The 207,125-nt window shown below is 41.9% G+C and overlaps 4 protein-coding genes, 1 long non-coding RNA gene and 1 pseudogene across 25 annotated transcripts; all 6 read right to left on the minus strand.

Moving 5' to 3' along the window:
- Positions 1 to 7,047: 7,047 nt before the first annotated feature.
- Positions 7,048 to 21,993, minus strand: LOC148003382 (disks large homolog 5-like). Of its 3 annotated transcripts, XM_087568548.1 has the most exons (5): positions 21,539 to 21,687; positions 18,260 to 18,493; positions 12,442 to 12,573; positions 11,589 to 11,772; positions 7,048 to 7,839 (listed from the first exon to the last, which is right to left on the minus strand). In XM_087568548.1, exons 2-5 carry the CDS (start codon positions 18,322 to 18,324, stop codon positions 7,834 to 7,836), a joined length of 387 nt encoding a protein of 128 aa, XP_087424674.1. In that variant the 5' UTR covers positions 18,325 to 18,493; positions 21,539 to 21,687; the 3' UTR covers positions 7,048 to 7,833. The 3 variants fall into 3 exon arrangements, with proteins under 3 accessions (XP_087424674.1, XP_087424675.1, XP_087424676.1); XM_087568549.1 differs by lacking the exon at positions 18,260 to 18,493 and having other exon boundaries at positions 21,539 to 21,993; XM_087568550.1 differs by lacking the exons at positions 18,260 to 18,493; positions 21,539 to 21,687 and adding an exon at positions 12,816 to 14,381 and having other exon boundaries at positions 12,442 to 12,776.
- A 14,498-nt stretch (positions 21,994 to 36,491) lies between these two features.
- Positions 36,492 to 44,757, minus strand: LOC134480327 (uncharacterized). Its single transcript, XM_087568546.1, has 5 exons — positions 44,584 to 44,757; positions 43,701 to 43,860; positions 42,238 to 42,369; positions 41,388 to 41,571; positions 36,492 to 37,285 (listed from the first exon to the last, which is right to left on the minus strand). Exons 1-5 carry the CDS (start codon positions 44,711 to 44,713, stop codon positions 37,280 to 37,282), a joined length of 612 nt encoding a protein of 203 aa, XP_087424672.1. The 5' UTR covers positions 44,714 to 44,757; the 3' UTR covers positions 36,492 to 37,279.
- Positions 44,758 to 52,138: 7,381 nt separating this feature from the next.
- Positions 52,139 to 55,901, minus strand: LOC148003383 (reticulocalbin-1 pseudogene; annotated as a pseudogene).
- A 24,205-nt stretch (positions 55,902 to 80,106) lies between these two features.
- On the minus strand, positions 80,107 to 119,131 carry LOC148003384 (uncharacterized). 6 transcript variants are annotated; one of them, XR_015629340.1, is made up of 6 exons: positions 118,545 to 118,980; positions 91,077 to 91,345; positions 86,822 to 86,980; positions 85,861 to 85,992; positions 85,008 to 85,191; positions 80,107 to 80,908 (listed from the first exon to the last, which is right to left on the minus strand). It is a non-coding gene; the product is annotated as an uncharacterized LOC148003384 (long non-coding RNA). The 6 variants fall into 6 exon arrangements; XR_015629344.1 differs by lacking the exons at positions 86,822 to 86,980; positions 91,077 to 91,345 and adding an exon at positions 119,054 to 119,131 and having other exon boundaries at positions 118,545 to 118,899; XR_015629341.1 differs by lacking the exon at positions 91,077 to 91,345.
- LOC134480513 (girdin-like) lies at positions 80,107 to 158,098 on the minus strand. Of its 7 annotated transcripts, none has more exons than XR_015629337.1 (7): positions 157,744 to 158,098; positions 148,309 to 148,577; positions 140,668 to 140,827; positions 139,217 to 139,348; positions 138,365 to 138,548; positions 133,627 to 134,200; positions 80,107 to 80,335 (listed from the first exon to the last, which is right to left on the minus strand). XR_015629337.1 is itself a non-coding variant. In XM_087568542.1 (6 exons), exons 2-6 carry the CDS (start codon positions 148,397 to 148,399, stop codon positions 134,195 to 134,197), a joined length of 573 nt encoding a protein of 190 aa, XP_087424668.1. In that variant the 5' UTR covers positions 148,400 to 148,577; positions 157,744 to 158,098; the 3' UTR covers positions 133,408 to 134,194. The 7 variants fall into 7 exon arrangements, 4 of the variants coding, with proteins under 4 accessions (XP_087424668.1, XP_087424670.1, XP_087424667.1 ...); XR_015629338.1 differs by having other exon boundaries at positions 80,107 to 80,200; positions 133,487 to 134,200; XM_087568542.1 differs by lacking the exon at positions 80,107 to 80,335 and having other exon boundaries at positions 133,408 to 134,200.
- On the minus strand, positions 80,107 to 193,178 carry LOC134480518 (uncharacterized). Of its 8 annotated transcripts, XR_015629334.1 has the most exons (7): positions 192,620 to 192,783; positions 187,481 to 187,749; positions 183,219 to 183,378; positions 181,755 to 181,886; positions 180,904 to 181,087; positions 176,061 to 176,771; positions 133,408 to 133,489 (listed from the first exon to the last, which is right to left on the minus strand). XR_015629334.1 is itself a non-coding variant. In XM_087568538.1 (6 exons), the coding sequence occupies exons 2-6, from the start codon at positions 187,569 to 187,571 to the stop codon at positions 176,766 to 176,768; spliced, it is 573 nt and encodes a 190-aa protein (XP_087424664.1). In that variant the 5' UTR covers positions 187,572 to 187,749; positions 192,620 to 193,178; the 3' UTR covers positions 175,984 to 176,765. The 8 variants fall into 8 exon arrangements, 3 of the variants coding, with proteins under 3 accessions (XP_087424664.1, XP_087424665.1, XP_087424666.1); XR_015629335.1 differs by lacking the exons at positions 133,408 to 133,489; positions 187,481 to 187,749 and adding an exon at positions 80,107 to 80,490 and having other exon boundaries at positions 176,358 to 176,771; positions 192,620 to 193,174; XR_015629332.1 differs by lacking the exons at positions 133,408 to 133,489; positions 187,481 to 187,749; positions 192,620 to 192,783 and adding exons at positions 80,107 to 80,490; positions 184,107 to 184,297 and having other exon boundaries at positions 176,358 to 176,771.
- Positions 193,179 to 207,125: the final 13,947 nt, after the last annotated feature.

Here is a 207,125-nt window from a genome sequence, read left to right on the forward strand (position 1 = left end):
GTGTCCTATAAGTTTGAGCACATGGGACAAACTATGTGCTCCTTGCTCACCATGCTCTTGGCCCTGAACGCCAGGACCAGTGCCAGCAGCAGCCCATGGGGAGTCCCAGGCTGACACCATGCACCACAGTCGTGATCAAAGGGAGGCAGCAGGGAAGTAGGGACTCATTGCACCTTGGCCGCTGTCCATCCAGAGAGGGCTTTTGTTACATTTCCAATTTTATCCCTTTTCCTGGTTTCCCACCCAAAAAAAACCCTTATAATACGCCTCCCCCTTCTACTATGAGGGTATTACCACACCCAGCCAAGCATCCAGGTCTACCTGCTTCCCTGTTCTGGTTTCCCCTACACTGGGGCATCAAGCCTTGACAAGACCAAGGGCTTCTCCTCCCATTTGTGCCCAAGAAGGCCATCCTCTTCTACATATGCAGCTGTAGCCATGAGTCTATCCATGTGTACTCTTTCGATGGTTGTTTCGGCCCTGGGAGGTCTGGGTGTTTCTTAGTGTTGTTCTTATGGGGCTGTAAACCCCTTCAGCTCCCTCAATCCTTTCTCTTACTCCTCCATTGGGGACCCTGCTCTCAGCTGAATGGTTGGCCTCAAGCATCTGCCTCTGTATTTGTCATGCTCTTTACCCCAGTCTTTTGAGCAGATCACCACAGAGCAAAGAAGATGTATTGTTTTGGAGTGATGATGTGTAGACAAATAGATGATTTCTTAATTCCTAATGATGATTCTATGAGAATTCCTAAAATTAGATTAGTAATTTTAAGCTTTTATATTAGGACTGCTATTATGTTCTTTCTGGTAATCAAAATTGCATTGAGAACCCTGCCATTCTTAAAATGTCGTGAGTGGATTGCTTCTGCAATACCAAGCAGGCATCTACAAATTAGAGCCCATCCTAAGAGGGTATAAACCAATTAACCAAGGTTCATAAAAAGAGAACTAATGATTTACTATAGGTGAAAGGACTGAACATAAATAATTGACTGGATTTGCCTATTGGTAATTTCACTTATTCTTTTCTCATAAAAATTACAGCTTTTACTCTCCATGAACGTGCAGAGCCAGTGACAGATGGTGACGGTTTATCCTGATGATTACTCTTCACGGATATGCATGTAAACATTCTCTGTCGTAAACTGATTATCCAACTTATGATTTGAATTCCTGTGCAAACTTGTGGTGAACTTTTCACCCTGTGATGCTGTGTTCAGAAAGATATACAAATGCTGAGGACAAAGAGAGAGAAAGCTTTTTAGACAGAACTGAACTGAAGAGAACAAAACTGAAGAAGAACTTAGAAGTAAAAGCATAGCGTTGAGAGTAAGGCATTGAGAGTAAGGAAATTGTTCTGTGATAAGAGCAAGAGGAAAGGAGATAAGAAGAGAGCAAGGAGAACCTTTAAAGCTAAACTTTATGGAGGCAAAATTTTGTAGAAATTTTAGGAAAACAGAAGAATTTAGAAATAAAGGTTAAAATCACTGCTCTTCAGCCTTCAGCCTGGCTCACTGGCTAGCCTGTGCTCTTCAGTCAGGTTCACTGTCTAGCCTCTGCTCTGCAGTCAGGCTCACTGGCTAGCCTCTGCTTTTCAGTCAGGCTCACTGGCTAGCCTCTGTTCTTCAGTCAGGCTCACTGCCTAGCCTCTGCTCTTCAGTCAGACTCACTGCCTAGCCTGTCCTCTTCAGCCTGGCTCACTGGCCTATGGGGCCCTAGCACATCGCTTAACCATCTGCTCGTGACTGCCTGACCACACTGACAACCTGGCTGCACTGACTTCTTAAAGTCATTTTCTAGAAACAGCACAAGAAACCAAAGAGAAACACCACAGGGACCTTTTACAATGGGCTTTTTTCAACCTTAAGTACTTTCGTTATTTCTTCAAAAAAGTGAAATATAATTTCTGTAATTCATATGGCCAAGAGAGCTGTGCAGTAGTCATTGCTTTATGGAAATTGGTGCTAAATCAAAAGATTCCTTTATTCTATTACGACGTTATCTGTATGTTGTAAGATGTATCTTTGGAAAACACAACACCAAATTCCTAAAATCTAGATGTTTTAAGACGTCAGCTCATGGACAAACATAAGTGCTTACCTATCTAGACTTCCCTTTTTTGCTATTCTGCAGGTACTATCAATTTTCCACATTACTTCCATGATTTTCAAGAATGATTAAGAGAAAAATAAGTTGGACATAATGGCCAGAAAGGGGATTCTGTCAAGTAGTCTTGTGTGAGACAAGATACCAAGCTATGACTGGTAAGCCTAAAACCACCTGTTCCCAAAACTGACAGAACTTACAGAAAATACATACTTTCTTATCATTCCTCTGCCCCGATGGTCAGAGATTTATTGAGCACCTACTACGATCCTAGCACTGTGCATCTAAGGGTGTAATGGTGAATCAAAAACTTAATAAAAAGCTTAATTAAGGAATAAAGAAAAATGAACCATAATTTTGAAACTCAGAATTCAATATAAGCAATACCACCATTTCTTTTTTTTTTCATTAACTTGAGTATATCTTATATACATTTCGAGTGTTATTCCCTTTCCCGGTTTCCGGGCAAACATCCCCCTCCCCCCTCCCCTTCTTCATGGGTGTTCCCCTCCCCATCCTCCCCCCCTTGCTGCCCTCCCCTCAACAATCCTGTTCACTGGGGGTTCAGTCTTAGCAGGACCAAGGGCTTCCCCTTCCACTGCTGCTCTTACTAGGGTATTCATTACTACCTATGAGGTCAGAGTCCAGGGTCAGTCCATGTATAGACTTTCGGTATTGGCTTAGTCCCTAGAAGCTCTGGTTGCTTGGCATTGTTGTACATATGGGGTCTCGAGTCCCTTCAAGCTCTTCCAGTTCTTTCCCTGATTCCTTCAATGGGGGTCCTATTCTCAGTCCAGTGGTTTGCTGCTGGCATTCGCCTCTGTATTTGCTGTATTCTGGCTGTGTCTCTCAGGAGCGATCTACATCCGGCTCCTGTCGACCTGCACTTCTTTGCTTCATCCATCTTGTGTAATTGGATGGCTGTATATGTATGGGCCACATGTGGGGCAGGCTCTGAATGGCTGTTCCTTCTGTGTCTGTTTTAATCTTTGCCTCTCTATTCCCTGCCAAGGGTATTCTTGTTCCCCTTTTAAAGAAGGAGTGAAGCATTCACATTTTGATCATCCGTCTTGAGTTTCATTTGTTCTAGGCATGTAGGGTAATTCAAGCATTTGGCCTAATAGCCACTTATCAATGAGTGCATACCATGTGTGTTTTTCTGTGATTGGGTTACCTCACTCAGGATGATATTTTCCAGTTCCCTCCATTTGTCTACGAGTTTCATAGAGTCATTGTTTTTGATAGCTGAGTAATATTCCATTGTGTAGATGTACCACATTTTCTGTATCCATTCCTCTGTTGAAGGGCATCTGGGTTCTTTCCAGCTTCTGGCTATTATAAATAAGGCTGCGATGAACATAGTGGAGCGCGTGTCTTTTTTGTATGTTGGGGCATCTTGTGGGTATTGCCCAAGAGAGGTATAGGTACAGTTCAGGCAGTTCAATGTCCAATTTTCTGAGGAACCTCCAGACTGATTTCCAGAATGGTTGTACCAGTCTGCAATCCCACCAACAATGGAGGAGTGTTCCTCTTTCTCCACATCCTCGCCAGCATCTGCTGTCACCTGAGTTTTTGATCTTAGCCATTCTCACTGGTGTGAGGTGAAATCTCAGGGTTGTTTTGATTTGCATTTCCCTTATGACTAAAGATGTTGAACATTTCTTTAGGTGTTTCTCAGCCATTTGGCATTCCTCAGCTGTGAAGTCTTTGTTTAGCTCTGAACCTGCTGCAGGCTTCTGAGATGTCTCCATCTCGGCCCTCTGCTGGCAGTCCCTGTCATTGTATGTTGTCCCCAGCATTAGCCAGAGCAATCAGATGACAAGAGGATGTCAAAGGGATACAGATTGGAAAGGAAGAAATCAAAATATCACTATTGCAGAGGATAGGATAGTATACATGAGACACTCCAAAAGTTACAACAGAGAACTCCTAACCCTGATAAACGACTTCAGCAAAGTGGCTGGGTATAAAATTAACTCAAACAAATCAGTAGACTTCCTCTACCCAAAAGATAGACAAACTGAGAAAGAAATTTGGGAAATGACATCTTTCATAATACTCTCAAATTATATAAAAATACCTCAGTGTGACTTTTATGAAGCAAGTGAAAGATCTGTGTGACAAGAACTTCCAGTGTCTGAAGAAAGGAATTGAAGGTCTCAGAAGATGGAAAGATCTCCCATGCTCATGGCTTGACAGGATGAAGATAGTAAAAATGGCCATTTTTTCAAAAGTGACCAACAGATTGAAAGCAACCCCCATCAAAATACCAAATCAATTGTTCATAGGGTTAGAAGAAATAATTTGCAAATTCATTTGGAATAACAAGTAACTCAGGATAGCTAAAACTATCGTCAACATTAAAAGGACTTACCTGGGAATCACCATCTCTGAACTCAAGCAGTTTACAGGGCATTAGTGATAAAAACTGTATGGTGTTGGTACAGAGACAGGAAGATAGAACAGTGGAATAGAATTGCAGACCCAGAAATGAACCCACACACTATGGTCACTTGGTTTTCGACAAAGGAGACAAAAGCATCCAGTAGAAAAAACATAGCATTTTCAGCAAATGGTGCTGGTTCAACAGGAGGTCAGCATATGGAAGAGTCCAAATCATCCCCTTCTTATTGCCCTGGACAAAGCTTAAGTCCAAGTGGATCAAGGACCTCTACATCAAACCAGATACACTCAAACTAATAGAAGCAAAAGTGGGGACGAATCTTGAACACAAGGACACTGGAAAAAATTTCCTGAGCAAAACATGAATGGCTTATGCTCTACGATCAAGAGTAGACAAATGGGACCTCATAAAAGTACAAAGCTTCTGTAAGGTAAAGGACTCTGTGGTTAGGACAAAAAACAAACCAACAGATTGTGAAAAGACATTTACCAATCCTACAACTGATCGAGGGTTAATATCCAAAACATAGAAAGAACTCATGAAGTTGAACTCTAGGGAGACTAATAACCCTATTAAAAATTGCGGTTCATAGCTAAACAAAGACTTCACAGCTCTGGAATGCCGAATGGCTGAGACACACCTAAAGAAATGTTCAACATCTTTAGTTATAAGGGAAATGGAAATCAAAAAGCCCCGATATTCCACCTCACACCAGTCTGAATGACTAAGATAAAACACTCATGTGACAGTAGATGCTTGCAGGGATGTGAGAAAGAGGAAGACTCCTCCATTGTTGGTGAGATTGCAGACTGGTACAACCATTCTGGATATCAGTCTGGAGGATCCTCAGAAAATTAGACATTGCACTAGCTGAGGACCCAGCTATACCTCTCTTGCACATATACCCAAAGGATGCTCCAACATACAACAATGCACACCCTCCACTATGTTCATAGCAGCCTTATTAATAATAGTCATAAAATGAAAAGATCCCAGATGCCCTTCAACAGAGGAATGGAAACAGAAAGTGTGGTACATCTACACAATGGAGTACTACAGAGATATCAAAAACAATGACTTCATGAAATTCATAGGCAAATAGAATGAACTAAAACATATCATCCTGAGTGAGTTAACCCAATCACAGAAACACTCACATGGTATGCACTCATTGATAAGTGGATATTAGCCCAAATGCTCGAATTCCCCAATATTCACAGACCAAATGAAATTCAGGAAGGATGGCCAAAATGCTAATGCTTCACTCCTTCCTTTAAAGGAGAAGAAGAATCCCTATTGAAGGGATAGAGAGGCAAAGTTTAGAACAGAGCCTGGAGGAATGGCCATTCAGAGTCTCCCCCACCAGTGGCCTATACACATACAGCCTTCAAAATTGATAAGGTGGATGAGGCTAAGAGGTGCGTTGCTGACAGGAACTGGATATAGATGTCTCCTGAGAGGCACAGCCAGATCATGTCAAATACAGTGGCGAATGCTAGCAGCAAACCTTTAAACTGGGAACTGGACCTAAGTTGGAGGAATTACAGAAAGATTGAAAGAGCTGAAGGGACTTGCAACCCCATAAGGACAACCAAGCCTGTCAAGCAGAGTTCCCAGAGACTAAACCACTACCCAATCACTATACAGGGACTGTGCCATGGCTCCATCTGCATGTGTTTCAGAGGATGGTCTTCTTGGGCACAAATGGAATGAGCAGCCCTTGGTCCTGCCTAGGCTGGGAAAGTGGATGGCTGGTGAAGGGAATACCTTATAGAAGAGGGGGAGGAGGATGGTATTCGGACTTATTTCTGGAAAACAAGGAAGGAATAACATTTGAATTCGAAATGAAAAATATCCAATTAAAATTCAACAACAACAAAATGGTGTTTAGAGCTTCAAATAAAAAAAGCAACAATCAGGAAACAGAGAATTGTATGCCTCTAGTTTTCTTCAAATATGCTTGGGGCCCAGGTAGTTTCTGGGCCCAGGCTGAACCAAGTTGGTTCCTGCTGCTGACTGCTCCTCTATTCCTGTTTCCAGAGGCATCATGCAGATTAATATTGGGCCAGAGATGTGGGAAGAGCTGGGTAGAAGTGGCTTTCTGTCCTGTGGTCTCAGGATTATCTGCATTCCTGGGTGTTCAGCATTTTCTGCCCCGGGATTTGGGCGCAGGATTCCCGATGGCTTTAAACTCCCTTATACCATGTTTATATGTCCTGTGAGATATTACAGAAAAACTAATGTTTATCCCATTAATTTGGTCAACACTCTCATCCACAGAGTATAATTTAGAGGTAACTATATATTTGACAGCAAGCATACACAGTGGGTAATGTATGCATGATGAACTTGAAATTCACAGAGTTGGAAACACAGTGAACAGTGAATGTGTAACTGCCTTTGAATCTCAGTCTGACTGGGAAGTAATTTTGATGCCCAGTCCCCATGAGAATGCAGAGATCCATCCCTCCCTGATAGCTGTGGGACTTCAGATGTTGACATTAGTGATCAATAAAGAAGGTTCTTAAGAGTGAACAGTTTGAGATTACTCCTTTATTGAACAGAATACATCCAATTTACTTGATAGTAACCAGATGCAGGTAGTCAATATATACAGTCTATATCCTTATCAAAATAGAAAAGCAAATGAACAAAACAACAACAACACATAAATAACAAAACTTCAAATGAATAGAAGGAAAACCAAATAACCAAAGTAATCAAAACTCAAGCATACTTTAAATAGAGGAATTTCGCTAAGCATTCTTTTGCTCTTCGTTTTGCAGAATTGGCTTATAGCCTGTGGCTTGCCTTGGAGACATAGTAGACAAGCAGTTATTGATGGTAATAATATTTTCAATAGAAGTGGAAGTAGGTCTGTTTTGTTGGAGTGGGGGTATTAAGGAAAAAGCCTACCAATACTGAGTATAAATGATATTACAGACTTTGTTTCATAGTCTATCCGATGTTGTGAACTGATCTCCATGAAACTCTTCTGGATGACCCATCAGGACAAGTACAAATTTACACGTGCACAGTCTTTCTGGATGACCAGCAGCTCTTGATTGATGTGCATCAACACTTCTCTGACTTCCTCCAAAAGTATACACTTGCTGGAAAGAGCTGAGGTGAAAGTAAGGCCTATTCAATCCAAAGAAGTTAAACTAAAGGAGGAAAATGCAGTCCACAATTGCTATGGACATTACAGATGAGATACAATAGTGGTGTATTTGCTGTGCACACTTAGTTCTCCTCCTGTAGCTCTTCTCTCCAAGGGAGATCTTGTCCTGGTCTGTGTCATGTTCGAATTTCTGCTGGAGAATTTCAGACCTAGCAGAGCAAGGGAATAAAGGTTTAGTGAGTGGTTGTCAATTCAGCTCTCCCTCTTACATCAGCTCTGTTCAGTTGGACAATCCAGCATGACCTGTCAGCTGAGGTCAGTCCCTGCATCCCCAAGTGTCATAGAGTACCTGGGCTTGGATTTATATCTCAGCTTTTCAAACTGCTAGAATTTGAACAGTGGAATATGCACTGTACTGGGATTAAGAGGAAAATGAGCATATTTTGTCACTGGTCCAGGTTTATTATATTGAATAATAACATTGTAGCTGGGTCTGAATCTGAGTTCAAGAATGGTATGAGCAACCTAGAATACCATGTGGATTCCTTCTGGAGAACATGTCCAGAAATGTGGTGAAAGTTCTGATTATGTTAGCACTGAAGGAACCTGCGTAGGTTCAATTTGTAACCACTGAATCTGCAAATACACAGAGAAGCCATCTCACTTCAAATCCATGCTCACTGCATAGATCCTGTAATCACTGAGAATGTGCACCATGCAAATCCTCACAGCGTACACAAGGAACAGTAAAGTTTATGGTGATGGAGAAACATAACAGCACCCCTGTAAGACTGTGGTTATTGTAATGCAATTTGTGAGACGACAGAAGAGAAAATGTCCTCAGATCTTATCAGAGAGTTAACAGGAAGAAAGAAGTACAAAATACAAAGAAATCCTGAGGATTATACATATCCTGTCATGGACAAAATTTACATAAACTGTACCAGAACAATACTCTGGGTAGTTCTTTAGGTGACTGAAGGTGAAAACCTTGTCAGTGGTCAGCCATCCTAAAAGGATAGTTATATAGGGACAGGAAATCCAATTGGCTTCTGCCAGTCTGTGTTCCTGCCTGATATCAAAAATATCAGAATGCTTCTACAATGTTCCTCGCAAGCCACTTTCCTGGTTGATCGGTTCTTTCTGCTTGAGAATGTCCTGCATTCTTACCTCTAATCCTTCCTTATCCTGGTCATCAGATGAGTGTACTGTCAATGGAAGCATGCATGCAAGTGTGCACACACAAACACACACACAGACACACAGACACACTAATACAAACTGGCAAACACACAAGCCATTTGTGTTTACACAATATAAACATAGTACATTGCAGTGTTTACTTTCCCTTTTAATGCTTAATATAATGATTCCCCAGGATACTCTGCAGGCCTAAAATCAAATGTTGAGTGGGTTATGAACATAGTGGTCATAGCCTATAGACAGCTCAGTCAGTGATGTGCTGTCCTCCCATAAACCGACATAGAATCAGGGTTCTTTCCCTATTACCTATCTGGCTTAGCAAGTTCCCAAGGCTGTGTAGAGCAGTCTTCTTTCCCAGCACATGATCATATGTTGGTGGTGGACTAGACTCCTGTTCTTGTTCACTGTTTCAGACTTTCCCCATAGAGTGCAGCTTCTTCTAATAGGAGCTCTCTTTAGCATACCCTGAGTGACTTCATGCCCAAAGCTATGCCCCCAGAATCATAGGAAATCTCCATAACCAGGATCCAAATGAACAATGTTTCTACCTATTATGTGATTGTGTCACACATATTTGGAGTAAATAAATAAATGCTTACATGGATTATCTCACACTGAGTCATAATCCATTGAAAGGCTCCAACCTCTCATACAGTTTCCCTCCTTGGACCACTACAACCCAGATGGGCTCTAGTTGCACACCTATTCTTTTCTCTGGGATCTCCGGGTCAACTAACACTTCTGTTCCACTTAAAGAACATGGCTTCTCACAGGCCTTTCTGATCGTCCACTAACAGACCCGTCTGAATTTCATCATTTCTCCTTACTCCATTAAGGCTGAAATTAACTGAGAGAAAATGATGTTGATTGACAGCACTTGCAGAATGCTACACAGATAACATAGGGGAGCGCTTTAGATTATCTGTGCACCTAAAGGGGCTCCTGAAACTGCCCTGTTCTTGCACCACAGCATAGCTATGGGGCTTTTGCTGGATGACGATACAACTCCAAGCAACTCAAATTCTCAATGAATAAAATCCAAGCCAAACTCCCAGCGGAAACTGTAGTGTGCCAAGGTAGCTGGAAAGAAATGGTTGCAGGCTATGTGGAAAGCAACCTTGGAGAAGACACAGGGAGTGACACAACCTTCCAGTGGGCTTTCACCATTCACAAAGAACAGAGAAGGATCATAAATCAATGGATTTTATAAAGTAGCCCCCCTTACCTCCATGTACTCCATTCCTTTGATGTGCTCCAAAGGATTTCGATGCAGACCAGTCATTTTTCCCTAATCACTTGAAAATCTAACTTTACACGTGTTTTGGGTTCTTTTGCTGTACAGAGCTAGGTGGAGATTCCAAGTGATTGGGGTGCTATATTTGATATTCATGGAGGCAAAGTGAACTCTTACATACTTTTTCTCATGAAACAGGGCAATAGAGACTCACCTGTGCAATTATGCACAGGGAAACACACACACACACACACACATACATACACACACACATACACACACACACACACACACACACACACACACACACACACACACACACAAAAAGAACCCATACTAGAAACACTTGGAAAATCATCCAGAATTGAACCCACAACATGGGCATAAACATGCTGAGCCACAGCTGGTACACACAAACACACACACACACACACACACATACACACACTCACACACACAGAGTCACATATAAACACCCTAACACACACTCACAGACACACTCACACACACTCACACACACATACACACATATACACACTCACACACACATACACAAACACACACATACTCTATCACACACCCATACAGACACACACACAAACAAGCACAGACACACACACACAAACACACACACACACACACACACACACACACACACACACACCCCAAAAATCGCAAGTCGGCAGAAAACAATGAAGATCCCATCATACTGGAGGAACAACATAATATAGACTATTCAAAGCAGGTATTTTAAGAGAGAATCACTACTCAGCCATTTTTCCTGAGAGGAACAAAAAGGCCTAGATAGCACTCTTCTTGATGAGAATGGGGGTAGATAACTCTGTTCTTGAAGTCTCAAATCTCTCATGCCAATTGTCAGGTTTTGAGAACACCTTTCCACATCCCTGCTTTTCAAAGCATCTACAGAGTATAAGGTCAAGATATGAACTCTCCAGCAACACTCGAACAAAACAGGACTGACATGCTGCTACTCATTCTCTGTCAGGTACCATGATTTAGGAAGCATGAAGAGATGGTCTTGATATACAGGGAAAATGGTGGAGAAAGAACAAATCCACCAAAAGATGACAATGACAACCATTTCTTTGGCATTTCCACCAGGCTCTCCTCCTTCTAAACTATTTAGTTCCTGGAATCTCACAAGACCCCTGCAAAGAAAATGGGCTCTGGGCTTTTGCTTCATCCCTCAAAGCCCTGCTCTAGTCTAAAGAGGGGCTCCCACATACCACCCTCCACACATATGGCATGTAGTGCTGTGATGTGTGATCAACCTATCTCCCTTAATAAACTGCAGATTCTCGAAGAGCAGGAGCATTTGCTTTCCAAACACGCAGTTTCTTGAAAGGGGCTATCTCCACAGAAAGCCTTGTAAACCATCACATAAATGAACACTTGGATGAGACCTAGGTCAAGACATAGATCCCTCAATAGACAGCTACATTGGTTGTCTATGTTTATGGTAAGACATGAGGACAGCCTGACCCTGAGTCCTAACCCTACCTGCTGTTGCTTGGCACTGGGGTCACAGATGTTCATTCCGGCCTCTTCACAGAGCCTCTTTGCCTCCACAGAGGATGCTGGCAGTTCAGTCTGCTCCACCAGCAGTTTTCTCGTCTCATTCAGCAAAATCTGTATATTGTTCTTCAATTGAGCTTGTTCACGCAGGAGCTGGGAGTGCCTCATGCTGAAACACAAACAAAAAATGGTAAATCCCTGCCAGCTTCTATTTGCCTGTCACTCTTGCAAGTACAATCATCCCTTTAAGGGTCCTCATCCCCAGAAGTCCCCAGAATGGAGCCACACTATACAAGTTAGCACCAATTAGAGGAGGTCAAATCCAGAGGACACATTCCCTGTGAATGAAAGTACTTCTGAAAATCCTGACACTAAGACGGTTTATATAAATCAAGGTAGAAGAAATGGTCCATAAGGGAGCTCATATGTCCATAGTATCCTGAAACCATCTGCAAGTAGAGGTCAAATCCCCTCTGAGGGACGATAGAAGACCCAATAGCTATACAGTCTTTCCATGTGTTTCTCATGGATCACAGATCTTTAAATCTCCTGTCAGAGTCCTAGAGATTCAGAGTTGATTGATATTCCCATCATGGTGCAAACCTTTTCTATCTAGAGGATCCTTAATGGGGAAAATAACAATTGGAGGGTCTTCTACACCCTTCACATGTAGGACAACTGAGTCCAAGAGCTACAAATCTAAGACCCTTGCCAGGAGGCAGGCTTCTTGTTAAGAGTCAGACACCATGGAACCAGAGCCCTGACTTTTGTTCAAAGTCATACAGGACAGAAGCATTCCCTGCCTAGTGCTGGGTTCTCATCTCTGTCAGCGACTCACCGGTAGGAACTGTTCACTTGTATGAGCTCCTTGTACCTCTCCATGGCATCACTTATTGAGTTGGTCATCATTTGCATAGCCATCATTCTCATCTCATGTTCGGATTGAAGTACTGGCAATTCGACATCCAGCCTGGATTAGGTCATGGCCAAAGGAACAAATAATGTTTTGAACTCACGATTTCAGAATTAGGAGAAATGTAAATAAAAAATATATAATAAAAAAGTTCAAATTCAAGGAATGGTGGAAGGGAAGAAATTGGCAAAGTCAAAAACCAGACCAAAACCCAACAGTGAGAAATAAAGGTTAAAATCACTGCTCTTCAGTCAGGCTCACTGGCTAGCCTCTGCTCTTCAGCCTTCAGTCAGGCTCACTGGCTAGCCTCTGCTCTTCAGTCAGGCTCACTGGCTAGCCTCTGCTCTTCAGTCAGGCTCACTGGCTAGCCTCTGCTCTTCAGTCAGGCTCACTGGCTAACCTCTGCTCTTCAGTCAGGCTCACTGGCTAGCCTGTCCTCTTCAGCTGGGCTCACTGGCCTATGGGGCCCTAGCACATTGCTTAACCATCTGCTCATGACTGCCTGACCACACTGATCACCTGACCGCCCTGACTTCTTAAAGTCATTCTCTAGAAAGAGCACAAGAAACCAAAGAGAAACACCACAGGGACCTTTTACAATGGGCTTTTTTCAACCTTAAGTACTTTCGTTATTTCTTTAGAAAAGTGAAATATAATTTCTGTAATTCATATGGCCAAGAGAGCTGTGCAGTAGTCATTGCTTTATGGAATTTGGTGCTAAATCAAAAGATTCCTTTATTCCATTACAATGTTATCTGTATGTTGTAAGATGTATCTTTGGAAAACACAACACCAAATTCCTAAAATCTAGATGTTTTAAGACATCAGCTCATGGAGAAACATAACTGCTTACCTCTCTAGAGTTGCCTTTTTTGCTATACTGCAGGTACTATCAATTTTCCACATTACTTCCATGATATTCAAGAATGATTAGGAGAAAAATAAGGTGAACATAATGGTCAGAAAGGGGGTTCTGTCAAGTTGTCTTGTGTGGGACAAGATACCAGACTATGACTGGTAAGCCTAAAACCATCTGTTCCCGAAACTGACAGAACTTACAGAAAATACATACTTTCTTATCATTCCTCTGCCCCGATGGTCAGAGATTTATTGAGCACCTACTACTGAAAAAGCGTACCCCAAAACGGGGAACTGCGTCTCTCGCTCCGATCGCGGGGTGGGGCGCCCCCAGGAATCACGAGAAGCCATTCTTGATGTAACAGCAAGAGGTAGCTTTATTAACGAGATCCCAGGTCTAAGCGGGATCCCGGGTCGACACGTATCTCACAGAGGAGACAGAGGAATCGACCCCGAGCCTCCAAACTCAGGGGTTTATATAGGGGAGGTTAGGGGCATTCGCGAGGTTACACATGATTGGTCAATTCAAATGGTGCACAGTTACTTTCGGCTCAAAATTACATCAGCAAGGAGTATGTGTTATCCAGCAGCTCAGCAGGCAGGTAGGGTGGCTCATCTCACTCAGGGAGGTGAAGGAAGGGGAGGGGGTGGCTATGGATGGTCAGTGTCCTTGGGGCTGATAGCTGGTTTGGCAAGTCCTATCTCTGGCTCTCTCTCAGGCACATCCGGCCCTGCACATCCGGACTCTGACAATGAGCAACCTTTATGAAACTCTAGTTCTGCACATTCGGGCTCTGACAATGAGTAACCTTTATGAAACTCTAGTTCTACATTCCCCACTTCTTTTTTTGTTAATAGTTCTAATCCTAGAACTTCATGGAGAACTCAGCTTCATCTCGCATAACAGCTTGGTATTATGAGGATTCTAACCTGGACACTATCCAAGCCTATCCACCAAGGTCATGACTAGCTTTTAGAACTTCTAAGCTTATACAGACTGTGATCCCTGAGGCACAGTCCCAAGAAGTGTTAAGAGTACTAACATAGGCAATGCTACATCATTTGTAATGGAAATCAAGCCTATCCCACACCTATCTTGATAGAACCCAGGACAAACATGACTGAATTTCCCTCTAGGTCCCAGCTCTCAGCCCCAACAGCTAGTACACGGCTGGTGAGGGCTGAGAATTGACAGCTCTCAGGGTGATCAGCAGCACCAGGTACGGTCCTTTCCAGCGAGGCTCGAGTGTCTGGGCTCAGTGTAGCTGCAACCTAGAACTGATGGGATGTCTCAGGGGTCTCCGGGGCATAGGCTGCTGTCAGCTGTGAGCAGATTTCTTTCTGTATCACCTGTAGGTCTTTTAGCCAGGCACACAAATCATTATTACTATGGCACTATGACATGTTGGTTCAGTAATATCATCTAATACAGTCGGGGGGGGGGGCTGAGGCCCCATATCAAAGGGGGTAAGGCTGAATCTGGAAAGGGTATTTCTTGCTCTGAAGAGAGCAAGAGGGAAGGAGTGTCACCCAGTCTGCGCCAGTCTCCATGGTTAATTTAATTTGGTCAGGGTCTCTTTTAAAATTTTATTTATTTACTCTACCTCTCCTGAACTTTGAGGTCTGTAGATACAATATAATTTCCAATTGACCTCTAAATACTTGTCCACACCCTGGCTTACCTTGGCAACGAAAGTAGGGCCTTTGTCAGACCAGATTACCTTGGGCATTCCAAATCCGGGGAAGATTTCTTCCAGTATCTTCTTGATGATTGCAGAGGCCGCCTCTCATTTGGTGAGGAAAGCTTCTATCTATTCCTGAAAAAGTATCTACAAGCACTAGGAGATACTTGTGATTATATTTTTCTGGTTTTATCTCAGTGAAGTTCACTTCGACTTTTCACTAAACTCTCTAGGTCTCTTTGCCCTGTTTGCTTGCTAAGCATTCACTTATTGACATACCTTATACTTTCTACTGTCTCTCTGGCTAAAATCTTAAAGTCTATTACATACACTTAACTACTTGGATAAACTTTTTATCTCCTAAATGAGTCCATTTCTGTATTTGGCAAAGTGAGTCTTTTCTTTGTTCTCTGGGGAGTATAGCTTTCCCCTCAAGTGTGCCATTGTCCTATATCTTTTAAGCAATTTGGGCCTTTTCTAAGTGAGGCCATCCCTTAGTCCGATCCTAGTTCTCAGTGGCTGTCTCTTGCAGGCCTGCAACCAGGATAGGCTCCTGCATAGCCATTTCCCGAGCCACTTTATCTGCTTTGTTACTGCCCAATGCCACTGAATCTCTTCCCTCCTGATATCCTGAGCAATGAATAGTACTCACAGTTGTTGGCTTCACCAGGGCATCCAAGAGATGGTAAAGGCATCTGCGGCACTGATGTACTGGAGGGTTGAGGTTCAGCCATCCCAGATGACCTCGTGTTGTCCACCACGGCAGCACCCACTTATCTCTGACCTTCATGTTCCCGTCTGTAGACAAGGTAGCCTCGGCCTTCAGCAGGGGTCAATCAACCAGTCGCAGAGGTCTTTCCTCCACCCATGGGCTTCTGCCAGTGCTTGACACTTGTGCTGTGGTGGCTCCAGGTCCAGATTGGGCAGCAAGGTGACCAGATTGTCCCCAACCGGTGGAGAATCTAGTCCATGGCAGCTGACCAGTGGTCCCATCTTTTGGGACGTTCTATTCAAAGGCAAAACATCAGCCACTCTATCACAGTTTAAGTCCTGGATTGGGTGATAATTGTTAGTGCCCGGCTGGCAGGAATGATGTGTTCAGGCAGAACAGGACTAAGTCACACATCTCCCAGCATCAGGTACTGGTGCACTGAGACAGGTCTTAAGCTCCACATACACAGTCTGTAGATATGCATACACATGGCCTCACCCAGCCATTTCAGCCCACGCAAGCCATTTTGGAGAGCAATTTTCTCATGAGCAAGGGATAGGGGCAGTCAGGGATGACCATGAATTAGTGGGTGGGTTACCCGGCCCACGCCAAGGTCCACTGTTCTTCGGGCAGTCCATAAGTATTGTTCGTTGCCAGTAGCCCCTTGCACTCAAGGTCTTTGGATATTGGCCCACTGGGGGGCATAGGAGCACAGAGCATTGGGTCCCTGTATCCACACTTCCCTTCTATCTATGTACATAGCCAGCACTCTAGGACCAAGAGGCTCTCCAGTGGCCCCTCTTGTTCTTCTTGGGCAGTCCCTGACCCAGTGTCCTTTTTTCTTTGCATTAGGCACACTGATCTTTAGCCAGGAATTCTCTTCTGTTGCCAGGTACTATCTTCCTAGGTTCCCTAACTACTGTGGCCAGTATATGTTCCTCTTTCATCTTTTATCTCTCTTTAGCTCTCTAATTTCCTCTTCTTTTTTGTCTCTTTTCTTCCCTAGCTTCCTGCTCTTTTTACCTCTTTCATTCTTTCTTTCTTTCTTTTCAGTCTCTCTGCATCTTCTTCTACAGCTATTAGGTGCTGTCCACTTTTCTGCACAGACCCTGAACCACGCATCAACTTATTTTCTCTGCAACTTACAATAACTCTCTCAGTGACTTAGCTTAACCCTTCAAATTTCTGTAACTTTCTCTTCATATCCTTTCCTTATCTTAGCCAGATTGGTGGGGCATTTTCCGGCCCCTCAGAGACCCACCCTTGGAGCCTGGCGGCAGACCTGGCACTCCCTACCTTCAGGCGTCTGAAGAGAGCAGGCAGAAGTGAGGGCCTTCTATCCGTGTTGGAACCTTTTTTCTGGCCTCCAGTAGGATTCTGTCTTTCCTCAGTGGTAAAGAAAACCTGTAACAGTTACTATCAAGCATCTCAAATGGGATGGTGAGAAAACAAGAGAATCTTGTGAAGAGGGCAAACAGCATTTATCTCTCTTCAGTGTCAGCTCCGTGGCTTTGCCTCTCAAGAGAACCAGCCTCCAAATGACACTAGGCTTTTAGTAACAACTAATAACAAAAGGATGGAGAAATGGTTAGAACCTGGTTGCTAGATGCCAGGTGGCTGACAAAAGAATCATAACCAGTTCACCTGGGGCTATCAGGACCTCAGTAGTAGCCCTTTACCAAACTATCTCACTGGGTTTAAAGGCCCTTGGAAAAGAAAACATTAATCCTGACCTTGGCCACCGCCAAAGCCTGACTTCTAAATCTTGACTGGCAAAACAAAACAAAGTTCTTTACAGCTTGTTGAATATTCTTTGAAACTATTTTAGGGGCTCTTTTTTTGTCCCCCAACCTGGGGCATTTTAACCATAGGGGCAGGAACTGGCTGCTGTGGGGATAGGACCAAAGGCACTCTTCATGTTAATGATGACCAGCGAGAAAATTAATTTAGTGCTGGAGACTGACTCCTCCCTTGGAATAAGGCCTGCAGATAAGGCAGGCTTCCCTAAAGAACTTCTCTTAATGAGCGCTCTCCTTCTGTGAGCAAATGTCAGAAATTCCTTTCTTGTTTTTGTTTACCTTATAGCCCCACCTAGCTCTCAGCCTTTTTACATCATTCTTCCTGTAGCATTTCTAACACAGCCTGTCCCTTTTTTTTTTTTTATTGCCTGTTGACAGCATTTCTGATCTTTTAGACAGCTATGCACTAAGTGTCAAACCGGCTGAAACTCCGCCTTTAAGATTCCTTACTCCCAGGCAAAATTTAAATCTTCCCCAACTCATCACCGCTGGCTGCAAGCACAAGCACAGATAAAACACTATTTTACAATACCACAGAAAGCAATCCAGACAAACAAGACCAAGACAAAGCATCCTATAACCAATTTCCACAGATGCCTGGTACCTTCAGTACCTGGCCCAAACTGCAGCTTAACCTTAGCTGCTTCTGGGATACCAAACACAGGAATAGAATACAGACAACAGACACTAACACATCTAAGCACATTTGTCCGTGCCTATACTCAAATAGGCAGCCGAACGCGACCTCCGAAGTCATGTCACAGTCAGATCTTTTTGACTGTCCGTTGCTGGGTCCTCCCGACAAAATTCGGCTCGTGGAACGTCTCTCACGAGTCCCAGATCCAGGACCCAACAAAGGCTGCCTCTCGGAACGTCTCTCACGCGTCCCAGAGCCTGCGCGATTGGGGCGTCCCCCGGTGCGCTTTCTAAAAAGGAAAAAAAGAAAGAAAAAGACTATTCGGAGTAGGAAACCCTTCTACTCACAGGCGCCTGTCTGGAGCGGGAAACCCTTCCGCTCAAGTACACTCAAATACGGGGCAGGGAACCCATCTGCCCAAGTGTACTGTCTGTCCCGGGCAGGAAACCCTTCCGCCCGAGTGCACTCAAATACGGGGCAGGAAACCCATCTGCCCAGATGTACTCGAAAACGGGGTGCACTCAAATTCCGGATGGGAAGCCCTTCCACCCGAGCATACCCAACTTAAACCATAGACCATGGCACAATACACAGTACGAGAAGCACAACGTACACACACACACATACATACACATACACAGCGGCCGCTTTCAACACTCACACCAACGTACCTCCAAGTGGCATTTGGGATTCCAGGGGGTCACGCTCCGATCCCAGACGAGCCCCCAAATGAAAGAGCATACCCCAAAACGGGGAACTGCGTCTCTCGCTCCGATCGCGGGTGGGGCGCCCCCAGGAATCACGAGAAGCCATTCTTGATGTAACAGCAAGAGGTAGCTTTATTAACGAGATCCCAGGTCTTAGCGGGATCCCGGGTCGACACGTATCTCACACAGGAGACAGAGAAATCGACCCCAAGCTTCCAAACTCGGGGGTTTATATAGGGGAGGTTAGGGGCATTCGCAAGGTTACACATGATTGGTCAATTCAAATGGTGCACAGTTACTTTTGGCGAGAAATGACATCAGCAAGGAGTATGTGTTATCTAGCAGCTCAGCAGGCAGGTAGGGTGGCTCATCTCACTCAGGGGGGTGAAGGAAGGGGAGGGTGTCCTTGGGGAAGGAAGGATGGTCAGTGTCCTTGGGGCTGATAGCTGGTTTGGCAAGTCCTATCTCTGGCTCTCTCTCAGGCACATCCGGCCCTGCACATCCGGACTCTGACAATGAGCAACCTTTATGAAACTCTAGTTCTGCACATTCGGGCTCTGACAATGAGTAACCTTTATGAAACTCTAGTTCTACACTACGATCCTAGCACTGTGCATCTAAGGGTGTAATGGCAAATCAAAAACTCAATAAAAAGCTTAATTAAGCAATAAAGAAAACTGAACCATAATTTTGAAACTCAGAATTCAATATAAGCAATACCACCATTTCTTTAACTGGTGATTTCTGAAAACTTCATCATTTTTTCCATGGGCTCTACAGTAATGATACTCAGTCTTGATTTTGTAAGTCACAAATAGGCAACTCACACTTCTTTCTTGGCTCCCACAACTGTCAAAGGGAACAACGTTGTCGCTGTCCTTTGTGCTTCCCTATCAATACTGCTATGGATGGTAATAAATTCCAGTCTTTTAAATGTGTAAACAGGCCACCACTTGAGGGGAAAGGTTATTATAATTACCCAAACCGGTCTATTCTCTAAAATTTTCACATACATTTTACTGATATCACAATGGAAATTCGCCACAAACATTTAACCAATGAAAACAGAAATATTGAATAGCTCTGCAAATAGGATCAATAATCACATACACTTGAAAACAACTATCATGGAAACAAACGACGTAATAGGAGAAAAGATACATCACTAAAAGGTACAGAAGCAGCAAAAAAGACACTACATTTCATGGTTTAAAAGTTAGGTGATACACTTGATCTTTAAAGACAGGCAATGTACTTGATCTTTAAGCCCTTCAACTGTGCCCTCTGTACATAGAAACTGCAGTAAATGACAATCTTTTGTAAGATTTATTTATTTATATGTGAGACCATGCAGCTGTCTTCAGACACACCAGAAGAGGGCATCAGTACTCCTTACAGATGGTTGTGAGCCACCACGTGATTGCTGGCATTTGAACTCAAGACCTCTGAAAGAACACTTGGTGCTCTTACCCACTGAGCCATCTCTCCAGCCTCACAATGGCCTCTTACACAGCATCACAGTGGTCTATTTCACTAGATGTCTCCAGGGTGATAACAGAGAAACTTTCACAGTTCCTGAGCACTTCTGAGTTCAAATACCACCACTGCCAACTCTGTGTTGTTGGCACATTCTTACCTGTTCCTAAGGGTTGTCAGCCACAAAAGGGACAGGTTAGCACCAGACAGCATTCACTGCCCAATCCTAAAAACCCCCTCGATTCTGAAAAAGCCACATTCCATGCTTGCTCCATATTTGAGGAAGCCAAATGGTTGATCTGGTTCAAGGCTCTACTTTTCTTAGCTTATCAACTTTCTTTTTCCACTTCTTGTCACAAGAAGTATTTTTTTATGCTGCAACTACACTGCAATGTTTGAAGGAAACCACCATCAACTCTGGGTGCCACCTCTTGAAATTTAAAATTCACAAAACAATTCATGGCTGTCTAATCAGCACCATGGAAAATAAACAAAAACAAGCAAAACCATTCCAAAGGAACTTGCTGGTCTGGAGGCCTGCTCATAGCAGGTAGGAAAGAATTAAATCATGCAGAACTGTAATCTCTCAGAGCTTTGGAGGCTAAAAAAGAGGAAATCTCTGTTTATGTTTCCTTTCTCCGAGTAATTGAAGGAGGGTATTTTACATCCTCCAAATACAATCTCTTGCAAGGGGCAACCAATTACAAAGTAGATCAGAAGAAATCTATTAAATGATACATTCATTGCCTGAGGTTTTAAGAAAATATATTCCCATGATCCCCGTCCTTTAACATACAATAGAAACATTACAGGGAGTGTGCCACCAGGCTAAGCTGCCTCTGAAAAGCCTGTCCTGCCCTGGCAGGTACAGGCCATTTAATTCTAAGTCAATCTGGAGAGAGGTGACAGCCCCAAGTTGCTCTGGGGATGTCAGAGCACAGCTCTCATGCACACTCCTATTACCTCTCCATTCTTTCCCAATGCCATAGGCTTTCCAATCCCTGCTTCAGCTCTCCATACATCCCTGAACCCTCCCTTCCCCTACCCAATGGGCTCACTTTGCATTGTCTCCTTCTGCACTGCTTTCCCAGGACAGGGGAACTGGGGGGGGGGGGGGGGGGGCTAAGGAGGGACGCGGGTCTCCTACCTACCTTGTGTCTGCTGCTCTGGTGGTGCAACCGGCCCTGCTTGCTGCTTGCTGTCCCTGGGGACCAGACCGGAGGTCGGGCTAGGGGTCCGCGCGAGCTCCACGCCTCGAGGTCCCCTGCCAGGGCTTGCCTGGGCTTCCTCCCTGGACACTGCCAGGCTGCAGTCTCCATTGGAAACCCCGCCGCTGTCATAGCCCGCCCTCTGGTGGCCGGTGTGATCCCCAACGCCGTTACCGCCCCCTTCCCTGGCCGCTTCTTCTGCTTTTTCTTTTCTTTTCTTCTTTCTCTTTTTGTTCGCGATGTGCCGCCTGCGAAGAGCTCGCCTCCAGGAAGGAGGACATCGTGCAGGCAGAATCACCTCTGGGCCCTGCCGGGGTCGGAGAGGGAGAGAGAGGAGTCAGCTTGGGCGGCGGCGCCCCGGCTGCCGGCACCCGCGGAAGGAAAACTCGCCCAGGCACACGCGCTGCTGCGGGCGCCAAATATAACGTGCGCGCCCGGTCCCCTCACTTTAGGCGCTCACCTACCAGCTCCGCGTGCCCTGAGGCCGGGCTCGGGTGCGGTCGAGCGGCGGGGTGGGAAGGACACGTGTGCCCACTCCGCGGTTCAGGCAACATCTGGAGGCGGGGCATGGCGAGGCGTGTGGTGTGGAGCTCCGGGCTCCGCCCAGGCTCTTCAGTCCCCCCTCAGGGCTCTGCGGAGGCCCAGGGCGGCTTTTGTGGTCCCCAGGACCACCGTGACCTACCCGTGGCCATTGCCTCCGGAGCTTCGCGCTGCCCCAGGCTCCTGGCTTGGACAATGTGATTGTGGTTGCCACTCTCCTTGGCTGGCTCAGCAGGGCGCAAGCCACCACCACCTTTCCTCACCTGAAGGCATCTTGGATGGGGCTGACAGCCCACATCCAGCAGGGGAGCCTCAGGGCACGGGGCCATGGTCTTGTGTCTGCACCTTGTTGCCAGCCCCTCACACATATGGCAGCATCACACATATGGCTCCTTCTACCAACCGCCACCAATTACCATTTGGACATTCCATCACAGTGTTCTCAAGAAGAAAGATGGTAAACAAACACAAAAAGAATGAAATTTAAAATCTTTTTTATCAGGCTGGAGAGATGGCTTGGTGCTTAAGAGCACTGCTTCTCCAGTGCTCCCAAGTTCAATTCCCAGCAACCACATTGTGACCAACAACTATCTGTAGTGGGATCCAATGCCCTCTTCTGTCTGAAGTTCTCTTCTGAGATGCAGGCACACTCGCAAACAGAGTGCTCATGTACATAAATAAATAAATATTTAAAAATAAAACCTTCTAATCAGTTAATGTATCTACATCTTGAAGCTAGAAAAGGGTCACAGCAATATTAAAAATAACTCAGAAATAGTAAAGGGATGTACGAGAGTCACAAAATTCACTGGGCAAGATGGTGTATACCTGCAATCCCAACACTCACAAGGCTGAGGTAGGTGGATTGCCTTGAGTTCAAGGCTAGACTAAAGTGTGAGACCTTGTATTAGAAAACAAAACAATTGGGGAGGGGATGGAGAGAGAGACAGAGAGACAGAGAGAGACAGAGAGGAAGACAGAGCCAGAGAGCCAGAGCCAGAGAGAGATGGAGAGAGAGAGAGAGAGAGAGAGAGAGAGAGAGAGAGAGAGAGAGAGAGACCTCGAGGTCATTTCCTGCACTGATGACAAGCTACTGAAGAATGTGAATGTCTCCTACCAAGCACTGAGATAATGTGAATGACAGAATGGGTTAAAATGTAGATGGAAAAGTAAAGGAATATACATTTATAATAAATAAAAGAGAAATCCTAAATTTGGAAAGCCTAAATTTAGAAGACTGTATAAGTTTAAGTCATAGGGGAGGGGATGAGACGATGTGGTGGAGAGAATAATCAGAATAAATTATATATGTGTATGAAAATGTTAACTAAGAGCAACCAATGAAAAGAGAAAAGCAGGTTTATTTTATGATGAAATTGTGTTCCCATATGACACTATATAGCATTTTGTAAATGGATTATATGAATTATCTGCAATAAAAAAATCAATTGTTATTAAAGATGTGATTATGTTCATCTTAATTTCAAGTGTTTTAAATTCTTTTTATTTATTTGCTTATTTATTGATTGATTTTTTTTGGTTCTTTTTTTCAGAGCTGGGAATTGAACCCAGGGCCTTGTGCTTCCTAGGCAAGTGCTCTACCACTGAGCTAAATCCCCCAACCCCCTATTAATTGCTTTTTTAAGATGGGGTTTTCCTATGTAGACCAGGTTGACCACAAAAAGAGATCCACCCGCCTATGCCTCCAAAGAGTTAGGATCAAAAGTGTATACACACACATGAAATTTACATTCTTAAAATGATAAAAACTTACAGCTATCAACTTGGTACAATTATTAAACAGTGATCAAGTGAATAGAAATATCAGAAACACATTTAAGGCATTAGGTTACTGTTGTTAAAAGGATCTTGAGCAGCATATATAATTCAAATCATCCAGGAGATACATTGTGAAAAAAAACATGAAATTGGGTAAAGATGATTTAAATTTTTTTAATCTATTAAAATTTTAAAGTACATTCGATATGAAAACTGTAAGTGATATACTTCACATTTTTGCTTATATACCATCTTCAATTTTATGTGCATTCTGCAAATATTGTACATGTTTATTCAGTCTCTTAATATTTCCCCATGAGTGATAACATTCACAGAAATCATATTGAGTAAACTGTATATGTTGACGTATAATAGAATTGTATTCTACACAGTATAGCATAGAAATATGTATACATAACTTCCCATATGTGTGTATATACATGTGTAAATGGCTCAAGAAAATGAATATCACTTTATCATTGTGGTATTATTTTCCTCAAAATCCTGAGAACATTGAAATGGCATCAAATACTGACCAGATTGGCAAAAAAAAAAAAAAAAAAAACTCCACAAAGTAAAACTCTTATAAAGAATCTAACGATACTAGCAAAAGAGGCAAAAATATTAAAATCTCAATGAAATATAAAGCCCAGATGAAATACTGTATAATATTGTCTCAACTCTAGGATAATGTATTTTTGTACAACTATCAATAAAAGACCTGAATTTTGAAGAATTCAAAAGTAGTGCAGTATAGTTATGCAGTGGTCAATACTGTTGCATACCATTTTACATAACTGCATACACTCTCGTTCTTTTGTTCTGTGGTGTAGCGATAAACTCGGGTAGATTTATGGGGAACCATTGCACTGTAGACTTAAACTGGATTAATTTGGGGATGAGTAAGTCATATTTTGTTAAAGTCGCTTTAAAAATAAACCTTTGGATATTAGTACAGCAAGTAATTCTCCCTGAAGGAAAAACCAGACACCAAGAACCTAGACCACTGCTGTCCATGAGAAATTTCTAGATGATAGAAATATTCTATATCTGCAGTGTTTCTGGGTATGTATTCTGGCTGGCTGTTTGCCTCCTGGTTTGCCTGCTGTGACTAAAGAGGCAGATTTTAGGTCTAAGTTTAGTTCATCTCAAATAGCCATGTGTGACCAGTGGTTGCCATTTGGACAGTGTAGCCACAGAAAACTGAAGCAGTGTAACCAAAGACTCACCTAGGAGTCAGTTGACCTCCTAGAAGGTGACTTGGGAAAACGTTGGCATTGATAGCCTCTTGGGGAGCTCACCTTCACCAAAAGCAAACTGTGAATCCTTTACTCTTCTGCAATAGTCATAATGCAACTAGACTCACACCCACCCCAACCCTCACCAAAGACACTTGAGAGGGAGCTGAACCCACTGTGTGCTTTAGATTTCAGTGTAGAAAGCACTTCCCTCAAAGTGGAGCAGACTGAGATTGCCATGTCCTTTGTGTGGCTCCAGGGACTTGGGCCTGACCAGGGGTGAGGAGGAAATGAAGAATGACATTGGACACACATACATGGGGAAGGCTGGGTCCGTGAGCTGGAGAAAATGCAGCATCCCAGAAGCTCAGCATGTTTATTATATAGAGTTGGCCAGGAAGCAGGGCTGTTGCACAGGGCAGCAAGGAGGTGGGCATTACATGCAGATAAACAAGGAGGGGAGGACAATGCATATATAACTGACAAGGGGCAGATTTAGCTAATCTCAGTAGGAGCAGTCTCTGCAGGGAGCAGTCTTCAGGCTGTAAATATCCAGATGGGGCCAGGGAGAAAGGTAGAGTAGACTTTTTCTGCACACACTATCAACACCATCCTGAGAAGGCTTTGTCATGTATCTGAGCCTCAAGGGGCATGGGGGCCTTTGCCTTTTCCCCATGGATAAATGGCTTTGGGTCCATGGCATGGTCATATCATGTTTACAACACACATCCACTTAGGGCTGCACTTTCTCAGGGCTTCCTCTGTTCCCACAGTGAGATCTCAAAAGAAAAACAGAAACCAACCAAAGAAAAAATGTGCTCAATGAACTGGTTAATTCCCTAACGTATATGGATCCAGTGTCCTAAGTCTAGGACTTCCTCAAAGGCTACAGAAAATCCAGTGGACCTAAAATAAGCAAGGAAAAAACAAAGAAAAAAGGAAAAAACAAAAGACCCTTGTCCCCTCCAAAAAAATGAATGCGAGAAAAAATTATTAAAGGTTTTCATAGAAAATTGTTTAAGAAAAACACACGGGAATTGTACTTAATAGAGTTAGTGTGCTGAGATGTGAGGCCCACTCACAGCATGCAGCATTTGGAAGTCTCAGACAACTTAACAGAAGAGGACTCCTAATTATTCTTTGTGACCACTCTCCACATACTACTCACAGCTTAATACTAACCTTCATAATTGAGTTGGGGACAGTATTCACCATAGCAGATAATTGAAGCATTAGTGCACACAGACACACACACACACACACACACACACACACACAAACACACATGCACACAAAACACACACACTCACATACATACACACAGACACACACACATGCTTACAAAACACACACTCACACACACACTCACACACACTCACACATACACACACACTCACACATACACACACACAAAACACACACAAAACACAAACAAAACACACACACTCAGGAGCACACACAAGAGAAATGCATATTCTATGAAGTTTCTTGGCATATTTTTATTTGTAAGCCTCAATGCTGGAGTATTCTTGGTTTGCATAAAGTGGGGGGAAAAGTCAGGCTTCATTTTCCCCCTTTTGAAATGACAGATATCTGTGTGTTAAACATACTCTGATGGCTGTCCAGGCTGCCTCGGCCTATTTGACAGCATCCAGGTCACCTTGGTCAGGACACTGGTTGCTCTTCTTATTGGCAACTGGTTTGCATCACAAGAGTTTTCCACATCCTTACCAATATTAGAAGTTTGGTGACACAAGCAGCTTGACAAATAGTAAAATTATTGTGGTTTTGCCTTTCTGGAGGACATTAAAATTTACATGTTTTGCATATGGCTTTTTTTCTTAGCATTTAGTCCTGCTTTAGTGCTGTTCAAATGTGGCCATGCAGCCAGCATCCCTTTGCTCCAGGCTCTCAGCACCCCATTCCCGTCACTGATCTGATGCATACTTGGTCCCAGCGATGGACAGCATAGGGACTTGACACACAGCGTCCACTCTGCTCCACTGCTTTGCTTTTTGTACATTCTTTACAATGGCTATTTCTTGATTTATTATTACTACAACCATGACTTGTCTTGATATTTTGAGATAGGATCTTATTACACAGCCCAGGCTGGCCTTGATTTCCCAATTCTCTGGACTTAGTCTTCCACCATTCCCTGATTCTCAATTTGTTATTAGATGTAGTTGTATGGCCCCATTTCCAAATCAAATGTTCTTCTGGCTTTATGACTTTGCCCTTTCCACAGACTTTTATTAATTATGCAAAGTAGATGGTGTTTAATGTTTAAATACTAGATATATTAACTCGTCAGTCCCCAAGACAATCCTGTGAATTAAACACACGTTATCATCCTCACTGTGCAGATAAGGGAATTGAGTCACACAAAGGTAAAATAACTTCTCCATGGTTGAACATCCAATGGGTGTGAGAGCCAAGCTTTGAGTCCAACTACAAAGTAGATCGGCCTATAATATGTCTGCTGCTGCTGTATATTCAAATGGTAAATTCTGTACCCTAAGGTCTGGTTGCTCCAAGACAAGGAGATCCTCATGTATACCAGATTTTCTTTCTTTCTTTCTTTTTTTTTTTTTTTGCCTCCTAAGTTATCCCTGATTGGTTAATAAAATCCCTACAACATGGGCTGGGCAGAAGAGAGGGTACAGAGCAAAGTTTCCCTCGGCCTGGGGGCTCAGGCAGGGTCCACAAGGAGAGGGAAAAGACATGGAGGAGAAGGAAGGAGACAGCACCCCATAGGGTAGGTGGATCATGAGTGTATTACCATGAGGGGCAGCCTGTCAGAACAGGACCCAGGCAGAGCATGGCAAGCAATACCCCGGGGTTATGGACAGGGAAGCAGAAAAAATAGCACAGAGGGTTGATATCTGCCCAGCTGTAGTACTTTCAGGCTTATTCTAAATCTAAAAGTTTTGTGTCTTTTATTTGGGAACTAAATGATCTACGGTGGGGTAGAAACCGCCTAATAATATTTACTGTAGCAATGGCCACTCAATTATTGTGGTATTTTAAATATAACACACATTGAATTTCACAATTCACATGCAAGGCTTTTTATGTTTCCAATGTGACTGTACACCTGAGGTCATGTCTAGGTATAGAGACAGAACATGGCAGAAATACCTAGAACATTTTAAGGTCATCACACTAACCACATGAAAGCCACAGGCTATAAAGACTATGATGGATGAGGAGAAGGCTTAGTGCTCTCTGGAGTCCCCTTCCCTAGTCTTGGGATAAGACTTCCAGTAAGTCAAGACCATATTCCTCTTTCATTTCTCAAGGAGCCAGGGGTAGACCCACATATATGATTTCTTTGCCTGCAGGGTTTTTTTTTCCAAGCGCTGCCCTGTTTGAGGACTTGGCAAAGGTAAGCACCATCAGAGGAAGGCCAGCATATGAATTCTGTATAACTCTGCTGTGACAGCATGTACCTATCAAGTACTGGAAGCCTTGCTGGAAATAATAATCAACCTCTAGGATCAAAAGGAAACAACCCGAGGGCCATATGGCTGTAAAGCAAGTCTGGAACCATAGCCGAGTATGGAAGTTCAGCCTTGGATCTTACATCAAACAGCGATAGCATCCAAAAGAAAAACGAAACTGAAATGGCAAGGTGACTGGTAATGACCTCATGGCAAGGATATCTAAGTCATGTGGAAAGATCCCAGTGCAAAGACACATGTCCACGAAGCTTTCACCAAGAATCCCTATTCTGTGTTCTACAACATTATATATACACACACACACAAAGAATACTCATTTATGGTCAGCTATGGGGATTGATTCTCTGAGAACCTGACCTTGAGATAGAGATAGATGTATAAAGGTGTTTGACAAGTGCTCTTGGGGACCATGGCTGTGACAAAGAGGAGAGAAGAGGATGGGGCAGAGAGCACTCTGGCTCTAATGCAGTCACAAGGGTATGCAGGCAGCCCTGTGTGGGGCTCCGGAGCTGGCCTGATCCTGAAGTCTTAGCCTGCACTGGAACAAGCAGGAGGCCCGGCCTTAAAGTCTCCATTGGCTAAGGACGAGGTTCCTGGTCAGAACCCAGTTACCACATTGTAACCACATAGCCATCCCTTCTCCATTATCATTCTTCCTGAATTTCCAAGTCCTATCATGAGGATATTTGGGGCTCCACTCTGATCTTTTACTCATAGCAAACATAAAAATCAGGCGGATGGGCAGGGAGTGGAATGGCCTAAGGTTAGGCTAAACCTCAATTTTAATGGGTCCATAAGTTCAGGAGGGAGTCCATTTGGCATTGTCATCTGTGGCTTCTGTGTTCTTATCCCGGGTAAGCTGACTCTGTGATACAATGCCACCTCACCTCAGATATCAGGGTGAAAATCATGTATGACTTTTCTGGGAAGAACGCTGCCTTTTCCTACCATCTGGAGTTATACAACATCTCTATGCACAGCTCAGAAGAGAGGGGTGGAGATTGTGGAGGCCTTAGAAGTTGAGGATCTTTTCTGATTAAGGCACATATTTTTTCCTATGTAATTTTTCCCTTGCTCTTTCCCTAATGATGGCTGACTTCATTCCTGGCCTGAAGTAAACTGGATTCCAAGGTTTTGGATTAGAGAAGCCCCCATTTTTGTGATGACAGGTCCAGCAAGGGATCCCACTGCATACAGGTTCCTATTCCCAAGGAAGTTGTTGCTGCAGAATCACAGCATGGGGGCAGCAGCACAGGATATCTCCCAGCTTTCTCTCCTGCATGTGCTGCAACTGTAATAAGGCTGTTTGTTCGTTTGTTTGCTTTTTATTGGAAATACCTAAAAGCTGGTCAGAGTTAATACATGCCTTTAATACCAGCACCCACAAGGTATTTTTGTTTTTGCTTTTGTTTTTGTTTAATTTCATTTCATAATTTCTGTAATTGTTGTTAGGATTCTTATTGTTTTCTTTGGTAATTCCGTCTAGCTATTCACTCTGTACCTAGAATGTGAAGCCCATGCTCTGCATGGTCCTGTTATTCATGTTAAGGATTTTATTCTTACCACCGATGCCACAGATGAACACAATATTTACTTTCAAATCAGGGAAACAGGCATAAAGAGGAGAGCTATGTAGTTTGGTCTCAGGTAAGCAGGCAATCAGGAGTGTAGGATGGCTTCCCAATGTTTTGGATTAGGTAAGCTTCTGTTATTGAGATGAAAGGCCTCTGCTGAAACCTTCAGTTGAGTAAAAGAGAGCCTGGAAAGACTGAAAGAGTGGTTGCACCTTGAAGGTGAAGGCTGGCCCTTCAGTGCCTCTGCAGCCTGAGGCAGAGTTCTGTTGGGAACACAAGAGCACTTGGCCAGAGATCATAGGGGACTGCATTTTGCTTGAGCCCTGAGACCTGGATGAGAGGAGGCCTCCACAGTTCTGATAAAGGGAAGCAGAGTCACATAGATGTGAGGGAACAATGGATCTGTGATCTGCATGTTATCCACTTCATTTATCTTTGCTGTGTACATAGTATATGTAAACGACAAGGGCATCTTACTTTATCACATCTAGTCTCTCTAGATGTTAAAGCATGTGCAAGTGTAAACACAGTAGAGTTAGTTCAGCAATACATTGTGTCCCATTTTGTTAAAGACCTTTATTTTATTTCTATTTATATATTTTTTCTTTTTCACTTTACGTTCTGCTCACTGACTACTGATACCTAATTGCTCTCTCCCACAATCCTTCCCCAATTCTCCTGGCACAGTCTTCTCTGAGTGTATGAGGGCCAACTGTCTCAGTACCTCCCTTCTTTTAACAAAGCCTTTCCTGTGGGCATTGGTGAGGATGCTGGTTTTGAATGCCTTGGACTTGGCTTTCTTCATGCTCCAGTTTGCTGGCTTTGAGAAGTTTGTGAAGAACTGTCTGTGAACTTGGTACTTCATCCAGATGGTACTCAAGAGGTAGTGGTTTTGTTAATATTTTTGAGAGTATATTTCAATCAAACCTCTCCTACTAATATCCTAACAATGACAAAGGTAATGGGAGGCTACACATCTATTTCAATAGTTTTCAGTTCTTCTCAGAGCAGCAGTGTAGAAGCCCACAAAGCTGGCAAAGTGAAGTGAGGTCACGCAGGGGTCCTAAGAGCACAGTCCTACTTTCTTAGAGTAACTCCTAGGGACTTACCACATCCAAACACCCATAGCTCCATATGCACTGGACCCCAGTGAAGTGCTCAACATTCATTGCTTTTGTCACTCAGTTTGCCACAAATGTTAGAAATCTGAAAAGTTCAGCAAATTTGAAGGTGTGAATAAGTCCCAGTGACTGGAGTAAGCTCAAACAGTCTGTGACAACAAAGAACTGATTGAGCATCCAAGACACAAGACGCTCACCAGGATCGTAGTCCTATTCCAGTAAGAAAATTTAATAATAAGGCCTCAGGTGAAAAGATAAATTAGGAGGTCTAAGCCAAATATTTTATCCTCTGCCCTCAGGGTTGCAGCCATTCTGTCAGACTTTCCTGACCTCGGTCACAGGATCAGAGTTCTCACCTGGAAGCAGGAATATCTGGAAGGCACATAATACATATCCGCAGACGACTCTTTGGGTTCAAACTGATAGGCAACTTCAAGGCTTAAAGTCATTCTCTCTCTCTCTCTCTCTCTCTCTCTCTCTCTCTCTCTCTCTCTCTCTCTCTCTCAGCTTGAGGCTGCACACACTCTGCATTCTTTTGTGCACTCTGCCTTTTTTATTGCAGTTTTCTTTTCTCAAACTCCCACAATCATGCACACGTCTGATCATTACCCTTTCATTCTCACACACACTCTTCATACACACCTCACACATATCACACACACACCACATGCACTCTCCTGTCACTCACACACACACTCTTCATACACACCTCACACATATCTCACACACACCACATGCACTCTCCTGTCACGCACACACAAAATCTTCATACACACCTCACATTCTCTCTTCACTCATTCTCACATGCTCTCCTCATGCTCTCTCCCTGGCTCTCACATTTGTTCTCAGACTCGCTCTCTCATTAGCTCCCTCATTCACTCTTCACATTCTCTCTCCACTCACTCTTCTCATGCTCTCCTCATGCTCTCTCATTCGCTCTCACATTTGTTCTTACATTTGCTGTCATTTACTCTCTCATTCACTCCCTCATGCTCTCTCTCATTTACTCTTCACATGTTCTATAGCCTTTCTCTTGCCCCAGTCCTTTATTAATAATCCAAAAGCGGGTAGAAAAAAGAGATTTTATAATCATTGCCAAATCAAATGCAAAGAATGATTACATCTCACCAAGAACTAAGAATTACAACTGTTCTCCAAAGTTTCAGGCTTGCCCTATACCCAGGCCTGTGGCCAATATAATAATAATAATTGTAAACTTATCATTATTTAAACTTTAACTCTTTACTTTTATACTTCAGAGACAAAATAATAATTGTAAACTTATCATTATTTAAACTTTAATTCTTTACTTTTATACTTCAGAGTCCAAAGCTCCGAGATCAGCTAATTGCATTTTCCTATGACAGTCTAATGATAAATGACATAGGCAAAACTGCCAGGCAGTGGCCAGAAAGAATCAAGGTAACCCTTAGCACACTAATTCCACTAGCGTTCTGTTCCTTGCACACAATGACTCTCATAAGAGTTCCAGTAGCTTGACTTAGTTTACTAGTATATTATTTTATATATTCTATACTTCCATATCCAGGAACCAGTCTGAAATATTATGGAAAATTTATATCCTAACTTCAATAACTTTTCCCTTTCTTAGGGTCCCAATGTTGGCTCTAATTCATTTTCTCTTATTTTCTTCAAGCTGTCTTTGCAAGTAAAACCCTAATCTAGAACTACAATTCTGCAGTTATTACATTTTTTCCAAGATGAGAATACACAGTATCCACCTGGGCCACTAGGGCTGTGCTGTGCTGTGCCCCTATGCATCAATTTCCAATTGTCTAAGAATCATAACATCAAGGAACATCTAGTTTCACAGAATTCACCAGAGCAGAAGGAGAAAGAAGTAGGAAAGTCAGATATAATACAATAATTGTGCACACCACGACCAACTGATAGGCAGTCACACACCAACGAAATCTATACAGCCGTTGTCCAGGGCTAAGGTTTGGAGAAATGGAAACAACCAGTTTTTACAAAAAGCTATTGCGGGCTACTGAGATGTCGCCATTGTATGTTGTCCCCAGCATTAGCCAGAACTCAGACAACAAAGGAAGGTCAAAAGGATTCAGATTGGAAAGGAAGAAGCCAAAATATCACTGTTGCAGAGGATAGGGTAGTATACATGGGACACCCCAAAAGTTACAACAGAGAACTCCTAAGCCTGATAAACAACTTCAGCAAAGTGGCTAGGTAAAATTAACTCAAACAAATCAGTAGCCTTCCTCTACCCAAAAGATAAACAAGCTGAGAAAGAAATTAGGGAAATGACACCTTTCATAATAGACCCAAAACATATAAAAATACCTCAGTGTGACTTTTATCAAACAAGTGAAAGATCTGTGTGACAAGAACTTCATGATATGAAGAAAGAAATTGAAGAAGATCTCAGAAAATGGAAAGATCTCCCATGTTCATGGCTTGGCAGTATGAAGATAGTAAAAATGGCCATTTTCCCAAAGTGACCTACAGTTGCAATGCAATCTCCATCAAAATTCGATTCCAATTCTTCATAGGGTTAGACAGAACAATTTGCAAATTCATTTGGAATAACAAGTAACGCAAGATAGCTAAAACTATCCTCAACAATAAAAGGATTTCCCTGGGAATCACCATCCCTGAACTCAAGCAGTTTACAGAGCATTAGTGATAAAACTGTATGGTATTGGTACAGAGACAGGAAATAGACCAGTGGAATACAATTGCAGACCCAGAAATGAACCCGCACACCTATGGTCCCGTGATTTTTGACAAAGGAGACAAAAGCATCCAGTGGAAAAAGGATAGCATTTTTAGCAAAGGGTGCTGGTTCAAATGGAGGTCAGCATATGGAGGAGTACAAATCATCCCCTTCTTATTGCCCTGTGTAAAGCTTAAGTCCAGGTGGATCAAGGACCTCTACATCAAACCAGATACTCTCAAACTAATAAAAGCAAAAGCGGGGAAGAATCTTGAACACATGGACACTGGAAAAAATTTCCTGAAGAAAACACGAATGGCTTATGCTCTAAGATCAAGAATAGACAAATGGGACCTCATAAAGCTACAAAGCTTCTGCAAGACAAAGGACGCTGTGGTTAGGACAAAACAGCAACCAACAGATTGGGAAAAGTCCTTTACTAATCCTACAACTGATAGAGGGCTAATATCCAAAATATACAAAGAACTCATGAAGTTGGACTGCAGGGAGACTAATAACCCTATTAAAAATTGCAGTTCAGAGCTAAACAAAGAATTCATAGCTGAGGAATATGGAGTGGCAGAGAAGCACCAAAAGAAATGTTCAACATCTTTAGTTATGTGGGAAATGCAAATCAAAACAACCCTGAGATTCCACCTCACACCAGACTGAATGGCTAAGATTAAACACTCAGGCTATAGAAGATGCTTGCACGGATGTGAGAAAGAGGAACACTCCTCCATTGTTGGTGAGATTGCAGACTGGTACAACCATTCTGGATATCAGTCTGGAGGTTCCTCAGAAAATTAGACATTGCACTAGCTGAGGACCCAGCTATACCTCTCTTGCACATATACCCAAAAGATGCTCCAACATACAACAGGGCACATGCTCCACCATGTTCATAGCAGCCTTATTTATAATAGTCAGAAAATGAAAAGATCCCAGATGCCCTTCAACAGAGGAATGGAAACAGAAAGTGTGGTACATCTACACAATGGACTACTACAGATATATCAAAAACAATGAATTCATGAAATTCATAGACAAAGAGAGCGAACTAAAACATATCCTCCTGAGTGAGTTAACCCAATGACAGAAATACACACATGGTATGCACTCATTGATAAGTGGATATTAGCCCAAATGCTCAAATTCTCCAAGACTCACAGACCAAATGAAATTCAGGAAGGATGACCAAAATGCTGATTCTTCACTCCTTCCTTTAAAGGAGAAGAAGAATCCCTATTGAAGGGATAGGGATGCAAAGTTTAAAACAGAGCCTAGAGGAATGACCTTTCAGAGTCTACCCCACATGTGGCCTATACATATACAGCCTTCAAACTAGATAAGGTGGATGAAGCTAAGAAGTACAGGCTGATAGGAACTGGATATAGATGTCTCCTGAGAGGCACAGATAGATCATGTCAAATACAGTGGCAAATGCTAGCAGCAAACCATTGAACTGGGAACCGGACCTCAGTTGGAGGAATTATAGAAAGATTGAAAGAGCTGAAGGGACTTGCAACCCCATAAGGACAACCATGCCTGCCAAGCAGAGATCCCAGAGACTAAACCACTACACAATCACTATACAGGGACTGTGCCATGGCCTCATCTGCATGTGTGTCAGAGGATGGTCTTCTTGGGCACAAATGGAATGAACAGCCCTTGGTCCTGCCTAGGCTGGGAAAGTGGATGGCTGGTGAAGGAAATACCTGTATAGCAGAGGTGGCGGGCGATGGTATTCAGACTTATTTCTGGAAAACGAGGAAGGAATAAGATTTGAATTCGAAATGAAAAATATCCAACTAAAAATCAACAACAACAAAATGGTATTTTGAGCTTCGAATCAAAAAAAGCCACAGTCAGGAAACAGAGAATTGTATGCCTATGGTTTTCTTCAAATATGCTCAGGGCCCAGGTAGGTTCTGTGTCCAGGTTAGACCAAGCAGGTTCCTGCCACTGACTGCTCTTCTTTTCCTGTTTCCAGAGGCACCATGCAGATTAATATTGGGCCAGAGATGTGGGCAGAGCTGGTCAGAAGTGGCTTTCTGTCCTGTGGTCTCAGGATTATCTGAATTCCTGGGTGTTCAGCATTTTCTGCCCCGGGATTTGGGTGCAGGATTCCCGATGGCTTTAAACTCCCTTATACCATGTTTATATGTCCTGGGAGGTGTTACAAAAAAATTAATGTTTATCCTATTAATTTGGTCAAAACTCTCATCGACAGAGTATAATTTAGAGGTAACTATATATTTGACAGCAAGCATACACAGTGGGTAATGTATGCATGATGAAGTTGAAATTCAGAGTTGGAAACACAGTGCACAGTGACTGTATAAATGCCTGTGAATCTCAGTCTGACTGGGAAGTGATTTGATGCCCAGTCCCCATGAGAATTCAGAGATCCATCCCTCCCTGATAGCTGTGGGACTTCAGATGTTGACACTAATGATCAATAAAGAAGGTTCTTAAGAGTGAAGAGTTTGAGATTACTCCTTTATTGACCAGAATACATCCAATTTACTTGATAGTAACCAGATGCAGGTAGTCAATATATACAGTCTATATCCTTATCAAAAGAGAAAAGCAAATGAACAAAACAACAACAACAGATAAATAACAAATCTTCAAATGAATAGAAGGAAAACCAAATAACCAAAACAATTAAAAATTAACCAAACTTTAAATAGAAGAATTGCGCTAAGCATTCTTTTGCTGCTCCTTTTGCAGAATAGACTTATAGCCTGTGTCTTGCCTTGGAGACATAGTAGACAAGCAGTTAGTGATGGTAACAATCTTTTCGAGAGGAGGGGAAGTAGGTCTGTTTTGTTGGAGTGGGGGTATTTAGGAAAAAGCCTACCAATACTGAGTATAAATGATATTACAGACTTTGTCACAAAGTCTTTCCAATGTTGTGAACTGATCTCCATGATACTCTTCTGGATGACCCATCAGGACAAGTACAAATTTACACGTGCACAGTCTTTCTGGATGACCAGCAGCTCTTGATTGATCTGCATCAGCACTTCTCTGAGTCCCTCAAAAAGTGCACACTTGTTGGAGAGGCTGAGGTGAAAGTAAGGCCTATTCAATCCAAAGAAGTTAAACTAAAGGAGGAAAATGCAGTCCACAATTGCTATGGACACTACAGATGAGACGCAATAGTGGTGTATTTGCTGTGCACACTTAGTTCTCCTCCTGTAGCTCTTCTCTCCAAAGGAGATCTTGTCCTGATCTGTGTCATGTTCGAGTTTCTGCTGGAGAATTTCAGACCTAGCAGAGCAAGGGAATAAAGATTTATTGAGTGGTTGTCAATTCAGCTCTCCCTCTTACATCAGCTCTGTTCAGTTGGACAATCCAGCATGACCTGTCAGCTGAGGTCAGTCCCAGCATCCCCAAGTGACATAGAGTACCTGGGCTTGGATTTATATCTCAGCTTTTAACACTGCTAGAATTTGAACTGTGGACTATGCACTGTGCTGGGATTAAGAGAAAAATGAGCATTTTTTCCCACTGGTCCAGGTATATGACATTGAATAATAACATTGTAGCTATGTCTGAATCTGAGTTCAAGAGAGGTATGAGCAACCTAGAATACCATGTGGATCCCTTCTGGAGAATATGCCCAGAATTGAGGTGAAATTTCTGATTATGTTAGCACTGAAGGAACCCGTCTAGTTTCCATTTGTAACCACTGAGTCTGCAAATACACAGGGAAGCCATCTCACATCAAATCCATGGGAATTGCACAGATCCTGTAATCACTGAGAATGTGCTCCATGCAAATCTTCCCAGCGTACACACGGACAGTATAAGTGAGTGTGATGTAGAAACAGAACAGCACCCTGTAAGTCTATGGCTCGTGTAAGGCAATTTGTGAGAGGACAGAAGAGAAAATGTCCTCAGATCTTTCCGGAGAGATCACAGGAAGAAAGGAGTAGAACATAGCAAGAAATCCAGAGGATCATATATATTGTTTCATGGGCAAAATTCACATGAACTGTACCAGAACAATACTCTGAGTAGCTCTTTAACTGCCTGAGGCTGAAATCCAGGTGGGGTGGTCATCCACCCAAAAAGGATATTTATATAGGGAAGGATATTCAAATGGCCTCTTCCAGCCTATGTTCCTACCTGAACATTAATGCTTAATGTAAAGATTCCCCAGGATTCGCTGGAGACATAAAAACAAATGTTGAGTGGGATATGTACATAGTGGCCAGACCTATAGACAGCTCAGTCAGTGATGTGCTGTCCTCCCATAAACCGTCATAGACTCAGGGTTCTTTCTCCATTAACAATCTGGCTTAGCAAGTCCCAAAGGCTGTGTAGAGCTGTCTTGTTGCTCAGCAAAGGATCATATGTTGGTGGTGGACTAGACTCTTGTTCTTGTTCACTCTTTCAGACTTTCCCCAAAGTGTGCAACTTCTTCTAATCAGAGCTGTCTTTACCATAGCCTGAGTGACTTCATGCCCAAAGCTAGAATCATAGGAAATCTCCATAACCAGGATCCAAATCAACAAATTTTCTCCCCGTAATGTGATTGTTCCACAGATAATTTGAATAAGTAAGTGAAAGCTTGCATGGATTATCTCACACTGAATCAGAATCTATGGAAGGGCTCCATCGTATGTACACTTTTACTCCTTGGCTGATGGACGTCTGGATAGATTCTCCTTCAAGGTTACTCTGGGACCACTACAACACTGATGCTCCCTAGTTGCAATGGCAATACCTACTCCTTGTTGTGGAATCACTGGGTTAACTAAAACTTCTGTTCCACTTTCTGAACATGGCTTCTCATAGGGCTACCTGTTCTTACACTGTCAGACCCATTTGAAGCTCATCATTTCTCCTAACCCATTGAGGCTGAAATTAACTGAGAGAAAATGATGTTGATCGACAGCACTTGCAGAATGCTACACAGATAACATAGAGGAGTGCTTTGGATTAACTGTGCACCTAAAGGGGTTCCTGAAACTGCCCTGTTCTTGCACCACAGCATAGCTATGGGACATTTTCTGGATGACGATACAATTCCAAGCAACTCAAATTCTCAATGAATAAAATCCAAGCCAAACTCCCAGGGGAAGTTGTAGTGTGCCAAGATAGCTCGAAAGAAATGGTAGCAGGCAATGTGGAAAGCAACCTTGGAGAAGACACAGTGAGTGACATAACCTTCCAGTGGGCTTTCACAATTCACAAAGAACAGAGAAGCAGAATAAACTCATGGATTTTTCTAGAGAAGCCTTGCCCTTACCTCCCAGTACTCCATTCCTTTGATGTGCTCCAAAGGATTTCAATGCAGATCAGTAGTTTTGCCCGTAATCACTTGAATATCTAACTTTACAGGTGTTTTTGTGTCCTCTTTTTGGGGGTTGCATTTCTAAAGGATTTTATTGTCCTGCTTCTACACCTTAACAAAAAGGGACCTGCAAGCTCTAGGCCTGTACCATTTGTTACCCCTGTGAAACACGACTCACTTGAACATATTTCCACTCCTCCCCCAGACTTCACAAGATAATTGTCTTCTGAAATTTTTGGAAACAGAATAAATTAGTAATTTAAGTGTCCTTTTGCTGTACAGAGCTAGATGGAGATGCCAAATGACTGGGCAGCTCTATTTCATGTTTCATGGATGTAAAGTGAACGCTTAGAGTACTTTTCTCATGAAACTTGGAAAATCAGGGAAACACACGTTCACTACTGCAAACACACACACACACACACACACAAACACACACACAAACACAGACACACAGATACACACTCGCATGCACAAATGAAAACTTTGCTCTTATGCAGCACATTTCCTGTTGAGTGAGGAATTAGTGGGAACAATGCTGTGTACAAGTCTCTTAGACACAAGTAAGATGTGCTGCCCTGGCCTGTACTCATTTCCACTTCAGGAAACATTTCTATGCAGATACTTGCTGGTCCGACAAGTAAGTTACATGTTCTGCACAGATAGCCTAAACAACACAACATCAAATCCCCAAGAGAGATTTCTAGGAAAAGACTCCATCAAGCTCTATGCTGACTCATCATAGGCCCCTCACTAAAACTACCCTGTTTCCTTCATAGAAGACTTTGGAAACACCAGAGGAGACAGTGACTCATGGTCAGTTCCCAGGAACATTTGATCACATTAGAGTTCCTGTGGTATTAAAACAACCTCAATGTCAGTCAGAAAAAGGCTAAATAAATAACATACAGTGAATTTCCTGAAATGCAGCACTGTGTACAATATTGAGAGAGAATCTATCCTGAAAGAATGCAGTGCCCATGATATAGTCAGCAAAGCAATGTCAGCAGAGGGTTGCACTCTAGGATTCCATGCAAGATCATGGTGAAGCCAATAAGACAATCCAGAATCTTCCCGGGGGATAACTCTGTTCAGGTAAAGTGAAGAAATCTAATCCTTATTTTTAAAATAGCTGAATGGTTTAAGAATGTGTTGAGACAAATAAGAGAGGGGGCTAATCTTGGAACTGGACAAATGATGCAAAGACTGCTGGCCATCACAAAACAGGAAGCTTCATGTTTGTTGAGAGACCTAGGCTTAAAGGACTAAGTTAGATAATGACTGGACAAAACTGCATGTCATGAACTGGCCTCCCCGCATGCTCCCTATGATGCAGGTCAGCACAGCAATGCACCTTTCTTGGTGAGAATTGGGGGTACATATGGATAACTTTGTTCTTGAAGTCTCAAGTCTCTCATGCCAACCCTCAGCCTTTGAGAAACCTTTTCCACATCCTTTCTCTTCTAACCAGCTTCAGGTTGTAAGGCCCAGTTATGAACTCTCCAGGAGCACTCAAATAAGACAGGATTGACATGCTGATACACAGGCTCTGTAGTTACCCAAGATCTATGAAGCATGAAGTCACCATCTTCATATACAGGGACATGAGGGGAGGAAGAACAAAAGCCACCACAAATGACAATGAGAACCATTTCTTTGGCATTTCCACCAGGCTCTCCTCCTTGAAAACTACTTACTTCATGAGTCTCACACGATCCCTGTAAAGAAAATGGGCTCTGGGCTTTTGCTTCATCCCTCAAAGCCCTGCTCTATTCTAAAGAGGGGCTCCCACATAGCACCCTCCATCCATAATGGCATGTAGTGCTCTGCTGTGTGATCAACCTATCTCCCTTAATAAACTGCAGATTCTCAAAAGCAGGAGCATTTGCTTTCCAAACAGGCAGTTTCTTGAAAAGGTGCTATCCACTGAAAGCCTTGTAAACCATCACATGAATGAACACTTGGATGAGACGGAGGACAGGACATGTATCAGTCAATAGACAGTTACATTGGTTTGTCTATGTTTATGGTAAGACATGAGGACAACCTGACCCTGAGCCCTAACCCTACCTGCTGTTGCTTGGCTCTGGGGACACAGATGTTCATTCCGGCCTCTTCACAGAGCCTATTTGTCTCCACAGAAGATGCTGGCAGTTCAGTCTGCTCCACCAGCAGTTCTCTCTTCTCATTCAGCAAAATCTGTATATTGTTCTTCAATTGAGCTTGTTCACGCAGGAGCTGGGAGTGCCTGATGCTGAACCACAAACAAAAAATGGTAAATCCCAGCCAGCTTCTATTTGCCTGTCACTCCTGCAAGTACAATCATCCCTTCAGGGTCCTCATCTTCAGAAATCCCCAGAATAGAGCCACACTATGCAGGTTAGCACCAATTAGAGGAGGTCAAATCCAGAGGACACATCCCTGTGAATCAAAGTACTTCTGAAAATCCTGACACTAAGACGGTTTATATAAATCAAGGAAGAAGAGATGGTCCATAAGGGAGCTCGTATGTCCATGGTATGGTGAAACCATCTTCACGTTCTGGGAAAAGCCCCTCTGAGGGGTAGTTGAAGACCCAATAGATATAGACTCTTTCCATGTGTTTCTCATGGATCACAGATCTTTAAATCTCCTGTCAGAGTCCTAGAGATTCAGAGTTGATTGATATTCCCATCATGGTGCAAACCTTTTCTATCTAGAGGAACTTTAACGGGGAAAATAACAATTGGAGGGTCTTCTACACCCTTCACATGTAGGACAACTGAGTCCAAGAGCTACAAATCTAAGACCCTTGCCACAAGGCAGGCTTCTTGTTAAGAGTCAAACACCATGGAACCAGAGCCCTGACTTTTGTTAAAGTCATGCAGGACAGAAGCATTCCCTGCCTAGTGCTGGGTTCTCATCTCTGTCAGCGACTCACCGGTAGGAACTGTTCACTTGTATGAGCTCCTTGTACCTCTCCATGGCATCACTTATTGAGTGGGTCATCATTTGCATAGCCATCATTCTCATCTCATGTTCAGATTGAAGGACTGGCAATTCGACATGCAGCCTGGGTTAGGTCATGGCCAAAGGAACAAATAATGTTTTGAACTCACGATTTCAGAATTAGGTGAAATGTAAATAAAAATATATAATAAAAAATTTCAAATTCAAGGAATGGTGGAAGGGAAGAAAATGGCAAACTCAAAAACCAGACCAAAACCCAACAGTGAGACTCAATCCACAGAAAATATTTCTATGTAAATAAGCAAACATTTGTTTTGAAATAAGGATTCCTTGGAATCCTGAGAGATATGGTTCTGCAAAGACTCACTATATAGGAGGGGCAGAGCCTGAGAGCTGCCTGTTTGGGAATAACAACTGTCAAGACCACAGTGACCATTTCTAGGTCACAATAAACAATCCCTGGATAGTTAAAAAAATAAAAAAAACTAAAGATCAAAGCAGGTGAAACAAATTAGGTAAAATCAGACTGTTCTCTCTATTACTTAAACTCAGTATGTTCCACATACTTGCTCCTTCAAAGTATTTGTACTGGTTAAGTTTATTATCCCGGGCACAGGACAACAGAGTCACGGTACCAGTTGGAGGGACCTGACCTTCAAGAGCTGGCCAGGTAAGCATGATGGAATTCACTAGTTCAGGAAGAAGATTCCTCCAGTCTGTGCCACAGCTTTGGGCCCAAGAGAAAGCTGTGATGACATTTCTCTTGTTTTCAAAGCAGGTATACTCAATCCTTGGTTTCTATCGTTACATGAATTCCCAGAGGGCATAAGTATGTTTGACAGGGAAGAGGATTTATAGCACCTCCTCCCCTCAGGAGAGTCCTGTGTGCCACCAAGGTATACAGAAGGAGCAAAGTGCTGTGTTGATCAGTGTGGGCCTCCATGTACTCATCACTATCATGACCTGCAAAGTGTTGATCAAACAAATCCTCAGACCCATTCAAAGGTCCCAGACGTCCTGATCCAGAGTAAACCACCAACAAATACTGCCACATATATACACACCACCCATATCCAAACACATTTAGAATGCCAACTACATCCATGGAGGTGCCATAGAATCAGTGTATAATGAACAAATTCACAGGAAAGAGTGATGACATGCAGGCATTTCATTCACACACACAGTTGCAGCAAGTGTGACAAGGTCATTCTAGCTGTTGACAGAACCAATGCTAATCCAAGAGGCTCAGGGTCAAGTACAAAAGAGGTTGACCCTAAACACACAGCACCTAGCTCATCTCACAAGCAAATGCCTGCCAAATCTCCTTAAAATCCAGGATGAGAGGTGAAACTTTCTCGTGCTATGAGTAAATCTTGAGGTAGCAGAGAGAGAGCGCAAGACAGTGAAAAGGTTACTGGGCATAATGACTACCTGTGGTCCCACTCATCATAGATATAAAGATCCAGAATTTGATAAAGTTCATCCCTCTCGAATTGACACTTCTGGATTTCAAATTTGAGTTCCTCCAGTTCCTTTAGACACTCCTCTTGCTTACTGATGACATTTTGGGATGATGCCTTCCTACCAAAATCTGTAGATAGATAAACCCAAGTGAATTTGCATATTTGAACCAATGGGCAGAATAGATCATTCTGAATCCGAAAAGGAGGTTGAGGAAGGGGAAATGGTAGAGACTGGGTGAATTCGTGAAAGAGCAGAAAAGCTTTCTTAAAGGTTGATTCTTAAGCTATGTCCCTGTTCCCAACCTCTAATGCCATACAAGTGCCACACTCACTATTACACAACCCGCGGCACTGAAAGTTATAATATGACTGAGACATAAACATCTGCGACATTGTTATATCAGATGTGGTGCAGATAATCCTGGAGTTCATAATGACTTCATAATGTTTAGCACCATCAAGCTCTAACCAAGTGTGGTCCAGCCCAAAGTGTCTGAGAACTCAATTCATGACTAGGGGTGCATCCTTCCTTGTTCTCGCCATCAGACACTTATGTAACCTACAGTACTCTAGAGGATGAAGTGCTTCAGCTCCCAACCATGGATGGTCACATTGTTAATCTCACTGTGTCTCCTCCTGCCAATCATTGACACTCATAGTTAAAAAGCTTCAAGAAAAGACACTGAAGTCTTACAACTTTATGGCTTTCTCTCAAATTAAAGATCAGGAACTCCTGACTCTTGGTTTGCCTTTGAAAAATCCCAAGGCTCCTGCTTGTAAGGCCTAGTCTTAGAAGGCACATCTCAAACCTACCTCCTTGAGGATGTTCCCCAACTCTGCCCACGACTCACCAAGCCTTCCCAAGAATGATTTCCTCCTTCCTGTTTCACTAGAGAGGGGGTCAGCTTCCCTCTGACCTGGTGCGGTCTCTCCTTGATCAACACTTTCCTTCCGAAATAGCCTGAGCAGCTGGCGAAACATGCCTGCTTGTGAACCCAAAGGGAACTGAAGTAATATCCCAAAGGCAGTTGGTGTCACCACAACACTGGTGACATCACAGAAGATTCTAGGGATCTCGTAGATACAATAGAGTGTCCAGTGAAGGGCTTACTGATGATGTCACTGGAAAATTCTATGGCCTACCTACTAACCAGCTCTCCGCACACTGATGAATTTCTGTGGGGACCCTTTCCTCCAGTCTCCCATGTGTCACTGCGAATACCATTTGGCAACCTCTATTTCAAAGCTAGATATGTCTCTCTGCTTCATTTGAAGTCAACAATGCTTTTGCTGCGGAGGGTTTCTTACAACCCTGAATTGGAGAACAGATTTTTCTTAGCACCCAAATCTCTAGGGACCAAGGAGGAGGGAGACTTTTCTTAAAAGTAAATCTACTACTCGAGACAATGCATGTGACATGTATTTCGATTTCTAAGCTTTTCCCTTTTTCTGGAGGCCAATATATTTCTTCTATACCTCTGAGTGTATAAAACCTGGAAATATTTGCTTACTGTGCAGTCCTTGAAAGCCGACATTGTTTCCATTTACATATCCATGTATTTCACAAAATCAATGGTCTATAATCCTATTTTTTTGCAATAAAAACTCCTTTTCCTTGGGAACATAGGGATCAACTACAGAGCATATATAAAACAATAAATTTCTGTCTGTTTTATATATTATGGAGGACATCCTCCCTTTCTCAAATATAACAAGACAATTAAATTGGACATCAGTGAGCAAATGTCAACCTGGACCTTGTGTTACTACATTGTAACTATATAACCATCACTTCTCCAATATCCTTCTCCGTGAATAGACAAGTCTAGGCATGAGAATATTGGGGACTACAACATGATCTTTTACTTGTAGCAAACATAAGAATCAGGAGGACGGGAAGGGAGTGGAATGGCCTGAGTTCAGGTTGAACCTCAATTTTAATGGGTCCATACGTTCAGGAGGGAGTCTATTTGGCATTGTGATATACGGATTATGTCTTCTTATCATAGGTGTTATAATAATTCAACATGAATGTGTGCTATAATGCCAGCCCACCTCAGAGATGTAAGAGTGAAAATCATGTCTGACCTTTCTGGGAAGAACTCTGCCTTTTACTACCATCTGGAGTTATACAACATCACTATACAAAGCTCAGAAGAGAGGGGTGCAGATGTGCGGGCCTTAGAAGTTGAGGATCTTTTCTTCTGATTAAGCCACTTGATTTTCCTATGTAATTTTTCCCTTGCTCTTTTACTAATGGTGGCTGACTTCTTTCCTGGCCTGAGGAAAACTGGAGTCCAATCTTTTGGATTACCGAACCTTCTATTTTCGAAATGACAGTCCCACCAAGGGTCCTACTGCATACAGAAGGTATGAATAAGTCTCAGGGGCTGGAGTAAGTTAAAAAGGTCTGTTACAACAAAGAACTGATTAAGAAAACAAGAGCCCAGCTGCTCATCAAGATCACAGTTGTATGAGATTAAGAAAATGTGAATAGGGCATCGGGTGAAAGATAAATTAATTAGGAGGTCATAGGCCTAGAAGGGTTATCCTTTGATCTCAGTGGCGCTGCCATTCTTTCTGCCATTCCTCGTTCTCTGCCACAGGACCAGAGACTTCCCCATACAAATGGCTGGCCTTGCCAAAGACCTGGCAGGGCTTCTCCCTGTAGAATAGGACATGTAGAGTCCTTGAGGACTCACCAAGAGATCTCCTCCACACAGGTTCGTTGTTGTCAAAGGGAAATGTTCCTGCAGAATCCTGCCATGGCAGCAGGAATTTCAACCTGGCTGCTCTTGGTCCAACTCACTGAGTGCAGGCCTGAGGCCCAGGGGTATTTGGGGAAAGAAGCAGCACGCACTACCTCACAGCTCTCTCTTTGTTGGATGCAACTGCTAGGACTGTGATAGGATTTTTGTTTCTTTGTGGGATTAGTAGAAATACCTACAAAGCTGATTAAAGTTGTAACATGCCTTCATACCCAGAGTGCAGAATGTTTTTACATCATTGTTGTTCCTGTTTTATGTTTGGATTTTGTTTTTTCATCCCCTCAGGAAATTTCCCTGTGCTTAGAATGTTAAGCACATGCTCGGGAGGGATCGATTATTCAAGTTCGGCAAAGCTTTTGTTCTCACCATCACTCCACAGATGATGCCATTACTTACTTTCAAATAAGAAAACAGTTATAGAGAAGTAAATTAACCTGTAAGCTATCAAAGAAGAAACACATCATGATTGTGGAATCGTACCCCAGTATTTTGTATTTCCTAAGTTATTTTTATTTTAAACTTTTTTATTGGATTTTTTTGGGTACATTTCATCTTTTTTAAATTCTTAAAGGTATCTTTTATTCCTCTCCTCCCATTTACAAGGTGGAATTTCACCTGTGATTGTTAGTCCAGATAGTTTGGTCAATGGCTTAGACATCACCCTGGCCTAGTTTCCTTGGCATAAGCTGAGTTAGAAGCAGGCTCAAAGGTTCAGGACCAACAAATAATGAATTCCACTACATCTGGATCCCCAGCCTCACAGCCAGGAAGGGACTGGATTTCCATTCACTATTTAAAAAAAAGATGCAGTTCATTAACATGTAAAAAATTTCTCAAGTATATTAAAGTGTTTACCATGGTCATACAGTTTTTCAAATACCTGGCATTCATCTTTTTCCAAAACCTAAAATTTCTTTCTTATTCACATTTTTTGATTATTTTTGGTATTAGTATCATTTTTTAAATTTCAGTTTTTTTTAATAGATATATATGTTTTATTCAAACGTTATTCCCTTTCCCAGCTTTTGGTCCATAAGCCCCCCTGCCGTGCCCTCTCCCATATGTATGGTCCCCCAATCCATGCCACTTAGAAACCCCGTCCCGGACATTTCCATGCACTCAGGGTCCAACCTTGTTAAGAACAAGGGCTTCCCCTTCCACAGGTGCCCCAACAAGTATATTCTCTCCTACATATGCAGTTGTACCCCTGGATCAGTCCACCTATAGTCTTTTGCTAGTGGTTTATTTGGTTGGCATTGCTGTTCTTATGGGGTTGCAAGCCCTTCAGCTCTTTGAATCCTTCTTCTAATTCCCATAAAGGGCGTCCTGTTCTCAGTTCAGCACTTTACTACCAGCACTGAACTCTTTATTTGACATGCCCTGGATGTGTCTCTCAGTGGAGATGCATATTCTGTCCCTTTCAGTAAGCACTTTTTAGCTTCGCCAATCTTACCTAGTTTTGGTGGCTGTATATATATGGCCACATGTGGGGCAGACTCTTAATGGCTGTTCCTTCGGTCTCTGCTTTAGATTTGGCCTCCATATCCCCTCCTATGGATATTTTCGTTCCCCATTTTAAGAAGGAGTGGGAACATCTGCACTTTGGTCATCCTTCTTCTGGAGTTTCCTGAGATCTGTAGATTGCATCTTGGGTAATTTGAGGTTTTGGTCAATATCCACTTATCAATGAGTACATACTGTCAACGAGGGGTGCTGAGTACCTGGAAGAGAATGAGGGACAAGAGAGGTGAAGAAGGACTCCAAGACAAGAGTCTGATCAAGGCGACAATTTTATTTTTCCCCAACGCTGAATTTGTACCATAAAATGGGTAACAGAGAGAGGGGGGAATTAAGAAACATTTACCCACGCCAAGGACACAATAGTCCTGTGGTCAGGGAATCAGCTGATGTTGACAGGTTGTCAGAAAGGTCACAGGTTTGTCATATCTATTTGTCAGTAGGATGTTGGTTTTTCAGAAAGGTTACAGGTCATGACTTTGGGTATCTTAATGTCAGACATTATCATATGATTATTCATCATGACCACCACATTTGTATTAGTCTTCTGCAGCTGGCTGGGGATTTTCCATGAACCCAGTCATACTTAAAGCTAACCATAATAATAACATCAATAATGGAGGGCTTCAAGGCCATCGCTCCCAAGAGCATACCAAGTGTGCTTTTCTGTGATTGGATTACCTCACTGTGGATGATATTTTCTAGTTCTTTCCATTTGCCTATGAATTGAACATAGTCATTGTTTTTGATAGCTGAGTGGTACTCCATTGTGTAGATGTACCACATTTTTCGAATCCATTCCTCTGTTGAAGGGCATCTGGGTTCATTCCAGCTTCTGGCTATTATGAATAAGGCTGCTATGAACATAGTGGATCATATGTGTTGTTGTATGTTGGAGAATCTTTTGGGTATATGCCCAGGACAGGTATAGCTGTGTGCTCAGGTAGTGCAATGTCCAAATTCTGAGGAACCTTCAGACTGATTTCCAGAGTGCTTGTACCAGTTTGCAATCCCAGCTACAATCGACAAGTGGTCCTCTTTCTCCACATCCTTGCCAGCATCTGTTGTTACCTGATTTTTTGATCTTAGCCACCCTGACTGGTGTGAGGTGGATTCTTAGGGTTGTTTTGATTTGCATTTCTCTGATGACTAAGGATATTGAGCATTTCTTTAGGGGCTTTTCGCTATTCTATATTCCTCAGCTGAGAATGTTTTCTTCAGCTCTGAACCCCATTTATTAAGAGGGGTGTTTGGCTCTCTGTACTCTAACTTCTTCTGTTTTGTGTATACTTTGGATATAAGCCCTCCATCAGATGCAGGATTGGTAAAGATTTTTTCCCAATCTGTGGGTTGCCTTTTTGTCCTAATGACACTGTCCTTTGCCTTACAGAAGCTTTTCAGTTTTATGAGGTCCCAATTGTCGATTCTTGATCTTAAAGCATAAGCCATTGGTATTTTGTTCAGGAAATTTTCCTTAGTGCTCATGTCTTCGAGACTCTTCCCTACTTTTTATCCATTACTTTTAGTGTATCTGGTTTGATGTGGAGGTCCTTGATCCACTTGGACTTAAGCTTTGTACAGGGTAATAAGGATGGGTCAACTTGCATTCTTCTACATGTTGACCTCCAGTTGAACCAGCACCATTTGTTAAAAATACTATCTTTCTTCCATTGGATGTTTTACCTCCTTTGTCAAAGATCAAATGACCATAGGTGTGTGGGTTCCTTTCTGTGTCTTCAATTATGTTCCCCTGAGCTGCCTGTCTGTATGCCAATACCATACAAACTATTGCTCTGTAATACTGCTTGAGGTCAGAGATGGTGATTCCCCCGGAAGGTCTTTTATTGTTGAGTATAGTTTTGCTATCCTGGGTTTTATGGTATACCAAATGACGGCAAATTGCACTTTCTACCTTTATAAAGAATTGAGTAGGAATATTGTTAGTGATGGCATTGAATCTGTAGATTGCCTTTGGCAAAATGGTCATTTTTTACCATATTCATCCTGCCAATCTATGAGCATGGGAGATCTTTCAATCTTCTGAGACCTTCTTCAATTTCTTCAGAGATTTGAAGTTCTTGTCATACAGATTTTTTACTTGCTTGGTTCAAGTAACAGCAAGTTATTTTATATTATTTGGGACTATTGTGGAGGGTGTCATTTTCCTAATTTCTTTCTCAGCCTGTGTACCCTTTCAGTAGAGAAAGACTACTGAATTGTTTTGGTTAATTTTATACTCGGACAGTTTGCTGAAGTTGTTGATCGGGTTAAGTAGTTCTCTGGTAGAATTTTGGTGTTGCTTAAGTAGACTATCATATCATCTTCAAATATTAGTGTTTTGACTTCATCCCTTCTAATTTTTTCCCCTTGACCTACTTTCATTCTTTGATTGCTATGGCTAGGACGTTAAGTACCATATTGTACTTAAGTAGGGAAAGAGTGGGCAGCCTTGTCTAGTCCCTGATTTTAGTGGGATTCCTTCAATACTCTAAGTTTAGTTTCATGTTAGGTACAGGTTTGATGTATTTTGCATTTTCCTATATTTCGATTCAGGCCTTCAATTCCTGATCTTTCCAGGACTTTATTAATGAAAGGGTAATGAATTTTGTCAAATGATTTCTCAGCATCTAATGAAATGATCATGTGGTTTTGACTCTGTTTATATGATGAATTTCGTTGATGGACTTCCGTATATTAAACCATCCCTGCATCCTTGCCATGAGGCCTACTTGACCATGATGGATGATTGTTTGGATGTGATTCAGTTTGCAAGAATTTTATTGAGCATTTTTGATCAATATTCATAAATCAAATAGGTCTGAATTTCTCTATCTTTGTTGTATCTTTGTGTGGTTTAGGTATAAGAGTAATTGTGGCTTCATAGAGGGAGTTTGGTAGTGCTCTGTCTGTTTCTATTTTGCGGAATAGTTTGGACAGTATTGGTATGAAGTCTTCTATGAAGGTCTGATAGAATTCTGCACTAAATCCATCTGGTCCTGGACTCTTATTGGATGGTGATATTTAATAGCAGTTTCTATGTCTTTATGAGTTATGGGGTTGTTTCGATGGTTTATTTGTTCCTGATTTAACTGTGGTACCTGGTATCTGTATAGAAAATTGTCCATTTCCTCCACATTTTCCAGTTTTGTTGAATATTTTTTTTTGTAGTAGGATCTGATGATCTTTCTAATTTCTTCAGATTTTGTTGTTATGTCTCCCTTTTATTTCTGATTTTATTAATTTGGATACACTCTCTGTGACCTCTGGTTAATATGGCTAAGCCTTTATGTATCTTGTTGATTTTCTCAAAGAACCAGCTCCTGGGTTTGCTGATTCTTTTGATACTCGGTTTTGTTTCTTCTTGTTTGATTTCAGCCCTGAGTTTGATTATTTCCTGCCTTCTACTCCTCTAGGGTTTATTTAAATTTTTCTAGAGCTTTTAGGTGTGCTGTCAAGCTGCTGACATATGCTCTCTCTTGTTTCTTTTTGCAGGCATACAGAGCTATGAGTTTTCCTCTTCGCGCTGCTTTTATTGTGTCACATAAGTTTGGGTATGTTGTATCTTCATTTTCATTAAATTCTAAGAAGTCTTTAATTTCTTTCTTATGTCTCCAATGACCAAGTTGTCATTGACTTCAACTTCCATGTATATGTGGGCTTTCTGTCCTATTTGTTGTTATTGATCAGCAGCCTTAGTCCGTGGTTTTTTGAAAGGATGCATGGGATTATATCTATCTTTCTGTATCTGTTGAGGCCTGTTTTGTGACCGATTATATGGTCAATTTTGTAGAAGGTACAATGGGATGCTGAGAAGAAGGTATATCCTTTGGTTTTAGGGTGGAGTGTTCTATAAATATATGTTAAATCCATTTGTTTCATAACCTGTTAGTCTTTCTGTGTCTCTGTTTAATTTCTGTTTCCCTGATCTGTCCATTGATTAAAGTGGCGTGTTTAAATCTCCTACTATTATTGTTTGTGGTGCAATGTATGATTTTTTTGAGCTTTAGAAAGGTTTCTTATTGTTTAGGGACACAACTGCTATATACTTGACAAATATAGCAATCACCCAGAATATCCGTAGAAAGCATGTGACTGTTGGCCACATGAGGATGAGTTTCTTTCAAAGATCATCATGATTTTTGGTAAGATCTTCCCTGTAATTGGTGGCATGGCTTCCCACAAACATGGTCCAGTTGTCTAGAATCTCCTCCTTGGTCAGCATCTCATCCTTGTTTTTATCTGACTCATACACCAGATGCTGGGCCTCAGCCTGTGCATGGTCATAGGCCTGAGGGAGGATCCAATGGTGAATCTCATCCTAATCCAGTTTCCCATCCTTGTTCAGATCTGGGAAATCATTGAACTGCTCCCCAGACAAAATCCAGTATGTCTTAGGGCAATTGTCCTTGTGAGAAAAAGATGTCCACAATGTACTCATCCTAGTCCACAAAACCATCCCCGTTCTTGTCGATATTCTCCAGCGTTTCCAGAACTACAATCTCCTTCATATGTTCTAAATCCTCTTAGTGCAGAAAAGCAATGAACCCGTCCTGAGTAGCTGTCAGGTCACCGTCAAGGCCTTAAACTTCCTCTCATCTCGTGGAGGCAACTTTTTAAAGTTGTGATGATCAGAGCTATCTTGGAATTCAGCAAGGTTTCCCAGGTAGTAGCCATAGGTAGCCTGCTTGTATTCTTCCCAGGAGATTTTTCATCTATGTCCCTATCATAATCCTTCCAGAGTTTAGGCACATTTTGGTTGATGTATCTTTTCTGTACCTGTTTGATCCAAACTTTCAAGTCCTCAGTAGTAACAAGGCTGCCTTCATCACTGTCAATTGGATCAACAATTTTCCCCAACTTCTCCTGCTCTCGTCCAGGATTAGCTATCAAAGGTCTTGGAGTCCTCCTTGCCCAGGAAGACCTCATGATCGTACAGGAAGCTGTGCTTATTCTCTGGTGGCCACTCACCCTGCTCTGAATCGGGACAAACCATGTGCTCCTTGCTCATCATGCTCTTGGCCATGTAAGCCAGGACCAGTGCCAGCAGCAGCCCATGGAGAGTCCCAGGCTGACACCATGCACCACAGTCGCGATCAAAGGGAGGCAGCAGGGAAGTAGGGGCTCAGAGCACCTTATCCGCTGTCCCTTCCCCAGAGAGGGCTTTTGTTACATTTCAAACGTTATCCGTTTTCCTGGTTTCCACAAATCCCCTTATAAAACCCCCTCCCCCTTCTACTGTGAGGGTGTTATCACACCCACCCAAACACCCAGGCCTACCTGCCTCCCTGTTCTGGTTTCCCCTACACTGGGGCATCAAGCCTTGACAAGACCAAGGGCCTCTCCTCCCATTTGTGCCCAAGAAGGCCATCCTCTTCTACATATGCAGCTGTAGCCATGGGTCTGTCCATGTGTACTCTTTCGATGGTGTTTTCGGGCCTGGGAGCTCTGGGTGTTTCTTAGTGTTGTTCTTATGGGGCTGTAAACCGCTTCAGCTCCCTTAATCCTTTCTCTTACTCCTCCATTGGGGACCCTGCTCTCAGCTGAATGGTTGGCTGCAAGTATCTGCCTCTGTATTTGTCATGCTCTTTACCCCACTCTTTTGAGCAGATCACCACAGAGCAACGAAGATGTATTGTCTTGGCGTGATGATGTACAGACAAATAGATGATTTCTTAATTCTTATGATGGTTCTATAAGAATTTTAAAATTAGATTAGTAATTTTAAGCTCCTTTATAATGGGACAGCTATTATGTTTTCTCTGGTAATCAAAATTGCATTGAGAACTCTTCCTTCTTAAAGTTTCATGAGTGAATTGCTTCTGCAATACCAAGCAGGCATCTACAAATTAGAACCCATGCTAAAAGGGTACAAACCAATTAACCAAAGTTCATAAAAAGAGAACTAATGATTTACTATAGGTGCAAGGACTGAACGTAAATAATTGACTGGATTTGCCTATAGGCAATTTCACTTATTCTTTTCTCATAAAAATTACAGCTTTTAACTCTCCATGAACATGCAGAGCCAGTGACAGATGGTGACAGTTTATCCTGATGATTACTCTACATGGATATGCATGTAAACATTCTCAGTCGTAAACTGATTATCCAACTTATGATTTGAATTCCTGTGCAAACTGGTGGTAAACTTTTCACCATGTGATGCTGTGTTCAGAAAGATATACAAATGCTGAGGACAAAGAGAGAGAAAGCTTTTTAGACAGAACTGAACTGAAGAGAACAGAACTCAAGAAGAACTTAGAAGTAAAGGCATAGCGTTGAGAGTAAGGCCTTGAGAGTAAGGAAATTATTGTGTCATAAAACCAAGAGGAAAGAAAATAATAAGAAGAGAGCAAGGAGAACCTTTTAAATCAATCTTTATGGAGGCAAACTTTTGTCTTTTAGGAAAACTGAAGAACTTATAAATAAAGGTTAAAATCACTGCTCTTCAGCCTTCAGCCTGGCTCACTGGCTAGCCTGTGCTCTTCAGTCAGGCTCAGTGGCTAGCCTCTGCTCTTCAGTCAGGCTCAGTGGCTAGCCTCTGCTCTTCAGTCAGGCTCAGTGGCTAGCCTCTGCTCTTCAGTCAGGCTCAGTGGCTAGCCTCTGCTCTTCAGTCAGGCTCAGTGGCTAGCCTCTGCTCTTCAGTCAGGCTCACTGGCTAGCCTCTGCTCTTCAGTCAGGCTCACTGGCTAGCCTCTGTTCTTCAGTCAGGCTCAGTGGCTAGCCTCTGCTCTTCAGCTGGGCTCACTGCCTAGCCTCTGCTCTTCAGTCAGGCTCACTGGCTAGCCTCTGCTCTTCAGTCAGGCTCACTGCCTAGCCTCTGCTCTTCAGTCAGGCTCACTGGCTAGCCTCTGCTCTTCAGTCAGACTCACTGGCTAGCCTCTGCTCTTCAGCTGGGCTCACTGCCTAGCCTCTGCTCTTCAGCTGGGCTCACTGGCCTATGGGGCCCTAGCACATCGCTTAACCATCTGCTCATGACTGCCTGACCAAACTGACCACCTGACCGCCCTGACTTCTTCAAGTCATTCTCGAGAAAGAGCACAAGGCACCAAAGAGAAACACCACAGGGACCTTTTCCATTGGCTTTGCTTAACCTTAAGTGCTTTCATTATTTCTTTAAAAGAGTGAAATATAATTTCGGCTATTCATATGGCCAAGAGAGCTGTGCAGTAGTCATTGCTTTAGGGAATTTGGTGCTAAATCAAAAGATTCCTTTATTCTATCACGATGTTATCTGTACGCTGTAAGATGTATGTTTAGAAAACGGAACACTAAATCCCTAAAATCTAGATGTGTTAAGACATCAGCTCATGGAAAACATAACTGCTTACCTATCTAGACTGGGCTTTTTTGCTATACTGCAGGTACAATCAATTTTTCACACTACTTCCATGATTTTCAAGAATGATTAAGAGAAAAATAAGTTGAACATAATGGCCAGAAAGGGGGTTCTGTCAAGTTGTCTTATGTGGGACAAGATACCAAGCTATGACTGGTCAACCTAAAACCACCTGTCCCAAACTAACAGAACTTACAGAAAATACATACTTTCTTAACATTCCTCCTCCCCGATGGCCAGTGATTTATTGAGCACCTACTACGATTCTAACACTGTGCATCTAAGGGTGTAATGGTGAATCAAAAACTTAATAAAAAGCCTCATTAAGGAATAAAGAAAAATGAAACATAACTTTGAAACTCAGAATTCAATATAAGCAAAACCACCATTTCTTTAACTGGTGATGTCTGAAAAGCTCATCATTTTTTCCATGGGCTTCTATAGTAATGATACTGAGTCTTGATTTGGTAAATCACAAAAAGCAAGTCACACTTCTTTCTTGGCTCCCACAACTGTCAAAGAGAACAACACTGTCGCTGTCCATTTTGCTTCCCTATCAATCCTGCTATGGATGGTAATGAATTCCAGTCTTTTCAATGTGAAAACAGGCCACCACTTGAGGGCAAAGGTTATTAAAATTACCCAAACCGGTATATTCTCTAAAATTTTCACATAGCATTTTACTGATAGCACAATGTAAATTCACCACAAATATTTAACCAATGAAAATATTGAATAGCTCTGCAAATAGGAGCGATAATCATATATACTTGAAAACAACAATTATGGAAACAAAGGATGTACTAGGAGAAAAGATACATCACTAAAAGCTACACAAGCAGCAAAAAAGACACTACATTTCTTGGTTTAAAAGTTAGGTGATACACTTGATCTTTAAAGACAGGCAATGTACTTGATCTTTAAGCCTTTTAACTGTGCCCTGTCCATATAGAAACTGCAGTTGATGACAATCTTTTGTAAGATTCATTTATTTACATGTCAGACAATGCAGCTGTCTTCAGACACACCAGAAGAGGGCATCAGTACTCCTTACAGATGGTTGTGAGCAACCATGTGGTTGCGGGCATTTGAACTCAGGACCTCTGGAAGAACACTTGGTGCTCTTACCCACTGAGCCATCTCTCCAGCCCTCACAACGGCCTCTTACACAGCATCACAGTGGTCTATTTCACTAGATGGCTCCAGGGTGACAACAGAGAAACTTTCACAGTTCCTGAGCACTTCTGAGTTCAAACACCAGCAGTGCCAACTCTGTGCTGTTGGCACATTCTGACCTGTCTCCTAAGGGTTGTCAGCCACAAAAGGGACGGGTTAGCACCACACAGTATTCACTGCCCTATCCTAAAAACCCCCTCGATTCTGAAAAAGCCACATTCCATGCTTGCTCCATATTTGAGGAAGCCAAATGGTTGATCTGGCTCAAGGCTCTACTTTTCTTAGCTCATCAACTTTCTTTTTCCACTTCTTGTCACAAGAAGTATTTTTTTATGCTGCAACTACACTGCAGTGTTTGAAGGAAACCACCATCAACTCTGGGTGTCACCTCTTGAAATTTAAAATTCACAAAACAATTCATGGCTTTCTAATCAGCACCATGGAAAATAAACAAAAACAAGCAAAACCATTCCAAAGGAACTTGCTGATCTGGAGGCCTGCTCATGGCAGGCAGGAAAGAATTAAATTATGCAGAACTGTAATCTCTCAGAGCTTTGGAGGCCAGCTTCTGGCTATTATAAATACGGCTGCTATGAACATAGTGGAGCATGTGTCTTTGTTATATGTTGGGGGATCTTTTGGGTATATGCCCAAGAGAGGTATAGCTGGGTCCTCAGGTAGTTCAATGTCCAATTTTTGAGGAACCTCCAGACTGATTTCCAGAATAGTTGTACCAGTCTGCAATCCCACCAACAATGGAGGAGTGTTCCTCTTTCTCCATATCCTCCCCAGCATCTGCTGTCACCTGAGTTTTTGATCTTAGTCATTCTCAGTGATGTGAGGTGAAATCTCAGGGTTGTTTTGATTTGCATTTCCCTTATGACTAAAGATGTTGAACATTTCTTTAGGTGTTTCTCAGCCATTTGACATTCCTCAGCTGTGAATTCTTTGTTTAGCTCTGAACCCCATTTTTTAATAGGGTTATTTGTCTCCATGTGGTCTAACTTCTTGAGTTCTTGTATATTTTGGATATTAGCCCTCTATCTGTTGTAGGATTGGTAAAGATCTTTTCTGAATCTGTTGGTTGCCAATTTGTCCTAACCACAGTGTCCTTTGCCTTACAGAAGCTTTGCAGTTTTATGAGATCCCATTTGTCGATTCTTGATCTTAGAGCATAAGCCATTGGTGTTTTGTTCAGGAAATTTATCCCATGCCCATGTGTTTCAGATTCTGCCCTAGTTTTTCTTCTATTAGTTTGAGTGTATCTGGTTTGATGTGGAGGTCCTTGATCCACTTGGACTTAAGCTTTGTACAGGGTGATCAACATGGATCGATCTGCATTCTTCTACATGTTGACCTCCAGTTGAACCAGCACCATTTGCTGAAAATGCTATCTTTTTTCCATTGGATGGTTTTGGCTCCTTTGTCAAAAATCAAGTGCCAATAGGTGTGTGGGTTCATTTCTGGATCTTCAATTCTGTTCCATTGGTCTATCTGTCTGTCTCTGTACCAATACCATGCAGTTTTTATCACTATTGCTCTGTAATACTGCTTGAGTTCAGGGATAGTCATTCCCCCTGAAGTCCTTTTATTGTTGAGGATACTTTTAGCTATCCTGGGTTTTTTGTTATTCCAGATGAATTTGCAAATTGTTCTGTCTAACTCTTTGAAGAATTGGATTGGTATTTTGATGGGGATTGCATTGAATCTGTAGATCGCTTTTGGTAAAATGGCCATTTTTACTATATTAATCCTGCCAATCCATGAGCTTGGGACATCTTTCCATCTTCTGAGGTCTTCTTCAATTTCTTTCTTCAGAGTCTTGAAGTTCTTATTGTACAAATCTTTTACTTGCTTGGTTAAAGTCACACCGAGGTACTTTATATTATTTGGGTCTATTATGAAGGGTGTCCTTTCCCTAATTTCTTTCTCGGCTTGTTTCTCTTTTGTGTAGAGGAAGGCTACTGATTTATTTGAGTTGATTTTACACCCAGCCACTTTGTTGAAGTTGTCTATCAGCTTTAGTAGTTCTCTGGTGGAACTTTTGGGAATCACTTAAATATACTATCATATCATCTGCAAATAGTGATATTTTGACTTCTTCTTTTCAGATCTGTATCCCCTTGACCTTCTTTGTTGTCTGGTTGCTCTGGCTAGAACTTCAAGAACTATATTGAATAAGTAGGGAGAGAGTGGGCAACCTTGTTTAGTCCCTGATTTTAGTGGGATTGCATCAAGTTTCTCTCCATTTAGTTTAATGTTAGCAACTGGTTTGCTTTATATGGCTTTTACTATGTTTAGGTATGAGCCTTGAATTCCTATTCTTTCCAGGACTTTTATCATGAAGGGGTGTTGAATTTTGTCAAATGCTTTCTCAGCATCTAATGAAATGATCATGTGGTTTTGATCTTTCAGTTTGTTTATATAATGGATCACGTTGATTGTTTTCCGTATATTAAACCATCCCTGCATGCCTGGGATGAAGCCTACTTGATCATGGTGGATGATTGTTTTGATGTGCTCTTGGATTCGGTTTGCCAGAATTTTATTGAGTATTTTTGCGTCGATATTCATAAGGGAAATTGGTCTGAAGTTCTCTTTCTTTGTTGGGTCTTTGTGTGGTTTAGGTATAAGAGTAATTGTGGCTTCATAGAAGGAATTCGGTAGTGCTCCATCTGTTTCAATTTTGTGGAATAGTTTGGATAATATTGGTATGAGGTCTTCTATGAAGGTCTGATAGAATTCTGCACTAAACCTGTCTGGACCTGTGCTCTTTTTGGTTGGGAGATCTTTAATGACTGCTTCTATTTCCTTAGGAGTTATGGGGTTTTTTAACTGGTTTATCTATTCCTGATTTAACTTCGGTACCTGGTATCTGTCTAGGAAATTGTCCATTTCCTGCAGATTTTCAAGTTTTGTTGAATATAGGCTTTTATAGTAAGATCTGATGATTTTTTGAATTTCCTCTGAATCTGTAGTTATGTCTCCCTTTTCATTTCTGATTTTGTTAATTTGGACACACTCTCTGTGTCCTCTCCTTAGTCTGGCTAAGGGATTATCTATCTTGTTAATTTTCTCAAAGAACCAACTTTTGATTCTGTTGATTCTTTCTATGTTCCTTTTTGTTTCTACTTGTTTGATATCAGCTCTGTGTTTGATTATTTCCTGCCTTCTACTCCACCTGAGTGTATTTGCTTCTTTTTGTTCTAGAGCTTTTAGGCCTATTGTCAAGCAGGTGACATATGCTCTTTCCTGTTTCTTTCTGCATGTACTCAGCGCTATGAGTTTTCCTCTTAGCACAGCTTTCATTGTGTCCCATAAGTTTGGGTATGTTGTACCTTCATTTTCATTAAATTCTAGAAAGTCTTTAATTTCTTTCTTTATTTCTTCCTTGACCAGGTTATCATTGAGTAGAGCATTGTTCAATTTCCACGTTTATGTGGGCATTCTTCCCTTATTGTTATTGAAGACCAGTTTTAGGCCGTGGTGGTCCGATAGCACGCATGGGATTATTTCTATCTTTCTGTACATGTGGAGGCCCGTTTTTTGACCAATTATATGGTCAATTTTGGAGAAAGTACCATGAGGAGCTGAGAAGAAGGTATATCCTTTTGCTTTAGGATAGAATATTCTATAAATATCTGTTAAGTCCATTTGGCTCATGACTTCTCTTAGTCTGTCTAAGTCTCTGTTTAATTTCTGTTTCCATGATCTGTCCATTGATGAGAGTGTGGTGTTGAAGTCTCCTACTATTATTGTGTGAGGTGCAATGTGTGTTTTGAGCTTTAGTAAGGTTTCTTTTACGTATGTAGGTGCCCTTGTATTTGGGGCATAGAAATTTAGGATTGAGAGTTCATCTTGGTGGATTTTTCCTTTGATGAATATGAAGTGTCCTTCCTTATCTTTTTTGATGAATTTTAGTTGAAAATTGATTTTATTTGATATTAGAATGGCTACTCCAGCTTGCTTCTTCTGACCATTTGCTTGGAAAGTTGTTTTCCAGCCTTTCACTCTGAGGTAGTGTCTGTCTTTGCCTCTGAGGTGTGTTTCCTGTAGGCAGCAGAATGCAGGGTCCTCGTTGCGTATCCAGTTTGTTAATCTATGTCTTTTTGTTGGGGAGTTGAGGCCATTGCTATTGAGAGATATTAAGGAATAGTGATTATTGCTTCCTGTTATATTCATATTTGGATATGAGTTTATGTTTGTGTGTTTTTCTTCTCTTTGTTTTGTTGCCAAGACGATTAGTCTCTTGCTTTTTCTAGGTTATAGCTTGCCTCCTTATGTTGGGTTTTACCATTTATTATCCTTTGTGTTGCTGGATTTGTAGAAAGATATTGTGTAAATTTGGTTTTGTCATGGAATATCTTGGTTTCTCCATCTATGTTAATTGAGAGTTTTGCAGGATAGAGTACTGGGCTGGCATTTGTGTTCTCTTAGGGTCTGTATGACATCTGTCCAGGATCTTCTGGCTTTCATAGTTTCTGGCGAAAAGTCTGGTGTGATTCTGATAGGTCTCCCTTTATATGTTACTTGACCTTTTTCCCTTACTGCTTTTAATATTCTTTCTTTATTTTGTGCGTTTGGTGTTTTGACTATTATGTGACGGGAGGTGTTTCTTTTCTGGTCAAAACTATTTGGAGTTCTGTAGGCTTCTTGTATGCCTATGGGTTTCTCTTTTGTTAGGTTAGGGAAGTTTTCTTCTATGATTTTGTTGAAGATATTTACTGGTCCTTTGAGCTGGGAGTCTTCACTCTCTTCTATACCTATTATCCTTAGGTTTGATCTTCTCATTGAGTCCTGGATTTCCTGTATGTTTTGGACCAGTACCTTTTTCCGCTTTACATTATCTTTCACAGTTGAGTCAATGATTTCTATGGAATCTTCTGCTCCTGAGATTCTCTCTTCCATGTCTTGTATTCTGTTGGTGAAGCTCGTATATACAGCTCCTTGTCTCTTCTTTTGGTTTTCTATATCCAGGGTTGTTTCCATGTGTTCTTTCTTGATTGCTTCTATTTCCATTTTTAATTCCTTCAACTGTTTGATTGTGTTTTCCTGGAATTCTTTCAGGGATTTTTGTGATTCCTCTCTATGGGCTTCTACTTGTTTATTTATGATTTCCTGGAATTCTTTCAGGGATTTTTGTGACTCCTCTCTATGGGCTTCTACTTGTTTATTTATGATTTCCTGGAATTCTTTCAGGTATTTTTGAATTCCTCTCTGTAGGCTTCTACTTGTTCTCTAAGGGAGTTAGTTCTTCACGTCTTTCTTGAAGTCCTCCAGCATTATGATCAAATATGATTTTGAAACTAGATCTTGCTTTTCTGGTGTGTTTGGATATTCCGTGTTTGCTTTGGTGAGAGAATTGGGTTCTGATGATGCCATGTAGTCTTCGTTTCTGTTGCTTGGGTTCCTGCGCTTGCCTCTCGCCATCAGATTATCTCTAGTGTTACTTTGTTCTGCTATTTCTGACAGTGGCTAGACTGTCCTATAAGCCTGTGTGTCAGGAGTGCTGTAGACCTGTTTTCCTGTTTTCTTCCAGCCAGTTATGGGGACAGAGTGTTCTGCTTTCGGGCGTGTAGTTTTTCCTATCTACAGGTCTTTAGCTGTTCCTGTGGGCCTGGGTCTTGAGTTCACCAGGCAGGTCACTTGCAGCAGAAAAGTTGGTCTTACCTGTGGTCCCGAGGCTCAAGTTTGCTCGTGGGGTGCTGCCTATAAGCTCTATGCGGGGGCAGCAACCAGGAAGATCTGCGCCACCCTTTCTGGGAGCCTCTGTGCACCAGGGTTCCAGATGGCGTTTGGTGTTTTCCTCTGGCGTCAGAGATGTGTGCAGAGTGCAGTCTCTTCTGGTTTCCCAGGCGTGTCTGCCTCTCTGAAGGTTTAGCTCTCCCTCCCATGGGATTTGGGTGCAGAGAACTGTTTATCCGGTCTGTCTCTTCAGCTTCCGGCAGTGTCTCAGGCGCAGAGGTCCTGCCGCTCCTGGGCCCTCCCCAACCAATACCACCATTTCTTTAACTGGTGATTTCTGAAAAGCTCATCATTTTTTCCATGGGCTTCTACAGTAATGATACTCAGTCTCAGTTTTCTAAGACACAAACAGGCAACTCACACTTCTTTCTTGGCTCCCACAACTGTCAAAGGGAACAACACTGTCGCTGTCCATTGTGCTTCCCTATCAATCCTGCTATGGATGGTAATGAATTCCAGTCTTTTAAATGTGTAACCAGGCCACCACTTGAGGGGAAAGTTATTATAATTACCCAAACCGGTATACTCTCTAAAATTTTCACATACATTTTACTGATATCACAAAGCAATTTCACCACAAATATTTAACCAATGAAAATAGAAATATTGAATAGCTCTGCAAATAGGTTCAATAATCACATTCACTTGAAAACAACTATCATGGAAACAAACAAAGTAATAGGAGAAAAGATACATCACTAAAAGGTACAGAAGCAGCATAAAAGACACTACATTTCTTGGTTTAAAAGTTAGGTGATATACTTGATCTTTAAAGACAGGCAATGTACTTGATCTTTAAGCCCTTCAACTGTGCCCTGTCCACATAGAAACTGCAGTAGATGACAATCTTTTGTAAGATTTATTTATTTATATTTCATACAATGCATCTGTCTTCAGACACACCAGAAGAGGGCATCAGTACTCCTTACAGATGGTTGTGAGCCACCGTGTGGTTGCTGGCATTTGAACTCAGGACCTCTGGAAGAACACTTGGTGCTCTTACCCACTGAGCCATCTCTCCAGCCCTCACAATGGCCTCTTACACAGCATCACAGTGGTCTATTTCACTAGATGGCTCCAGGGTGATAATAGAGAAACTTTCACAGTTCCTGAGCACTTCAGAGTTCAGATACCACCAGTGCCCACTCTGTGCTGTTGGCACATTCTGACCTGTCTCCTAAGGGTTGTCAGCCACAAAAGGGACGGGTTAGCACCAGACAGTATTCACTGCCCAATCCTAAAAACCCCCTCGATTCTGAAAAAGCCACATTCCATGCTTGCTCCATATTTGAGGAAGCCAAATGGTTGATCTGGCTCAAGGCTCCTCTTTTCTTAGCTCATCAACTTTCTTTTTCCACTTCTTGTCACAAGAAGTATTTTTTTTATGCTGCAACTGAAAGACCCCCAGACTTGGGGAGACTCTCGCTCCAGTCACGGGTTGAGGTACCCCCAGGAAACACGAGAAGCCGGTCTTGATATAATCAACAAGAGGCAGTTTTATTTACGAGATCTCGGGCTGACACATATCTCACACAGGAGATTGAGTCAAGCCCCGAGCCTCTCTAGGCAGGAGCTTATATAGGGAAAACCAGGGGTTTCGTGTGGATACACATAATTGGCTTATACAAAGGGTGCACAGTTACTTTTGGCACGGAGTTACATCAACAAAGCATACGTGTAATCTAGCATCTCAGCAATGTGGGCAGGGCAACTCATCTCACTGCAGCAGGGGGATGACCCATCCTCAGGGAGTGAAGGAAGGGGAGGGGGTGGCTCCAGATGGCCAGTGTCCTTGGGAGTTGATAGTCGGGCCAGTGAGCCCTATCTCAAATTCTCTCAGGCATGTCTGGACTTTGTTCATGACTAACTTTTAGAAATTTTAACCCTTCACAACTACACTGCAATGTGTGAAGGAAACCACCATCAACTCTGGGTGTCACCTCTTGAAATTTAAAATTCACAAAACAATTCATGGCTTTCTAATCAGCACCATGGAAAATAAACAAAAACAAGCAAAACCATTTCAAAGGAACTTGCTGATCTGGAGGCCTGCTCAAAGCAGGTAGGAAAGAATTAAATTATGCAGAAGTGTAAGCTCTCAGAGCTTTGGAGGCTAAAAAAGAAGGAAATCTCTGTTTATGTTCCCTTTCTCCAAGTAATTGAAGGAGGGTATTTTACATCCTCCAAATACAATCTCTTGCAAGGGGCAACCAATTTCAAAGTAGATCAGAAGAAATTTATTAAATAATACATTCATTGCCTGAGGTTTTAAGAAAATATTTTCCCATGATCCCCGTCCTTTAACAGCACACTCCAGATTACCTCTTCATTCTTTCTCAATGCCATGGGCTTTCAAATCCCTGCTTCTGCTTTCCATACATCCCTGAACCCTCCCTTCCCCTACCCAATGGGCTCACTTTGCATTGCCTCCTTCTGCCACTGCTTTCCCAGGGCAGGAGGGCAGGGGGCCAGGGGCGGGGGGCAGGGCCAGAACCAGCCCAAGGACGGATGCTGGTCTCCTACCTACCTTGATTTTGCTGCTCTGGCAGTGCAGCCCGCCCTGCTTGCTGCTTGCTGTCCCTGGGGTCCAGACCGGAGGTCGGGCAAGGGGTCCGCGCAAGCGCCATGCCTCCAGGTCCCTTGGCAGGGCTGGCCTGGGCTTCATCCATGGATACTGCGAGGCTGCAGTCTCCCTTGGAAACCCCGCCGCTATCATAGCGCGCCCTCCCGTGGCCGAGGTGACCCCCAACGCCGCTAAGGCCCCCTTCCCTGGCTGCTTCTTCTGCTTTTTCTTTTCTTTTTTTCTTTCTCTTTTTGTTCGCGATGTGGCGCCTGGGAAGAGCTCGCCTCCAGCAAGGAGGACATCGTGCAGGCAGAATCACCTCTGGGCCCTGCCGGGGTTGGAGAGGGAGAGAGAGGAGTCAGCTTGGGCGGCGGCGCCCCGGCTGCCGGCACCTGCGGAAGGTAAACTCGTCCAGGCACATGCGCTGCTGCCGGCGCCAAATATAACGTGCGCGCCCGGAACCCCTCAGGCCCCGCGCTCACCCACGAGCTCCGCCTGACCTGAGGCCCGGCTCGGGTGCGGTCGAACGGCGGGGTGGGAAGGACACGTGTGCCCACCCGCGGTGCAGGCAACACCGGGAGGCGCGACAAGGGGAAGCGCGTTGTGTGGAGCTGCAGGCTCCGCCCAGGCGCGTCAGTCCCCCTCAGGGCTCTGAGGAGGCGCAGGGAGGTTTCTGTGGCCCCCAGGCTTACCGTGACCTAACCGCCGCCATCGCCTCTGGAGCTTCCAGCTGCCCCAGGCTCGAGGCTTGGGCAGGGCAATTGTGGTTGCCGCTCTCCTAGGCTGGCCTAGTAGGGCGCAAGCCACTACCTGCTGTCCTCACCTGAAGGCATCCTGATGGGGCTGAGAGCCCACATCCAGCAGGCGAGCCTCAGGGCACTGGGCCATGGTCTTGGGTCTGCACCTTGTTGCCAGCCCCTCACACATATGGTGGCATCACACATATGGCTCCTTCTACCAACCGCCACTAATTACCATTTGGACATTCCATCACAGTGTTCTCAAGAAGAAAGATGCAAACAAACGCGAAAAGAATGAAATTTAAAATCTTTTTTATCAGGCTGGAGAGATGGCTTGGTGGTTAAGAGCGCTGCTTCTCCATTGCTTCCAAGTTCAATTCCCAGCAACCACATTGTGACCGACAACTATCTGTAGTGGGATCCAATGCCCTCTTCTGTCTGAAGCTCTCTTCTGACATGCAGGCACACTCGCAGAGTGTTCATGTACATAAATAAATAAATCTTTAAAAATAAAACCTTCTAATCAGTTAATGTATCTACATCTTGAAGCTAGAAAAGGGTCACAGCAATATTAAAAATAATTCAGAAATGGTAAAGGGATGTACGAGAGTCACAAAATTCACTGGGCAACATGGTGTATGCCTGGAATCCCAAAACTCACAAGGCTGAGGTAGGTTGATTGCCTTGATTTCAAGACTAAAGTGTGAGACCTTATATTAGAAAACAAAACAGTTGTGGAGGGGATGGAGAGAGAGACAGAGAGACAGAGAGACAGAAGAGACAGAGAGAGACAGAAGAGACAGTGAGACAGAGAGAGACAGAGAGGGAGACAGAGACAGAGAGAGACCTCGATGTCATTTCCTGCACTGATGACAAGCTACTGAAGAATATGAATGTCTCCTACCAACACTGAGATAATGCTAATGACAGAATGGGTTTCTTATTAAGATATCGTAAAATGTAGATGGAAAAGTAAAGGAATGTATAATAAATAAAAGAGAAATCCTAAATTTGGAAAGCCTAAATTTAGAAGACTGTATCAGTTTAAGTCATAGGGGAGGGGATGAGAAGATGTGGGGGAGAGAATAATCAGAATAAATTATATATGTGTATGAAAATGTTAACTAAGAGCAACCAATTAAAAGAGAAGAGCAGGTTTATTTTACGATGAAATTGAGTTCCCATATAATACTATATAACATTTTTTAAATTGATTATATGAATTATCTGCAATAAAAAATCAATTGTTATTAAAGATGTGGTTGTGTTCATATTAATTTCAAGTGTTTTAAATTCTTTTTATTTATTTGCTTATTTATTGATTGATTTTTTTAAGATAGGGTTTTCCTATGTAGACCAGGTAGACCTCAAAGAAGAGATCCACCTGACTATGCCTCCAAAGAGTTAGGATCAAAAGTATACATACACATGAAATTTACATTCTTAAAGTGATAAAAATTACAGCTATCAACTTGGTATAATTATTGAACAGTAATCAAGTGAATAGAAATATCAGAAACACATGTAAGGCATTAGGTTACTGTTGTTAAAAGGATCTTGAGCAGCGTATATAATTCAAATCATCCAGGAGACACATTGTGAACAAAAAAAGAAACTGGGTAAAGATGATTTAATTTTTTTTAATCTATTAAAAATTGTAAAGTACATTCGATATGAAAGCTGTAAGTGATATATTTCACAATTTTGCTTATATACCATCTTCAGTTTTATGTGCATTCTGCAAATATTGTGCATGTTTATTCAGGCTCTTAATATTTCCCCATGACTGATAACATTCACAGAAATCATATTGAGTACACTGTATATGTTGACGTATAATAGAATTGTATTCTACACAGTATAGCATAGAAATATGTATACATAACTTCCCACATGTGTGTATATACATGTGTAAATGGCTCAAGAAAATGAATATCACTTTATCATTGTGGTATTATTTTCCTCAAAATCCTGAGAACATTGAAATGGCATCAAATACTGACCAGATTGGAAGAAATAAACAAAACTCCACAAGATAAAACTCTTACAAAGAATCTAACGATACTAGCAAAAGATGCAAAAATATTAAAGTCTCAATGAAGTATAAAGCCCAGAAGAAATACTGTATAATATTTTCTCAACTCTAGGATAATGTATTTTTGTACAACTATCAATAAAAGGCCTGAATTTGAAGAATTCAAAAGTAGTGCAGTATAATTATGCAGTGGTCAATACTGTTGCATACCATTTTACATAACTGCAAACACTCTCGTTCTTTTGGTCCGTGGTCTAGAGATGAAGTAGATTTATTGGGAACCATTACATTGTAGACTTAAACTGGATTAATTTGGGGGTGAGTAAGTCATATTTTGGTAAAGTTGCTTTAAAAATAAACCTTTGGATATTAGTACAGCAAGTAATTCTCCCTGAAGGAAAAACCAGACACCAAGAACCTAGACCACTGCTGTCCATGAGAAATTTCTAGATGATAGAAATATTCTATATCTGCAGTGTTTCTGGGTATGTATTCTGGCTGGCTGTTTGCCTCCTGGTTTGCCTGCTGTGACTAAAGAGGCAGATTTTAGGTCTAAGTTTAGTTCATCTCAAATAGCCATGTGTGACCAGTGGGTGCCATTTGGACAGTGTAGCCACAGAAAACTGAAGCAGTGTAACCAAAGACTCACCTAGGAGTCAGTTGACCTCCTAGAAGGTGACTTGGGAAGACGTTGGCAATGATAGCCTCTTGGGGAGCTCACCTTCACCAAAAGCAAACTGTGAATCCTTTACTCTTCTGCAATAGTCATAATGCAACTGGTCTCACACCCACCCCAACCCTCACCAAAGACACTTGAGAGGGAGCTGAACCCACTGTGTGCTTTAGATTTCAGTTTAGAAAGCACTTCCTTCAAAGTGGAGCAGACTGAGATTGCCAAGTCCTTTGTGTGGCTCCAGGGACTTGGGCCTGACCAGGGGTGAGGAGGAAATGAAGAATGACATTGGACACACATACATGGGGAAGGCTGGGTCCCTGAGCTGGAGAAAATGCAGCATACCAGAAGCTCAACACGTTTATTATATAGAGTTGGCAGGAAGCAGGGCTGTTGCACAGGGAAGCAAGGAGGTGGGCATTACATGCAGATAAACAAGGAGGGGAGGACTATGCATATGCAACTGACAAGGGGCTGATTTAGCTAATCTCAGTAGGAGCAGTCTCTGCAGGGAGCAGTCTTCAGGCTGTAAATATCCAGATGGGGCCAGGGAGAAAGGTAGAGTAGACTTTATCTGCACACACTATCAACAGCATCCTGAGAAGGCTTTGTCATGTCTCTGAGCCTCAAGGGGCATGGGCGCCTTTCCCTTTTCCCTGTGGATAAATGGCTTTGGGTCCTTGTCATAGTCATATCATGTTTACAGCACACATCCACTCAGGGCTGCACTTCCTCAGGGCTTTCTCTGTTCCCACAGTGAGATCTCAAAAAAAAAACAGAAACCAAACAAACAAAAAATGTGCTTAGTGAACTGGTTAATTCCCTAAACTGTACAGATCCAGTGTCCTAAGTCTAGGACTTCCTCAAAGGCTACAGAAAATCCTGTGGACCTAAAATAAGCAAAAACAAACAAACAAAAAAACCCAAAAAAACAAAAACCAAACAAAGACCCTTGCCCCCCACAAAAAAATGAATGGGAGAAAAAATTATTAAAGGTTTTCATAAAAATTGTTTAAGAAAAACACATGGGAATTGTACTTAATAGAGTTAGTGTGCTGAGATGTGAGGCCCACTCACAGCATGCAGCATTTGGAAGTCTCAGACAACTTAACAGAAGAGCACACCTAATTATTCTTTGTGACCACTCTCCACATACTACTCACAGCTTAATACTAACCTTCATAATTGAGTTGGGGACAGTATTCACCATAGCGGATAATTGAAGCATTAGTGCACACAGATACAGACACACACACACACACACACACACTCATACACACACACACACTCACACACACACACACACACAAAACACACACACTCACATGCATACACACACACACTCACACACATACACACATAGACACACACACACAAGCACACACACATACACACACACTCACACATACACACAAAACACATACAAAACACACACACTCAGGAGCACACACAAGAGAAATGCATATTCTATGAAGTTTCTTGGCATATTTTTATTTGTAAGCCTCAATGCTGGAGTATTCTTGGTTTTGCATAAAGTGGGGGGAAAAGTGAGGCTTCATTTTCCCCCTTTTGAAATGACAGATATCTGTGTGTTAAACATACTCTGATGGCTGTCCAGGCTGCCTCGGCCTGTTTGACAGCATCCAGGTCACCTTGGTCAGGACAGTGGTTGCTCTTCTTATTGGCAGCTGGTTTGCATCACAAGAGATTTTCACATCCTTACAAATATTAGAAGTTTGGTGACACAAGCAGCTTGAAAAACAGTAAAATTATTGTGGTTTTGCCTTTCTGGAGGACATTAAAATTTACATGTTTTGCATATGGCTTTTTTTCTTAGCATTTAGTTCTGCTTTAGCACTGTTCAAATGTGGCCATGCAGCCAGCATCCCTTTGCTCCAGGCTCTCAGCACCCCATTCCTGTCACTGATCTGATGCATACTTGGTCCTAGAGATGGACAGCAGAGGGATTTGACACACAGCATCCACTCTGCTTCACTGCTTTGCTTTTTGTAAATTCTTTACAATGGCTATTTCTTGATTTATTATTACTTTGAACCTGACTTGTCTTGATATTTTGTGATAGGATCTTATTACGCAGCCCAGGCTGGCCTTGATTTCACAATTCTCTGGACTTAGTCTTCCACCATTCCCTGATTCTCAGTTTGTTATTAGAGGTAGTTGTATTGCCCCATTTCCAAATCAAATGTTCTTCTGGCTTTATTACTTTGCCCTTTCCACAGACTTTTATTAATTATGCAAAGTAGGTGGTTTTTCATGTTTAAATACTAGATATATTGACTCATCAGTTCCCAAGACAACTCTGTGAATTAAACACTCGTTATCATCCTCACTGTGCAGATAAGGGAATTGAGTCACACAAAGGTAAAATAACTTCTCCACAGTTGAACATCTGACCAGTGTGAGAGCCAAGCTTTGAGTCCAGCTACAAAGTAGATCGGCCTATAATGTGTCTGGTGCTGCTGTATATTCAAATGCTAAATTCTGTACCTTAAGGTCTGGTTGCTCCAAGACAAGGAGATCCTCAAGTATACCAGATTTTTTTTTTTTGCCTCCTAAGTTATCCCTGATTGGTTAATAAAATCCCTACAACATGGGCTGGGCAGAAGAGAGGGGACAGAACAAACTTTCCCTGGGCCTGGGGGCTCAGGCAGGGTCCACAAGGAGAGGGAAAGGACATGGGAGGAGAAGGAAGGAGTCACCACCCCATAGGGTAGGTGGATTGTGAGTGTATTGCCATGAGGGGCAGCCTGTCAGAACAGGAGTGACCCAGGCAGAGCATGGCAAGCAATACCTCAGGGTTATTGACAGGGAAGCAGAAAAAATAGCACAGAGGGTTGATGTCTGCCCAGCTCGAGTACTTTAAGGCTTATTATAAATCTAAAAGTTTTGTGTCTTTTATTTGGGAACTAAATGATCTATGGTGGGGTAGAAACCCCCTAATAATATTTACTGTAGCAATGGCCACTCATTTATTGTGGTATTTTAAATATAACACACATTGAATTTCACAATTCAGATGCTAGGCTTTTTATGTTTCCAATGTGACTGTACACCTGAGGTCATGTCTAGGTATAGAGACAAAACATGGCAGAAATGCCTAGAACATTTTAAGGTCATCACACTGACCACATGAAAGCCACAGGCTATACAGACTATGATGGATGAGGAGAAGGCTTAGTGCTCTCTGGGAGTCCCCTTCCCTAGTCTTGGGATAAGACTTCCAGTAAGTCAAGACCATATTCCTCTTTCATTTCTCAAGGAGCCAGGGGTAGACCCACATATATGATTTCTTTGCCTGCAGGGTTTTTTTTCCAAGAGCTGCCCTGTTTGAGGACTTGGCAAAAGTAAGCACCATCAGAGGAAGGCCAGCATATGAATTCTGTATAACTCTGCTCTGACAGCATGTAGCACAATCCTATCAAGTACTGGAAGCCTTACTGGAAAGATTAATCAACCTCTAGGATTAAAAGGAAGCAACCCGCGGGGCACCTGGCTGTAAATCAAGTCTGAAACCATAGCCCATTATGGAAGTTTATCCTTGGATCTTACATCAAACAGCATTAGCATCCAAAAGAAAAACGAAACTGAAATGGCAAGGTGACTGGTAATGACCTCATGGCAAGCATATCTAAGTCATGTGGAAAGATCCCAGTGCAAAGATACATGTCCACGAAGCTGTCACCAAGAATCCCTATTCTGTGTTCTACAACATTATATATACACACACACAGTGAATCCTCATTTATGGTCAGTTATGGGGATTGATTCTCTCGGAACCTGACTTTGAGATTGACATAGATGTATAAAGGTGTTTGACCAGTGCTCTTGGGGACCATGGCTATGACAAAGAGGAGAGAAGAGGATGGGGCGGAGAGCACTCTGGCTCTAATGCAGTCACAAGGGTATGCAGGCGGCCCTCTGTAGGGCTCAGGAACTGGCCTGACCCTGAAGTCTTAGCCTGCACTGGAACAAGCAGGAGGCCCGGCCTTAAAGTCCCCATTGGCTAAGGACGAGGTTCCTGGTCAGAACCCAGTTACCACATTGTAACCACATAGCCATCCCTTCTCCATTATCATTCTTCCTAAATTTCCAAGTCCTATCATGAGGATATTTGGGGCTACTCGCTGATCTTTAACTCAGAACAAACATAAAAATCAGGCAGATGGGCAGGGAGTGGAATGGCCTAAGGTTAGGCTAAACCTCAATTTTAATGGGTCCATATGTTCAGGAGGGAGTCCATTTGGCATTGTCTTCTGTGGCTTCTGTGTCCTTATCCTGGGTGTGCTGACTCTGTGATACGATGCCACCTCACCTCACAGATATCAGGGTGAAAATCATGTATGACTTTTCTGGGAAGAACTCTGCCTTTTACTACCATCTGGAGTTATACATCATCTCTATGCAACGCTCAGAAGAGAGGGGTGGAGATTGTGGATGCCTTAGAAGTTGAGGATCTTTTCTGATTAAGGCACATATTTTTTCCTATGTAATTTTTCCCTTGCTCTTTCACTAATGATGGTTGACTTCATTCCTGGCCTGAAGTCAACTGGATTCCAAGGTTTTGGATTAGGGAAGCCCATATTTTTGAGATGACAGGCCCAGCAAGGGATCCCACTGCATACAGGTTCCTATTCCCCAGGAAGTTGTTGGTGTAGAATCACAGCATGGGGGCAGCAGCACAGGATATCTCCCAGCTTTCTCTCCTGCACCTGTTGCAACTGTAATAAGGCTGTTTGTTTGTTTGTTTGTTTGCTTTTTATTGGAAATACCTAAAAGCTGGTCAGAGTTAATACATGCCTTTAATACCAGCACCCACAAGGTATTTTTGTTTTTGCTTTTGTTTTTGTTTTATTTCATTTCATAATTTCTGTAATTGTTGTTAGGATTCTTATTGTTTTCTTTGGTAATTCCCTCTAGCTATTCAATATGTATATAGAATGTAAAGCCATGCATTGCATGGTCCTGTTATTCATGTTAAGGATTTTATTCTTACCACCGATGCCACAGATGAACACAATATTTACTTTCAAATCAGGGAAACAGGCATAAAGAAGAGAGCTATGTTGTTTGGTCTCAGGTAAGCAGGCAATCAGGAGTGTAGGATGGCTTCCCAATGTTTTGGATTAGGTAAGCTTCTGTTATTGAGATGAAAGGCCTCTGCTGAAACCTTCAGTTGAGTAACAGAGGGCCTGGAAAGACTGAAAGAGTGGTTGCACCTTGAAGGTGAAGGCTGGCCCTTCAGTGCCTCTGCAGCCTGAGGCAGAGTAATTTTGGGAACACAAGAGCACTTGGCAGAGATCATAGGGGACTTCATTTTGCTTGAGCCCTGAGAACTGGATGAGCAGAGGCTTCCACAGTTTTGAAAAGGGAAGCAGAGTCACATAGATGCGAGGGAACAATGGATCTGTGATCTGCATGTTATCCACTTCATTTATCTTTGCTGTGTACTTAGTAAATATAAACGACAAGGGCATCCTATTTTATCACATCTAGTCTCTCTAGATGTTAAAGAATGTGCAAGTGTAAACACAGTAGAGATAGTTCAGCAATACATTGTGTCCCATTTTGTTAAAGACCTTTATTTTATTTCTATTTATATATTTTTTCTTTTTCACTTTACGTTCTGCTCACTGACTACTGATACCTAATTACTCTCTCCCACAATCCTTCCCCAATCCTCCTGGCACAGTCTTCTCTGAGTGTATGAGGGCCAACTGTCTCAGTACCTCCCTTCTTTTACCAAAGCCTTTCCTGGGGGCATTGTTGAGGATGCTGGTTTTGAATGCCTTGGACTTGGCTTTGTTCATGCTCCAGTTTGCTGGCTTTGCGAAGTTTGTGAATAACTGTCTGTGAACTTGGTACTTCCTCCAGATGGTACTCAAGAGGCAATGGTTTTGTTAATATTCCTGAGAGTGTATTTCAATCAAACCGCTCCTACTAATATCCTAACAATGACAAAGGTAATGGGAGGCTACACATCTATTTCATTAGTTTTCAGTTCTTCTCAGACCAGCAGTGTAGAAGCCCACAAAGCTGGCAAAGTGAAGTGAGGTCTCGCAGGGGTCCTAAGAGCACAGTCCTACTTTCTTAGAGTAACTCCTAGGGACTTAACATATCCATACACCCGTAGCTCCATATGCACTGGACCCCAGGGAAGTGCTCAACATTCATTGCTTTTGTCACTCAGTTTGCCACAAATGGTAGAAATCTGAAAAGTTCAGCAAATTTGAAAGTGTGAATAACTCCCAGGGACTGGAGTAAGCTCAAACAGTCTGTGATAACGAAGAACTGATTGAGCATCCAAGAGACAAGACGCTCACCAGGACCATAGTTGTATCCCAGTAAGAAAATTTAATAATAAGTCTTCAGGTGAAAATATAAATTAGGAGGTCATAGACCTAAAAGTTTTATCCTCTGCCCTCAGGGTTGCAGCCATTCTTTCAGACTTTCCTGGCCCTTGGTCACAGGATCAGAGTTCTCACCTGGAAGCAGGAATATCTGGAAGGCGCATAATACATATCCACAGACTCCTCTTTGGGTTCAAACTGATAGGCAACTTCAAGGCTTGAAGTTATTCTCTCTCTCTCTCTCTATCTCTGTCTCTCTTTGTCTCTCTCTGTCTCTCTGTCTCTCTCTCTCTCTCTCTCTCTCACTCTCTCAGTTTGAGGCTGCACACACTCTGCATTCTTTTGTGCACCCTGCCTTTTTTATTGCAGTTTTCTTTTCTCAAACTCCCACAATCATTCACACGTCTGTTCATTATCCTTTCACTCACACACACACTCTTCATACACTCCTCACACATATCTCACACACACCACATGCACTCTCCTGTCATGCACACACACAGTCTTCATACACACCTCACACATATCTCACACACACCACATGCACTCTCCTATCGCTCACACACACAGTCTTCACACACACCTCATACATATCTCACACACACAACATGCACTCTCCTGTCACGCACACACACAGTCTTCATACACACCTCACACATATCTCACTCACACCACATGCACTCTCCTGTCACGCACACACACAGTCTTCACACACACCTCACACATATCTCATACACACCACATGCACTCTCTTGTCATGCACACACACAGTCTTCATACACACCTCACACATATCTCACACACACCACATGCACTCTCCTGTCACACACACACACAGTCTTCATACACACCTCACACATATCTCACTCACAGCACAAGCACTCTCCTGTCACGCACACACACACTCTTCATACACACCTCACACATATCTCACACACACCATATGAACTCTCCTGTCACGTACACACACATAATCTTCATACACACCTCACACATATCTCACACACACCACATGCACTCTCTTGTCACGCACACACACAGTCTTCACACACACCTCACACATATCTCACACACACCACATGCACTCTCTTGTCACTCACACACACAGTCTTCACACACACCTCACTTTCTCTCCTCACTCATTCTCACATGCTCTCCTCATGCTCTCTCCCTGGCTCTCACGTTTGTTCTCAGACTCGCTCTCTCATTAGCTCGCTCATTCACTATCACGTTCTTTCTCCACTCACTCTTCACATGCTCTCCTCATGCTGTCTCATTCGCTCTCACATTTGTCCTTACATTAGCTCTGTCATGTACTCTCTGTTTCACTCCCTCATGCTCTCTCTCATTTACTCCTCACATGTTCTGTAGCCTTTCTCTTGCCCCAGTCCTTTATTAATAATCCAAAAGCAGGTAGAAAAAAGACATTTTATAATCATTGCCAAATCAAATGCAAAGAATGACTACATCCCATCAAGAACTAAGAATTGCAATTGTTCCCCAAAGTTTCAGGCTTGCCCTGTACCCAGGCCTGTGGCCAATATAATAATAATAATTGTAAACTTATCATTATTTAAACTTTAACTCTTTACTTTTATACTTCAGAGTCCAAAGCTCCGAGATCAGCTAATTGCATTTTCCTGTGACACTCTAATGATAAATGACATAGGCAAAACTGCCAGGCAGTGGCCAGAAAGAATCAAGGTAACCCTTAGCACACTAATTCCACTAGCGTTCTGTTCCTTGCACACAATGACACTCATAAGGGTTCCAGTAGTTAGACTTAGTTTACTAGTATATTATTTTATATATTCTATACTTCCTTAACCAGTCTATAATATTATGTAAAACTTACTTCCTAACTTCAATAACTCTTTCCTTTCTTAGGGTCCCAATGTCGGCACTAATTCATTTTCTCTTATTTTCTTCAAGCTGTCTTTGCAAGTCAAACCCTAATCTGGAACTACAATTTTGCAGTTACTACATTTTTTCCAAGATGAGAACACACAGTATGCACCTGGGCCACTAGGGCTGTGTTGTTCTGTGCCCCTATGCATCAATTTCCAATTGTCTAAGAATCATAACATCAAGGAACATCTAGTTTCACAGAATTCACCAGAGCAGAAGGACAAAGAAGTAGGAAAGTCAGATATAATACAATAATTGTGCACACCAAGGCCAACTGATAGGCAGTCACACACAAATGAAATCTATACAGCCGTTGTCCAGGGCTAAGGTTTGGAGAAATGGAAACAACCAGTTTTTACAAAAAGCTACTGCGGGCTACTGCGATGTCTCCATTGTATGTTGTCCCCAGCATTAGCCAGAACTCAGACAACAAAGGGAGGTCAAAAGGATACAGATTGGAAAGGAAGAAGTCAAAATATCACTGTTGCAGAGGATAGGGTAGTATACATGGGACACCCCAAAAGTTACAACAGAGAACTCCTAAGCCTGATAAACAACTTCAGCAAAGTGGCTGGGTATAAAATTAACTCAAACAAATCAGTAGCCTTCCTCTACACAAAAGATAAACAAGCTGAGAAAGAAATTAGGGAAATGACACCTTTCAGACTAGTCCAAAATCATATAAAAATACCTCAGTGTCACTTTTATCAAACCAGTGAAAGATCTGTGTGACAAGATTTTCATGATCTGAAGAAAGAAATTGAAGAAGATCTCAGAAAATGGAAAGATCTCCCATGTTCATGGCTTGGCAGTTGGAAGATAGTAAAAATGGCCATTTTCCCAAAGTGACCTACAGTTGCAATGCAATCTCCATCAAAATTCGATTCCAATTCTTCATAGGGTTAGACAGAACAATTTGCAAATTCATTTGGAATAACAAGTAACGCAGGATAGCTAAAACTATCCTCAACAATAAAAGGACTTCCCTGGGAATCACCATCCCTGAACTCAAGCAGTTTACAGATCATTAGTGATAAAACTGTATGGTATTGGTACAGAGACAGGAAGATAGACCAGTGGAATAGAACTGCAGACCCAGAAATGAACCCACACACCTATGGTCACTTGATTTTTGACAAAGGAGACAAAAGCATCCAGTGGAAAAAGGATAGCATTTTCAGCAAAGGGTGCTGGTTCAAATGGAGGTCAGCATATGGAGGAGTACAAATCATCCCCTTCTTATTGCCCTGTGTAAAGCTTAAGTCCAGGTGGATCAAGGACCTCTACATCAAACCAGATACTCTCAAACTAATAAAAGCAAAAGCGGGGAAGAATCTTGAACACATGGACACTGGAAAAAATTTCCTGAACAAAACACCAATGGCTTATGCTCTAAGATCAAGAATAGACAAATGGGACCTCATAAAGCTACAAAGCTTCTGTAAGACAAAGGACACTGTGGTTAGGACAAAACAGCAACCAACAGATTGGGAAAAGACCTTTACTAATCCTACAACTGATAGAGGGCTAATATCCAAAATATACAAAGAACTCATGAAGTTGGACTGCAGGGAGACTAATAATCCTATTAAAAATTGCAGTTCAGAGCTAAACAAAGAATTCATAGCTGAGGAATATGGAGTGGCTGAGAAGCACCAAAAGAAATGTTTAACATCTTTAGTTATGTGGGAAATGGAAATCAAAACAACCCTGAGATTCCACCTCACACCAGTCTGAATGGCTAAGATCAAACACTCAGGCTATAGAAGACGCTTGCACGGATGTGAGAAAGAGGAACACTCCTCCATTGTTGGTGAGATTGCAGACTGGTACAACCATTCTGGATATCAGTCTGGAGGTTCCTCAGAAAATTAGACATTGCACTAGCTGAGGACCCAGCTATACCTCTCTTGCACATATACCCAAATGATGCTCCAACATACAACAGGGCACACGCTCCTCCATGTTCATAGCAGCCTTATTTATAATATTCAGAAAATGAAAATAACCCAGATGCCCTTCAAAAGAGGAATGGAAACAGAAACTGTGGTACATCTACACAATGGAGTACTACAGAGATATCAAAAAAAATGACTTCATGAATTTCATAGGCAAAGAGAACGAACTAAAACATATCCTCCTGAGTGAGTTATCCCAATCACAAAAACACACACATGGTATGCACTCATTGATAAGTGGATATTAGCACAAATGCTCAATTCCTCCAAGATTCACAGACCAAATGAAATTGAGGAAGGATGACCAAAATGCTGATGCTTCACTCCTTCCTTTAAAGGAGAAGAAGAATCTCTATTGAAGGGATAGGGAGGCAAAATTTAGAACAGAGCCTGGAGGAATGGCCATTTAGAGTCTACCCCACGAGTGGCCTATACACATATTCAGCCTTCAAACTAGATAAGGTGGATGAAGCTAAGAGGTGCATTGCTGACAGGAACTGAAAATAGATGTCTCCTGAGAGGCACAGCCAGATCATGTCAAATATCTGGTGAATGCTAGCAGCAAACCATTGAACTGAGAACCGGACCTCAGTTGGAGGAATTAGAGAAAGATTGAAAGAGCTGAAGGGACTTGCAACCCCATAAGAACAACCATGCCTGCCAAGCAGAGTTCCCAGAGACTAAACCACTACCCAATCACTATACAGGGACTGTGCCATGGCTCCATCTGCATGTGTATCAGAGGATGGTCTTCTTGGGCACAAATGGAATGTGCAGCTCTTGGTCCTGCCTAGGCTGGGAAAGTGGATGGATGGTGAAGGGAATACTTTGATAGCAGAGGTGGAGGGCGATGGTATTCGGACTTATTTCTGGAAAACAAGGAAGGAATAACATTTGAATTCGAAATGAAAAATATCCAACTAAAAATCAACAACAACAAAATGGTATTTTGAGCTTCGAATCAAAAAAAGCCACAGTCAGGAAACAGAGAAATGTACGCCTATGGTTTTCTTCAAATATGCTCACGGCCCCGGTAGGTTCTGGGCCCAGGCTGAACCAAGCAGGTTCCTGCCACTGACTGCTCCTCTATTCCTGTTTCCAGAGGCATCATGCAGATTAATATTGGGCCAGAGATGTGGGCAGAGCTGGTCAGAAGTGGCTTTCTGTCCTGTGGTCTCAGGATTATCTGCATTCCTGGGTGTTCAGCATTTTCTGCCCCGGGATTTGGGTGCAGGATTCCCGATGGCTTTAAACTCCCTTATACCATGTTTATATGTCCTGGGAGGTATTACAGAAAAATTAATGTTTATCCTATTAATTTGGTCAAAACTCTCATCGACAGAGTATAATTTAGAGGTAACTATATATTTGACAGCAAGCATGCACCTTGGGTAATGTATGCATGGTGAAGTTGAAATTCAGAGTTGGAAACACAGTGCACAGTGACTGTATAAATGCCTGTGAATCTCAGTCTGACTGGGAAGTGATTTGATGCCCAGTCCCCATGAGAATGCAGAGATCCATCCCTCCCTGATAGCTGTGGGACTTCAGATGTTGACACTAATGATCAATAAAGAAGGTTCTTAAGAGTGAAGAGTTTGAGATTACTCCTTTATTGACCAGAATACATCCAATTTACTTGATAGTAACCAGATGCAGGTAGTCAATATATACAGTCTATATCCTTATCAAAATAGAAAAGCAAATGAACAAAACAACAACACATAAATAACAAATCTTCAAATGAATAGAAGGAAAACCAAATAACCAAAACAATTAAAAATTAACCAAACTTTAAATAGAGGAATTGCACTAAGCATTTTTTGCTGCTCCTTTTGCAGAATAGACTTATAGCCTGTGGCTTGCCTTGGAGACATAGTAGACAAGCAGTTAGTGATGGTAATGATCTTTTCAAGAGGAGTGGAAGTAGGTCTGTTTTGTTGGAGTGGGGGTATTAAGGAAAACGCCTACCAATACTGAGTATAAATGATATTACAGACTTTGTCACAAAGTCTTTCCAATATTGTGAACTGATCTCCATGAAACTCTTCTGAATGACCCATCAGGACAAGTACAAATTTAAACGTGCACAGTCTTTCTGGATGACCAGCAGCTCTTGATTGATGTGCATCAGCACTTCTCTGGGTCCCTCCAAAAGTGTACACTTGCTGGAGAGAGGCAAGGTGAAAATACAGCGTATTCGATGCAAAGAAATCAAACTAAAGGAGGAAAATGCAGTCCACAATTGCTATGGACATTACAGATGAGACGCAATAGTGGTGTATTTGCTGTGCACACTTAGTTCTCCTCCTGTAGTTCTTCTCTCCAAGGGAGATCTTGTCCTGGTCTGTGTCATGTTCGAATTTCTGCTGGAGAATTTCAGACCTAGCAGAGCAAGGGAATAAAGGTTTAGTGAGTGGTTGTCAATTCAGCTCTCCCTCTTACATCAGCTCTGTTCAGTTGGACAATCCAGCATGACCTGTCAGCTGAAGTCAGTCCCTGCATCCCCAAGTGTCCTAGAGACCTGGGCTTGGATTTATATCTCACCTTTCAAACTGCTAGAATTTGAACTGTGGACTATGCACTGTGCTGGGATTAAGATAAAAATGAGCATTTTTCCCCACTGGTCCAGGTATATGACATTGAATAATAACATTGTAGCTATGTCTGAATCTGAGTTCAAGAGAGGTATGAGCAACCTAGAATACCATGTGGATTCCTTCTGGAGAACATGCCCAGAATTGAGGTGAAATTTCTGATTATGTTAGCACTGAAGGAACCCGTCTAGTTTCCATTTGTAACCACTGTTTCTGCAAATACACAGAGAAGCCATCTCACTTCAAATTCATGCTTACCGCACAGATCCTGTAATCACTGAGAATGTGCTCCATGCAAATCTTCCCAGCATACACATGGACATTAAAGGTGATTGTGATGTAGAAACAGAACAGCACCCCTGTAAGTCTATGGCTAGTGTAAGGCAATTTGTGAGAGGACAGAAGAGAAAATGTCCTCAGATCTTTCCGGAGAGATCACAGGAAGAAAGGAGTAGAACATAGCAAGAAATACAGAGGATCATATATATTGTTTAATGTGCAAAATTCACATGAACTGTACCAGAACAATACTCTGAGTAGCTCCTTAGCTGCCTGAGGCTGAAATCCAGGTGGGGTGGTCATCCACCCAAAAAGGGTATTTATATAGGGAAGGATATTCAAATGGCCTCTTCCAGCCTATGTTCCTACCTGAACATTAATGCTTAATGTAAAGATTCCCCAGGATTCGCTGGAGGCATAAAAACAAATGTTGAGTGGGATATGTACATAGTGGCCAGAGCCAATAGACAGCTCAGTCAGTGATGTGCTGTCCTCCCATAAACCGTCATAGACTCAGGGTTCTTTCCCCATTAACAATCTGGCTTAGCAAGTCCCAAAGGCTGTGTAGAGCTGTCTTGTTGCTCAGCAAAGGATCATATATTGGTGGTGGACTAGACTCTTGTTCTTGTTCACTCTTTCAGACTTTCCCCAAAGTGTGCAACTTCTTCTAATCGGAGCTGTCTTTACCATAGCCTGAGTGACTTCATGCCCAAAGCTAGAATCACAGGAAATCTCCATAACCAGGATCCAAATCAACAAATTTTCTCCCCGTAATGTGATTGTTCCACAGATAATTTGAATAAGTAAGTAAAAGCTTGCATGGATTATCTCACACTGAATCAGAATGCATGGAAGGGCTCCATCGTATGGTACACCTTTACTCCTTGGCTGATGGACATCTGGATAGATTCTCCTTCAAGGTTACTCTGGGACCACTACAACACTGATGCTCCCTAGTTGCAATGTCAATACCTACTCCTTGTTGTGGAATCACTGGGTTAACTAAAACTTCTGTTCCACTTTCTGAACATGGCTTCTCATAGGGCTACCTGTTCTTACACTGTCAGACCCATTTGAAGCTCATCATTTCTCCTAACCCACTGAGGCTGAAATTAACTGAGAGAAAATGATGTTGATCGACAGCACTTGCAGAATGCTACACAGATAACATAGAGGAGCGCTTTGGATTATCTGTGCACCTAAAGGGGTTCCTGAAACTGCCTGTTCTTGCACCACAGCATAGCCATGGGACTTTTTCTGGATGACGATACAATTCCAAGCAACTCAAATTCTCAATGAATAAAATCCAAGCCAACTCCCAGGGGAAGTTGTAGAGTGCCAAGGTAGCTGGAAAGAAATGGTAGCAGGCAATGTCGAAAGCAACCTTGGAGAAGACACAGTGAGTGACACAACCTTCAAGTGGGCTTTCACAATTCACAAAGAACAGAGAAGCAGAATAAACTCATGGATTTTTCTAGAGAAGCCTTGCCCTTACCTCCCAGTACTCCATTCCTTTGATGTGCTCCAAAGGATTTCAATGCAGATCAGTAGTTTTGCCCGTAATCACTTGAATATCTAACTTTACAGGTGTTTTTGTGTCCTCTTTTTGGGGGTTGCATTTCTAAAGGATTTTATTGTCCTGCTTCTACACCATAACAAAAAGGGACCTGCAAGCTCTAGGCCTGTACCATTTGTTACCCCTGTGAAACACGACTCACTTGAACATATTTCCACTCCTCCCCCAGACTTCACAAGATAATTCTCTTCTGAAATTTTTGGAAACAGAATAAATTAGTAATTTAAGTGTCCTTTTGCTGTACAGAGCTAGATGGAGATGCCAAATGACTGGGCAGCTCTATTTCATGTTTCATGGATGTAAAGTGAACGCTTAGAGTACTTTTCTCATGAAACTTGGAAAATCAGGGAAACACACGTTCACTACTGCAAACACACACACACACACACACAAACACACACACAAACACAGACACACAGATACACACTCGCATGCACAAATGAAAACTTTGCTCTTATGCAGCACATTTCCTGTTGAGTGAGGAATTAGTGGGAACAATGCTGTGTACAAGTCTCTTAGACTCAAGCAATATGTGCTGCCCTGACCTGTACTCATTTCCACTTCAGGAAATCTTTCTATGCAGAAACTTGCTGGTCCGACAAGTAAGTTACATGTTCTGCACAGATAGCCTAAACAACACAACATCAAATCCCCAAGAGAGAAATTTCTAGGAAAAGACTCCATCAAGTTCTATGCTGACTCATCATAGGCCCCTCACTAAAACTACCCTGTTTCCTTCATAGAAGACTTTGGAAGCACCAGAGAAGACAGTAACTCATGGTCAGTTCCGAGGAACATTTGATCACATTAGAGTTCCTGTGGTATTAAAACAACCTCAATGTCAGTCAGAAAAAGGCTAAATAAATAACATACAGTGAATTTTCTGAAATGCAGCACTGTGTACAATATTGAGAGGGAATCTATCCTGAAAGAATGCAGTGCCCATGATATAGTCAGCAAGCAATGTCAGCAGAGGGTTGCACTCTAGGATTCAATGCAAGATCATGGTGAAGCCAATAAGACAATCCAGAATCTTCCCGGGGGATAACTCTGTTCAGGTAAAGTGAAGAAATCTAATCCTTATTTTTAAAATAGGTGAATGGTTTAAGAATGTGTTGAGACAAATAAGAGAGGGGGCTCCACTTGGAACTGGACGAATGATGCAAAGACTGCTGGCCACCATAAAACAGGAAGCTTCATGTTTGTTGAGACCTAGGCTTAAAGGACTAAGTTAGATAATGACTGGACAAAACTGCATGTCATGAACTGGCCTCCCCGCATGCTCCCTAAGATGCAGGTCAGCACAGCAATGCACCTTTCTTGGTGAGAATTGGGGGTATATACGGATAACTTTGTTCTTGAAGTCTCAAATCTCTCATGCCTACCCTCAGCCTTTGAGAAACCTTTTCCACATCCTTGCTCTTCTAACCAGCTTCAGGTTGTAAGGCCCAGTTATAAACTCTCAGGGGCACTCAAATAAGACAGGATTGACATACTGATACACAGGCTCTGTAGTTACCCAAGATCTATGAAGCATGAAGTCACCATCTTCATATACAGGGACATGAGGGGAGGAAGAACAAAAGCCACCACAAATGACAATGAGAACCATTTCTTTGGCATTTCCACCAGGCTCTCCTCCTTGAAAACTACTTACTTCCTGAGTCTCACACGATCCTGAAAATAAAATGAGCTCCAGGCTTTTGCTTCATCCCTCAAAGCCCTGTTCTAGTCTAAAGAGGGGCTCCCACATAGCACCCTACATACATAATGGCATGTAGTGCTGTGATGTGTGATCAACCTATCTCCCTTAATGAAGTGCAGATTCTCGAAGAGCAGGAGCATTTTCTTTCCAAACATGCAGTTTCTTGAAAAGGGGCTATCTCCTCAAAAAGCCTTGTAAACCATTACATGAATGAACACTTGGATGAGACCTAGGTCAGGACATGGATCAGTCAATAGACAGTTACATTGGTTTGTCTATGATTATGGTAAGACATGAGGACAACCTGACCCTGAGGCCTAACCCTACCTGCTGTTGCTTGGCTCTGGGGTCACAGATGTTCATTCCGGCCTCTTCAAAGAGCTTCTTTGCCTCCACAGAGGATGCTGGCAGTTCAGTCTGCTCCACCAGCAGTTTTCTCTTCTCATTCAGCAAAATCTGTATATTGTTCTCCAATTGAGCTTGTTCACGCAGGAGCTGGGATTGCCTGATGCTGAACCACAAACAAAAAATGGTAAATCCCAGCCAGCTTCTATTTGCCTGTCACTCCTGCAAGTACAATCATCCCTTCAAGGGTCCTCATCCTCAGAAATCCCCAGAATAGAGCCACACTATGCAGGTTAGCACCAATTAGAGGAGGTCAAATCCAGAATCCACATTCCACATGAATCAACGTACTTCTGAAAATCCTGACACTAAGACGGTTTATATAAATCAAGGAAGAAGAGATGGTCCATAAGGGAGCTCGTATGTCCATGGTATGGTGAAACCATCTTCACGTTGTGGGGAAAGCCCCTCTGAGGGGTAGTTGAAGACCCAATAGCTATACAATCTTTCCATGTGTTTCTCATGGATCACAGATCTTTAAATCTCCTGTCAGAGTCCTAGAGATTCAGAGTTGATTGATATTCCCATCATGGTGCAAACCTTTTCTATCTAGAGGATCTTTAACGGGGAAAATAACAATTGGAGTGTCTTCTACACCCTTCACATGTACGACAACTGAGTCCAAGAGCTACAAATCCAAGACCCTTGACAGGAGGCAGGCTTCTTGTTAAGAGTCAGACACTACAGAACCAGAGCCCTGACTTTTGTTCAAAGTCATACAGGACAGAAGCATTCCGTGCCTAGTGCTGGGTTCTCATCTCTGTCAGCGACTCACCGGTAGGAACTGTTCACTTGTATGAGCTCCTTGTACCTCTCCATGGCATCACTTATTGAGTTGGTCATCATTTGCATAGCCATCATTCTCATCTCATGTTCGGATTGAAGGACTGGCAATTCGACATGCAGCCTGGGTTAGGTCATGGCCAAAGGAACAAATAATGTTTTGAACTCAGAATTAGGTGAAATGTAAATAAAAATATATAATAAAATATATAATATATAATAATATATAAATATAATATAAAAATATATAATAAAAAATTTCAAAAAGATGACATTTCTCTTGTTTTGAAAGCAGGTATACTCAATCCTTGGTTTCTATCCTTACATGAATTCCCAGAGGGCATAACTAAGTTTGACCAGGAAGAGGATTTATAGCACCTCCTCCCCTCGGGAGAGTCCTGGGTGCCACCAAGGTATACAGACAGAGCAAAGTGCTCTGTTGATCAGTGGGGGCCTCCACGTACTCATCACTATCATGACCTGCAAAGTGTTGATCAAACAAATCCTCATACCCCATCAAAGGTCCCAGACCTCCTGATCCTGAGTAAAACACCACATATACTTCAACATACATACATAGCAACCCATATCCAAACACATTTAGAATGCCAACTACATCCATGGAGGTGCCATAGAATCAGTGTATAATGAACAAATTCAGAGGAAAGAGTGATGACGTGCAGGCATTTCATTCACACACACACAGTTGCAGCAAGTGTGACCAGGTCCTTCTAGCTGTTGACAGAACCAATGCTAATCCAAGAGGCTCAGGGTCAAGTACAAAAGAGGTTGACCCTAAACACACAGCACCTAGCTTATCTCACAAGCAAATGCCTGCCAAATCTCCTTAAAATCCAGGATGAGATGTGAAACTTTCTCGTGCTATGAGTAAATCTTGAGGTAGAAGAGAGAGAGCGCAAGACAGTGAACAGGTTACTGGGCATAATGACTACCTGTGGTCCCACTCATCATAGATATAAAGATCCAGGATTTGATAAAGATCATCCCTCTCGAATTGACACTTCTGGATTTCAAATTTGAGTTCCTCCAGTTCCTTTAGACACTCCTCTTGCTATCGATGACATTTTGGGATGATGCCTCCCTACCAAAACCTGTAGACAGATAAACCCAAGTGAATTTGCATATTTGAACCAATGGGCAGAATAGATCATTCTGAATCCGAAAAGGAGGTTGAGGAAGGGGAAATGGTAGAGACTGGGTTAATCCCTGAAAGAGCAGAAAAGCTTTCTTAAAGGTTGATTCTTAAGCTATGTCCCTCTTCCCAACCTCTAATGCCATACACGTGCCACACGCACTATTACACAACCCCCGGCAGTGAAAGTTATAATCTGACTGAGACATAAACATCTGCGACATTGTTATCTCATATCAGATGTGGTGCAGATAATCCTGAAGTTCATAATGACTTCATAATGCTTAGCACCATCAAGCTCTAACCAAGTGTGGTCCAGCCCAAAGTGTCTGAGTACTCAATTCATGAGTAGGTGTGCATCCTTCTTTGTTCTTGCCATCAGAGACTTATGTAACCTACAGTAATCTAGAGGATGAAGTGCTTCAACTCCCAAACATGGATGGTCACATTGTTAATCTCACAGTGCCTCTTCCTGCCAATCATTGACACTCACAGTTAAAAAGCTTCAAGAAAAGACACTGAAGTCTTACAACTTTCTGGCTTTCTCTCAATTTAAAGATCAGGAACTCCTGACTCTTGGTTTGCCTTTGAAAAATCCCAAGGCTCCTGATTGTAAGGCCTAGTCTTAGAAGGCACATCTCAAACCTACCTCCTTGAGGATGTTCCCCAACTCTGCCCACGACTCACCAAGCCTTCCCCAGAATGATTTCCTCCTTCCTGTTTCACTAGAGAGGGGGTCAGCTTCCCTCTGACCTGGTGCGGTCTCTCCTTGATCAACACTTTCCTTCCGAAATAGCCTGAGCAGCTGGCGAAACATGCCTGCTTGTGAACCCAAAGGGAACTGAAGTAATATCCCAAAGGCAGTTGGTGTCACCACAACACTGGCGACATCACAGAAGATTCTAGGGATCTCTTAGATACAATAGAGTGTCCAGTGAAGGGCTTACTGGTGATGTCACTGGAAAATTCTATGGCCTACCTACTAACCAGCTCTCCCCACACTGATGAATTTATGTGGGGACCCTTTCCTCCAGTCTCCCATGTGTCACTGGGAATACCATTTGGCAACCTCTATTTCAAAGCTAGATATGTCTCTCTGCTTCATTAGAAGTCAACAATGCTTTTGCTGGGGAGGGTTGCTTACAACCCTGAATTGGAGAACAGATTTTTCTTAGCACCCAAATCTCTAGGGACCAAGGAGGAGGGAGATTTTTCTTAAAAGTAAATCTACTACTCGAGAGAATGCATGTTACACACATTTCGATTCCTAAGCTTTTCCCTTTTTCTAGAGGCCAATATATTTCTTCTATACCTCTGAGTGTATAAAACCTGGAAATATGTGCTTATTGTGCAGTCCTTGAAAGCCGACATTGTTTCCATTTACATATCCATGTATTTCACAAAATCAATGGTCTATAATCCTATTTTTTGCAATAAAAACTCCTTTTACTTGGGAACATAGGGTCCAACTACAGGGCATATATAAAATAATAAATTTCTGTGCGTTTTATATATTATGTAGGACATCCTCCCTTTCTCAAATATAACAAGACAATTAAATTGGACATCAGTGAGCAAAGGTCAACCTGGACCTTGTGTTACTACATTGTAACTATATAGCCATCACTTCTCCAATATCATTATTCGTGAATAGACAAGTCTAGGCATGAGAATGTTGGGGACTACACCATGATCTTTTACTTGTAGCAAACATAAGAATCAGGAGGATGGGAAGGGAGTGGAATGGCCTGAGTTCAGGTTGAACCTCAATTTTAATGGGTCCATACGTTCAGGCGGGAGTCTATTTGGCATTGTGATATATGGATTCTGTCTTCTTATCATAGGTGTTATAATAATTCAACATGAATGTGTGCTATAATGCCACCCCACCTCAGAGATGTAAGAGTGAAAATCATGTCTGACCTTTCTGGGAAGAACTCTGCCTTTTACTACCATCTGGAGTTATACAACATCACTATACAAAGCTCAGAAGAGAGGGGTGCAGATGTGCAGGCCTTAGAAGTTGAGGATCTTTTCTTCTAATTAAGGCACTTGTTTTTGCTATGTAATTTTTCCCTTGCTCTTTTACTAATGGTGGCTGACTTCTTTCCTGGCCTGAGGTAAACTGGAGTCCAATCTTTGGATTACCGAACCTTCTATTTTTGAGATGACAGTCCCACCAAGGGTCCTACTGCATACAGAAGGTATGAATAAGTCTCAGGGGCTGGAGTAAGTTAAAAACGTCTGTGACAACAAAGAACTGATTAAGAAAACAAGAGCCCAGCTGCTCCTCAAGATCACAGTTGTATGATAGTAAGAAAATGTGAATAGGGCATCGGGTGAAAAGATAAATTAATTAGGAGGTCATAGGCCTAGAAGGGGTAGCCTTTGCTCTCAGTGGAGCTGCTATTCTTTCTGCCATTCCTCGCCCTCTGCCACAGGACCAGAGACTTCCCCAAACAACTGGCTGGTCTTGCCAAAGACCTGGCAGGGCTTCTCCCTGTAGAATAGGAACGTAGAGTCCTTGATGAGTCACCAAGAGGTCTCCTCCACACAGGTTCCTTGTTGTCAAAGGGAAATGTTCCTGCAGAATCCTGCCATGGCAGCAGGAATTTCAACCTGGCTGCTCTTGGTCCAGCTCACTGGGTGCAGACCTGTGGCCCAGGGGTATCTGGGGAAAGAAGCAGCACGCACTACCTCACAGCTCTCTCTTTGTTGGATGCAACTGCTAGGACTGTGATAGGATTTTTGTTTCTTTGTGTGTTTATTAGAAATACCTACAAAGCTGATTAAAGTTGCAACATGCCTTCATACCCAGAGTGCAGAATGTTTTTACATCGTTGTTGTTCCTGTTTTATGTTTGGATTTTGATTTTTAATCCCCTCAGGAAATTTCCCTGTGCTTAGAATGTTAAGCACATGCTCGGGAGGGATCGATTATTCAAGTTCGGCAAAGCTTTTGTTCTCACCATCACTCCAGAGATGATGCCATTACTTACTTTGAAATAAGAAAACAGTTATAGAGAAGTAAATTAACCTGTAAGCTATCAAAGAAGAAACACATCATGATTGTGGAATGGCACCCCAGTATTTTGTATTTCCTAAGTTATTTTTATTTTAAACTTTTTATTGGATTTTTTTGGGTACATTTCATCTTTTTCAAATCCTCAAAGGTATCTTTTATTCCTCTCCTCCCATTTACAAGGTGGGATTTCACATGTAATTGTTAGTCCAGATAGTTTGGTCAATGGCTTAGACATCACCTTGGCCTAGTTTCCTTGGCATAAGCTGTGTTAGAAGCAGACTCAAAGATTCAGGACCAACAAATAATAAATTCCACTACATGTGGATACCTAGCCTCACAGCCAGGAAGGGACTGTATTTCCATTCACTATTTAAAAAAAAGATGCAGTTCATTAACATGTAAAAAATTTCTCAAGTATATTAAAGTGTTTACCATGGTCATACAGTTTTTCAAATACCTGGCATTCATCTTTTTCCAAAACCTAAAATTTCTGTCTTATTCACATTTTTTGATTATTTTTTGGTATTAGTATCATTTTTTTAAATTTCAGTTTTTTTAATAGATATATATGTTTTATTCAAACGTTATTCCCTTTCCCAGCTTTTGGTCCATAAGCCCCCCTGCCATGCCCTCTCCCATATGTATGGTCCCCCAATCCATGCCACTTAGAAACCCCTTCCCGGACATTTCCCTGCAGTCAGCGTCCAACCTTGTTAAGAACAAGGGCTTCCCCTTCCACAGGTGCCCCAACAAGGGTATTCTCTCCTACATATGCAGTTGGACCCCTGGGTCAGTCCACGTATAGTCTTTTGCTAGTGGTTTATTTGGTTGGCATTGCTGTTCTTATGGGGTTGCAAGCCCTTCAGCTCTTTGAATCCTTCTTCTAATTCCCATAAAGGGCGTCCTGTTCTCAGGTCAGTAGTTTACTGCCAGCACTGACCTCTTTATTTGACATGCCTTGGATGTGTCTCTCAGGGGAGATGCATATTCTGTCCCTTTCAGTAAGCACTTTTTAGCTTCATCAAACTTACCTAGTTTTGGTGGATGTATATATATGGGCCCCATGTGGGGCAGACTCTGAATGGCTGTTCTTTCGGTCTCTGCTTTAGATTTGGCCTCCATATACCCTCCTATGGATATTTTTGTTTCCCATTTTAAGAAGGAGTGGGAGCATCTGCACTTTGGTCATCCTTCTTCTTGAGTTTCCTGAGATCTGTAGATTGCATCTTGGGTAATTTGAGGTTTTGGTCAATATCCACTTATCAATGAGTACATACTGTCAACGAGGGGTGCTGAGAATCTGGAAGAGAATGAGGGATAAGAGATATGAAGAAGGATGCCAAGAGAAGAGTCTGATCAAGGTGACAATTTTATTTTTCCCCAATGCTGAATTTGTACCATAAAAAGGGTAACAGAGAGGGGAGAGAAGTAAGAAATATTTACCCACGCCAAGGACACAATATTCATGTGGTCAGGGAATCCGCTGATGTTGACAGGTAGTCAAAAAGGTCACAGGTTTGTCATATCTATTAGACAGCATGATGTTGGTTTTTCAGAAAGGTTACAGGTCATGACTTTGGGTATCTTAACGTCACACGTTATCATATGATTATTCATCTTGACCACCACATTTGTATTAGTCTTCTGCAGCTGGCTGGGTTTTTCCATGAACCCAGTCATACTTAATGCTAACCATAATAATAACATCAATAATGGAGTGATTCGAGGCCATTGCTCCCAAGTACATACCAAGTGTGTTTTTCTGTGATTGGATTGCCTCCCTGTGGATGATATTTTCTAGTTCTTTCCATTTGCCTATGAATTGAATGTAGTCATTGTTTTTGATAGCTGAGTGGTACTCCTTTGTGTAGATGTACCACATTTTTCGAATCCATTCCTCTGTTGAAGGGCATCTGGGTTCATTCCAGCTTCTGGCTATTATGAATAAGGCTGCTATGAACATAGTGGATCATATGTGTTTGTTGTATGTTGGAGAATCTTTTGGGTATATGCCCAGGACAGGTATAGCTGTGTGCTCAGGTAGTGCAATATCCAATTTTCTGAGGAACCTTCAGACTGATTTCCAGAGTGCTTGTACCAGTTTGCCATCCCAGCAACAATGGACAAGTGTTTCTCTTTCTCCACGTCCTCCCCAGCCTCTGTTGTCACCTGAGTTTTTGATCTTAGCCATCCTGACTGGTGTGAGGTGGATTCTTAGGGTTGTTTTGATTTGCACTTCCCTGATGACTAAGGATGTTGAGCATTTCTTTAGGTGCTTTTCAGCTATTCGATATTCCTCAGCTGAGAATGTTTTCTTTAGCTCCGTACCCCATTTATTAACAGGGGTGTTTGGCCCACTGTACTCTAACTTCTTGTGTTTTCTGTATACTTTGGATATTAGCCCTCTATCAGATGCAGGAATGGTAAAAATACTTTCCCAATCTGTTGGTTGCCTTTTTGTGTGAATGACACTCTCCTTTGCCTTACAGAAGCTTTTCAGTTTTATGAGGTTCCCCCCATTTGTCGATTCTTGATCTTAAAGCATAAGCCATTGGTATTTTGTTTAGGAAATTTTCCTTAGTCCTCATGTCTTCGAGACTCTTCCCTACTTTTTTTCTATTAATTTTAGTGTATCTGGTTTGATGTGGAGGCCCTTGATCCACTTGGACTTAAGCTTTGTACAGGGTAATAAGAATGGGTCAACTTGCATTCTTCTACATGCTGACCTCCAGTTGAACTATTTGTTAAAACTGCTACCTTTCTTCCACTGGATGTCTTAACTCCTTTGTCAAAGATCAAGTGACCATGGGTGTGTGGGTTCATTTCTGTGTCTTCAATTATGTTCCACTGAGCTGCCTGTCTGTATGCAAATACCATACAAACTATTGCTCTGTAATACTGCTTGAGGTCAGAGATGGTGATTCCCCCAGAAGGTCTTTTATTGTTGAGTATAGTTTTGCTATCCTGGGTTTTATGTTATACCAAATGACGGCAAATTGCACTTTCTACCTTTATAAAGAATTGAGTAGGAATATTGTTGGTGATGGCATTGAATCTGTAGATTGTGTTTGGCAAAATGGCCATTTTTTACCATATTCATCCTGCCAATCTATGAGCATGGGAGATCTTTCCATCTTCTGAGATCTTCTTCAATTTCTTCAGAGATTTGAAGTTCTTGTCATACAGATTTTTTACTTGCTTGGTTCAAGTAACAGCAAGTTATTTTATATTATTTGGGACTGTTGTGAAGGGTGTCATTTCCCTAATTTCTTTCTCAGCCTGTTTACCCTTTGAGTAGAGGAAGACTACTGAATTGTTTGGGTTAATTTTATACTCGGCCACTTTGCTGAAGTTGTTGATCAGGTTAAGTAGTTCTCTGGTGGAATTTTGGTGTTGCTTAAGTAGACTATCATATCATCTTCAAATATTAGTGTTTTGACTTCATCCCTTCTAATTTTTTCCCTTTGACCTACTTTCATTGTTTGATTGCTATGGCTAGGACGTTAAGTACCATATTGTACTTAAGTAGGGAAAGAGTGGGCAGCCTTGTCTAGTCCCTGATTTTAGTGGGATTCCTTCAATATTCTAAGTTTAGTTTGATGTTAGGTACAGGTTTGATGTATTTTGCATTTTCCTATATTTCGATTCAGGCCTTCAATTCCTGATCTTTCCAGGACTTTATTAATGAAAGGGTAATGAATTTTGTCAAATGATTTCTCAGCATCTAATGAAATGATCATGTGGTTTTGACTTTGTTTATATGATGAATTTCATTGATGGACTTCCGTATATTAAACCATCCCTGCATCCTTGATAGGAGGCCTAGTTGACCATGATGGATGATTGTTTGGATGTGTTCTTGGATTCAGTTTGCAAGAATTTTATTGAGCATTTTTGCATCAATATTCATAAATAAAATAGGTCTGAATTTCTCTATCTTTGTTGTATCTTTGTGTGGTTTAGGTATAAGAGTAATTGTGGCTTCATAGAGGGAGTTTGGTAGTGCTCTGTCTGTTTCTATTTTGCGGAATAGTTTGGACAGTATTGGTATGAAGTCTTCTATGAAGGTCTGATAGAATTCTGCACTAAATCCATCTGGTCCTGGGCTCTTTTTGGATGGGAGATGTTTTTTTTTTTGGTTCTTTTTTTCGGAGCTAGGGACCGAACCCAGGTCCTGCCTAGCGCTTCCTAGGTAAGCGCTCTACCACTGAGCTAAATCCCCAGCCCCTGGATGGGAGATGTTTAATAGCAGTTTCTATGTCTTTATGAGTTATGGGGTTGTTTCGATGGTTTATTTGTTCCTGATTTAACTGTGGTACCTGGAATCTGTATAGAAAATTGTCCATTTCCTCCACATTTTCCAGTTTTGTTGAATATATGTTTTTGTAGTAGGATCTGATGATCTTTTTAATTTCTTCAGATTTTGTTGTTATGTCTCCCTTTTATTTCTGACTTCATTAATTTGGATACACTCTCTGTGACCTCTGGTTAACATGGCTAAGCGTTTATGTACCTTGTTGATTTTCTCAAATAACCAGCTCCTGGGTTTGCTGATTCTTTTGATACTCGGTTTTGTTTCTTCTTGTTTGATTTCAGCCCTGAGTTTGATTATTTCCTGCCTTCTACTCCTCTAGGGTTTATTTAATTTTTTCTAGAGCTTTTAGGTGTGCTGTCAAGCTGCTGACATATGCTCTCTCCTGTTTCTTTTTGCAGGCATACAGAGCTATGAGTTTTCCTCTTAGCGCTGCTTTTATTGTGTCCCATAAGTTTGGGTATGTTGTATCTTCATTTTCATTAAATTCTAAGAAGTGTTTAATTTCTTTCTTATGTCTCCAATGACCAAGTTGTCATTGACTTCAACTTCCATGTATATGTGGGCTTTCTGTCTTATTTGTTGTTATTGATCAGCAGCCTTAGTCCGTGGTTTTTTGAAAGGATGCATGGGATTATTTCTAACTTCCTGTATCTGTTGAGGCTGGTTTTGTGACCGATTATATGGTCAATTTTGGAGAAGGTACAATGGGATGCTGAGAAGAAGGTATATCCTTTGGTTTTAGGGTGGAGTGTTCTATAAATATATGTTAAATCCATTTGTTTCATAAACTGTTAGTCTTTCTGTGTCTCTGTTTAATTTCTGTTTCCCTGATCTGTCCATTGATGAAAGTGGCGTGTTTAAGTCTCCTAATATTATTGTTTGTGGTGTAATGCATGATTTTTTTGAGCTTTAGAAAGGTTTCTTATTGTTTAGGGACACAACTGCTATATACTTGACAAATATAGCAATCAGCCAGAATAGAAAGCATGTGACTGTTGGCCACATGAGGATGAGTTTCTTTCAAAGATCATCATGATTTTTGGTAAGATCTTCCCTGTAATTGGTGGCATGGCTTCTCACAAACATGGTCCAGTTGTCTAGAATCTCCTCCTTGGTCAGCATCTCATCCTTCTTTTTATCTGACTCATACACCAGATGCTGGGCCTCAGCCTGTGCATGGTCATAGTCCTGAGGGAGGATCCAATGGTGAATCTCATCCTAATCCAGTTTCCCATCCTTGTTCAGATCTGGGAAATCATTGAACTGCTCCCCAGACAAAACCCAGTCGGTCTCAGGGCAATTGTCCTCATGAGAAAAAGATGTCCAAAATGTACTCATACTAGTCCACAAAACCATCCCCGTTCTTGTCGATATTCTCCAGCGTTTCCAGAACTACAATCTCCTTCATATGTTTTAAATCCTCTTAGTGCAGAAAAGCAATGAACCCGTCCTGAGTAGCTGTCAGGTCACCGTCAAGGCCTTAAACCTCCTCTCATCTCGTGGAGGCAACTTTTTAAAGTTGTGATGATCAGAGCTATCTTGGAATTCAGCAAGGTTTCCCAGGTAGTAGCCATAGGTAGCCTGCTTGTATTCTTCCCAGGAGATTTTTCATCTATGTCCCTATCATAATCCTTCCAGAGTTTAGCCACATTTTGGTTGATGTATCTTTTCTGTACCTGTTTGATCCAAACTTTCAGGTCCTCAGCAGTAACAAGGCTGCCTTCATCACTGTCAATTGGATCAACAATTTTCCCCAGCCTCTCCTGCTCTCGTCCAGGATTAGCTATCAAAGGTCTTGGAGCCCTCCTTGCCCAGGAAGACCTCATGATCGTACAGGAAGCTGTGCTTATTCTCTGGGGGCCACTCGCCCTGCTCTGAATCGGGACAAACAATGTGCTCCTTGCTCATCATGCTCTTGGCATGAACGCCAGGACCAGTGCCAGCAGCAGCCCATGGAGAGTCCCAGGCTGACACCATGCACCACAGTCGCGATCAAAGGGAGGCAGCAGGGAAGTAGGGGCTCAGAGCACCTTATCCGCTGTCCCTTCCCCAGAGAGGGCTTTTGTTACATTTCGAATGTTATCCATTTTCCTGGTTTCCACAAAGCCCCTTATAAAACCCCCTCCCCCTTCTACTGTGAGGGTGTTACCACACCCACCCAAACACCCAGGCCTATCTGCCTCCCTGTTCTGGTTTCCTCTACACTGGGACATCAAGCGTTGACAAGACCAAGGGCTTCTCCTCCCATTTGTGCCCAAGAAGGCCATCCTCTTCTACATATGCAGCTGTAGCCATGGGTCTGTCCATGTGTACTCTTTGGATGGTGGTTTCGGTCCTGGGAGCTCTGGGTGTTTCTTAGTGTTGTTCTTATGGGAATGTAAACCCCTTCAGCTCCCTCAATCCTTTCTCTTACTCCTCCATTGGGGACCCTGCTCTCAGCTGAATGGTTGGCTGCAAGTATCTGCCTCTGTATTTGTCATGCTCATTACCCCACTCTTTTGAGCAGATCACCACAGAGCAACGAAGATGTATTGTCTTGGCCTGATGATGTACAGACAAATAGATGATTTCTTAATTCTTATGATGGTTCTATAAGTATTCCTAAAATTAGATTAGTAATTTTAAGCTCCTTTATAATGGGACAGCTATTATGTTTTCTCTGGTAATCAAAATTGCATTGAGAACTCTTCCTTCTTAAATTTCACGAGTGAATTGCTTCTGCAATACCAAGCAGGCATCTACAAATTAGAACCCATTCTAAGAGGGTATAAACCAATTAACAAAAGTTCATTAAAAGAGAACTAATGATTTACTATAGGTGCAAGGACTGAACGTAAATAATTGACTGGATTTGCCTATAGGCAATTTCACTTATTCTTTTCTCATAAAAATTACAGCTTTTAACTCTCCATGAACATGCAGAGCCAGTGACAGATGGTGACAGTTTATCCTGATGATTACTCTTCATGGATATGCATGTAAACATTCTCTGTCGTAAACTGATTACCCAACTTATGATTTGAATTCCTGTGCAAACTTGGGGTGAACTTTTCACCATGTGATGCTGTGTTCAGAAAGATATACAAATGCTGAGGACAAAGAGAGAGAAAGCTTTTTAGACAGAACTGAACTGAAGAGAACAGAACTCAAGAAGAACTTAGAAGTAAAGGCATAGCGTTGAGAGTAAGGCATTGAGAGTAAGGAAATTATTGTGTCATAAGAGCAAGAGGAAAGGAGATAAGAAGAAGAGAGCAAGGAGAACCTTATAAGTCAAATTTTATGGAGGCAAACCTTTGTAGAAATTCTAGGAAAATGGAAGAACTTATAAATAAAGGTTAAAATCACTACTCTTCAGTCTTCAGCCTGGCTCACTGGCTAGCCTGTGCTCTTCAGTCAGGCTCACTGGCTAGCCTCTGCTCTTCAGTCAGGCTCACTGTCTAGCCTGTGCTCTTCAGCCTGGCTTACTGGCTAGCCTCTGCTCTTCAGTCAGACTCACTGGCTAGCCTCTGCTCTTCAGTCAGGGTCACTGGCTAGCCTCTGCTCTTCAGCCTGGCTCACTGGCTAACCTGTGCTCTTCAGTCAGGCTCACTGGCTACCCTCTGTTCTTCAGTCAGCCTCCCTGGCTAGCCTCTGCTCTTCAGTCAGGCTCACTGGCTAGCCTCTGCTCTTCACTCAGGCTCACTGGCTAGCCTGTGCTCTTCAGTCAGGTTCCCTGGCTAGCCTCTGCTCTTCAGTCAGGCTCACTGGCTAGCCTCTGCTCTTAAGTTAGGCTCACTGTCTAGCCTCTGCTCTTCAGTCAGGCTCACTGGCTAGCCTCTGCTCTTCAGCCTGGCTCACTGGCTAGCCTCTGCTCTTCAGTCAGACTCACAGGCTAGCCTGTGCTCTTCAGCCTGGCTCACTGCCTAGACTCTGCTTCTCAGCTGGGCTCACTGGCCTATGGGGCCCTAGCACATCGCTTAAACATCTGCTCATGACTGCCTGACCACACTGACCACCTGACCGGTCGCCCTGACTTCTTAAAGTCATTCTCTAGAAAGAGCACAAGAAACCAAAGAGAAACACCACAGCAAACTTTTCCCATGGGCTCTGCTTTAACCTTAAGTGCTTTTATTATTTCTTTAAAAGAGTGAAATATAATTTCGGCTATTCATATGGCCAAGAGAGCTGTGCAGTAGTCATTGCTTTAGGGAATTTGGTGCTAAATCAAAAGCTTCCTTTATTCTATCACGATATTATCTGTATGCTGTAAGATGTATGTTTGAAAACACAACACCAAATTCCTAAAATCTAGATGTTTTAAGACATCAGCTCATGGAGAAACATAACTGCTTCCTATCTAGACTGGGCTTTTTTGAGATACTGCAGGTACAATCAATTTTCCACACTACTTCCATGATTTTCAAGAATGATTAAGAGAAAAATAAGTTGAACATAATGGCCAGAAAGGGGGTTCTGTCAAGTTGTCTTTGTGGGACAAGATACCAAAGTATGATGGTAAACCTAAAACCACCTGTTCCCAAAACTAACAGAACTTACAGAAAATACACACTTTCTTATCATTCCTCCTCCCCAATGATCAGTGATTTAATGAGCACCTACTACGATCCTAGCACTGTGCATCTAAGTGTGTAATGGTGATTAAAAAACTTAATAAAAAGCCTCATTAAGCAATAAAGAAAAATGAAACATAACTTTGAAACTCAGAATTCAATATAAGCAAAACCACCAAGCCATCTCTCCAGCCTGATAAAAAAGATTTTAAATTTCATTCTTTTCGTGTTTGTTTGCAATCTTTCTTCTTGAGAACACTGTGATGGAATGTCCAAATGGTGATTAGTGGCGGTTGGTAGAAGGAGCCATATGTGTGATGCTGCCATATGTGTGAGGGGCTGGCAACAAGGTGCAGACCCAAGACCATGGCCCTGTGCCCTGAGGCTCGCCTGCTGGATGTGGGCTCTCATTAAGATATCATAAACTATAGATGGAAAAGTAAAGGAATGTATAATAAATGAAAGAGAAATCAGACATCGGAAACCTAAATTTAGAAGACTGTATATGTTTAAGTCACAGGGGAGGGAATGGGACGATGTGGGGGAGAGAATAATCAGAATAAATTATATATGTGTATGAAAATGTTAACTAAGAGCAATCAATGAAAAGAGAAAAGCAGGTTTATTTTACGATGAAATTGAGTTCCCATATGACACTATGTAACATTTTGGATTATATGAATTATCTGCAATAAAAAAATCAATTGTTATTAAAGATGTGGTTGTGTTCATATTAATTTCAAGTGTTTTAAATTCTTTTTTTATTTGCTTATTCATTGATTGATTTTTTTAAGATAGGGTTTTCCTATGTAGACCAGGTTGACTCAAAAAAGAGATGCACCTGCCTATGCCTCCAAAGAGTTAGGATCAAAAGTATATGCACACACATGAAATTTACATTCTTAAAGTGATAAAAAATTACAGCTATCAACTTGGTACAATTATTGAACAGTGATCAAGTGAATAGAAATATCAGAAACACATTTAAGGCATTAGGTTACTGTTGTTTAAAGGATCTTGAGCAGCATATATAATTCAAATCATCCAGGAGATACATTGTGAAAAAAAATGAAACTGGGTAAAGATGATTTAAATTTTTTTAATCTATTAAAAATTGTAAAGTGCATTCGATATGAAAGCTCTAAGTGATATACTTCACACTTTTGCTTATATACCATCTTCAATTTTATGTGCATTCTGCAAATATTGTCCATGTTTATTCAGGCTCTTATTATTTCCCCATGACTGATAACATTCACAGAAATCATATTGAGCAAACTGTATATGTTGACGTATAATAGAATTGTATTCTACACAGTATAGCATAGAAATATGTATACATAACTTCCCATATGTGTGTATATACATATGTAAATGGCTCAAGAAAATGAGTATCACTTTATCATTGTGGTATTATTTTCATCAAAATCCTGAGAACATTGAAATGGCATCAAATAGTGACCAGATCGGCAAAAAAATCCACAAAATAAACTCTTACAAAGAATCTAAAGATACTGGCAAAAGATGCAAAAATATTAAAGTCTCAATGAAATATAAAGTCCAGATGAAATTCTGTATAATATTTTCTCAATTCTAGGATAATGTATTTTTGTACAACTATCAATAAAAGGCCTGAATTTTGAAGAATTCAAAAGTAGTGCACTATAATTATGCAGTGGTCAATACTGTTGCATACCATTTTACATAACTGCATACACTCTCGTTCTTTTGTTCCGTGGTCTAGCGACGAACTCGGGTAGATTTATGGGGAACCATTGCATTGTAGACTTGAACTGGATTAATTTGGGGGTGAGTAAGTCATATTTTGGTAACGTTGCTTTAAAAATAAACCGTTGGATATTAGTACAGCAAGTAATTCTCCCTGAAGGAAAAACCAGACACCAAGAACCTAGACCACTGCTGTCCATGAGAAATTTGTAGATGATAGAAATATTCTATATCTGCAGTGTTTCTGGCTATGGATTCTGGCTGGCTGTTTGCCTCCTGGTTTGCCTGATGTGACTAAAGATGCAGATTTTAGTTCTAAGTTTAGTTCATCTCAAATAGCCACGTGTGACCAGTGGGTGCCATTTGGACAGTGTAGCAACAGAAAACTGAAGCAGTGTAACCAAAGACTCACCTAGGAGTCAGTTGACCTCCTAGAAGTGACTTGGGAAAACCTTGGCAATGATAGCCACTACTTAACTACTAAATATATTGACTCATCAGTCCCAAAGACAACTCTGTGAATTAAACACTCGTTATCATCCTCACTGTGCAGATAAGGGAATTGAGTCACACAAAGGTAAAATAACTTCTCCAGGGTTGAATATCTAACGGGTGTGAGAGCCAAGCTTTGAGTCCAACTACAAAGTAGATCGGCATATAATGGGTTGGTCTGTGCTGCTGTATATTCAAATGCTAAATTCTGTACCCTAACGCCTGGTTGCTCCAAGACAAGGAGATCCTCATGTATACCAGATTTTTTTTTTTTTGCCTCCTATGTTATCCCTGATTGGTTAATAAAATCCCTACAACATGGGCTGGGCAGAAGAGAGGGGACAGGGCAAAGTTTCCCTGGGCCTGGGGACTCAGGCAGGGTCCACGAGGAGAGAGAAAGGACATGGGAGGACAAGGAAGGAGACACCACCCCATAGGGTAGGTGGATCGTGAGTGTATTGCCATGAGGGCCAGCCTGTCAGAACAGGAGTGGTCCAGGCAGAGCATGGCAAGCAATACCTCGGGGTTATGGACAGGGAAGCAGAAAAAATAGCACAGAGGGTTGATGTCTGCCCAGTTCTAGTACTTTAAGGCTTATTCTAAATCTAAAAGTTTGTGTCTTTTATTTGGGAACTAAATGATCTACAGTGGGGTAGATACCCCCTAATAATATTTACTGTAGCAATGGCCACTCAATTATTGTGGTATTTTAAATATAACACACATTGAATTTCACAATTCAGATGCAAGGCTTTTTATGTTTCCAATGTGACTGTACACCTGAGGTCATGTCTAGGTATAGAGACAGAACATGGCAGAATTACCTAGAACATTATGAGGTCATCACACTGACCACATGAAAGCCACAGGCTATACAGACTATGATGGATGAGGAGAAGGCTTAGTGCTCTCTGGGAGTCCCCTTCCCTAGACTTGGGATAAGACTTCCAGTAAGCCAAGACCATATTCCTCTTTCATTTCTCAAGGAGCCAGGGGTAGACCCACATATATCATTTCTTAGCCTGCAGTGGTTTTTTCCAAGCGCTGCCCTGTTTGTGGACTTGGCAAAGGTAAGCACTGTCAGAGGAAGGCCAACATATGAATTCTGTATAACTCTGCTCTGACAGCATGTAGCACAATCCTATCAAGTACTGGAAGCCTTGCTGGAAAGATTAATCAACCTCTAGGATCAAAAGGAAACAACCCGAGGGCCATAGGGCTGTAAATCATGTCTGGAACCATAGCCCAGTATGGAAGTTCAGCCTTGGATCTTACATCAAACAGCAATAGCATCCAAAAGAAAAACAAAACTGAAATGGCAAGGTGACTGGTAATGACCTCATGGCAAGGATATCTAAGTCATGTGGAAAGATCCCAGTGCAAAGACACATGTCCACGAAGCTTTCACCAAGAATCCCTATTCTGTGTTCTACAACATTATATATATACACACACAAAGAATACTCATTTATGGTCAGCTATGAAGATTGATTCTCTGGGCACCTGACCTGGAGATTGACATCGATGTATAAAGGTGTTTGACAAGTGCTCTTGGGGACCAAGGCTGTGACAAAGAGGAGAGAAGAGGATGGGGCGGAGAGCACTCTGGATCTAACGCAGTCACAAGGGTATGCAGGCAGCCCTGTGTGGGGCTCAGGAGCTGGCCTGACCCTGAAGTCTTAGCCTGCACTGGAACAAGCAGGAGGCCCGGCCTTAAAGTCTCCATTGGCTAAGGACGAGGTTCCTGGTCAGAACCCAGTTACCACATTGTAACCACATAGCCATCCCTTCTCCAATATCATTCTCCCTGAATTTCCAAGTCCTATCATGAGGATATTTGGGGCTCCACTCTGATCTTTTGCTCATAGCAAACATAAAAATCAGGCCGATGGGCAGGGAGTGGAATGGCCTAAGGTTAGGCTAAACCTCAATTTTAATGTGTCCATAAGTTCAGGAGGGAGTCCATTGGCATTGTCATCTGTGGCTTCTGTGTCCTTATCCCGGGTGAGCTGACTCTGTGATACGATGCCACCTCAACTCACATATGTCAGGGTGAAAATCATGTATGACTTTTCTGGGAAGAACTCTGCCTTTTCCTACCATCTGGAGCTATACAACATCACTATGCAAAGCTCAGAAGAGAGGGGTGGAGATTGTGGAGGCCTTAGAAGTTGAGGATCTTTTCTGATTAAGGCACATATTTTTTCCTGTATAATTTTTCCCTTGCTCTTTCACTAATGATGGTTGACTTCATTCCTGGCCTGAAGTAAACTGGATTCTAAGGTTTGGATTAGAGAAGCCCCCATTTTTGAGATGATAGGCCCAGCAAGGGATCCCACTGCATACAGGTTCCTATTCCCAAGGAAGTTGTTGCTGCAGAATCACAGCATGGGGGGCAGCAGCACAGGATGTCTCCCAGCTTTCTCTCCTGCACTTGCTGCAAGTGTAATAAGGCTGTTTGTTTGTTTGTTTGTTTGTTTGTTTGTTTGTTTTTTATTGGAAATTACTACAAAGCTGGTCAGAATTAATACATGCCTTTAATACCAGCACCCACAAGGTATTTTTGTTTTTGCTTTTGTTTTTGTTTTATTTCATTTCATTATTTCTGTAATTGTTGTTAGGATTCTTATTGTTTTCTTTGGTAATTCCCTCTAGCTATTCAATTTGCAAGTAGAATGTAAAGCCATGCTCTGCATGGTCCTCTTATCCATGTTAAGGATTTTATTCTTACCACCAATGCCACAGATGAACACAATATTTACTTTCAAATCAGGGAAACAGGCATAAAGAAGAGAGCTATGTAGTTTGGTCTCAGGTAAGCAGGCAATCAGGAGTGTAGGATGGCTTCCCAATGTTTTGGATTAGGTAAGCTTCTGTTATTGAGATGAAAGGCCTCTGCTGAAACCTTCAGTTGAGTAACAGAGAGCCTGTAAAGACTGAAAGAGTGGTTGCACCTTGAAGGTGAAGGCTGGCTCTTCAGTGCCTCTGCAGCCTGAGGCAGAGTAATTTTGGGAACACAAGAGCACTTGGCCAGAGATCATAGGGGACTGCATTTTGCTTGAGCCCTGAGACCTGGATGAGAGGAGGCCTCCACAGTCCTGAAAAAGGGAAGCAGAGTCACATAGATGCGAGGGAACAATGGATCTGTGATCTGCATGTTATCCACTTCATTTATCTTTGCTGTGTACATAGTATATGTAAACGACAAGGGCATCCTACTTTATCACATCTACTATCTAGATGTTAAAGCATGTGCAAGTGTAAACACAGTAGAGTTAGTTCAGCAATACATTGTGTCCCATTTTGTTAAAGAATTTATTTTATTTCTATTTATATATTTTTCTTTTTCACTTTACGTTCTGCTCACTGACTACTGATACTTAATTACTCTCTCCCACAATCCTTCCCCAATTCTCCTGGCACAGTCTTCTCTGAGTGTATGAGGGCCAACTGTCTCAGTACCTCCCTTCTTTTAACAAAGCCTTTCCTGGGGGCATTGGTGAGGATGCTGGTTTTGAATGCCTTGGACTTGGCTTTCTTCATGCTCCAGTTTGCTGGCTTTGAGAAGTTTGTGAAGAACTGTCTGTGAACTTGGTACTTCATCCAGATGGTACACAAGAGGCAATGGTTTTGTTAATATTTTTGAAAGTATATTTCAATCAAACCTCTCCTACTAATATCCTAACAATGACAAAGGTAATGGGAGGCTACACATCTATTTCATTAGTTTTCAGTTCTTCTCAGACCAGCAGTGTAGAAGCCCACAAAGCTGGCAAAGTGAAGTGAGGTCACGCAGGGGTCCTAGGGGAGCACAGTCCTACTTTCTTAGAGTAACTCCTAGGGACTTACCATATCCATACACCCGTAGCTCCATATGCACTGGACCCCAGTGAAGTGCTCAACATTCATTGCTTTTTTACTCAGTTTGCCACAAATGTTAGAAATCTGAAAAGTTCAGCAAATTTGAAGGTGTGAATAACTCCCAGTGACTGGAGTAAGCTCAAAAAGTCTGTGACAACGAAGAAATGATTAAGTATCCAAGAGAGAAGACCCTCACCAGGATCGTAGTCCTATTCCAGTAAGAAAATTTAATAATAAGGCTTCAGGTGAAAAGATAAATTAGGAGGTCTAGGCCAAATATTTTATCCTCTGCCCTCAGGGTTGCAGCCATTCCGTCGGCCTTTCCTGGCTCTCTCACAGGATCAGAGTTCTCACCTGGAAGCAGGGTTATCTGGAAGGCACATAATACATATCCACAGACGACTCTTTGGGTACAAACTGACAGGCAACTTCAAGGCTTAAAGTTATTCTCTCTCTGTCTCTCTCTCTCTCTCTCTCTCTCTCTCTCTCTCTCTCTCTCTCTCTCTATTTCTCTCTCTCTCAGCTTGAGGCTGCACACACTCTGCATTTTTTTGTGCACTCTGCCTTTTTTATTGCAGTTTTCTTTTCTCAACCTCCCACAATCATTCACACATCTGTTCATTACCCTTTCATTCTCACACACACTCTTCATACACACCTCACACATATCTCACACACACCACATGCACTCTCCTGTCACGCACACACACAATCTTCATACACACCTCACATTCTCTCCTCACTCATTTTCACATTCTCCTCTCATGCTCTCTCCCTGGCTCTCACATTTGTTCTTACATTAACTCTGTGATTTACTCTCTCATTCACTCCCTCATGCTCCCTCTCATTTACTCTTCACATGTTCTACAGAACTACAGCCTTTCTCTTGCCCCAGTCCTTTATTAATAATCCAAAAGCGGGTAGAAAAAAGAGATTTTATAATTTATTCTATTTCCAAAATTTTCAGAACAGAATTATCTTGTGAAGTCTGGGGGAGGAGTGGAAATATGTTCAAGTGAGTCGTGTTTCACAGGGGTAACAAATGGTACAGGCCTTGAGCTTGCAGGTCCCTTTTTGTTATGGTGTAGAAGCAGGACAATAAAATCCTTTAGAAATGCAACCCCCAAAAAGAGGACACAAAAACACACACACACACACACACAAACACACACACAAACACACACACACACATATACACACTCGCATGCACAAATGAAAACTTTGCTCTTATGCAGCACATTTCCTGTTGAGTGAGGAATTAGTGGGAACAATGCTGTGTACAAGTCTCTTAGACTCAAGCAAGATGTGCTGCCCTGGCCTGTACTCATTTCCACTTCAGGAAACCTTTCTATGCAGATACTTGCTGGTCCGACAAGTAAGTTACATGTTCTGCACAGATAGCCTAAACAACACAACATCAAATCCCCAAGACAGATTTCTAGGAAAAGACTCCATCGAGCTCTATGCTGACTCATCATAGACCCTCACTAAAACTACCCTGTTTCCTTCATAGAAGACTTTGGAAGCATCAGAGAAGACAGTAACTCACGGATTTGCATTCACTATTTTAAAAAAAGATGCAGTTCATTAACATGTAAAAAAATTTCTCATGTATATTAAAGTGTTTACCATGATCATACAGTTTTTCAAATACCTGGCATTCATCTTTTTCCAAATCCTAAAATTTCTTTCTTATTCACAGTTTCTTTTTTGGATTATTTCTTAGTATTATTATAATTTTTTAAATTTTTAGTTTTTTAAATAGATATATATTTTTTATTCAAAACTTATTCCATTTCCCAGCTTTTGGTCCTTAAGCCCCCCTCCCGTGCCGTCTCCCATATGTATGCTCCCCCAATCCATGCCACTTAGAAACCCCTTCCCGGACAATCCCCTGCACTGAGGGTCCCACCTTGTTAAGAACAAGGGCTTCCACTTCCACAGGTGCCCCAACAAGGCTATTCTCTCCTACATATGCAGTTGGACCCCTGGGTCAGTCCATATATAGTCTTTTGTAGTGGTTTATTTGGATGGCATTGCTGTTCTTATGGGGTTGCAAGCCCTTCAGCTCTTTGAATCCTTCTTTTAATTCCCATAAAGGGCGTCCTGTTCTCAGTTCAGTAGTTTACTGCCAGCAGTGACCTCTTTATTTGACATGCTCTGGATGTGTCTCTCAGGGGAGATGTATATCCGGTCCCTTTCAGTAAGCACTTTTTAGCTTCATCAATCTTACCTAGTTTTGGTGGCTGTATATATATGGGCCACGTGTGGGGCAGACTCTGAATGGCTGTTCCTTCAGTCTCTGCTTTAGATTTGGCCTCCATATCCCCTCCTATGGATATTTTTGTTCCCCATTTTAAGAAGGAGTGGGAGCATCTGCACTTTGGTCATCCTTCTTCTTGAGTTTCCTGAGATCTGTAGATTGCATCTTGGGTAATTTGAGGTTTTGGTCAATATCCACTTATCAATGAGTGCATATTGTCAATGAGGGGTGCTGAGTACCTGGAAGAGCATGAGGGACTAGAGACGCGAAGAAGGACGCCAAGACAAGAGTCTGATCAAGGTGACAATTTTATTTTTCCCCAAGGCTGAATTTGTACCATAAAAAGGTAAGAGAGAGAGGGGTGAAGTAAGAAACATTTACGCACGCCAAGGACACAATATTCGTGTGGTCAGGGAATCGGCTGATGTTGACAGGATGTCAGAAAGGTCACAGGTTTGTCATATCTATTAGTCAGCAGGGTGTTGGTTTTTCAGAAAGGTTACAGGTCATGACATTGGGTATCTTATCATCACACGTTATCATATGATTATTCATCTTGACCACCACATTTGTATTAGTCTTCTGAGGTGGCTGTGGATTTTCCATGAACCCAGTCATACTTAATGCTAACCATAATAATAACATCAATAATGGAGGGCTTCAAGGCCATTGCTCCCAACAGCATACCAAGTGTGTTTTTCTGTGATTGGATTACCTCACTGTGGATGATATTTTCGAGTTCTTTCCATTTGCCTATGAATTGAACGTAGTCATTGTTTTTGATAGCTGAGTATTACTCCATTGTGTAGATGTACCACATTTTTCAAATCCATTCCTCTGTTGAAGGGCATCTGGGTTCATTCCAGCTTCTGGCTATTATGAATAAGGCTGCTATGAACATAGTGGATCATATGTGTTTGTTTTATGTTGGAGCATCTATTGAGTATATGCCCAGGACAGGTATAGCTGTGTGCTCAGGTAGTGGAATGTCCAATTTTCTGAGGAACCTTCAGACTGATTTCCAGAGTGCTTGTACCAGTTTGCAATCCCAGCAACAATGGAGGAGTGTTCCTCTTTCTCCACATCCTCGCCAGCATCTGTTGTCACCTGAGTTTTTGATCTTAGCCATCCTGACTGGTGTGAGGTGGATTCTTAGGGTTGTTTTGATTTGCATTTCCCTGATGACTAAGGATGTTGAGCATTTCTTTATGTGCTTTTCAGCTGTTCGATATTCCTCAGCTGAGAATGTTTTCTTCAGCTCTGAACCCCATTTATTAACAGGGGTGTTTGGCTCTCTGTACTCTAACTTCTTGTGTTTTGTGTATACTTTGGATATTAGTCCTCTATCAGATGCAGGATTGGTCAAGATTTTTTCCCAATCTGTGGGTTGCCTTTTTGTCCTAATGACACTGTCCTTTGCCTTACAGAAGCTTTTCAGTTTTATGAGGGCCCATTTGTCGATTCTTGATCTTAAAGCATAAGCTATTGGTATTTTGTTCAGGAAATTTTCCTTAGTGCTCATGTCTTCGAGACTCTTCCCTACTTCTTATCCATTACTTTTAGTGTATCTGGTTTGATGTGGAGGTCCTTGATCCACTTGGACTTAAGCTTTGTACAGGGTAATAAGAATGGGTCAACTTACATTCTTCTACATGCTGACCTCCAGTTGAACCAGCACCACTTGTTAAAAATGCAATGTTTCTTCCATTGAATGATTTAACTCCTTTGTCAAAGATCAAATAACCATAGGGGTGTGGGTTCTTTTCTGTGTCTTCAATTATGTTCCACTGATCTGCCTGTCTGTATGCCAATACCATACAAACTATTGCTTTGTAATACTGCTTGAGGTCAGAGATGGTGATTCCCCCAGAAGTTCTTTTATTGTTGAGTATAGTTTTTGCTATCCTGGGTTTTATGGTATACCAAATGATGGCAAATTGCACTTTCTACCTTTATAAAGAATTGAGTAGGAATATTGATGGTGATGGCATTGAATCTGTAGATTGCTTTTGGCAAAATAGCCATTTTTTACCATATTCATCCTGCCAATCTATGAGCATGGGAGATCTTTCCATCTTCTGAGATCTTCTTCAATTTCTTCAGAGACTTGAAGTTCTTGTCATACAGATTTTTTACTTGCTTGGTTCAAGTAACAGCAAGTTATTTTATATTATTTGGGACTATTGTGAAGGCTGTCATTTCCCTAATTTCTTTCTCAGCCTGTTTACCCTTTGAGTAGAGGAAGACTACTGAATTGTTTGAGTTAATTTTATACTCAGACAGTTTGCTGAAGTTGTTGATCAAATTAAGTAGTTCCCTGGTGGAATTTTGGTGTTGCTTATGTAGACTATCATATCATCTTCAAATATTACTATTTTGACTTCATCCCTTCTAATTTTTTCCCTTTGACCTACTTTCATTGTTTGATTGCTATGGCTAGGACTTTAAGTACATATTGAAAAAGTAGGGAAAGAGTGGTCAGCCGTGTCTAGTCCCTGGTTTAGTGGGATTCCTTCAATTTTCTCAGTTTAGTTTGATGTTAGCTACTGGTTTCATGTATTTTGCATTTTCCTATATTTAGATATGGGCCTTTAATTCCTGATCTTTCCAGGACTTTATTAATGAAAGGGTAATGAATTTTGTCAAATGATTTCTCAGCATCTAATGAAATGATCATGTGTTTTTTTTTTCCTTTGAGTTTGTTTATATGGTGAATTTCGTTGATGGATTTCTGTATATTAAACCATCCCTGCATCCTTGCCATGAGGCCTACTTGATCATGATGGATGATCATTTGGATGTGTTCTTGGATTCAGTTTGCAAGAATTTTATTGAGCATTTTTGCATCAATATTCATAAAACAAACTGATCTGATTTTCTTTATCTTTGTTGTACCTTTGGGTGGTTTAGGTATAAGAGTAACTGTGGCTTCATAGAAGGAATTTGGTAATGCTCTGTCTGTTTGTATTTTGCGGAATAGTTTGGGCAGTATTGGTATGAAGTCTTCTATGAAGGTCTGATAGAATTCTGCACTAAATCCATCCTGGTCCTGGGAGATATTTAATAGCAGTTTCTATTTCTTTAGGAGTTATGGGGTTGTTTAATGGTTTATTTGTTCCTGATTTAACTGTGGTACCTGGTATCTGTATAGAAAATTGTCCATTTCCTTCATATTTTCCCGTTTTGTTGAATATATGTTTTTGTAGTAGGCTCTGATGATCTTTTTAATTTCTTCAGATTTTGTTGTATGTCTCCCTTTTATTTCTGATTTTATTAATTTGGATACACTCTCTGTGACCTCTGGTTAGTATGGCTAAGTGTTTATTTATCTTGTTGATTTTCTCAAAAAACAAGTTTCTGGGTTTGCTGATTCTTTTGATACTTAGTTTTGTTTCTTCTTGTTTGATTTCAGCCCTGAGTTTGATTATTTCCTGCCTTCTACCCCTCTAGGGTTTATTTAATTTTTTTTCTAGAGCTTTTAGGTGTGCCATCAAGCTGATGACGGATGCTCTCTCCTGTTTCTTTTTGCAGGCACTCAGAGCTGTGAGTTTTCCTCTTTGCACTGCTTTTATTGTGTCCCATAAGTTTGGGTATGTTGTATCTTCACTTTCATTAAGTTCTAAGAAGTCTTTAATTTCTTTCTTATGTCTCCAATGAACAAGTTGTTATTGACTTCAACTTCCATGTATAAGTGGGCTTTCTGTTCTATTTGTTGTTATTGATCAGCAGCCTTAGTCCGTGGTTTTTTGATAGGATGCATGGGATTACTTCTATCTTCCTGTACCTGTTGAGGCTTGTTTTGTGACCAAATATATGGTCAATTTTTGAATAGGTTCCATGAGATGCTGAGAAGAAGGTATATCCTTTCGTTTTAGTATGGAATGTTCTATAAATATATGTTAAATCCTTTTTTTCCTTAACTTCTGTTAGTCTTTCTATGTCTCTGTTTAATTTCTGTTCCCTTGATCTGTCCATTGATGAAAGTGGGGTGTTTAAATCTCCAACTATTATTGTTTGTGGTGCAATATATGATTTTTTTTGAGCTTTAGAAAGGTTTCTCATTGTTTAGGGACACAACTGCTATATACTTTACAAATATAGCAATAACCCAGAACATCCGCAGGAAGCCTGTGACCATTGGCCACATGAAGATGAATGTCTTTCAAAGTTCATCATGATTTTTGGTAAGATCTTCCGCATAATGGGTGGCTTGGCTTCCTATAAACATGGTCCAGTTGTCTAGAATCTCCTCCTTGGTTAGCATCTCATCCTTGTTTTTGTCTGACTCATATACCAGATGCCAGGACTCAGCCTGTGCATGGTCATAGTCCTGAGGGAGGATCCAATGGTGAATATCATCCTAATCCAGTTTCCCATCCTTGTTCAGATCTAGGAAATCATTGAACTGCTCCCCAGACAAAACCCAGTCTGTCATAGGGGAATTGTCCTCATGGGAAAAAGATGTCCAAAATGTACTCATCCTGGTCCACAAAACCATCCCCGTTCTTGTCGATATCCTCCAGGGTTTCCAGAACTACAATCTCCTTCATATGCTTTAAATCCTCTTAGTATAGAAAAGCAATGAACCCGTCCTGAGTAGCTGTCAGGTCACCATCAAGGCCTTAAACCTCCTCTCATTTCATCTCGTGGAGGCACCTTTTTTTTTTTTTTTTTTTTTTTTGGCTTTGAATCTTTTTATTGGATAATTTTAACTTACATTTTTTTGTTGTTTTCAGTTTTTTTTTAATTTATTTAATACTTAATAATAATTCTTTGGTTTCCCGGCAAACATCCCCCTCCCCCCTCCCCTTCCTTATGGGTGTTCCCCTCCCAACCCTCCCCCCATTGCCGCCCTCCCCCCAACAGTCTAGTTCACTGGGGGTTCAGTCTTAGCAGGACCCAGGGCTTCCCCTTCCACTGGTGCTCTTACTAGGATATTCATTGCTACCTATGGGGTCAGAGTCCAGGGTCAGTCCATGTATAGTCTTTAGGTAGTAGCTTAGTCCCTGGAAGGTCTGGTTGCTTGGCATTGTTGTACATATGGGGTCTCGAGCCCCTTCAAGCTCTTCCAGTTCTTTCTCTGATTCCTTCAACGGGGGTCCTATTCTCAGTTCAGTGGTTTGCTGCTGGCATTCGCCTCTGTATTTGCTGTATTCTGGCTGTGTCTCTCAGGAGCGATCTACATCCGGCTCCTGTCGGTCTGCACTTCTTTGTTTCATCCATCTTGTATAATTGGGTGGCTGTATATGTATGGGCCACATGTGGGGCACGCTCTGAATGGGAGTTCCTTCAGTCTCTGTTTTAATCTTTGCCTCTCTCTTCCCTGCCAAGGGTATTCTTGTTCCCCTTTTAGAGAAGGAGTGAAGCATTCACATTTTGATCATCCGTCTTGATTTTCATTTGTTCTAGGCATCTAGGGTAATTCAAGCATTTGGGCTAATAGCCACTTATTAGTGAGTGCATACCATGTATGTCTTTCTGTGATAGGGTTAGATCACTCAGGATGATATTTTCCAGTTCCAACCATTTGCCTACGAATTTCATAAAGCCGTTGTTTTTGATAGCTGAGTAATATTCCATTGTGTAGATGTACCACATTTTCTGTATCCATTCCTCTGTTGAAGGGCATCTGGGTTCTTTCCAGCTTCTGGCTATTATAAATAAGGCTGCGATGAACATAGTGGAGCACGTGTCTTTTTTATATGTTGGGGCATCTTTTGGGTATATGCCCAAGAGAGGTATAGCTGGATCCCCAGGCAGTTCAATGTCCAATTTTCTGAGGAACCTCCAGACTGATTTCCAGAATGGTTGTACCAGTCTGCAATCCCACCAACAATGGAGGAGTGTTCCTCTTTCTCCGCATCCTTGCCAGCATCTGCTGTCACCTGAGTTTTTGATCTTAGCCATTCTCACTGGTGTGAGGTGAAATCTCAGGGTTGTTTTGATTTGCATTTCCCTTATGACTAAAGATGTTGAACATTTCTTTAGGTATTTCTCAGCCATTCGGCATTCCTCAGCTGTGAATTCTTTGTTTAGCTCTGAACCCCATTTTTTAATAGGGTTATTTGTCTCCCTGCGGTCTAACTTCTTGAGTTCTTTGTATATTTTGGATATAAGGCCTCTATCTGTTGTAGGATTGGTAAAGATCTTTTCCCAATCTGTTGGTTGCCGTTTTGTCCTAACCACAGTGTCCTTTGCCTTACAGAAGCTTTGCAGTTTTATGAGATCCCATTTGTCGATTCTTGATCTTAGAGCATAAGCCATTGGTGTTTTGTTCAGGAAATTTTTTCCAGTGCCCATGTGTTCCAGATGCTTCCGTAGTTTTTCTTCTATTAGTTTGAGTGTATCAGGTTTGATGTGGAGGTCCTTGATCCACTTGGACTTAAGCTTTGTACAGGGTGATAAGCATGGATCAATCTGCATTCTTCTACATGTTGACCTCCAGTTGAACCAGCACCATTTGCTGAAAATGCTATCTTTTTTCCATTGGATGGTTTTGGCTCCTTTGTCAAAAATCAAGTGACCATAGGTGTGTGGGTTCATTTCTGGGTCTTCAATTCTATTCCATTGGTCTATCGGTCTGTCTCTGTACCAATACCATGCAGTTTTTATCACTATTGCTCTGTAATACTGCTTGAGTTCAGGGATAGTGATTCCCCTGGAGGCATCTTTTTAAAGTTGTGATGATCAGAGCTATCTTGGAATTCAGCAAGGTTTCCGAGGTAGTAGCCATAGGTGGCTGCTTGTATTCTTACCAGGAGATCTTTTCCTCTATGTTCCTATCATAATTCTTCCAGAGTTTAGCCACATTATGGTAGATGTATCTTTTCTGTACCTGTTTGACCCAAACTTTCAGGTCTTCAGAAGTAACAAGGCCGCCTCCATCACTGTCAATTGGATCAACAATTTTCCCCAGCCTCTCCTGCTCTCGTCCAGGCTTAGCTATCAAAGGTCTTGGAGTCCTCCTTGCCCAGGAAGACCTCATGATCGTACAGGAAGCTGTGCTTATTCCCTGGTGGCCACTCGCCCTGCTCTGAATCGGGACAAACCATGTGCTCCTTGCTCATCATGCTCTTGACCCTGAACACCAAAACCAGTGCCAGCAGCAGCCCATGGAGAGCCCCAGGCTGACATCTGGCACCAGAGTCGTGATCAAAGGGAGGTAGCAGGGAAGTAGGGGCTCAGAGCACCTTAGCCGCTGTCCATCCCCAGAGAGAGCTTTTGTTACATTTCAAATGTTATTCCTTTTCCTGGTATCCCATCCACAAAACCCCTTATAACATGCCTCCCCCTTCTACTATTAGGGTTTTACCACCCACCCAAACACCCAGGCCTACCTGCCTCCCTGTTCTGTTTTCCCCTACGCTGGGCCATCAAGCCTTGACAAGACTAAGGGCTTGTCCTCCCAATTGTACCCAAGAAGGCCATCCTATTCTACATATGCAGTTTTACTCATGGGTCTGTCCATGTGTACTCTTTGGATGGTGATTTCAGCCCTGGGAGCTATGGGTGTTTCTTATTGTTGTTCTTATGGGGCTGTAAAGCCCTTCAGCTCCCTCAATTCTTTCTCTTACTTCTCCATTGGGGACCCTGATCTCAGCTGAATTGTTGGCTGCAAGCATCTGCCTCTGTATTTATCATGCTCTTTACCCCACTCTTTTGAGCAGATCACCACAGAGCAACGAAGATGTATTGTCTTGGAGTGATGATCTGTAGACAAATAGATGATTTCTTAATTCCTAATGATGGTTCTATAAGAATTCCTAAAATTAGATTAGTAATGTTAAGCTTTTATAATAGGACTGCTATTATGTTTTATCTGGTAATCAAAATTGCATTGAACTCTCTTCTATTCTTAAAGTGTCATGAGTGAATGGCTTCTGCAATACCAAGCAGGCATCTACAAATTAGAGCCCATCCTAAGAGGGTGTAAACCAATTAACCAAAGTTCATAAAAAGAGAACTAATGATTTACTATAGATGCAAGGACTGAACATAAATAACTGACTGGATTTGCCTATAGGTAATTTCACTTATTCTTTTCTCATAAAAATTACAGCTTTTAACTCTCCATGAACGTGCAGAGCTAGTGACAGATGGTGACTGTTTATCCTGATGATTACTCTTCATGGATATGCATGTAAACATTCTCTGTCGTAAATTGATTATCCAACTTATGATTTGAATTCCTGTGCAAACTTGTGGTGAACTTTTCACCATGTGATGCTGTGTTCAGAAAGATATACAAATGCTGAGGACAAAGAGAGAGAAAGCTTTTTAGACAGAACTGAACAGAACAGAACAGAACAGAACAGAACAGAACTCAAGAAGAACTTAGAAGTAAAGGCATAGCGTTGAGAGTAAGGCATTGAGAGTAAGGAAATTATTGTGACATAGAGCAAGAGGAAAGGAGATCAGAAGAAGAGAGCAAGGAGAACCTTTTAAGCCAAACTTTATGGAGGCAAAACTTTGTAGAAACTTTTAGGAAAACTGAAGAACTTATAAATAAAGGTTAAAATCACTGCTCTTCAGCCTTCAGCCTGGCTCACTGGCTAGCCTCTGCTCTTCAGTCAGGCTCACTGGCTAGCTTCTACTCTTCAGTCAGGCTCACTGCCTAGCCTCTGCTCTTCAGTCAGGCTCACTGGCTAGCCTCTGCTCTTCAGTCAGGCTCACTGGCTAGCCTCTGCTCTTCAGTCAGGCTCACTGGCTAGACTCTGCTCTTCAGCCTGGCTCACTGGCCTATGGGGCCCTAGCACATTGCTTAACCATCTACTCATGACTGCCTGACCACGCTGACCACCTGACCGCCCTGACTTCTTAAAGTCGTCCTCTAGAAAGAGCACAAGAAACCAAAGAGAAACACCACAGAAAACTTTTCCCATGGGCTTTGCTTAAGATTAAGTACTTTCATTATTTCTTTAAAAAAGTGAAATATAATTTCTGCTATTCATATGGCCAAGAGAACTGTGCAGTAGTCATTGCTTTATGGAATTTGAGGCTAAATCAAAAGACTACTTATTCTATTACGATGTTATCTGTGTACTGTACGATGTATCTTTAGAAAACACAACACTAAATTCCTAAAGTCTAGATGTTTTAAGACATCACCTCATGGAGAAACTTAACAGCTTATCTATCTAGACTGGCCTCTTTTGCTATACTGCAGGTACAATCAATTTTCCACACTACTTCCATGATTTTCAAGAATGATTAAGAGAAAAATAAGTTGAACATAATGGCCAGAAAGGGGATTCTGTCAAGTTGTTGTATGTGGGACAAGATACCAAGCTATGAATGGTTAAGCCGAAAACCACCTGTTCCCGAAAGTAACAGAACTTACAGAAAATACATCCTTTCTTATCATTCCTCTGCCCTGATGGTCAGAGATTTATTGAGCACCTACTACAATCCTAGCCCTGTGCATCTAAGGGTGTAATGGTGAATAAAAAAATTAATAAAAAGCTTCATTATGGAATAAAGAGAAATGAAACATAACTTTGAAAGTCAGAATTCAATACAAGCAATATCACCATTTCTTTAACTGGTGATTTCTGAAAACTTCATCATTTTTTCCATGGGCTTCTACAGTAATGATACTCAGTCTCGATTTTGTAAGTCACAAAGAGGCAACTCACACTTCATTCTTGGCTCCCACAACTGTCAAAGGGAACAACACTGTCGCTGTCCATTGTGCTTCCCTATCAATCCTGCTATGGATGGTAATACATTCCAGTCTTTTTAATGTGTAAACAGGCCGCCACTTGAGGGGAAAGGTTATTAAAATTACCCAAACCGGTATATTCTCTAAAATTTTCACATAGCATTTTACTGATATAACAATGTAAATTCACCACAAATATTTAACCAATGAAAACAGAAATATTGAATAGCTCTGCAAATAGGATTGATAATCATATACACTTGAAAACAACTATCATGGAAACAAATGACGTAATAGGAGAAAAGATACATCACTAAAAGGTACAGAAGCAGCAAAAAAGACACTACATTTCTTGGTTTAAAAGTTAGGTGATACACTTGATCTTTAAAGACAGGCAATGTACTTGATCTTTAAGCCCTGTCCACATAGAAACTGCAGTAGATGACAATCTTTTGTAAGATTTATTTATTTATATGTGAGACAATGCAGCTGTCTTCAGACACACCAGAAGAGGGCATCAGTACTCATTACAGATGGTTGTGAGCCACCATGTGGTTGCTGGCATTTGAACTCAGGACCTCTGGAAGAACACTTGGTGCTCTTACCCACTGAGCCATCTCTGCAGCCCTCACAATGGCCTCTTACACAGCATCACAGTGGTCTATTTCACTAGATGGCTCCAGGGTGATAACAGAGAAACTTTCACAGTTCCTGAGCACTTCTGAGTTCAAACACCACCAGTGCCCACTCTGTGCTGTTGGCACATTCTGACCTTCTCCTAACGGTTGTCAGCCACAAAAGGGACGGGTTAGCCCCAGACAGCATTCACTGCCCAATCCTAAAAACCCCCTCGATTCTGAAAAAGCCACATTCCATGCTTGCTCCATATTTGAGGAAGCCAAATAGTTGATCTGGCTCAAGGCTCTACTTTTCTTAGCTCATCAACTTTCTTTTTCCACTTCTTGTCACAAGAAGTATTTTTTTTATGCTGCAACTACACTGCAGTGTTTGAAGGAAACCACCATCAACTCTGGGTGTCACCTCTTGAAATTTAAAATTCACAAAACAATTCATGGCTTTCTAATCAGCACCATGGAAAAGAAACAAAAACAAGCAAAACCATCCAAAGGAACTTGCTGATCTGGAGGTCTGCTCATAGCAGGCAGGAAAGAATTAAATTATGCAGAACTGTAATCTCTCAGAGCTTTGGAGGCTAAAAAAGAGGAAATCTGTGTTTATGTTCCCTTTCTCCGAGCAATTGAAGGAGGGTATTTTACATCCTCCAAATACAATCTCTTGCAAGGGGCAACCAATTTCAAAGTAGATCAGAAGAAATCTATTAAATAATACATTCATTGCCTGAGGTTTTAAGAAAATATTTTCCCAGGATCCCCGTCCATTAACAGCACACTCCAGATTACCTCTCCATTCTTTCCCAATGCCTTGGGCTTTCCAATCCCTACTTCAGCTCTCCATACATCCCTGAACCCTCCCTTCCCCTACCCAATGGGCTCACTTTGCATTGCCTCCTTCTGCCACTGCTTTCCCAGGGCTGGGGGAAGGGGAGGGAGGGGAGGAGAGGGGGCGGGGCCAGAACCAGCCAAGGACAGACGCGGGTCTCCTACCTACCTTGATTCTGTTGCTCTGGCGGTGCAGCCCGCCCTGCTTGCTGCTTGCTGTCCCTGGGGACCAGACCGGAGGTCGGGCTAGGGTCAGCGCGAGCTCCACGCCTCGAGGTCCCCTGGCCTGGGCTTCGTTCCTGGACACTGAGAGGCTGCAGTCTCCGTTGGAAACACCGCCGCTGTCTTAGCGCGCCCTCCCGTGGCCGAGGTGACCCCAAGGTCGCTAAGGCCCGCTTCCCTGGTCTCTTCTTCTGCTTTTTCTTTTCATTTTTTTCTTTTCTCTTTTTGTTCGCGATGTGGCGCCTGCGAAGAGCTCGTCTACAGGAAGGAGGACATCGTGCAGGCAGAATCACCTCTGGGCCCTGCCGGGGTCAGAGAGGGAGAGAGAGGAGTCAGCTTGGGCGGCGGCGCCCCGGCTGCCGGCACCTGCGGAAGGAAAACTCGCCCAGGCACACGCGCTGCTGCGTGCGCCAAATATAACGCGGGCGCCCGGAACCCCTCAGGCCCCGCGCTCACCCACGAGCTCCGCGTGCCCTGAGGCCGGGCTCGGGCGCGGTCGAATGGCGGGGTGGGAAGGACACGTGTGCCCACTCCGTGGTGCAGGCAACACGCGGAAGTGCGAAACGCGGAGGCGCCTGGTGTGGAGCTCCGGGATGAGCCCAAGCCCGTCAGTCCCTCTCAGGGCTCTGAGGAGGCCCAGGGCTTCTTCTGAGGCCCCCAGGCCCACCGTGACCTAACCGCGGCCAAAGCCTCCAGATCTTCCAGCTGCCCCAGGCTGGAGGCTTGGGCATGGCGATTGTAGTTGCCACTCTCCTAGGCCGGCTCAGCAGGGCGCAAGCCACCACCTGCTGTCCTCACCTGAAGGCATCCTGACCTGGCTGTAAGCCCACATCCAGCAGGGGAGCCTCAGGGCACCGGGCCATGGTCTTGGCTCTGCACCTTGTTGCCAGCCCCTCACACATATGGCAGCATCACACATATGGCTCCTTCTACCAACCGCCACCAATTACCATTTGGACATTCCATCACAGTGTTCTCAAGAAGAAAGATGCAAACAAACACAAAAAGAATGAAATTTAAAATCTTTTTTATCAGGCTGGAGAGATGGCTTGGTGGTTAAGAGCGCTGCTTCTCCATTGCTCCCAAGTTCAATTCCCAGCAACCAAATGGTGACCCACAACTATCTGTAGTGGGACCCAATGCCCTCTTCTGTCTGAAGCTCTCTTCTGACAGGCAGGCACACTTGCAAACAGAGTGCTCATGTACATAAATAAATACATCTTTAAAAATAAAACCTTCTAATCAAGTTAATGTATGTACATCTAGAAGCTAGAAAAAGGTCACAGCAATATTAAAAATAATTCAGAAATGGTAAAGGGATGTACGAGAGTCACAAAATTCACTGGGCAAGATGGTGTATGCCTGGAATCCCAACACTCACAAGGCTGAGGTAGGTGGATTGCCTTGAGTTCAAGGCTAGCCTAGACTAAAGTGTGAGACCTTGTATTAGAAAACGAAACAATTGGGGAGGGGATGGAGAGAGAGACAGAGAGACAGAGAGACAGAAGAGACAGAGAGACAGAGAGAGACAGAGAGGGAGACAGAGACAGAGAGAGACCTCGATGTCATTTCCTGCACTGATGACAAGCTACTGAAGAATGTCAATGTCTCCTACCAAACACTGAGATAATGCTAATGATAGAATGGGTTTCTTATTAAGATATCATAAACTGTAGATGGAAAAGTAAAGGAATGTATAATAAATAAAAGAGAAATCCTGAATTTGGAAAGCCTAATTTAGAAGACTGTATAAGTTTAAGTCATAGGGGAGGGGATGAGACGATGTGGGGGAGAGAATAATCAGAATAAATTATATATGTGTATGAAAATGTTAACTAAAAGCAACCAATGAAAAGAGAAAAGCAGGTTTATTTTATGATGAAATTGAGTTCCCATATGACACTATATAACATTTTGGATTATATGAATTATCTGCAATAAAAAATCAATTGTTATTAAAGATGTGGTTGTGTTCATATTAATTTCAAGTGTTTTAAATTCTTCTTTTATTTGCTTATTCATTGATTGATTTTTTTTTAAGATAGGGTTTTCCTATGTAGACCAGGTTGACTCAAAAAAGAGATCCACCTGCTTATGCCTCCAAAGAGTTAGGATCAAAAGTATATGCACACACATGAAATTTACATTCTTAAAGTCATAAAAAATAACAGCTATCAACTTGGTACAATTATTGAACAGTGATCAAGTGAATAGAAATATCAGAAACACATGTAAGGCATTAGGTTACTGTTGTTAAATGGATCTTGAGCAGCATATATAATTCAAATCATCCAGGAGATACATTGTAAAAAAAAACATGAAACTGGGTAAAGATGATTTAAATCTTTTTAATCTATTAAAAATTTTAAAGTGCATTCGATATGAAAGCTCTAAGTGATATACTTCACACTTTTGCTTATATACCATCTTCAATTTTATGTGCATTCTGCAAATATTGTCCATGTTTATTCAGGCTCTTATTATTTCCCCATGACTGATAACATTCACAGAAATCATATTGAGCAAACTGTATATGTTGACGTATAATAGAATTGTATTCTACACAGTATAGCATAGAAATATGTATACATAACTTCCCATATGTGTGTATATACATATGTAAATGGCTCAAGAAAATGAGTATCACTTTATCATTGTGGTATTATTGTCATCAAAATACTGAGAACATTGAAATGGCATCAAATAGTGACCAGATCGGCAAAAAAATCCACAAAATAAAACTCTTATAAAGAATCTAACAATACTAGCAAAAGATGCAAAAATATTAAAGTCTCAATGAAATAAAAAGCCCAGATGAAATATTGTATAATATTTTCTCAACTCTAGGATAATATATTTTTGTAAAACTATCAATAAAAGGCCGGAATTTTGAAGAAATCAAAAGTAGTACAGTATAATTATGCAGTGGTCAATATTGATGCATACCATTTTACATAACTGCATAAACTGTCTTTCTTTTGTTCCGTGGTCTACCGTCGAACTCGGATAGATTTATGGGGAACCATTACATTGTAGACTTAAACTGGATTAATTTGTGGGTGAGTAAGTCATGTTTTGGTAAAGTTGCTTTAAAAATAAACCTTCTGATATTAGTATGGCAAATAATTCTCCCTGAAGGAAAAACCAGATACCAAGAACCTAGACCACTGCTGTCCAGGAGAAATTTCTAGATGATAGAAATATTCTATATCTGCTGTGTTTCTTGCTATGGATTCTGGCTGGCTGTTTGCCTCCTGGTTTGCCTGCTGTGACTAAAGAGGCAGATTTTAGTTCTAAGTTTAGTTCATCTCAAATAGCCATGTGTGACCAGTGGGTGCCATTTGGACAGTGTAGCCACAGAAAACTGAAGCAGTGTAACCAAAGACTCACCTAGGAGTCAGTTGACCTCCTAGAAGTGACTTGGGAAAACGTTGGCAATGATAGCCTCTTGGGGAGCTCACCTTCACCAAAAGCAAACTGTGAATCCTTTACTCTTCTGCAATAGTCAGAATGTAACTGGTCTCACACCCACCCCAACCCTCACCAAAGACACTTGAGAGGGAGCTGAACCCACTGTGTGCTTTAGATTTCAGTTTAGAAAGCACTTCCTTCAAAGTGGAGCAGACTTAGATTGCCAAGTCCTTTGCCTGGCTCCAGGGACTTGGGCCTGTCCAGGGGTGAGGAGGAAATGAAGAATGACATTGGACACACATACATGGGGAAGGCTGGGTCCGTGGGCTGGAGAAATGCAGCATCCCAGAAGCTCAGCATGTTTATTATATAGAGCTGGCCAGGAAGCAGGGCTGTTGCACAGGGCAGCAAGGAGGTGGGCATTGCATGCAGATAAACAAGAAGGGGAGGACTATGCATATGTAACTGACAAGGGGCAGATTTAGCTAATCTCAGTAGGAGCAGTCTCTGTAGGGAGCAGTCTTCAAGCTGTAAATATCCAGATGGGACCAGGGAGAAAGGTAGAGTAGACTTTTTCTGCACACACTATCAACGCCATCCTGACAAGGCGTTGTCATGTCTCTGAGCCTCAAGGGGAATGGGGGCCTTTGCCTTTTCCCCATGGATAAATGGCTTTGGGTCCAAGGCATGGTCATATCATGTTTACAACACACATCCACTTAGGGCTGTACTTCCTCAGGGCTTCCTCTGCTCCCACAGTGAGATCTCAAAAGAAAAACAGAAACCAAACAAAGAAAAAATGTGCTCAGTGAACTGGTTAATTCCCTTAACTGTACAGATCCAGTGTCCTAAGTCTAGGACTTCCTCCAAGGCTACAGAAAATCCTGTGGACCTAAAATAAGCAAAAAACAAACAAACAAACAAAAAGAAAACCAAAAACAAAACCAAAAACCAAACAAAGACCCTTGCGCCCCCCCCCCCAAAAATGAATGGGAGAAAAAATTAAGGTTTTCATAAAAATTGTTTAAGAAAAACACACGGGAATTTACTTAATAGAGTTAGTGTGCTGAGATGTGAGGCCCACTCACATCATGCAGCATTTGGAAGTCTCAGACAACTTAACAGAAGAGGACTCCTAATTATTCTTTGTGACCACTCTCCACATACTACTCACAGCTTAATACTAACCTTCATAATTGAGTTGGGGACAGTATTCACCATAGCAGATAATTGAAGCATTAGTGCACACAGACACAGACACTCACACACTCATACACACACTCACACACAGACACACACACAAAACACACACACTCACACGCATACACACACACTCACACATGCATACACAGTCACACACAGACACACACAGACACACAGACACTCAGACACACAAGTACACACACATACACACACACTCACACATACACACAAAACACAAAACACATACAAAACACACACACTCAGGAGCACACACAAGAGAAATGTATATTCTATGAAGTTTCTTGGCATATTTTTATTTGTAATCCTCAATGCTTTAGTATTCTTGGTTTTGCTTAAAGGGGGGAAAAGTCAGGCTTCATTTTCCCCCTTTTGAAATGACAGATATCTGTGTGTTAAACATACTCTGATGGCTGTCCAGGCTGCCTCAGCCTATTTGACAGCATCCAGGTCACCTTGGTCAGGACACTGGTTGCTCTTCTTATTGGCAACTGGTTTGCATCACAAGAGTTTTCCACATCCTTACCAATATTAGAAGTTTGGTGACACAAGCAGCTTGAGAAACAGTAAAATTATTGTGGTTTTGCCTTTCTGGAGGACATTAAAATTTACATGTTTTGCATATCACTTTTTTTTCTTAGCATTTAGTCCTGCTTTAGCACTGTTCAAATGTGGCCATGCAGCCAGCATCCCTTTGCTCCAGGCTCTCAGCACCCCATTCCCGTCACTGATCTGATGCATACTTGGTCCCAGAGATGGACAGCAGAGGGATTTGACACACAGCATCCACTCTGCTCCACTGCTTTGCTTTTTGTAAATTCTTTACAATGGCTAGTTCTTGATTTATTATTCCTACGAACATGACTTGTCTTGATATTTTGAGATAGGATCTTATTATGCAGCCCAGGCTGGCCTTGATTTCCCAATTCTCTGGCGTTAGTCTTCCACCATTCCCTGATTCTCAATTTGTTATTAGAGGTAGTTGTATGGCCCCATTTCCAAATCAAATGTTCTTCTGGCTTTATGACTTTGCCCTTTCCACATACTTTTATTAATTATGCAGAGTAGATGGTGTTAAATGTTTAAATACTAGATATATTAACTCATCAGTCCCCAAGACAACTCTGTGAATTAAACACTCATTATCATCCTCACTGTGCAGATAAGGGAATTGAGTCACACAAGGTAAAATAACTTCTCCTCAGTTGAACATCTAACAGGTGTGAGAGCCAAGCTATGAGTCCAACTACAAAGTAGATTGGCCTATAATGGGTTGGCCTGTGGTGCTGTATATTCAAATGCTAAATTCTGTACCCTAAGGTCTGGTTGCTTCAAACAAGGAGACCCTCATGTATACCAGATTTTTTTTTTCTCGTCCTAAGTTATCCCTGATTGGTTAATAAAATCCCTACAACATGGGCTGGGCAGAAGAGAGGGTACAGAGCAAGGTTTCCCTCGGCCTGGGGGCTCAGGCAGGGTCCACAAGGAGAGGGAAAAGACATGGAGGAGAAGGAAGGAGACACCACTCCATAGGGTAGGTGGATCGTGAGTGTATTACCACGAGGGGCAGCCTGTCAGAACAGGAGTGGCCCAGGCAGAGCATGGCAAGCAATACCTCGGGGTTATGGACAGGGAAGCAGAAAAAATAGCACAGAGGGTTGATGTCTGCCCAGCTCTAGTACTTTAAGGCTTATTCTAAATCTAAAAGTTTTGTGTCTTTTATTTGGGAACTAAATGATCTACGGTGGGGGAGAAACCCCCTAATAATATTTACTGTAGCAATGGCCACTCAATTATTGTGGTATTTTAAATATAACACACATTGATTTTCACAATTCAGATGCAAGGCTTTTTATGTTTCCAATGTGACTGTACACCTGAGGTCATGTCTAGGTATAGAGACAGAACATGGCAGAAATACCTAGGACATTTTAAGGTCATCACACTGACCACATGAAAGCCACAGGCTATACAGACTATGATGGATGAGTAGAAGGCTTAGTGCTCTCTGGGAGTCCCCTTGCCTAGTCTTGGCATAAGACTTCCAGTAAGCCAAGACCATATTCCTCTTTCATTTCTCAAGGAGCCAGGGGTAGACCCACATATATGATTTCTTTGCCTGCAGGGTTTTTTTTTTTCCAAGCGCTGCCCTGTTTGAGGACTTGGCAAAGGTAAGCACCATCAGAGGAAGGCCAGCATATTAATTCTGTATAACTCTGCTGTGACAGCATGTACCTATCAAGTACTGGAAGCCTTGCTGGAAATATTAATCAACCTCTAGGATCAAAAGGAAACAACCCGAGGGCCATATGGCTGTAAAGCAAGTCTGAAACCATAGCCCAGTATGGAAGTTCAGCCTTGGATCTTACATCAAACAGCTATAGCATCCAAAACAAAAACGAAACTGAAATGTCAAGGTGACTGGTAATGACCCCATGGCAAGGATATCTAAGTCATGTGGAAAGATCCCAGTGCAAAGACACATGTCCACGAAGCTTTCACCAAGAATCCCTATTCTGTGTTCTACAACATTATATATATACACACACAAAAAATACTCATTATGGTCAGCTATGGGGATTGATTCTCTGGGAATCTGACTTTGAGATTGACATAGATGTATAAAGGTGTTTGACAAGTGCTCTTGGGGACCAAGGCTGTGACAAAGAGGAGAGAAGAGGATGGGGCGGAGAGCACTCTGGCTCTAATGCAGTCACAAGGGTATGCAGGCAGCCCTGTGTGGGGCTCAGGAGCTGGCCTGACCCTGAAGTCTTAGCCTGCACTGGAACAAGCAGGAGGCCTGGCTTTAAGTCTCCATTGGCTAAGGACGAGTTTCCTGGTCAGAACCCAGTTACCACATTGTAACCACATAGCCATCCCTTCTCCATTATCATTCTTCCTGAATTTCCAAGTCCTATCGTGAGGATATTTGGGGCTCCACTCTGATCTTTTACTCATAGCAAACATAAAAATCAGGTGGATGGGCATGGAGTGGAATGGCCTAAGGTTAGGCTAAACCTCAATTTTAATGGGTCCATAAGTTCAGGAGGGAGTCCATTGGCATTGTCATCTGTGGCTTCTGTGTTCTTATCCCGGGTGAGCTGAGTCTGTGATACGATGCCACCTCACCTCACAGATATCAGGGTGAAAATCATGTATGACTTTTCTGGGAAGAACTCTGCCTTTTCCTACCATCTGGAGTTATACAACATCTCTATGCACAGCTCAGAAGAGAGGGGTGGAGATTGTGGAGGCCTTAGAAGTTGAGGATCTTTTCTGATATAGGCACATATTTTTTCCTATGTAATTTTTCCCTTGCTCTTTCCCTAATGATGGCTGACTTCATTCCTGGCCTGAAGTAAACTGGATTCCAAGGTTTTGGATTAGAGAAGCCCCCATTTTTGAGATGACAGGTCCAGCAAGGGATCCCACTGCATATAGGTTCCTATTCCCAAGGAAGTTGTTGCTGCAGAATCACAGCATGGGGGCAGCAGCACAGGATATCTCCCAGCTTTCTCTCCTGCACCTGCTGCAACTGTAATAAGGCTGTTTCTTTGTTTGTTTGTTTGCTTTTTATTGGAAATACCTTAAAGCTGGTCAGAGTTAATACATGCCTTTAATACCAGCACCCACAATGTATTATTGATTTTGCTTTTGTTTTTGTTTTATTTCATTTCATAATTTCTGTAATTGTTGTTAGGATTCTTATTGTTTTCTTTGGTAATTCCCTCTAGCTCTTCAATTTGTATATAGAATGTAAAGCCATGCTCTGCATGGTCCTCTTATTCATGTTAAGGATTTTATTCTTATCATCAATGCCACAGATGAACACAATATTTACATTCAAATCAGGGAAACAGGCATAAAGAAGAGAGGTATGTTGTTTGGTGTCAGGTAAGCAGGCAATCAGGAGTGTAGGATGGCTTCCCAATGTTTTGTATTAGGTAAGCTTCTGTTATTGAGATTAAAGGCCTCTGCTGAAACCTTCAGTTGAGTAACAGAGAGCCTGTAAAGACTGAAAGAATGGTTGCACCTTGAAGGTGAAGGCTGGCCCTTCAGTGCCTCTGCAGCCAGAGGCAGAGTAATTTTGGGAACACAAGAGCACTTGGCCAGAGATCATAGGGGACTGCATTTTGGTTGAGCCCTGAGACCTGGATGAGCAGAGGCTTCCACAGTTTTGAAAAGGGAAGCAGAGTCACATAGATGCGAGGGAACAATGGATCTGTGATCTGCATGTTATCCACTTCATTAATCTTTGCAGTGTACATCATATATGTAAACAACAAGGGCATCCTACTTTATCACATCTAGTCTCTCTAGATATAAAGCATGTGCAAGTGTAAACACAGTAGAGTTAGTTCAGCAATACATTGTGTCCCATTTTGTTAAAGAACTTTATTTTATTTCTATTTATATATTTTTTCTTTTTCACTTTACGTTCTGCTCACTGACTACTGATAATTATTCTCTCCCACAATCCTTCCCCAATTCTCCTGGCACAGTCTTCTCTGAGTGTATGAGGGCCAACTGTCTCAGTACCTCCCGTCTTTTACCAAAGCCTTACCTGGGGGCATTGTTGAGGATGCTGGTTTTGAATGCCTTGGACTTGGCTTTCTTCATGCTCCAGTTTGCTGGCTTTGAGAAGTTTGTGAAGAACTGTCTGTGAACTTGGTACTTCATCCAGATGGTACACAAGAGGTAGTGGTTTTCTTAATATTTTTGAGAGAATATTTCAATCAAACCTCTCCTACTAATATCCTAACAATGACAAAGGTAATGGGAGGCTACACATCTATTTCATTAGTTTTCAGTTCTTCTCAGACCAGCAGTGTAGAAGCCCACAAAGCTGGCAAAGTGAAGTGAGGTCACGCAGGGGTCCTAAGAGCACAGTCCTACTTTCTTAGAGTAACTCCTAGGGACTTACCACATCCATACACCCATAGCTCCATATGCACTGGACCCCAGCGAAGTGCTCAACATTCATTGCTTTTGTCACTCAGTTTGCCACAAATGTTAGAAATCTGAAAAGTTCAGCAAATTTGAAGGTGTGAGTAACTCCCAGTGACTGGAGTAAGCTCAAACAGTCTGTGACAACGAAGAAATGATTAAGTATCCAAGAGAGAAGACCCTCACCAGGATCGTAGTCCTATTCCAGTAAGAAAATTTAATAATAAGGCTTCAGGTGAAAAGATAAATTAGGAGGTCTAGGCCAAATATTTTGTCCTCTGCCCTCAGGGTTGCAGCCATTCTGTCAGACTTTCCTGGCCTCTGTCACAGGATCAGAATTCTCACCTGGAAGCAGGAATATCTGGAAGGCACATAATACATATCCACAGACGACTCTTTGGGTACAAACTGACAGGCAACTTCAAGGCTTAAAGTCATTCTCTCTCTCTCTCTCTCTCTCTCTCTCTCTCTCTCTCTCTCTCTCTCTCTCTCAGCTTGAGGCTGCACACACTCTGCATTCTTTTGTGCACTCTGCCTTTTTTATTGCAGTTTTCTTTTCTCAAACTCCCACAATCATGCACACATCTTTTCATTATCCTTTCACGCATACACACACTCTTCATACACACCTCACACATATCTCACACACACCACATGCACTCTCCTGTCACTCACACCCACACTCTTCATACACACCTCATATATATCTCACACACCACATGTACTCTCCTGTCACGCACACACACACTCTTCATACACAACTCATACATATCTCACACACACCACATGCACTCTCCTGTCACTCACACACACAATCTTCATACACACCTCACATTCTCTCCTCACTCATTCTCACATGCTCTCCTCATGCTCTCTCCCTGGCTCTCACATTTGTTCTCAGACTCGCTCTCTCATTAGCTCCCTCATTCACTCTTCACATTCTCTCTCCACTCACTCTTCACATGCTCTTCTCATGCTCTCTCATTCGCTCTCACATTTGTTCTTACATTTGCTCTGTCATTTACTGTCTCATTCACTAGCTCATGTTCTCTCTCATTTACTCTTCACATGTTCCGTAGCCTTTCTCTTGCCCCAGTCCTTTATTAATAATCCAAAAGCAGGTAGAAAAAAGACATTGTGTAATCATTGCCAAATCAAATGCAAAGAATGACTACATCTCACCAAGAACTAAGAATTACAACTGTTCTCCAAAGTTTCAGGCTTCCCCCAATACCCAGACCTGTGGCCAATATAATAATAATAATTGTAAACTTATCATTATTTAAACTTTAACTGTTTACTTTTATACTTCAGAGACCAAATAATAATTGTAAACTTATCATTATTTAAACTTTAACTCTTTACTTTTATACTTCAGAGTCCAAAGCTCCGAGATCAGCTAATTGCATTTTCCTGTGACACTCTAATGATAAATGACATAGGCAAAACTGCCAGGCAGTGGCCAGAAAGAATCAAGGTAACCCTTAGCACACTAATTCCACTAGCGTTCTGTTCTTTGCACACAATGACTCTCATAAGGGTTCCAGTAGTTAGACTTAGTTTACTAGTATATTATTTTATATATTCTATACTTCCTTAACTAGTCTATAATATTATGTAAAACTTACTTCATAACTTCAATAACTCTTTCCTTTCTTGGGGTCCCAATGTTGGCTCTAATTCATTTTCTCTTATTTTCTTCAAGCTGTCTTTGCAAGTCAAACCCTAATCTGGAACTACAATTCTGCAGTTATTACATTTTTTCCAAGATGAGAACACACAGTATCCACCTGGGCCACTAGGGCTGTGCTGTGCTGTGCCCCTATGCATCAATTTCCAATTGTCTAAGAATCATAACATCAAGGAACATCTAGTTTCACAGAATTCACCAGAGCAGAAGGAGAAAGAAGTAGGAAAGTCAGATATAATACAATAATTGTGCACACCAAGGCCAACTGATAGGCAGTCACACACAAATGAAATCTATACAGCCGTTGTCCAGGGCTAAGGTTTGGAGAAATGGAAACAACCAGTTTTTACAAAAAGCTACTGCAGGCTACTGAGATGTCTCCATTGTATGTTGTCCCCAGCATTAGCCAGAACTCAGACAACAAAGGGAGGTCAAAAGGATACAGATGGGAAAGGAAGAAGTCAAAATATCACTGTTGCAGAGGATAGGGTAGTATACATGGGACACCCCAAAAGTTACAACAGAGAACTCCTAAGCCTGTTAAACAACTTCAGCAAAGTGGCTGGGTATAAAATTAACTCAAACAAATCAGTAGCCTTCCTCTACACAAAAGATAAACAAGCTGAGAAAGAAATTAGGGAAATGACACCTTTCATAACAGTCCCAAATCATATAAAAATACCTCAGTGTGACTTTTATCAAACAAGTGAAAGATCTGTGTGACAAGAACTTCATGATATGAAGAAAGAAATTGAAGAAGATCTCAGAAAATGGAAAGATCTCCCATTCTCGTGGGTTGGCAGTATGAAGATAGTAAAAATGGCCATTTTCCCAAAGTGACCTACAGTTGCAATGCAATCTCCATCAAAATTCAATTCCAATTCTTCATAGGGTTGGATAGAACAATTTGCAAATTCATTTGGAATAACAAGTAACGCAGGATAGCTAAAACTATCCTCAACAATAAAAGGACTTCCCTGGGAATCACCATCCCTGAACTCAACCAGTTTACAGAGCATTAGTGATAAAACTGTATGGTATTGGTATAGAGACAGGAAGATAGACCAGTGGAATAGAACTGCAGACCCAGAAATGAACCAGCACACCTATGGTCCCTTGATTTTTGACAAAGGAGACAAAAGCATCCAGTGGAAAAAGGATAGCATTTTTAGCAAAGGGTGCTGGTTCAAATGGAGGTCAGCATATGGAGTAGTACAAATCATCCCCTTCTTATTGCCCTGTGTAAAGCTTAAGTCCAGGTGGATCAAGGACCTCTACATCAAACCAGATCACTCAAACTAATAGAAGCAAAAGCAGGTAAGAATCTTGAACACAAGGACACTGGAAAAAATTTCCTGAACGAAACACGAATGGCTTATGCTCTATGATCAAGAATAGACAAATGGGACCTCATAAAGCTACAAAGCTTCTGTAAGACAAAGGACACTGTGGTTAGGACAAAACAGCAACCAACAGACTGGGAAAAGACCTTTACTAATCCTACAACTGATAGAGGGCTAATATCCAGAATATACAAAGAACTCATGAAGTTGGACTGCAGGGAGACTAATAATCCTATTAAAAATTGCAGTTCAGAGCTAAACAAAGAATTCATAGCTGAGGAATATGGAGTGGCTGAGAAGCACCAAAAGAAATGTTCAACATCTTTAGTTATGTGGGAAATGCAAATCAAAACAACCCTGAGATTCCACCTCACACCAGTCTGAGCGGCTAAGATAAAACACTCAGGTGACAGAAGATGCTTTTGCGGATGTGAAAAAGAGGAACACGCCTCCATTGTTGGTGAGATTGCAGACTGGTACAACCATTCTGGATATCAGTCTGGAGGTTCCTCAGAAAATTAGACATTGCACTAGCTGAGGACCCAGCTATACTTCTCTTGCACATATACCCAAAAGATGCTCCAACATACAACAGGGCACATGCTCTACCATGTTCATAGCAGCCTTATTTATAATAGTCAGAAAATGAAAAGATCCCAGATGCCCTTCAACAGAGGAATGGAAACAGAAAGTGTGGTACATCTACACAATGGACTACTACAGATATATCAAAAACAATGACTTCATGAAATTCATAGACAAAGAGAACGAACTAAAACATATCCTCGTGAGTGAGTTAACCCAATGACAGAAATACACACATGGTATGCACTCATTGATAAGTGGATATTAGCCCAAATGCTCAAATTCTCCAAGATTCACAGACCAAATGAAATTCAGGAAGTATGACCAAAATGCTGATTCTTCACTCCTTCCTTTAAAGGAGAAGAAGAATCCCTATTGAAGGGATAGGGATGCAAAGTTTAAAACAGAGCCTAGAGGAATGTCCATTCAGAGTCTACCCCACATGTGGCCTATACATATACAGCCTTCAAACTAGATAAGGTGGATGAAGCTAAGAAGTGCAGGCTGATAGGAACTGGATATAGATGTCTCCTGAGAGGCACAGCTAGATCATGTCAAATACAGTGGCAAATGCTAGCAGCAAACCATTGAACTGAGAACCGGACCTCAGTTGGAGGAATTACAGAAAGATTGAAAGAGCTGAAGGGACTTGCAACCCCATAAGGACAACCATGCCTGCCAAGCAGAGATCCCAGAGACTAAACCACTACCCAATCACTATACAGGGACTGTACCATGGCCTCATCTGCATGTGTATCAGAGGATGGTCTTCTTGGGCACAAATGGAATGAACAGCCCTTGGTCCTGCCTAGGCTGGGAAAGTGGATGGCTGGTGAAGGGAATACTTTTATAGCAGAGGTGGAGGGCGATGGTATTCAGACTTATTTCTGGAAAAGAAGGAAGGAATAACATTTGAATTCGAAATGAAAAATATCCAACTAAAAATCAACAACAACAAAAGGGTATTTTGAGCTTTGAATCAAAATAAGCCACAGTCAGGAAACAGAGAATTGTATGCCTATGGTTTTCTTCAAATATGCTCAGGGCCCAGGTAGGTTCTGGGTCCAGGCTGGACCAAGTAAGTTCCTGCCACTGACTGCTCTTCTATTCATGTTTCCAGAGGCACCATGCAGATTAATATTGGACCAGAGATGTGGGCAGAGCTGGTCAGAAGTGGCTTTCTTTCCTGTGGTCTCAGGATTATCTGCATTCCTGGGTGTTCAGCATTTTCTGCCCCGGGATTTGGGTGCAGGATTCCCGATGGCTTTAAACTCCCTTATACCATGTTTATATGTTCTGGGAGGTGTTACAGAAAAATTAATGTTTATCCTATTAATTTGGTCAAAACTGTCATCGACAGAGTATAATTTAGAGGTAACTATATATTTGACAGCAAGCATACACAGTGGGTAATGTATGCATGATGAAGTTGAAATTCAGAGTTGGAAACACAGTGCACAGTGACTGTATAAATGCCTGTGAATCTCAGTCTGACTGGGAAGTGATTTGATGCCCATTCCCCATGAGAAAGCAGAGATCCATCCCTCCCTGATAGCTGTGGGACTTCAGATGTTGACACTAATGATCAATAAAGAAGGTTCTTAAGAGTGAAGTGTTTGAGATTACTCCTTTATTGACCAGAATACATCCAATTTACTTGATAGTAACCAGATGCAGGTAGTAAATATATACAGTCTATATCCTTATCAAAATAGAAAAGGAAATGAACAAAACAACAACAACAGATAAATAATAAATCTTCAAATGAATAGAAGGAAAACCAAATAACCAAAACAATTAAAAATTAACCAAACTTTAAATAGAAGAATTGCGCTAAGCATTCTTTTGCTGCTCCTTTTGCAGAATAGACTTATAGCCTGTGGCTTGCCTTGGAGACATAGTAGACAAGCAGTTAGTGATGGTAACAATCTTTTCGAGAGGAGTGGAAGTAGGTCTGTTTTGTTGGAGTGGGGGTATTAAGGAAAAAGCCTACCAATGCTGAGTATAAATGATATTACAGACTTTGTCACAAAGTCTTTCCAATATTGTGAACTGATCTCCACGAAACTCTTCTGGATGACCCATCAGGACAAGTACAAATTTACACGTGCACAGTCTTTCTGGATGACCAGCAGCTCTTGATTGATGTGCATCAGCACTTCTCTGCGTCCCTCAAAAAGTGCACACTTGTTGGAGATGCTGAGGTGAAAGTACGGCCTATTCAATCCAAAGAAGTTAAACTAAAGGAGGAAAATGCAGTTCACAATTGCTATGGACACTACAGATGAGACGCAATAGTGGTGTATTTGCTGTGCACACTTAGTTCTCCTCCTGTAGCACTTCTCTCCAAGGGAGATCTTGTCCTGGACTGTGTCATGTTCGAGTTTCTGCTGGAGAATTTCAGACCTAGCAGAGCAAGGGAATAAAGATTTATTGAGTGGTTGTCAATTCAGCTCTCCCTCTTACATCAGCTCTATTCAGTTGGACAATCCAGCATGACCTGTCAGCTGAGGTCAGTCCCTGCATCCCCAAGTGACATAGAGTACCTACGCTTGGATTTATATCTCATCTTTTAACACTACTAGAATTTGAACTGTGGACTATGCACTGTGCTGGGATTAAGAGAAAAATGAGCATATTTCCCCACTGGTCCAGGTATATGACATTGAATAATAACATTGTAGCTGGGTCTGAATCTGAGTTCAAGTGTGGTATGAGCAACCTAGAATACCATGTGGATTCCTTCTGGAGAACATGCCCAGAATTGAGGTGAAATTTCTGATTATGTTAGCACTGAAGGAACCCGTCTAGTTTCCATTTGTAACCACTGTATCTGCAAATACACAGAGAAGCCATCTCACATCAAATCCATGGGAATTGCATAGATCCTGTAATCACTGAGAATGTGCTCCATGCAAATCTTCCCAGCGTACACATGGACATTAAAGGTGCTTGTGATGTAGAAACAGAATAGCCCCCCTGTAAGTCTATGGCTAGTGTAAGGCAATTTGTGAGAGGACAGAAGAGAAAATGTCCTCAGATCTTTCCTGAGAGATCATAGGAAGAAAGGAGTAGAACATAGCAAGAAATACAGAGGATGATATATATTGTTTCATGGGCAAAATTCACATGAACTGTACCAGAACAATACTCTGAGTAGCTCCTTAGCTGCCTGAGGCTGAAATCCAGGTGGGGTGGTCATCCACCCAAAAAGGGTATTTATATAGGGAAGGATATTCAAATGGCTTCTTCCAGCCTATGTTCCTACCTGAACATTAATGCTTAATGTAAAGATTCCCCAGGATTCACTGGAGGTATAAAAACAAATGTTGAGCGTAATATGTACATAGTGGCCAGAGCCCATAGACAGCTCATTCAGTGATGTGCTGTCCTCCCATAAACCGTCATAGACTCAGGGTTCTTTCCCCATTAACAATCTGGCTTAGCAAGTCCCAAAGGTTGTGTAGAGCTGTCTTGTTGCTCAGCAAAGGATCATATGTTGGTGGTGGACTAGACTCTTGTTCTTGTTCACTCTTTCAGACTTTCCCCAAAGTGTGCAACTTCTTCTAATCGGAGCTGTCTTTACCATAGCCTGAGTGACTTCATGCCCAAAGCTAGAATCATAGGAAATCTCCATAACCAGGATCCAAATCAACAAATTTTCTCCCCGTAATGTGATTGTTCCACAGATAATTTGAATAAGTAAGTAAACGCTTGCATGGATTTTCTCACACTGAATCAGAATCTATGGAAGGGCTCCATCGTATGGTACACTTTTACTCCTTGGCTTATGGACGTCTGGATAGATTCTCCTTCAAGGTTACTCTGGGACCACTACAACATTGATGCTCCCTAGTTGCAATGGCAATACCTACTCCTTGTTGTGGAATCACTGGGTTAACTAAAACTTCTGTTCCACTTTCTGAACATGGCTTCTCATAGGGCTACCTGTTCTTACACTGTCAGACCCATTTGAAGCTCATCATTTCTCCTAACCCATTGAGGCTGAAATTAACTGAGAGAAAATGATGTTGATCGACAGTTGCAGAATGCTACACAGATAACATAGAGGAGCGCTTTGGATTATCTGTGCACCTAAAGGGGTTCCTGAAACTGCCCTGTTCTTGCACCACAGCATAGCTATGCGACTTTTTCTGGATGACGATACAATTCCAAGCAACTCAAATTCTCAATGAATAAAATCCAAGCCAAACTCCCAGGGGAAGTTGTAGTTGCCAAGGTAGCTCGAAAGTAATGGTAGCAGGCAATGTGGAAAGCAACCTTGGAGAAGACACAGTGAGTGACATAACCTTCCAGTGGGCTTTCACAATTCACAAAGAACAGAGAAGCCGCATAAACTCATGGATTTTATAGAGAAGCCTTGCACTTACCGCCCTGTACTCCATTCCTTTGATGTGCTCCAAAGGATTTCAATGCAGATCAGTAGTTTTGCCCCTAATCACTTGAAAATCTAACTTTACAGGTGTTTTTGTGTCCTCTTTTTGGGGGTTGCATTTCTAAAGGATTTTATTATCCTGCTTCTACACCATAAGAAAAAGGGACCTGCAAGCTCTAGGCCTGTACCATTTGTTACCCCTGTGAAAAACGACTCACTTGAACATATTTCCACTCCTCCCCCAGACTTCACAAGATAATTCTGTTCTGAAATTTTTGGAAACAGAATAAATTAGTAATTTAAGTTTCCTTTTGCTGTACAGAGCTAGATGGAGATGCTAAATGACTGGGCAGCTCTATTTCATGTTTCATGGATGTAAAGTGAACGCTTAGAGTACTTTTCTCATGAAACTTGGAAATAGAGGAAAACACACGTTCACTACTGCAAACATACACACACACACACACACACACACACACATATACCCACACACACACCACACACACACACACACACAAACACACACACACACACACACACACACACAGACATACACAGATACTCACTTGCACGCACAAATGAAAACTTTGATCTTGTGCAGCACATTTCCTGTTGAGTGAGGAATTACTGGGAACAATGCTGTGTACAAGTCTCTTAGACTCAAGCAGGCTGTGCTGCCCTGGCCTGTACTCATTTCCACTTCAGGAAACCTTTCTATGCAGATACTTGCTGGTCCGACAAGTAAGTTACATGTTCTGCACAGATAGCCTAAACAACACAACATCAAATCCCCAAGAGAGAGATTTCTAGGAAAAGACTCCATCAAGCGCTATGCTGACTCATCATAGGCCCCTCACTAAAACTACCCTGTTTCCTTCATAGAAGACTTTGGAAGCATCAGAGAAGACAGTAACTAATGGTCAGTTCCCAGGAACTTTTCATCACATTAGAGTTCATGTGATATTAAAACAACCTCAATGTCAGTCAGAAAAAGGCTAAATAAATAACATACAGTGAATTTTCTGGAATGCAGCACTGTGTACAATATTGAGAGGGAATCTATCCTGTGAGAATGCAGTGCCCATGATATAGTCAGCAAAGAAATGTCAGCAGAGGGATGCACTCTAGGATTCCATGCAAGATCATGGTGAAGCCAATAAGACAATCCAGAATCTTCCCGGGCGATAACTCTGTTCAGGTACAGTGAAGAAATCTAATCCTTATTTTTAAAAGAGCTGAATGGTTTAAGAATGTGTTGAGACAAATAAGAGAGGGGGCTCCACTTGGAACTGGACGAATGATGCAAAGACTGCTGGCCAGCACAAAAAAAGGAAGCTTCATGTTTGTTGAGAGACCTAGGCTTAAAGGACTAAGTTAGATAATGACTGGACAAAACTGCATGTCATGAACTGGCCTCCCCGCATGCTCCCTAAGATGCAGGTCAGCAGAGCAATGCACCTTTCTTGAGAATTGGGGGTATATACTGATAACTTTGTTCTTGAAGTCTCAAATCTCTCATGGCAACCCTCAGCCTTTGAGAAACTTTTTCCACATCCTTGCTCTTCTAACCAGCTTCAGACTGTAAGGCCCAGTTTTGAACTCTGCAGGAGCACTCAAATAAGACAGGACTGACATGCTGATACACAGGCTCTGTAGTTACCCAAGATCTATGAAGCATGAAGTCACGATCTTCATATACAGGGACATGAGGGGAGGAAGAACAGAAGCCACCACAATTGAAAATGAGAACCATTTCTTTGGCATTTCCACCAGGCTCTCCTCCTTGAAAACTACTTACTTCCTGAGTCTCACACGAACCCTGTAAAAAAAATGAGCTCCAGGCTTTTGCTTCATCCCTCAAAGCCCTGTTCTAGTCTAAAGAGGGGCTCCCACATACCACCCTCCATACATAATGGCATGTAGTGCTGTGCTGTGTGATCAACCTATCTCCCTTAATGAAGTGCAGATTCTCAAAGAGCAGGAACATTTGCTTTCCAAACATGCAGTTTCTTGAAAAGGGGCTATCTCAACAGAAGGCCTTGTAAACCATCACATGAATGAACACTTGGATGAGACCTAGGTCAGGACATGGATCAGTCAATAGAAAGTTACATTGGTTTGTCTATGGTTATCGTAAGACATGAGGACAACCTGACCCTGAGTCCTAACCCTACCTGCTGTTGCTTGGCACTGGGGTCACAGATGTTCATTCCGGCCTCTTCACAGAGCCTCTTTGCCTCCACAGAGGATGCCTGCAGTTCAGTCTGCTCCACCAGCAGTTCTCTCTTCTCATTCAGCAAAATCTGTATATTGTTCTTCAATTGAGCTTGTTCACGTAGGAGCTGGGAGTGCCTGATGCTGAACCACAAACAAAAAATGGTAAATCGCAGGCACCTTCTATTTGCCTGTCACTCCTGCAAGTCCAATCATCCGTTCAAGGGTCCTCATCCTCAGAAATCCCCAGAATAGAGCCACACTATACAAGTTAGCACCAATTAGAGGAGGTCAAATCCAGAGGGCACATTCCACAAGAATCAAAGTACTTCTGAAAATCCTGACATTAAGACGGTTTATATAAATCAAGGAAGAAGAGATGGTCCATAAGGGAGCTCGTATGTCCATGGTATGGTGAAACCATCTTCACGTTGTGGAAAAAGCCCCTCTGAGGGGTAGTTGAAGACCCAATAGCTATACAATCTTTCCATGTGTTTCTCATGGATCACAGATCTTTAAATCTCCTGTCAGAGTCCTAGAGATTCAGAGTTGATTGATATTCCCATCATGGTGCAAACCTTTTCTATCTAGAGGATCTTTAACTGGGAAAATAACAATTGGAGGGTCTTCTACACCCTTCACATGTACAACAACTGAGTCCAAGAGCTACAAATCTAAGATCCTTGCCAGGAGGCAGCCTTCTTGTTAAGAGTCAGACACTACAGAACCAGAGCCCTGACTTTTGTTAAAGTCATACAGGACAGAAGCATTCCCTGCCTAGTGCTGGATTCTCATCTCTGTCAGTGACTCACCGGTAGGAACTGTTCACTTGTATGAGCTCCTTGTACCTCTCCATGGCATCACTTATTGAGTTGGTCATCATTTGCATAGCCATCATTCTCATCTCATGTTCAGATTGAAGGACTGGCAATTCGACATGCAGCCTGGGTTAGGCCAAAGGAACAAATAATGTTTTGAACTCACGATTTCAGAATTAGGTGAAATGTAAATAAAAATATATAATAAAAAATTTCAAATTCAAGGAATGGTGGAAGGGAAGAAAGTGGCAAAGTCAAAAACCAGACCAAAACCCAACAGTGAGACTCAATCCACAGAAAATATTTCTATTTAAATAAGCAAACATTTGTTTTGAAATAAGGACTCCTTGGAATCCTGAGAGATATGGTTCTGCAAAGACTCACTATATAGGAGAAGGCAGAGCCTGAGAGCTGCCTGTTTGGGAATAACAACAGTCAAGACCACAGTGACCATTTCTAGGTCACAATAAACAATCCCTGGATAGTTAAAAAAATAAAAAACTAAAGATCAAAGCAGGTGAAACAAATTAGGTAAAATCAGACTGTTCTATTACTTAAACTCAGTATGTACCACATACTTGCTCCTTCAAAGTATTTGTACTGGTTAAGTTTATTGTCCTGGGCACAGGACAACAGAGCCACAGTACCAGTTGGAGGGACCTGACCTTCCAGAGCTGGCACGGTTAGCATGATGGAATTGACTAGTTCAGGAAGAAGATTCCTCCAGTCTGTGCCACAGCTTTGGGCCCAAGAGAAAGCTGTGATGACATTTCTCTTGTTTTGAAAGCAGGTATACTCAATCCTTGGTTTCTATCGTTACATGAATTCCCAGAGGGCATAACTAAGTTTGACAGGGAAGAGGATTTATAGCACCTCCTCCCCTCGGGAGAGTCCTGGGTGCCACCAAGGTATACAGAAGGAGCAAAGTGCTCTGTTGATCAATGTGGGCCTCCACGTACTCATCACTATCATGACCTGCAAAGTGTTGATCAAACAAATCCTCAGACCCCATCAAAGGTCCCAGACGTCCTGATCCTGAGTAAACACCACATATACTTCCACATACATACATACCAACCCATATCCAAACACATTTAGAATGCCAACTACATGCATGGAGGTGCCATAGAATCAGAGTATAATGAACAAATTCAGAGGAAAGAGTGATGACGTGCAGGCATTTCATTCACACACACAGTTGCAGCAAGTGTGACCAGGTCCTTCTATCTGTTTACACAACCAATGCTAATCCAAGAGGCTCGGGGTCAAGTACAAAAGAGGTTGACCATAAACACACAGCACCTAGCTTATCTCACAAGCAAATGCCTGCCAAAGCTCCTTAAAATCCAGGATGAGAGGTGAAACTTTCTCGTGCTATGAGTAAATCTTGAGGTAGCAGAGAGAGAGCGCAAGACAGTGAACAGGTTACTGGGCATAATGACTACCTGTGGTCCCACTCATCATAGATATAAAGATCCAGGATTTGATAAAGTTCATCCCTCTCGAATTGACACTTCTCGATTTCAAATTTGAGTTCCTCCAGTTCCTTTAGACACTCCTCTTGCTTACTGATGACATTTTGGGATGATGCCTTCCTACCAAAACCTGTAGACAGATAAACCCAACTGAATTTGCATATTTGAACCAATGGACAGAATAGATCATTCTGAATCGGAAAAGGAGGTTGAGGAAGGGGAAATGGTAGAGACTGGGTGAATCCCTGAAAGAACAGAAAAGCTTTCTTAAAGGTTGATTCTTAAGCTATGTCCCTCTTCCCAACCTCTAATGCCATACACGTGCCACACTCACTATTACACAATCACCGGCACTGAAAGTTATAATCTGACTGAGACATAAACATCTGCGACATTGTTATCTCATATCAGATGTGGTGCAGATAATCCTGGAGTTCATAATGACTTCATAATGCTTACCACCATCAAGCTCTAACCAAGTGTGGTCCAGCCCAAAATGTCTGAGAACTCAATTCATGACTAGGGGTGTATCCTTCCTTGTTCTTGCCATCAGAGACTTATGTAACCTACAGTAATCTAGAGGATGAAGTGCTTCAACTCCGAAACATGGATGGTCACATTGTTAATCTCACAGTGCCTCCTCCTGCCATTTGTTGACACTCACAGTTAAAAAGCTTCAAGAAAAGACACTGAAGTCTTACCACTTTATGGCTTTCTCTCAAATTAAAGATCAGGAACTCCTGACTCTTGGTTTGCCTTTGAAAAATCCCAAGGCTCCTGCTTGTAAGGCCTAGTCTTAGAAGGCACATCTCAAACCTACCTCCTTGAGGATGTTCCCCAACTCTGCCCACGACTCACCAAGCCTTCCCCAGAATGATTTCCTCCTTCCTGTTTCACTAGAGAGGGGGTCAGCTTCCCTCTGACCTGGTGCGGTCTCTCCTTGATCAACACTTTCCTTCCGAAATAGCCTGAGCAGCTGGCGAAACATGCCTGCTTGTGAACCGAAAGGGAACTGAAGTAATATCCCAAAGGCAGTTGGTGTCACCACAACACTGGTGACATCACAGAAGATTCTAGGGATCTCTTAGATACAATAGAGTGTCCAGTGAACGGCTTACTGGTGATGTCACTGGAAAATTCTATGGCCTACCTATTAACCAGCTCTCCCCACACTGATGAATTTATGTGGGGACCCTTTCCTCCAGTCTCCCATGTGTCACTGGGAATACCATTTGGCAACCTCTATTTCAAAGCTAGATATGTCTCTCTGCTTCATTAGAAGTCAACAATGCTTTTGCTGGGGAGGGTTGCTTACAACCCTGAATTGGAGAACAGATTTTCTTTAGCACCCAAAACTCTAGGGACCAAGGAGGAGGGAGATTTTTCTTAAAAGTAAATCTACTTCTCGAGACAATGCATGTGACACACATTTCGATTCCTGAGCTTTTCCCTTTTTCTGGAGGCCAATATATTTCTTCTATACCTCTGAGTGTATAAAACCTGGAAATATTTGCTTACTGTGCAGTCCTTGAAAGCCGACATTGTTTCCATTTACATATCCATGTATTTCACAAAATCAATGGTCTATAATCCTATTTTTTTGCAATAAAAACTCCTTTTACTTGGGAACATAGTGATCAACTACAGGGCATATATAAAATAATAAATTTCTGTCCGTTTTATATATTATGTAGGACATCCTCCCTTTCTCAAATATAACAAGACAATTAAATTGGACATCAGTGAGCAAATGTCAACTTGGACCTTGTGTTACTACATTGTAACTATATAGCCTTCACTTCTCCAATATCATTCTTCGTGAATAGACAAGTCTAGGTATGAGAATATTGGGGACTGCACCATGATCTTTTACTTGTAGCAAACATAAGAATCAGGAGGATGGGAAGGGAGTGGAATGGCCTGAGTTCAGGTTGAACCTCAATTTTAATGGGTCCATAAGTTCAGGAGGGAGTCTATTTGGCATTGTGATATATGGATTCTGTCTTCTTATCATAGGTGTTATAATAATTCAACATGAATGTGTGCTATAATGCCACCCCACCTCAGAGATGTAAGAGTGAAAATCATGTCTGACCTTTCTGGGAAGAACTCTGCCTTTTACTACCATCTGGAGTTATACAACATCACTATACAAAGCTCAGAAGAGAGGGGTGCAGATATGCGGGCCTTAGAAGTTGAGGATCTTTTCTACTGATCAAGCCACTTGTTTTTCCTATGTAATTTTTCCCTTGCTCTTTTACTAATGGTGGCTGACTTCTTTCCTGGCCTGAGGTAAACTGGAGTCCAATCTTTTGGATTACCGAATCTTCTATTTTTGAGATGACAGTCCCACCAAGGGTCCTACTGCATACACTAGGTATGAATAATTCTCAGGGGCTGGAGTAAGTTAAAAACGTCTGTGACAACAAAGAACTGATTAAGAAAACAAGAGCCCAGCTGCTCATCAAGATCACAGTTGTATGATAGTAAGAAAATGTGAATAGGGCATTGGGTGAAAAGATAAATTAATTAGGAGGTCATAGGCCTAGAAGGGGTAGCCTTTGCTCTCAGTGGAGCTGCCATTCTTTCTGCCATTCCTTGCCCTCTGCCACAGGACCAGAGACTTCCCCATACAACTGGCTGGCCTTGCCAAAGACCTGGCAGGGCTTCTCCCTGTAGAATAGGACAGTAGAGTCCTTGAGGACTCACCAAGAGGTCTCCTCCACACAGGTTCCTTGTTGTCAAAGGGAAATGTTCCTCCAGAATCCTGCCATGGCAGCAGGAATTTCAACCTGGCTGCTCTTGGTCCAGCTCACTGGGTGCAGGCCTGAGGCCCAGGGGTATCTGGGGAAAGAAGCAGCACGCACTACCTCACAGCTCTCTCTTTGTTGGATGCAACTGCTAGGACTGTGATAGGATTTTTGTTTCTTGTGTGTTTATTAGAAATACCTACAAAGCTGATTAAAGTTGTAACATGCCTTCATACCCAGAGTGCAGAATGTTTTTACATCGTTGTTGTTCCTGTTTTATGTTTGGATTTTGTTCTTTAATCCCCTCAGGAAATTTCCCTGTGCTTAGAATGTTAAGCACATGCTCAGGAGGGATCGATTATTCAAGTTAGGCAAAGCTTTTGTTCTCACCATCACTCCACAGATGATGCCATTACTTACTTTCAAATAAGAAAACAGTTATAGAGAAGTAAATTAACCTGTAAGCTATCACTGAAGAAACACATCATGATTGTGGAATGGCACCCCAGTATTTTGTATTTCCTAAGTTATTTTTATTTTAAACATTTTTATTGGATTTTTTTGGGGTACATTTCATTTTTTTTAAATCCTTAAAGGTATCTTTTATTCCTCTCGTCCCATTTACAAGGTGGAATTTCACCTCTGATTGTTAGTCCAGATAGTTTGGTCAATGGCTTAGATATCACCCTGGCCTAGTTTCCTTGGCATAAGCTGAGTTAGAAGCAGGCTGAAAGGTTCAGGACTCAACAAATAATGAATTCAACTACATCTGGATCCCTAGACTCACACCCAGGAAGGGACTGGATTTCCATTCACTATTTAAAAAAAAGATGCAGTTCATTAACATGTAAAAAATTTCTCAAGTATATTAAAGTGTTTACATGGTCATACAGTTTTTCAAATACCTGGCATTCATCTTTTTCCAAATCCTAAAATTTCTTTCTTATTCACATTTTCTTTTTTTGATTATTTCTTAGTATTATTATCATTTTTTAAAATTTTAGTTTTTTAACAGATTCGGAGGAAATTCATAAAATCATCAGATCTTACTATAAAAACCTATATTCAACAAAATTTGAAAATCTTCAGGAAATGGACAGTTTCCTAGACAGATACCAGGTATCGAAGTTAAATCAGGAACAGATAAACCAGTTAAACAACCCCATAACTCCTAAGGAAATAGAAGCAGTCATTAAAGGTCTCCCAACCAAAAAGAGCCCAGGTCCACACGGGTTTAGTGCAGAATTCTATCAAACCTTCATAGAAGACCTCATACCAATATTATCCAAACTATTCCACAAAATTGAAACAGATGGAGCCCTACCGAATTCCTTCTACGAAGCCACAATTACTCTTATACCTAAACCACACAAAGACACAACAAAGAAAGAGAACTTCAGACCAATTTCCCTTATGAATATCGACGCAAAAATACTCAATAAAATTCTGGCAAACCGAATTCAAGAGCACATCAAAACAATCATCCACCATGATCAAGTAGGCTTCATCCCAGGCATGCAGGGATGGTTTAATATACGGAAAACCATCAACGTGATCCATCATATAAACAAACTGAAAGAACAGAACCACATGATCATTTCATTAGATGCTGAGAAAGCATTTGACAAAATTCAACACCCCTTCATGATAAAAGTCCTGGAAAGAATAGGAATTCAAGGCCCATACCTAAACATAGTAAAAGCCATATACAGCAAACCAGTTGCTAACATTAAACTAAATGGAGAGAAACTTGATGCAATCCCACTAAAATCAGGGACTAGACAAGGTTGCCCACTCTCTCTCTACTTATTCAATATAGTTCTTGAAGTCCTAGCCAGAGCAACCAGACAACAAAAGGAGGTCAAGGGGATACAGATCGGAAAAGAAGAGGTCAAAATATCACTATTTGCAGATGATATGATAGTATATTTAAGTGATCCAAAAAGTTCCACCAGAGAACTACTAAAGCTGATAAACAACTTCAGCAAAGTGGCTGGGTATAAAATTAACTCAAATAAATCAGTTGCCTTCCTCTATACAAAAGAGAAACAAGCCGAGAAAGAAATTAGGGAAACGACACCCTTCATAATAGACCCAAATAATATAAAGTACCTCGGTGTGACTTTAACCAAGCAAGTAAAAGATCTGTACAATAAGAACTTCAAGACACTGAGGAAAGAAATTGAAGAAGACCTCAGAAGATGGAAAGATCTCCCATGCTCATGGATTGGCAGATTAATATAGTAAAAATGGCCATTTTACCAAAAGCAATCTACAGATTCAATGCAATCCCCATCAAAATACCAATCCAATTCTTCAAAGAGTTAGACAGAACAATTTGCAAATTCATCTGGAATAACAAAAAACCCAGGATAGCTAAAGCTATCCTCAACAATAAGAGGACTTCAGGGGGAATCACTATCCCTGAACTCAAGCAGTATTACAGAGCAATAGTGATAAAAACTGCATGGTATTGGTACAGAGACAGACAGATAGACCAATGGAAGAGAATTGAAGACCCAGAAATGAACCCACACACCTATGGTCACTTGATTTTTGACAAAGGAGCCAAAACCATCCAATGGAAAAAAGATAGCATTTTCAGGAAATGGTGCTGGTTCAACTGGAGGGCAACATGTAGAAGAATGCAGATCGATCCATGCTTATCACCCTGTACAAAGCTTAAGTCCAAGTGGATCAAGGACCTCCACATCAAACCAGACACACTCACACTAATAGAAGAAAAACTAGGGAAGCATCTGGAACACATGGGCACTGGAAAAAATTTCCTGAACAAAACACCAATGGCTTATGCTCTAAGATCAAGAATCGACAAATGGGATCTCATAAAACTGCAAAGCTTCTGTAAGGCAAAGGACACTGTGGTTAGGACAAAACGGCAACCAACAGATTGGGAAAAGATCTTTACCAATCCTACAACAGATAGAGGCCTTATATCCAAAATATACAAAGAACTCAAGAAGTTAGACCGCAGGGAAACAAATAACCCTATTAAAAATGGGGTTCAGAGCTAAACAAAGAATTCACAGCTGAGGAATGCCGAATGGCTGAGAAACACCTAAAGAAATGTTCAACATCTTTAGTCATAAGGGAAATGCAAATCAAAACAACCCTGAGATTTCACCTCACACCAGTGCGATTGGCTAAGATCAAAAACTCAGGTGACAGCAGATGCTGGCGAGGATGTGGAGAAAGAGGAACACTCCTCCATTGTTGGTGGGATTGCAGACTGGTAAAACCATTCTGGAAATCAGTCTGGAGGTTCCTCAGAAAATTGGACATTGAACTGCCTGAGGATCCAGCTATACCTCTCTTGGGCATATACCCAAAAGATGCCTCAACATATAAAAGAGACACGTGCTCCACTATGTTCATCGCCGCCTTATTTATAATAGCCAGAAAATGGAAAGAACCCAGATGCCCTTCAACAGAGGAATGGATACAGAAAATGTGGTACATCTACACAATGGAATATTACTCAGCTATCAAAAACAACGAGTTTATGAAATTCGTAGGCAAATGGTTGGAACTGGAAAATATCATCCTGAGTGAGCTAACCCAATCACAGAAAGACATACATGGTATTCACTCATTGATAAGTGGCTATTAGCCCAAATGCTTGAATTACCCTAGATCCCTAGAACAAACGAAACTGAAGACGGATGATCAAAATGTGAATGCTTCACTCCTTCTTTAAATGAGGAAAAAGAATACCCTTGGCAGGGAAGGGAGAGGCAAAGATTAAAACAGAGACTGAAGGAACACCCATTCAGAGCCTGCCCCACATGTGGCCCATACATATACAGCCACCCAATTAGACAAGATGGATGAAGCAAAGAAGTGCAGACCGACAGGAGCCGGATGTAGATCGCTCCTGAGAGACACAGCCAGAATACAGCAAATATAGAGGCGAATGCCAGCAGCAAACCACTGAACTGAGAATAGGTCCCCTATTGAAGGAATCAGAGAAAGAACTGGAAGAGCTTGAAGGGGCTCGAGACCCCAAAAGTACAACAATGCCAAGCAACCAGAGCTTCCAGGGACTAAGCCACTACCTAAAGACTATACATGGACTGACCCTGGACTCTGACCCCATAGGTAGCAATGAATATCCTAGTAAGAGCACCAGTGGAAGGGGAAGCCCTGGGTCCTGCTAAGACTGAACCCCCAGTGAACTAGTCTATGGGGGGAGGGCGGCAATGGGGGGAGGGTTGGGAGGGGAACACCCATAAGGAAGGGGAGGGGGGAGGGGGGAGGGGGATGTTTGCCCGGAAACCGGGAAAGGGAATAACACTCGAAATGTATATAAGAAATACTCAAGTTAATAAAAAAAAAAAAAGAATGTAAAAAAAAATTTTAGTTTTTTTTAATAGATATATACTTTTTATTCAAACCTTATTCCATTTCCCAGCTTTTGGTCCATAAGCCCCCCTGCCGTGCCCTCTCCCATATGTATGGTCCCCCAATCCACGCCACTTAGAAACCCCTTCCTGGATATTCCACTGCACTGAGGGTCCAACCTTGGAAGAACAAGGGCTTCCACTTCCACAGGTGCCCCAACAAGGCTAGTCTCTCCTACATATGCAGTTGGACCCCTGGGTCAGTCCATGTATAGTCTTTTGCTAGTGGTTTATTTGGTTGGCATTGCTGTTCATATGGGGTTGCAAGCCCTTCAGCTCTTGGAATCCTTCCTCTAATTCCCATAAAGGGCGTCCTGTTCTCAGTTCAGTAGTTTACTGCTAGCTCTGACCTCTTTATTTGACATGCCCTGGATGTGTCTCTTAGGGGAGATGTATATCCGGTCCCTTTTGTAAGCACTTTTTAGCTTCATCAATCTTACCTAGTTTTGGTGGTTGTATATATATGGGCCACATGTGTGGCAGACTCTGAATGGCTGTTCCTTCAGTCTCTGCTTTAGATTTGGCCTCCATATCCCCTCCTATGGATATTTTTGTTCCCCATTTTAAGAACGAATGGGAGCATCTGCACTTTGGTCATCCTTCTTCTTGAGTTTCCTGAGATCTGTAGATTGCATCTTGGGTAATTCGAGGTTTTGGTCAATATCCACTTATCAATGAGTGCATATTGTCAATGAGGGGTGCTGAGTATCTGGAAGAGAATGAGGGAGAAGAGATGTGAAGAAGGACGCCAAGACAAGAGTCTGATCAAGGCGACAATTTTATTTTTCCCCAAGGCTGAATTTGTACCATAAAAAGGGTAACAGAGAGAGGAGAGAAGTAAGAAACATTTACCCACGCCAAGGACACAATATTCATGTGGTCAGGGAATTGGCTGATGTTGACAGGTTGTCAGAAAGGTCACAGGTTTGTCATATCTATTAGTCAGCAGGATGTTGGTTTTTCAGAAAGGTTACAGGTCATGACATTGGGTATCTTAACGTTACACGTTATCATATGATTATTCATCTTGACCACCATATTTGTATTAGTCTTCTGCAGCTGGCTGGGGATTTTCCATGAACCCCATCATACTTACTTCTAACCATAATAATAACATCAATAATGGAGGGCTTCAAGGCCATCGCTCCCAACAGCATACCAAGTGTGTTTTTCTGTGATTGGATTACCTCACTGTGGATGATATTTTCTAGTTCTTTCCATTTGCCTATGAATTGAACGTAGCATTGTTTTTGATAGCTGAGTGGTACTCCATTGTGTAGATGTACCACATTTTTCGAATCCATTCCTCTGTTGAAGGGCATCTGGGTTCATTCCAGCTTCTGGCTATTATGAATAAGGCTGCTATGAACTTAGTGCAGCATGTGTGTTGTTGTATGAGGGAGTATCTTTTGGGTATATGCCCAGGACAGGTATAGCTGTGTGCTCAGGTAGTGCAATGTCCAATTTTCTGAGGAACCTTCAGACTGATTTCCAGAGTGCTTGTACCAGTTTGCCATCCCAGCAACAATGGAGGAGTGTTCCTCTTTCACCACATCCTCACCAGCATTTGTTGTCACCTGAGTTTTTGATCTTAGACATCCTGACTGGTGTGAGGTGGATTCTTAGGGTTGTTTTGGTTTGCATTTCCCTGATGACTAAGGATGTTGAGCATTTCTTTAGGTGCTTTTCAGCTGTTCGATATTCCTCAGCTGAGAATGTTTTCTTTACCTCTGAACCCCATTTATTAACAGGGATGTTTGGCTCTCTGTACTCTAACTTCTTGTGTTTCGTGTACACTTTGGATATTACCATCCATCAGATGCAGGATTGGTAAGGATTCTTTCCCAATCTGTTGGTTGCCTTTTTGTCCTAATGACATTCTCCTTTGCCTTACAGAAGCTTTTCAGTTTTATGCGGTCCCCCCATTTGTCGATTTTTGATCTTAAAGCATAAGCCATTGGTATTTTGTTCAAGAAATTTTCCTTAGTGCTCATGTCTTCGAGACTCTTTCCTACTTTTTTTTCTATTAATTTTAGTGTATCTGGTTTGATGTGGAGGCCCTTGATCCCCTTGGACTTAAGCTTTGTCCAGGCCAATAAGAATGGGTCAACTTGCATTCTTCTACATGCTGACCTCCAGTTGATCCAGCACCATTTGTTAAAAATGCTATGTTTCTACCATTGGATGTTTTAACTCCTTTGTCAAAGATCAAATGACCATAGGTGTGTGGGTTCATTTCTGTGTCTTCAATTATGTTCCACTGATCTGCCTGTCTGTATGCCAATACCATACAAACTATTGCTCTGTAATACTGCTTGAGGTCAGAGATGGTGATTCCCCCAGAAGTTCTTTTATTGTTGAGTATAGTTTTTGCTATCCTGGGTTTTATGGTATACCGAATGATAGCAAATTGCACTTTCTACCTTTATAAAGAATTGAGTAGGAATATTGATGGTGATGTCATTGAATCTGTAGATTGCTTTTGGCAAAAAGGCCATTTTTTTGTACCATATTCATCCTGCCAATCTATGAGCATGAGAGATCTTTCCATCTTCTGAGATCTTCTTCAGTTTCTTCAGAGATTTGAAGTTCTTGTCGTACAGTTTTTTTTACTGGCTTGGTTCAAGTAACAGCAAGTTATATTATAGTATTTGGGAGTATTGTGAAGGGTGTCATTTCCTTAATTTCTTTCTCAGCCTTTTTACCCTTTGAGTAGAGGAAGGCTACTGAATTGTTTGAGTTAGTTTTATGCTTGGACAGTTTGCTGAAGTTGTTGATCAGGTTAAGTAGTTCTCTGGTGGAATTTTGGTGTTGCTTAAGTATACTATCATATCATCTTCAAATATTAGTGTTTTGACTTCATCCCTTCTAATTTTTATCCCTTTGACCTACTTTCATTGTTTGATTGCTATGGCTAGGACTTTAAGTACCATATTGAAAAAGTAGGGAAAGAGTGGGCAGCCTTGTCTAGTCTCTGATTTTAGTGGGATTCCTTCAATTTTCTCAGTTTAGTTTGATATTAGCTCCTGGTTGGATATATTTTGCATTTTCCTATATTTAGATATGGGCCTTGAATTCCTGATCTTAACAGGACTTTATTAGTGAAAGGGTATTGAATTTTGTCAAATGAATTCTCAGCATCTAAGGAAATGATCATGTGTGTCTTTTTTCCTTTGAGTTTGTTTATATGGTTATTTCGTTGATGGATTTCTGTATATTAAACCATCCCTGCATCCTTGCCATGAGGCCTACTTGATCATGATGGATGATTGTTTGGATGTGTTCTTGGACTCAGTTTGCAAGAATTTTATTGAGCATTTTTGCATCAATATTCATAAAGCAAATAGGTCTGAATTACTCTATCTTTGTTGTATCTTTGTGTGGTTTAGGTATAAGAGTAATTGTGGATTCGTAGAAGGAATTTGGTAGTGCTCTGTCTGTTTCTATTTTGCGGAATAGTTTGGGCAGTATTGGTATGAAGTCTTCTATGAAGGTCTGATAGAATTCTGCACTAAATCCATCTGGTTCTGGGCTCTTTTTGGATGGGAGATGTTTAATAACAGTTTCTATTTCTTTATGAGTTATTGGGTTGTTTAGATGGTTTATTTGTTCCTGATTTAACTGTGGTACCTGGTATCTGTATAGAAAATTGTCCATTTCCTTCACATTTTACAGTTTTGTTAAATATGTTTTTGTAGTAGGATCTGATGATCTTCTTAATTTCTTCAGATTTTATTGTTATGTCTCCCTTTTATTTCTGATTTTATTAATTTGGATACACTCTCTGTGACCTCTGGTTAGTATGGCTAAGTGTTTATTTATCTTGTTGATTTTCTCAAAGAACCAACTCCAGGGTTACTGATTCTTTTGATACTTGGTTTTGTATCTTCTTGTTTGATTTCAGCCCTGAGTTTGATTATTTCCTGTCTTCTACTCCTCTAGGGTTTATTTAATTTTTTTCTAGAGCTTTGAGGTGTGCTGTCAAGCTGCTGACATATGCTCTCTCTTGTTTCTTTTTGCAGGCACTCAGAGCTATGAGTTTTCCTCTTAGCGCTGCTTTTATTGTGTCCTATAAGTTTGGGTATGTTGTATCTTCATTTTCATTAAATTAGAAGAAATCTTTAATTTCTTTCTTATGTCTCCAAAGACCAAGTTTTCATTGACTTCAACTTCCATGTATATGTGGGCTTTCTGTCTTATTTGTTGTTATTGATCAGCAGCCTTAGTCCGTGGTTTTTTTAAAGGATGCATGGGATTATTTCTATCTTCCTATACCTGTTGAGGCTTGTTTTGTGACCGATTATATGGTCAATTTTGGAGAAGGTACCATGAGATGCTGAGAAGAAGGTATATCCTTTTGTTTTAGGGTGTAATGATCTATAAATATATGTTAAATCCATTTGGTTCATAACTTCTGTTAGTCTTTCTATGTCTATGTTTAATTTCTGTTTCCCTGATCTGTCCATTGATGAAAGTGGGGTGTTTAAATCTCCTACTATTATTGTTTGGTGCAATGTATGATTTTTTTGAGCTTTAGAAAGATTTCTCATTGTTTAGGGACACAACTGCTATATACTTGACAAATATAGCAATAACCCAGAACATCCGCAGGAAGCCTGTGACCGTTGGCCACATGAATATGAGTGTCTTTCAAAATTCATCACGATTTTGGTAAGTTCTTTCGCGTAATTGGTGGCTTGGCTTCCCACAAACATGGTCCAGTTGTCTAGAATCTCCTCCTTGGTTAGCACTCATCCTTGTTTTTGTCTTACTCATACACAAGATGCCAGGCCTCAGCCTTCACATGGTCATAGTCCTGAGGGAGGATCCAGTGGAGAATCACATCCTAGTCCAACTTCCCATCCTTGTTCAGATCTGGGAAATCACTGAACTGCTCCCCAGACAAAATCCAGTCTGTCTCAGGGCAATTGTCCTCGTGAGGAAAAGATGTCCACAATGTACTCATCCTGGTCCACAAACCCATCCCCGTTCTTGTCGATATCCTTCAGGGTTTCCAGAACTACAATCTCCTTCATATGTTCTAAATGCTCTTAGTGCAGAAAAGCAATGAACCCGTCCTGAGTAGCTGTCAGGTCACCGTCAAGGCCTTAAACCGCCTCTCATCTCCTGGAGGCAACTTTTTAAAGTTGTGATGATCAGAGCTATCTTGGAAATCAGCAAGGTTAACCAGGTAGTAGCCATAGGTGGCCTGCTTGTATTCTTCCCAGGAGATCTTTTCGTTTATGTCCCTGTCATAATCCTTCCAGAGTTTAGCCACATTATGGTAGATGTATCCTTTCTGTACATGTTTGATCCAAACTTTCAGGTCCTCAGTAGTAACAGGGCCGCCTCCATCACTGTCAATTGGATCAACAATTTTCCCCAGCCTCTCCTGCTCTCGTCCAGGCTTAGCTATCAAAGGTCTTGGAGTCCTCCTTGCCCAGGAAGACCTCATGATCGTACAGGAAGCTGTGCTTGTCCTTTGGTGGCCATTCGCCCAGCTCTGAATCGGGACAAACCATGTGCTCCTTGCTCATCATGCTTTTGGCCCTGAACGCCAGGACCAGTGCCAGCAGCAGCCCATGGAGAGTCCCAGGCTGACACCATGCACCACAGTCGCGATCAAAGGGAGGCAGCAGGGAAGTAGGGGCTCAGAGCACCTTAGCAGCTGTCCATCCCCAGAGAGGGCTTTTGTTACATTTCAAATGTTAACCGTTTTCCTGTTTTCCCATCTACAAAACCCCTTATAAAACCACCTCGTCCTTCTACTATGAGGGTGTTACCACACCCACCCCACTACCCAGGCCTACGTGCCTCCCTGTTCTGGTTTCCCCTACACTGGGGCATCAAGCCTTGACAAGACCAAGGGCTTCTCCTCCCATTTGTGCCCAAGAAGGCCATCCTCTTCTACATATGCAGCTGTAGCCATGGGTCTGTCCATGTGTACTCTTTGGATGGTGGTTTCAGCCCTGGGAGCTATGGGTGTTTCTTACTGTTTTTCTTATGGGGCTGTAAACCCCTTCAGCTCCCTCAATCCTTTCTCTTACTCCCCCATTGGGGACCCTGATCTCAGCTAAATGGTTGGCTGCAAGTATCTGCCTCTGTATTTGTCATGCTCTTTACCCTACTCTTTTGAGCAGATCACCACAGAGCAACGAAGATGTATTGTCTTGGCATGATGATGTACAGACAAATAGATGATGTCTTAATTCCTATAATTCTTATAATTCTATAAGTATTCCTAAAATGAGATTAGTAATTTTAAGCTCCTTTATAATGAGAATGCTATTAAGTTTTCTCTGGTAATCAAAATTGCATTGAGAACTCTTCTTCTTAAAGTGTCATGAGTGAATTGCTTCTGCAATACCAAACAGGCATCTACAAATTAGAGCCCATCCTAAGAGGGTATAAACCAATTAACCAAAGTTCATAAAAAGAGAACTAATGATTTACTATAGGTGCAAGGACTGAACATAAATAATTGACTGGATTTGCCTATAGGTAATTTCACTTATTCTTTTCTCATAAAAATTACAGCTTTTAACTCTCCATGAATGTGCAGAGCTAGTGACAGATGGTGACTGTTTATCCTGATGATTACTCTTCATGGATATGCATGTAAACATTCTCTGTCTTAAACTGATTATCCAACTTATGATTTGAATTCCTGTGCAAACTTGTGGTGAACTTTTCACCATGTGATGCTGTGTTCAGAAAGATATACAAATGCTGAGGAGAAAGAGAGAGAAAGCTTTTTAGACAGAACTGAACTGAAGAGAACAGAACTCAAGAAGAACTTAGAAGTAAAGCATAGCGTTGAGAGTAAGGCATTGAGAGTAAGGAAATTATTGTGACATAACAGCAAGAGGAAAGGAGATATGAAGAAGAGAGCAAGGAGAACCTTTAAAGCCAAACTTTATGGAGGCAAACTTTTGTAGAAATTTTAGGAAAACGGAAGAACTTAGAAATAAAGGTTAAAATCACTGCTCTTCAGCCTTCAGCGAGGCTCACTGAGTAGCCTGTGCTCTTCAGTCAGGCTCACTGGCTAGCCTGTGCTCTTCAGCCTGGCTCACTGGCTAGCCTCTGCTCTACAGTCAGGCTCACTGTCTAGCCTCTGCTCTTCAGTCAGGCTCACTGGCTAGCCTCTGCTCTTTAGTCAGGCTCACTGGCTAGCCTCTGCTCTTCGGCTGGGCTCACTGGCCTATGGGGCCCTAGCACATCGCTTAACCATCTGCTCATGACTGCCTGACCACACTGACCACCTGACCGCCCTGACTTCTAAAAGTCGTCTTCTAAAAGAGCACAAGAAACCAAAGAGAAAAACCACAGTAAACTATTCCAATGGGCTTTGCTTAACCTTAAGTACTTTCATTATTTCTTTAAAAGAATGAAATATAATTTCGGCTATTCATATAGCCAAGAGAGCTGTGCAGTAGTCATCGCTTTATGGAATTTGGTGCTAAATCAAAAGATTCCTTAATTCTATTACGATGTTATCTGTATGCTGTACGATGTACGTTTAGAAAACACAACACTAAATTCCTAAAATATAGATGTTTTAAGACATCAGCTCATGGAGAAACATAACTGCTTACCTATCTAGACTGGCCTTTTTTGCTATACTGCAGGTACAATCAATTTTCCACACTACTTCCATGATTTTCAAGAATGATTAAGACAAAAATAAGTTGAACATAATGGCCAGAAAGGGGGTTCTGTCAAGTTGTCTTATGTGGGACAAGATACCAAGCTGTAACTGGTCAACCTAAAACCACCTGTTCCCAAAACTAGCAGAACTTACAGAAAATACATACTTTCTTATCATTCCTCCTCCCCGATGGTCAGAGATTTATTGAGCACCTACTACAATCCTAGCCCTGTGCATCTAAGGGTGTAATGGTGAATAAAAAAATTAATAAAAAGCCTCATTAAGGAATAAAGAAAAATGAAACATAACTTTGAAACTCAGAATTCAATATAAACAAAACCACCATTTCTTTAACTGGTGATTTCTGAAAACTTCATCATTTTTTCCATGGGCTTCTATAGTAATGATACTGAGTCTTGATTTGGTAAATCACAAAAAGCAAGTCACTCTTCTTTCTTGGCTCCCACAACTGTCAAAGGGAACAACACTGTCGCTGTCCATTGTGCTTCCCTATCAATCCTGCTATGGATGGTAATGAATTCCAGTCTTTTCAATGTGAAAACAGGCCACCACTTGAGGGTAAAGGTTATTAAAATTACCCAAACCGGTATATTCTCTAAAATTTTCACATAGCATTTTACTGATATCACAATGTAAATTCACCACAAATATTTAATCAATGAAAATATTGAATAGCTCTGCAAATAGGAGCGATAATCATATATACTTGAAAACAACTATCATGGAAACAAACGATGTAATAGGAGAAAAGTTACATCACTTAAAGGTACAGAAGCAGCAAAAAAGACACTACATTGATTGGTTTGAATGTTAGGTGATACACTTGATCTCTAAAGACAGGCAATGTACTTGATTTTTAAGCCCTTCAACTGTGCCCTGTCCACACAGAAACTGCAGTAGATGACAATCTTTTGTAAGATTTATTTATTTATATGTGAGACAATGCAGCTGTCTTCAGACACACCAGAAGAGGGCATCAGTACTCATTACAGATGGTTGTGAGCCACCATGTGGTTGCTGGCATTTGAACTCAGGACCTCTGGAAGAACACTTGGTGTTCTTACCCACTGAGCCATCTCTCCAGCCCTCACAATGGCCTCTTACACAGCATCACTTGGTCTATTTCACTAGATGGCTCCAGGGTGATAACAGAGAAACTTTCACAGTTCCTGAGCACTTCTGAGTTCAAACACCACCAGTGCCCACTCTGTGCTGTTGGCACATTCTGACCTTCTCCTAAGGGTTGTCAGCCACAAAAGGGACGGGTTAGCACCAGACAGCATTCACTGCCCAATCCTAAAAACCCCCTCGATTCTGAAAAAGCCACATTCCATGCTTGCTCCCTATTTGAGGAAGCCAAATGGTTGATCTGGCTTAAGGCTCTACTTTTCTTAGCTCATCAACTTTCTTTTTCCACTTCTTGTCACAAGGAGTATGTTTTTATGCTGCAACTACACTGCAGTGTGTGAAGGAAACCACCATAAACTCTGGGTGTCACCTCTTGAAATTTAAAATTCATGGCTTTCTAATCAGCACCATGGAAAATAAACAAAAACAAGCAAAACCATTCCAAAGGAACTTGCTGATCTGGAGGCCTGCTCATAGCAGGTAGGAAAGAATTAAATTATGCAGAACTGTAATCTCTCAGAGCTTTGGAGTCTAAAAAAGAGGAAATTTCTGTTTATGTTCCCTTTTCCCGAGTAATTGAAGGAGGGTATTTTACATCTTCCAAATACAATCTCTTGCAAGGGGCAACCAATTACAAAGTAGATCAGAAGAAATCTATTAAATAATCATTCATTGCCTGAGGTTTTAAGGAAATATTTTCCTATGATCCCTGTCCTTTAACATACAATGGAAACATTACAGGGAGTGTGCCACCAGGCTAAGCTGCCTCTGAAAAGCCTGTCCTGCCCTGGCAGGTACAGGTCATTTAATTCTAAGTCAATCTGGAGAGAGGTGACAGCCCCAAGTTGCTCTGGGGATGTCAGAGCACAGCTCTCATGCACACTCCAGAGCACCTCTCCATTCTTTCCCAATGCCATAGGCTTTCCAATCCCTGCTTCAGCTCTCCATACATCCCTGAACCCTCCCTTCCTCTACCCAATGGGCTCCCTTTGCATTGCCTCCTTCTGCCACTGCTTTCCCAGGGCGGGGGAGGGGGGCCCAGAAAGAGCCTAAGGAGGGACGCGGGTCTCCTACCTACCTTGATGATGCTGCTCTTAAGGTGCAGCCCGCCCTGCTTGCTCCTTGCTGTCCCTGGGGAGCAGACCGGAGGTCGGACTAGGGGTCCACGCACAGGTCCCCTGGCAGGGCTGGCCTGGGCTTCATCCCTGGACACTGCAAGGCTGCAGTCTCCGTTGGAAACCCCGCCGCTGTTTTAGCGCGCCCTCCCGTGGCCGAGGTGACCCCCAACGCCGTTACTGCCCCCTTCTCTGTCAGCTTCTTCTGATTTTTCTTTTCATTTTTTTCTTTTCTCTTTTTGTTCGCGACGTGGCGCCTGCGAAGAGCTCGTCTCCAGGAAGGAGGACATCGTGCAGGCAGAATCACCTCTGGGCCCTGCCGGGGTCGGAGAGGGAGAGAGAGGAGTCAGCTTGGGCGGCGGCGCCCTGGCTGCCGGCACCCGCGGAAGGAAAACTCGCCCAGGCACACGCGCTGCTGCGGGCGCCAAATATAACGCGCGCGCCCCGCCCCCTCAGGCCCCGCGCTCACCCACGAGCTCCGCGTGCCCTGAGGCCCGGCTCGGGCGCGGTCGAGCTGCGGGGTGGGAAGGACACGTGTGCCCACTCCGTGGGGCAGACAACACCGGGAGGCAGGACAAGGGGAGGCGTGTGGTGTGGAGCTCCGGGCTCCGCTCAGGCCCTTCAATCCCCTCTCAGGGCCCGCGGAGGCCCGGGCGGCTTCTTCGGGCCTCCAGGCCCACCATGACCAACCTGAGGCCATCACAGCCGGAGCTTCCTGGTGCCCCAGGCTGGAGGCTTGGGCATGGCGATTGTGGTTGCCACTCTCCTAGGCCGGTTCAGCAGGGCACAAGCCACCACCTGCTGTCCTCTCCTGAAGACATCTTGATGGGGCTGAGAGCCCACATCCAGCAGGCAAGCCTCAGGGCACGGGGCCAAGGTCTTGGCTCTGCACCTTGTTGCCAGCCCCTCACACATATGGCAGCATCACACATATGGCTCCTTCTACCAACCGCCACTAATTACCATTTGGACATTCCATTACAGTGTTGTCAAGAAGAAAGATTGCAAACAATCACGAAAAGAATGAAATTTAAAATCTTTTTTATCAGGTTGGAGAGATGGCTTGGTGGTTAAGAGCGCTGCTTCTCCATTGCTCCCAAGTTCAATTCCCAGCAACCACATGGTCACCCACAACTATCTGTAGTGGGATCCAATGCCCTCTTCTGTCTGAAGCTCTCTTCTGACATTCAGGCACACTCGCAGAGTGCTCATGTACATAAATAAATAAATCTTTAAAAATAAAACCTTCTAATCAGTTAATGTATCTACATCTAGAAGCTAGAAAAGGGTCACAGCAATATTAAAAATAACTCAGAAATAGTAAAGGGATGTACGAGAGTCACAAAATTCACTGGGCAAGATGGTGTATACCTGCAATCCCAACACTCACAAGGCTGAGGTAGGTGGATTGCCTTGAGTTCAAGGCTAGACTAAAGTGTGAGTCCTTGTACTAGAAAACAGAACAATTGGGGAGGGGATGGAGAGAGAGACAGAGAGACAGAAGAGACAGAGAGACAGAGAGGCAGAGAGGGAGACAGAGACAGAGACAGAGATAGAGAGAGAGAGAGAGAGCGAGAGAGCTTGATGTCATTTCCTGCACTGATGACAAGCTACTGAAGAATGTGAATGTCTCCTATCAAGCACAGAGAATGCTAATGACAGAATGGGTTTCTTCTTAAGATATCATAAACTATAGATGGAAAAGTAAAGGAATGTATAATAAATAAAAGAGAAATCAGACATCGGAAACCTAAATTTAGAAGACTGTATATGTTTAAGTCACAGGGGAGGGAATGGGACGATGTGGGGGAGAGAATAATCAGAATAAATTATATATGTGTATGAATATGGAAACTAAGAGCAACCAATGAAAAGAGAAAAGCAGGTTTATTTTACGATGAAATTGAGTTCCCATATGACACTATCTAACATTTTGTAAATTGATTATATGAATTATCAGCAATAAAAATCAATTGTTATTAAAGATGTGGTTGTGTTCATATTATTTAGAAATGTTTTAAATTCTTTCTATTTATCTGCTTATTTATTGAATGATTTTTTTTTAAGATAGGGTTTTCCTATATAGACCAGGTCGACCTCACAAAACAGATCCACCTGCTTATGCCTTCAAAGTGTTAGGATCAAAAGTGTATACTCACACATGAAAGTTACATTCTTAAAGTGATAAAAAAGAAAGTACAGTTGTCAACATGGTACAATTATTGAATTGTGATCAAGTGAATGGAAATTTCAGAAACACATTTAAGGCATTAGGTCACTGTTGTTAAAAGGATCTTAAGCAGCATATATAATTCAAATCATCCAGGAGACACATTTCGAAAAAAAAACAAGAAACTGGGTAAAGATGATTTAAATTTTTTAATCTATTAAAAATTTTAAAGTGCATTCGATATGAAAGTGTAAGTGATATACTTCACATTTTTGCTTATATACCATCTTCAATTTTATGTGCATTCTGCAAATATTGTCCATGTTTATTCAGGCTCTTAATATTTCCCCATGACTGATAACATTCACAGAAATCATATTGAGCAAAATGTATATGTTGAGGTAAAATAGAATTGTATTCTACACAGTATAGCATAGAAATATGTATATATAACTTCCCATATATGTGTGTATATACATATGTAAATGGCTCAAGAAAATGAGTATCACTTTATTATTGTAGTATTATTTTCATCAAAATCCTGAGAACATTGAAATGGCATCAAATACTGACCAGATTGGCAAAAAACAAAAAACAAAAAAAAACAAAAAACAAAAAGAAAAAAAACCTCCAAAAAATAAAACTCTTATAAAGAATCTAACGATACTAGCAAAAATTGCAAAAATATTAAAGTCTCAATGAAAAAAAAAGCCCAGATGAAATACTGTATATTTTCTCAACTCTAGGATAATGTATTTTTGTACAACTATCAATAAAAGGCCTGAATTTTGAAGAATTCAAAAGTAGTGCAGTATAATTATGCAGTGGGCAATACTGTTGCATACCATTTTACATAACTGCATACACTCTCGTTCTTTTGTTCCGTGGTCTAGCAACGAACTCCGGTAGATTTATGGGGAACTCGGGTAGATTTATGGGGAACCATTGCACGGTAGACTTAAACTGGATTAATTTGGGGATGAGTAAGTCGCATTTTGTTAAAGTTGCTTTAAAAATAAACCGTTGGATATTAGTATGGCAAGTAATTCTCCCTGAAGGAAAAACCAGACACCAAGAACCTAGACCACTTCTGTCCAGGAGAAATTTCTAGATGATAGAAATATTCTATATCTGCTGTGTTTCTGGCTATGGATTCTGGCTGGCTGTTTGCCTCCTGGTTTGCCTGCTGTGACTAAAGAGGCAGATTTTAGTTCTAAGTTTAGTTCATCTCAAATAGCCATGTGTGACCAGTGGGTGCCATTTGGACAGTGTAGCCACAGAAAACTGAAGCAGTGTAACCAAAGACTCACCCAGGAGTCAGTTGACCTCCTAGAAGGTGACTTGGGAAAACGTTGGCAATGATAGCCTCTTGGGGAGCTCACCTTCACCAAAAACAAACTGTGAATCCTTACTCTTCTGAAATAGTCATAATGCAAATGGTCTCACACCCACCCCAACCCTCACCAAAGACACTTGAGAGGGAGCTGAACCCACTGTGTGCTTTAGATTTCAGTGTAGAAAGCACTTCCTTCGAAGTGGAGCAGACTGAGATTGCCAAGTCCTTTGAGTGGCTCCAGGGACTTGGGCCTGACCAGGGGTGAGGAGGAAATGACGAATGACATTGGACACACTTACATGGGGAAGGCTGGGTCCATGAGCTGGAGAAAATGCAGCATCCCAGAAGCTCAGCATGTTTATTATATAGAGTTGGCCAGGAAGCAGGGCTGTTGCTCCAGGCAGCAAGGAGGTGGGCATTAATGCAGATAAACAAGGAGGGGGGACTATGCATATGTAACTGACAAGGGGCAGATTTAGCTAATCTCAGCAGGAGCAGTCTCTGCAGCTGGCAGTCTTCAGGCTGTAAATATCCAGATGGGGCCAGGGGGAAAGGTAGAGTAGACTTTATCTGCACACACTATCAACACCATCCTGAGAAGGCTTTGTCATGTCTCTGAGCCTCAAGGGGTATGGGGGCCTTTGCCTTTTCCCCATGGATAAATGGCTTTGGGTCCATGGCATGGTCATATCATTTTTACAACACACATCCTCTTAGGGCTGCAGTTCCTCAGGACTTCCTCTGCTCCCACAGTGAGATCTCAAAAGAAAAACAGAAACCAAACAAAGAAAAAATGTGCTCAGTGAACTGGTTAATTCCCTAAACTATACAGATCCAATGTCCTAAGTCTAGGACTTCCTCAAAAGCTACAGAAAATCCTGTGGACCTAAAATAAGCAAGAAAAAAAAAAGAAAAAAGGAAAAAAAACAAAACAAAGACCCTTGTCCCCTCCACAAAAAATGAATGGGAGAAAAAATTATTAAAGGTTTTCATAGAAAATTGTTTAAGAAAAACACACGGGAATTGTACTTAATAGAGTTAGTGTGCTGAGACGTGAGGCCCACTCACAGCATGCAGCATTTGGAAGTCTGAGACAACTTAACAGAAGAGGACTCCTAATTATTCTTTGTGACCACTCTCCACATACTACTCACAGCTTAATACTAACCTTCATAATTGAGTTGGGGATAGTATTCACCATAGCAGATAATTGAAGCATTTGTGCACACACACACACACACACACACACACACACAACCATGCACACAAAACACACACACTCACACACACACTCACACACATACACACAGACACACACACATGCACACAAAACACACACACATTCACACACATACACACAGACATACCTACATGCACACAAAATACACACTCACACACACACTCACACACACACTCACACATACACACACACTCACACATACACACCCACAAAACACACACAAAACCCAAACAAAACACACACACTCAGGAGCACACACAAGAGAAATGCATATTCTATGAAGTTTCTTGGCATATTTTTATTTGTAAGCCTCAATGCTGGAGTATTCTTGGTTTTGCAAAAAGTGGGGGGAAAAGTCAGGCTTCAATTTCCCCCTTTTGAAATGACAGATATCTCTTTGTTAAACATACTCTCATGGCTGTCCAGGCTGCCTCGGCCTATTTGACAGCATCCAGGTCACCTTGGTCAGGACAGTGGTTGCTCTTCTTATTGGCAACTGGTTTGCATCAGAAGAGTTTTTCACATCCTTACCAATATTAGAAGTTTGGTGACACAAGCAGCTTGACAAACAGTAAAATTATTGTGGTTTTGCCTTTCTGGAGGACATTAAAATTTACATGTTTTGCATATGGCTTTTTTTCTTAGCATTTAGTCCTGCTTTAGCACTGTTCAAATGTGGCCATGCAGCCAGCATCCCTTTGCTCCAGGCTCTCAGCACCCCATTCCCGTCACTGATCTGATGCATACTTGGTCCCAGAGATGGACAGCAGAGGGACTTGACACACAGCATCCACTCTGCTCCACTGCTTTGCTTTTTGTAAATTCTTTACAATGGCTATTTCTTGATTTAGTATTACTATAAACCTGACTTTTCTTGATATTTTGAGATACGATCTTATTATGCAGCCCAGGCTGGCCTTGATTTCCCAATTCTCTGGCCTTAGTCTTCCACCATTCCCTGATTCTCAATTTGTTATTAGAGGTAGTTGTATGGCCCCATTTCCAAATCAAATGTTCTTCTGGCTTTATGACTTTGCTCTTTCTACAGACTTTTATTAATTATGCAAAGTAGATGGTGTTTAATGTTTAAATACTCGATATATTAACTCGTCAGTCCCCAAGACAACTCTGTGAATTAACACTCGTTATCATCCTCACTGTGCAGATAAGGGAATTGAGTCACGCAAAGGTAAAATAACTTCTCCACGGTTGAACATCCAATGGGTGTGAGAGCCAAGCTTTGAGTCCAACTACAAAGTAGATCGGCCTATAATGTGTCTGCTGCTGCTGTATATTCAAATGGTAAATTCTGTACCCTAAGGTCTGGTTGCTCCAAGACAAGGAGATCCTCATGTATACCAGATTTTCTTTCTTTCTTTCTTTCTTTCTTTCTTTCTTTCTTTCTTTCTTTCTTTTTTTTTTTTGCCTCCTAGTTATCCCTGATTGGTTAATAAAATCCCTACATCATGGGCTGGTCAGAAGAGAGGGGACAGAGCAAAGTTTCCCTGGGCCTGGGGGCTCAGGCAGGGTCCACAAGGAGAGGGAAAGGACATGGAGGAGAAGGAAGGAGACACCACCCCATAGGGTAGGTGGATCGTGAGTGTATTACCATGAGGGGCAGCCTGTCAGAACAGGAGTGTCCCAGGCAGAGCATGGCAAGCAATACCTCGGGGTTATGGACAGGGAAGCAGAAAAAATAGCACAGAGGGTTGATGTCTGCCAAGCTCTAGTACTTTAAGGCTTATTCTAAATCAAAAAGTTTTGTGTCTTTTATTTGGGAACTAAATGATCTACGGTGGGGTAGAAACCCCCTAATAATATTTACTGTAGCAATGGCCACTCAATTATTGTGGTATTTTAAATATAACACACATTGAATTTCACAATTCAGATGCAAGGCTTTTTATGCTTCCAATGTGACTGTACACCTGAGGTCATGTCTAGGTATAGAGACAGAACATGGCAGAAATACCTAGAACATTTTAAGGTCATCACACTGACCACATGAAAGCCACAGGCTATACAGACTATGATGGATGAGGAGAAGGCTTAGTGCTCTCTGGGAGTCCCCTTCCCTAGTCTTGGGATAAGACTTCCAGTAAGCCAAGACCATATTCCTCTTTCATTTCTCAAGGAGCCAGGGGTAGACCCACATATATGATTTCTTAGCCTGCAGGGTTTTTTTTCCCAAGTGCTGCCCTGTTTGAGAACTTGGCAAAGGTAAGCACCATCAGAGGAAGGCCAGCATATTAATTCTGTATAACTCTGCTCTGACAACATGTACCTATCAAGTACTGGAAGCCTTGCTGGAAATATTAATCAACCTCTAGGATCAAAAGGAAACAACCCGAGGGCCATATGGCTGTAAAGCAAGTCTGAAACCATAGCCCAGTATGGAAGTTCAGCCTTGGATCTTACATCAAACAGCGATAGCATCCAAAAGAAAAATGAAACTGAAATGGCAAGGTGACTGGTAATGACCCCATGGCAAGGATATCTAAGTCATGTGGAAAGATCCCAGTGCAAAGACACATGTCCACGAAGCTTTCACCAAGAATCCCTATTCTGTGTTCTACAATATTATATATACACACACACAAAGAATACTCATTTATGGTCAGCTATGGGGATTGATTCTCTGGGAATCTGACTTTGAGATTGACATAGATGTATAAAGGTGTTTGACAAGTGCTCTTGGGGACCATGGCTGTGACAAAGAGGAGAGAAGAGGATGGGGCAGAGAGCACTCTGGTTCTAATGCAGTCACAAGGGTATGCAGGCAGCCCTGTGTGGGGGTCAGGAGCTGGCCTGACCCTGAAGTCTTAGCCTGCACTGGAACAAGCAGGAGGCCCGGCCTTAAAGTCTCCACTGGCTAAGGACGAGGTTCCTGGTCAGAACCCAGTTACCACATTGTAACCACATAGCCATCCCTTCTCCAATATCATTCTTCCTGAATTTCCAAGTCCTATCATGAGGATATTTGGGGCTCCACTCTGATCTTTTACTCATAGCAAACATAAAAATCAGGTGGATGGGCAGGGAGTGGAATGGCCTAAGGTTAGGCTAAACCTCAATTTTAATGGGTCCATACGTTCAGGAGGGAGTCCATTGGCATTGTCATCTGTGGCTTCTGTGTCCTTATCCCGGGTGAGCTGACTCTGTGATAAGATGCCACCTCACCTCACAGATGTCAGGGTGAAAATCATGTATGACTTTTCTGGGAAGAACTCTGCCTTTTCCTACCATCTGGAGTTATACAACATCTCTATGCACAGCTCAGAAGAGAGGGGTGGAGATTGTGGAGGCCTTAGAAGTTGAGGATCTTTTCTGATTAAGGCACATATTTTTTCCTATGTAATTTTCCCCTTGCTCTTTCCCTAATGATGGTTGACTTCATTCCTGGCCTGAAGTAAACTGGATTCCAAGGTTTTGGATTAGGGAAGCCCCTAATTTTGAGATGACAGGCCCAGCAAGGGATCCCACTGCATACAGGTTCCTATTCCCAAGGAAGTTGTTGCTCCAGAATCACAGCATGGGGGCAGCAGCACAGGATATCTCCCAGCTTTCTCTCCTGCACCTGCTGCAACTGTAATAAGGCTGTTTGTTTGTTTGTTTGTTTGCTTTTTATTGGAAATACCTAAAAGCTGGTCAGAGTTAATACATGCCTTTAATACCAGCACCCACAAGGTATTTTTGTTTTTGCTTTTGTTTTTGTTTTATTTCATTTCATAATTTCTGTAATTGTTGTTAGGATTCTTATTGTTTTCTTTGGTAATTCCCTCTAGCTATTCAATTTGTATATAGAATGTAAAGCCATGCTCAGCATGGTCCTCTTATTCATGTTAAGGATTTTATTCTTACCACCAATGCCACAGATGAACACAATATTTACTTTCAAATCAGGGAAACAGGCATAAAGAGGAGAGCTATGTTGTTTGGTGTCAGGTAAGCAGGCAATCAGGAGTGTAGGATGGCTTCCCAACGTTTTGGATTAGGTAAGCTTCTGTTATTGATATGAAAGGCCTCTGCTGAAACCTTCAGTTGAGTAACAGAGAGCCTGTAAGACTGAAAGAGTGGTTGCACCTTGAAGGTGAAGTCTGGCCCTTCAGTGCCTCTGCAGCCTGAGGCAGAGTAATTTTGGGAACACAAGAGCTCTTGGCCAGAGATCATAGGGGACTGCATTTTGCTTGAGCCCTGAGACCTGGATGAGAGGAGGCCTCCACAGTCCTGAAAAAGGGAAGCAGAGTCACATAGATGCGAGGGAACAATGGATCTGTGATCTGCATGTTAGCCACTTCATTTATCTTTGCTGTGTACATAGTATATGTAAACGACGAGGGCATCCTACTTTATCACATCTAGTCTCTGTAGATGTTAAAGCATGTGCAAGTGTAAACACAGTAGAGTTAGTTCAGCAATACAATGTGTCCCATTTTGTTAAAGACCTTTATATTATTTCTATTTATATATTTTTTCTTTTTCACTTTAAGTTCTGCTCACTGACTACTGATACTTAAATACTCTCTCCCACAATCCTTCCCCAATTCTCCTGGCACAGTCTTCTCTGAGTGTATGAGGGCCAACTGTCTCAGGACCTCCCTTCTTTTAACAAAGCCTTTCCTGGGGGCATTGGTGAGGATGCTGGTTTTGAATGCCTTGGACTTGGCTTTCTTCATGCTCCATGTTGATGGCTTTGAGAAGTTTGTGAAGAACTGTCTGTGAACTTGGTACTTCATCCAGATGGTACACAAGAGGTAGTGGTTTTGTTAATATTTTTGAGAGTATATTTCAATCAAACCTCTCCTACTAATATCCTAACAATGACAAAGGTAATGGGAGGCTACACATCTATTTCATTAGTTTTCAGTTCTTCTCAGACCAGCAGTGTAGAAGCCCACAAAGCTGGCAAAGTGAAGTGAGGTCACGCAGGGGTCCTAAGAGCACAGTCCTACTTTCTTAGAGTAACTCCTAGGGACTTACCATATCCATACACCCGTAGCTCCATATGCACTGGACCCCAGTGAAGTGCTCAACATTCATTGCTTTTGTCACTCAGTTTGCCACAAATGTTAGAAATCTGGAAAGTTCAGCAAATTTGAAGGTGTGAATAACTCCCAGTGACTGGAGTAAGCTCAAACAGTCTGTGACAACGAAGAAATGATTAAGTATCCAAAAGAGAAGACCCTCTCCAGGATCGTAGTCCTATTCCAGTAAGAAAATTTAATAATAAGGCTTCAGGTGAAAAATAAATTAGGAGGTCTAGGCCAAATATTTTATCCTCTGCCCTCAGGGTTGCAGCCATTCTGTCAGACTTTCCTGGCCTCTGTCACAGGATCAGAGTTCTCACCTGGAAGCAGGGATATCTGGAAGGCACATAATACATATCCACAGATGACTCTTTGGGTAAAAACTGACAGGCAACTTCAAGGCTTAAAGTTATTCTCTCTCTCTCTCTCTCTCTCTCTCTCTCTCTCTCTCTCTCTCTCTCTCTCTTTCTCCTTCTCAGCTTGAGGCTGTACACACTCTGCATTCTTTTGTGCACTCTGCCTTTTTTATTGCAGTTTTCTTTTCTCAAACTCCCACAATCATTCACACATCTGTTCATTACCCTTTCATTCTCACACACTCTTCATACACACCTCACACATATTTCACACACACCACATGCACTCTCCTGTCACGCACACATACTCTTCATACACACCTCATACATATCTCACACACAGCACATGCACTCTCCTGTCACGAACACACACAATCTTCATACACACCTCACATTCTCTCCTCACTCATTTTCACATTCTCCTCTCATGCTCTCTCCCTGGCTCTCACATTTGTTCTTACATTTGCTCTGTGATTTACTCTCTCATTCACTCCCTCATGCTCTCTCTCATTTACTCTTCACATGTTCTACAGAACTACAGCCTTTCTCTTGCCCCAGTCCATTATTAATAATCCAAAAGCGGGTAGAAAAAGGAGATTTATAATCATTGCCAAATCAAATGCAAAGAATGACTACATCTCACCAAGAACTAAGAATTACAACTGTTCTCCAAAGTTTCAGGCTTGCCCTATACCCAGGCCTGTGGCCAATATAATAATAATAATTGTAAACTTATCATTATTTAAACTTTAACCACTTAATTTTATACTTCAGAGTCCAAAGCCCCGAGATCAGTTAATTGCATTTTCCTGTGAAGCTCTAATGATAAATGACATAGGCAAAACTGTCAGGCAGTGGCCAGAAAGAATCAAGGTAACCCTTAGCACACTAATTCCACTAGCGTTCTGTTCCTTGCACACAATGACTCTCATAAGGGTTCCAGTAGTTAGACTTAGTTTACTAGTATATTATTTTATATATTCTATACTTCCTTAACTAGTCTATAATATTATGTAAAACTTACTTCCTAACGTCAATAACTTTTTCCTTTCTTGGGGTCCCAATGTTGGCTCTAATTCATTTTCTCTTATTTTCTTCAAGCTTTCTTTGCAAGTCAAACCCTAATCTAGAACTACAATTCTGCAGTTATTACATTTTTTCCAAGATGAGAACACACAGTATCCACCTGGGCCATTAGGGCTGTGCTGTGCTGTGCCCCTATGCATCAATTTCCAATTGTCTAAGAATCATAACATCAAGGAACATCTAGTTTCACAGAATTCACCAGAGCAGAAGGAGAAAGAAGTAGAAAAGTCAGATATAATACAATAATTGTGTACACCAAGGCCAACTGATAGGCAGTCACACACAAATGAAATCTATACAGCCGTTGTCCAGGGCTAAGGTTTGGAGAAATGGAAACAACCAGTTTTTACGAAAAGCTACTGCGGGCTACTGCGATGTCTCCATTGTATGTTGTCCCCAGCATTAGCCAGAACTCAGACAACAAAGGGAGGTCAAAAGGATTCAGATTGGAAAGGAAGAAGTCAAAATATCACTGTGGCAGAGGATAGGGTAGTATACATGGGACACCCCAAAAGTTACAACAGAGAACTCCTAAGCCTGATAAACAACTTCAGCAAAGTGGTTGGGTATAAAATTAACTCAAACAAATCAGTAGCTTTCCTCTACACAAAAGATAAACAAGCTGAGAAAGAAATAAGGGAAATGACACCTTTCATAGTAGTCCCAAATCATATAAAAATACCTCAGTGTGACTTTTATCAAACAAGTGAAAGATCTGTGTGACAAGAACTTCATAATCTGAAGAAAGAAATTGAAGAAGATCTCAGAAAATGCAAAGATCTCCCATGTTCATGGCTTGGCAGTATGAAGATAGTAAAAATGGCCATTTTCCCAAAGTGACCTACAGTTGCAATGCACTCTCCATCAAAATTCGATTCCAATTCTTCATAGGGTTAGACAGAACAATTTGCAAATTCATTTGGAATAACAAGTAACGCAGGATAGCTAAAACTATCCTCAACAATAAAAGGACTTCCCTGGGAATCACCATCCCTGAACTCAAGCAGTTTACAGATCATTAGTGATAAAACTGTATGGTATTGGTACAGAGACAGGAAGATAGACCAGTGGAATAGAACTGCAGACCCAGAAATGAACCAGCACACCTATGGTCCCTTGATTTTTGACAAAGGAGACAAAAGCATCCAGTGGAAAAAGGATAGCATTTTTAGCAAAGGATGCTGGTTCAAATGGAGGTCAGCATATGGAGGAGTACAAATCATCCCCTTCTTATTGCCCTGTGTAAAGCTTAAGTCCAGGTGGATCAAGGACCTCTACATCAAACCAGATCACTCAAACTAATAGAAGCAAAAGCGGGGAAGAATCTTGAACACATGGATACTGGAAAAAATTTCCTGAACAAAACACGAATGGCTTATGCTCTAAGATCAAGAATAGACAAATGGGACCTCATAAAGCTACAAAGCTTCTGTAAGACAAAGGACACTGTGGTTAGGACAAAACAGCAAACAACAGATTGGGAAAAGACCTTTAGTAATCCTACAACTGATAGAGGGCTAATATCCAAAATATACAAGAACTCATGAAGTTGGACTGCAGGGAGACTAATAACCCTATTAAAAATTGCAGTTCAGACGGATCCCGGCCCGCAGCAGCTCTCTGCTCCCAAACCCCGTGGGAGAGAGACCTCACTGCCTGATCAGGTGGGCACTCCTGAGGCTGCAGAGCGGAGGAGACCACCAACACTGCCCACCCCTGCCCACATCCCTGGCCCAAGAGGCAACTGTATAAGGCCTCTGGGTTCCCGTAGGGGAGGGCCCAGGAGCGGCAGGACCCCTGCACCTGAGACACCGCCGGAACCTGAAGGAAATAGACCGGACAAACAGTTCTCTGCACCCAAATCCCGTGGGAGGGAGAGCTGAACCTTCAGAGAGGCAGACACGCCTGGGAAACCAGAAGAGACTGCACTCTGTGCACATCCAGACACCAGAGGAAAACACCCAACGTCATCTGGAACCCTGGTGCACGGAGGCTCCCAGAAAGAGCGGCTCAGATCTTCCCGGTTGCTGCCGCCGCGGAGAGGACTTAGGCAGTACCCCACGAGCAAACTTGAGCCTTGGAACCACAGGTAGGACCAACTTTTCCCCTGCAAGAAACCTGCCTGGTGAACTCAAGACACAGGCCCACAGGAACAGCTGAAGACCTGTAGAGAGGAAAAACTAAACGCCCGAAAGCAGAACACTCTGTCCCCATAACTGGCTGAAAGAAAACAGGAAAACAGGTCTACAGCACTCCTGACACACAGGCTTATAGGACAGTCTAGCCACTGTCAGAAATAGCAGAACAAAGTAACACTAGAGATAATCTGATGGCAAGAGGCAAGCGCAGGAACCCAAGCAACAGAAACCAAGACTACATGGCATCATCGGAGCCCAATTCTCCCACCAAAGCAAACACGGAATATCCAAACACACCAGAAAAGCAAGATCTAGTTTCAAAATCATATTTGATCATGATGCTGGAGGACTTCAAGAAAGACATAAAGAACTCCCTTAGAGAACAAGTAGAAGCCTACAGAGAGGAATTGCAAAAATCCCTGAAAGAATTCCAGGAAAACACAATCAAACAGTTGAAGGAATTAAAAATGGAAATAGAAGCAATCAAGAAAGAACACATGGAAACAACCCTGGATATAGAAAACCAAAAGAAAAGACAAGGAGCTGTAGATACAAGCTTCACCAACAGAATACAAGAGATGGAAGAGAGAATCTCAGGAGCAGAAGATTCCATAGAAATCATTGACTCAACTGTCAAAGATAAGGTAAAGCAGAAAAAGCTACTGGTCCAAAACATACAGGAAATCCAGGACTCAATGAGAAGATCAAACCTAAGGATAATAGGTATAGAAGAGAATGAAGACTCCCAGCTCAAAGGACCAGTAAATATCTTCAACAAAATCATAGAAGAAAACTTCCCTAACCTAAAAAAAGAGATACCCATAGACATACAAGAAGCCTACAGAACTCCAAATAGATTGGACCAGAAAAGAAACACCTCCCGTCACATAATGGTCAAAACACCAAACGCACAAAATAAAGAAAGAATATTAAAAGCAGTAAGGGAAAAAGGTCAAGTAACATATAAAGGCAGACCTATCAGAATCACACCAGACTTTTCGCCAGAAACTATGAAGGCCAGAAGATCCTGGACAGATGTCATACAGACCCTAAGAGAACACAAATGCCAGCCCAGGTTACTGTATCCTGCAAAACTCTCAATTAACATAGATGGAGAAACCAAGATATTCCATGACAAAACCAAATTTACACAATATCTTTCTACAAATCCTGCACTACAAAGGATAATGAAGGGTAAAGCCCAACATAAGGAGGCAAGCTATACCCTAGAAGAAGCAAGAAACTAATCATCTTGGCAACAAAACAAAGAGAAGAAAAGCACACAAACATAACTTCACATCCAAATATGAATATAACAGGAAGCAATAATCACTATTCCTTAATATCTCTCAACAACAATGGCCTCAACTCCCCAATAAAAAGACATAGATTAACAAACTGGATACGCAATGAGGACCCTGCATTCTGCTGCCTACAGGAAACACACCTCAGAGACAAAGACAGACACTACCTCAGAGTGAAAGGCTGGAAAACAACTTTCCAAGCAAATGGTCAGAAGAAGCAAGCTGGAGTAGCCATTCTAATATCAAATAAAATCAATTTTCAACTAAAAGTCATCAAAAAAGATAAGGAAGGACACTTCATATTCATCAAAGGAAAAATCCACCAAGATGAACTCTCAATCCTCATCTTCGGTTGGTTTATATACAAGTGTGCAATTTCTAGGCTTGAAAGTAAAATGATGCTATCTGGTGCTGGATAGAGGAGCCTTATTTTTTATTATGGCAGCTTGCTATTTTTGTAACATGGTGATTTGGTTGAACACAATAAAGTACAGTAGTAACTGATCTCCCCCTCTTCCTGGATGAGTGAGGAGATGATTAAATGTTGATGTCAGCATCCTTGAGCATATTCAGATGAGCTTCTGCTTCTGTTGAAAAGGATGCTGTGTTTGATTGTGGTCCGAAGCTTTGAAGCACTACTTGGCATCTCCTTCCTTGGAGGTCTCACTGTTTAAACATAACAGATTTGATAGCTTGTTGGTAAGGTGAGGTCCAGCTTGTCTCCACTAGGTCATCTTCATGTGAATCCGGTGGTTATACGGTTTTGTTCTAGGGATATTTCATTTTTTTAATAACGGTTTTAGCTGACATTCATGGAGAGAATGAATCCTTAGAACTGTGCCACTAGTGAAAGGAAATCCTGTCTAGAGTATGTTTCTTTACAAAGCTGTGTCACACCATCCTTTGGGCCCTCTGCTGGAAAAGTAGAATCAAGTCTCAAATAATGCCTTTTAAATTGTATCCTCTAGTATTATAGATGTAGGACAGTACTGTATCATACCTCTGTGGATGTAAAATAGCTTGTACCTGCTTTATGATACGTAGTAGTGACCGTGCTTTATCAGAGCTGTTTTTAATGATGTTGCTCAGAATGTTTTCTTTCCAGATGATGATTGAGAAGCTAATTTTTAAAAAAATGGTGCCAGGTACCACAAGAGTAACAGAACTGTGCTGTTTTCTCGGGTTTTGTTTTTTTACTTTTTTTTTTTAATGGAGTGTGCTGGATGTTTCTACAGTTTTGTTCAGATGACTGCAGAACCTGGAAAAGCTGTTGCTGCTGTTGATGCATAACACACTGCTATTATTGGTCTTTTTATATAAATATAAATATATATATACAGATATATAATTTGAATTTTTTGAAACTTTAGCTGTGCTGTCAACTTTGGAAAAAAGTATCCCCGTTTACTGTGTTGAGTTGGCACTGTACAGAAATTAACAGCCATATTGGTCTAGTAATGTTGAACTTAAGTTTTTTCCATTTGTACAGGGGTAAAACACTGTATTAAATATGTAAGGTCTTATCTACGTGGGTTTGATTACAAAAAATAATAAAGTATTCTCTAAATTTAAAAAAAAACAAAAAAATTTGCAGTTCAGAGCTAAACAAAGAATTCATAGCTGAGGAATATGGAGTGGCTGAGAAGCACCAAATGAAATGTTCAACATCTTTAGTTATGTGGGAAACGCAAATCAAAACAACCCTGAGATTCCACCTCACACCAGTCTGAATGGCTAAGATCAAACACTCAGGCTATAGAAGATGCTTGCACGGATGTGAGAAAGAGGAACACTCCTCCATTGTTGCTGAGATTGCAGACTGGTACAACCATTCTGGATATCAGTCTGGAGGTTCCTCAGAAAATTAGACATTTCACTAGCTGAGGACCCAACTGTAACTCTCTTGCACATATACCCAAAAGATGCTCCAACATACAACAGGGCACATGCTCCACCATGTTCATAGCAGCCTTATTTATAATAGTCAGAAAATGAAAAGATCCCAGATGCCCTTCAACAGAGTAATGGAAACAGAAAGTGTGGTACATCTGCACAATGGAGTACTACAGAGATATCAAAAACAATGACTTCATGAAATTCATAGGCAAAGAGAACGAACTAAAACATATCCTCCTGAGTGAGTTAACCCAATGACAGAAACACACACATGGTATGCACTCATTGATAAGTGGATATTAGCCCAAATGCTCAAATTCTCCAAGATTCACAGACCAAATGAAACTCAGGAAGGATGACCAAAATGCTGATTCTTCACTCCTTCCTTTAAAGGAGAAGAAGAATCCCTATTGAAGGGATAGGGATGCAAAGTTTAAAACAGAGCCTAGAGGAATGTCCATTCAGAGTCTACCCCATATGTGGCCTATACATATACAGCCTTCAAACTAGATAAGGTGGATGAAGCTAAGAAGTGCAGGCTGATAGGAACTGGATATAGATGTCTCCTGAGAGGCACAGCCAGGTCATGTCAAATACAGTGGTGAATGCTAGCAGCAAACCATTGAACTGAGAACTGGACCTCAGTTGGAGGAATTACAGAAAGATTGAAAGAGCTGAAGGGACTTGCAACCCCATAAGAACAACCATGGCTGCCAAGCAGAGTTCCCAGAGACTAAACCAGTACCCAACCACTATACAGGGACTGTGCCATGGCTCCATCTGCATGTGTATCAGAGGATGGTCTTCTTGGGCACAAATGGAATGAGCAGCCCTTGGTCCTGCCTAGGCTGGGAAAGTGGATGGCTGGTGAAGGGAATACTTTTATAGCAGAGGTGGAGGGCGATGGTATTCGGACTTATTTCTGGAAAACAAGGAAGGAATAACATTTGAATTCGAAATGAAAAATATCCAACTAAAAATCAACAACAGCAAAATGGTATTTTGAGCTTCGAATCAAAAAAAGCCACAGTCAGAAAACAGAGAATTGTATGCCTCTGGTTTTCTTCAAATATGCTAGGGGCCCAGGTAGGTTCTGGGCCCAGGCTGAACCAAGCAGGTTCCTGCCACTGACTGCTCCTCTATTCCTGTTTCTAGAGGCACCATGCAGATTAATATTGGGCCAGAGATGTGGGAAGAGCTGGTCAGAAGTGGCTTTCTTTCCTGTGGTCTCAGGATTATCTGCATTCCAGGGTGTTCAGCATTTTCTACCCCAGGATTTGGGTGCAGGATTCCCGATGGCTTTAAACTCCATTATACCATGTTTATATGTCCTGAGAGGTATTACAGAAATATTAATGTTTATCCTATTAATTTGGTCAAAACTCTCATCGACAGAGTATAATTTAGGGGTAACTATATATTTGACAGCAAGCATACACAGTGGGTAATGTATGCATGATGAAGTTGAAATTCAGAGTTGGAAACACAGTGCACAGTGACTTTATAAATGCCTGTGAATCTCAGTCTGACTGGGAAGTGATTTGATGCCCATTCCCCATGAGAAAGCAGAGATCCATCCCTCCCTGATAGCTGTGGGACTTCAGATGTTGACACTAATGATCAATAAAGAAGGTTCTTAAGAGTGAAGAGTTTGAGATTACTCCTTTATTGACCAGAATATATCCAATTTACTTGATAGTAACCAGATGCATGTAGTCAATATATACAGTCTATATCCTTATCAAAATAGAAAAGCAAATGAAGAAAACAACAACAGATAAATAACAAATCTTCAAATGAATAGAAGGAAAACCAAATAACCAAAACAATTAAAAATTAACCAAACTTTAAATAGAGGAATTGTACTAAGCATTTTTTGCTGCTCCTTTTGCAGAATAGACTTATAGCCTGTGCTTTGCCTTGGAGACATAGTAGACAAGCAGTTAGTGAGGGTAATAATCTTTTCAAGAGGAGTAGAAGTAGGTCTGTTTTGTTGGAGTGGGGGTATTAAGGAAAAAGCCTACCAATACTGAGTATAAATGATATTACAGACTTTGTCACAAAGTCTTTCCAATATTGTGAACTGATCTCCATGAAACTCTTCTGGGTGACCCATCAGGACAAGTACAAATTTACAGGTGCACAGTCTTTCTGGATGACCAGCAGCTCTTGATTGATGTGCATCAGCACTTCTCTGAGTCCCTCAAAAAGTGCACACTTGCTGGAGAGAGGCAAGTTGAAAATACAGCGTATTCAATCCAAAGAAATCAAACTAAAGGAGGAAAATGCAGTCCACAATTGCTATGGACATTACAGATGAGATGTTATAGTGGTGTATTTGCTGTGCACACTTAGTTCTCCTCCTGTAGTTCTTCTCTCCAAGGGAGATCTTGTCCTGGACTGTGTCATGTTCGAGTTTCTGCTGGAGAATTTCAGACCTAGCAGAGCAAGGGAATAAAGATTTAGTGAGTGGTTGTCAATTCAGCTCTCCCTCTTACATCAGCTCTATTCAGTTGGACAATCCAGCATGACCTGTCAGCTGAGGTCAGTCCCTGCATCCCCAAGTGTCCTAGAGTAAATGTGCTTGGATTTATATCTCACCTTTCAAACGGCTAGAATTTGAACTGTGGACTATGCACTGTACTGGGATTAAGAGAAAAATGAGCATTTTTCCCACTGGTCCAGGTATATGACATTGAATAATAACATTGTAGCTATGTCTGAATCTGAGTTCAAGAGAGGTATGAGCAACCTAGAATACCATGTGGATTCCTTCTGGAGAACATGCCCAGAATTGAGGTGAAATTTCTGATTATGTCAGCACTGAAGGAACCCGTCTAGTTTCCATTTGTAACCACTGAATCTGCAAATACACAGAGAAGCCATCTCCCTTCAAATTCATGCTCACCGCACAGATCTTGTAATCACTGAGAATGTGCTCCATGCAAATCTTCCCAGTGTAAACATGGACATTAAAGGTGATTGTGATGTAGAAACAGAACAGCACCCCTATAAGTCTATGGCTAGTGCAAAGCAGTTTGTGAGAGGACAGAAGAGAAAATGTCCTCAGATCTTTCCGGAGAGATCACAGGAAGAAAGGAGTAGAACATAGCAAGAAATACAGAGGATCATATATATTGTTTCATGGGCAAAATTCACATGAACTGTACCAGAACAATACTCTGAGTAGCTCTTTAACTGCCTGAGGCTGAAATCCAGGTGGGGTGGTCATCCACCCAAAAAGGGTATTTATATAGGGAAGGATATTCAAATGGCCTCTTCCAGCCTATGTTCCTACCTGAACATTAATGCTTAATGTAAAGATTCCCCAGGATTCGCTGGAGGCATAAAAACAAATGTTGAGTGGGATATGTACATAGTGGCCAGACCTATAGATAGCTCAGTCAGTGATGTGCTGTCCTCCCATAAACCGTCATAGACTCAGGGTTCTTTCTCCATTAACAATCTGGCTTAGCAAGTCCCAAAGGCTGTGTAGAGCTGTCTTGTTGCTCAGCAAAGGATCATATGTTGGTGGTGGACTAGACTCTTGTTCTTGTTCACTCTTTCAGACTTTGCCCAAAGTGTGCAACTTCTTCTAATCGGAGCTGTCTTTACCGTAGCCTGAGTGACTTCATGCCCAAAGCTAGAATCATAGGAAATCTCCATAACCAGGATCCAAATCAACAAATTTTCTCCCCGTAATGTGATTGTTCCACAGATAATTTGAATAAGTAAGTAAAAGCTTGCATGGATTATCTCACACGGAATCAGAATCTATGGAAGGGCTCCATCGTATGGTACACTTTCACTCCTTGGCTGATGGACGTCTGGATAGATTCTCCTTCAAGGTTACTCTGGGACCACTACAACATTGATGCTCCCTAGTTGCAATGGCAATACCTACTCCTTGTTGTGGAATCACTGGGTTAACTAAAACTTCTGTTCCACTTTCTGAACATGGCTTCTCATAGGGCTACCTGTTCTTACACTGTCAGACCCATTTGAAGCTCATCATTTCTCCTAACCCATTGAGGCAGAAATTAACTGAGAGAAAATGATGTTGATCGACAGCACTTGCAGAATGCTACACAGATAACATAGAGGAGCGCTTTGGATTATCTGTGCACCTAAAGGGTTTCCTGAAACTGCCCTGTTCTTGCACCACAGCATAGCTATGGGACTTTTTCTGGATGACAATACAATTCCAAGCAACTCAAATTCTCAATGAATAAAATCCAAGCCAAACTCCCAGGGGAAGTTGTAGTGTGCCAAGGTAGCTCGAAAGAAATGGTAGCAGGCAATGTGGAAAGCAACCTTGGAGAAGACACAGTGAGTGACACAACCTTCCAGTGGGCTTTCACAATTCACAAAGAACAGAGAAGCAGAATAAACTCATGGATTTTTCTAGAGAAGCCTTGCCCTTACCTCCCAGTATTCCATTCCTTTGATGTGCTCCAAAGGATTTCAATGCAGATCAGTAGTTTTGCCCCTAATCACTTGAAAATCTAACTTTACAGGTGTTTTTGTACCCTCTTTTTGGGGGTTGCATTTCTAAAGGATTGTATTGTTCTGCTTCTACACCATAACAAAAAGGTACATGTAAGCTCTAGGCCTGTACCATTTGTTACCCCTGTGAAACATGACTCACTTGAACATATTTCCACTTCTCCCCCAGACTTCACAAGATAATTCATTCTGAAATTTTTGGAAACAATAAATTAGTAATTTAAGTGTCCTTTTGCTGTACAGAGCTAGATGGAGATGCCAAATGACTGGGCAGCTCTATTTCATGTTTCATGGATGTAAAGTGTATGCTTAGAGTACTTTTCTCATGAAACTTGGAAATAGAGGGAAACATACGTTCACTACTGCAAACACACACACACACACACACACATATACCCACACAAACACAACACACACACACACAAACACACACACAAACACAGACACACAGATACACACTTGCATGCACAAATGAAAACTTTGCTCTTATGCAGCACATTTCCTGTTGAGTGAGGAATTACTGGGAACAATGCTGTGTACAAGTCTCTTAGACACAAGCAAGATGTGCTGCCCTGGCTGTACTCATTTCCACTTCAGGAAAATTTCTATGCAGATACTTGCTGGCCCGACAAGTAAGTTACATGTTCTGCACAGATAGCCTAAACAATACAACATCAAATCCCCAAGAGAGATTTCTAGGAAAAGACTCCATGGAGCTCTATGCTGACTCATCATAGGCCCCTCACTAAAACTACCCTGTTTCCTTCATAGAAGACTTTGGAAGCATCAGAGAAGACAGTAACTCACGGTCAGTTACCAGGAACATTTGATCACATTGGAGTTCCTGTGATATTAAAACAACCTCAATGTCAGTCAGAAAAAGGCTAAATAAATAACATACAGTGAATTTTCTGAAATGCAGCACTGTGTACAATATTGAGAGGGAATCTATCCTGAAAGAATGCAGTGCCCATGATATAGTCAGCAAAGCAATGTCAGCAGAGGGTTGCACTCTAGGATTCCATGCAATATCATGGTGAAGCCAATAAGACAATCCAGAAACTTCCCGGGGGAAAACACTGTTCAGGTAAAGTGAAGAAATCTAATCCTTATTTTTAAAATAGCTGAATGGTTTAAGAATGTGTTGAGACAAATAAGAGAGGGGGCTCATCTTGGAACTGGACGAATGATGCAAAGACTGCTGGCCAGCACAAAACAGGAAGCTTCATGTTTGTTGAGAGACCTAGGCTTAAAGGACTAAGTTAGATAATGACTGGAGAAAACTGCATGTCATGAACTGGCCTCCCCGCATGCTCCCTAAGATGCAGGTCAGCACAGCAATGCAACTTTCTTGGTGAGAATTGGGGGTATATACGGATAACTTTGTTCTTGAAGTCTCAAGTCTCTCATGCCAACCCTCAGCCTTTGAGAAACCTTTTCCACATCCTTGCTCTTCTAACCAGCTTCAGGTTGTAAGGCCCAGTTATGAACTCTCCAGGAGCACTCAAATAAGACAGGACTGACATGCTGATACACAGGCTCTGTAGTTACCCAAGATCTATGAAGCATGAAGTCACCATCTTCATATACAGGGACATGAGGGGAGGAAGAACAAAAGCCACCACAAATGACAATGAGAACCATTTCTTTGGCATTTCCACCAGGCTCTCCTCCTTGAAAACTACTTACTTCCTGAGTCTCACACGATCCCTGTAAATAAAATGGGCTCTGGGCTTTTGCTTCATCCCTCAAAGCCCTGCTCTAGTCTAAAGAGGGGCTCCCACATAGCACCCTCCATACATAATGGCATGTAGTGCTCTGCTGTGTGATCAACCTATCTCCCTTAATGAAGTGCAGATTTCGAAGAGCAGGAGCATTTGCTTTCCAAACTTGCAGTTTCTTGAAATGGGGCTATCTCCACAGAAAGCCTTGTAAACAATCACATGAATGAACACTTGGATGAGACCTAGGACAGGACATGGATCAGTCAATAGACAGTTACATTGGTTTGTCTATGGTTATGGTAAGACCTGAGGACAACCTGACCCTGAGGCCTAACCCTACCTGCTGTTGCTTGGCTCTGGGGTCACAGATGTTCATTCCGGCCTCTTCACAGAGCCTCTTTGTCTCCACAGAGGATGCTGGCAGTTCAGTCTGCTCCACCAGCAGTTCTCTCTTCTCATTCAGCAAAATCTGTGTATTGTTCTTCAATTGAGCTTGTTCACGCAGGAGCTGGGAGTGCCTGATGCTGAACCACAAACAAAAAAATGGTAAATCCCAGCCAGCTTCTATTTGCCTGTCACTCCTGCAAGTCCAATCATCCCTTCAAGGGTCCTCATCCTCAGAATTCCCCAGATAGAGCCACACTATGCAGGTTAGCACCAATTAGAGGAGGTCAAATCCAGAGGACACATTCCACATGAATCAAAGTACTTCTGAAAATCCTGACACTAAGACGGTTTATATAAATCAAGGAAGAAGAGATGGTCCATAAGGGAGCTCGTATGTCCATGGTATGGTGAAACCATCTTCACGTTGTGGGGAAAGCCCCGCTGAGGGGGAGTTGAAGACCAATAGCTATACAATCTTGCCATGTGTTTCTCATGGATCACAGATCTTTAAATCTCCTGTCAGAGTCCTAGAGATTCAGAGTTGATTGCTATTCCCATCATGGTGCAAACCTTTTCTATCTAGAGGAACTTTAACTGGGAAAATAACAATTGGAGGGTCTTCTACACCCCTCACATGTACGACAACTGAGTCCAAGAGCTACAAATCTAAGACCCTTGCCAGGAGGCAGCCTTCTTGTTAAGAGTCAGACACTACAGAACCAGAGCCCTGACTTTTGTTAAAGTCATACAGGACAGAAGCACTCCCAGCCTAGTGCTGGGTTCTCATCTCTGTCAGCGACTCACCGGTAGGAACTGTTCACTTGTATGAGCTCCTTGTACCTCTCCATGGCATCACTTATTGAGTTGGTCATCATTTGCATAGCCATCATTCTCATCTCGTGTTCAGATTGAAGGACTGGCAATTCGACATGCAGCCTGGGTTAGGTCATGGCCAAAGGAACAAATAATGTTTTGAACTCACGATTTCAGAATTAGGTGAAATGTAAATAAAAATATATAATAAAAAATTTCAAATTCAAGGAATGGTGGAAGGGAAGAAAATGGCAAAGTCAAAAACCAGACCAAAACCCAACAGTGAGACTCAATCCACAGAAAATATTTCTATGTAAATAAGCAAACATTTGTTTTGAAATAAGGACTCCTTGGAATCCTGAGAGATATGGTTCTGCAGAGACTCACTATATAGGAGGGGGCAGAGCCTGAGAGCTGCCAGTTTGGGAATAACAACTGTCAAGACCACAGTGACCATTTCTAGGTCACAATAAACAATCCCTGGATAGTTAAAAAAATAAAAAAACTAAAGATCAAAGCAGGTGAAACAAATTAGGTGAAATCAGACTGTTCTCTCTATTACTTAAACTCAGTATGTTCCACATACTTGCTCCTTCAAAGTATTTGTACTGGTTAAGTTTATTATCCTGGGCACAGGAAAACAGAGTCAAGGTACCAGTTGGAGGGAGCTGACCTTCAAGAGCTGGCCAGGTGAGCATGATGGAATTGACTAGTTCAGGAAGAAGATTCCTCCAGTCTGTGCCACAGCTTTGGGCCCAAGAGAAAGCTGTGCTGACATTTCTCTTGTTTTGAAAGCAGGTATACTCAATCCTTGGTTTCTATCGTTACATGAATTCCCAGAGGGCATAACCATGTTAGACAGGGAAGAGGATTTATAGCACCTCCTCCCTTCGGGAGAGTCCTGTGTTCCACCAAGGTATACAGAAGGAGCAAAGTGCTGTGTTGATCAATGTGGGCCTCCATGTACTCATCACTATCATGACCTGCAAACTGTTGATCAAACAAATCCTCAGACCCAATCAAAGGTCCCAGACGTCCTGATCCAGAGTAAACCACCAACAAATACTGCCACATATATACACACCAACCCATATCCAAACACATTTAGAATGCCAACTACATCCATGGAGGTGCCATAGAATCAGTGTATAATGAACAAATTCAGAGGAAAGAGTGATGACGTGCAGGCATTTCATTCACACACACAGTTGCAGCAAGTGTGACAAGATCATTCTAGGTGTTGACAGACCCAATGCTAATCCAAGAGGCTCAGGGTCAAGTACAAAAGAGGTTGACCCTAAACACACAGCACCTAGCTCATCTCACAAGCAAATGCCTGCCAAATCTCCTTAAAATCCAGGATGAGAGGTGAAACACTCTCGTGCTATGAGTAAATCTTGAGGTAGCAGAGAGAGAGTGCAAGACAGTGAACAGGTTACTGGGCATAATGACTACCTGTGGTCCCACTCATCATAGATATAAAGATCCAGGATTTGATAAAGTTCATCCCTCTCGAATTGACACTTCTGGATTTCAAATTTGAGTTCCTCCAGTTCCTTTAGACACTCCTCTTGCTTACTGATGACATTTTGGGATGATGCCTTCCTACCAAAACCTGTAGAGAGATAAACCCAAGTGAATTTGCATATTTGAACCAATGGGCAGAATAGATCATTCTGAATCTGAAAAGGAGGTTGAGGAAGGGGAAATGGTAGAGACTGGGTGAATCCGTGAAAGAGCAGAAAAGCTTTCTTAAAGGTTGATTCTTAAGCTATGTCCCTGTTCCCAACGTCTAATGCCATACACGTGCCACACTCACTATTACACAACCCCCGGCAGTGAAAGTTATAATCTGACTGAGACATAAACATCTGCGACATTGTTATCTCATATCAGATGTGGTGCAGATAATCCTGGAGTTCATAATGACTTCATAATGTTTAGCACCATCAAGCTCTAACCAAGTGTGGTCCAACCCAAAGTGTCTTCGAACTCAATTCATGACTAGGGGTGCATCCTTCCTTGTTCTCGCCATCAGAGACTTATGTAACCTACAGTAATCTAGAGGATGAAGTGCTTCAACTCCCAAACATGGATGGTCACATTGTTAATCTCACAGTGCCTCCTCCTGCCAATCATTGACACTCACAGTTAAAAAGCTTCAAGAAAAGACACTGAAGTCTTACAACTTTATGGCTTTCTCTCAAATTAAAGATCAGGAACTCCTGACTCTTGGTTTGCCTTTGAAAAATCCCAAGGCTCCTGCTTGTAAGGCCTAGTCTTAGAAGGCACATTTCAAACCTACCTCCTTGAGGATGTTCCCCAACTCTGCCCACGACTCACCAAGCCTTCCCCAGAATGATTTCCTCCTTCCTGTTTCACTAGAGAGGGGGTCAGCTTCCCTCTGACCTGGTGCGGTCTCTCCTTGATCAACACTTTCCTTCCGAAATAGCCTGAGCAGCTGGCGAAACATGCCTGCTTGTGAACCCAAAGGGAACTGAAGTAATATCCCAAAGGCAGTTGGTGTCACCACAACACTGGTGACATCACAGAAGATTCTAGGGATCTCTTAGATACAATAGAGTGTCCAGTGAACAGCTTACTGGTGATGTCACTGGAAAATTCTATGGCCTACCTATTAACCAGCTCTCTCCACACTGATGAATTTCTGTGGGGACCCTTTCCTCCAGTCTCCCATGTGTCACTGGGAATACCATTTGGCAACCTCTATTTCAAAGCTAGATATGTCTCTCTGCTTCATTAGAAGTCAACAATGCTTTTGCTGCGGAGGGTTTCTTACAACCCTGAATTGGAGAACAGATTTTTCTTAGCACCCAAATCTCTAGGGACCAAGGAGGAGGGAGATTTTCCTTAAAAGTAAATCTACTACTCGAGACAATGCATGTGACATGTATTTCGATTTCTAAGGTTTTCCCTTTTTCTGGAGGCCAGTATATTTCTTCTATACCTCTGAGTGTATAAAACCTGGAAATATTTGCTTACTGTGCAGTCCTTGAAAGCCGACATTGTTTCCATTTACATATCCATGTATTTCACAAAATCAATGGTCTATAATCCTATTTTTTTGCAATAAAAACTCCTTTTCCTTGGGAACATAGGGATCAACTACAGGGCATATATAAAACAATAAATTTCTGTCTGTTTTATATATTATGTAGGACATCCTCCCTTTCTCAAATATAACAAGACAATTAAATTGGACATCAGGGAGCAAATGTCAACCTGGACCTTGTGTTACTACATTGTAACTATATAACCATCACTTCTCCAATATCCTTCTCCGTGAATAGACAAGTCTAGGCATGAGAATATTGGGGACTACAACATGATCTTTTACTTGTAGCAAACATAAGAATCAGGAGGACGGGAAGGGAGTGGAATGGCCTGAGTTCAGGTTGAACCTCAATTTTAATGGGTCCATACGTTCAGGAGGGAGTCTATTTGGCATTGTGATATAAGCATTCTGTCTTCTTATCATAGGTGTTATAATAATTCAACATGAATGTGTGCTATAATGCCAGCCCACCTCAGAGAGGTAAGAGTGAAAATCATGTCTGACCTTTCTGGGAAGAACTCTGCCTTTTACTACCATCTGGAGTTATACAACATCACTATCCAAAGCTCAGAAGAGAGGGGTGCAGATGTGCGGGCCTTAGAAGTTGAGGATCTTTTCTTCTGATTAGGGCACTTGTTTTTCCTATGTAATTTTTCCCTTGCTCTTTTACTAATGGTGGTTGACTTCTTTCCTGGCCTGAGGTAAACTGGAGTCCAATCTTTTGGATTACCGAACCTTCTATTTTCGAGATGACAGTCCCACCAAGGGTCCTACTGCATACAGAAGGTATGAATAAGTCTCAGGGGCTGGAGTAAGTTAAAAAGGTCTGTTACAACAAAGAACTGATTAAGAAAACAAGAGCCCAGCTGCTCATCAAGATCACAGTTGTATGAGATTAAGAAAATGTGAATAGGGCATCGGGTGAAAAGATAAATTAATTAGGAGGTCACAGGCCTAGAAGGGTTATCCTTTGATCTCAGTGGAGCTGCCATTCTTTCTGCCATTCCTCGCCCTCTGCCACAGGACCAGAGACTTCCCCATACAAATGGCTGGCCTTGCCAAAGACCTTGCAGGGCTTCTCCCTGTAGAATAGGACATGTAGAGTCCTTGAGGACTCACCAAGAGGTCTCCTCCACACAGGTTCCTTGTTGTCAAAGGGAAATGTTCCCGCAGAACCCTGCCATGGCAGCAGGAATTTCAACCTGGCTGCTCTTGGTCCAACTCACTGGGTGCAGGCCTGAGGCCCAGGGGTATCTGGGGAAAGAAGTAGCAGGCACTACCTCACAGCTCTCTCTTTGTTGCATGCAACTGCTAGGACTGTGATAGGATTTTTGTTTCTTTGTGTGTTTATTAGAAATACCTACAAAGCTGATTAAAGTTGTAACATGCCTTCATACCCCGCGTGCAGAATGTTTTTAAATCGTTGTTGTTCCTGTTTTATGTTTGGATTTTGTTCTTTAATCCCCTCAGGAAATTTCCCTGTGCTTAGAATGTTAAGCACATGCTCGGGAGGGATCGATTATTCAAGTTCGGCAAAGCTTTTGTCCTCACCATCACTCCACAGATGATGCCATTACTTACTTTGAAATAAGAAAACAGTTATAGAGAAGTAAATTAACCTGTAAGCTATCACAGAAGAAACACATCATGATTGTGGAATGGCACCCCAGTATTTTGTATTTCCTAAGTTATTTTTATTTTAAACTTTTTTATTGGATTTTTTTGGGTACATTTCATCTTTTTTAAATCCTTAAAGGTATCTTTTATTCCTCTCCTCCCATTTACAAGGTGGAATTTCACATGTAATTGTTAGTCCAGATAGTTTGGTCAATGGCTTAGATATCACCCTGGCCTAGTTTCCTTGGCATAAGCTGAGTTAGAAGCAGACTCAAAGATTCAGGACCAACAAATAATGAATTCCACTACATCTGGATCCCTAGCCTCACAGCCAGGAAGGGAGTGGATTTCCATTCACTATTTAAAAATAAGATGCAGTTCATTAACATGTAAAATATTTCTCAAGTATATTAAATTGTTTACCATGGTCATACAGTTTTTCAAATACCTGGCATTCATCTTTTTCCAAATACTAAACTGTCTTTCTTATTCACATTTTTTTGGTTTTTTTTTTTGGTATTAGTATCATTTTTTTAAATATCAGTTTTTTTAATAGATATATATGTTTTATTCAAACGTTATTCCCTTTCCCAGTTTTTGGTCCATAAGCCCCCCTGCCGTGCCCTCTCCCATATGTATGGTCCCCCAATCCATGCCACTTAGAAACCCCTTCCCGGACATTTCCCTGCACTCAGGGTCCAACCTTGTTAAGAACAAGGGCTTCCCCTTCCACAGGTGCCCAACAAGGCTATTCTCTCCTACATATGCAGTTGGATGCCTGCGTCAGTCCATGTATAGCCTTTTGCTAGTGGTTTATTTGGTTGGCATGACTGTTCTTATGGGGTTGCAAGCCCTTCAGCTCTTTGAATCCTTCCTCTAATTCCCATAAAGGGGGTCCTGTTCTCAGTTCAGTAGTTTACTGCTAGCACTGACCTCTTTATTTGACATGCTCTGGATGTGTCTCTCAGGGGAGATGTATATCTGGTCCCTTTCACTAAGCACTTTTTAGCTTCATCAATCTTACCTAGTTTTGGTGGCTGTATATACATGGGCCACATGTGGGGCAGGCTCTGAATGGCTGTTCCTTCAGTCTCTGCTTTAGATTTGGCCTCCATATCCCCTCTGATGGATATTTTTGTTCCCCATTTTAACAAGGAGTGGGAGCATCTGCACTTTGGTCATCCTTCTACTTGAGTTTCCTGAGATCTGTTGATTGCATCTTGGGTAATTTGAGGTTTTGGTCAATATCCACTTATCAATGAGTGCATACTGTCAATGAGGGGTGCTGAGTACCTGGAAGAGAAAGGGGGACAAGAGATGTGAAGAAGGACTCCAAGACAAGAGTCTGATCAAGGCGATAATTTTATTTTTCCCCAAGGCTGAATTTGTACCATAAAAAGGGTAACAGAGAGAGGAGGGAATTAAGAAACATTTACGCAAGCCAAGGACACAATATTCATGTGGTCAGGGAATCGGCTGATGTTGACAGGATGTCAGAAAGGTCACAGGTTTGTCATATCTATTAGAAAGCAGGATGTTGGTTTTTCAGAAAGGTTACAGGTCATGACATTGGGTATCTTAACCTCACACGTTATCATATGGTTATTCATCTTGACAACCACATTTGTATTAGTCTTCTGCAGCTGGCTGGGGATTTTCCATGAACCCAGTCATACTTAATGCTAACCATAATAATAACATCAATAATGGAGGGCTTCAAGGCCATCGCTCCCAACAGCATACCAAGTGTGTTTTTCTGTGATTGGATTACCTCACTGTGTATGATATTTTCTAGTTCTTTCCATTTGCCTATGAATTGAACGTAGTCATTGTTTTTGATAGCTGAGTGGTGCTCCATTGTGTAGATGTACCATATTTTTCAAGTCAATTCCTCTGTTGAAGGGCATCTGGGTTCATTCCAGCTTCTGCCTATTATGAATAAGGCTGCTATGAACTTAGTGCAGCATGTGTGTTGTTGTATGTTGGAGAATCTTTTGGCTACATGCCCAGGACAGGTATACCTGTGTGCTCAGGTAGTGGAATGTCCAATTTTCTGAGGAACCTTCAGACTGATTTCCAGAGTTCTTTTACCAGTTTGCCATCCCAGCAACAATGGACGAGTGTTCCTTTTTCTCCACATCCTCGCCAGCCTCTCTTGTCACCTGAGTTTTTGATCTTAGCCATCCTGACTGGTGTGAGGTGGATTCTTAGGGTTGTTTTGATTTGCATTTTCCAGATGACTAAGGATGTTGAGCATTTCTTTAGGTCCTTTTCAGCTGTTCGATATTCCTCAGCTGAGAATGTTTTCTTTAGCTCCGTACCCCATTTATTAACAGGGGTGTTTGGCTCTCTGTACTCTAACTTCTTGTGTTTTGTGTATACTTTGGATATTAGCCCTCCATCAGATGCAGGATTGGGAAAGATTCTTTCCCAATCTGTTGGTTGCCTTTTTGTCCGAATGACACTGTCCTTTGCCTTACAGAAGATTTTCAGTTTTATGAGGTTCCCCCATTTGTCGATTCTTGATCTTAAAGCATAAGCCATTGGTGTTTTGTTTAGGAAATTTCCTTATTGCTCATGTCTTCGAGACTCTTCCCTACATTTTTTCTATTAATTTTAGTGTATCTGGTTTGATGTGGAGGCCCTTGATCCACTTGGACTTAAGCCTTGTACAGGGTAATAAGAATGGGTCAACTTGCATGCTTCTACTTGCTGACCTCCAGTTGAACTATTTGTTAAAACTGCTATCTTTCTTCCATTGGATGTTTTACCTCCTTTATCAAAGATCAAATGAGCATAGGTGTGTGTGTTCATTTCTGTGTCTTCAATTATGTTCCACTGAGCTGCCTGTCTGTATGCCAATACCATACAAACTATTGCTCTGTAATACTGCTTGAGGTCAGAGATGGTGATTCCCCCAGAAGGTCTTTTATTGTTGAGTAGAGTTTTGCTGTCCTGGGTTTTATGTTATACCAAATGACGGCAAATTGCACTTTCTACCTTTATAAAGAATTGAGCAGGAATATTGTTGGTGATGGCATTGAATCTGTAGATTGCCTTTGGCAAAATGGTCATTTTTTACCATATTCATCCTGCCAATCTATGAGCATGGGAGATCTTTCCATCTTCTGAGATCTTCTTCAATTTCTTCAGAGATTTGAAGTTCTTGTCATACAGTTTTTTTACTTGCTTGGTTCAAGTAACAGCAAGTTATTTTATATTATTTGGGACTGTTGTGAAGGGTGTCATTTCCCTAATTTCTTTCTCAGCCTGTTTACCCTTTGAGTAGAGGAAGGCTACTGAATTGTTTGAGTTAATATTATACTCGGACAGTTTGCTGAAGTTGTTGATCAGGTTAAGTAGTTCTCTGGTGGAATTTTGGTGTTGCTTAAGTATACTATCATATCATCTTCAAATATTAGTGTTTTGACTTCATCCCTTCTAATTTTTATCCCTTTGACCTACTTTCATTGTTTGATTGCTATGTCTAGGACCTTAAGTACCATATTGAAAAAGTAGGGAAAGAGTGGGCAGCCTTGTCTAGTCCCTGATTTTAGTGGGATTCCTTCAATTTTCTCAGTTTAGTTTGATGTTACCTACTGGTTTGATGTATTTTGCATTTTCCTATATTTAGATATGGGCCTTGAATTCCTGATATTTCCAGGACTTTATTAATGAAAGGGTATTGAATTTTGTCAAATGATTTCTCAGCATCTAATGAAGTAATCATGTGTTTTTTTTCTTTTGAGTTTGTTTATATGGTGAATTTCGTTGATGGATTTCTGTATATTAAACCATCCCTGCAGCCTTGCCATGAATCCTACTTGATCATGATGGATGATTGTTTGGATGTGTTCTTGGATTCAGTTTGCACGAATTTTATTGAGCATTTTGCATCAATATTCATAAAGCAAATAGGTCTGAATTACTCTGTCTTTGTTGTATCTTTGTGTGGTTTAGGTATAAGAATAATTGTGGCTTCATAGAAGGAATTTGGTAGTGCTCTCTCTGTTTCTATAACTGGTAAGCCTAAAACCCCCTGTTCCTGAAACTAACAGAACTTACAGAAAATACATACTTTCTTATCATTCCTCCTCCCCAATGGTCAGTGATTTATTGAGCACCTACTACGATCCTAGCACTGTGTATCTAAGGGTGTAATGGTGAATAAAAAACTTAATAAAAAGCTTCATTAAGGAATAAAGAAAAATGAAACATAATTTTGAAACTCAGAGTTAAATATAAGCAATACCACCATTTCTTTAACTGGTGATTTCTGAAAAACTCATCATTTTTTCCATGGGCTCCTACAGTAATGACACTAAGCCTTGATTTTGTAAGACACAAATAGGCAACTCACACTTCATTCTTGGCTCTCAAAACTGTCAAAGGGAACAACACTGTTGCTGTCCATTGTGCTTCCCTATCAATCCTGCTATGGATGGTAATACATTCCAGTCTTTTTAATGTGTAAACAGGCCACCACTTGAGGGGAAAGGTTATTACAATTGCCCAAACCGGTATATTCTCTAAAATTTTCACATAGCATTTTACTGATATCACAATGCAAATTCACCACAGATATTTAACCAATGAAAACAGAAATATTGAATAGCTCTGCAAATAGGATCAATGATCATATACACTTGAAAAGAACTATCATGGAAACAAATGATGTTATAGGAGAAAAGATACATCATTAAAAGGTACAGAAGCAGCAAAAAAGACACTACATTTCTTGGTTTAAAAGTTAGGTGATACACTTGATCTTTAAAGACAGGCAATGTATTTGATCTTAAAGCCCTTAAACTGTGCCCTGTCCACATAGAAACTGCAGTAGATGACAATCTTTTGTAAGATTTATTTATTTATATGTGAGACCATGCAGCTGTCTTCAGACACACCAGAAGAGGGCATCAGTACTCATTACAGATGGTTATGAGCCACCATGTGGTTGCTGGCATTTGAACTCAGGACCTCTGGAAGAACACTTGGTGCTCTTACCCACTGAGCCATCTCTCCAGCCCTCACAATGGCCTCTTACACACCATCACTTGGTCTATTTCACTAGATGGCTCCAGGGTGATAACAGCGAAACTTTCACAGTTCCTGAGCACTTGAGTTCAAACACCACCAGTGCCAACACTGTGCTGTTGGCACATTCTGACCTTCTCCTAAGGGTTGTCAGCCACAAAAGGGACGGGTTAGCCCCAGACAGCATTCACTGCCCTATCCTAAAAACCCCCTCGATTCTGAAAAAGCCACATTCCATGCTTGCTCCCTATTTGAGGAAGTCAAATGGTTGATCTGGCTCAAGGCTCTACTTTTCTTAGCTCATCAACTTTCTTTTTCCACTTCTTGTCACAAGAAGTATATTTTTTGTGCTGCAACTACACTGCAGTGTTTGAAGGAAAACACCATCAACTCTGGGTGCCACCTCTTGAAATTTAAAATTCACAAAACAATTCATGGCTTTCTAATCAGCACCATGGAAAATAAATAAAAATAAGCAAAACCATTCCAAAGGAACTTGCTGATCTGGAGGCCTGCTCATAGCAGGCAGGAAAGAATTAAATTATGCGGAACTGTAATCTCTTAGAGCTTTGGAGGCTAAAAAAGAGGAAATCTCTGTTTATGTTCCCTTTCTCAGAGTAATTGAAGGAGGGTATTTTACATCCTCCAAATACAATCTCTTGCAAGGGGCAACCAATTACAAAGTAGATCAGAAGAAATCTATTAAATAATAATTCATTGCCTGAGGTTTTAAGGAAATATTTTCCCATGATCCCTGCCCTTTAACATACAATGGAAACATTACAGGGTGTGTGCCACCAGGCTAAGTTGCCTCTGAAAAGCCTGTCCTGCCCTGGCAGGTACAGGCCATTTAATTCCAAGTCATCTGGAGAGAGGTGACAGCCCCAAGTTGCTCTGGGGATGTCAGAGCACAGCTCTCATGCACACTCCACAGCACCTCTACACTCTTTCCCAATGCCATAGGCTTTCCAATCCCTGCTTCAGCTCTCCATACATCCCTGAACCCTCCCTTCCCCTACCCAATGGGCTCCCTTTGCATTGCCTCCTTCTGCCACTGCTTTCCCAGGGCGGGGGAGGGGGGCAGAAGGAGCCTAAGGGGGGGCGCGGGCGGGCACGGTCTCCTACCTACCTTGATGATGCTTCTCTTAAGGTGCAGCCCGCCCTGCTTGCTGCTTGCTCTCCCTGGGGAGCAGACCGGAGGTCGGGCTAGGGGTCCGCGCGGTCGCCAGGCCTCCAGGTCCCCTGGCAGGACTAGCGTAGGCTTCTTCCCTGGAAACTGCAGGGTGGAGTCGCCTTGGAAACCCCGCCACTGTCTTAGCGCGCCCTCCCGTGGCCGAGGTGACCCCCAACGCTGTTACCGCCCCCTTCTCTGTCAGCTTCTTCTGATTTTTCTTTTCATTTTTTTCTTTTCTCTCTTTGTTCGCGAGGTGGCGCCTGCGAAGAGCTCGTCTCCAGGAAGGAGGACATCGTGCAGGCAGAATCACCTCTGGGCCCTGCCGCGGTCGGAGAGGGAGAGAGAGGAGTCAGCTTGGGCGGCGGCGCCCCGACTGCCGGCACCTGCGGAAGGAAAACTCGCCCAGGCACACGCGCTGCTGCGGGCGCGAAATATAACGCGAGCGCCCCGCCCCCTCAGGCCCCGCGCTCACCCACGAGCTCCGCGTGCCCTGAGGCCCGGCTCGGGCGCGGTCGAACGGCGGGGTGGGAAGGACACGTGTGCCCACTCCGTGGGGCAGACAACACCGGGAGGCAGGACAAGGGGAGGCATGTGGTGTGGAGCTCCCGGCTCCGCTCAGGCGGGTCAGTCCCCTCTCAGGGCCCGCGGAGGCCGGGGCCGCTTCTTCGGGCCTCCAGGCCCACCGTGACCAACCTGAGGCCATCACAGTTGGAGCTTCCTGGTGCCCCAGGCTGGAGACTTGGACATGGCGATTGTGGTTGCCACTCTCCTAGGCCGGTTCAGCAGGGCACAAGCCACCACCTGATGTCCTCCCCTGAAGGCATCTTGATGGGGCTGAGAGCCCACATCCAGCAGGCGAGCCTCAGTGCTCAGGGCCATGGTCTTGGGTCTGCACCTTGTTGCCAGCCCCTCACACATATGGCAGCATCACACATATGGCTCCTTCTACCAACCGCCACTAATCACCATTTGGACATTCCATTACAGTGTTGTCAAGAAGAAAGATTGCAAACAAACACGAAAAGAATGAAATTTAAAATCTTTTTTATCAGGCTGGAGAGATGGCTTGGTGGTTAAGAGCGCTGCTTCTCCAGTGCTCCCAAGTTCAATTCCCAGCAACCACATGGTGACCCACAACTATCTGTAGTGGGATCCAATGCCCTCTTCTGTCTGAAGTTCTCTTCTGACATTCAGGCACACTCGCAAACAGAGTGCTCATGTACATAAATAAATCTTTAAAAATAAAACCTTCTAATCAGTTAATGTATCTACATCTAGAAGCTAGAAAAGGGTCACAGCAATATTAAAAATAACTCAGAAATAGTAAAGGGATGTACGAGAGTCACAAAATTCACTGGGCAAGATGGTGTATACCTGCAATCCCAACACTCACAAGGCTGAGGTAGGTGGATTGCCTTGAGTTCAAGGCTAGACTAAAGTGTGAGTCCTTGTACTAGAAAACAGAACAATTGGGGAGGGGATGGAGAGAGAGACAGAGAGACAGAGAGACAGAGAGGGAGACAGAGACAGAGAGACAGAGAGAGAGAGAGAGAGAGAGAGAGAGAGAGAGAGAGAGCTTGATGTCATTTCCTGCACTGATGACAAGCTACTGAAGAATGTGAATGTCTCCTATCAAGCACAGAGAGTGCTAATGACAGAATGGGTTTCTTATTAAGATATCATAAACTATAGATGGAAAAGTAAAGGAATGTATAATAAATAAAAGAGAAATCAGACATCGGAAATCTAAATTTAGAAGACTGTATATGTTTAAGTCACAGGGGAGGGAATGGGACGATGTGGGGGAGAGAATAATCAGAATAAATTATATATGTGTATGAATATGGAAACTAAGAGCAATCAATGAAAAGAGAAAAGCAGGTTTATTTTACGATGAAATTGAGTTCCCATATGACACTATGTAACATTTTGTAAATTGATTATATGAATTATCAGCAATAAAAATCAATTGTTATTAAAGATGTGGTTGTGTTCATATTAATTAGAAATGTTTTAAATTCTTTATATTTATTTGCTTATTTATTGATTGTTTTTTTTAAGATAGGGTTTTCCTATATAGACCAGGTCCACCTCACAAAACAGATCCACCTGCTTATGCCTTCAAAGTGTTAGGATCAAAAGTGTATACTCACACATGAAAGTTACATTCTTAAAGTGATAAAAAAGAAAGTACAGTTGTCAACATGGTACAATTATTGAACAGTGATCAAGTGAATGGAAATTTCAGAAACACATTTAAGGTATTAGGTCACTGTTGTTAAAAGGATCTTAAGCAGCATATATAATTCAAATCATCCAGGAGACACATTTCGAAAAAAAACAAGAAACTGGGTAAAGATGATTTAAATTTTTTAATCTATTAAAAATTTTAAAGTGCATTCGATATGAAAGTGTAAGTGATATACTTCACATTTTTGCTTATATACCATCTTCAATTTTATGTGCATTCTGCAAATATTGTCCATGTTTATTCAGGCTCTTAATATTTCCCCTTGACTGATAACATTCACAGAAATCATATTGAGCAAAATGTATATGTTGACGTATAATAGAATTGTATTCTACACAGTATAGCATAGAAATATGTATATATAACTTCCCATATGTGTGTATATACATATGTAAATGGCTCAAGAAAATGAGTATCACTTTATCATTGTAGTATTATTTTCATCAAAATATTCAGAACATTTAAATGGCATCAAATACTGACCAGATTGGCAAAAAACAAACAAAAAAAAAACCAAAAAACAAAAAGAAAAAAACTCCAAAAAATAAAACTCTTATAAAGAATCTAACGATACTAGCAAAAGATGCAAAAATATTAAAGTCTCAATGAAAAAAAAAGCCCAGATTAAATACTGTATATTTTCTCAACTCTAGGATAATGTATTTTTGTACAACTATCAATAAAAGGCCTGAATTTTGAAGAATTCAAAAGTAGTGCAGTATAATTCTGCAGTGGACAATACTGTTGCATACCATTTTACAAAACTGCATACACTCGAGTTCTTTTGTTCCGTGGTCTAGCAACGAACTCCGGTAGATTTATGGGGAACTCGGGTAGATTTATGGGGAACCATTGCACTGTAGACTTAAACTGGATTAATTTGGGGATGAGTAAGTCGTATTTTGTTAAAGTTGCTTTAAAAATAAACCGTTGGATATTAGTATGGCAAGTAATTCTCCCTGAAGGAAAAACCAGACACCAAGAACCTAGACCACTTCTGTCCAGGAGAAATTTCTAGATGATAGAAATATTCTATATCTGCTGTGTTTCTGGCTATGGATTCTGGCTGGCTGTTTGCCTCCTGGTTTGCCTGCTGTGACTAAAGAGGCAGATTTTAGTTCTAAGTTTAGTTCATCTCAAATAGCCATGTGTGACCAGTGGGTGCCATTTGGACAGTGTAGCCACAGAAAACTGAAGCAGTGTAACCAAAGACTCACCTAGGAGTCAGTTGACCTCCTAGAAGGTGACTTGGGAAAACGTTGGCAATGATAGCCTCTTGGGGAGCTCAGCTTCACCAAAAACAAACTGTGAATCCTTACTCTTCTGAAATAGTCATAATGCAACTGGTCTCACACCCACCCCAACCCTCACCAAAGACACTTGAGAGGGAGCTGAACCCACTGTGTGCTTTAGATTTCAGTGTAGAAAGCACTTCCTTCAAAGTGGAGCAGACTGAGATTGCCAAGTCCTTTGCCTGGCTCCAGGGTCTTGGGCCTGACCAGGGGTGAGGAGGAAATGAAGAATGACATTGGACACACTTACATGGGGAAGGCTGGGTCCATGAGCTGGAGAAAATGCAGCATCCCAGAAGCTCAGCATGTTTATTATATAGAGTTGGCCAGGAAGCAGGGCTGTTGCAAGGGGCAGCAAGGAGGTGGGCATTACATGCAGATAAACAAGGAGGGGAGGACTATGCATATGTAACTGACAAGGGGCAGATTTAGCTAATCTCAGTAGGAGCAGTCTGTGCAGGGAGCAGTCTTCAGGCTGTAAATATCCAGATGGGACCAGGGGGAAAGGTAGAGTAGACTTTATCTGCACACACTATCAACACCATCCTGAGAAGGCTTTGTCATGTCTCTGAGCCTCAAGGGGTATGGGGGCCTTTGCCTTTTCCCCATGGATAAATAGCTTTGGGTCCATGGCATGGTCATAACATTTTTACAACACACATCCTCTTAGGGCTGCAGTTCCTCAGGACTTCCTCTGCTCCCACAGTGAGATCTCAAAAGAAAAACAGAAACCAAACAAAGAAAAAATGTGCTCAGTGAACTGGTTAATTCCCTAAACTATACAGCTCCAGTGTCCTAAGTCTAGGACTTCCTCAAAAGTTTCAGAAAATCCTGTGGACCTAAAATAAGCAAGAAAAAAAAAGAAAAAAGGAAAAAAAACAAAACAAAGACCCTTGTCCCCTCCACAAAAAATGAATGGGAGAAAAAATTATTAAAGGTTTTCATAGAAAATTGTTTAAGAAAAACACACGGGAATTGTACTTAGTAGAATTAGTGTGCTGAGATGTGAGGCCCACTCACAGCATGCAGCATTTGGAAGTCTCAGACAACTTAACAGAAGAGGACTTCTAATTATTCTTTGTGACCACTCTCCACATACTACTCACAGCTTAATACTAACCTTCATAATTGAGTTGGGGATAGTATTCACCATAGCAGATAATTGAAGCATTTGTGCACACACACACACACACACACACACACAAACATGCACACAAAACACACACACTCACACACACACTCACACACATACACACAGACACACACACATGCACACAAAACACACACACATTCACACACATACACACAGACATACACACATGCACACAAAACACACACTCACACACACACTCAAACATACACACACACTCAAACATACACACACACACTCACACATACACACACACAAAACACACACAAAACACAAACAAAACACACACACTCAGGAGCACACACAAGAGAAATGCATATTCTATGAAGTTTCTTGGCATATTTTTATTTGTAAGCCTCAATGCTGGAGTATTCTTGGTTTTGCAAAAAGTGGGGGGAAAAGTCAGGCTTCATTTTCCCCGTTTTGAAATGACAGATATCTGTGTGTTAAACATACTCTCATGGCTGTCCAGGCTGCCTCGGCCTATTTGACACCATCCAGGTCACCTTGGTCAGGATAGTGGTTGCTCTTCTTATTGGCAACTGGTTTGCATCAGAAGAGTTTTTCACATCCTTACCAATATTAGAAGTTTGGTGACACAAGCAGCTTGACAAACAGTAAAATTATTGTGGTTTTGCCTTTCTGGAGGACATTAAAATTTACATGTTTTGCATATGGCTTTTTTTCTTAGCATTTAGTCCTGCTTTAGCACTGTTCAAATGTGGCCATGCAGCCAGCATCCCTTTGCTCCATGCTCTCAGCACCCCATTCCTGTCACTGATCTGATGCATACTTGGTCCCAGAGATGGACAGCAGAGGGATTTGACACTCAGCATCCACTCTGCTCCACTGCTTTGCTTTTTGTACATTCTTTACAATGGCTATTTCTTGATTTATTATTACTATGAACCTGACTTTTCTTGATATTTTGAGATACGATCTTATTATGCAGCCCAGGCTAGCCTTGATTTCCCAATTCTCTGGCCTTAGTCTTCCACCATTCCCTGATTCTCAATTTGTTATTAGAGGTAGTTGTATGGCCCCATTTCCAAATCAAATGTTCTTCTGGCTTTATGACTTTGCCCTTTCCACAGACTTTTATTAATTATGCAAAGTAGATGGTGTTTAATGTTTAAATACTAGATATATTAACTCGTCAGTCCCCAAGACAACTCTGTGAATTAACACTCGTTATCATCCTCACTGTGCAGATAAGGGAATTGAGTCACAAAAGGTAAAATAACTTCTCCAGGTTGAACATCCAATGGGTATGAGCGCCAAGCTTTGAGACCACCTACAAAGTAGATCGGCCTATAATGTGTCTGCTGCTGCTGTATATTCAAATGGTAAATTCTGTATCCTAAGTTCTGGTGGCTCCAAGACAAGGAGATCCTCATGTATACCAGATTTTCTTTCTTCCTTCCTTTCTTTCTTTCTTTCTTTCTTTCTTTTTTTTTTTTTTGCCTCCTAAGTTATCCCTGATTGGTTAATAAAATCCGTACAACATGGGCTGGGCAAAAGAGAGGGGACAGAGCAAAGTTTCCCTGGGCCTGGGGGCTCAGGCAGGGTCCACAAGGAGAGGGAAAGGACATGGAGGAGAAGGAAGGAGACACCACCTTATAGGGTAGGTGGATCGTGAGTGTATTACCATGAGGGGCAGCCTGTCAGAACAGGAGTGGCCCAGGCAGAGCATGGCAAGCAATACCTCGGGGTTATGGACAGGGAAGCAGAAAAAATAGCACAGAGGGTTGATGTCTGTCCAGCTCTAGTACTTTAAGGCTTATTCTAAATCTAAAAGTTTTGTGTCTTTTATTTGGGAACTAAATGATCTACGGTGGGGGAGAAACCCCCTAATAATATTTACTGTAGCAATGGCCACTCAATTATTGTGGTATTTTAAATATAACACACATTGAATTTCACAATTCAGATGCAAGGCTTTTTATATTTCCAATGTGACTGTACACCTGAGGTCATGTCTAGGTATAGAGACGTAACATGGCAGAAATACCTAGAACATTTTAAGGTCATCACACTGACCACATGAAAGCCACAGGCTATACAGACTATGATGGATGAGGAGAAGGCTTAGTGCTCTCTGGGAGTCCCCTTCCCTAGACTTGGGATAAGACTTCCAGTAAGCCAAGACATATTCCTCTTTCATTTCTCAAGGAGCCAGGGGTAGACCCACATATATGATTTCTTTGCCTGCAGTGTTTTTTTTCCAAGAGCTGCCCTGTTTGAGGACTTGGCAAAGGTAAGCACCATCAGAGGAAGGCCAGCATATGAATTCTGTATAACTCTGCTCTGGCAGCATGTAGCACAATCCTATCAAGTACTGGAAGCCTTGCTGGAAAGATTAATCAACCTCTAGGATCAAAAGGCAGCAACCCGAGGGGCACATGGCTGTAAATCAAGTCTGAAACCATAGCCCAGTATGGAAGTTTATTCTTGGATCTTACATCAAACAGCATTAGCATCCAAACGAAAAACGAAACTGAAATGGCAAGGTGACTGGTAATGACCTCATGGCAAGGATATCTAAGTCATGTGGAAAGATCAAAGTGCAAAGACACATGTCCACGAAGCTGTCACCAAGAATCCCTATTCTGTGTTCTACAACATTATATATATATACACACACAAAGAATACTCATTTATGGTCAGCTATGGGGATTGATTCTCTGGGAATCTGACTTTGACATTGACATAGATGTATAAAGGTGTTTGACAAGTGCTCTTGGGGACAATGGCTGTGACAAAGAGGAGAGAAGGGGATTGGGCAGAGAGCACTCTGGCTCTAATGCAGTCACAAGGATATGCAAGCAGCCCTGTGTGGGGGTCAGGAGCTGGCCTGACCCTGAAGTCTTAGCCTGCACTGGAACAAGCAGGAGGCCCGGCCTTAAAGTCTCCATTGGCTAAGGACGAGGTTCCTGGTCAGAACCCAGTTACCACATTGTAACCACATAGCCATCCCTTCTCCAATATCATTCTTCCTGAATTTCCAAGTCCTATCATGAGGATATTTGGGGCTCCACTCTGATCTTTTACTCACAACAAACATAAAAATCAGGTAGACGGGCAGGGAGTGGAATGGCCTAAGGTTAGGCTAAACCTCAATTTTAATGGGTCCATAAGTTCAGGAGGGAGTCCATGTGGCATTGTCATCTGTGGCTTCTGTGTCCTTATCCCGGGTGAGCTGACTCTGTGATACGATGCCACCTCACCTCACATATGTCAGGGTGAAAATCATGTATGACTCTTCTGGGAAGAACTCTGCCTTTTCCTACCATCTGGAGTTATACAACATCTCTATGCACAGCTCAGAAGAGAGGGGTGGAGATTGTGGAGGCCTTAGAAGTTGAGGATCTTTTCTGATTAAGGCACATATTTTTTCCTATGTAATTTTCCCCTTGCTCTTTCCCTAATGATGGTTGACTTCATTCCTAGCCTGAAGTAAACTGGAATCCAAGGTTTTGGATTAGGGAAGCCCCTATTTTTGAGATGACAGGCCCAGCAAGGGATCCTACTGCATACAGGTTCCTATTCCCAAGGAAGTTGTTGCTCCAGAATCACAGCATGGGGGCAGCAGCACAGGATATCTCCCAGCTTTCTCTCCTGCACCTGCTGCAATGTAATAAGGCTGTTTGTTTGTTTGTTTGTTTGTTTGTTTGCTTTTTATTGGAAATACCTAAAAGCTGGTCAGAGTTAATACATGCCTTTAATACCAGCACCCACAAGGTATTTTTGTTTTTGCTTTTGTTTTTGTTTTATTTCATTTCATAATTTCTGTAATTGTTGTTAGGATTCTTATTGTTTTCTTTGGTAATTCCCTCTAGCTATTCAATTTGTATATAGAATGTAAAGCCATGCTCTGCATGGTCCTCTTATTCATGTTAAGGATTTTATTCTTACCACCAATGCCACAGATGAACACAATATTTACTTTCAAATCAGGGAAACAGGCATAAAGAGGAGAGCTATGTTGTTTGGTCTTAGGTAAGCAGGCAATCAGGAGTGTAGGATGGCTTCCCAATGTTTTGGATCAGGTAAGCTTCTGTTATTGAGATGAAAGGCCTCTGCTGAAGCCTCCAGTTGTGTAACAGGGAGCCTGGAAAGACTGAAAGAGTGGTTGCACCTTGAAGGTGAAGACTGGCACTTCAGTGCCTCTGCAGCCTGAGGCAGAGTAATTTTGGGAAGACAAGAGCACTTGGCCAGAGATCATAGGGGACTGCATTTTGCTTGAGCCCTGAGACTTGGATGAGAGGAGGCCTCCACAGTCCTGATAAAGGGAAGCAGAGTCACATAGATGTGAGGGAACAATGGATCTGTGATCTGCATGTTATCCACTTCATTTATCTTTGTTGTGTACATAGTATATGTAAACAACAAGGGCATCCTACTTTATCACATCTAGTCTCTCTAGATGTTAAAGCATGTGCAAGTGTAAACACAGTAGAGTTAGTTCAGCAATACATTGTGTCCCATTTTTTTAAAGACCTTTATTTTATTTCTATTTATATATTTTTTCTTTTTCACTTTACGTTCTGCTCACTGACTACTGATACTTACTCTCTCCCACAATCCTTCCCCAATTCTCCTGGCACAGTCTTCTCTGTGTGTATGAGGGCCAACTGTCTCAGTACCTCCCTTCTTTTAACAAAGCCTTTCCTGGGGGCATTGGTGAGGATGCTGGTTTTGAATGCCTTGGACTTGGCTTTCTTCATGCTCCAGTTTGCTGGCTTTGAGAAGTTTGTGAAGAACTGTCTGTGAACTTGGTACTTCATCCAGATGGTACACAAGAGGCAGTGGTTTTGTTAATATTCCTGAGAGTGTATTTCAATCAAACCTCTCCTACTAATATCCTAACAATGACAAAGGTAATGGGAGGCTACACATCTATTCCATTAGTTTTCAGTTCTTCTCAGACCAGCAGTGTAGAAGCCCACAAAGCTGGCAAAGTGAAGTGAGGTCACGCAGGGGTCCTAAGAGCACAGTCCTACTTTCTTAGAGTAACTCCTAGGGACTTACCATATCCATACACCCGTAGCTCCATATGCACTGGACCCCAGTGAAGTGCTCAACATTCATTGCTTTTTTACTCAGTTTGCCCCAAATGTTAGAAATCTGAAAAGTTCAGGAAAATTGAAGATGTGAATAAGTCCCAGTGACTGGAGTAAGCTCAAACAGTCTGTGACAACAAAGAAATGATTAAGTATCCAAGAGACAAGACGCTCACCAGGATCGTAGTCCTATTCCAGTAAGAAAATTTAATAATAAGGCTTCGGGTGAAAAGATAAATTAGGAGGTCTAGGCCAAATATTTTATCCTCTGCCCTCAGGGTTGCAGCCATTCTGTCAGACTTTCCTGGCTTCTGTCACAGGATCAGAGTTCTCACCTGGAAGCAGGAATATCTGGAAGGCACATAATACATATCCACAGACGACTCTTTGGGTACAAACTGACAGGCAACTTCAAGGCTTAAAGTTATTCTCTCTCTCTCTCTCTCTCTCTCTCTCACTCTCTCTCTCTCTCTCTCTCTCTCTCTTTCTCTCTCTCTCTCTCTCTTTCTCTCTCTCAGCTTGAGGCTGCACACACTCTGAATTCTTTTGTGCACTCTGTCTTTTTTATTGCAGTTTTCTTTTCTCAAACTCCCACAATCATTCACACATCTGTTCATTACCCTTTCATTCTCACACACACTCTTCATACACACCTCACACATATCTCACACACACCACATGCACTCTCCTGTCACGCACACACACAATCTTCATACACACCTCACATTCTCTCCTCACTCATTTCCACATTCTCCTCTCATGCTCTCTCCCTGGCTCTCACATTTGTTCTTACATTTGCTCTGTGATTTACTTTCTCATTCACTCCCTCATGCTCTCTCTCACTTACTCTTCACATGTTCTACAGAACTACAGCCTTTCTCTTGCCCCAGTCCTTTATTAATAATCCAAAAGCGGGTAGAAAAAAGAGATTTTATAATCATTGCCAAATCAAATGCAAAGAATGACTACATCACACCAAGAACTAAGAATTACAACTGTTCTCCAAAGTTTCAGGCTTGCCCTATACCCAGGCCTGTGGCCAATATAATAATAATAATTGTAAACTTATCATTATTTAAACTTTAACTCTTTACTTTTATACTTCAGAGTCCAAAGCTCCGAGATCAGCTAATTGCATTTTCCTGTGACACTCTAATGATAAATGACATAGGCAAAACTGCCAGGCAGTGGCCAGAAAGAATCAAGGTAACCCTTAGCACACTAATTCCACTAGCGTTCTGTTCCTTGCACACAATGACTCTCATAAGGGTTCCAGTAGTTAGACTTAGTTTACTAGTATATTATTTTATATATTCTATACTTCCTTAACCAGTCTATAATATTATGTAAAACTTACTTCCTAACTTCAATAACTTTTTCGTTTCTTAGGGTCCCAATGTTGGCTCTAATTCATTTTCTCTTATTTTCTTCAAGCTGTCTTTGCAAGTAAAACCCTAATCTAGAACAACAATTCTGCAGTTATTACATTTTTTCCAAGATGAGAATACACAGTATCCACATGGGCCTCTAGGGCTGTGCTGTGCTGTGCCCCTATGCATCAATTTCCAATTGTCTAAGAATCATAACCTCAAGGAACATCTAGTTTCACAGAATTCACCAGAGCAGAAGGAGAAAGAAGTAGGAAAGTCAGATATAATACAATAATTGTGCACACCAAGGCCAACTGATAGGCAGTCACACACAAATGAAATCTATACAGCCGTTGTCCAGGGCTAAGGTTTGGAGAAATGGAAACAACCAGTTTTTACAAAAAGCTACTGCGGGCTACTGAGATGTCTCCATTGTGGGTGTCCCCAGCATTAGCCAAAACTCAGACAACAAAGGGAGGTCAAAAGGATACAGATTGGAAAGGAAGAAGTCAAAATATCACTGTTGCAGAGGATAGGGTAGTATACATGGGATACCCCAAAAGTTACAACAGAGAACTCCTAAGCCTGATAAACAACTTCAGCAAAGTGGTTGGGTATAAAATTAACTCAAACAAATCAGTAGCCTTCCTCTACACAAAAGATAAACAAGCTGAGAAAGAAATTAGGGAAATGACACCTTTCATAGTAGTCCCAAATCATATAAAAATACCTCAGTGTGACTTTTATCAAACCAGTGAAAGATCTGTGTGACAAGAACTTCATGATATGAAGAAAGAAATTGAAGAAGATCTCACAAAATGGAAAGATCTCCCATGTTCATGGCTTGGCAGTATGAAGATAGTAAAAATGGCCATTTTCCCAAAGTGACCTACAGTTGCAATGCAATCTCCATCAAAATTCGATTCCAATTCTTCATAGGGTTAGACAGAACAATTTGCAAATTCATTTGGAATAACAAGTAACACAGGATAGCTAAAACTATCCTCAACAATAAAAGGACTTCCCTGGGAATCACCATCCCTGAACTCAAGCAGTTTACAGAGAATTAGTGATAAAACTGTATGGTATTGGTACAGAGACAGGAAGATAGACCAGTGGAATAGAACTGCAGACCCAGAAATGAACCAGCACACATATGGTCCCTTGATTTTTGACAAAGGAAACAAAAGCATCCAGTGGAAAAAGGATAGCATTTTTACCAAAGGGTGCTTGTTCAAATGGAGGTCAGCATATGGAGGAGTACAAATCATCCTCTTCTTATTGCCCTGTGTAAAGCTTAAGTCCAGGTGGATCAAGGACCTCTACATCAAACCAGATCACTCAAACTAATAGAAGCAAAAGCGGGGAAGAATCTTGAACACATGGACACTGGAAAATATTTCCTGAACAAAACACGAATGGCTTATGCTCTAAGATCAAGAATAGACAAATGGGACCTCATAAAGCTACAAAGCTTCTGTAAGACAAAGGACACTGTGGTTAGGACAAAACAGCAACCAACAGACTGGGAAAAGACCTTTACTAATCCTACAACTGATAGAGGGCTAATATCCAAAATATACAAAGAACTCATGAAGTTGGACTGCAGGGAAACTAATAACCCTATTAAAAATTGCAGTTCAGAGCTAAACAAAGAATTCATAGCTGAGGAATATGGAGTGGTTGAGAAGCACCAAAAGAAATGTTCAACGTCTTTAGTTATGTGGGAAATGCAAATCAAAACAACCCTGAGATTTCACCTCACACCAGTCTGAATGGCTAAGATCAAACACTCAGGCTATAGAAGATGCTTGCACGGATGTGAGAAAGAGGAACACTCCTCCATTGTTGGTGAGATTGCAGACTGTTACAACCATTCTGGATATCAGTCTGGAGGTTCCTCAGAAAATTAGACATTGCACTAGCTGAGGACCCAGCTATACTTCTCTTGCACATATACCCAAAAGATGCTCCAACATACAACAGGGCACATGCTCCGCCATGTTCATAGCAGCCTTATTTATAATAGTCAGAAAATGAAAAGATCCCAGATGCCCTTCCACAGAGGAATGGAAACAGAAAGTGTGGTACATCTACACAATGGACTACTACAGATATATCAAAAACAATGACTTCATGAAATTCATAGACAAAGAGAACGAACTAAAACATATCCTCGTGAGTGAGTTAACCCAATGACAGAAATACACACATGGTATGCACTCATTGATAAGTGGATATTAGCCCAAATGCTCAAATTCTCCAAGATTCACAGACCAAATGAAAGTCAGGAAGGATGACCAAAATGCTGATTCTTCACTCCTTCCTTTAAAGGAGCAGTATCCCTATTGAAGGGATAGGGATGCACAGTTTAAAACAGAGCCTAGAGGAATGGCCATTCGGAGTCTACCCCACATGTGGCCTATACATATACAGCCTTCAATCTAGATAAGGTGGATGAAGCTAAAAAGTGCAGGCTGACAGGAACTGGATATAGATGTCTCCTGAGAGGCAAATCATGTCAAAAACAGTGGCAAATGCTAGGAGCAAACCATTGAACTGAGAACTAGACCTCAGTTGGAGGAATTACAGAAAGATTGAAAGAGCTGAAGGGACTTGCAACCCCATAAGGACAACCATGCCTGCCAAGCAGAGATCCCAGAGACTAAGCCACTACCCAATCACTATACAGGGACTGTGCAATGGCCAAATCTGCATGTGTATCAGAGGATGGTCTTCTTGGGCACAAATGGAATGAGCAGCCCTTGGTCCTGCCTAGGCTGGGAAAGTGGATGGATGGTGAAGGGAATACTTTTATAGCAGAGGTGGAGGGCGATGGTATTCAGACTTATTTCTGGAAAACAAGGAAGGAAGAACATTTGAATTCGAAATGAAAAATATCCAACTAAAAATCAACAACAACAAAATGGTATTTTGAGCTTCGAATCAAAAAAAGTCACAATCAGGAAACACAGAATTGTATTCCTCTGGTTTTCTTCAAATATGCTCAGGGCCCAGGTAGATTCTGGGTCCAGGCTGGACCAAGCAGGTTCCTGCCAGTGACTGCTCCTCTATTCCTCTTTCCAGAGTCATCATGCAGATTAATATTGGGCCAGAGATGTGGGCAGAGCTGGTCAGAAGTGGCTTTCTTTCCTGTGGTCTCAGGATTATCTGCATTCCTGGGTGTTCAGCATTTTCTGCCCCGGGATTTGGGTGCAGGATTCCCGATGGCTTTAAACTCCCTTATACCATGTTTATATGTTCTGGGAGGTGTTACAGAAAAATTAATGTTTATCCTATTAATTTGGTCAAAACTGTCATCGACAGAGTATAAT

This window comes from Rattus norvegicus, chromosome 9, assembly GCF_021556685.1.
Source record: "Rattus norvegicus strain SHRSP/BbbUtx chromosome 9, alternate assembly SHRSP_T2T, whole genome shotgun sequence".
Classification (NCBI taxonomy): domain Eukaryota; kingdom Metazoa; phylum Chordata; class Mammalia; order Rodentia; family Muridae; genus Rattus; species Rattus norvegicus.

Excerpts from the sequence above, each read along its gene's own strand:
- LOC134480518 (XM_087568540.1), bottom strand. The coding sequence starts at position 184,236 with ATGTTTCGCCAGCTGCTCAGGCTATTTCGGAAGGAAAGTGTTGATCAA. Across the intron at positions 181,887-183,218 it reads TATGATGAGTGGGACCACAG|GCTGCATGTCGAATTGCCAG; the intron begins GTAGTCATTATG and ends GACCTAACCCAG. Across the intron at positions 181,088-181,754 it reads CAAGTGAACAGTTCCTACCG|CATCAGGCACTCCCAGCTCC; the intron begins GTGAGTCGCTGA and ends TTTGTGGTTCAG.
- LOC148003382 (XM_087568548.1), bottom strand. The coding sequence starts at position 18,324 with ATGACTTCGGAGGTCGCGTTCGGCTGCCTATTTGAGTATAGGCACGGA. Across the intron at positions 12,574-18,259 it reads GGACAAATGTGCTTAGATGT|GCTGGATGTCGAATTGCCAG; the intron begins GTTAGTGTCTGT and ends GACCTAATCCAG. Across the intron at positions 11,773-12,441 it reads CAAGTGAACAGTTCCTACCG|CATGAGGCACTCCCAGCTCC; the intron begins GTGAGTCGCTGA and ends TTTGTGTTTCAG.
- LOC134480513 (XM_087568541.1), bottom strand. The coding sequence starts at position 141,685 with ATGTTTCGCCAGCTGCTCAGGCTATTTCGGAAGGAAAGTGTTGATCAA. Across the intron at positions 139,349-140,667 it reads TATGATGAGTGGGACCACAG|GCTGCATGTCGAATTGCCAG; the intron begins GTAGTCATTATG and ends GGCCTAACCCAG. Across the intron at positions 138,549-139,216 it reads CAAGTGAACAGTTCCTACCG|CATCAGGCACTCCCAGCTCC; the intron begins GTGAGTCACTGA and ends TTTGTGGTTCAG.
- LOC134480327 (XM_087568546.1), bottom strand. The coding sequence starts at position 44,713 with ATGTTTCGCCAGCTGCTCAGGCTATTTCGGAAGGAAAGTGTTGATCAA. Across the intron at positions 42,370-43,700 it reads TATGATGAGTGGGACCACAG|GCTGCATGTCGAATTGCCAG; the intron begins GTAGTCATTATG and ends GACCTAACCCAG. Across the intron at positions 41,572-42,237 it reads CAAGTGAACAGTTCCTACCG|CATCAGGCACTCCCAGCTCC; the intron begins GTGAGTCGCTGA and ends TTTGTGGTTCAG.